The 220,000-nt window shown below is 42.4% G+C and overlaps 15 protein-coding genes, 1 long non-coding RNA gene and 1 other non-coding gene across 39 annotated transcripts in view; 9 read left to right on the top strand and 8 right to left on the bottom strand.

The window, feature by feature from the left end:
• The window catches only part of man2a1 (mannosidase, alpha, class 2A, member 1), a 50,611-nt gene extending 43,250 nt beyond the window's left edge, over positions 1-7,361 (bottom strand). The window contains exons 1-3 of the mRNA XM_042060339.1: positions 6,148-7,361; positions 4,976-5,236; positions 1,816-1,960 (exon numbers count right to left, since the gene is read on the bottom strand). Coding sequence (XP_041916273.1) covers positions 1,816-1,960; positions 4,976-5,236; positions 6,148-6,285 — 544 coding nt within the window. The 5' untranslated portion in view covers positions 6,286-7,361. The remainder of the gene's footprint in view (positions 1-1,815; positions 1,961-4,975; positions 5,237-6,147) is intronic.
• Positions 7,362-11,344: 3,983 nt separating this feature from the next.
• pja2 (praja ring finger ubiquitin ligase 2) lies at positions 11,345-24,336 on the top strand. 6 transcript variants are annotated; one of them, XM_042060340.1, is made up of 9 exons: positions 11,345-11,529; positions 12,619-12,807; positions 13,930-15,151; positions 17,679-17,852; positions 20,120-20,305; positions 20,603-20,714; positions 21,639-21,753; positions 23,064-23,179; positions 23,777-24,336. In XM_042060340.1, the coding sequence occupies exons 2-9, from the start codon at positions 12,621-12,623 to the stop codon at positions 23,900-23,902; spliced, it is 2,238 nt and encodes a 745-aa protein (XP_041916274.1). In that variant the 5' UTR covers positions 11,345-11,529; positions 12,619-12,620; the 3' UTR covers positions 23,903-24,336. The 6 variants fall into 6 exon arrangements, with proteins under 6 accessions (XP_041916274.1, XP_041916276.1, XP_041916275.1 ...); XM_042060341.1 differs by lacking the exon at positions 11,345-11,529 and adding an exon at positions 13,267-13,430 and having other exon boundaries at positions 12,670-12,807; XM_042060344.1 differs by lacking the exon at positions 11,345-11,529 and adding an exon at positions 13,337-13,430 and having other exon boundaries at positions 12,677-12,807.
• Positions 24,337-29,290: 4,954 nt separating this feature from the next.
• fer (fer (fps/fes related) tyrosine kinase) lies at positions 29,291-64,047 on the bottom strand. 5 transcript variants are annotated; one of them, XM_042060601.1, is made up of 20 exons: positions 63,928-64,047; positions 56,066-56,353; positions 54,094-54,267; positions 53,495-53,594; positions 50,518-50,701; positions 48,364-48,501; positions 48,100-48,219; positions 47,226-47,348; positions 44,919-45,108; positions 43,763-43,786; positions 42,164-42,265; positions 41,438-41,641; positions 39,851-39,973; positions 35,781-35,837; positions 35,528-35,643; positions 35,212-35,306; positions 34,944-35,067; positions 31,432-31,586; positions 30,623-30,745; positions 29,291-29,433 (listed from the first exon to the last, which is right to left on the bottom strand). In XM_042060601.1, exons 2-20 carry the CDS (start codon positions 56,273-56,275, stop codon positions 29,297-29,299), a joined length of 2,499 nt encoding a protein of 832 aa, XP_041916535.1. In that variant the 5' UTR covers positions 56,276-56,353; positions 63,928-64,047; the 3' UTR covers positions 29,291-29,296. The 5 variants fall into 5 exon arrangements, with proteins under 5 accessions (XP_041916535.1, XP_041916531.1, XP_041916532.1 ...); XM_042060597.1 differs by lacking the exon at positions 63,928-64,047 and adding an exon at positions 60,588-60,645; XM_042060598.1 differs by lacking the exon at positions 63,928-64,047 and adding an exon at positions 60,588-60,643 and having other exon boundaries at positions 42,170-42,265.
• Positions 64,048-65,941: 1,894 nt separating this feature from the next.
• Positions 65,942-68,234, top strand: atp6v1g1 (ATPase H+ transporting V1 subunit G1). Its single transcript, XM_042060604.1, has 3 exons — positions 65,942-66,138; positions 66,912-67,012; positions 67,251-68,234. The coding sequence occupies exons 1-3, from the start codon at positions 66,057-66,059 to the stop codon at positions 67,422-67,424; spliced, it is 357 nt and encodes a 118-aa protein (XP_041916538.1). The 5' UTR covers positions 65,942-66,056; the 3' UTR covers positions 67,425-68,234.
• Positions 68,235-68,778: 544 nt separating this feature from the next.
• Positions 68,779-100,813, top strand: slc31a1 (solute carrier family 31 member 1). The gene is made up of 5 exons (XM_042060603.1): positions 68,779-68,947; positions 92,458-92,608; positions 93,002-93,074; positions 93,371-93,539; positions 98,391-100,813. Exons 2-5 carry the CDS (start codon positions 92,462-92,464, stop codon positions 98,590-98,592), a joined length of 591 nt encoding a protein of 196 aa, XP_041916537.1. The 5' UTR covers positions 68,779-68,947; positions 92,458-92,461; the 3' UTR covers positions 98,593-100,813.
• A 372-nt stretch (positions 100,814-101,185) lies between these two features.
• Positions 101,186-103,713, bottom strand: cdc26 (cell division cycle 26 homolog). The gene is made up of 3 exons (XM_042060605.1): positions 103,581-103,713; positions 103,006-103,117; positions 101,186-101,697 (listed from the first exon to the last, which is right to left on the bottom strand). Exons 2-3 carry the CDS (start codon positions 103,084-103,086, stop codon positions 101,515-101,517), a joined length of 264 nt encoding a protein of 87 aa, XP_041916539.1. The 5' UTR covers positions 103,087-103,117; positions 103,581-103,713; the 3' UTR covers positions 101,186-101,514.
• A 164-nt stretch (positions 103,714-103,877) lies between these two features.
• Positions 103,878-110,508, top strand: prpf4 (PRP4 pre-mRNA processing factor 4 homolog (yeast)). Its single transcript, XM_042060602.1, has 14 exons — positions 103,878-103,991; positions 104,509-104,712; positions 104,889-105,075; positions 105,217-105,304; positions 105,399-105,478; positions 105,791-105,884; positions 106,106-106,200; positions 106,366-106,424; positions 106,818-106,941; positions 107,214-107,303; positions 107,440-107,562; positions 108,509-108,616; positions 108,779-108,897; positions 109,764-110,508. The coding sequence occupies exons 2-14, from the start codon at positions 104,550-104,552 to the stop codon at positions 109,955-109,957; spliced, it is 1,524 nt and encodes a 507-aa protein (XP_041916536.1). The 5' UTR covers positions 103,878-103,991; positions 104,509-104,549; the 3' UTR covers positions 109,958-110,508.
• A 1,419-nt stretch (positions 110,509-111,927) lies between these two features.
• On the bottom strand, positions 111,928-121,089 carry rnf224 (ring finger protein 224). The gene is made up of 3 exons (XM_042059376.1): positions 120,375-121,089; positions 113,941-114,159; positions 111,928-113,138 (listed from the first exon to the last, which is right to left on the bottom strand). Exons 2-3 carry the CDS (start codon positions 114,151-114,153, stop codon positions 112,818-112,820), a joined length of 534 nt encoding a protein of 177 aa, XP_041915310.1. The 5' UTR covers positions 114,154-114,159; positions 120,375-121,089; the 3' UTR covers positions 111,928-112,817.
• LOC121680159 lies at positions 116,056-118,069 on the top strand. The gene is made up of 4 exons (XR_006021583.1): positions 116,056-116,116; positions 116,208-116,502; positions 116,837-116,980; positions 117,121-118,069. It is a non-coding gene; the product is annotated as an uncharacterized LOC121680159 (long non-coding RNA).
• A 5,167-nt stretch (positions 121,090-126,256) lies between the features above and the next one.
• Positions 126,257-128,448, bottom strand: si:ch211-202f5.3. Its single transcript, XM_042058722.1, has 2 exons — positions 128,264-128,448; positions 126,257-127,614 (listed from the first exon to the last, which is right to left on the bottom strand). Exon 2 carries the CDS (start codon positions 127,460-127,462, stop codon positions 127,184-127,186), a length of 279 nt encoding a protein of 92 aa, XP_041914656.1. The 5' UTR covers positions 127,463-127,614; positions 128,264-128,448; the 3' UTR covers positions 126,257-127,183.
• A 1,963-nt stretch (positions 128,449-130,411) lies between these two features.
• Positions 130,412-160,919, bottom strand: pisd (phosphatidylserine decarboxylase). 6 transcript variants are annotated; one of them, XM_042058719.1, is made up of 8 exons: positions 160,818-160,919; positions 160,153-160,223; positions 156,691-156,868; positions 137,456-137,692; positions 136,924-137,062; positions 136,219-136,368; positions 135,384-135,544; positions 130,412-132,813 (listed from the first exon to the last, which is right to left on the bottom strand). In XM_042058719.1, the coding sequence occupies exons 2-8, from the start codon at positions 160,188-160,190 to the stop codon at positions 132,589-132,591; spliced, it is 1,128 nt and encodes a 375-aa protein (XP_041914653.1). In that variant the 5' UTR covers positions 160,191-160,223; positions 160,818-160,919; the 3' UTR covers positions 130,412-132,588. The 6 variants fall into 6 exon arrangements, with proteins under 6 accessions (XP_041914653.1, XP_041914650.1, XP_041914652.1 ...); XM_042058716.1 differs by lacking the exons at positions 156,691-156,868; positions 160,153-160,223; positions 160,818-160,919 and adding exons at positions 142,051-142,216; positions 147,783-148,655; positions 150,235-150,444; XM_042058718.1 differs by lacking the exons at positions 156,691-156,868; positions 160,153-160,223; positions 160,818-160,919 and adding exons at positions 142,051-142,216; positions 147,971-148,655; positions 150,235-150,439.
• Positions 160,920-165,197: 4,278 nt separating this feature from the next.
• On the bottom strand, positions 165,198-179,055 carry wu:fi75a02. Of its 3 annotated transcripts, none has more exons than XM_042058909.1 (10): positions 178,253-179,053; positions 177,250-177,603; positions 177,098-177,158; positions 176,561-176,896; positions 174,092-176,189; positions 173,738-173,797; positions 172,852-173,053; positions 172,345-172,478; positions 169,119-169,190; positions 165,198-168,642 (listed from the first exon to the last, which is right to left on the bottom strand). In XM_042058909.1, exons 2-10 carry the CDS (start codon positions 177,592-177,594, stop codon positions 168,381-168,383), a joined length of 3,570 nt encoding a protein of 1,189 aa, XP_041914843.1. In that variant the 5' UTR covers positions 177,595-177,603; positions 178,253-179,053; the 3' UTR covers positions 165,198-168,380. The 3 variants fall into 3 exon arrangements, with proteins under 3 accessions (XP_041914843.1, XP_041914844.1, XP_041914845.1); XM_042058910.1 differs by lacking the exon at positions 178,253-179,053 and adding an exon at positions 178,133-178,238; XM_042058911.1 differs by lacking the exon at positions 173,738-173,797 and having other exon boundaries at positions 178,253-179,055.
• A 330-nt stretch (positions 179,056-179,385) lies between these two features.
• LOC121679861 (vesicle-associated membrane protein 714-like) lies at positions 179,386-181,550 on the top strand. Its single transcript, XM_042058913.1, has 3 exons — positions 179,386-179,681; positions 180,723-180,857; positions 180,988-181,550. The coding sequence occupies exons 1-3, from the start codon at positions 179,679-179,681 to the stop codon at positions 181,201-181,203; spliced, it is 354 nt and encodes a 117-aa protein (XP_041914847.1). The 5' UTR covers positions 179,386-179,678; the 3' UTR covers positions 181,204-181,550.
• A 4,554-nt stretch (positions 181,551-186,104) lies between these two features.
• Positions 186,105-192,493, bottom strand: tmem150ab (transmembrane protein 150Ab). Its single transcript, XM_042058912.1, has 8 exons — positions 192,427-192,493; positions 191,606-191,858; positions 191,360-191,407; positions 191,146-191,232; positions 190,211-190,278; positions 189,771-189,898; positions 188,259-188,436; positions 186,105-186,838 (listed from the first exon to the last, which is right to left on the bottom strand). Exons 2-8 carry the CDS (start codon positions 191,668-191,670, stop codon positions 186,489-186,491), a joined length of 924 nt encoding a protein of 307 aa, XP_041914846.1. The 5' UTR covers positions 191,671-191,858; positions 192,427-192,493; the 3' UTR covers positions 186,105-186,488.
• Positions 192,494-196,352: 3,859 nt separating this feature from the next.
• trnag-ccc lies at positions 196,353-196,423 on the top strand. Its single transcript has one exon. It is a non-coding gene; the product is annotated as a tRNA-Gly (tRNA).
• A 256-nt stretch (positions 196,424-196,679) lies between these two features.
• Positions 196,680-205,661, top strand: tia1 (TIA1 cytotoxic granule-associated RNA binding protein). The gene is made up of 12 exons (XM_042059534.1): positions 196,680-196,922; positions 198,569-198,665; positions 198,994-199,092; positions 200,414-200,468; positions 200,852-200,939; positions 201,082-201,157; positions 201,424-201,532; positions 201,751-201,846; positions 202,029-202,113; positions 202,413-202,551; positions 202,803-202,951; positions 203,854-205,661. The coding sequence occupies exons 1-12, from the start codon at positions 196,894-196,896 to the stop codon at positions 203,990-203,992; spliced, it is 1,161 nt and encodes a 386-aa protein (XP_041915468.1). The 5' UTR covers positions 196,680-196,893; the 3' UTR covers positions 203,993-205,661.
• Positions 205,662-205,993: 332 nt separating this feature from the next.
• On the top strand, positions 205,994-213,987 carry c13h2orf42 (chromosome 13 C2orf42 homolog). 7 transcript variants are annotated; one of them, XR_006021773.1, is made up of 9 exons: positions 205,994-206,105; positions 206,587-207,805; positions 207,961-208,074; positions 208,881-208,985; positions 209,305-209,412; positions 211,149-211,256; positions 211,444-211,544; positions 211,899-212,146; positions 212,558-212,694. XR_006021773.1 is itself a non-coding variant. In XM_042060158.1 (9 exons), the coding sequence occupies exons 2-9, from the start codon at positions 206,614-206,616 to the stop codon at positions 212,695-212,697; spliced, it is 2,028 nt and encodes a 675-aa protein (XP_041916092.1). In that variant the 5' UTR covers positions 205,994-206,105; positions 206,587-206,613; the 3' UTR covers positions 212,698-213,987. The 7 variants fall into 7 exon arrangements, 6 of the variants coding, with proteins under 6 accessions (XP_041916092.1, XP_041916091.1, XP_041916094.1 ...); XM_042060158.1 differs by having other exon boundaries at positions 209,308-209,412; positions 211,984-212,146; positions 212,558-213,987; XM_042060157.1 differs by having other exon boundaries at positions 211,984-212,146; positions 212,558-213,987.
• Positions 213,988-220,000: the final 6,013 nt, after the last annotated feature.

Here is a 220,000-nt window from a genome sequence, read left to right as displayed (position 1 = left end):
TACTGGTTAAGAAAATGCCCGCCCCCCCTCCCATTTCGGAGCCGCAGTTTGCTTAGCCAACTACCTCTTTGGATAGTAGGGGGAGTGCACACACGCACCCACCACCAGCACTGTGGGAGGTTAATAAAGAGCAATGACCTAAAAGGTCTGTGAACAGCTTTCCTGTGTGTGTGTGTGTGTGTGTGTGTGTGTGTGTGTGTTGTTATTCCAGTCTCCACCCGCTCACTGTTTGAGCTAAATAGTTTTACAGCGAAGGGATAACACACACAGTGCTTTAATCATTCCGTTTTCTAGAAATACAACTAAGAAAGGAGTGTCGCTCAGCAAAGCCAATCTCATCCAAAACACACACACACACACAAATTCTTAGTGGCTGAACAATAAGAGGGACAGGAAGTCTACTGGAAAATGTTGAAAACATCCACTATGCTGCCGATGCAAAAATTTGAAGCATCGCCCAACAAACTGCCCGTTTCTAAGAGTGTCTAGGAAATGACCACCCCCTCCCCCCCCCCCCCCTTCTCCTCAACATCCCCCCACACCGCCCCCAGCAGAACAAAACGGGCTAATTGTGTTTGTGCTGACACTCTGATGCACATTAGCGGTGGGCCTGGGAGAGCAGAGTATGTCCAAATTCTCCACTGTATTAGAGAGCTCAATTAGGCCTCCTACCAGGCAGCCCGGTCGTCCAGGGACTGGCCACGGTAGAGTGCTGACGCGACAGAATGGGCGCAGGTCCTTTTCTTTCTCTCTATCCAGGGCCGCAGAGGAGAGCAGTTGATTGACTGTAATAGATTTAACTAATTGGCGCTGGAGATGCATCATGTCAGTGTATTTGCATAGGGTCTGAGCAATGCAGCCTGAGAGGCAGCTGGTGGTAAATCTTGAATTAAGTGAGGGGAGATCTATTATGAGTGTTTGTATTTATGAGTGTGTGTGTGTGTGTGTCACAATAATGTTTTCACTACACAGAGGCAGCCACTCGTCGGAAACCTTTTCAAACTGAACAGAAACTAATGTGTTTTGCCTAGTCAAGAGTGGACACCCAGAAAAGCTCTCGAGAGTGAAACACAGCATGCACATCTTGACAAAAAAATGACTCCGATTTGTTTATTTGTCAACAATCTCACTCCCATGGGGAATTTAAATCTCACAATACACTTTCAAAAACAAAATAAACTCACAGCTGGCGACAAATGAAGAGTCACTGCCAAGTTTTTGCTGTATAACGATATAGCCTACTCAGATTTTATCATGTTAAAGTCACTGCCATATTTTCTCTGTTTGGAAAGTGTGGAAAAAACAAACTAAACACTATTGAAAGCCAACTGTGTTAAAGGTCAAAAGTAGGCTATGTACTGTATTTTCCTGACTATTAAGCAAGGTTTATATACATAAATTTTGCAAAATATCTTCAGCTATGAGGTTAATTATACACAGGGGCGGGTTATACATTTCTTCTCTAAATTCTTCTTTATGATTAAAGCACGATCTGATTAAAATTCATTGGGCTATATTTATTATTTGCTTATTACACGGCTCTTCATAGTGCTGCAGAATGCTCCATTCACTTGAATGGGCCTTCCCAACGTTCGGCGGTCTGCTAATTCTGAATAACAGACCGTTGCTAAGTATAACAGACCGCTGTCAAGGAAAATGGGCTCCGCTGCGCGTCGGGGTCCGGTTCGCCCTGTCGGGACCGATCTCCCGACAATGACCGGCGTTCTATACATTATCCCTTACATAAAACACTGTCCTGCGGTTTACACACAATGTGGCTAAAACACAGGAAAATACTGTATGTTTCTCACTCACCTGGGTCATTGTGCGAGTGTGGCACCACAAACACCTGCAGAGGTTCCTTGTCCCACTCGTGCTCGTCATAGGTGATTTCAAAGCCTTGTTTCCACACGCCCCCATCAGGGTTGTCGAAGGCCAGTAGATCATACACATCCAACATCTGAGAGGGAAAAACGTATGTTACTGATCCATCCACACTCACGTGCAACAATAAATGCTGCATGATGGGGACATATCCTTGTTTAGATAGCATTATGGGAACAAGGGTTGAACTTTTGTGTGTGTGTGTGTGTGTGGGTGTGTGAGAGTGTGTGTGTGTGTGTGTGTTTAGATGTGAGCAGGTGACCAGTAAACAAATACTGTTGTCATCACAGAGTTTTGTATCCTCTTAAAGGTACACTATGCAAGATTTTCACCTTTACGAAGACAATTTGATGGTAAATGAACTTACCATCTTACTAAATAAGCGAAACGTTCACCTAGCATAGCTATACAGCAGACGTAGCCAGTCGCTACCGAGAAAACCAGCCATGCAACTTCAAGAACGGCAGCCTGACAAATCTTGCGAGAATCATGAAACATTACCTTGTCAGTAGATATAGCTCTTTGGAGATAGTTTATGCCTGTTGTTAATCCTTCACCTCCACAACAAAAGCATTTTCATTGTGTTCAGGGGGAATAAGTCACGAGAAGTTTGCTATTTACAACAGCAGAGTAAAATATAAATATATTACGACTCTAGAGGGAGCTCTACAGTCGCCAAAAATACCTAAACCTGCATAGTGTACCTTTAATCCAAGGACAAATTTGCCCACTGTATTTGGGCAAATCTTTATGTTAAACAAAAATGACGAATGATTACCTGATCTCTGACAAATACTTTGAAATGTATATCTATAACCCTCAAGTTAACAAAAAGTGTCACTGCAAGTAGAATGTCAACAAACATTTTCTTTCAGGAAAAGACTTAAAAAGGTGCTGTCAGCAATTTTACGATTTCAAACCCATAACATTTTTGTCACATTCAGCAATCATCTCCTCATGACCGCTAGCTGCCTATTCCATGATTACATTGTAAAAAACAAGGTCTCTGTAGGCAGCCCAGGCTCCGAAAACTGGAAACAAACAAAGTCCCCCCAACAAAAGCAAAACCCTGCATGGGATTTCTCTGGGAATAATGAAGGTAGGAGGGAGCTACCTCTCTGGCGTGTTTTGTTTGGTCCTTGGTTAAAATATAATGCACGTTTTTTTGCACAATAAATTCAAATATAAACATTAACACAGACAAACGTGACTTCCAGCACAATCCTGACTGCACCTTTAAAACACAAAACACAAATATATCTGTTGATAAACCTTACATAGCAGTCCTGGGTTGGACATCATTTGACTTCAGAGCAATATGTGTCAGTTCAATAGATATGAAAACACTAAGACTGCACTCTGTGAGGTTCAAGGGACAGCAGCAAAACAAACACTGAAAAAGCAAGAATGTCACCAAAAAAGGCACTTGATATTTTCAAATGGTAGGTGATAGGGCTTGTATTGTTCTGCCTTTGTACATTAGGTGACGTGTCTCCAAGGAAGTATCTATGGCCAGAATGAACAATTCTATAAGCAGTTGTTCTTGAAATTCTCCTTGCCGTCTAAGGGCTGTCTTTTGTTGACCCCCTTGGACAGAAAGTTGCTAAACTGGTTGTTATTTTCCTCTTCCAATTTCCTCTTTTGGCCTCGCAGGTAGTCAAGTGTCACATGCGCTGGTTTTCAGTCACCAGTACAACCACGGTGTAAAATCTGGACAGCAACCATAATGTGGTTTTGGTTTCAACTCTATTTCAAATTAGAAATATTTAGAAACTACATCTGAAAAGCACATACATGTGGGCAAACTATCCTTGGCCTCACGTTGAATTTCATTTGTGCTTCTTTGCCTTATATCCCCATGCCTTCTTCACAGTGGTGGTCCGGTGACCTCCGTAAGGAGTTTAACCACAACTGTGCACGGATCAAACAGATGCGTATTTCCACTAACACTTGAAGTATTCAGATACCTTGCATTTTATATCTACATACAGAATAGTTTGCAGCATGTACTTAAATTCTATGCTAACCATTGTGACAACACAAAGAGGACTTGATTGTTTACCGAGCTGTGATCTGACTGGCAAGAGATAGTGGAGGAGGCTCTGCCTGCACAGACCCAACATCTGGCCTGCTGTTACACCTGCCTATTTTATAGGCAACATGCAAGCACACGGGCTCGAGCACATCTGGCATTTACTGCCTGACTATGACAACAGATAGGTGACAGACAAAAAGAACGTGGAAAGCATGAATGGAAATAACATTTAGGAGCCTGTATCGGAAGATCATTCCTGGGCCCTCCTAAATGTTATAGGAGTCTCAAGTTAAGGCCTTTTCTTTCCTCCCGCTGTCGATGTCGTATGCATCCATTTCCCTGAGTGTGATTGCAAGTGAATATTATTACAGATTAATGGGACATTTTCAAATGGCTGCCATAACACTCATGTTATCAAAAGTTGCAACCTAAGGCTATTACAAGTCACTGCGCTGCCACACTAATGATGGACAATTACTGCTTTGTGCAGAATGTGCTGCCGCACGCAGTACCATTATGCCAGCGTAATGGTGTAATATACTGCTTAAGCACAACTCATTGAGGTGGAAGATGCACTAAAAATGATGGATTATGGTAAACAAACAAATAATTCGACTACTCACAAGGGGGACTGTGAAATGCGGGTGGAGGACGTTAATAAAGGCTGCTATATAATGTATGAGTGATAATCAATTTTTACTCAGTTGCCTGATGTGAGGCATTGATCTGATTTCTTTCTGTGTAGAGGAAGTGTATGTCTTCTGTCCCGTTGTCTAATAGAGGATTTGACATAAATGAACATGTGTGCAGGCTTGGCTGCAATCCAATGGCCATTTCATTGCTTAAATCACAGGCGTAAGAGGGTATCCATGACATATAATGAAGAGATCGGAATTAACCTCTCTGTGAACTCCTGCATTATGCCATGCCATCAATGACAAATTTTTTTTTTTTTAACATTCACCTCCAGCTGTCCAAAACAATTACACCGTGTGTATAGCACAGACAGACACACACACACACACACACACACACAGTCCAGAATAGGAAACCAACCTGCACTCCATCAGCAGATTTGGAGTAAGGCCTTGTTGAGAACTGACAGTCTTCAGGGTCGATGGGGATGACCAGTGGAGGTGACGGGAGCATCTCTGCAGGCCCCTGGCTGAAGTTGCCCGAGTCCACTGCCCTTCGCCCATCCTTCACTGAGTCTGTGATTTTGATAATAGAGTCCCTGATGTTGGTGATAATCTCGTTGTTCTCAGCAAGCAGTCTTTCCAGGTGATCGATTTTGTCCTGCAGGACAGACAGCTGCCCCTGGAAAGGGTGGAATTTGGGTTGGTTGGATAATTGGATCAATTCACTCTCATTAAAGAAGTAAACGGCACACAGGGAGGGGTGAGGGACAGGGGATGCTCATTCATCTGCAGTGCCGTTCACCTGATGTGTGGCTATATCTCCATGGTGAACTTTGAAATGATAATGCAGGTTATCATTTGACTAGAAATAGTTGTCACATGGATGTTGTCGTTTTTCCCCCCACTCTCAAATCATATAATGTTCAACATTTCCGTCTCCTTTAACACGATTTCTGATTAGCTTACTATATTTGTATTATTGTGTTATACTAGTCTAGGCCTACTTTACATTACAAAAGCCTAAAAGAGATGTTACAAAAGGCAAGTGAAAGGTCATGAACGAGCTATGTTATAAAAATGAAGGTTATTCTCTGTGTATAAATCCAGTAACACACAGCGTGAGCTACTGCCAACATTTTGACAGCTTTAAACTTGGCTGTGTCATGTCAGTTTTGAAGGAAATGACGACAAGAATGGCTGGACGCTAGGAAAGCTACGCGAAGTGAAAACTCTACAAAGTATCTTTCCATCCCAAGACGCAGGATTTCGCTCAGGGTTGAGTTTAGAGAATACCGTAAGCTGCATCGGAGCAGCCGTAGCCTATTGTCGAATATTAACGGACAAGCACAAGAATACAACGTGTTAAATACGTAGCTTTGTGATTGCCCAGCGCATGTATCCACGCTTTATTTGCCACATTGTAGCCTTGTCAAAGACCTGACAGGAAGACTGCAACAAGTCGTGTTCTTTGTCCTGTCTAGATAAGCACATTTGATCTACGCTACACACACGTCACCATACTATGTTTACATATAATTATGTTCAATAAAGACTTTTTAAAAGTTTGGTAGGTTATTAACCAGCACTTACATTTTGAGACCGGTCCATTCCACTGCTTGGATTTTTGGTATGATCTAATTGTAGATGATCCAGCATTAAGTATAGTGAGATAATAACGACAAAAAATATGGCACTGCCAAAAACAGTAAATTGTCTGCTCAGCCGCATCTTCCTGCTCAATGAAAGTTGGATATCCTTCGTGAACTCGCAAAAGTCACAATACGTTCAAGACCCTAAAGTCATGTACAGCATATGGTCCCGACGATAACTGAAATATAATGGACAACACTAGCCCACTTCACTTAACTCCGTCAAAAGGTAGAAAGGGAGAGGTGAAAATTGAACATCTGGGGGTATTATTTTCTCTCTCTATGCGCAGTCCTGTACAATTGAGAGCTGTTCATATTCGTCGCCCCTCCATAAACATCTGCACAGTCCATCTGAACATAAGAAATCAACGGCAAAGGAACCGCCGTCCTCAAAGTTTTGTCGATGCGGAAGAGTTTGTGTGATTCAGCAAGCCGTCGGGTATTATGTCCACCGCACACACAACTAATGACCCTGCCCCCTCCGGTATTAGTTTTGTTTTACATAGACTGAGGAAGTGCAGCAAGGTAAGCATGTGCGCCGCCTACCGATTAACAACTTCTATGTAGGCAACCAGGTAAAAACTCTTTTGCTCCTTTTAAATCCGCCACACAGTTGTGTCCAGTGACCGTCTCTCAAGCACGTGAGATGTCAAGTAGTGCATATTTTCTCATTTGATAGACATTAGATTGGATAATATTAGGTCGCCGCCAACTGAGTTTGTGGTATCCAGTTTGATCCTATGTTGTTTCCGACGAATATGTGGCACTTAGAAAAACTCATCCGTCTCTCTCTCATGCACGCAACGACGACATTCACCAGATGTTCAAGTTGCAATCTCCACCGGCTTACACTTGACTATCCTGCTTTAGAGCATGCCAGCACAACAGCATGCGACTGTCCCTCTCCAGACTTATCGACAAAAAAGCTTTAGTTTTTACATCCTCTTCTTTTGCGCGTTCTAGTTCGTTAATCGACCCATGCTGTGGCATTGGACATAGCCTTAAAACACTCAAGTGGTGCTGTAGTCTACTTGTGCACAACGTGACTGAGAGTCTCGTTTCAACTGTTTCGATTAATAATTTTGCCGTTGCAAATACACACTGCCACAAGATTCCAGATGTAGTGTAGGTTACATGAGCATCTCCAAATCTGAGTGCGAGTAGGCTACGCAATAGTAAAATAGATGGGTGAATGTTTACGCCTACTCTTGACATCATTTCGTGACGTAAAGTTAGGGTCCATTTCCAAGTACTGGGCTAACGTTACTCCAAATCTTCCTGATTTGGGACGATTTTGAAAACGTGCAAGTAGAAATACCACCAGCGAGAATTGTGTTTGGATTGCGTAATAGCCTACTAAATGAGTAAAATCCCTTATTGGACTAAATGTGGCATTGGAATCATCAGTGGGCCTACAATTATGGCTTCACTCAGTAGGAAGATCAGCGTGCTTTCAGCAGTTGCATTGCAACCATACAGTCTTGCATGCATGTCAACTTGCTTGATCCTCATATTAATCTTTTTGAAAACAGATGCAGAAAGTTTTGATATCAGAGTATGTTTGTTCTGAGTGATAGCCTATAGACATTCAACATAAAAGTGAAAATACATTTATTATTCAAGAGATGAAAATCTGCTGAAGTTTTGATAGTCTAATAAGCTATCCTGAAAAGTGACTCACTGAGCAAAAGGGCAGATAAGACACTATTATTTCTTTGAAGTTGGCGGTCATCTTAAAATATATGAAATGCATGTGTAACTCATATGACAGCCTAGTAGAAGGACCAAGATGCCAGATTCAAGGGTATGTTTATGCCAGATAAGAACTGATAAGAACCAGTCTGGAGCATGAGCTGATTGGTAGAAAAATTCCCACTTCAGTCGAAGGTCATATCCTCCCATTCATCAGGCTTTATGTTTCCGTACAATTAATAATCACATAGTATCAAAGACGTGTCCGCTGTGGCCACCGCCAAGAGGATACCTACCACAAGGGGGGAAGGTTAAAGGTTAAAAGTTCATGAAGGAGGGATGCAATTTCATCAGGTTTTTATGCAGGCATAATACTGGCTTTAAAATCAAATGGAAAATGATTCACCTCCTTAATAAGATGGCAATATAGCCATCTATCCATTTTTGTGACTGACAAAAACACCAAATAAATAGCATATTCAGTTATATCCATCGTTTTAGTTCCATGATTACATTTACATGCATGTGGACAGTCAGTACAGGTAACTTCCATTCACTGTTGCAAAAAAAATCCCGCATAACTAGTGTGGACAAAAACTGTGATTCTACAATAGATTATGTTCAACATTACAGGTAAGGGAAAATGTGCTGACATTGGAATAGGATCTCTCAAGCCTTAAATAAATTTAAAAGCATATGGAATGTATAACCCATAAGGGTTCTTCATTGGTGAAGCAGTAGAATATTAAATACAAACGTACAGATCTAATTGTCCTCCATATAATACAGATTTGTCACCTTTGCATCTAACCTGTAGACTTGCATCAAATTGCAGGTACACTTTACTCTTTAATCCTGTACATGAAAGTAGTTTCTTTAAACAGATTATAATTCTACATAAAACTTACTCTTCAACCATACAAAGGCCTGTCTGTCTTCAGCTAGGTTAATTAGGGCTGAAACACTCTTCAGAGCTTAACATAGCTAACTGATAACTATAATAAAAGGTTCTAAGAGGGTCTAAACGCATTATGTAATTGCTTTACTTGTTGACAGTTCTGTAGGGGTTTTCAACCAGGGGTCCAGTGCTCCAGAAATCACAGTGGTGGATGTGTAGCTCTGGTGACAGTTCGGCCAGTTGAATTGAGACCAGATGTAGCTGCATTGTCCTCACTCCGCTGGAATGCCAGTCCCTTCTGGGACAGTCAATGTAGCGGGCTGGACATCTTGTCAGTCTCTGATGAGATGTTGGGAGAAGAACACCAGCCCCAGGAAATTCTGCAGTGCTCCAACATTACCAGGGGGAGGACTGTCTCCCACAGCAGATACTTTGGCTGGATCAATGGACACACTTCAACAACATGGCCCAAGAACGCTGTCTCTCGCCAGAACAGATGGGTTGTTTTTGTCTTTTCAGGAGCAGATGCAGAGCAGCTCCAGAGGTTGACTTGGAAGGTTTCACACAGGTTCGAATTCACCAAGGTGCTCTTAAAATCTGCAGTGTCTACAAGGAGGTCATCTAGGTAGACTTGCTCTTGAAGGTGCCTGATCTATTGCAGAGCCCGAATGGAAGCACTCTGAATTGCTGAAGAAACCCTCAGCTGATTGAATAGGTGGTCTTTAGGAATGCTTCTGGCATTAGTTCCACCTGCCAGTACCCACTGTAGAGATCAAGAGAGCTGAACGTGGAAACTTTTTATGTAGGGAATGTCCTCCAGGTGACAGTAATTCTGTGGGCTTGATCCAGTTGGCAGTTGCAGCTGCTCAGGAAGGGGGTAGGAGATGGTATCTGAAGGCAACATTCCTCCCCTGTGCCACCCACTTCAGTTTGATGCCAGCTGAGATGCTGGGTCACACAGCATCCCTCAGGCTGGTCTGCTGCTCTTCATAGGCTCCTGCCTTGGTTGCTGAAGAGCTGCCATTGCAGCTTGACAAGTTGCCTCTCCTCTCCTCCAGATCAGCTTGGCACACACAATGCTTGAAGTGGGGGTACAGCAGGATGTGCTCTGCTCACGCTGTCTTTAGGGCTACCAGGGAACCGCAAGCACTGAGGTAAATGTGCTTCTGCAACTACTCTGGCTTCACCCCCAGATGAAAGCCAAGAGTGCAAGCACTTTTTACTGACTGTCATTGAAGGTGGGGTGTCCCTGGTGCAGCACACAGGAGTCAGCAGTGTTGGTACCCAGACTATCTCTTTCACTCCAGCAGTTAGTGATGAGCCTGTTGTCAGCAAACACTTCTCTGCCAAATTGATGCTGGTGCGCCCTCTCAATACCTGGCCATCCGGTCAGCTGTCCTGGCATAGCACAGGTGATTCGCTCCACCACAGTTGCCATCCGCCGGTCACATGAATGAACATTCCCACTGACACATATGTACAGCATAAGTCGAAGCCACATCACACACAGACACAGCGGAGTTAGTGGACCATCCCCCTTGCATGCTAGATAATACGTCGCAAGTCATTTGGTTAGGTTTGAATTATATAAAATTTAAACAATCACCGTAATAGGCAGAATTCCACACTTATGCTGTTAAGGTTAGGCCTCTGCATTTTCCATCACTAAGGTGCAGGGATCTCAACTTTCATTGACCATGAGACATGCAAATGGCTTTATGCCACACATGCCTTATAGTTCATAGCCTAGAGAGAAAAAACAGACAGACTGAATAACAAAGGTGAGGTAGAAACTACTACAGAACTTCGACTGAGATTTCCATATTTAAATTTAGGCTACTTTTTTTTAATATATTGACCATTTCACTATGCATAACAACAATGATAAATTGATTACCTTTTTCATGAACATACCTTTTGTTTCGTGTTTCAAGTCAAGTCAATATTGCAAAAGCACCAAGGGAACACAAAACGTATTGCAAGGGAATACAAAAGTATTACAAGAGAATGCAAAACTATTGCAAGGGAACACAAAGGAGCTCTAAAAATAAATATATACATGTCCATTCGGAAGCTTAGTAACCTACTTATACGATTAGGCTTATTTTTTTGTCAGAAAATAGGCTAGATTCCTATTATTTTTGTAAGGGAAGACAGCCTATATATTTCCCAAACCTCAGGGACAGGTCACTCTATTTCTACTTATGTCTATTCATAAGTGTGTTTTTTAGAAAGTGCTACAACATTTTATTTTTCACTGGCATATGGTGAACCTCTGCTGAAGTAACTAAAGAATTGTTAAAGTGAAGGTCTACTTGGATATGGGTTTTATTCAGGGAAAGACAGTATATTATACAGACAGTATTTTTTTTTTTTTTTTTTTTTCCTCTAATGCATGCATATCCATACTGTCTGGCTGTCTAGCCTGGTGTGTGTGTGTGTGAACTGTACACGTGGTATTACCATTTTATCCCCATAACCGATTATTTTTGCTGCGGCCTGATTGGTCAAATTCTGTCATATGACCCTGATGTTTGACTGTGACGCTGACAGCTCTGTACATCCTTAGCTTGCTAGCTGAATCCTCGGACGCAGGTAAAAAGGTTCTGGATAGATTACAACAGCTTAAAGTTGGCTAATATAAATGGTAGCTAAATAAACAGGTTATTTGCGAAACACATCCATGATTGCATGGAGAAGTCTGCTGTAATGTCTCCCTGTCGACTCGCCTAGGTAATGTATTTTTGTTGTTGTATGCCAGCCTTCCTTGTTTGGTAACAAATGCTAGCTAGGCACTTAGCTATCAACATTGAACAAGCTAACTGGCTACCATAGTTTGCTAGGCCCTTTTGCCAAGTTTGACTTTGTCTGCCGTGAGCTGTGTTCCGTTTTATACTTCCTGCATCGAGTCGATGGGATTGCATTCAAATGTTTGCTAAATTGGCATTTGCCAGCAAATTCTATCTGTCCTTCGAGTGCACAATAGTGAAATGAGGAACAATGGCTCCTGTGTGTTTGTAGTCAGCCATGTCATGACAGACAGACTCGACCAGTGTTTGCATGCTAGCTAACCAAAGCGGCTATGCAGGGAGTTTTAAAGTCTTAACGTTAATTTCTATCGTGGAAGCAGATCACTGTGTTCTCCAGAGATTGTGCGATTGAGTGAGTCATATTGACATGGACAACTAACTCGCGATTTGCATACAGAAGAACTGCAGAATTAATCAGCGTTAATACGATCTGTCAGGGAGTGCCTGGTTGACACATTTAGCTGGCGTAACTTCGTTAGGTGTTAAGCTAACATAAGCTTTGTGCTGATTAACACACCGTATTTTTCATTTAACAAGGTTTGTCTTTTAATAGCTAACGTTGTCTTCAGCGCTTGTGAATCGATGTCTTTGCCATATATCACTGCATTTTTGGTGCATAATGGCGTAGCGTTAAAAACATGACTCACTGACTGCAGGCATTTGGAGGTTCATTAGCCTAACCTCAGCCAAGTTATATCTTTGCAGAGGAAATTGTGAAAATAACCTCATGTATGGTAGCATGACATCGTAGTGAATGCGTTTGTTTTAAGTAAAGGAGATTAGTTAGAAAGGTAGTGAGTTATCTTCAAGCATGAAATAACTCTACTTTATTTACCAGTTTTTGGAAAACTTTGCACTTGGCAAAGTTATTACCCCTTAGTCATTTATACTTTGTTGTCACAAATGTAGAACCTGCATGTCATGAGTTTTAGTCTTTGGGGTTATAACTTTGCTTGATGTCTCTGTTTTCCTGCTGCTCTCACCTTCTTCACCCCACCCTCGCCTTCCTAAGTTATGGGTCAGGAAGCTGGCAAGTCTGCCTGGCCCAAACCAGCTGGTGGCTATCAGACCATCACAGGAAGGAGGTACGGCAGGAGGCACGCCTACGTCACTTTCCGGCCAACCTCCAAATGCAGAGTCTCGTCTACTGAGGACAGACAGGAAATGGAGATGAACAGTGTCGAAGGCGAACGCTCCATAAGTGTGTATAGTGCATTTACTCCCATAGTAATACATAGAAGCTAGACAAATCAGCACTGCACAGCTTGACTATAGCACCTTTTATACACCTGCGGTGGAATTCCATTCCATTGGCATTCCATTGGCACACCAGTTGTTATACACACAAAGATTCCTACTGAAAACTAGAAACTCCACGATATAACCATTAGACAATCTGTCGATGCATCTGACAGCAATGAATGTGCATCGGATCAGAGTTTGAGTTTTATTTAAGATCAACTTTGGGTTACTTAACGGACCACTAAGCTTGCCTAGCATTGGATTTTTCTGTTTTAAACTTTGTTTAGTATTTGTTTTAATTTGTGCCGATAATTTTGTTGATGTGTCTGTAATGGACTTTCCAAATTAAGTGGTGCCTCTTGGTTAGTTCAGCATATGAGGCTGGCTTCTATAAATGCACACTGTAATCTTACTCTAGGGTTGCAGCAGACCTGAAGAAAGTGTTTTGTGTGTGGGCCATCACTCTCTGTGAGGTTCATTCATCTTAGTTTGTAGGTGTTGAGACGACAGCCTGTAGGAGTTGCAGATACCCCTGATCTTGCCTCATTATAAAAAATATTGAGGAAGCATTGCAGAGCAAAGGTAAATGGTTTTGATGTGCATTGTGGTGTTTTCAGAAATGTAAAAGACCTTCATAAATAACACACATTAGATGCTCTCTGATGCACAAAAAAACACTATTATACATCTTTGAGATTAACAAATGATGCAAAAATCCCTGAAATCAAGGCTGAAGGATCTTTTAAAAAGTTAGAAAGGCAATAAATCACAGCCATCATAAATTACTTCTTTGATAGAAAGATAAAATCCTTGAATTTTTTTTCTTTTGCTGAGAATCTTTGGTCTTGTGCATTCATCTGCTTGAATTGTGATGTGGTGCAAATGGCTCCTCTTCACTTTCATTTCTGATGCTAAAAGGAAGACTGATTGATGGAGGCTTAGCATCCTGTAGACATATTTTTCTTCTCTTCTATATCAACTGGCATCAATGTGACTGCCAGTTGTTAAAGTGTTTGTATTTCAGACTGGAGGTATGTTAGTCTACAGTGTACGTCTTCCTTATTCTGTTCTTTCTATTCAGCCACAAAAGGGAACATCTCCTCGATGCTGCATGCCATCTTCCCCGTCAACACTGTCCACCCGGAGCTACCTTCAAAGTCCAGCAAGGAGGCAGCCCCCACTAGGAAGCAGTCCTCCGGTCGGGGCGGCATGGAGGTGTCCTCTGGCATCCACCGCAAGAAGCTCAGGAGCGACCACGCGGTGGCCCCGGAGCCAATGCCCAGAGAGCGGGGCGCAGAGGCCAGCGCTTGGCCGTTAATGGGGGACGCGGACGAAAAGGTGGACGAAAGAAACACAGTTTCTCCCAACCCAAGTACCCTCAGCTTCGTCAACATCGACTCCTACGAGCCGGACAGCAGCGACGCCGAGGAGGATGATGGCGACGAGGATCGTGAGCTGGACGACTCGGGCGCCGACTCTGACCCGTCAGCCGGCCTGCAGAGGCGTCTGGACAGCATGATTAATGACCTGGGCAAGGACTTTGATTACCTGAACGGGCTGCACTCGTACCTGCGCAACAGACTGGGTGCCAGTGGTGGCGGAGAGGCCGACGTCGCCCCGTCCTCTTCGCAGGACGCATGCGGTGGCAGCAGGGACTCTGCGAAAGTTGCCCCGGAGGAGCTGTTGACCACAGCTCACGGAAGGACTCGCCGCGACTCGAACTGTGAAACTGTTTGCGCGTCCTCCGCGGACGCTGACATGGACAGATGCGGGGCGGGAACGCTGGACGCGAGTGGTTTAGAGGTCATGGGCTCATTTAAGGACGTTGAGAACGCAATGGACGCTCAGGGGTCATCTGCCGCCACTGGTGCTGCTGCAGCTACCTCCGCAGAGATGGTGGTCCGGCCCAAAATCCGCAAACAGACCAGCGAGACGCACCTGGAGAAAAAGAGACCTTCGTCCACCACCTCTTCCTCCGCCCAGGCCGAGGAGGTGCTGCCGTTTTGTGGCAGTGGAGGCGCCGCGGGGAGAAGCACTGGGAAGGTGAAATGCGGCTCGGCGCCGCCGTTCTTCCTCACGCAGACGGAGAGGCCGGGCGCGGCGTTCCTCTTCGACCTCCCGAAGCCGGAGCGCTGCCGTGGCGGGAACAGCGTCGCACCGACGACGTCGAGGAGTCAGGAGAATGGCGCGTCGAGGAAAAGCCAAACGTCAAGGGCAGATGATGATGAGGAGGAGGACGACTTCTGGGAAGACCTGGAAGAGTTCAGTGAGAAATGCGCTTCGGCCCGCAAGGGAGACGACAGGTAGGTCACTTACAGGCTAATATTCCCTCGTCTCCGCATGTGTGTTCCACACTCTCAAGTAATCACTCTTTTAGAACTTTTATTTTTAGACTCTAACTAGGCCTGCTCATTGGTTGTCTGATAAATAAGCACTGTAGCCAGGAAGCTGCCTTCGTTTGAGTCTCCTGTTTACATGCACACCCTCGACTGAACCATACAAGGCCTCCATTGATCAGTTTTTCTCCTCTGTAATTATGCCCATGACCTTGGTGTGGATGATGCCCCATGCATTACTGTGGTTCAGAAGGTCGTTTGTATGTGCACCACTCTTACTCCATAGTTCAGCGGCTGAATCCATACTATCTGAGCAGTTATGCACTACAGACAGGCCTATTACTACCACTAGCCTACCCTACTGCTATTAGGCTACTGCTGCTGTTTTTGTCTTTTTGTATTTGCTCAATATGTGTGTTTAAAGAAGGAAGCTGTTTGTGTGTAGAGGAGTTTGCCTGGGCGTTGAGGGGCTGATGAATATGCCCCATTGATGTGGTGGAGGGGAGGTGTGGGGTGTTGAGTGAGTGAGGACTGAGGACTGAGGGCGTGCAGTCAGCCCTGTGCCTCGTGTTTGTGCTTACTCAGGCCGCCGGCGCACATGACTGGAGGCGGCAGAGGTGGCTCTCTCTCGCTCTTAGCCGCTCACAGCTGCACTCCCAGCCGCACTTGGCCACTTAAGGCTCCCTTGCTAAGCAGATTAGGCGCTCACCTGCGAACTGTGGCTCACGTGTGTATGCTTGTGTCCCCTGTGTGTGTGTGTGTGTGTGTGTTTGTATGTCTGTGTGTGGGTTCGAGTGAGGAGGGTGTCAATGGAGGGAGGGGTTGTTCACTATGTAGGTGTGTTTATTTGCATCACAGTGTGGAAAAAAGTTTTTGTGTGCGTGTGTACAACCCCAAATTAGAAAAAGTTGGGACATTGTGTAAAATGCGAATTAACACAGAATGTAATAATCTGCAAATCTCATAAGCTCATATTTAGCTGCAAAAAGGACACAGACAACATATCAAATGTTGAAAAAATTTGACTATTTCATGGAATATATGTTCATTTTGAATTTGATACCAGCAACACATTTCAAAAAAATGTTGGGATGGGGTAACAAAATGCTGGAAGTTTTGGAATGATAAAGAAAACAAAAGAGGGGCTAATTAGGTTAACTGGCAAAATGACTGGGTATGAAAAACAGCATTACAGAGAGGCAGAGTCTCTTAGAAGTAAAGATGTAGAGGTATTCATCACTGTGTGTAAACCTGTGTGGACAAATGATAAAACAATGTAATTTGAATGCTTCTTTAAATTACATTGTAAAGTATTTGGGAAATTCATCATCTACAGTACATAATATCATTAAAATATTCAAAGAATCCAGAGAACTCTTGGCAAACAAAGGATAGAGCTAAAAAACAATATTGGATGGCCGTGGTCTTTTGGACCTCAGATTCTGTAAAGAAAATCATTGTATGGGCTCAGGAAAACCTCTGATAACCATTGTCTATGAACTCTGTTTAATACTCAATTCAGAAATGCTTGTGTAAACTTTACCATGCAACAGCCAAAACATTATTTAGACATGATACAGAAATACCACTGTCTTCTCTGGGCCTGAGCTTGTTTAAAATTAACTGGGGGGAAGGGAACGTGGAAAAAGGAATTTGCAATTCTTTTTGGAAATCATGGACTCATGTGGGTTAAAGAGGACAGGGGCTATCCAAGTATGCAACCTATCCAACTTGTTTTAGTGCTCAGTTCGAAACCCAACATCTATGAGGGTGTGGTGTGTATTAGTGCCTACAGCATGGACATCTTGCACATCTGACAAGGCACAATCAATTCTGAATGATGTATACAGGTTTTGAGCAACACATACTGCCATCCAGGCAATGTCTTTTCCAGGGAAGACCTTGAATATTTCTGGAAAACAATGCCAAAATTAATTCTGCACATATTTAAACAGTATTACACCACAGAGGAAGAGTCCAGGTGCTAAAATGGCCTGTCTGCAGTCCAGACCAGTCAAATTAGGTGCATCATGTTATGAAAAAATATGATTAAGAATACCCCATACTGTTGAGCAACTGACATTTTATATCAGGCAGGAATTGGACATCATCTCATTCTCAAAACTCTAGCAAATGGTCTCCTCAGTTCCTAAACATTTACAAAATTGTGTTAAATGAAGAGATGAAGCAGCACAGTGGTAAATATGCTCCCGTCCCAATTTTTTTTTAAACATATTGCTGGCATCAAATTAAAAATGAACCTATATTTTCCATGAAATAGTAAAAAGCTTAATTTTCAACATTTGATATGTTGTCTATGTCCTTTTTGCTACTAAATATGGGTTTACGAGACTTGTATATTATAATCTGTTTTTATTTGCATTTTACACAACTTCCAAACTTTTTCTGATTTGGGGTTGTATGATTCTTTGTAAAATTGTGGTTGAATGCTTCTTGCATGCTCATATCCTCTGTGTGCATGTGCGTGTATCAGTTCGGAGTGCAGTGAGGGCGAGTGGTCGGCATCGTGGGCGTCGGACTCAGGCGTGGAGCCGGAGAGGCGCTCGAGCGAGGAGAGCTGGGAGACGCTACCCTGGTTGGACGAGCTGCCGACCGGGGAGCAGGAGCCCGGGGCCCAGACTTCCACACAGGCCCCCACCACTGACCAGTGAGCACTGCACCACACACACAACACAACACAACATGCAAGAATACAATACAACACAATGTCCACAACACGCATAAGAATACAGTACACAAAATGCCATTTATCACATTACTCTATTACCACTAGCATTATATCACATACAGTACATTAACTAGCTACACACACACACACAGGATAATGTAAGGGGACGGCTCAGTATTGACCACCTCTCCCGACTAACATACACATTATTATAATTTTGATTCCCTTCACAGCACACCAGACACTTTAAATAGCCACTTGGGTAGCACAGTATTGGCTAACCCCGCCCCACTTAGACACAAATACAACACACACACACACACACACACACACACACACACACACACACATGCTCATGCTCATGCATGCCAGCCACTAATCTGATTCATTACACGTTATTGCACATCACCGTCTTGCATTGCTATACTTTACCACATAGACATGAGATTGCAGTGGCTGTTTTAGGGAACTTCCTGTTCCTCATTGCAGACACTGCTGCACATACATCACTTCCTGCAGTACCACAGACACAGTGCCGCTTGGCTACACTACATTTGATTTGTTCCTTGTAGCCTTGTCTTCCAATTTGAATAAAATAAACAAGATTAGCTATCCGGAATCTGTGACTGCCTCTCTATTGCCTTTCCTTTTTTTTGATACTATTCTAAAAAGTGTTATGGCTTTTACAGTTTATCATTTTTTTTATATAATGTAGCAATAGTTTGTTTTCAGATGGATGTAGGCTATTCCACTTGTTTTTAACTTTGCCATTCACAACAGTGAGATTTGTTATTCAGACAAATTTTTCAATTAAACAAATGGGTGAATGTACATACATTCAATCAACATGTACGTTACCCTGTGCTTGGATTGCAACATATTTTTTGATTGAATCGAAGGCTTAACCAGGAATGACAAGATGTTGTAAGGTTTTACATTTAGAACTTGCAAGCGCAAGACCTCTAAAAACGTGTGTGTTCCCTAAGAGATACAGATAACATGCTCAGGGTTGCTCGAGTATAGCAACAGATTACATGTCGGCGACTTAGTTGCTGTCCACTACTGATTAGATTACAGCCACTGCGTTTGGTGGTGTTCAGCAGTGCTGTCAGGATGCACAGGACACCCCCCCCACACACACACACACACACACACACACACACACTTGCGCAGGCCTCCTCATATTAGCAGTGCTACAGTCAGCAGGTAGTAGAGCTGGAGAGTTTGCCATAGGTCGGTCATCCTACAGCTCTAGAGGAGACGCGAGCCAACCACACACACACACATACACACACGCACACAGTAGTGCTAACGGGGTGGCCATTTTCCCATACATGGATTAAGCCTAGTCCTAGACTAAAGTCATTTTTCAGTGTAAATCTCAGTTGAAGCTGTCTTTAAGTCCAGGACTGGGTTTAGTCCATGTATAGCACTATGGCCCATAAAGAATAGCTCCTGTAAAAGTTCTCACTGATTAAACATCATACTTTAGAGTATAACAAAATTGGGCTGCATGGAATGGTGTTATTGAATTACAACAAGCCAAACCCTACACTACCCACACCACAACTCTTATTAGATTACAGTTTATTGTATTAGATTACTTGACGTAGCATTACAGTCAGTGTGGCATTCCACTGTCTGTGGTGCTTTACACTGCATTATATTTGATTTTGTCGCACATTAGTTTTAGATTTGTTGCTAGAGCTGCAGAAACAGCCATTTCATCAGGAGAAAAGGGTGCAAATAATCATTAAAGTACTGTGACCGTGAGGACACTTTGTCCCAGCTGTTGTGACAAATGAATGTGATATAAAAAAGAGTTGCCACTGTTCCCTTTTGCGTCAGTGCTTTGTGATAACTTTTTGAAATGGTTTGTTTTCGGCATATCTACTTTTGGCTCATAGTTTTATCCAAATCAGCCTGTCATATAGAGAATGTTTTTGTGTCATCTCTAAATACACTGGGACCATGTATTTGAATATGTGTTTATTTGAAGGTTCTTGCTGTATAATGCTGTTTTAATTATGATGTTATCTAATAGCAAATTGTCGGCTAGCTTTTCATGTTTTTGTCACTACATTCTTGAAGATCACTCAAGGAATAATTGATTGAATGAATTAATTAATGCATTTTAGACAGAAAAACTCTGATGTTTATGAGCTTTTGTTTGGTCTTGAACGAATGAAAGAATTGACCAGTGGTCCTGAAACACACCGGTTTCGGTGTTCCGGTGCGTTCCGCAGGGACCAGGCTCCGCTGGAGGAGGGCGAGATACCGTGGCTGTTGGACAATGAGGAGACAGGCAGCAGCAGCGACGAGGAGCCAGACGGCCTCAGCCACTTTGTGCACCCTGGACTCTTTATCCTGGATGGCAACAACAACCTAGAGGACGACTCCAGCGTCAGCGAGGACCTGGACACAGAGTGGAGGTTGGTGCCGTGGATGTGAGAGAGACCCTGGGAATGTTGCGTTTGAGTCTGTGTTGACTATCGCTTTTCAGTTTGAGTTTGTGTTGACATGTGTTTTGAGCTTACAGAATTCATTGGTGTCCATGAAGGAGGATTAACTTTGGCTAACAGATTAGATGTCCATTATTGTTTAATGCACTGGATATAAAAAAAACACACGAACGCACGCGCATGTACCAACACGCACAAACACACCTGCCTGTATGTGAATTGAGGACTGCTGTGTGAGTAATGCTGAAAATGTCCCCTGGTTCTCAGGTTGTTGAATGACTTTGGCGAGGGCTTTGGCATGGCCCAGGCCATGTCCTATGTGGACCCCCAGCTGCTCACTTACATGGCGTTGGAAGAGAGGCTGGCCCAAGCCATGGAGGTAGGGCTGCTTGGGTGATTTGTAGTAATGCAGAGCATTTTTTTTCAGCAGTTGAACCAGTTCCCAAGAGGAATGTGTTCTGGATGTTTACATTTGAATTTCCCCTGGGGATCAATAAAGTATCTATCTATCTATCTATCTATCTATCTATCTATCTATCTATCTATCTACATTGTCACAGAGTCAGTTTTCATTCATAATTCCTTGTATTTTTTCCACTCTGAGTATTATAAACAGAACTCAAGGAAAATGACATAAACATGTATATTCTTACGTAGTGAGCACAGACTTTGGATTGTAAGGATAAAAAAAAAAGAAAAACTACAGTCGTTCAGTCTGGCAGTTTGTGACTGAGCACTGCAGTATGTCCTGGAGGGGGAAAATCTGTCTTAGCATCTGTGCTCCCTTGCTCTTCTTTGTAAATTAGATTTGATCAATACTGTGAGTTCCTTGTTCCAAACTTAGATAAATAAAACCCCCTGTTCTGCCTCCACCTCGCCTGCTGCGGCTTCTTGAATAAAAAAATGACCATGTCAGCGATGATCTAAGTGCCCGATTAAATAAGGGGCTGAGCACTCGGATCTGAGCACTCAAGCTTTGCCCATCATAAGACAGAAGTGGCATAACCAGACAGCGGCCATTTCATTTCATTCCATCCACAACAACAGTAGTCTGTCCTTATTGTTACTAAACAGACTTAATTCAGTCTCAATTGCAGTCTGAGGTGGGAATGTCTGCCACTGTTCTTTATAACGGGCAAAAGTCTCTAGGCATGAAATGCACTCCTAGAAGCCTAGCCACTGAAAAAACATTGTATTGTGTTGGGTTGTATATTGTGTTGTATTGTGTTGGGCTGTGTATTGTGTTGTATTGTGTTGGGTTGTATGTAGGATGTGAACGGTGGACTCTGTGTGGTGATTTCAGGCGGCGCTGGCCCACCTGGAGTCTTTGGCTATTGAGGTGGAGCAGGCCCACCCGCCTGCCACCGAACAAATCATCGAGTGCCTGCCGCAGATCACCGTCGAGGACGACCACAGTGGTAGGTGCAGTCTATTCGAATCCCTCCTGAGACATCTTGCTCGCGCTCTCTCTCTCTCTCTCTCTCTCTCTCTCTCTCTCTCTCTCTCTCTCTCTCTCTCTCTCTCTCTCTCTCTCTCTCTCTCTCTCTCTCTCTCTCTCTCTCTCTCTCTCTCTCTCTCTCCCTCTCCCTCCAAATCGTGATTGATCATTTGAAGCATGTGAAGCTAAAATATAATTATTACCTTAGCGTATTCACATAATGGCATCCTGCTAGCCTAGAGTCAGCATTATGCCTCTTCAAAAGTAAAGCTTTAGCGTGGAAAACTACTCCGGAAAAGCACCAGTCCACAGTAGGGAATGAGAAGCTTTCGATCCATCAGTTTGACTCATGAGGGACCATGCAAAGAAAAATGGATTAAATCCGTAAAAAAAAAGTAAGGTTCTGCAGTATACTAGGTGATGTATGAAATATCATTCCAATTGAAAAATTCAAGTCGATATTCACATTTTTTCTTCTTCCACAAAAAGGATATGATGTCATGATGAGGAAGAACTTATGCAAGCAGCATCTGCATGTGCACAGCAGGAGTGCTTTATAAATCTCAGAGGGAAATGTATTTTCAGACACTAAGGTTTATAGTGCACGGTGCACAGTCTGTTTGCCTCTATAAATCAGACTACTGGCTAAATTGCCTCCATTTCAGCTCCAAAGGACTCAAATGAATTCAAGGTGAAAGATTCTACGCTTTTAGAAGAAGGAGTTTGGTTGGGTGCTGAATGGTGTTTTTGGATTTTGGTGGTTTTTATTGCGTTCTGTTTCTAAACTGAGCCATACTGAACATTAGGATGACTTGACTGCAGATGAATTTTGGAGGGCTGGGAGATCCTGAAGACATTTATCGATTAAAAAGAAACCGATCTATACACAGAAAAACTATGAAAGTATGATGAATACGTTTCAAAGTCCTTGCAAATCTTGAGGTGTAGATATGGGTTGAATAGTCTTTGTTCTTCAGGAGGTGTCCTCTCACCTCATCCCCTCATGGTTACTCTCACAGTGAATACCCAAGGAGAGGTCCCCAATTAAATCACTAAAGAGTTTGCACACAGTAGTGAGATATTTGGGAGCAACATGTGTCCCCACTCCTCTCCCTTCTTCCCCATCCTGATATTTGTTCTCCGTCTCTGTACATTTGGTATTTCCAGTATTTTCCTGCATACACCCCCCCCCCCCCCCCTTGCCCTCTGGTCATGTCTCTCTTTTCCTCTGTCTGTCTTTTGTCTGTTTCTTACATTCTCTCTCTCTTTGTCTGGGTTGTAATTTTTTAGGCCAGGAGCAGTGCTGTGCCATCTGCTGCTGCGAGTACGTCAACGGCGAGATCGCAACCCAGCTGCCGTGCCACCACATGTTCCACAAGCTCTGTGTCACCCTCTGGCTCAGGAAGGTCAGTGCTCCTGTGTGTGTGTGTGTGTGTGTGTGTGTGTACACGCGTGACTGAGAGTGACAGAGACAGAACCAGAGGCCAAGGACTGTAATGCAGCTAAACCACATCTGATGGTAATGATGCAAGTGTAATCAGTGTAATCATAGTGTGGATGGATTCAATTATAGGTAGCCTGCTACTATCGGTGGCAAATGAGCGCCTTGCAGCCCCACTCAAAATGCCTGCAGACACAGTCAGTCTGTGAGGTGGTGGCCTGTAACAGATTTTTCCTCCAGGTCCCTGATTTGTGGTTTGACGTTATTAATTTACCATACAGGAGCTGTATATGAAATGAAAAGCATGATTAGTTGCTTAGGGGGGCCTTTTACATTTAGGCATTTTGCTGACTCTTATATCCACTTTTATCCACCAGGGAAACAATCAAGGTACAGTGTAACAAAGACATGTTTGGGCAGCAATAAGTACTACTTCCATAGAATTAGTGCAGCAATAAGTACTACTCACATAGCATCGCAAGTGACTGTTCTAGAAGGGGGTATTCACAGTGGACATTTTGGTGATGTGCAATCAATGGTCTCGTTGCTTTGTGTTCTCCAGTCAGGGACCTGTCCAGTGTGCCGTCACGTGCTGACCCCTGCCCAGGCAGAGCACCCTGTCCACACGTCCTTCACATCCGAGCAGGACGGCCCCCCCTCCAACCACAGCGCGGGCGGAACGCGATGAACCCCGGGAAAGGAAAGGAAAGGAAAAGCAAACAAACAAACAAACAAACGATGCACTTGCTCTAGCACACACTGAAAACGCTTCTTTGTGAATGTTGGGAGAATTTTCATCACGTTATCAACAATGCCCCAGAGGGCAGTTATGGCTCCTGAGTCAACTGATCAGTTATGATCACTCTTCCCCCCCCCCCCCCCCCCCCTTTCTTTCTTGTAGATTATTTTTCCATGTTCCAGTTCAAAAAAAAAAAAAAGCATGGGTGAGCAATCTGCAGTTGTTCCGTGAGGGAAAAACGACAACCACATGTATTCATAGCACCCTTAAAATGAAGCTTTTGTTCATTGAAATGTAAAAAAAAAAAAAAAAAGAATATGGAAAAGATACTGTCATTTCAGCTTTTGATTAACATCTGATTTTTACACGTGTTTAGAGGGAGGGAGGGGGGGGGGGGAGAAAACAATGCAAGACACAGCAAAACAGTGCTTATTATGTTACCGTAATGTATGTTTCAATTCCTGTATCATTTCAGAAATCCAGCACGAAATAAACATGGTAGTGGGAATCAGTTGGTTGCTTTTTTTTTTATTATTATTTATTTTATTTGTCAAAAATCACACTACTTTTCTTGAGTTGACTTCAAAGAGAAAAACAACCACACACTATATACAGTAATCAGTCTGTATTGAATGAAAATTCCATCATCACATGGAATTGTGTACTGAAAAATATTTTCTTTTAATATTGGAAGGTGGTCTCATGACCCTAAATGATGGATTTCTGGTGGTCATGGCAATTGTGAGAAATTCAATGACTGAAGACACACATAGTGTGTGGGAAAATCTATCATAAAGCAAAGGTAAATCCACCAGCTTTCTACAAAGGGCCACCCATTCCCTCCACCACACAATACCTCAGGTAAAGTAGTCATGGGCAGCGGAAGGTAATGTAGTCGAGAAGAGTGCCCTTCAGTGGTTTTATGGTCCTCATTACAGAATCAATCAGCATGGTATTGAATTCCACCTCTCCAACTGGAGTTCATAGCAAGGTTGAGGTGGAGCATTCGCAGGAATTCAAACACTTCAATAACCCCCTGGATTCCAAAAAAAAAAAAAAACTGGGACTCCAGCATGTGCTCTCTGCTTTCCATCTCGGCAAGATGGACTGTGAATTGTGAATATACACGTTGTGCCTATGTACCGCTAAATCTTAAATTGGCAATAGATGGTTTATCCACATTAATGTAGAACTGAGTGATTTTCCAGTGGCATTTGTGGGAGGAAACCTCATCATATACTGGAATTGTATGGCCTTGCCTTTAGAGTGACCCAGTTGAATACAAAGAAGAAATCAGGACACAAAGGTATAGGAACATGAGAACATGTCTAGCAGACAAAGCAGTGGTCGTGTCCATTACCCAGCTTTTGTGTTATGACATCTTAATCCTTTTATACGTTTCTATGGCTCAAATGGAGGAGCTTCTCGTGGAGCAGAGCGCTAACAACACCCCAAGATCATGGACTCAATACTCCTGTAAACCTTTGCTTTTGATCAGTCGCTTTTGATGAAACAGTTTGCTAAATGAATGAAAGTATTGGCTAATCTAAATCCACAGGGTCCTACTGGCAAACCTATTGGGGCATTGAAAACTAAAACTTGTTGTTTTTAAAAAAAGGAATAACAATAAAAACAGATTCTGAAAGAGCCAAGAAAAACATTTATTGCAAGTGTACAACATAAACATGAACAAATATGGTCACCATGGTAGAAGTGCCCATTTTCAGAGCTGTAACAGGAAAAGTCAAGAGTTAAAGAAAACAGAAATCAATACAATTTTAGATCAAAAGGAAATCACTTATTCAAATGGGAGCTAATTTGGCAGGTTTGGTTCACTGTGAACAAAGAATTGCCAGTTATTTTTTAATATATGTCAATTCTTTTCAGTCTTTTAAGTCCAGTGTATTCTCTTTATAAGGAATGGTTTGAAGTAATTGGGCTTCAATATTAATTGAGCAACAGTATTTTGACTTGTGAAGGTCATTTTTGTTTTGTTTTTTGTCTGTTTTTCGGCCAAAAGTGCAATCAAATATAAAAGGTCTCTTTTGTGGACATAAATATTCCAGCTCTTTAAATTAATCTTTTAAATTTCTGCATCAAATAGAAATGATAGACAAGAGGAATCTCAGAAATACACATACTTAAGATATGCCTAGGAGTATATATTTGAATAATTCAGAACAATAAGACACTCGTACTGAATTGGACATGATATGAACAAGGCCTGGGAACGATCAGTAATTCACAAAACTACTATGATTTGATCTGCGCACCAATATTTGGCCAGTGCTATATATATTTTTTTTCAAATTTTTTTTTTCAATAGGAATTGGGGTAATAAACAAATGAAACAAATGTTTGTGTATGTTCACACTCAGAAATATGAAAAAGACAAAGAGATACAACCACTGTGATGCCTTTAAATCTATAAGGTGTACAACAAATACTGGCAAATACTTTTATACACTGACAGCAGGAGTTATGGCAAATAATACAAAAGCAATGATAAAAATGCTAAGAATACTATTATAGTATCTCAAATAAATAAAATGAAAACAAAACAACAAACTACAGGCAGAATTCTATTTTGTGTTAAGATGAGCCGAGTCACCCAGTAGTTATAATGCAAGCTCACACGCCTAATTTTGCAGATACAATTTTTGATCATAATTTTTTACATTTTATTTTATGGAATCTGTTGAATACTAAACCAAATCAAGGTTGCACTCTACAGTAGTTACAATAACATTCCGGAACTCTCAAATGTGATATGCATCGTCTCTGCACAGACATAGAGAAATGCAATGTCTCCACATAGATGCCTAGTTTAACCTTGATGAACCAAACAAATGCAATAGGGAAAAATGTTCATGATGCTATGGTCTGAGCTGCTGTTACTACATCCGACATGTAAATATTCACACTACTGTCAGTTTACCAGAGAGTTTTTCCTTTCTCTTTGTGAAGCACATTATCGGAGGCAACATGTTTTTTTTTACGTATAAATGTGTAGAAAAAAAAGTCATAACAACATTCTTTTCTGCTTAGTATTAGAAAAAAACTGAACTAATAAAATAGTAAGAAATCTACAAGGTATTTACAAAATACAGAGGAAATTAAGTTTTGAGTAAACCTTTAAGGAGAGAGAGAGAGAGAGAGAGAGAGAGAGAGAGAGAGAGAGAGAGAGAGAGAGAGAGAGGAGAAAGTCAGTCCACTAACCGCATATGAATGACACGTTTATGTGACTTGGAAATTCAAGGAAGTCTCTTAAAAAGATGCACTTGAGGAGCGTGCACAGATGGCCCGTCAAACTTTGGCTAATAAAAGACAAGGACAAAATGGCACCTGGGTAGTTCTTGGAACGATATCACCATCATTGTGATATATTTGACAAAAAAAAAGCCATTTTTATGATTCACTAGCAGATGGTCATATAATACTTGTAAATGAACAGGATGCTTGTGATGGAAATGTTCTTCTTTAAACCAAACAAAACAAAAAACAAATTTACATTTAAATTTCATAAAATATCAAATATGGTTTACAATTTTGGTCTTGTGCATCTAAGACAAACAATCCTTGGTGGAAATAGTACATGTACATTAACATATAGAAACAGAGGCTGCCATGAAGCCAGGAAGTGGCTTTGGTCACATATGACAGTCACTAGACTCTGAGCAGTTTGTTATGGTGAAACAAACCAGGTATATTTTTGAAAATGGCACACTGCAAACTCCGATAACCTAAGCTGTAGAATATGAGACTTGATCAACAGCTACTTTGGATTCAAATCCTTGGGGGGGATTTTTTACTAAAATACTTAGTATTTTCACATGAAGACCTGCAATGTATGACTATCTGAAAGTGTAACAGGCTTTGTGTTAAGGGCCTATAGCTGCAGTTTGAAAGTGAGGATTGTTTGAAAAGAATTGCACTTAGAACCTAGTGAGCTTCGCTCAGCTCATACCTTTGGAGTGCTACACTCCTGGAAACAGAAACTCTGGGATAACTCGTGTTAACGCACACAAAACAACAGCAATGCTGGCCAAACCCAGCTCCGTCACACTATACATATTTTTTTTCTATACTGCCTGTGATTTCCTGACTGTGAGGAGGCCACCAAGCACTTTAAAAAAAAAAAAAAGAAGCTCTCACAGTCTGTTCTTTGAACAGCCATTCATTTGAGAGGCCTGCTAAGATCATCAGCACATGCTGCAAATGGAGCGTGACATTCAACCATTAGCACAACTAATACTGGGAGATGAGTCTATGGATGGGATTTTAAAAGGGGAATGGGCGCATTTTAGCAAGCCTAACAGGCCGATGATGAAGGGCTATTATGATCGCCGTGATTAATTTCAATCCACATTTTCCTGTCTCGCCTCTGATTCACATGATTCTCAGGGAATGTGAGTCTCCCTGAAACAGACTACACTACGTCATCTTACTTATTGCATCTGTGAGCTTAGATACCTCTGCTGCTGTAGAGTGGACATTCAGAGAATTTGGTGCGGAGGTGATGGAATGCTAAAATGTTGAGGTCTTTCCCACACAGAGCCAAATTGACTCACTGAGTTCAGTGTTGCACGTGGAAGAGGATGTGTATCAATGAAGAGCAGGATTTCAAATAGGAAACCTTCAATTCAAGGTTCCATCTTTTCTATTCCAACAACTCCTTAAAATACTTAATTCAAAGAGAATCAATACCATTTTCATCCCAAAACAGGCGTAAATACAAAAAGGCCTAACCACAAAATAGTCAGTTATCAAACCTTACATTCATCAGGCTTTTTTTGTTGCATCTATTTCCTCCATGTTCGTCAAGACAAATTGGAGACGCGTTGTTATGAGGTCAGAAAATTGAGAACTGTTGTCTAACAGTAACAGGCTGGGAATACTGGAGAACACAATCCTACTTGAAGGGAAAACCTGAAAGTTGTCCTGACTTTTTATACACCCATGTATCAACTGGCGAACATCCTGTGATCAACCGTGGTTTTAAAAAAGAAGGCAAATGACCTTAACAGATAGCAAAACACCTTATCAAAAATACTGTAATTCTGGCTAAGTATAGGGCTATATAGGTGACACAAGAGACCTCCTTGAAAATGGCTCAAGACAGCTGTTGCATAGGAAAATTTCACACAGTGATTATGTAACAAACAAACAAAACAAAACAAAACAAACAAAACAAAGGAGTAATAGTGTTGTTGAGGCTGAAACATTCTAGATGTTTCACAAGCTGGAGAGGAAGCACCTGGGCGTCACCCCTAGGCTACATCCTTTCCCCTTACCCATCCCCCCCACCAACCCCAATGCCCCATCCCACCCCCCACCCCTGGGCTACTTTTTCTTAATTGAGGCCAGCTCCTTCTGAATGTCGGCGAACTTGGGCCGATTCTCGGGCTTGTACTCCCAGCAGCGCTGCATGATCTTGTAAACCTCCTCTGGGCACTTCTGTGGACAGGACATTCTGTAGCCTGCATCAGGGAAGGCAACAGGGACGAGGAAGATGGAGAGAGAGAGAGAGAGAGAGAGAGAGAGAGAGAGAGAGAGAAAGGGAAAGGGAGAGAGAAAGAGTGAGAGGGAGGGAGAGAGGGAGGGAAGGAAGGGGAACGAGAGAGCGTGTGAGAGAAAAGGGTAAAAAGTTAGTGTGAATATGAGAAGTTGCATTTGGACCTGCAGATAAAACTATCTTTAATACAGCTAAACACAGCTGCTTCCTGGGTAAACAGGACCCTGTTTGTGTGAGGGAGAGAAATAGTGAGTGAGTGAGTGAGTGAGTAAATGTGAGGGAGAGAAAGAGAGAGAGAGAGAGAGAGAGTGATTACAGGTAACATTAGAAATGTGTGTTTGGATCCCTCTCCCTTTTTCCACTCTAAAAACATACCTGCACCAAATTAACCGCACAGAAAGGCTAATCAGCGCCTACAGCCCTTTCATCACATTCCAGTTTCCCTCTTTCTGTCTCACAGCCGCCTGCTTTTTAGAGAGTCTACAATGCACCATCTCATATTTGCCTCACTCTAAGACAGATAAAGCATGACCAGTTAAAATGCCTTTGGCTCATCATCAATTACATATCTGCCACAGCCATCCATTAGCAAAACCCATACTGATGAATGACACGGGCCTGAGACGTAATTGGATGATGGATGGATGTACTAAAGCGCTCTGAAGTTCTGAGAGGACTCCTATCTATAATCTATAACCCAAAATTGGTATGCGTCCTTTCGAGATGTCTTCAAGTATTCCACGTATTGTTTTGTCTGGGTCGGAGGCAATGAAATATGAAAAAGATAATATTATTTCTGGGCTCAAGTTGTTGTTGCATGGTTACCAGCAAACAAACAAACAAGCTGCAAAGGTGACCAGACAATGAAGGAGAGCGTAACCGTCTGGGGCAGCACATAAAGCTGTTTTGTCTCCGAAGGAGGCTATAAACTGTGACACTGAAAGACATTCATTAAATTTAATTGACCTGGACCCTGTTTCCCCAAAACATCATAAGACTGCAATCAGTGTAAACTGACGACAGGAGACGACGGCGTTTGGGACCATTTCTCCAACTTGTTATGATCTTGACACTGCAAGGCCATATGTTGAACTTGAAACAACTGATTAGCAATCATAGCAGTCAAGCCAGGGAATAGCAGCCCCCATGCTTACCTTTTTCAACTTGTTCTCGAGCTTGCTGATTGGTCATCCCAGGGTAGGGACACACCCCAAGGCTAAATGTCTCCCACAGAAGGATCCCGTAGCTCCAAATGTCACTCTCTGAGCTGTATCTCCCTGGAGGGGGACGAGTGGACAATACATTTATGTTATGTCATTACACACATTGTATTGCCATTACACAGATCACTCAGTGCATCACCATCATATTACATTACATATTACATCAATATTACATGCGGTGAATTACTATTACACATAATCATTACACTTAAGCCGAGTAATGTCAAACATGCTTTTCAAAGCCATTTGCGACACAGTGAATGCATCAAGACGACAATAACGTGTACGCGCTCTAATATTGCCATGTGGCAATTGAGGCAATAGTTCAGATACACGTTGGGAAAAAAGTATGCTTGTGGATTTAAGCGTTTTAGTTTGAAATGTGGCTGGTAGGTTTATACTGGTCCTTTAGCGATCTATTCACATCACTGCTATAAAAAACCCTGTGCTATACTGGCTGAATAATATTAACACACGCCAACACATTATGCTTCCTCATAACGTAAAGGAGATGCCCAGCCTAACGTTGTTAATGTAGCCCATCAGGCAGGGGAGCCAATGACTGCAGAAAATAAGGGAAGTTATGAGGGCACAGGGAGATAAAGACGAGATTGTGTGCAACACAATTAAGGTGTCTGCCATTGATTCTGGCCATGGTCGTAAATAAACTCATAATCCATCTCATTTGGTTTTAACGAGTGTGTGTGTGTGTGTGTTGGGGGGGGTGGGGGTGGTCTCACCATAATTCAGAGCCTCTGGGGCGGTCCATTTAATGGGGATCTGTTTGAGGCCTGATGACGAGTAGATGCCATCGTCCTCTTGCCTGGACATCCCAAAGTCGCTGATCTTCAGCACGTTGCTGTCCCCCACCAGGCAGTTACGGGCCGCCAGGTCCCTGGGAGAGATGGAAGTAAAGAGAGAGAGAGAGAGAGAGAGAGAGAGAGAGAGAGAGAGAGAGAGAGAGAGAGAGAAGGAAAGAAAGAAAGAAAGAAAGAAAGAAAGAAAAAAAGAAAGAAAGAAAAAAAGAAAAGATAGCAAGGAAGTGAGGGAAGAAAAGAATCAGGCAGTTGGAAAGATAGTTATAAAAAAAAGAAGGGAGAAAAGATGGGAGAGATGAGAGAGAGGGAGGGAGAGAGAGACAGAGTGAGGGAGGAAGAAAGATTTATGAACACAGTCACAATGTGATCCCTCCCTAACCCCTCTCTGCCCCTCATCAGGGCTGTGGGTAACAGTTGAGATCACACTGTGATTGGGGTCAAAGGTCGGCTGAATAGCGCAGGCCAGCCTTCGCCGTGCGCCTGCCCCACCTCCAGGGAAGGTTTCTGCAGCTGACACGGAAATCACACTCAGCCTCTCGCTGAGAGAAAGTGTGTTGTCAAGAACACCCCAATGTTTGCAAGCCAACCGCACCCAACTAGTGGCAGAGTCTGCATCAGAACTGACCCAGAGTCTATCAAGCGGTTACAGCTTCTCCCACGCTGCTGAAAAAGATAGACCATCATTGTCAATGGGTCATAGGCAAGTAAATGATGGAATTCTATTTGCAAATAGAAGAAATTTTTGGTGAGCCAAGTCTTGAGATTTGAGATGATACAAAAACAGTCAGGGGTTATGTTGCTTGGTAGGCTGAGTGCATTGGAGAAGCTGTTGCCCACCCTGCCTCCAATCTATGCTTCCATCCACATTATAAACCTCTGGTGGATTAGCAGTTTCAACAGCATGGGTCAGATGCAGAACTCGGTACAAAAAAGCAGAATCTCAACCACACACAAAACACACTTGTACCATGTGGTTTGTTTGCATAGATTTTTTTTTACTACAAGTACTGTAATGTATTCATTTGACAGTGAATTATGTTTCAATTTTGCATGAGAATGGAGAATCAATGTCATGTGCGGGTGGGCACATTCCTTCTCAGAAAACGGATTTGGGATAAATCCCCCCTGGGGTCCATTACACTGGTGACTAAATTGGACCCATGCTATTTTGGAGGCCGTCCAGTTCAGTTTTGAGCCACTATGTACAAATTGCCAAAGAGAGGGACTGAAAGCACCCATTTAGGCAGGGGGCAGGTTGGAGTGTGGAAGTGATTGTGTGTGTGTGTGTGTGTGTGTCACCAACTGGCAGTGTTGGCGTGGCAACAGGGGGGTGAGCGAACTGGCTGGCACTTGCCCACTGATGATGGGTGGGGGTGGGTGGGTGGCCAGAGAGGGCACAAAGTCTGGAGCAGCTTCAGTTGACAGATGCGGACCAGACTGGCAGTCGGGGCGAATATTGAGGGGGGGGGGGTTTAGGGTATTAAAGAGAGGCATGTTGGCCGGGGTGGTGTGGGGGGTTGGCGGGGGGGAGCTGGCCGGTAGATGGGTCACGCGAAGGACAGAGGATGTGCCTGCCCAAGGGTTGGCGGAAATTAATTTTCACAGCGACACAACAAGCCATGGCTGCCAAGAGATATTTGGCTGGCCTCAATTTTAATAAAACATCGTCCTTCTGCCTATTTACATCTATAGAATGAAGAGAAAACAAGCAACATTAATAATGACCATCCTTCCTCTTGTGCACATTACGTCACAACAGCTTCTTTTTGGAATGATACAATGACAACAAATACACACTCCGAGAGAGCAGTGTGCTTTCATTTTATCCACTAACACAAACTAGCAATCATAAATGACCTGGATGGTCATTTCCATAGAGGTGAATTCAAGTGTGTTAGTGTGCACATGCATCTACCCTGCAGCTATAGCTATGCACATCAACAACACCTGAGAATTGGAATTGCAGAGGTAGAAAGTAAGTAAAATGTATTTTTATAGCACATTTATACACAGCTTACACTGACTAAAGTGCTGTTTTCAAAATAGAAAAAACAAAATAAATAACAATAAAAATAAAATAAACTCTCTCACAGCCGCCAGCGCTGCCGTTTCTGCTGACTGGAGGCTCTGAAAGGTCTCTCTCTCTCTCTCTCTCTGTCTCTCTCTCTCTCTCTGTCTCTCTCTCTCTCTGTGTCTCTCTCTGTCTCTGTCTCTCTCTCTCTCTCTGTCACTGTCTCTCTCTCTCTCTCTCTGTGTCTCTCTCTGTCTCTGTCTCTCTCTCTCTCTGTCTCTCTCTCTCTCTCTCTCTCGCTCTGTCTCTCTCGCTCTGTCTGTCTCTCTCGCTCTGTCTGTCTCTCTCGCTCTGTCTGTCTCTCTCGCTCTGTCTGTCTCTCTCTCTCTGTCTGTCTCTCTCTCTCTGTCTGTCTCTCTCTCTCTGTCTGTCTCTCTCTCTCTGTCTGTCTCTCTCTCTCTGTCTGTCTCTCTCTCTCTGTCTGTCTCTGTCTCTCTCTCTGTCTCTCTCTCTCTCTCTGTCTCTCTCTCTCTCTCTGTCTCTCTCTCTCTCTCTCTCTGTCTCTCTCTCTGTCTCTCTCTCTGTCTCTCTCTCTCTCTGTCTCTGTCTGTCTCTCTCTCACTCTCTCAGGGGGAGTGGAGAGGAGAAAAGAGGAGCAGGTGAGAGGAATGCCAGGGATCTAGATTTTAATCGGGGGCAGAGAGAGAGACCGAGAGAGAGAGAGAAGGAGAGCGAGAGAGAGCCAGCCATTCATTCTATTCACCATCTCAATGGCGACTGGGGCCACTTCCTCAATCCCCGTCTCAGGGAGGCACATTCCACATGTGTACAGAGTGGCGAGTCACGCGACGACCGCTGCAGGAGGGCTCTGTCTCCCGAGAGACGAGCGAGATCGTAAATACGGGAGGAGCGGAGATGTGCGCACCGCCTCTCTGGAGGATCTCAGCGGGAGGGACAGGAGCTCGTTTCACGGCTCCTAATTCAGTTATGGTTAATGGACGGAAAGGAGCTTGGTGGAGCTATTTATAGTGTTTTTTTCTTTCTGTGCGCAGAAATAGTCCTGTTCTACATGTTCCATGATCAGGTGTTCCTTCCCAAACATACTTAAAGAGAGTCCGCCTTAGTAATGTCTCACACCATATCTGTGCTCGTTGTGGGCGGAGATATCTAACAAGAGAACGGAGATATCCAACAAGATAAGTTCTGTCACACGTGTCTCCATCAGAACAGCTGTGGGACTCATAAGGGGAAACTCCCAAGTCTCAAGAGTGGTGGAAAGTGTCCTGACCAAAACAGCTTGGTATATCTTCCGAAAGAAACTTCCCAGCCCTCAAAAAAAGAAAGGGGGGGGGGGGGGGGTACAAAGTACAAATCTAGCTGAGAGACATGAAGCTGTGCCGTAACCAGAGGTGTTCAGTCTTACCTGTGGATGCAGTTCTTGAGCTCGAGGTATGCCATGCCTCCAGCAGCGTCTAAAGCAAACTTCACCAGTTGCTTCGTCTTCAGGTCTTCCTTCTTCTTCCGTAAGAAAGACAAGAAGTCCCCACCTTTCAGGTAAACAAAAACAACAACAAAAACAGCACAAAGTGAGTGAAAAAATACAAAAAAACTATGTTCAGGGACATACTATGGAAGAGTGCATCCATCATCAAATAATGATTAATTAGAGGAAGGAAATAAGGAAGACTCACCAGGCACGAGTTCCATCACAATGTAAATAGGCTGTCTTTGTGTGCAGACACCTATTAACTTCACAATGTTTGGATGATCATACTGTTTAAGGATCCTGTGGAGACAATGGAACAAATGAGATATTTATTACACAGATTAGATTAGTCCATTTTCAACAAACCACAGAACTAACTAAATCTGCTCCAAAGATAGATTACATATCTGAGCAGGTATTTATGCTCCTGTCAGAGCTCTTTGCTAGCGATCAGTTTTTAGAGCCGACGGTTTAAAAATAACTGAGTATATATGTAATTCTCAGTGGACAGGTTGACAGACCTTGCTTCTGACAGGAATTTGATCTTCAAGTCCTGAGGCAAATCTTCTTTACAGGTCTTCACAGCTACCGGGGTTTTGTCTCGGAGCGTGCCTTTGAAGACCTCGCCAAAGTTGCCCTGGAGACGGATAGACAAGACTCCATCAGATTTCAAGGACAGTTAGATGATGATGATGATGATGCTTTTTTATACTGAACAAACTGAGCATCTGTCAACAACACGTTGTTTTAGCAGCAAACACATATTAATCTTACTTTCCCCAGGAGCTCTCCGAGAATGACGTCCTCATGGTTTAAAATCCATTTCTTGTCCTGTGGAGCAGAAAGTAACATAGATTTTCAGACATCATCACAAGGACATTAACCCATCTGTTAAGCACAGCAAGGCCTGGTGGGCATACTTATTGACTCTTGGTAGGTATGGATGTGGAAGGATGGGTAAGGTTTAGGGGGTAAAAAAATGTGTACATCTTTACATCTCTGCTATCAAAACAAAAAGTAAATCATTAAATACAAAACAATCAATATCACTCAACACATCACAGCATCCCTCATGTTCCTCACACTAAGCTTGCCGTGACACTAAACGAATAGTCCTTACGTAAACACCAATGTTTCAGATCTTCGACACCACTGCTTTTCCTGAAACAGCTCACTGCTGTCAAAATCTGGGCCCAAAAAGTGCGTGGCATTGGGGAGTGAAGGCGTAAAGCCGCACACAGCTGGACAGCTGGCCGACAGGGCGCGTGTCAAATCTCCCGGCGCCGGAGATCAAGCCTGAGCTACTGGCTTCGGTCACAGACACGCAACACAGAGGATGTGGAGAGGAAGAGAGAGAGGAGGTGGGCGGGGGGCAGTGGCATGGACCGACTAAGTGACAGAGGAGTATAACTCTCCAAAAGCAACTCCTCCAACTCTTAATGCCTCAGCATCTGACGTTGGGCTTTCTCCAATGATTTCCTCAATGGGAAATGAGAATATCCTCGTCACAAAGAGTGGAGATGGGTCCTCCTTCGTCAATGGCACCTTCACTAGAATAATAGCCACACTGACCACTTGGGTCAGCTCAGATAAGCGATGAGATAAATGACCAAATAACGTCATTAAAAACACCCCAGTCGTTCTGGTCGTCCAAATGGTCAGATTACAGTGTAACCATAATGTAGCCCGGCACCTCTTCAAGAACCATTAAAAAGCACTTAACTTTTTGAGGCATCAGCAACTTTTGCACATTTAGTAATGGGATCAACCATTAACAACATGGTGATAATGACTTCAATTAAAAGACCATTACATTCAAGTTCACTACAAACGAAGATGAGCTTTCAGATGGCATCTGAGAGTAAAGGAGACACGTCCCCTTTAGAAGAGAGAGAGAGAAGAATTTGAGAAGGTTAATGTTATGCTAGATGTGAAATGAAAGTTAACATCAGTTTTCATGTTGTTTTTCACCCACTCATTAGCCAGGGCTCTTCTTGTTGTAGGTACAAAATAAGCATTTGCCCCGGGGGGCAACACTCAGGTATGAAGAGTTGGGGGGGGGGGGGGGGGGGGGGGCTGGCTACAGAGCCCATGTTTTTTTTACAGTGTATCCAGGGGACAGGCAGCTAGCGGATTGTGAGGAGATGTTCCTGCATGTGACAAAAAATGTTTTAGCTTAGAAACCGCGGAACATCGCTTAGAGCACTTTTAAAACACCCATCAACTCCCACCAGAACCTCAAAACTGGATTTCTGTTTTTGTTATCGCAAAAACTTTTTATCAAAGTTAAACTTGGGTGATGTCTCTCTATCTCCATGCGTCTCTTCCTCTCTCTCTCATCCTAAATCCATCTGGGAGTAGACAGGAGAAACAGATAGATGCAAGGCAAGCCTATAATTTGAGCTAGCAGATGCAAGTGCACCACTGGGCAGGGCTAAGGGTCAGGGAGAGAAAGTGAAAAAGGAGAATGAGAGACAGACAGCGAATGAGAGACAGAAAGAAAGACAGAAAGAAAGAAAGATAGATAGATAGAGACAGAGAGAGAGAGAAGAGGGAGGAGGGAGAGAGCAAAGGAATGTGCAAAATAAAATATATCGAGGGAGAGTGGGCAAAAATCTGAAGTGCAGTTTCCACTGCAAGGACAAGATAGTGAGAATGAAAAAAACAGACAAACCAAGAGGATGCTTGTGTGTCTGCTTGTGTGTGCGCGTGTGTGTGTGGCAGGGAGAGGGCGAAAAGGAGAGAAAGAGAAAGAGAGAGAGAGAGAGAGAGAGAGAGAGAGAGAGAGAGAGAGAGAGAGAGAGAGAGAGAGAGAGAGAGAGAGAGAGAGAGAAAGAGGAGAGCGAAAATGAGAGTGAGGAAATGGATGGGAATACCTGAGAATTTAAAACCCCCACAACCACAATCTGCTTGTCTATACCATAGAGAAGACCTGCCTTCCCTGCGATTCAAATGGGAGGATGCTGGTCTGGCACCCTCTCAGCAGGGCTTATGGGCTCTACAGGCCAACTGTGTAAGAATCTGAGCATTTTTTCAGTTCCTTTTTGAAGCAGTACTTTACTTGGTCTATGGATCGGAACATCTAGTGTTGTGTGATTAACGGCAATATGGCTGTTTTGGCCCTGGCTGCTAGAGTGGGAGCCTTATGCAAATTGCAATCCAAATGTGCAAGAAAACACTGCCAAAATATTAACTTCCAAGTTCTTAAAATATAAGTAATCTTCAGTGAGGCGAATGCCTTGGATTAAGTAAGGCATGTAATTAATGCAATCTCAAAGTTGCGGTGGAAGTTGAACAGTTGTGCGTTCTATCAGATTTGATTGTTTCCAGTGTTCCGACGAACCACATTAAAACAGGAAAAGAGGGGCTACATGTGTAACACAAGGAGCTACATGGGTAACAGCCTTTTCCATCATGACTCTTGACTTTCAGTCCAGAAGTACAGAGGCATTTCAGTCTTAAACCACAAAAACTTTCTGTACCTTTATAGGATCATCAACACTCTGCACCACACAAACCTATGGTTTATGGATACTATTTTCCAATAGTTTCAGTTTGTGTTTTAGGTTATGCGACGCACTGTTGCTGGGTTCATGCCGTTTTGCGTTTAAAATGTTTAGCCGACTGCGTAATTTGCCATTTTTGTTCAATAAGTTCTACTTTTCATGTCATGAATGTAACATGCATATGATAAGGCTTTGCCGTTGTAGGCCTACAATATGGTCAATCTATTGTCTGGTAGGCCTAGTCCGATTTAACACTGCAAAACAGAAGCAGCAGCTGGCAATGGAAGTCAATAAATAATTTCCAGGTCACAGAAATCGGAAAAAATAAATATCAAAATCAAAATCAGTTTTGGGCCTGAGGCAGTTTTTTAAACGTTCTACTTTTGATCTGATCATGAAATCAAAAGTCTGAAAAACAAAGCATTATTTGTTGGTTTGTATCACATTCATAAACAAATAATGAAAAAACAAGTCCTTTTTTCGTTTTGGATTCTCAATTGAATATCAAATGAACGAATGATACACGGACCATTCAACTATGAGTGCTTTCCATTTCATTCAGTCAGCCTTCCCCTTTATCCCATTTCCCTGGAATAATAGCTTTTGGAGACCACAAGGGGGCGCTATAAAATGTAGCCTTTAATAATTAATACTAAGTTACCTTGCTCACCTCTCTCACCCCAACGTTTGTGCTGCTGGTTAATGTTTATTTTTCTGAGGGTAAATTAGGATAATTCTATGGTGGAAAAACATACCGGACATGGGGAATAACGACAGAGGCAACGTTTTGAGTCTTTCGTTAATGTCTGACAGAGACGTGGCTACTTAACATGGAGTTCCTTTTTCCCCTGGAACATACTAGAACAAAAGAACCAGAAGCAACCCTGTCACTCACACTTCGCTCTCATGTTATTTCCAGAAACATCAATGATGTTACCAGAAATGTGTGGTCACTTAACATCATTGGCAAACTGCCTTTATATGCCAGGAAGGCTCTTTAGCCAGTTCATCTATTTCCGGTGGAACGTCAGCCATGTCGTAGCAGCTATTGTTCTAATTTATCTGTTTACACGGACCTGGTATGGGTGGGTGTTGCACCTAGTGAATAGGCACAAATGAGCGAATGTCAAAGTTGAATAAAGAGTTGCCCTGTTGGGTATAAACAAAATATTCAGTGTCTGAGTGAACACAAAAGGAGCATAATATAACAGAAAACGCTGTTACAACACAGCCAACACCCGACTAGCAATATACAGTATACTCTAGTATACAGTATACCTAGTGCACAGACATTGCAGTGCCTTCCCAGATGGAACCACCATCAGTGAGAGTCCTTACCTTGACTACAGGGTTTAGGAGCACCACTCCGGACTTCTTGGTGATGACCTGCTTGGTGGTGTAATGGTGCTCGATCAGCTGAGGGATGGTGGGGAAGCCAGTGCCTTCAAACCGATATTGATTCTGGGAGAGAGTTGGAGGGGGAGAATAATAGCAGCCAGCAGAGTAGGGATAACATCATTAGCAATCAATGCTGCTTATAAAGGTGGACAACACACACACACACAGTCATATCTTTACAGACAATCGACTGGAATATCAACAGGATATGTGCCTTGCACACCTACACCTTGTTGTTATGAGAATCAGATAAACAATTCCACGCTGCCGTAAAGCCCTGAGGGATCTTTGATCTGAAAGTAAACAAACTCTTGCTGCATGTCTTCCTTTGTGTGTGCCATATTCAATTTGTTCAGAAACTCAATGGGCAAAGCTTTGTACTACTGATTTCAAGGTGTCAAGGTCTTTAGGTCTTCACATAATATGAAATGCTATGCTTGACGCACTTTATTTTAAAAACGATTTTAATCATTAAAAGGAACCATATGTAAGATTGTGGCCAAAACTGGCACTGCAATCACTTTCAAATTACTGTAGAGCGGTGTATCCCCTCCCCCGACTCGAGGTTGTCAACCCGGATGCCGAAACACTACTGACTTTGTGATTAGTACATAGGTGGAGGGTGGCGCATCAGGCCAAACACAACATGACATGACAAAACACAACATCAACATCAGTTGAGGGCTGCAACTGGCCGGACTACTGTTGTCAGTGATATAAGTATTTGAAATGAACATGATTTCTTAATGTCTAGTGACATACCAGGACCATTTTATGATTAATTGAAATACATTTCTTACATACGGTTCCTTTAAAGGGACACCAGGCAACGTTTTCGTGTTAATTACTCATCTTCGTAAGTCAGTATATGGTTAAATGACTCATTACAGGGCGAATGAAGACTCTCTCGCCCGCCCCTACTGCCTGTAGGAAGAATATCCCGCTTGCAAGTTCAGTGTATCCTACCAGCTGACTGAAGCAGGATCAGTTTATCTGCATCCACAGCACAGAGGCAGACTAACGAAACGCTAGCGATTGTTGCAAACGTGTGTATAATGGCAGAGCCGGCGAAAAAGCAGTGAATCCCCTTGACGGAAGATTCAAAGAAAAGGAAAAGAGCTTCAGACCGAGCCAGGGGGAGAGAAAAAGCATCAGGCTTGCCTGGTGTCCCTTTAAGTAAAATGTGCCCTCTTCCGAATGTATTGAACTTAAATTAAATAAGACCCTGGCTAATACTATAAAGAAAACCCAACATGCCTGATTCTCAAAATAAAATGCTCCAAGTAGTTAGAATCACATGCTAACCACAAATTAGAAGTTGGCCAGTAATCTAATGACTAATCACATAAATGTAATCTTTTAATCCAAGGACTAATAAATCACATACATTTACTCTTTAACTATAATAATAATTTAACAATAATTGTCACTGGTCCCTTATGATCTATTAAATATCCAATCAAAATTACATCTCTATTTGAATGTGTGTTCTAGCATTACATCCTCTAAGCAGCTGTCAATACTCACATCGGCGAACTGGATGATGAAGTGGCGCCGCTGGCTGTCGGAGAAGACTGAAAGCACGTACTCGCCAGGCTTGCCGTGGCTCTCGCGCACCAGGAAGTCTCCCTGCTGCTTGAGCAGCTCCTGGGCCTCGGTCCTGGGGATGGCGCCGTGGTACCACTCCTGCTCCCCCAGCGGCTTCTCGCTGGTCGGGATCACGTCAAAAAACTGGCCACGGAGGAGGAGGGGAGGAGAGGAGCAGAGAGGAGTGGAGGAAGAGAAGAGAGGAGAGGAAAAGATAGGAGAGGAGAGGGGAGGGAAGGAGAGAGGAGAGGAGAGAAGAGAGGAGAGACCAGAGGATTATTTATTAGGTTATCAATTATCCAGTATCTATTAGATCATTGATCATCAAAGGAGTCAATTCATTATGTTATCTGTTAACTTTATCTGTCTTCTAGAGTTTCACACAATGTTTGTACTTGTACTGGTTATTTTTGTAAAATAGTTTGGTAGTTTTTCCTACTGAGCATTACAAACAACTGTTTTTTTGAACCCAAACTATACATGGTATTTCATTCTCTTTTATCTACTTACTGGAAGAGAGATACCACATACCAACACTATTACCTGTCGGTCTTCAGAGGCCAATGAATCAATCAACACCCATAACTCTTACTCATCCCCCATCACCACAACTACTGAACCAGCCGGTCCATTTGTGTGTTGATTTCATTGTAATGTGATCGTGACACTCACCGAGGACGAGCCCAGCACAGACTTGGGGGAGCGAATGATGCCCGCAATGGAGTGGCGCAGGGTGTCAAACTTTGATATTCTGTCCTTGCCCTTGTCCTAAAAAAAACAGGCATACCATTTAGAAAAAATCATTTAAAGCTTCAATGTAATAACAAACGCCATACAAGACAATAATTAATTCATTATGTCATGACCTGCGAGATCAAATTACACAAAGCTTGATCCTTTTTTTGTGTGACATACATGGAGGTGCAAAAACGGACATTCAACAAAACGCATACAGTTAATTTCTTCTTTGGCCAGAACAGGAGTTGCCGATCTCAAAATAGAATGAAATAAATCCTGTTTATTTCATTTTATTTGGTGTATAGCAAAGCCAAGCAGCAGGAACACTAGAGCAGGATGACAGGTTCACATCCTGTGAGTGACAACACGAGGAGGAGGGAAAAGTGAGCTCACACTGCCCTCCACAGTCCTGCTTCACACCCACACCTCAGATCAGCGCCTCTCACTCTCGGACACACACACACACACACACACACACACACACTCTAGGATACACATTCACTCTAGTATACACACTCACACTCACTCTAGAATACACACACACTCACTATAGGATACACACTCACATTCACTCTAGGATACATACTCACACTAGGATACATACACACACTCACTCTTTGGTAGAACTCACACTCATTCTAAGATACACAGTCACACTTACTCTGTGGAGGACTGCTACAGTTCACTGAGGAGGAACAAACATACACATGCACACACACACACACACACACACACACACACAGAGATAGACATTGCACACATGCACAAATAAATATGCGCATGCATGCTTTCACTCTCTCTCGCCCACACACACACAGAAACGCGCGCACACACACACACACACACACACACACACACACACAGACGGCAGAATAAAGCCAGCCATCAGTGGGCCCTTGTGGAGCTACACTGGTAGAAACACTGGCGTCCATAGACTCAGTTCTGAACGAGGAAATGGAGTCTTGGTCTTGTTTGGTGAGCGATGGGAGTGGTGCTGGTGTCGTGTTCTACCACACAACATAGTCAGGGTTTATTCAGGGTGGCTTGACTGAGGAGGACGCTTTCAAAATGGATCTTGGCTGATCTTTGAGGCGCAGTAAGTAAAGCTATTGTCTTTTAGACAGCAATGATGTAGTCGAGTTCTGAAGAATTAAATGAGAACGTTTCACACTGCTACAGCCAAGCTTTACAGAACACAATTGTTTATATTGGCCTGTCACTCACAAAAATGAAATATTTTTGACATGAAATGAAAAACATAAAATAAAATACAAAAGTTATTGGGGGGAAAAATAAAAATGTTTAGCCTTCAGTATTACATCATTGCAGCTCTATCATTTTTATTCTCTGATATTACACAGGGCATTTTAACAAAATAACAAACATTCCTCTAAACCACTGACTATTAGTGATGTCACTTCACATGGGTGCCACAACAAGCAAGGGGAGAGTGCATGTGGAAAGGGGGGTGTGTGTACGGGTGGGATATTTTCTACATCTCTCATGGGATTTAACACACATCCTTACCCTGAGACAAGGCAGCTTTGAGGTCTGAAAAAAGAATCAATCACAAAAGGGTGAATTTGATCTCCAGAAATACAGGGAGAAACAGCTGGTATGGATCATCCCTGATAATCCCTGATGCCATACAATACCAAAGTGTGCATCTTGTGATATTAACACGACATCCCCAATGTGCACGACAACTGAAATCATTTCATACAGTATTGCAGAAGTGAAAATTGAGGTGTGACAATCCTGTTAATTGTTCTAAAAATATACTCAGAAATTCGCGAATGGCATCACAAGGTTTTTCTTCTTCTTCTTCTTTTTTATTTCCGCAAAACTTCACACCTTAGGCTCCTAAAGTTTCAACACAGCAATTCCCCAAAGTTGAGAAAATTTGAGACAAGAAGTTGAAAAGTCTAGAACTGAAGTTGATCAAATAACTCAGAATTTGTCCTCCTCTAAGAGTCCATTTGCATGGTTAGCACCCCAGTTTCACGGCTGTAACAAGACTGTCCCACTTCTCTGTGGCTTTTGACAGCCTAGCTGTAGATGAGACACACGTCACACTGACGCATGGTCAAGACCATCAGAGTGGCTCTACTTGAAAACTAATCAGATTGAGTGACGTGCCTTCTAAAGAACTGAATGAATTAATCGCCACCTTGCACAACAAATTTATGAGTGAAGGAGTGAGTGAGGAGAATATGGCTAAAACTAGGTATGGAACATGTTATTCCCTTTTGCAACAATAAAAAAAGTCAAACAAGGAAACAAATGCTTTTAAGTATGTCAGTGACCGCTTAGGTCAAGTCTTCTCAGTTGAACAATGCTTGTTGGACAAAGTCAAATGGCCTTCTTTTCAGCAAACTGAAAACAGTTATGTCACACCCAATGAGCAGAAGAAATACAAACGATTTAGTATTTCCACTGGGTTTCTCATGGATGTTTTTTTTTTTCCAATGACTTTTGAATGAGGTCATGGAAAATGGCTACAGAGCTGTCAAGTAATTCACAAAACACGATCCCCCAACACGCCTCACTAGGAAGAGTGGTAACTACACCCTTCTGATGCCACTGAATGAAAAGACACTGCAGAGGACATTGCTGAGCTGGTTGGGGAGGTACATAAAAGCTTTGGTAAAGAGGTTCAAATATTGGCATGAGTTAGACTGACCATGGAGTTGACGGAGCGGGCGTCCTCCTCATAGTTGACGACGGGCGGCGGCTCCTTGCCCTCGCTCTCCTGCATCTTGTGCTCGAGCATCTCCTTCTGGGCCGTGAGCTTGGCCTCGGTGCAGCGCAGCAACTGCACCGTCTGCCGGAGCTCCTCCAGAGCCTGCTTCTGACTGAGCAGCAGCACCACGCTGAGGGAGGGACAGGGAGAGAGAGAGAGAGAGAGAGAGAGAGAGAGAGAGAGAGAGAAGAGAGAGAGAGAGATTGAGAGAGATGGAGGGAGGGAGACAGAGGGATGGGTGGAGGAGGGGTGGGGGGCAGAGAAAGACAAGAAAAAGACAGTGAGTGAGTTTGTTTGTGCGTGTGTGTGTAGGGGGGGTGGGGGTGGCAGTTGTGAGAAGAGATGCAAGTTTGACAGAAAAACAGAGACAGAGGGAGTGGGAGGAGAGAGAGAAAGAGAAAAAAAAGAAAGAAAGAAAGAAAGAAAGAAAGAAAGAAAGAAAGAGAGAGAAAGAGAGAGAGAGAGAGAGAGAGAGAGAGAGAGAGAGAGAGAGAGAGAGAGAGAGCAGAAAGAGGGAGTGAGTGAGATCGTAAGGTCACATAAGAACCATCAGTGAATTTTAAATTAATGCTTCCTAATCCCTTTGTGGCTTGTGGAAGATTTGTTTTGTCAGAACTTTTATGACAACTGCTGTGTGTGCTGAAATTATCTCACTCCCACAAAAACCACCCACTCCCTCCCTCCCTCCCCTTCTCATTCTCTTCTCTCCCTTCATCCACACAAACACACCAACTAAAACGCACACATTGTAGAAACGCTGGCAGTTCTAACCACAACCTCCACATCCTAAACACACACACCAGAACAACTCAATCCAGCTCCAGACCCGACATGCTCTCCCAATAAGGTCCTGCTGTTTTTTTGTGGTGCTTCCTTAATCAAACATGCTCGGTGAGGAGTGACAATCCCTGGCACTCCAAACGCCCGCGGCATGCAATCCCACACAAAGCCGCCACACACTGGCCGGCTGCGGTGACTCTGGTGGTAGTGGCGGCGGGGTGCTCTGGCCTGTGTTGGTGTTGACAGAGGACGAGCGCAGAGTAGCCCAGATGAGCCCAACAGTGCTGAGCTGAGCTGCGCTTAGCGCGTGGGCCCTGATTAGCTTGCCGCCTCTTCTTTCTTTTCTCCATTCCTCCCTCCCTCCATCTCTCCCTCCTCTCAAGGGATTAGGCAGCAGACCTTAAAGAATGTTCTGGAAATCCCAGCGTTCCACAGCCCCCCCACCCCCCACACACACCCCTGCACCCAAGTTCACTGACACTGTGAGCAGCTTCACTGCGATACTCACACTGAGTGTGTAACCGACCTGCTGGCGACCATCAGGATGGAAAAAGCCCAGAATGGACTCATCAAAAAGGCTCTGAAGCCCATCTCCTGTTACACTTCAGTTTATTTATATAGTGATTTAGCAACAACACAGCACCGATGAATACATATTCATCAGTGCGTGCTCTTACTGGGTATTGAACCCATAGCCTTGGTGTTGTTTGCGGCACCTTCTTTGGAGATAGAGAAATTAAGCAAACAAGTGTGTTGTATGATTCGCCCTGTCGCTGTACATTTCAAAAGAAAGTTGTTTTGCTGGTTTTCTTTAATCTGCAAGAATTCAACTGAGAACGTAAAGATCCTGTGAACGCTAAGAGGCACCTGACCTGCTGGTGCCTCTCTCCTTCCCTTGTTTACAGACTGTTTTATACACAACATCAACGCCAGGCCGAAAACCCTCTTGGCCGCAAAATGAAATGAATGTTGGCTACACTGACATTTGGCATCTTGTATTACAGCCGAGGACTTCGCACACTGCCATTTAAGCTGAGCAATTCTGCAATTTTCCTTTCCTCAGACGCTTGGAAGAAGAGGCCCTGTACTTATGTGGTTTCCCCTGCTCAGGCCCATGGAGCGGCCGCGTTTATGTCAGCGGAACAGGTGGCTGATGTGTTTGTGGAGGACACCGACCGCAAACGCCAAGGGAGTATGGCAGACCTACACATCGGAGTGCCCACATTTGTGTGTGTGTGAGGTTGACTGAGAAAGGACTGTGCTGACCAAGAGCTGCCTCGGACCTTTTGACGAGGAAGACTGAAAATGTGTGAGAGAGAGTGGGAAAGGTTGACAAAGGGCAGGCACAAGCTGACAGACAGGGTGACAGAAGGAGAATGAGAGAAATATAGAGATAGACAGACAGAGAAAGAGAGAGGGAGAAAATAAAGAGCATGTGTGTGTGAGGGTGTGACTTTTTGTTCTTACTCAGACTTCTTCTCGCAGGTTTTGGTGGACTCCTCAACCTTGTTCTCAAGCTCGACCATGAGGTCCTCTTTGCTGCGTAGGGTCTGCTGGGTGAGCGTGAGCTCATCGGAGGTGGACCTGAGCCTGCGCGGATGAACGACAACCAGAGGCACAACTCTTAGTCTCAGAGCACAGGGTCAAGTCAGGTCAACTTAAAATCACTTTCTATGGTCATGTTCTCAAATACAAGTGCCAAACATACAGGGAAGCAAACTTCTATTCATAGAGCGAGAGAGAAAGACAGAGAGAAAGACAGAGAGAGCGATTTAGTTATTTTAGAACAAACATGGAGCATAATGTTTACACAAAACAAACACATTGAAGCAAATGTTGCTATAGTGAGTTAAAACCAGCAACAAAGGGCTGTGTGGAAGTGGATGTGTCTACTGCAGTGCTTTCATATGGGCACTTGTGTTGTCTGTCTAAAACCCCAAAAAGGGTCTGTAGGTTTATTATGTGTTGTCTTAAAATCACCACCATCAACAGCTTCTTTTCCCTGTCCACAAACAGACCACTTCACAGCATTTCACATTACAGTGACTGTTTATTTAGAGACTTAAAGCCATTTCTTGAGGAAAAAATAAACATATCCCCAAGGGGGGGGGGGGGGGGAAGGGAGCCAATTAGCTCCAAACAGATTTATTTGCGTTAGTGAGGCTGGCGTTAGTGAGAGAGGCCTCTGCTTGGACCACTAAGCGGGATCAGTCTCATAAATATGTGTGCAATACTGCTGTTTGCTTATTGCTGACAGGCTCAAGGTGCTAACCACAAAGGTGCTAGGAGCTGTTAGTGATGGTAGCAGGCTTTCCTGTGAGAACCGGACGTGTATACTCACACTGCTTGTAAACTGTCTGCGGTCAAATTGTTCCAGAGTATCTCGTTGGCCTGAAGATTCTCCGTCTCTTCTAGTAACGTCACATCAAACTCTACGTTGGGTTCTTTGGTAACAGGAGCCCTGAAAAATATATTCATGATTAGAAAAAACAACATTGAGATAGAACACAATGTGACGCATAACACATAATATAACATATTACATTACACAGCTTATGTGCCTAAAACATAATTCAATGAGATGAACTTTATCCCCAAAACTTACTTATGGACTTCGATGAACTGCTCATATTCAGACACTGGGTCAATTTGGTCGATAGATGTGTTGATTTCTTTGTGCGCCTTCACAATCTCGTCTGTTAAAAGACTGGTGATTTCACTGTACTCCTCCAAAATCCCCTTCCTAGAAAAACAATCAATCATAACTTTTACCTATAAGTTTAATGCATCTCTGGAAAGGGTACAATAAGTGACTAATGGTTAAAGGAGATTTCCCTGATTTATACTGCCTGTTGGAATATCAAATATAGTGAAGTCAAATCTACTTTGGGGTGTCTTTTCCCATCCACGGGACCCTCTCAATCTGTCTGTCTGTCTGTCTGTCTGTCTGTCTGTCTGTCTGTCTGTCTGTCTGTGTCTGTCTGTCTGTCTGTCTCTCTCTCTCTCTCTTCCACCATGGGCTCTGTGTCTCTCGTTCCCTCTGTCTCTCAGGATTAACTTCCACATCAAGATGAATAAACCCCCCAGTGATTAAAAAACAGCTTAGGGAAGAAAATACCACACAAGAGGCTGTGATGTCCATCTAATCCCACCCACCACCACCCACATTACTACACTGGATTTGTCTTAGAGAATGCTGTATTTCCATGCAGACGACCAAGAACAGGGGTATACTGTGTGTGTGCGTGCGTGCGAGGCATGGTCACACACCAGGCATGTGTTTTGACACCCGACTCGCGTTTGCATTATGTGAAGATGATGACTGTGTCGGCGAGTTTGCATGTGTCCGCCTATGAGCAATGAGAACGTGAAGGCTTTAACACTCATCAGCTGACTTGTATAACTTCACTCCATGAAAGCATAAAATTCTTGCGGACTCCATAGATGCACATTTGCTGCTCTTGTGTGCATGCCTGTGGGTGCATGTGAGCTTATTCTAATACACTTTTTGTCAACACAAAGATCCACGTGACTGAGACAATAAATAGCAAACCTCTTGGAGCAGGAGTCAATAAGAGTAAGTGTGCTTGGATCAACTGTTGTGTGTCTCAGTGTGTGTGTGTGTGTCTGTCTCAGTGTGTGTCTCAGTGTGTGTGTGTGTGTGTCTGTCTCAGTGTGTGTGTGTGTGTGTGTGTGTGTGTGTGTGTCTGTCTCAGTGTGTGTGTGTGTGTGTGTCTCAGGGTGTGTGTGTGTGTGTGTCTCAGGGTGTGTGTGTGTGTGTGTCTCAGGGTGTGTGTGTGTGTGTGTCTCAGGGTGTGTGTGTGTGTGTGTGTGTGTGTCTGTCGTAGTGTGTGTGTGTGTGTGTCTGTGTCTGTCGTAGTGTGTGTGTGTGTGTGTGTGTGTGTGTGTGTGTCTGTCGTTGTGTGTGTGTGTGTCTGTGTGTGTGTGTGTGTGTGTGTGTCTGTCTCAGTGTGTGTGTGTGTGTCTCAGGGTGTGTGTGTGTGTGTCTCAGGGTGTGTGTGTGTGTGTGTGTGTGTGTGTGTGTGTGTCTCAGGGTGTGTGTGTGTGTGTGTGTGTCTCAGGGTGTGTGTGTGTGTGTGTGTGTCTCAGGGTGTGTGTGTGTGTGTGTGTGTGTCTCAGGGTGTGTGTGTGTGTGTGTGTGTGTGTCTCAGGGTGTGTGTGTGTGTGTGTGTGTGTCTCAGGGTGTGTGTGTGTGTGTGTGTGTGTCTCAGGGTGTGTGTGTGTGTGTGTGTCTCAGGGTGTGTGTGTGTGTGTGTGTGTGTCTCAGGGTGTGTGTGTGTGTGTGTGTGTGTCTCAGGGTGTGTGTGTGTGTGTGTGTGTGTGTGTCTCAGGGTGTGTGTGTGTGTGTGTGTCTCAGGGTGTGTGTGTGTGTGTGTGTCTCAGGGTGTGTGTGTGTGTGTGTGTGTGTGTGTGTGTGTGTGTGTGTGTGTCTGTCGTAGTGTGTGTGTGTGTGTGTGTGTCTGTCGTAGTGTGTGTGTGTGTGTGTGTGTCTGTCGTAGTGTGTGTGTGTGTGTGTGTGTCTGTCTCAGTGTGTGTGTGTGTGTGTGTCTGTCTCAGTGTGTGTGTGTCTGTCTCATTGTGTGTGTGTGTGTGTGTCTGTCTCAGTGTGTGTGTGTGTGTCTCAGGGTGTGTGTGTGTGTGTCTCAGGGTGTGTGTGTGTGTGTCTCAGGGTGTGTGTGTGTGTGTCTCAGGGTGTGTGTGTGTGTGTGTCTGTCTGTGTCTCCTGCATTTGACTCACAGTGCGACGATCATCTCCTCCTGCATCTTCTGCAGCGAGTCGAGCAGCAGGGGCAGCGTGGTGTCGTGGTAGTGCTCCTGGTGCAGCTGGGCACTGCGCACCGCCAGCACGTACTGGTTGTGCAGGTTGTGCAGCTTCATGGTGGCCTTGTCATAGCGCTCACGCGCCTTCTCCGGTTCCTTACCTGAGAGAGGGGGCGGGGGGTAGAGAGACTTTTGACTTTTATGGTTCCTTTATTGACAGTCAAAAAGGAAACCAGGTAACATTAAAACCAACCCAAAATAAAACCTCCCTCCACCCCACCCTAACCAGGAAACCCAAAAAAACAGAGAAAGAGAGAGAGAGAGAAAGACGAGAGGGAGCAGGTGAAGGAGGAAAAAGAGAGGGAGAAAATGGATGTAATGACCAACTAGCACATTGCTTAAAAAAGGATGATTTGATTTGAGTCACACCAAAAGAGAAAAAAAATTGAGACACAGAGAGGAGGTGTAATAAATCTACAGATAGGAGGCGACGGAGAGAGTCCAGAGGGGTTCTGGGATGTTTTCGAAGTTCTGGGATCTACACTAGAGACTTTAGAAACATCAGTCCCATTAACTTTGCTGAAATAAGTCAAAGATTTAATTTGCTACTGGAAAATATTTACATGCTTCAATGCTAAAAGGATTAGAGGATTTATATGTTTCACAGGCAGACAAAAAAAGGGAAAGATTAAACTTCCTTATCAGGAGGGAATTTGTTTATGCTGTGATTACTACCAGAGAAAGAGTGCATGACCCCTTGACTACTTTTGTGTTAACACGTCCCTTTCCTGGGAAAGTAGTCTTAAGGTCCTGGTTTCAGATCCCTGGGAAGGCGCCTCGACACACGTTTTCATTGTATGAAGTCAGCAGAGTATATATTAAATAAATTATCTTCCAAGTGATTTCAAAGAAAGGGAAATCTGTATGTATCCAGTGGTCCTCATCTATGGGACTCCAGTAGACTGTAGACATAAGACACTGAGGCCAAAGGGAAATCCTCTGTAGTCGTCCCTCCTTCCGCCCAAATTCTGTTATCTGATTTTGTAATTCGTCCGAGTCCGTCCAGATAGCCGACATAAACACATTGGAGGCTCATGCTGATGGCATTGGCAGAGACGCGTGCCAGACGTTCTGGCTTTGCTCAGACAACACGACTGTACCTGACGGCAGGCTGCTTGTGTCTCTTCTAGAAACTTCTCCCGGCTATAAATTCTGTCATAGTACTAGATCAGAGTTTCCGCTAGAAAAAAATGGTGCCGGTCAAAGTGACCGGCAGAGGTTTCGTTTTCCGGACATTTTGATGATATGCCGGTCAAATATCCTATTATCGCTTCTTAATTAGTTGAGTTGAGGAAAACTGGAGACAGGCTATGTAGCTTAAAGAATGACATAATCAGGTTGAATAGAATGCAACATGTTCATTAGCCTAACTTACGTAAATATGCCTAACAAGATCTAGCCAGTATGTATGTTTTCATGGACAGCAAGAGTCCGCTTCGTTCATTGTTTTAAAAAGGCTACGTTGTTTGTTGCTGCTACCCACGTTATCTCCAGTGGTTCCACTGTTTAACTTGCACAGATGCACACACACAAGAATGAGCGCTCACATCACTACCCCCTAAGGCTATGCCTCTTTATTTGATAACAATAAATTAAGAAATGTTTCCTATTCTGGGAAATGTTTAGTTTCTTTTTCTTTTGGTCCGCGGTTCAATGATACCGTTTAATTGTGCCGGAAATTATCCGCGGACCAGCAATCTCCTCGTCGAGGAGGCCCTAACCCTGCATATCATAGACAGAGAAAGCATAGGCCTACTGTATGCTTTGGGTACAGAACACAGTTGCATGTCCAGTGTACACAGAGAATGACAGTGTCTTGGAGCGGCCGCAACCCCGCAACTCCACTTCCAACGTCATGATTCCGACAGATACGCCCGACACTTCTGCTTTTTATCTGGTGGTGGTGGAGTTGACCGGACATCTGAGGCTTCAGACGCTACCAATTTATCATCATCATCCATCGCGTCTGGCCTCGGAAAAAACTTTTAAAGCTAGTCTGCCTGGGTCTGGCCATGTTTGAACCGCGTCACTCATTTGTTCGTTGTTTAACATGGACGTTTTAAGCGTGCACTTCCTATTTGAAAGGTAGCATAGGCTATGCGTGTTGTTAAATAGCTTTCGGTACATTTAAAAACATAGCCAGAGGACGTATTGCTTTAATATAGGCTTACATTTAAAGGCTTATTCTCAAATTCAGATTGCGTAAGGGGGACGGGATTATTAGCCAATTTCAATCGGACAATTTGACCGGAGAGATTTAATTTTGTCGGACACTTCATTTTTTTTCCGGCCAATGTCCGGTAATTACCGGACAACGGAAACCCTGGTCTAGGTCCAACCGCATGTTTTGAATGTGATTTACTGTATTAATAATTTAAAATGTTCTACGATAAACAATTAAACACAATTATAACTAATGCGCTTGTATCTCACAGAAAGGCAGTATATTATTGGTTATGAAAACATGGATGAGTTCAACTTTATAGTTGGAAAAGTTGAACTCAAGTTCAAGTTCCTTTGTGAAGTTGTCAAGCAGACTAAATCGCACGTTCACCAACTTTGAAATGGAGTCCAGCTGCTCCAGGGGAGACTGATAGCATCTCTCTGAACATCTGTTTAGCTGGCGCTCTCTCCCTCTCTACCAGACTAGCACACGTGACATAGACAACTTGTCCTTCAGGTATCTATTCTTGCTTCGTGAGCATGACAAAAGATAAGTAGAAAAATGCCTTGAAGCCTGAGGTAAACCATCCTATGACCAATTCCATTACACTCTGCTGAACCCCCCCCCCCCCCCTCAAAGAAACAAGCAACAACATGAAGGTAACAGTCCAAAGTTCCAGTTATCCTCCCAGGAGCCAAACACATACAGGTGAGAAGGGGTCAGGCGTTACCTTTTGCTACCGCTTCCCGGTACTTCTCTTTGGCACAGTGAGCATCCTTGGTTAATTGCCTGTAGGTGCCTTTCAACTTTTCCAGGTCATTTTTAGTAACCTGAAAGAGATCATAAAAAGACACATTGTATTACACACAGATCAAATGTTTAACTAACTTTTCAGTTAGACACCAATGACCGAACAAGATTTTATTAAACGGCTGCAATCATCTGAAGTTATGTTTACAGCATCTTTTTTATATTCTAATGCAGAGTTAAACAAATTGCTTCATATGAGGATGCCCTTTTGATACTTTTAAACATTTTCACATCATTTCCACAGATACAAAACCTATTTATAAACAGAACAACCAGACCTGAGAAATGAACCTTAGACAAGGGAAAAAAACACATTTTTTCCACTGAACAGGAAGTTTTAGGTTCTTCCCTTTGATCACCTTTTTATACATCTCATACAAGTGTGACCTTTCAGCTATGCAGAGCAGCTCTCTTCCTTCAGAACAGGTTTGTGAGGTGGGTGGCAGACATGTCTCACTCTGTGTGTGTGTGTGTGTGTGTGTGTGTGTGTGTATGTGTCTCCCGCAAGGTGTCCATTACCTTGTAGAGCTCGGTCTCGATCTGCTGGTGGACCGTCTGGTAGCTCTTCTTCACCTGCTGCTTGTCCTTGATCATCATGGTGAGGCGGTGCAGAGGGCCCGAGTTGAGCTCCTCAGCGTGGGACTTCATGATCTTACTTAGGTGCTCCGTCTGCTGCACCATGTTAGCCCAAGACTGATGGAGAGAAAAAGAGAGAGAGAGGGAGAGAGAAAGAGGGAGACAGAGAGACAGGGAGAGAGAGAGATGGTGAGATAGAGAGAAACAGACAGAGAGATTGTGAGATGAAGAGAGAGGACAGCAGTGGGAAGAGATGGAGTGGAGAAAGAGACTTTTTTTTAAAACCCCTTTAAATCATCATACTGCTGACACTCAAAATGGCTAGCCACACTGCAGCTATGCCAACTCCATGGAAAAGGGTCATAGATCACCAATAAAAGATTGCCATAATCAGTAACTCAAAACACTTGTCTAAACATCATCTGCGTGCAAAGAGGGCAGACGTTGCTGGATAACTGGATGGGAAACCTATAGACAGAGAGAAAGAGAGACCGACACACACAAAGAAAAGACGGGCAGACAGACAACATAGAATAGTTACAACAACTTATGTGCGCTCCCTAAAGAGCCAAAATGTAACTTTGGTATAGCCATGCTTTAATAAAGCCCCCTTTTTTTGAAGAGTGCGACAGACTTTTCTACTCATTTTTTAAAAAGATATATATTTTTGGGCTTTTTAGCCTTTACAGGACAGTACAGGACAAGGCAGTGAAGAGATGAGAGGAAACGAGTGAGAGATAGAAATCGGGGAATGACCTCAGGTCGGACTCGAACCTGGGTTCCCGTGGGCACTTAGCCCGTTCGTGGCACTGGATGGCGACCCATACGGCTGCACCCCAGCCTGCCTCCTTTCTTCATTCGCCGAAAGAAAGGCGGCGGAGTCACAGAGGGAGTGAGACAGACACGTATAGGAGAGGGAGAGATCAGAACATTCTTTAGCTGTGTCGAGCACAAACACCAATAAATTCCTCCGGACAGGAGAATCCAGGACAGTGCACTATGTTCAATCCACATTTCACACTAAACATGCCAGCCAGCCAGTCCCCAGACAACCAACCGACTCAAGCTCCCCCTCTTTGCACACACCCAGGGCCAATCCCACAGAAGCACCACTGTCTACGGCCTACATTTACATGTAGCAGAAACAGCCATAGTGACTTACCGTTGCCAATGCGACTCATTTTTTTTTTGTTTTGCAACCATTTCTGATTAGCGACAGACAGTCGCAAGAGGCGATTTTTCCTCTGGGGAACATATTTCCTTCAGCAAGCTGATATCCTAATGTGACATGGTTCTGCATTAGTGCTGGTCTGACTGACGAAGACAGGTTAATGCAACCACAAACCACGACAACTCAAAAACCACAAAAAAAAAAAAAAATCTGCCGACTTTCTTTCTTTCAATAAATGGGTGTACCTCGATTTGCGCTCATGAAATCAAAAAATAGAAAATCTTCCATTCAACCACGTCTGACAGAGACGCACTACACTTCCTGTGTCACAGCTGTCCAGCAGGCTCATTCCTTCTGGTCACAGTTAATAAGTCAGTAGCGAAAGGCCTCGAGCAGGGTGTTGCTGTTACACTAATTAGCAGCATGCAGAGCAGAGCCACAGATCATGCTCATCTGGGGCACTACACTACATGGACATTGGGCAAACACAGAGTATATCACTAAATCCATCGGAACAAGGGCCTGGAGCATTAAAATAGTGTTTATTGCATTCCTAATAAAATAAGGAGACCGACTCAGATAAATACTTTGTGATAACTGTTTTGCATTCTTGGCCAGGTCTGCCAAAGACATCAACACCTTGACAGACAAACTATCAAAACAAATAGAAGAAAACAAATTTTAAAATAATAAACGGCGAAAAGAAGTTAAGACCATAACCTAGTGTTGTGCTGTGAGCGTTACCTTGGAGACGGTGCTGATGTAGTGCACCTGCGAGGAGTTGTCATGCTTATCCACCTGCTGGCTGATGTTGAACAGGAGTGAGGCATACTCCTTGTCGCTCTTGACGCGCAGCGTCATGAAGCGCTTGACCGTCTCCAGCAGCTTGAGCTCCCAGTCCTGCAGCTTGATCAGGCCCTCGTGGGAGTTGCGCAGGTCCCGGCCGAACCCCATGGTCGTGGTCGCAAGGCACGCGGAAGGCTCGCTCACGTTCCAACGCAAGGCAAGGTGGCTCTCAGGTCTGCATCCTTTCTGAGCAAGCAGAGAGAGGAAGGAGACCTTGGTTAGGAGTTTAGTTAGTTAGATAGAGATATATACTTTATTGATCCCCAATGGGAAATTCAACACACACACACACACACACACACACGCACACACGCACACACACGTTTTGCATGAGGTCAGTTTCCAGAAGAGTACATAAAAGGATCACAAAGGATCAGGTGACTTTATGGTTGCCAAAGTTCATAAATAATAAAAAAAAAAAAAAAACTATAAAACACTATGCATAACACAATGGTAGCGATGACCCAAAAGGAAAGACCAAAACAAGAACAAATGATCAAAGCACATTAAACTTCAACACCGTGCTCATAAATTAAACATCAAGCAATCTCAACAAATTGTACCTCATTATCAAGCCTTTCACTCACACGCTAAAAAAAAAAAAAAAATAATCATCAACATAATACAAGGCAAAGACAAAACCATCATCTGTGTCAGGCAAGAAAGCAGTTAGCACTCATTAGTACACATTTTGAGTTTTGCATCTGATGATTTTCCAAAGTTCAACTTCAGAAAATAAAGCTAATGAACCCCTGTTCCACACTTGCTCTCAAACCAGAGACACCATTATGTACTTCAGGTGTTTGAAAAGGAAGGACTGTTTCTGTTGTGAGTATATTAGCCACTGCTAGACCATGGCTACATTGACAGTAGGGCTGCAACTAACAATTATTTTCATAGTCGATTAATCTGACGATTATTTTCTCAATTCACCAATTCGTTTTTTTAATCACTAAAATGCCAGAAAATTGTCAATGAGTGTTTCCCAAAGTTTAAGGAGACAAAATCAGAGAATTTTGAAGCAATTTGAGGCACTAACTGATTAATCGATAAATTGTTGCAGCCCTAATTCCACAGCCCCCAGCTGTTAATACCACAGGCACTGGGAATTACTTCCTGAGTCAGGACACAGCCATGTTTTAAACATGACCCCCTCTGACTTCTATACATACTGTTCTGAAGCTCAACCTTGAGCTCATTTGATGTGTTCCTGGTACAGTCGATATTACGTCAGCTAGCTGCATTATTTCCTTTCAGGGCTGGTTGGAAACTGTTGGGCAATTACAGTATGCCACTTTGCACATCTGTGTTCCAACTGTTAGTTCAGCATTCCAGCTTTTAGTCACCTGCTCTATAACTGCTTGCAAACAATACAAAGGCACGCTCCACTGCATAACATGAAAGTACTTGAATAATGTATCTGCAAACATTGAGTGACTGATAACATTGGAGAGCACACTACAAGCCTAATCCAAGAAAACAAGTTTGGTAATTATTGGTGACCAAAAACAATTTATAATAAAATAATTATAATTATAATAATAAGGCTAACTGTAAATAATATGGTCTACAGAAACTTCAGAGATACTTATCTTAAAAAAGAATTAACTCACTACCTGAAAAGAAAATTCAAAAATGGGTTAAAGGAAAAAGAAAAACAACCTAGGGTCTATTTTTAGAAGCTAACATGTTCAAACTCTTCTTTGAGAGCATAATTACATTAATTGGTGGAGTTTTGAGCAAGAACGTTGTTTGCATTAACACCAAATTGGCTTACAGTGAAAGCCAAGCGGGCATACACGCACGTCAAAAACAAACTAATTTACACCACTGACAATGTTCAAAATAGAATGACACTTCTGTGGTAGTGTGATGAGTTTGTCTACAGACAAATTGAAGTATTGTAAGCATTGTACTGCAAGTGTTTTTCGAAAGGTGAATAAACGCGAGAGGAGATTTGGCTACTCTCCTTACACGTTCATTGACAGTGGTTTGCAGGAACACAGCTAAGGTAGCCTAAAAATACACGATTCATAAAATACATTTTTTAGAACCTTTCGAAACACTTACAACGTTTACAATACTTCGATTTGTCTGTAGACAACCTTGCCACACTACCACAGAAGTGTCATTCTATTTTTAACATTGTCAGTGCTGTAAAATAGTTTGTTTTTGACATATGCCCACTTCACTGTGACTAAGACAATTTGGTGTTAATGCAAACAACGTTCTTGCTCAGAACTCCACCAATTCATGTAATGATGCTCTCAAAGAACAGTTTGAACCAGTTAGCTTCTGAAAATAGACCCTAGCTTGTTTTTACTCCCTAACATTCCTTTAACCAACTTATCTCACTATTACAATAGAGTCTATGAAATGTGGGCCAATCACCACGCGAAATACACACCTCAGCCATCAGGCCCCATCACATCTAACATGAGCTAAAATCAGTTTCTCCGGTGACGTTCATGATAAAATCTAACAACAATTGATAAAAAAAAGCATTTTTCACTATTATGTGACAAACTATGTATACTTGTGTTTGATGGATTATTTGTGTTCAACAGACTGTGTGTGTTATTTGCACAATGCTCTATGGTTCTTTTATTGACCGCCGGAAAAACCTGTCACCCGATGCTTAGCTCAGTAGACCTTTTGCAGATACACCGCTTAGACAAGTGACAAATAGTCCTGTGCTCAGGATGTGGCCTATCTGAAACAATGCTCGAAAACATGATCTGTCTCACAACATTTACACACACACACACACACACACACAAACACCCTTAAGCCCACCCAAAGCCACAGGCCCAGACACTGCTCTGTCAACCACTAATCTTACCCACCCTCACGTCTCCTTCAGCTCACCACAGCTGCAACTGGGGAAAAAGGCACTCAAAAGGAAAACAACGACCGATAATAAGACATCTGAGAAGTCCTAGCACTACACTCTTCTGTTCTAACCTCAAGTTTTACATTTTGGAGGTCATTTTAACCTAGAATTTAACTTTGCATTAAATGTTGCAGCAGACATGCATTCATCTCTAAACGTAAATAAAAGCCCCTCAGTTTACCCATTGGGGTGTAATAGGACCAACCGTGGCCAAAACCCCCAACAACGAGCAGACTGTTTGGGCTAATCACTGGCCATCCCTAGAGGTGGGTTTTAATTTGCCAAAGAGCTCGGATAAAAGCCCATTATCGGCATTATCAGATGCCTTCTGTCTACCACCTTCAAGCTGTGTGTGTGTGTGTCTGTGTGTACCGGTATGTCTACATAGCATACTCTACAGTCGTAATTCCACCTCCTCTCTTGTGAGAGAATCTGCCGGTATGGTACAAACTGTACTACCCATATATGAGCCCTGAAGGGCAGTGAAAACTGCAGCACAGGATAGACTTGCTTCTCTCTGGAGATCACACAGGCTGTCTGTTCAGTGTAACTGTCAGGAATGTAACATCTAAAAGCACTGCTCCATTATGTCAATGAGGTGTTCCAACCAGAAAACACTAGCCATGTATTCAGAGGCCACAAGCAAGACAATGTGGGCGTCATCTCATTTCCATCCATGCAAAATAGTTAACTGGCCTTAGCCTCACAAACACAACTACCTTTATTGTGATATGCTAATTGAGTAAATAATTAACCTTCTGATTTGCACTGTAAATATTCACATGAAGTCCTTGCTCCAAAAATATGCAAGTACCCTCAACCCTTGTAAGTTTTTTTAGCCAGTGGTTGCTGGTGAAAGCAGGGCAGTGGGTTTGTGGTCACCCAAATTCTTACTCATTACAAATTCTTAGCGTGATGATGGGTGCACCGCCAGTGGAATTCATGTTGCCACCCCCGAGCCTCACCACTCTAAACACCAGGTCCTCAGGGCACGCAATGCCCTGGATCAGTTGGCTTGTCTCTCCGTGTGTGTGTGCGCGCGCGCGCGTGTGTGTACGTCCCCAATATCTATTAAAACCCACTAATGAAATCATCTGCATTTTCATTATGCATTTGGGGGAATGTTGAATCTAAACAGAGAGAGTGCAACATGTTGAACTTATGCCACCCCTCTTTCTAAAATACACAAACATGCAGATTTGTAATTAAAGGCTTGACTAAATTTAACTTCTTCAACAGAACCACTTGAAAATCAAGTATGGGGACAAGATAATTTAAGGTTTTATATGTTTATCCTTTTCTCAGTTTCAAAATGCACACGCACATCAGTATTCTGTTACAACAAGAGTTTCTTAGCCTGACATTGAAGAACCCCCATACACACAAAATAACTTAAGTACACTGATTTCAACCATGAAAAGAATAGTCAATTAATTTCAGAAAAGTTCAATCAATTTGACCCCTCTTTACTTCACTACAAATGCCACTGAAATAATATAAAACAATAAAGAAAAAAAGTCATCTTACCTTTCCTCCAAAACAAAACATACCATATGCTCATTGCACCTTACAGCCGAGTGGTTCAGCTAATGTTAGCTGAAATTAGCAGTCAAACTGAGAAACCCACATACATTTCCATCTCTTGTCCACACACAGGGCCAGAGATGTGGGGTGACACGCATCTTCTTTCTCATCAAAGGTGAGCTAGCGACATACTGTGTATGCAGTTCTAACTACAAACAGATCTGTGAGACTGAGTTTAAGAGCCCTAATTTTAATGATGGACAATGTGCAAAGTCTTAAGTTTAACTAAAGCTTATTCAAAAACTAGGCAAAATCAATTTACTGTAACGTCATGGGCCAGATTTTAAGAGCAAACAATGAGTCAGCTCAATGCCACACAAATGCAACTACATTGCTTTCTGACAGACTTTTAAATTGGGGCCCTAAGAGTAAGATCATCATAGGTGCTTTCAAGACTTTAGGAGTGCACATTGTTTTAGTCAGTGTTTATTCGTGCATTGTTTTAGTCTGCATTAAATAACTACAATGAAAACCAGAGTTATTTATATGTAGGCCTAGTTAAGAAAATACAAACCAAACAACAACCTATTCCTGTATGGACCAGAAGCTTATTAGCCCATCTCTAAAACCAGCATGCATCTACAGAAATAGCCTAGAACTACACAGTGCACAATACACAAACTCATCTTTCTAGTTCATTCTTCACCGAGACCACACGACACAGAATGTGAAATCTTTTCGTTCTGTTCAAATATTGTTTTTCCAGTGGTCAACAACATCTTAATGACAATATGTTTACGATGATAAAAAGCTGACACCCACTCTGACATCTCAGAAAAGGAAGGAAAAGGAAATGGCTATAACCACCAGCTGCTCCACAACCATCTAGAGACCATACATGGACTGTTCCTTTATCTGAACATATCACAGCCCCAACTAGAGATTCTGATTCTAGAAGTATAATGTAGCCTACTAATGTCCCCGATGTCAAAAGGCAATGCAACCTCCTTAGTCAGATAGTTCTCCTCCGAAGATGCTAGCTTTGCCAGAGGAGACAATATTACCCATGACAACAGTAGTCATTTGAAAAAGCCACTGTTACATGAAGATCAAAGGTAATGCAGTAATGGAAGGATGGCCTACTGCATTTTCTCAAAGAAAGAAAAAAAAGTGTCAGGTCTTTAAGTGCAATTCAGAGTTGAATTCCATGTTCCCCTTTGGTTTATTTGACAGAGATAAGCTCAACATTTATGGTAGAACAACTTTTTGGTACACAGACGTTTCCTGCACATATTTACCCTGTCTTTAGAAGGCACTGGCCTCAAAAACGATTCCAAAGATTAACCAAAAAAGAAGTAGATACTTTGATTTAAGAAATACCTTCATCGAGTATGAGGTATGGTCATAGTCTCAAAGAAACATCTTGGAGAACAAGAAGTTATAGCAACACTCAAAGACTTTGCAGCAAATGTCAACAGCCTGTGAAATTGCAGGTGGCTGTTTGAATGTGTGCGAGGCCCCTGCCTGCAATTTGGGCTGAACATATGAGCCTCGTGCAAAGTTCTCTGAAGTGTAGCTTTTATAACCGTCTCTTACCAGTAACACAATTAGGCCAATCGGAGGAGGAGTGCATCAAGTGGGAGTTTAGCTCAACAAGGATTTGCTGTGTGCTACAAAACAACACAGTGGGGGGAAGGCCGCCTGAATGGCACAACTGAACAGACTTGCAGAGGAATTTCCTTACACCGACTTAACCCCTGTGGCACGGGAGGTCACGGGCAACCAAACAGGACGCATGTAAACACTAGCCCTGCATACACATAACTGAGTCAGAGAGGGGTTGGTTTCTGTCGGTCGGTGATGTAAAAAAAAAAGTAATAACATTACTAATGATGTGTCCACAGTTGAGATGAAAGTTTGTAACCTACGTTTCTGACGTTCTTTCATAACTAAACAGTGCAAACAGGCTACTTTGTCGACAAAGAGAATGGAATAAATCAGGCAATGACGCTGCATTCCATCGGTTTCAGTCAAGTCTATAAGCGTGCCCTCTGTAAATGACAAACGTCATTTTTTAATGCAAATAAACAGAGGCTTATTCAGTTGTAAGACAGAATGCGATTACTTTAGTCAAGATGGGCCACTGTCTAGACAGCCTGCCGGGGCACCGATGCAGCATACTCACTGGTTTAGCTTAAGTGCAATAAGTAACTAGAGAGAAAATAAAATGATCGCAATTAACATGAGACTGCACCTCCTTGATCTCTTTCACTGCACTAAAAGAGTTCAAATTCACATTCATGTAACAAATTGCTGTTGATGTGAGAACGTCAATGCAACACTGACAGCAGCCGAACTTGACGAATAGAGGACAACTAACTGGTTGGTTAAACAATTTCGTCCGTCAACGTCATTTTTACGAAGCAAGCTAAACTAACGTTACAGTGGTCTCTTTAGAAGTCTTCCCCTGTACACCCGAATGGGTCTGAATATTATAGCCAGCAAAGTTTGCTACCTGACTGGCGACGGGACGTTTACGGCAAAGCATAACTTTCATCTAGTGCTACAAGCATTTTAATTATTTCAAACAACATCCGTGTTTAAAATTCTGGCTAACAGAAAGTTAATCTAACAAATGCGTCATCGACCTTATAACGATAAAATATTGTTAACAATACGATAACAAGTCCATATCCGAATGACTTGTCTTTTGTCTTAGCACTGTCTTGGGCAAAAACTCGTTAACGTTCACGTTACATGTGGCCATCAAAACAACTTAATCTGATACACATAACTTCTTCTGTTACATCAAAAGTATTCGTGAATGGGTGGCACTTGTTTCAGCAATCCTATTTTGGTACTAGCCTATCCCGTTTTGAATGTTAAGGACAAGTTAAGTAGCTAACATCTTGCCTACCTTGAGAGAAAACAATCAAGTTAATGTTAACGATTGCTAGCTAGCTGCAGGTACACTAGCCTTCCATACACACTGTGATGGCAAACAATTGATTTTTTTTAAGGAGTAGAGGACAAATCTCTACAAACATTCATGCAAAATACCAGTTTTCGTTTCGTTTGCGTATTGCCATTGGCTTGTAATGCAAGGCGGCTCAAGCCCCCAAACCCAGAAACACACAAATTAACACCGAACCATTTAATTAGCCAGCTACCGACATGCTAGGTCACTTCAGTTAGCAACCCTGCTAATGTCGGATAGCCGATTCACGAAGAAAAAACAACCCAACAGTTGATTTTAAATAATGTTACACCGTCTAAAAGCATGTATACATAAACAATATATGTGAAACAAGAGTTGGTAAACTTAACTATGAAATGCACTCACTTTAATTGACTGCTGTGTTATTTCTCCGTGTTTCCTGATTCCTTGCTTGGTATTCCTCTTTTCTTTGCTCGGCAGCCGGAGTTGGGATTCGGGAGGGGTTTCCGTTCAGGATTGCTGCGCTCCCAAACCATAGGGCTATGACGTTTACAATACAACCTAGATGTGTGTGCATAACTGAAGGGCTCTTGACAACGAGTTTGTCTGAGATGTTTGGCATTAGATTTATCTAATATCAATATCTAAATATTTAATTAACGATTTTGGATAATTAAGTTAAATAATGGAATACTGATGTGTCGTTGGAAAGTCGGTCTAATTTATTTGTGGCCCTGGCTACTCATCTCTAATCCCTCCTTCTGAAGAACAAAACATGAAAAATGCTTTAATGCTTATCTTAAGACAGAATACTTCATGTTAGTCGGCTATATGTCTAATATAGCCTAAATGTCAATGCATTGTAAAATATTCTGCAGTGTTGAATTCCAGAACATGGCAAGCTGTAGCCTAGGCTGCTTTGCAGGTTAAATATTAGACTGATTTTTGAATTTGTGAACAACTGAGAAAGGTAGGCATTGCAATTTAAGCAAAACTTAATGTGGAAAAAATGATACAAACAATAAGGGGGAAAGGCATAATGGGATACGTTCTTTTGAGTTGGCAACGGTTTGATATAGGCTAGCCTATAATGACCATCAAATTAATTTCCTCTCATAATTCTGTAAGCAAGTGGTAACTTTAAACTTTTTTGGGTGAAAACTAGTATATTGATATTTTGCTGTCAAAGCTTTTCTTAAACATCAGGGAGCTGCATGGTCTCTCCAAAACCTCAACCGCCTATGAATGGCAGGTGTGTTACAGTATGTGTGTGTGTTTTTCACATGACCATCATAATTTGGAAATTGTTTTGTTGCTTTAATTCCTACATGTTTTGACTCTGTGAAGAGCAGGTAATGATCCTGAAGCACTTACCTGAAATAACAGATAGGCATATTGGAAAACAAACCAAGATAGAAGAATATTTTGCAAATGAGATTGTGTTCTGTGAGCCTACATCCATTGGCTATTCAATTCTATTAAATAAAAAGGCCTGAATTCAGAAAGGAATTTCTTTTTTGAATAACAATTTCCAGTTTGTCACTGTCATCAAGTTTTGTCCTAAATTTATGACAAAGAGGCAGGTGATGATACCTTATGTGGTAAAATGCTTCATTGAATCAGTGATATTTGTGTATTTTAGTTATTCTTTTGAAATTGCAGTAAATGTTTACTATGTGTACAATTACATCAAACTTGAACACATGTGTAGTTCCCCATTGGTGGCCAGTGCTACCAGAGTGTTCCTCTCCTCAAGATGATCTTGAAGACCGATTCTACTGATATGAGAGTAGTACCAACACATCTAACAATCCAACACACCTAACATGCACACCACGAGTTACTTTCTTCCCAATTCTTCTACTTCATTAACCTCCTTCTCCTTCTATCACTATCCCCTTCAACCACACTTTGACAGTAAACTTCTGCACACTCTCTTCATCCTCTGGTAGGCTATGGAGATTGTAGACGTTAGAAGGCTAGTATTTAGTGTTGACCTAAGGTCTCTTTTGCAATACAGCTTGAATGTTAATTCTCATTTTGTAAGTCACTTTGAATAAAAGTGTCTGCAAAATACATAAATAAAGAAGATGTAAATGGGAATGGGAACACATCTTGTTAATGTGATTTCCCAGACTTGAGGCATTTAGAGCGCAGTACAATGATTTCGCCACGAGAGGGCATCAAACGATCTTGTATGATTATTTTTAAAGACCCTCGTTTAGGACCATTCCAAAACCAACTCAGAGTAGCAAAATATTTTACATCAAAATGTTAATACTTGTAACCCATAATATTTCCTGTACAAATATGTCTTCTTAGTGGTATTTTAAAAGATGAACCAAACATAAATCCAGAAACTCCTTGGGTTTTGTCACGTGACCTTACCCAGGCTGCATCAACAGTCCGCTTGACGAATAGTCAGCTGACTCTCAGCAGTCATTTCAGTGTTCTTCGCCGACCTTCGCTGCAGTGTACACGGGAATTCCAAACCATCATCTCTGCTTTTATTCATCAGACCAGCTTGTCAAATAATGGCTAGTCAATCACAGGGCATTCAGCAGCTGTTGCAGGCTGAGAAACGAGCAGCAGAGAAGGTTGCAGAGGCCAGGAAACGTAAGTTAATTCGACTGTCATGATTAGCTACCTAGCCTCGTTGGCTAGGTCAATATTAGCTATAGGCAGAGCCTAGGTGATGTATGACGTTAGTTGAAATATATTTATTTTAAAATTATACATGGTCTTTGTCAGTTTTGTCGCCTTATTCATCATATTGCCGTTTTGTCGCGTGGCATGTAATTAGAAACACGCAGCTGTCTGTTAGCGTCAGTAGCTTGTTATCGCTAGCGTTAATGCTTCAAATAAATGTATTCAGACTGATGATTAAGAGACCCATCAGGGACTTTTTCTGTTGATTTATATTAGCAAATAGGTTCTTTATGAATCAGCGAGTATTGATACCTCAAGCGCTGAAAGGTCTGTGAAAATAAGCACTTGGAGATTATTTTCTGTGATGGAGTTTAAGTGGGAAAACAAGGCAGTGCCATCTACCCCCCCTCAGTAACGTTATGATGAGGAATTTGCCATATGTATATCTACAGATGATCTAGTTGGCCATAGACGCTTCCTTCAGTTTTAAAGCTCTTAATTACTCAAGTCATAACCTTTGTGAAGTTATTCCACTGTTTCCTCTTATCTCTTAACAACGTGATTCACAAGTCACTGTTCCTAGCCTTCCTCTTTCTCCAAGTTCCCCCTGTCTATAAGATCATTTAAAAGCTCTTGTTTCCCCATATGCAATTGTGGGGTTTCCATACAGATCCACTTGAATTGTCAGGAGGATCTTGTCAGAATTAACAGTTATATCACTTAAATTCCTGATTGAATAGGCAAGAATCGTCGTCTGAAGCAGGCCAAAGAGGAAGCCCAGGCTGAGATTGAACAGTATCGCCTGCAGAGAGAGAAGGAGTTCAAAACCAAGGAGGCTGCGGTAAGAGCCAAAGAAGGGTTCTTAGCAGTGAGATATTTAATAGATAGCCTGTGGAAGAGTGAATATGCACTGAATTTAACTGCTTACAATCTACTATGCTTACTTACTACTATGTAGAATAATATGTTGGTAGACTAATGTAATTAGATATGGTGTTATTCACAATAATGGTCTGGGAAGTGAATGTGTCATGTTCTCTAGCATGAGGGTCTCTCAATTTGCTCTTTCCCTTGTTAAGGCCCTGGGTTCCCATGGTAACTCTGCTGTGGAGGTGGACAAAGAGACGCTGGATAAGATGAGCCGCATCCAGAACAGCTACCAGCAAAACCGTGAAGCTGTGCTGGGCAACCTGCTGAAGATGGTGTGTGACATCAAGCCCGAGATTCATGCCAACTACCGCATGGCTGGATAAAAAGCCTCTGCTCACTCCCATCCAGCCGCCCCCCAACCCCCATCCCATTTAACACATGAACCTAGGAGGCACTGAAACAAGAACTGCCACTGTGTGGCCACCACACCTTCACTACATAATATTCCTGTACACTCACCTAGTTAACACTTCTCCTGGTTATCCACCTTTTGTGTATTGCGAGCACCATGCTTACTTGTAATGGGCTTTGTCCATTAAAGTACACTGTTGTTGTTTAGGCAAACTATTTTGTGGGGTTTTTAAGTGGTGGTTACTCGCAGTGTCTTACTTTGCCATCTGTAGTACATACTTGGGGAGTATTTCAGGGTGAGTTGCTTGCGTAGTTAAAGATCATAGGTGTCAAGTCAGCATCAGCTTGTGTTGGACAGACACAGTGCAGTGTTCTCGTGCCTCCGTGGTGCTCTCCTGCTTGTAGGGTCTCAAAGATCAGTAGACTGACTTTTTTTTTTTGTGTTGATGGATACTTGTGTGTTTGTATGTGTGTGTAGGTCTTGCTATGCAATGTGATGTTTATTTATGAGTAACACTTTACTGTCTTATCAGAACAGCCTGTGGAGAAAAAAAGGATTGAGTCTGTCCTCTCTTTCCCACCCCCATGGGATCAAAATTATCCGGATTTAAACAATTCCAGTCTTTGTACGTCTCTCTAAGTGATTCACCATCCTTCCCCTTTTCTTTTCTCAACCCTGTACCCTCAGTGGCTTTCCGAATCTTTATGTATAGATGACATTCCTCTGTTTACAGTTGATGCTACAGCACAGCAAAACAGTAATAAATGGTTCTGATGGTGTATTCCAAGACTCTGCCTCCCATGATTGTCCATTTCTCTCAAGTTGTCACTTGTCACTCAAGTTGTCACAAGCTTTGACACTGCATTTATGATAACAAGAAAACACCTACGTATGATATTTGTGGTTTCTGCTTGGTCTGTGAAAAGTTGCTGCAAAAGGTGCATCTTTACACAGGTCGTGACCGTTATATTCAACCAATAGTTAAAATGCCCACCAGATGTCACTATTCTGTCTTACATAAATTATCATCTTTCCTGCATTTCACACCGAGGCTAGATTTTTGCCAGAAATTACTTGGAGTGGAAATTTGCCTTAATTGTGTACTACTTAAACAAATCATAGAGGTGCATGCCGATTTTATACACATTTTTACCGGTGAAAACTGGCTCTGTTACTCTTTTTTTCTCTATTTTTACTCTGCTTATCGTCGGTGTGTGACATTGCGTCATACGACCATACGACAGACTGCCATGTGGCGGCGGAAGCGGGTGTTCAAGTAGTCTTTTCATTGGCTCAGAGTTAAACGTCATCATTGGTCGCTGTGTGACACATGTAACATTGCAAAAGGCTTTTCGTCTCCAACAGAGATAGCTGCATATCCGTTGCCGACGACTAATGCTGCAACCCTGGAAATTTTGATAACAAAGTCCATGATTTGCCTCTGAAATCGAGAAAGAGAAGGAAATCAGAGAGGGATCTTGTGTACGAAACGCGGTAAGTGCCCGGGACTGTCCAAAGACGACGATTGTTTTATTGTTTTGTAAAAGACGGTCCTGTGACCTCTGTTGCTAGCGAGCTAACGATAACTGATCTATTATTGTAACTAGCAAGAATGTACTTCAAACGTTATAAGTTAGATAGGTACCGACCTCTGTTTATTGTGCACCAACATATGTGTCTAGATGTAAAGTTAGAGAGACGGGGGTCTTAAACTGATTCTCGGTGTCCTACATTTTGTTCCTCTGGAAGGAAATAATTATGGCATGGTTCAGTGCACGGTAGTAATCATTTGGTCCTGTTAACGTTACACAGTTTATATCAGCTGGTGTTTAGTAGGCCTAGATTGTAACTTGTATTAAATTGAGGTGGACTTGTTTCCCCTACAGCATCTAAAGATGTAAAAGTAGACTTTGGCAAAGCAAATTGAGCATTGGAATTGTGTAAACCCAGTCGATTATAGCTGACTAAAATGAGCTGGTTAAATCCCAGAAATCAGCATCAGAGTAGGTTGGGGTTATAGTTGGGATTACTGCAGGTCGACTTTGTGATTGAACAAGTGAAGGATGAAATAGGTCAAACGTTAAAGTTTGCCTTTGCTGGCCATGCCAGTGTAAACAAAAATATTAGCAAACGTTACAGGACAACAGCTGATCACCGAGAAATGGGTTTGTGCACATTTCTAAAATGCGTACTGATAAAACAACATCTTATTTAGGCAATTATGAACATGATAAGATCTCCCGCAATTTAAAGCACCTTTTCGTGTTTGCATTCCTGTTCAAATTACAAGACTGGTCTCTTTGTTTTGAAAGAATAATTCAGGTACAGTTCAGCCTTTCTTTTAACTCCGCATGTGTCACAAATACAAGAAGGAATGTGGAAGATCTTGGCCATGGGCGACATGCTTATTTTTGGCCCATTGTGCCTGTAGACAAAAGCTTGAAGGTGTTTTAAGCAGCATGCCAAAATCTCCAGTCGTACTGTCTTGATCTGCATTGTTAGGGTTAGATCAAACAGATTAAGGTCGTTGAGTTGATTCTTCCTATGCTTAGAATCAGTTAAGATATCTGTTTTCACCTTGTAAACTGATTGAGTTGATCTTTTATTTTTTTCTTTCATGTTTGTCCATTGCTCCAGTGAAATAAAACTATTCGCAGGGACCTTGCACTTTTCCATGGGTGTGAGTCTGTTTAGAGTTGAGCGTAGGAACCGGTCAGGGGAACAGTGCTCCTTTTGTGTTTACTGTTTGGGGGCTGTGTCACTGGAAAGAGGGTCAGACGCTCTTTAGTGCTCAGTTAGTTGTAGCACTTTTCCCTATGAGAAAATGTCCTGGGTAAACAATGTTACGTTGCTTACAAACAATTTATTATAGTGTTAGTCACTAAAGTATGTAAGTATGTGAGCGAGTGTGTTGCTGAGCAGCAACTGGTGCTAGTGAACTTCACCGTGTTGTTCTTGGCTGTTAGGTTCTGAGGAAAACAGGTCTTCAAACACGGGCACCATAAACCAGGAAGAGTTGTGTTTTTGTGTGTGTGTGTGTGTGTGTGTGTGTGTGTGTGTGTGTGCGTGTGTGCACACATCTTTCTCTCTTTTTTAACTCAAGACAATGAGTTGGGTTTCAACTAGGCTAAACCTGTCCTGAACTTTTATTTTTGGTTTTCCTAATTCTGAGCCTAACCATGGTATGGGGTCATTCCACGTCAATTCAACCAGGGCCCACGCACTTAGGTCTCGAAAAATTCTGAAAAAATGAAGGGAAAGGGAAAAGGAAAATAAATGAAGAATCTATGTTGAGTACAAATATGTCTTCTGAAGGCCTAAACAGAGCCCAGCCAAAAACTCCAGTAACATTTTGATCAACTTTGAGGGACAGCTATGGCCATGCAGGATCATCCAGACCAAACGTGACATTTTTTGCTACATACTATTCCTATTTATGTACCAGCATGCAAAATTTGAGCCTCCTACATGGCTTAGTTCTTGAAGTATGGGCTTGTGAACTTTGACCAAAAAAAAAAAAAAAGAGGCTGAACAAAATCAACAACCCCCTCCCCCTGTAAAACTGGCTGTAACTTGGGAAGTATTGATTTTACATAAGTAATTTTACAGTTTGTCTCTTGTGTAACATAGGTCCACCTGGTAATTTTTTCAGATTTTTTTAAACCTAAGTGCATGGGCTCTGGTTGAATTGACGTGTAATGACCCTATGGCGTTTTCATACACAGTTGACCATTCTGTTCAGACTGTAGTTCAATAGTACATTTTTAGTTTTTATTGTCACTCCAGATAAGGCATTTGAAACAGGCCTTGTCAGAGGTTAACCGTGAAGTGTAATGTGTCCATGTCCTTGTCCATGTCTTTGTGCATTTGAAAACCTAAGGGCAACCATGGGTCAGAAAGATGCGGCAATGATAGATAAGCATAGCCTGACGAGCCAGACCCACATTAAAATGTAGGGTCTGGGCACTCACCGTTGGCAGTGCTCAGTCCAGGGGCGGAGCTACGTGGTGGCCAGGGGGGGCCACGGCCACCACTGGTCAAAGCTTGGCCACCCTGCTGGCCCCCCCAGCTCCGTTCAGTGAAAAGTAAAAAAAAAAGAATTGCTGCCGTTTTCGACAACACTTTGCAAAGCAGGGACTGAACCAATTACTGCACTCTATCTACGACCATTGGCCCAGTCAGGAAGTGTAGCCTACGGTTCTGATCACATCGTGAGTAGTCCTAGTGCAGCAGCAGCAGCAGCGGGACAATTCAAGTCATCTGTTAAAAACACTTGACAGTAGACTAGGCTAGCCTACTACTTAACCTCAGTAACAGGTGAGTTGATGAGTTGGAACATTAATGCTAATAAGAATGTGTTATGGGCGTAGATTTAGGGTGGGACGCTAAGGACTAGTCCTAATCAAAATTTTAAGATGACAAAATTGTCCCCACCAATATTTTAGCGAACTTATTTGTACTGCTGATCATTCCGACAGCCAGCACGACAATACAAGAAACGTCAGGGTTATCTGACACGCAGGCTACACGCATGGAGAATGCCAATGCACAGGCTACTTTGCAGTGGCAGTCAAGCGAGCAGGTGCGTCAACGACAACGGTAAGTTACCAGGGCTGTCTGCCAATACATACCCCATAAAAGGCCAAAGTAAAACATTTTGATATTGAATTTGACTGACAGAGTTTTCAATTCGGCAGCCGTGGCCTACTGGTTAGCGCTTCGGACTTGTAACCGGAGGGTTGCCGATTCGAACCCCGACCCCTCATTGCTACCCGAGCGCTGCTGTTGTTGCAGGCAGCTCACTGCGCCGGGATTAGTGTGTGCTTCACCTCACTGTGTGCTGAGTGTTTCACTAATTCACGGATTGGGATAAATGCAGAGATTATATTTTCTTAAATGCAGAGATTAAAATATACTTATACTTACAATTAACCACATTATAATCAATAGGCCAAAATCATAATTGTGTATCTGTGCCGAATTTCGTAATTCAAGTCCAGTGTAGAACTGAATAAGAAAATCATAAGGCTGTATATCTTGAACTTCCAGTATGTGAGAAACTTGACTTGCCTTAATATCTCCAACCTCAAGTATGCAGCTAATAAGGAAATATAATTGTTATTTAATTAAACAAGGTGAACTTCTCCCCACTGTGCAATGAAGAAAAGGATGCTACAAGGAAGGGAATTCAAACACACTCAACACCTTACCATCTATTGATGTCATTGTGGTTCATTGAGATATCTGACATTTTTTCTGTTAATTGGCTTGGATACAAAAGGACATTGTTGCCTTTGTCGGTGTCCTTATGTGAACTTGCACAGGTAACCTTGCTCATCTTTACTTGCGTACGACTTCACACCAGTGCTTCAGGGCAGCCGTGGCCTACTGGTTAGTGCTTCGGACTTGTGACCGGAGGGTTGCGGGTTCAAACCCCGATCAGTAGGCTGAAGTGCCCTTGAGCAAGGCACCTAACCCCTCACTGCTCCCTGAGCGCCGCTGTTGTTGCAGGCAGCTCACTGCGCCGTGATTAGTGGGTACCTCACTGTGTGTTCACTGTGTAGTGTGCTGAGTGTGTTTCACTAATTCACAGATTGGGATAAATGCAGAGACCAAATTTCCCTCACGGGATCAAAAGAGTATTTATACTTATACTTCAGACCAGAGCTGATGCTTCAGCAAGAGGCCGTCACTGAAAAGCTGTGAATGTCGTTGAACACAGCTGTTCTCACATTAGCTGATTGCGATAAACATTAACCATTGTTGCCTAATTACCAATTATTCATCAAGTAGTATCTACTTTTTTTAGTGTTTTTCACATAGTATTTTGCAGTATTTTTAAAATACAAAAATACACACCAATAAAATATTTTGATACAAAATACAGAGCCATTTCCTTCAACCCAATAAAATAAAAATTACAAAATATGTATTTGAAATACATATTACATGTTTCAGAAATCTTGACATGTCTAAATTTTGGGTTGCAATATACAGGTAGTGGGCTCTCTGTTAATTTTAATGAGTAAGCCTAAGTTACAGCATTTCTATCACAATTGACCAGACTTTGACCTTTGGTCTGCTTTTAACAAAATTCTGGCTATGATTGTTCCTTGTATTGCATCATGAGCCATCACTGTGCCTATTGCATTCTACTGTTGTTAGCCTTAAGCCTAGCTCAGTCATTATGTTATACCACATCACCCTCCATTAGAAGTGCAATGAGCTGCATTGAGCATAATAAACTGCATTTAGAATTCCAAATTCATATTTCTAGATATTTTGGTGAAAGTAACTCAAAAGTAATACAATAGTAGTGTAATGCCTTACAATTCAGATACATATTATAATGTAACAAATTACTTTGAAAGTACAGTAATGAGTAATACATAATACGATTTTGAAGTAACTTGCCCAACACTGATGACAACCATCACTTTCTATGTATGTCTGTGTGTGTTTGTGTGTGTGTGTGTGTGTGTGTGTGTGTGTGTGTGTGTGGAGGGTCAATCAAATTCTATGATTGCCACTGATGTGAATGATCTCACAAATCCCACAAACCAAATCAAGTTTTAAAAAATGTGTTACATTACAATATTACTGTATTTGAATTGTAAGGCATTACACTACGTTTACATTACTTTCACCAAAGTAACAGGAAATATGGATTTGGTGTTCTCAATAGATCTTCATGTGTTCAATACAGCTCATTACACTGCAGGAGGTGATGTGGTATAACATAATGACTGAGCTAGGCTCAAGGCTAACAAAAGAACAATATAACAGTTGCAGTTATGGCTCATGGGACAATGTAGGCTCCAAAGGCCAAAGGTCACTCACAACTTGTTATTCTCACTGCTTGAAATGAGAAGTATAGCCTAACCATGTTAGATCTGTTGCATGAATGGCAGAGATAAATTCCAGGACCAGCATAGATGACTTTTTTTTAATTCTTGGATAATCTTCTCTGGTGCCAATTGAGCATTTCTCAATTTTGGATTAAAAAGCAAAGTAACTTCAGTTACTGAGAATTGTACCGAATATTACTGAAATTGTATTGGTAATGCCTTACATTACTGCATTACAGCAAAAAGCAATGCATTACTGTAATTACATTACTTTTTTAATGCATTACTCCCAACACTGGCAATGATACTGCCAGATTCAGAACAGTCTGCCCTATGCACACATGTGCCAGCTTGCAGTGGTGAGATACATGTCAAAATATAAGATTTTTTTATAATACACTATTTGTATTTTTATTATTTAAAAATCAAAATGAAATCAATGCAAGTATTAATACATGAAATAGTGGCAGATCTGGGTAGCCTAGACTTCTAAGGTAGTGAAAAAGCCCTTAAAACAGTCTAGGGTTCTAAGGGTTAATTTCTTAATTCAGAGCCATGTTACTTACAGCCAAGTACTTGGAGTGGATATTAGAAAGAAATATAGTTTGGCCATCAGTATGAGATCAAATATATGCATACAATATTTGTAGTATTTATTATTGTTCTTTGGGTTAACGTCATTTGAATAAAACTGATTAGGTAAGGTGCATTCATATCATAATATTTTTTATTGGCATTGACCTATTAATGGAAAATATGTTGGAGTGGCCAACAAACTGACCTGTGTATCAGTGTTGGCTTTGCACAATGTATTGCCATTAGTAAAATAGGCTATCCTAATCTTCAAAACTTTTTGAGTAGTTTTCAAATAGTAGTTTTGATTCCCAAGTGCCACCCCAATAAAAAGTCTGGACCCAGCTGGCCCTCCCTATAAAATAATCCTGGCTACGCCCCTGGCTCAGTCTGAGGGGCGGGATAATCGGTTGTCTTTCAAATTCTCTTTGCACTCAATAGGACAGTGCTACGAGTCCCATGCGTTTTCCCACCAGCTGAGCTAGTTGGCTAGTTCAAACTTTTGCCAACTTAAAAAAAAAGCTTAACGTGTCACGCTGTTCGTCAACAGCAACATCCATCTTCTTTGTTTTCAAGTAGCAGGGAATTCAAGCCAAACCGTTACAACTCTGCCATCAATCATTATGTTAAGCCCGCCTAACGTCTTTATACACGATTTGATTGGCCTGATAGAAGTTAAAATGTTCCAGCTCACAAGCCAACGGAGAGTTGCTATACTAGCCCTGGCAGCAAATGTAATTCGCTGCCGCTAGGGTGCGTCTAGATTAGCATGCATAAGCCAAAGACTTCTTTCCTCAATAACATCAGTGTTTCCCCTACAGTGTATTTAACAGCGGCGCAGCGCCGCCGCTGGATTTTCAGCGCCGCTGCAACATAATATCACGAGATTCACTTAACACACTGTAAAAGCACAACGGCCAACGTCATCTCGAAATTGTTTTCTGAAAGTCTTGAGTAAGTTAAGTGCATCAAATCCGCACTTAGCCTCTCATTATTCAGGACATATATGCGGCATGATGTGTCAGGTGATTACAAGCCCAAAGACAAGTCTGCAGCCCATATGGCTAGCCTACGTTCTGAACACGGTTACATTGTTTAGCTATCCGACTGATGGGGTCTTGCTCCGCCACAGTGTAGCCTATGGTGTCATCGTTCACTTGTAGGTTACACAATAAATAGCCTACTTATAGGCCTGGTGACAATAAAAAATGATATTAGTTATATTTCATCACGAAGCTGTTTGTATGCCGTGAATTCGCTTGTAGCCTATGCCATATGTTAAGCTTGAGCAATTCCTCGGATCCAAAGCCTGCTTTGACACATTGACACTAATGTGAAACATGCATCCTCCTCTCCTAGCCTACATCAAATAAAAGAAACCAATTCATGATTACCGAAATGAATTTAAAATGGGGGGAAAAAAGTTTGTTGCGATTTAGCCTACTGTTGTGATGCGGTTCTTTCTGCTGATTGGATTTACGTCCGGTGTCGTCAACTCTGAGAACTCTTGCTCCGGCTGACAATTTTATCCAGAGAGCTGATTTCCCAAAGATGAGCCTCCATCAACATTCAACGACAAATTATTAAAACGTAAGTAATGCAATAGAGTAAACCAATGTGCTACAAGGTGTATGGTCTTAACGTTAATTGTAGCCTAGACTTGTAACGTTAGCGTAGGGCTACATGTAATGTTTGCATGGGAAAGCTAGGCGAACACAGTCTAGGCCTGTTTAAACTTTCTGATAGTTAAAGGAAATATGAGCATATGTTGGCATATACGTATAGCCTAAATTCTGTCCACTTAGCTATAATAGGCTATCACAAACAGACCTTTTCTACGTTTGCGGCATTAGACATAGGAGCCTACATTCTCTTATCAGAAAGACGTGTTCTCATAACTTCAGCGTTCTCTTGACGGTGAGACGAACGGTCGCACTTCAATCAAGTAGCCTAGGTCCTTTTCGAGTTAATTGTGAGTGAGTTGTATGGTAACTGTGGGAGTGATGTAGAAGAAAAGTGAGTATTTACTTTTTTATACGTGGGTTTGTTGTTTTGGGACTGAGAAATAGACTACAAGGAGAGCATCTGGCTACGTGCATGCGTGTCAGCATTAATGGCCCCCCAACAATTCAATTCAATTACCAAAGAGCCTTAGAGATGTTCTTTGAAAAGCCCAGAAAAATTAAGTGCTCGCAGATTGGGTGTGGCCTTTGCCATTAAGACAAATTTAAATAAATTGTAAATAATCTTTTTCTGGGTTGTGCCATTTCATTTTTCTTCTATCATTTTTAACCAATAATGTAAAAGAAAGCTGAAAATGTCCACAAAAGAAACACGAAGGTATGATATAAAAAAAAAAAATAAAAAAAAATGCGCAACAACCCCCCCCCCCCCCCAAGTAATAGCACCGCTGCTGGAAAAAATTCTAGGGGAAACACTGAACATCATACCATATTTAATTCATATTCAACCAAGGGTTAGATTAAGGTCCTGTGTCCGCCAATCACGTTTTTTGTGCTCATGCCGGCTATTTTCTATACAAATACTATGAAGTTTAGCGTTCACAGCGCTCAGCGCCCTCGGCGGAAAAAAGCCCTTGGCTCTGACTGTTTTTCCCCACAACGCTTAGAACGCTGAAAGTTGAAATCTGTTCAACTTTTAGAATCGCGCTGGGCTCGTCAATGTCACTTCTCTCTACGACCAATAAAAACCTAGCAAAAATAAACACTTGACTGAAGCAATCTGAAAATGAGGTTGAGCTGTCAGCGCAAAAAACGTGTTTGGTGGACACGGGCCCTAAGAAAGGTGCCCACTTGACAATTCCTGTAAAGTGTAAAAGTCGTGTAGACAACTGGATAGGCTAGTTGTGTTCTGTCCTGATCACATTGTTAAGGTACCGCTTAGGCTTGTTTGTTGTGTATGATAATACAAACTTTATGTAATTTCCCTAACCATGGTGTGAGGTCCCTAATTACTAGCAGGTGAAATTGAGGTTTTGCCTTGTTTGTAGTTGAAATTTATGGCCTGTTTTTATGTGGGACATCAAAGTACTAAGTGATGTGTAGGTAAGGCTAAATTGTAAGTGCACATAAAGCATCAGTCTTGTTTTATTCTTTAGAAACCTTACTTTATGGGCTATGGCTCAGACCAGGGTTCAAAGTCTCCCTGGAAGTTGTAGTTATATTGTAACATGAGAGCAAGTGCCGTGACCTGAGTTGTCTTTGACCAGGGATGCATAGCTACTTCTGACTGAACTGCTGAGCTAAAACTCATCAAATATTGCGTAGGCTACTTCGGTGGAGCAGTGTACACAGAGGTAGCATTAGATGTGTTTGACAACCAGTTGTTTGTTTTAGGCCTTTATTATAGTTTTGTGTAGGCTACTCAATTAGGTTTCTAATTAATTTGGAATTGGAAGAGAGGTGTTCCAGAGTGGGGATCAGGACATCCCCGCTCTGATTACTCACCCCTGTAATCACTTCGACTTGAACGTCCCATTAATTCAAAATGAGGATGTTTTCATACCTGTCAACACTCCCGTTTTCCCGGGTTTCTCCTGTATTTCAAGGTCATCTCCCAGCACCCTCCCGTTTTGTTATTTCTCCTGGAAAACTCCCGTAATTTGCATGGCCATCAAACTTCATTTTAAAATCATTGATCCATTCAGGTTGCCAGACTGTGTATGAAATACACCCTACACATACACGATCACTTAGTTTCAATTTCAACCGTTTTGTCATAGGCTAAAACCTGGCAACCCAAAACCCAAATAAGGAAGCGGCGCCGGAACGAGTTTGAAAGTGGGGGTGCAAAAAAACAAAACAAAAAAAAAGCTGGTTTCGGGCTGGGTTCCCCGCGAGACAATTTTGAAAATTCCAGAGGCCAATTATTCACGCACGTTTTCACGTGGGATATTACGATATAAAATAGTCTAATAATAATTTTTAAAAAAGTCTAACAAAAATTGTCATTATGTTAGGTGCTGTGTAGTGATTTCGGGTGGTTTCATTCAAGCTGATTGGACTGCAAGTAGCGTCTTTTTACGCACAGAGTGATTTAGTCTAGGCTACAAATTCTAAATGGATAATCTGCTAAAATAAACTGCGCCTGATATTGACAGACACAGACACACCAGCATAACCTGAATTTCCATTCAAGGAATAAAGGAGGTAGTCTGTAGCCTACAATAATAATGATCACAATCTCCATTTTCTGTCCTGTGCACACAGCCAAGCCTTGTCAATGACTGTGATGAAAAGATCTGCACGTAACCTACTTTCTACATTTTGAAGGTTAGCGTAAAAGGTCCCCCGGTAACCTGTCACTGTTTATCCCCGTAAGAAAACGACACTAGAATTAGTTACCCAACTGTGCCTGTTGCCTTTGTGTTTGACTGTAATCATGTTATACATTAATTAGTGATTAAAAATGACCTTTCTGCGCTCCATATCTGTAACACGAACTGATCTGACCTCACTTGACCCGAGTTTACGTGTAGCCTAAGCCTGTGTTTGCATGATTCTCTACAACGTTTTACTGCATTGCCATTAACATAGTAAAGGCAAAAAAGGTGTTTCTTTGTCGAACAAATTGGGATGCAATGTGAGCCTTGAATTGAATGCCATGCAGGAATTTGCTAGGATCTCAAAACCGGATTATGAACATTCTTTGCCATAGAGAAACACACAATAGCGTTGGATTATAAACATGCTTTGTCACAAAACAGCGAAAAAGGTGAGGTAAGTAATTATATGAAGTTATTATTTTGCTGTCACTTCGTCTGTTTTATAACCCAGAAGGATGTACTTGGTATCAAATGATAGCTCTGTGTCTCCTCTTTCATCCGACATGCGTGGCATAGGCTATCTATCCGATGACAGGTCCGCGATTCAAACGAAAGTAATGGGTGTGCAGTTGGTTTTTGTACATGACGTTATTATGACCGCCGCGCAGCGAAGCGGCGGTCATATAGGTTTAGTCAGATTTTTTTTTTTTTTTTCTTTTTTCTTTTTCGCATGCCCAAATTTCCGTCAATGATTCCCGGGACACTGAAAGACCGGGGTACACGAAACTTGGTGGACATGTAACCCCACATGGATAGCATGGAACCATCGTTTTTCGTTTTGATCTGTAGCCCCCCCGCTGAATTGGACCCCCGAAAGGAGGGTAGGGCAGACACAGTTTTCTGTGAATATCTCGAAAACCGTAGGGTTTAGGAGGACCATTTTTTTTTGTATGTTGATCTCAAGGGGCCATGTCAACCCATTCCATAACCACTCATTTCATGTATAGCGCCACCTAGTTAAACACAAAAAAGTAAAAATGAGGTGTTGTAATTGAAGGTATCTGTGACCTAACATAGTCAAAACTGCACGAAATTGGAAGTGTAGGATCATTATGACACCCTCTGTATGCACGCCAAGTTTTGTGGAATTCCGTTCATGGGGGGCCACACAATAAATTAATTTATGTTACTATACACCAACTGGCCTGTAGGTGGCCGGAGACAGTTTTCTGTGAATATCTCGAGAACCGTAGGGCCTAGGAGGTCCACCTTTTTTTTGTATGTTGGTCTTAAGGGGGCATGTCAACCCATCCCATTACCACTTATTTCATGTATAGCGCCACCTAGTTAAAAATTAAAAAGCAAAAAATTAGGTGTTTTCATCTCAATATCTCTGGCTGACAAGGTCAAAACTGCACGAAATTAAAAGTGTAGGATCATTATGACACCCTCTGAATGCATGCCAAGTTTTGTGTACTTTCATTCATGGGGGGCCTTACAATAAAATAATTTATGTGTACATTTAGTGACGTACACCAACAAGGATTCCCGGGACACTGAAAGACCGGGGTACACAAAACTTGGTGGGCATGTACCCCCACATGGATAGCATGGAACCGTCATTTTTCGTTTTCATCTGCAGCCCCCCCGCTGGACTGGACCCCCGAAAGGAGGGTAGGGCAGACACAGTTCTCTGTGAATCTTTTATGGTATGTTGGTCTCAAGGGCCCACATCAACCTGGCTCATAATCACTCATTTGTGATTTGCCCCCCCCCCGGTAAAAAATGAAAATCAGTAGGATTAAAAGAAAGCCAAAATAAATATTCATCATCATCATCATGGCTGCATTTTCAGTATTGGCGAGAAGTAGTCGTTTGTCCACTAGATGGCGCATCGTTGCAGTGAGACGTAATTTTGTTGGAAGTTAAAAGTGAGTTGGAAAAAACAATGGACGCTTCATACAAGGACTGTAATTTACCGCAGCGAACATCTAATAAGGATAGGACGATGTTCACATGAAGTGTAATTCCCATTTCTTCTTGAAGCCGAAATAAATCTGAGGATGTTTATCGGACATGCTTGGTTTTTACTGCAGGTACGTTAATCTTGTAATATCAATAAGGACCTAGGTAATGTTACCGTTAGCGTTGGTTGAGTGATGGAGGCATTTGATTTATTGCATTTGTAGAAAACTATAAATGCGGTTATACCAAGCAAATGTATAGCAGCACTGTTTGTATCTTTCGACTGTCATTTATTGCACGTGCTACAAAATCATTCTGTGCAATGGAAGATTTACCAACTTTACACCGGTCTGATACAGTTTTGCCTATACATGCGTGAGACTGAGACGCCTGTTTATTTTGTTTTAAGTGCGTGCAGGGTGTGAGAGGGGAATCGATGTGCTTTGATTACAGCTTGGTAGTTGTAGTCTGTGAAATTAAAAAGCACGTGTGTGTGAAGTATCCAAACAATGACACCTTCATTTCATTATGGCTGCTTTAGCAAAACACCTTAAGCTACTGTGTAGTGGATCCCATTTAGAAGTGGCTACTTCATTCGCGCTTTCCTTGACTCATGGAGCTGCGTGAATGTTATTACAACTTTTCGCCACGATATGACAGTTTAAGTCCGCTTGTAAGGCGTAAGCCATTGGTTTCCAAAGGAGATTTTATTTGTGTCGCCAGCATAGCCTATTGACAATTTATGTTGTAAATAGGCCTACCTTATAATCCTACCTGTAGCTTAGGGAAGCTAACAGCTTTCTATTAGGATCTAGTTTGTTAGTTACCGTTTTGTCATAACTCCCTGATGCATTTTTGCATTTAGAATAGCCAGAGCGTGTATATCTCAATCGGAAAATTAAACAATATCGGGTGCCTATGGACTAGGCTGGGTGAACCCAGCCTGATCTGCCCGCTATTTATTTTTTGATTTCTTAAAAGATTGAGCTTGGTCTGATGAAAGCCAGACTAGCCATGGACCTCAGTTAAACAATGCAAGGGAACATGAATCAGCCTATATTTGCACTAACAATAACGGACAAAAGCTCTTCAACTTTGGCCCGTTAAAATGTGCATGAACAGTCTAGCGACGCATTTCATCAAGGCCCATTTGGACATGTCAGTTATTTGCACCACTGGTTAGATGTAAAACAGCATTTCGTTTCAGACTAGGCTACTGTTACTTAATTTGTGCATTAACAATAACGTTTCAGACTACTGTTACTTAATTTGTGCATTGACAATAAAGTATTACATGAACTAAAGATGACTAAAATCTTATGTAAGAAGAAGAAACATTCACAAAAAATCCATCCATCCAAAAATGACCTTTGTTTTTGATAGCTGTTGAAAACGGCATGGAACTGACAGAGATGTTTTTGTTTAAAAATACATAAAAAATAAATAAATAAATAAATAAATAACATTATGCTGATACCTTTTGCTTTTCCCAAATACAATGTAGCCTACAGGTGTAAGTGACCTTTCATCAATCCAGTTGCAATGGATGAACTGTGATGAACTGCCCTACTTGTGATTGTTTAGAGATTTTAAAGGTTTTATAACAATTCTACATCTTCTTTGGCTATTCTACAATCTATTCACCTTTTCAGCACCAGTAGGGTACTTTCTGTGCAGCCGCACACACACACTCAGGCATGCCAAACAAGCATACACAAAAGTTTCAAGAGTGGGGGATGGAGTAAAATATGGAGACAAATTGAAGTGTGATTTATTTTCGCGGAACGGATGTACAGGACTGAGCGGCGGTCATATTTTGTACCGCTATGCGGTACATCTAGTTATTTTGCAGTCAGTTCGTCTGTTTTCATAAGCCAGAAGGATCGACATACTTGGTACCAATGGGTAGCCCTGTGTCTCGTCTTTCATCTGATATGCTTGCCATATCTATGCGTTCACGGGTTTGCAAGTAATTCAAACGAGAGTAATGGGTGCGCAGGTGAACGCAGAGACTGTAAATATGATGCAATTTGATTTAATTTCATGATTTTTTAAATCTTCATACTTTAACGTACAGACAAGTGCGTGATCTCGTTGGAAAGCCCCACTTCTGCTCTGTCACGGAATTAAGGCTTCTCGCTACTAGGAACAGTTGCGGAGCAATGTAATGGCTTCTACATACCTGACGCACCCGACCGGTAGCGCGACAATGTGACGTCAAAATGAAGTAGATCTCTCTGGCGCGCCAGGGTTTTGGCCGTGTAGCGCGAGGTAGCGCACCACTCATTTTTTTTCAGACGAGCGCGACAAGGCGGAAACAGGAAGATGGACTAGTTTGAGGGCAAGCGAGTTGCAGTGTTTTGTTACAGTCGTGAATTTTTAATAGTTTGCTGGATAAGTTAACAAAGTTACCAGTGAGAGTTGCAACACATGGAATTAAGAGGAAAGAATATAAACGATTTATTTTCAAACAAAGGATATCTATTAAGGCCTGAACAAAATCTCTTTCCACTTCAGGAAATTACACAAACTCAGCCAGCTGCTAGCTAGCTAGCCAGCTAACTAAACTGTTTAAATTATTAAAATTTCCCTCGGGATGACTAAAGTACCTATCTATATATCCATCTATCTATCTACCTGTGCACACACCTTGGAAACTACATGATAATGATGATGGTAGTTGTGAATAGTAGCAACCAAAGTCTGAAGTACCATCACATTGGCTAGCTACTGGTGTTTCTTACTGCAGCTTCTTCTGCTGTGTAAGTAGTTAATGTTAGTCTTTTCACAACAGCGACACCTCTGTTCAGGAGAATATTGCAACTAGTGTTGCGACCACCACGCGCGAGTATAAATGGTTACGGCACTTCTGTGACGTCACATTGTCGCGCTACTGGTCGGGTGCGTCGAGTATGTGGGACGTTTAACAGAGAAGAAAGGGTGTGTTTTTTTGACACACTTTGCATCAATCGGCTTCGAAATGGTTAAAATCTCACGTATCCCCTGAAGTGCCTTAACGTACCCCCATTTGGGAACCACTGAGCGATGCCGTGTCGGTGTTGTGGTCAACAACTGCCCCTTTTTTTTTTTTTACCCCCGAAAAGTGGGGGTGCGTTCGCACCCCCTGCACCGGTGCTTCCGGCGCGCTTGGTCTCGTCGTAAGCAAGCGGGCTAGTTGAATGGCCTACTCCAAAACTAGCTGTTGTGAAATTGTTGGGCATTTAATTGATTAACACATCACATAAACTGTTATTGAGTTGTTGATACACTGAACTTGTTCCCTCGGAACCAAATCTGACAGCAAGCTTTGGAGTTTTGGAAGTAGGCTGCAGGCAGGCAGCTGGTGGATACATAACTGGCATGCATAAGGTAATGATATAGGTAAAAACAACGACCGAAATGCAGTGTTGAAACACGTGTATGAAACGTATTAAATATGCAAACACAGATCCGGTATAAACACGGAACCCCCCACCCCAACTAAACTCAATTTAATTCGCAATAATGGACCCCCCCCCCCCCCCCCCCCCCCCCCCCCAACTAAACTCAATTTAATTCGCAATAATGTCACATTCGCAATAATACCCACTGACGATGGTGATCCAGATACCTCAAAGAAAAAGAAGGGGTCATTCAATACGAAATATGACAAGTCATATTTAAAATATGGTTTCGCAGAGACCGGTGACTCGCATGCACCAAGTCCTTTATGTGTGGTATTTGGCGACAAGTTGTCAAACGAAGCAATGAAACCATCAAAGCTAATTCGACATCTAGAGTCCAAGCCTACACTTAAAGACAAACCCCTTGAGTTCTTTGAGCGTAAAAAACGCGAGCAAGAAGGACAAAAAACTAGTGCGTAAAGCAACCACATCGGTGAACGTGGCTGCTCTAAAAGCCTCATAGTGGCTAGTCGGATTGCTAAATCTAAGAACAAAAAAAACATTATTTTAGATAAATAATTTTGTTCTGGAAGCACATAACATTTTTTAGAGTTTCTGGTTTCGTTTTTTTGTTCCTAGCAAAAAATCAAAAGCTTCTGGTTTTCGTTTTCGTTTCGTGAACCTGTTCAAAGCCTTGTCCATGTCTGTGGTTACTTGCGGCACTCAGCCTGGCCTTGTGCCTATGGCCAAATCACAGCTGTGGTATATGCTTACCAACCCCACTCTCAATTGTGCCATATTGCTTAATCAGGTTACCAGGAAAAAACTTGTAATAAACAGCTAAGGAGAACACATTGGTTACAACACAAGTATCGCAAATGTGGTGACACCATTGCTGTAATGTCTGACAAACATTCATTTTGACACTAATTTTGTATTTACCTAGTCCCCCTCCTTGATGGTTGTTTGAGGTATTATGAAATGTGGAGCCTGTTGGATGTCTGTTTGTTCATCACATCAGTGATTTGGTGATGCAAAAGCTTGGTCAATGTTGAAAACAGAGCCAAAGAGACCAAATAAGGTGACCGTCAAGGACATAAGCCAGAAGTCATTGCCAATACCTCCTACGCTACGGGAAACATTCATAACACCCTATAGAGCATTGATTTATAAAGTCAATTAATTAGGCAAATATGCTACTGTTATGGATCTCCCTAAATCTGCCTAAACATTATCGGTAATAAGCATGATACTATTCACTGGTCAACTAGTCTGTACTGGCAACTATTAAAATCACTAGTCGGTGCTGTAAGCAGCAGTCAACTTGTCGTGGACGAAATGGCTAAAGGCTAAATGGTCTAGATTCCCATGTATGGATGTACTTCACCTGAAAATGAGACTTGTTTCTTAGTAGCATATATACAGCTGTATTAAAGTTCAATAAGAACACGTCTACTATGAATAAGAAGTAGGGAAAAAACAGTCCTGAAACCTCTTGTTCATGCAGCAGAAAAAACACAATGTGGGGATAAAATACAAACTCTGTGCTAATCAACTATGATACATAGGGGGGTGGAGGGGATGGCAAGGTTGTTTTTGTTTGTTCGTTCCTTGAAGAAGACAGAACTTTGACAGTGGCTGAGGCATTGCAACAAAATTGATTTAGTTGAAACGCCTATCCTACCATAACAAAATTTGTTTTGTTGTAGAAATTTAGTTTGTAGGCTTAACATTTTTTTGAGTATTGAGTAAAACTTTCCTCTACAAGATACTAGCATGTTGTCACTTCATGTGTTCTCATAACTGGATAGCTGTTTGAATTGTAAGATCTATCCTAGCATTTGCCGTTGATTAGTTTGGAATTATAGGTGGCTGGCACTGCAAAGGCTGTCCCATGGGTCACGTTTTATTGTTTCTTATCTGGAGTCTTTATGACCCCAGCTTAAAGTTATCTTTATGTAGAAATCATAAAGATAATGACAATGCTATGAACCTCTGAAGCAACAAATAGGCTAATCTTTGTAAATGGATCAGTTTGTTCTGTACCCAGTGGTTGTGGAATGCAAATGACATCGCACAGTAAGTGGTCTCTTTGACCTCTCTAAATAGAATTATGAACAATCCATGTATCATATTGGAATGGATTGTACCTCCGCTGCCTCGGATTGGTATCTTCAGTTCTTCTCAAATGTCTTTGGAAAACACATAAAAGCGATCAACCAAGCTTCTGTTGTTCAGGGAATCAGTGACTGACTTCATCCAGTCTCCATGGATAGGCCCCTGAAGCAGAGCATAGGGAGCCTCTCCACAATCGTTTGAGCACAGAGGAGTTCTGATAAGTGCCAGCTGAGACATGTGACGACGCATGAGGAAAATTCTCCCCAGATGCAACACAAGATCTGTCTTTGTCATGAGACATGGACAATATAAACTAGATGTACCGCAGAGCGGTAAAAAATATGACCGCCGCCCAGTCCAGCACATTTTTTCCACAAAAATAAATCACGCTGAAAGGCCTATATGATTCTGTCTCATTAAATTGCATTATCCACACTCAATTCCCACTGGTATCTGCTAGACAACAAGTACCAAAACATGATTAGTTCATAGATTTCACATGTAAAATTTATTTTATACAACCCCACCCCCATCTTGCCTGTTCATAATTCTGAGATATTCTTGTGTGTGTGTACATGTTTATGTTTATGTGTGTGTGTGTGTGTGTGTGTGTGCGTGCTTGTGTGTGTGCCTGTGTTTGTGCATGTGCATGCATGCGTACATATGTCTGCTGTGTGAGTATGTGTCATACGTAGGATTACTGTGAATGTGTGTGCGTGTGTATCTATCTGTTTATGCACATGTGTGCACATGGAATGGTTTAAGATGACCCCTGGAGGCAAACATACGGGAAAAATTGTTCATCCTAGGCCCTACGGTTCTCAAGATATTCACAGAAAACTGTGTCTGCCCTACCCTCCTTTCGGGGGGTCCAGTCCAGCGGGGGGGGCTACAGATCAAAACGAAAAACGATGGTTCCATGCTATCCAAGTTTCGTGTACCCCGGTCTTTCAGTGTCCCGGGAATCCTTGTTGGTGTACGGTCACTAAATGTACACACAAATTATTTTATTGTAAGGCCCCCCATGAACGAAAGTTCACGAAACTTGGCATGCATTCGGAGGGTGTCATAATGATCCTACACTTTCAATTTCGTGCAGTTTTGACCATGTCAGCCAGAGATATTGTGATGACAACACCTAATTTTTTGCTTTTTAATTTTTAAGGTGGCGCTATACATGAAATAAGTGGTAATGGGATAGGTTGACATGTCCCCTTAAGACCAACATACAAAAAAAGGTGGACCTCCTAGGCCCTACGGTTCTCGAGATATTCACAGAAAACTGTCTCCGGCCACCTACAGGCCAGTTGGTGGATAGTAACATAAATTAATTTATTGTGTGGCCCCCCATGAACGGAATTCCACGAAACTTGGCGTGCATTCAGAGGGTGTCATAATGATCCTACACTTCCAATTTTGTGCAGTTTTGACTATGTTAGGTCACAGATACCTGCGATTACAACACCTCATTTTTACTTTTTTGTGTTTAACTAGGTGGCGCTATACATGAAATGAGTGGTTATGGAATGGGTTGACATGGCCCCTTGAGATCAACATACAAAAAAAAAAGGTCCTCCTAAACCCTACGGTTCTCAAGATATTCACAGAAAACTGTGTCTGCCCTACCCTCCTTTCGGGGGTCCAGTCCAGCGGGGGTGCTACAGATCAAAACGAAAAACGATGGTTCCATGCTATCCGTGTGGGGTTACATGCCCACCAAGTTTCGTGTACCCCGGAATCCTTGACGGAAATTTGGACATGCGAAAAAGAAAAAAAAAAAATCTGGCTAAACCTATATGACCACCGCTTCGCTGCGCGGCGGTCATAATAAGGGAAAGTAGGCTAAGTCACATTGGAGGACAAGTCTAATGATCTCTTAGGGCTACACGTCTCCTTTTCCCTTCATGCTGTAGAAGATACAAAGACGACTAAATCAAAGAGCAGTGTTTCCCAGAGAATTGAATTCTATTTGTGGTGGTAGGTAATGGGGGGGGGGTGCAAAGTTAACTTGAATGCAACAGTTTTGAACAAATCTGTAGCGATGCCAAAAATGTTTTCTTTAAACATGCGTGCAGGTTCATTGAGAGACAGAGAGACAAGGGAGTGAACAAAGCCGTGTGATTGGCTTTGTAGCAGCGGCAGGAAATCAGAGGCAGGAGCAAGATCACATGAGCAGTCAGTCATGGGAGGGGATCTTAGTTCACACACACACACACGCACACAAACACACTCTCAGCATCTCACACAGTCACACCATAAGGCGGGTCAAGAAGCTGTCCTGATATCTTTGACTGTGCACTGTGACCTACCTGTGCACTCTCTGAACTGATGCACTTATCATCGGTGTGCTGAGGATCAGAAGGCTACGCGGCAGCTGCTACGTGATCACTACCGAGTTCCCTTCCTTCTTGGCAAGCTTCTCTTACAAAGACACAGTAGGGTGAGTGAGTTGACCTCGCGGTGGGGAATTCCTTACTCGAGAACCGCTAAAACTTTGTGCCTGAAGGTTTGTGCAACTCTGGTTTGGTTTCAAATGTTATGCTGTCTGCAGCCAGAGTAATATCATGAATTTGACATTGAATAGTAAAGCAGATGATCGTAACTACACTGTGGCATGTTAGTATATTGACTTGGGTTGGTGCAGTTGTGTCTCTAATCCTTTTAATGTGGTCCAGTCACTGATGTGAAAAAGCATGTCTCTATGACAGGCCCGCGGGCCAAATCCGGCCCGCGTCCTGCCCAATTCCGGCCCGCGACGTATGACAAAATAATAATGTAATCCGGCCCTTGAGGCTATTAATTGCGACAAACAACGATACTGATTAAAATAGACGATAGATCCAGGTACGGTGACAAATCTCATTTATAGGCCTACTCTGCTCCACTATGTGCAAGACATCCATAGCTTGATTCAAACCCAAAATCGCTGCGCAAAGTTTTCAGGAAATACTTGTATTACACGCGAGAAACACAAAGACATGCATATGTAATGACGCGGAAGCGATGCAGGCCATAGTGTTGCAGAAATTAAGCAGAAATAGGCCTACACCAAATGTTGAAAAACGTTCACGTGCGATGAAGTCTTAGGTAAGCTATGTTATTCACCTATTCTAATTCTGAAGGAGAATATCCTTTTGGAGATTATGATCGATCGTCTATGACAGTGATAGTCACGGTGCGTCTGTGAATGGAGGTGCGTGTATACAACGGTGTCCACTAAGCATACCATGCTTGTTTCGACCCTCTGCCCAACATAGCTTGGAGGTTGCAGTGGTAATCGTGATGAGTGTCCGTAATGGATGTAGTACAGACAGCAGGGCTAGTAGAAATAGGGCTCTAAAGAACTACAAAGTCAACCGCAATATGATGCGAACTTCTGGGTACTGCAGATTACCCGCGATAGGAACTGTTTGACCAGAATACTTTATTGTAGGCCTATATTGTAGTAATCTATTACTAAACCACAACATATTAGGTGTTGGTATACATCTTAGGTGTTTTCCTGTTAATTTGTTATGTGGGTAATATGAAAAAAGGAAAGTAAACCTGTTTAAATATCTTCATCCAGTATTTACTGAAAGGTGCATAATTTGAGGTGCTTGCCATCCAGTGACAAATTACATGGGTAAATTTACCCCCTTCATAAACTTTTGTTTTACTCAAAGATTTTTACATTTACAGTAGGACTTCATCTCTGACCACTTTCAAGCCATGGCCTTTTGACATTTTTATATAAAAATCCAATGGTGTTGCTTTCTTAACCCTGATGCCTAGTTTGCCAGGTTTAAAAAAGTTATGAGGGGAAATATTTTTATTTGGTGTGAAACACACACACCTGTTTTTATGTTTTTCATTTATTTTATAATTTGTATTATTATTTATTTTATCATTATTTTATTTATAAGCTAAGGTTGCTAGCACAGGTGTCTAAAACTAGATAAAAACACTTGCACTTTCTGTTTGCAGTTTTGTGTGGTATTTGAAAAAAAGAACATTGCATTTTCAGAAATAGCCGGCCCTCCAATCAGATGACGTTGGCAGAATTGGCCCCCAGCTCATTTGAGTTTGAGACCCCTGCTCTATGATTATCCCTGTGGGAGAGAGTTTGATTGTAGTCAGAAAGACTAGGTCCGATTATGATAAAGAGACCAATTTTTTCTCAGAAACTCTCCTTTTCCTAATACAATAAATTAGGAAAGAATGTTTAATCAAGTTAGTATTTGGTTTTGAATTTCACACTTAAGTTGACCCAGTTGTAATAGTAATTTGTAGAATTAAATAATGGGAGATTTCCAAAGCAAAGTTTATCATTTTGAATTGAAATGTTCCTTTCTAACCCTTCCCCAAGTTGCAATGAATGACTACCATTACTGTATATTCAGAGAGAAGAACATTTTAGGTTCAATAAACATCTGGTGCAGGTCTGGTTGAAGTTTCTCAGTCATGTTTAGTTTGTATTTTCACGTTTATGCTATTTATTTTGTATTGTATGTTGTATTGTATGGATACTGGCATGAAGTCATGCAGCTTTTATGCAGGATCCATTTTAAATGTGCTGGGCAAGCATCAAGCATCTCTGACATGGACGATGTTGGCCACAGATATTGATCTCTCATAGGCCCCTGTGTCATTTCATTAACTTTTTCATTACCTCCCTAGTCTGTCAGTTCCAGTCTTACTCGGACGCAACTAACAAAGCCCCCAGGCCATCCGAGACCTTTAGCAAAGCATTTGGTCTTCTGTTGTTCAAACTAATGATGTTTTACGTTGCCCACCATTAGATTACAAGGGCCAGTTAAATCTGAATTGTAGCCTGAGGTTGCCAGGACATTAGATTAGAGTGGGTGCTTATGGGACACTCAAGTGGCTGTGTGCTGCTTCTTCCTGATGGCTCCAAAACAGGGAACTCAGGCCCCAGACAGTAATTGTAAAAGGGCGGTGTGTGTGTGTCTTCTGTGCTAAAGGTGTAGGTGTGGATGCTCCCTCTGTCAGAAAAACCTTTTAGCAATGTATTCTATACACCATTAGGCTACAATAAAACTAAATTTTCCACTAAATTAACCACAACCAATATTAACTTTTTATATAATATTATTATTATTATTATATTAATTAATTCATAAAGTATTCACTTTTTCGTATTGGGTATAACTCCAACAGTTTTGGTGTATTCTGTTCTCATTTGTAAAGTAGTAGTATAACATTAGGTCCTAAGTGAGTAGTTAAGGCATAGCGGATTTGCAGGGCTTCACACTTAAGTCTTTAAAGCATTGCACTGCTGTGTATTCTGTAATGAGATATGGACCAGAGAGTGACTGGTTAAGCAATGTGGCTTATCTCAGTTTGACACTGCTAGTGCTCTTCGGGCATTAGGGTCACTGTCACCGTGATTACTCCTCTATACCCACACTCAGACAGATGGCACAGGTGGTCATTACGCAGCTTTTATAAAACGAGGTTGGCCAAGTTCACAGGGCCTTAGAGTTCAGAGTTTGTTTGTGTATCAAAATGTTTTTATTAATTCTAAGGTTTTCTGTTCCGAACATGTGCTTAAATTATTGTGCATGTGGAAGTTGAACTAGATCTGACATGCTGGACATGGTAAGCCATAGAGAGTACATAGGTGCACTGAATGCCAGACATTCTTCAGCGGATTTGGTCTGACAGAGTGTGGTGTCAAAAAAGATGTGTGGTACCCCGGCTCAGCTACTCTACTCACAAATCCTTAGTAAAGTATGCTATACATTTCTAACTGTACCTGTTTCTCTCTTTCTCTCTGTCTCTCTCTCTCTCTCTCTCTCTCCCTCTCTCATGTCTGTATTACTTGAACAGGGAGATGGACCATAGTATGCACCATGGACATGTGCAGGGCACTACACCGCCTGCAATGACTGGAAGGATGGACCACACCATGGACCACACCATGGACCACACCATGGATCATGGGGACCACGGTGGAGCCGGTGGGAGCCACATGATGATGGTGAGTGGGCTTCTCCAAAGCTTGTCAGAGATGCCTCTACAGCCTAACTGCATGCGAGCGTCCGACTGTTGCATAGCATTGAATGCTCTCTGTCCACCCTGAATCCTTGTGCAAAAGGAGATAGAAACAGGGCATCCGACAAAAGTTCTGCGTTGCGCCGCATGGCGCTGCACAGCACTGCTTTGTTCGCGTCCAGATAGGACATTCTAAATTGAAAACAAAGTAGAGTAAAATCAAAACTGATTTTGACGCTTGCATCACATGCAATTAGGCAATTCGTTTTATGTGATTCCCTATGTACCTCACATGCTGAAGTACAATCAAAGCACATTTTTTTTGTACTCTCTTTGTACTTGTCAATATTGATGTAAAATTTTCCCTTTTCCCTTACAGCAAATGACGTTCTACTTTGGCTGCAAAAATGTGGAGCTCCTGTTTGCTGGACTTGTAATCAACACACCTGGGGGTTAGTGATTCCATTTTCCATTTTTTTGGCTTAAAAGGTGTAGAAATCACAAAATGAGCAGACACACAAGGAAAATTTCAATTCATTTGTCAATAGTGGGACAACACTGAACCAGAACATGTTTAGATTGGTAGAGGCTATTGTTTGTTTAAAATAGATGAATTAAAATTGATTAATTCACATACCACTTATTTCCTATAGAGTTATTGACAGTTGTTTCCTGTTTCTATATTATTAGAGGGTTTGTTTTTGACAGTTGTTGAGGAAACCTAAACTTGTCTTTGTTTTGTTCTCAGAGATGGCAGGTGCATGCATTGGCGTGTTCCTTTTAGCTGTGTTCTACGAAGGACTGAAGATTGGCAGGGAGTTCCTGCTCAGACGGAACCAAGTGAACGTTCGGTACAACTCTATGCCTGTCCCTGGCGCTGATGGAACTGTATTAATGGAGACCCACAAAACGGTTGGGTAAGTGAGAATGTAGAACAGTGGTCCCCAAACTTTTTCTTACGAGGGCCAGCTTACTATGCCTGGCTGTAAGAGAGGGCCAGAGACTCGGAGTATATCAGTAACCATAAATAGCTTAGTGCTGTGAACAACAGCAGTCTACCTTAGTTGAATATTCCATTACATTTAATCTATAGGCTTTTGCAATTTAATGCCATTGTTAGCTGTGTTTATATTGCCATCATGCCATATCAGTGTAAAATGTAACTCAAATTAAATAATACTAATAAAAAGACTTTTGCATTCCCAAAAGTATTAGCAGGTAGTCCCAAAAGTATATTTCATTAAAAATGTGTGAACTCTGAACTCTGAAAATGTGAAGTTCTCAAACTATGAGAATTTTATGAAGTGCTGAAGTGGTCTGAAATGACCACCATTCAACATTTGAACAAATAAAAATAATTATCCCAGAAATTCCCAGAAAAATGACTTGAATATAAGTTAGTTAGTTATTAACAATTAATTGATACACTTTTAGAATACTTTGAGCACTGATGCAGTCAGCATAGGCCTCATTACATTGTTTGCAGATAGGCCTACATTTCATTCCGTTTTTGATGGCAAACGTGAAACAGCGCCAAAACAACCACCAGTGGACAAAAAGAGTATTACATGTGTACTGTTAACCCTTAAAGGTGTAGGTTTTTGAACATTCTAAGTTCCGCAAAAAATTAAAGGTTCTAAAATTCTATGTTGAATTCAATGAACCCAGATATTCTTTAGAATGTTAATTTCCCAACATTCCCGTCACACCGGTGTGACGGTACTCCTTTAAGGGTTAAGACTCGCCATAGAGAATGAATGGGGGAAATTGCGGAGGTTATAGTTTGACGATGTCGTACTCCCGTGCGGGCCGGTTGCTATATACCACGGACATGTTTTGGGGGGCCACCCAAAATGAGGTGGCGGGCCGTAGTTTGGGGACCACTGATGTAGAACATCCTGTTTTTGTGCTGAAAAGTTGTGAATGGTTTCTGAACAAAGTTTTACCCTTTTATTGTGTCACTGTATATCTTTAAACTGTATATGTATTAAAAAAAAACAACCTCTTCTCACCTGATTCCAATTTAGAAATGTCAAATTCAAGGAATTTTAGAGCATGTATGTGTATCCAAAAAGCAGTGGCATCTTTGCGTCACATTTGATTCAGTTCAATATAACATGAACTGAACTGACCTGCGCCCCTTTCACTCTCCACATCTGCCAAAGGTAGTCTTATCCTACCATTAGTCCCTTTCCCAGAATGTGAAATCATGACAGGGTCTTTACGTTTACTGTGGTGGCTGCTTTCAGTAGTACTGATTAGGGTTGCAAAATTCCGGGAATTTTCAAAGTTGGAAACTTTCCATGGGAATTAACAGGAATAAACGGGAATTAATGGGAATAAACTGGGAATTTTTAATATGGCAAGTTAGTCTATAACAGGGAACTTAAATGTAGTGGACAAAACCCCATCTTGCAGTCTAATATTAGTTAAAACAACCTGATTTAATACAATTTCAGTCAAATTTCTGCCCTGCACATATGTCAATCACATGCACACAGCAATCGGCATATTGCTGCGATTAAAGGAAACCTATGGTGCGTTCATATGCATGGGGAAAGAATGTTCCAACCAATCAGATTTTGTTGTTGAGTGGTGTGGTGTATTTCGGGCAGTTCAGTGTTGCTAGTTTAGCACGCTAGTAAACCATAGGCAGAGAATGGGATTCCCGCTAGCATGCTAGCTAGCTTTGTATGCTAAGCTAAGCGAGAATAGCAACATACAAATCATATTGCTTATTACAAACGGAATGTTAATGTTTGTATATGAAACCGTTTGTATGAATTACCCAAAATTCCCAGTTAATTCCCGTAAATTCCCATTAATTCCCATAATTACCTTTAATTCCATGAAAGTTTCCAATTTGGAATATTTCCAAAATTCCCCAACTTAACTTCCCATGGTAAGTTTCCGGAAATTTACCGGAAATTTTCCGCCCCTTTGCAACCCTAGTACTGATAAAGATGGTCAGTCTGTGATAGTAGTAACACGTACGCTTCCAGTTGATTGAGATATGATGATGTTTTGAAATCCACCTTGAGTAGTATATTTCTTTCTCCTTCTCACCATCATCTCAGCGCATCAGTTAAGACTGCGCTGCGAGCCCTTAGGTTTCTCTCTTAAACAAATGATTTCGATACAGTTCCAGGTTAAGGAAGTTTTGAGAGGTGGAGTGGTGGTGCGACCCCCAGATGTGTTTAAAGTGTAATTCCAGAGTAAATTGAACCCAGGGTCTTTTTCACCAATAAACTTGCGGTACACACAAGTTATTGATGCTTTGTTTTATGTCTAGTATTCCTTGCATAACCTTGGAAATGAGTGTCCCTTTGCACTCGGCATGCAAGATCCAGCCTTGAATACCCCGTTGTATTCTTTCTGGGAGCTTAAGCGACGAGCGAGGCTCATGAGAGGAAAAGATTCAAAGGCAGGCCTGGGAAGCAATAAGACACACCAACAAACAAACGTTGTACAACAACAACAACAGTGTTCTCTAAAGCTTCAAAGTTTATTACATGAATCAACCAGTAGTAGAAATGATTGGCCTTTGCATGTATCAATATCATGCGTAACATTTGGGTGCATCACCAAGGAGAAATTCATCTGATGAGGAGAGCAATCAACAGTTGGACATGTTAGATTCATTGTATAACACATAAATGAGCTAACGCATTTTGTCAGTAAATCTTGCTTAACTGAAGAGCTCCCATCCAGACAGAACCTGTTCTCAGGAACTGAATAATCACAATGTATTGTCTCACATACGTCAACATCAGAACACATATTAAGACAATGATTTTCCTATAAGAGATTGTGCATTAGCAACAGCTGAAAAAATGTCAGGGTCAGTGATAGAAAGAGTCAGTGTGTGCTTGTGTGAGAGGCTGTCTGTGTGTGCTTGTGTAAGAACGAGATATGGCAGGCCTCTGCCATAAGCAGTGAATTTCCCACTTCAATTACTGGTTAAAAAATGGCGGTTTGGATGCGTTTAGCGTAGCATATCAATTCTTCCATTCTGTTCCTTTAACCTTGTTAGTTTTTAAATAATCCATTATATTAAATTATATTTTAAATGGCATTATCTCTCACAATAAAGGTCCATTTAATGTCCTATGGTAACTTTTAAAGAATATTTTCGAAAAGTCTATGGAGATAATGAATTGCCCATGGCCCTCTGGAGCCTGCACTCTATTTAGCTTCATTTCACTTGAACAAAGGATAAAACGCCCCTCCACCATCCTCTCACCCTGGCATTGACCTACTTGTTTTCCCTAGTAAACTGTGACTCAAACATGGAAAACAGATAAGCCTGGTCTGCTTAGATCTCTTAACAAATGCAGAGATAGACAGACACCTTATTGTTTGCTGTTCAATAACTAATATCGGGGAAACAAAGAAAGGTTTTTAAAGAGACATCCCGTTGTAGTTTGCTGATGTCTCAAATGTATTCCAATTGGCAGATTGAGAATTTTTTTATGCCCAATGTAAATCTTAGTCATGCCAGTTGACTTTAACCATTTGCTTTATTACATCTCCCTAAATGCCTCCTAGGTGGCAAAAGGACATTGTGTTGCTTTTTGTCAACATCCTTCCTCTGTCTTGAAACCAATGTCTTAGGTAGTGTGTGATTAGGCAAAAGTGCCAGCTTTGTTTCTGGCTAGTATCGTTATTTCTTCATGATGTTGCACTCCACATACAGTAATATCAATTCAATTCAGATTTATTTGTCACAAAATTTATACAGAGTATATGTAGTGAAATGCTTTGTGTATGTAGTATACAGAGTATATGTAGTGAAATGCTTTGTGTATGTAGTATACAGAGTATATGTAGTGAAATGCTTTGAAATGCTTTGCTTTCCCATGTCTGTGCAATGTGTAAATAAATAAGGAAATAAATAGAAAAAGAAGAAGTAGTAATGTAAGTAAAGTGCATGATGTGTTTCCAAAATGCTTGTGCTCCACTGCTCTTGGTACAGTTCTCATTCAGTATCTGGATAGCTTGGGGATAAAAACGTTTCCGCATTCTCTCTGTGTTGGCCCTCAGGCGACGATAACGTTTCCCAGAGCGTAAGGCAGAGAGAAGAGACAGGTGTTGGGGTGACTGGGATCTCCGGCTTTCTCACCAGTGAATTGACATGTTTTATCCAAGTCAGATCTTCAGAAATATAAACACCAATATATTTTAAACTCTCTACCCTTTCCACCTGAGAGTCGTTGATGTGGAGTGGTTGGTAAACATTCTGCTGATCACGTCTGAAATCTATAAATATCTCCTTAGTCTTGGTAACATTTAGGAGTAGGTTGTTGTCTTGGCACCAGTTTGAAAGTCTGTCTACTTCATTCAAATAAGCCTGCTCATTGTTCTTAGAAATGAGGCCAACTACTGCTGTGTCATCAGCAAACTTGACAGTGATGTTGAAGTCATGTACTGCCATACAGTCAAGGGAATACAACAGTGGACTTAAAACACAGCCCTGTTGTGCTCCTGCTCATTTTATTATATAAGGATTACCGCTCGGTAACTTATGATGTCATGTAAAGTGTAGGCTAGGCTTTAGGATGGTCTAGACTTGTTTACAGCACTGTATTTAGTATCTTAGTAAACATTACATAATTTCTATTATGTTTCTAGACATTTGTCTAATTGACAGCTTCCTTGGCAGTAGAAGACATTAGCACTGTGTATGGTGTTTTCATGCCAGTTGAGCTTAAGTGATTGCAGTTTAAACATGGCTTCGAGTTTGACCATTTGTTTGTTTCTCCCTTAAGGCAGCGGATGCTGAGTCTCCCGCACGCGCTTCAGACGGTGTTGCATATCATCCAGGTGGTTGTCAGCTACTTCCTCATGCTGGTGTTCATGACTTACAATGGCTACCTCTGTATTGCTGTGGCAGCAGGTGCTGGGGTGGGCTACTTTCTGTTCAGCTGGAAGAAGGCAGTGGTAGTAGACATCACGGAACATTGTCATTAGCCCTCAAATGACAGCCCCCCACCCCTCCCTTAGCCTCTCCCTCACCCCCTACCCCCAACACTGTCACATACACAGACACATGCATATTTTGGTCATGGGAAAACACCTCACTGGTGGTCCTTACACGTACACAGACATAATGATACGAAGTTTCTGGTTATTATATTTTCAGTTAGGCAATTTATTCAGGGTTTTGGATGGGTGGTTCCACATCCATTGTAAACAAGCACCCCCAACCCTTACCCAGGCTACTGTTACCAAATGCAGTCTGCCTTAATGAGTTGGTCCCTATGGGTGAGAAGAAAAAAAACACTTTATGATGATCTTTTACTCATCACTATCAGGAGAGTCGTTGAGCTTCTATATACTGTATCCAGTCCCCGGTTTGTGCCAGTTTCTCAGTAATTTCCGTTCTGCAGTTTCTATTGGTGGGCTACTTGTCTCAGTCCTAAAGCTGTACTATTAGTGACATTCCTTGGGGGTCCAGTTCTTTAGCCATTCAGATCAGTAGCCTGAATGGCCTTTAAAATACATCTATGTCCAGCTGTAAATATATTAAGGCAGGGTTCACATTGGTATTTGTCAACTATAGTATTATCGCTGGATCACTCTGGAATCCTTGATGTTCTGTGTAGTTTCAGTTTAGCCATATCTACCACACATCTGTATATACCAAGGGATAACGCATCCATATGAGGTTGAGGGTGCTGTCCGGGGCTGTATGACCGAGCCTTATCTAACCTTTTTGCCTTAAAATGAGGGAAACACACACGTCCTGCACTGGGCCAACTGTAGACTGCCGGGACTTGTCTCTCAGTCTACAGGGAAGTGCCATCCTGTAACTCACATCAATGAACCTGATAGGAACCTGCTATTTTAGATCTCATGGAACACTTGTGGCAAAATGTGTATGTGTCTCCCTCTTGAGCAGCTGTTTTCTGTTTTCTTTGTGTGTTGATAGCAGAGGGCTGATGTTGTAAGATTAATGATGAGCTGAATCTATATAAAGATATATATTATGTAGTGATGGGATGGAATGAGGAGGACAAGAGGTGAAGCCTAATTATGTTGAAACAAGGTCCCATGCATTGTTGTATCTGAAGACTACTCGGAATACCAGGAAGTGGATTGTCTTTAGTGGGTACACTGCACCGAAGGGTCCAGACTGCAGGTATGTAGCTGTTGGGACTCAGTTAGATGGACCTCAGTGAGGTATGAAACGGCATCTGTATGATTTTGACAGAACATGTAAATTCTATAACATAAAATGTAGACGTTGCCAGTAACACATGTAATTTAAATATTTGTTTTCAGTTAATTATGTCACACACAAGTACTGTGCTCTAAGTATAGACTGATCCCCCCCACCCCACCCCCTTTGACAATCCGCTACCCACAAACCAATTTCTTTACGTAATGTTTTATGAAGCAGATCAGCATTTCATTGCACAAAGATGTGTAGATCATATGTAACGTGCCCAAAAGATTCTGGCTATTAACAAGAAATCCACAAGCGAGGGCTTTTGCTGTGCTGCCTACAATCGGGAGTTTTGGTAGGTCATTCCAACAAAGGGTAAAATTCCGTAGTAACATCAGGGATCAAAGGGAGAACAGCTCACCCATAGCTGTTCTACGTACCTAGAATTTCTCAGTTTACTCTGTTGGTGCATGGATCCTTATTACATCAAGGAATTCTGGGAAAGCAGAAGGCTGGAACCAATGCTTTCCATAGCCTGACTAGACACTACCTGACTCCAAGTTAGCCCTTTTAGAGTGGGTTTATAATTGTTGGCCGACATAAAGATTATCAGATATAATCTGCCGGTGTAATATTTTTAAATAACTGTTTTAGTTTGAGTGAATGCAGTTTTATAATTTCTGATGTAAAATTCAGTGACATAGATGTTTGTACAACTTGCCAGATTGACATTGTGTTATGCAGGGTTGGTGGTCAAATCCCTTATCCCCTGAAACGCCTTATATATGACAAGAAATTTGACCATGTTTAAAAACTAGGATATCAAGGATGTTTATAAAGTAAACATTGAAGTTGATCAAGGGCCCAACTGTTAAAGGGATTTGCCTGCTACTCCTGTCCAACACTAGTCTGAACTTTTTCTGGACTGTTTACAGTTCACTGTAACGTATGTATAGTTTCGCATTTACTTTGTAATTGTCTAGAGAGCATCAATAAATGATATGTGATTGAAGAGCACATCAACCCCTTTTTCTTGCCTTTTCATTTCAACATCAGAAGTTCAGATAATACGGTCTTGTCGGCTCTTCCTATCATTGTGAAGCAGAATTCACCAACCGTTGGATTGTTCACCCACTAATAGGGAACATGAGCTAGGATTAGACCATTGTGAGAGGTTAGTTTTACCCTACTGATGTTTTCTTTAGAACACTTAAATCGGTACTTTCCTTTACAGGACACACAACCATGCTTAAACATCAAGTTAAAATTAATGATGGCTTTCATGGGACAATAATCACTAGGAAAGCAATGGCACTTGCAATTATCTCTAATAACCAACACTATACATTACACATAACTGCATCATTGGTGTAGGTGTTGTATTGTAGTCAAAAATTAGATTGAAAGTAATTTATTTCAATTAAAAAAAACTATTCCCCAGACACACACACAAATTACCACAGATCCTAATGTTAAATGTTGCTTTGAAACAAACCTCTTGAGTTGTAGTTATCCAAATCAGTAAATGTTCCTTGGCAACATAACAAAAAACAAAAATTTACATTGTATATAAAAAAATACATTTGTGTTAGAAATTTTGCACTTACGAATACATACATGCTCACTTTGAGATGTAGAACGGGACCACTGTGCACGAGTAGAACAGTAACATTGTTGTTACTAACATTGTTGTTACAATCTTAAGTCCTTGAAGCACAAAACACTCAAAAGGAGAGATTTCCAAACAAGGATGGTAACGTGTTGGGCTTGGGATGGGGTTTATAGCCTATGCGGTCGTGGATCATTTGCTCTCGAGTCTTCCCCTCAGCGCCACCAGCTGCACCGCCAATCTCACTTGATGCTGCCACTCCAACTACATCTGCCTCTTCACGCTGTTTCTTACGGCTCTGGAAATTAAAAACACATTAGCGAGTCAACACGGAGAAACTGCACACGTATGTTTTTTTTTTTTTGTTTTTTTTTGCGAGTGCAGGATTTCTGCTCTCATACTCTATGACAGTGGTCCCCAAACGACGGCCCGCCACCTCATTTTGTGTGGCCCCCCAAAACATGTCCGTGGTATATAGCATCTGGCCCGCACGGGAGAACGACATCGTCAAACTATGACCTCCGTAATTTCCCCCATTCATTCTATGGCGAGTCTTAACAATACACGTGAAATACTTTTTTTGTCCACTGGTGGTTGTTTTGGCGCTGTTTCGCGTTTGCCATTGAAAACTGAATGAAATGTAGGCCTATGTAAGAGGCCTATGCTGACTGCATCAGTGCTTAAAGTATTCTAAAAGTTTATCAATTCATTGTTAATAACTAACTAACTTCTATTTAAGTCATTTCTGGGACTTTCTGGGATAATTATTTCTATTTTTTTTATTCACTCATTCAAATGTTCATCGAGTTCACAAAGTTCTCATAAGGTGATTTCAGATGTTTTTGCCAGCACTTCATAAAACTCTCATAGTTTGAGAACTTTGAATTATTTGTAGGATATTGCTTGTTCACAACTTGAGCTGTGTATGCAGACACAGAGTTCAGAGTTCACACATTTGGAATATAATACTTATGGGACTCCCTGCTAATACTTTTGGGAATGCTAAAGTCTTTTTATTAGTATTATTTCATTTGAGCTACATTTTACACTGATATGGCATGATGGCAACATAAACACAGCTAACAATGGTATTAAATTGCAGTAACCTATGATTAAATGTAATGGAATATTCAACAAAGGTAGACTGCTGTTGTTGCTGCTAAGCTATTTATGGTTACTGATACTCCGAGTCTCTGGCCCTCTCTTAGAGCCAGGCATAGTTTGCTGGCCCTCGGAAGAAAAAGTTTGGGGACCACTGCTCTATGATAACAAACTTAACTGAAGTAGGAACATTTCACTTTGAAGGTTGTATTGTGTTGTAGCCTATCTGAGTGCGTCACTGCATGACTGTTCTCTTCATTAGATGTTCTCCATTTTTATTGTTTGATACATGCAAAGGACAATCGTTATTTTATATACATATATATGAACTTGAAGCTTTTGAGACCATACACCTGAATGATATTATTGCTTTCCAGACCTGCCTCTACGCCTTTGTCTATGTCTCAAGCTGACATTAGAAGTCAAGAACATTTTAACATTTTCACTCTTTTTCACAAACCATCTGAATCTGATCATGCTTTGACTTTGCTTGCTGTGAAATTACCTCAAGCTCCTTCTTGACACTCTCAAACTCCTCTGTGTCATCCAATTTCAGCTCCAGACGTGTTGGCTTTCTTCGTAGCATCCTTAACTGGTTTTGGGTAGCTCCTTGGTAACTTTGCAAAATAAACAAATTTTCGTAAAACATTAGAAAGAACAGTTACTGAAATCTTCTGATTCTCCATCACTGATATTACGTTTCCATTTTAGTAAAATCATCGTATCTCCTATGTCACAACAGTATCAAAGACACAAGTCACTTTACACTAACGTGTTTACATTTGGCATAGACATCTACGTTTAACTTACATTTCGAGTCATGTAAACGTCATGATTATTATACTTACAACCATTATAAAACCGTGTACCTTAATTAGGTCATTACTGGCAAGCTAACGTTTAACGTTATAGCTAACTTCGTTAATCAACAACACCAGTTTTCCAAGACCAATAATAGCAACAAACAAACTTCAAGCCAATTTAGCCATATCTTACGAATGACAGTAACACGGCATTCTACTATAGAGGCTGTTAAAACGTTTAGTAAAATAGTTTGTGGATATAACGTTTTATACTTACTACTGCACGATTTGTTCTTGCTACACACTCTGAGTCGCCATCATATGATATCATCAATCGTGTAAAGGTTTCTGGGAAATGTGTTTTTCCTACTGCAGACTATCACTCTGCTATCACGCAACCCAAGGAGGACGATAGTGAGAAAAACAATACACTCAAAATGAGCTTGGCATAAAACAAATCGCACAGTACATCTTATTAATGTTTAATTATTCCAACTTTAATCTAATCTGCCATTATTTAAAGTGTAACTGACTATTAGGTGGGCCTCCTATACACCAGATGTCGCTATGAATCCTGACGAACTGACTTTGGCAAAAATCATCATCCGTCTTTGAAAGAGCGCAGCGCTTACGCATATTCTGTGCGACCAGCAAAACGCGGCTGTTTCGTTGCTTCTTCATTGAAAAGGTAATTGTGAATAGGCATACTTATATTGTTGTACAGCTGTTTTATTTAACGTTCATCGCTGCGTTTTATGTGATTCCTATCGTTTGCAAACCTATTATGGAGCCATGTATCATATTTTTGTCTAAATGCTAAAGGTAGCTGTTGGGTAATGCATGGTCGGAAGTTTACCGTCTTGCCTGCCTGGTGATACAAACTTGTATCAAAGAAGATAGTGCTTCATATTTTAGTACAATTTTATTCAGTATAACAACTGTCACAGAACTTAACAACAGAAGGTGGGGACAATAAAGTATCTTTGTCTAAATGTTTGTGGAATAACGCTAACGTTACTGATTTTTGGTTGTGTCGTGTGTGTTTCTGTGTGTTGTCATAACGTTACTCAGAGCATTTCAGTTAACTTTAATTATGTTTCGCAGAGCACTGGCACCTCTGTCACACAACCAGAAGGGAAATTCACAGGGAAATAACTATCTGCCCAGAAGTGTAACCCAATTAAACTTTAATCCTGGTTCAACAGGCTCCAGATCTGTCTATACCTTTGACAAGAAAACTATAAAGATGTCGGACGACGAGGACGTACCCATGGTGAAGAGGTCTCGCATCTTCTATGGGAGTCTAGAGGAGAAGGAGCGAGAACGGTTGGGCCGGGAAGGTGCCAGTGGGTCAGGGAAAGATGGGGTCAAAGCTGGAATCGAGGCTGGCAACATCAACATATCTAGTGGTCAGTTGATGAATGAATCTCAATTTTGTGAATGAAGCATGATTGCATTGTAGTGCTGAAGACAAATGACAACTATTGCATAACTGGGTGTACTTGTTTACTAATTTACCTGTAATTTCATGGACTCTGGGAAAGCAGATATCTCTCAAGAAGTAAATGAGCACACTGTCTCCTAGGTGAGGTGATGGACATGGAGGAGCGTGTGAGCGAGAGACAGTCAGAGGTGCTGGCTGAATTTGAGAGGCGTAAGAGAGCAAGACAGATCACTGTATCCACTGACGATGCAGAAGTCAAAGCTTGCTTACGAGCTCTCGGCGAGCCAATCACACTCTTTGGGGAGGGGCCAGCAGACAGAAGAGAGAGGTAAATTAGTATTTAATTGTCACACCACCTCACAAGGGTTTTACATTTATTTTATGATAATAACAAAAAAGGCCTTGTGCCGTCTGGACTTTGAATTTCACATTGAGTGTTTACATTACAAGTCTTCGTTATCTGATTCAGATTAAGGAACATCCTGTCTGTGGTGGGGCCTGATGCACTGAAGAAGTCCAAGAAGGAGGAGGAAAAAGCCAAGCGAAGCCAGGATGAGGTGATTGGATCATCTGACCCCTGCTTTCATAAATTATGTACCTGGCTTTTTCTGTATATTGTGCTCACCTGCCAAAAATGTACACGTCTTTTAGTGTCAGCAGACGTGGTATCACGAGGGCCCTACTACTCTGAAAGATGCTCGACTGTGGATCGCCCACTACTCTCTGCCCAGGTAAGCGTCCCGTCATCCCATTCAGACATATTTACAGGGAAAGGGTGTGTGAGACAAGATAAGACAGGAATCTAAAGGCATGATTTACCCAATGCACAATACCATGATGCAGCAAACACAGACTCCGACAACTCCTCTCTGTTAACTAAAAACTCCTGTAGTAGAAATTATCCTGTGTGCATATCCCATGATGTTTTAACATGTTACAGTTTGTTGCAGAGTCTAAACAACAACAGTCTAAATAAGATTATTTTGTAAATGTTGGTCAAATGTTCCTCTGATGTCATATGATTTGTGTGTGTGTGTGTTCAGGGCAATGAAACGGCTGGAAGAGGCCAGAGCTCATAAGGAAATCCCAGAGTCCACACGCACGGTCAAGCAACAGGAGCTCCACAAAAATCTCAGGGTATGCAGCCATAGCTCCTAGGGTTCACCAAAGAGAGCCAATTAATATCAGTCAGAATAAGTGCACAGAACAGTGAAACAGATTAAAGTGGCTTTAAAAATCTATATGATGTAAGAAGTAGTATAACCATCCAACCACTTTAATCAGTATCTGCATCTTGTGTGTTTCTCCGCAAACAACATTGTAGAGTGATTGTCTCTTTTTTTTTTCTCACTCTCTAGAATCTAAATAACTTCTGCAGTCAGATTGGAGATGACAGACCTATTTCATACTGTCAGTTCAGTCCCAACTCTAAACTACTCGTTACAGCCTCATGGTATGTATTTATTAGATAGAGTTTGTTTTGAAATAGAATGGATGTATGTTGTCAAATAATAGTGTATCCTGATGCATTACTAGGTTGATCAAAGGCATGCTGTTTGTAAACACAATTTATTTTCTGTTACAAATGTATTAATTAATTGCTTCCATGTGACTGCAGGAGTGGCTTATGTAAACTCTGGAATATCCCAGACTGCAGCTTGGTCCGCACACTAAGGGGTAAGTGCATGAGCTCTTTGTGTCTTCTTGTTGAGCCATGGGAAATTGCCATTTCTAATGTCTGAATCCTGTATGGTGATGTGCAATACCATTAAGTGCTTGCTTGACATGTTATTAAATACTGTCAAAAATCTAGTCATGATTCAGTATCAATAGCCTAAATAATGACCGCAGCAGTAGCTACAGTATTCAAAGTTACAGCACATCTAATTGTGACAGCAATAGATAGCAATGACAGCAGTTTCACAAACAAGCTTGTTATCCAATGGAAATATTTAAATTGTATTATCAGCAGAAGACTCTATTGCCTAATTGGCTGATGTCTCATTATATGTTGTGTTGAGCTGTTCTCTTTGCAATGATTGATCACAAATACTGACAACCCTTTTTCAGGTCATGACACCAATGTGGGGGCAATCTGTTTCCACCCAAAGGCCACGCTATCCCTGGAGGAGTCGGACATCAACATGGCCTCCTGTGCCGCGGATGGATCAGTCAAGCTGTGGAGTCTGGACAGGTCAGAATCTTGTGCTGGCACTACATTTGGTTTAATCTGTGAATTGCTGACAAAGACTGTTTACTGTTTACCATTTTGTAAGTCGCTTTGGCTAAAAAAGCGTCAGCCTAATGTAATGTAATGTAAAGACATGGTCATCCAATGCATAATGGTTTCCTTTTTGGCAACGGCCTGAATATAATGAGACACAGTAAATGTCTATATAAGGGCTTGTGTGAATTTATGAAGTAACAAATACTCTGCATCAATTAAACCTTATCACCTTTCAACAGTGACGAGCCCGTTGCTGACATAGAGGGGCACTCCGTTAGGGTGGCACGAGTAGCCTGGCATCCATCCGGACGCTTTTTGGGTACCACCTGGTGAGTACAGTCTGCTGTTGTGTTCTAACAAACAAAATGCGCCAAATTGTGTCAAATTCAAACCACTACTAACATATTAATTACTGATTAATTCAACACCCATCTTCTTTCGATCTTCTTTCCTCAACCACCCCAGTTATGATAACTCCTGGCGGCTGTGGGACTTGGATGCACAAGAAGAAATTCTTCACCAGGAGGGCCACAGCAAGGGTGTCCATGACCTGCACTTCCACCCAGATGGTTCTTTGGCAGGGACTGGGTAAGGCCCTTAGATTGGCCTCTGATGCACCTCATATACTCTACTCTGTGGCTCAGCTCTTAGCACTCTAAACTGATAAGACCCCTATCAATCTCAGTTATTATAAATTCATATGAGATTAACTGTTTCTCTTTGTCATTAGATAACAGAACTGGATTAGGGTCTTTCCTACATATAGACTTAGAACAGTCCAGAGTTGAGTACTATCTACGATGTTAATGGTTGTTAATATTATGGTTGACTGAGGGTGCTGTGGCGCAGCAGGCTACAGCACCTGTACCATGCGGGGACCCAGGTTCGAATCTGACCTGCGGTCATTTCCCGATTCCCACCCCTTCACTCTCTCTCACTTCCTGTCATGTCCAAATAAAGGCAAAAAAGCCCCAAAATATATACTTTAAAAAAAGAAACCAAATTATGCTTGACTGGAAATGTCAAAACATTAGACTGGATCCATAGGATTGTATTGCTTACAACTAATGTTTCAACTGTGTTTTAATTGATTCTTCCTGCAATTATTGTAAATTCTTCATGTGACAAATTGCCTGATTAAAAGGCAGTATTCATCTCCCCTTCAAGTCTTTACAGGACAAGTCGTCAGTGTGTCTGAGTCAGGACAACTTGACCGGCTCTAGACATATTCCGCCCCTCCTTGACGCACTAATGACTGAATGGCTCTGTAATTTCATTTAAGCAAGTCATGGTTATTGTAACCGCAGACTCTGTTGAACAAAGAACCATTCACATGATTCAACTCATGTATGTGACCCTTGACCTCAATGTTGTGTGCATGCATACTGCATATTGTTGTGCTCTCAAACCAAGACCAAACTTAAAGCACTTTTAAGTTGAACATTTATATCTCTCTCTCTCTCTCTCTCTCTCTCTCTCTCTCTCTCTCTCTCTCTCTCTCTCTCTCTCTCTCTCTCTCTCTCTCTCTCTCCAGTGGTTTAGACGCGTTTGGTCGTATTTGGGACCTGCGGACTGGTCGCTGCGTCATGTTCCTGGAGGGTCATCTGAAGGAGATCTACAGTATCAACTTTTCTCCCAATGGGTGAGTTGACACAACAGGACATTGAAGGCAAAGCTGTTGACTTTAAAATGTAAGCCTCATCAGTCATCTTTACTTTGTAAGGAACCTTTGAATGAAATCGGCAGGACCATTTTAAGATGGGTATGCTGCTGCAGCTGCTGAAATGCTTTTTCCCCTCTGCAGCTTTAACGTTGCAACAGGAAGTGGGGATAACACCTGCAAGGTGTGGGACTTGCGTCACAGGAAGTGTATCTACACCATCCCTGCCCATCAGAACCTCCTGTCTTCAGTCAAATTCCAGCGTGAGTCTCCTCCTTTTCTTCCTCTCGATCAGACAGGCGATTAATACTTTTTTACAACAGCACTGAGTTTTGAAGAATGATTTAAGACCTGCAAGAGTTGCATCCACTCATTCACAGAACTTGTAGTAAATGTATGGACTGGGAAGTTAAAGGAGAAGTTCAGTCTCATTGTCTCATAGCTCATCTCGGTTTGTCCCCTGCACTTCGAAATCTGGCACTAGTTAGCCGATGCTACCAACAGGTTTTCAATGGGGGTGCCTCGGGCATCGGACTAGCCATGCAAATAAATTACGAGCCTCAAAGTAGCTCCACACTTCCGAGGGCCCTGACATTTAAAACGAGACATTGAGAACTTTGAAAAAGCCCTGGTAGTTTATTTACAAGACGATTTATACAGACAGTACCTTCAGGAAGTTTACCGTTCACCGCCATCTTGAATTTAGTCATGATAAGTCGAGCGACGAGTACGAATGAACAGGTATGATGAGGGATCAGATTCCAAAAATAATTCTGTGGAAATGCATAAATTCCAGTTGCTTCCAGTAGCAGCAACTGGAATACATGCATTTCCACGGAATTATTTATATTTATATCATAAGAGCAGGGCACAACGTTGAGGCTTTGGTTGTCAAAGCCAACCATATCTGGTTGCTACTTGTAACAATTTGGTAGCCAAGGGCAACCGGGCAACCATTAATGTCGAACCCTGGTTAAGAGCATTGAAACTGAGATGTTTTGAATAGAACTAGTGAGTTGAATATTTCACTCACACTAAGTTTGGAGTGCCAATACTTTGACTGCCGTAGTGAATTTATACCCTATTCAGTTGGAACATTATTAAACTCTTTTCCCTCTTCGTCTCTCAGCCACTGACGGTCACTACCTGTTGACTGGTGCATACGACAACATGGCGAAGGTGTGGACCCACCCTGGCTGGTCTCCGCTAAAGACGTTGGCAGGTCACGAGGGCAAGGTGATGGGTGTGGATCTGTCTCCAGACGGCCAGTTCATAGCAACCTGTTCCTATGACCGCACCTTCAAACTCTGGATGTCGGAGTAACAAAGAGTTCGAGGGACTATGTATGTATGTATGTATGTATGTGTGTGTGCACTTAGGAAAGTGTGTGTGTGTCTGTGTGTGTGTGTGTGGGAAAGTGACCCCCCAAAAAAGTCTTTATTACCATCTTGTTGGACTATTTGCCTGTAAGATTCCATGGTAACAATCCGGATATGTTATGAGCTGACCAGAAAACATTCCTGAACTGTGAAATTAGACCACGCAGATTTTATCCGCGTGGTCTAATTTTACAATTCAGAAATGTTTTTTTGTGATCGCCTCATCGATTCAAACATAATCTTGCTGACAACCAGATCTTGCTGACAACCCTTCTGGCAAACCACACTGTAAAAAACTGATGTTTGTGGGTTTTATTAATGAAAATGGAATGTATGGAGAATTTGAGTGGACTATTGTTTGTTGCCTCACATTTGTACATTTTTATAAAGACAAAAAAGGACATGCAAGACCTGATGATAATTTTAGTGAGAAGCATGTCAGATGCCTCATTTTTCAATTCTTTCAGTTTTTATTAAAAAAAAAAAGAAAAACAATGTCAGAAGTCTTTGTCATTATTTCAGCATTAATTGGTGAGTGAAAGAAATAGAAATACAAACTATGATAGTACTGCTTTCAGCTGAGACAACAGGAGATTTAGACAACCTGAATTCTTGATAGATGGAGTCCTCTAGATTAAAGAGATACAAGTCCTCACGCTTGTCCTCTTAGACCTTCTCTCCACTGAGATGTAAACAGAAGAGGTAAAAATACACATATCTCTATTACTGGCTTTGTGAGGACATATCTCCTTTGTGAGGACATATGTGACCCTGCAAGGCGAAACCAGTCGTTTTGGTAAAATTTACAAAATTAAGTTGTAAAGTAAGTAACCGGTTCAAACATGTTCAAAACTACTGCGTGTTATGGGTTAAGACAAGAATTAACTGGAAAATAGAGTCTCTGTTAGATTAGCTTGCTTGCAAATGCCATTGTCCATGACCTGGCAGTTTTATGGCAAGTGGTTTTAACATACATTATGGCAAACCGCCTACACTGGGTAAACTTGAAAGCAGAGCTCACCATTGTGTGTGCATGCATGGCAAGCTGTTTTAACATTTAAATGTATTATTCATAGGAGCAATGAGATATTGATAGTAAATTGAATATAACAGTTCAATTTCATGTTCAAATTTGTCTTATCAATAAAAAAAAAGCAATTCATGCTTTAGACCATTTTAATTTAAAACATTTTAAAAACAAAGTACCGGTTCAGGCACCGTTTCGGCAACGGCACCGTTTTAAAAGTATTGATTTAGCACCGGTATCGGATAAAACCCAAATGATACCCAACCCTACACGTGTGATGGTGTGAGGACACAGCTATTACTGGCCTTACAGTAACGTGACTGAAGCGGATGACTGACTATGTCCAGTTTTATCAACCGAGTGAGTGTCTTTTTCTGCCCCCTAGTTAATACCTGGGACGGTCATAAGGTGTCACTATAGAATATAATTAATGTATTTCGGGGGAAGTAAGGGGAGAAGAAGTTCTGTGTACACAGATTGTGTAGGCTACAGGCCCACTTTTAAAATGTGCTACGTCAATGGAATACTTTTCCTGGATGTCAGGATATTTGTAAAAGTTCGTGCTTTTGACCGTTCGTGCCCTGAAAGGCAAGTCTTTTACATTCATATTTGGTTACATCTGCCAAGAACGACAGAGAGCTTACACATTGAATAACGAGTAGCCTTATGAGTACATTTTAGCTCTACCGTAAAACCGTATAGCAGCGTGGACAAATGGAATGACTGCTAATGTGTTTAATCTTCACCTAACAATCAAAACGTTTGTTTTAACAGGGTTTAACAATCAAAACGTATGTTTATCAGTGAAATTTGTTCACAATATGAAAGTGTAGACTGTATACTGTCGAATTATGCGAAAAACGTGAAATTCGACATTTTAACCCGTACGTTTGTTTATCGTGGATTTTCTCAAAATAGCACTGTGCGCAAGACGACTGGTTTCGCCTTGCAGGATCACATGTCCTTTGCGAGGACCTTTGCTTAGCAGCAGTCCTGAGAGGATGGTAGTGTCCCAGACTTGTAGGAAGCAGAGACAGTATTAACTTTGAATGTCGTCCATGTCAGTACAACACACCTAGAGCAGGCAGGAGAAAGTCTAAACACCATGAAAGTCCATCAGCTGATAATTATGAAGTTCATCAAAGTTCACACTCATGCGCATGGAAGTTTCAAGTTCACAGACATCTTTGTCCTCAATCCTGCTTGACATGCAGGAACTGCACTGTCCTGAGGATGACTACCAACACATGCAGGGCTGTACTGGGAAGTCCCAGTCCAAGGGGGACCCGTGTTCTGCACACTTGATGGACCAGTGAAATACTTAATCTGTGGTCTGTAGTTGGATTAACTTTCTCAAACATATTTATTAAACTAAACAGTAGACTCATAGGTGTGTTACAGAGCTATGTAATGACAGACAGTGGCTCAAATTCAGCAATGCAGAAACTTTTCTGGTGGCAGTGGCAAAGACCCACCCGGATGCCTGAGAAAATGGGAGGGTTCTTCACTAAGGTCACAAGCCCCATTGTTTTTGAGTCTTGTAGTAGTATTTCAAATTTTCAAATTAGAGATAAGAACATCAGGAGATTCTCCTTATGCATGTGATGCAACCCAATTTCAAAATCAGGATCAACTTTTGTGGTGTCAGCCTGGCTTTAGTTGCTTTTCTTAGGTCCTCCCTAGGAACTGTCAGTTCCTGTGTGGCGCCTTCACACATGCAGCCTGCAGTCTCCACTGAGCCAGGTGCTCGTCCCTTTTCTTTTGGCGGCGTGCGCATTCAGCAGCACCAGCAGCAGAGCACGCAGTGGCGGCAACACGGGCTCCGCTGGAAGCGCGGCTCGGCCAGCGCCCCCTGCACCCAGGCCGACGGCGGCTGCTCCACGATGGGTGGCGATGGCTGCTTGCTAAAGGATGGCTTGGGCTCCAGGTGGTTGCCAAGGCCGCCGGGCCCGCCGTGCCAGGCCCCTACGCCTCCGCCCCTCGCACCATCCACTTCAGCCTTCACGCCCAGGAAGGCGGCCAGGTCCAGGTCGAGCCCGCTGGCGCCCCCTCGAGGCAGAGGGGTGTTCTGCCTGCACTGGGGGCAGGGGATCCACATCTGAGGCAGACAAAGGAGACAGCAGACAGGGGAAAGGTCAGTCGTGTGTAAATGTATCAACAGCTAATTCCATCAACATCAAGGCTGTCATGGGTTTGATTCCCATAGAAGAGAACACACAGATAAAGCTGCACCTTCCCTGTATTTGTGGTATAAGGTGTTAAGATCATGTGTGACTCATTACTGAATGTGTGATGTAAGTCTCTGCATAAATTTGGTCAGGTCTGTCTGGTAGGCTTATTGTTCAGATGGTATTTAATTCCACAGCCACTTTGTTATTGACTAGCCTGTGTCACTTAAGATAAAGTTCAATAAATCAGAGATAAACAGCTCTGAACAGATGCAGATGGATATATGCAATTTTTTTCTGATACAACTGATGGACGACTAAGCTTCGTGGTCAGACAGAAAATCCAAAGTATGTTCTTAAGGGTTCTGGGTCAACAGGCCTAAATTGTTTAAAAGTTTGAGGACTGCCAAGATAAAGCCTCTACCGTCCATGTCCCAAGATATCAAAGCACAACTCTGCTGGTGTCTATAAAGATGGATGGGGCCCTCTCCCTACACAGACAGCCCATGATTAAAGGCAAACACTCACATGATGGATATTTACACAAAAGTTAAATCCCTAGATAACAATGTTTTTTTAAAACATTGAGTCTGGTATAATAAATATAACTTTCCAAAGAATTACACTTCTAAACTCGGCTGTTAAGAGGAAAATTGCTATTAATGATTACACACAAACTTAAAAAAAAAAAGCACTATGTGTGTGTGTAGGTGTGTATCCATTGACGGCCACCTGTTCATTGATGATGGTGTCCAGGCGTCGCAGGCACGCTTGGCAGAAAGTGTGCCCACAGTACAGCTTGCGGGGCAGCCGGTCGGTCAGGTTGTAGGCGCTGTAGCAGATAATGCAGTCCAACTTGCGGCTGTCTCTGGAAGGAGTCACGACTGCGGGCTCCACATCGCCCTCTACTGGAGCCTCCGGGACTGGTGCGTCTTCCTCAGACATCTCGCCCTGTAGTCATTTCAAGAAACGGTTTAGCTTTTGGATGTTGTACATTTGTTGTATAGACATGAGAGGACCCCTTCCCTCATCAATCCAGTCCAATCCAAATAAAGCCCTGTGTTCCCTCAGGAAAAACTTTCCCAAGAAAAGTCTGTACAATTTGCTCTCCTGTTTTAGTGTTGTCTCACTCCCCCCCCCCCCCCCCCCCCCCCCCCCCCTTAGATCTTCATCAGGTTCTCTACTGTACTCTACTTTGTTTTTTTCTCCCTGTAACAACAGTACTTGGTGACTTCGAGAAACAGAGATTTATGGGGAGTATCATGCATCAGATACTGACTCAAGGTCATTACAGTTTTTCACAATTGCTAAAACACTAAACTCCATTCTCTGAACCAAATTTTCAGTTGCCTGAACACATTTCCTGAATCGATCGCAAAACCATAAACAGTTTTCACATATAAAACTGATATAAAAATATATATAAATTTGCAGATCTCAGTCTCTTTTTGCAAAACTCTAAACACATTCTCATGCAATAAAACACATTTTGTATTGCGATGCATGTGTAATGCATAATGGTAACCAGAAGTGGCAAAAAGCACAAACAAAGCACAAATGCCCTATGTTAAGCACAATGATTCAAAATTGATTACACTTGTTTCAAATGATGTGACAACCAATATAAGCTATAGTGTAAACAGGTTGCTGAACAGTGCAAGTTCATATCAACAATGGACAGAAACTATCAGTAGGCTGTAGACTGCAATGTACTTCCCATTTACAGTACTGAAATGCCTGTCCTTTCCGCTATTCAGTTTTTCCCCATTTTTTGAAACTCTCCATCCTTTTCTCAAAACTGTAAACACAAACCCCCATTCTTTGAATTTATTTATATATATTTTTACTGGATTTACAGTATGTTAAATCCATCCAACATATTTTTTTGTTTTGTTTTGTTTTTCTTAAATGCATAATGCATTTGTTGTATCGTAAACAATTAAACGGCTCCTGGAGCTATATGAGCTTTTTTTGATGTAATGTGTTATGACTGCTTAGTAGTGTTTACATTTTGCCTGCTTTGTGAATGATCTGAAGACAGTGTTTGGTTTTCAGCACAGGTAACTGTTTTGAGGCGATTGTTCAGTTTTGCAGAGGTTGTCAGAGGTTTTGGGAATGCAGTTTGAGATTTGGGGTTTGTGTTTACAGTATTGAAAAAAGGGTGGAAGGTTTCAAAAAATGTGTTTTAGCCATTGTGTTAATCTCTTGATGATAACTTACTGATATGTTTTTAAATGGTTTAATTGTGGTCTGAAATATATCAGGAAGATGGTAGCGATGAAGAGGAATACTGAAAAAATGTTTTGTAAAACATATTTTTTTCCAAGCCATTCTATCATAAAGATATGTCACATGCTGCTAGGTAATTCAATAGATGACCTGTGACAACTCCTTACATCCACTGAGACATATAGGGAAAATATGCTCGATTGTGTTCCAAGGGTTTCTTGGTGTTTTTTGCCCCCAACATGGTCTTTAAGGCAGCGCTGCCTGGAAGGCACTATGGTTAGGCATGGGTTAAGGTTAGGGTTAGATTTAGGATAAGGTGCCTTTAAGTCGACGGTAGCAGTGCTGCCTGGAAGACGACGTTGGGGGCATAAAACACCATCAAGCATTTCAAGGCACCTAACCCTAACCCTGCCTTCCATGCAGTGCTGCCTGGAAGACAATGTTGGGGTCTTAAAACACCAAGCACCGGAAAATATGTGCTGAGGTGGAGAAATATAGTGGTAATAACATTGTGGTGACTTCAGAAATCTGTTGTTGGTTACAGGAAAGAGGAAATGAGACTATTTACCAGTGTAGTGTACAGTGTGAGCACTATATGCCAGTCTCAGTTCCCAACCATGAAGCCCCTGCATGTCCACCAGTGCTGCGCGCCTGTTCCTGTCTTTTCTGTTTGCGCAAAGTAAGTCAATATTAACCGGGTCTATACTGATTATATGCGTATTATGTATATAAATGTGCAATTTAGTAATGAACATCTATCTTCGTTGTAGTGTATTTTCTTTCAGGCACAGTTTTGCAAGCACCATCCAATTTAAATCTTACCCAGGGAGTGCGCAAATTCAATGCTCTTGGAAGAGATTATACACCATAAACTGGTTAAAAAATGGAGAAAAAATTATGGAGGATATGAAGAGGATACAGATCTCAATTCAAATGCCCTGGTCATCCTTAACGTATCTAGAGATGATTCAGGTTTATTTGTCTGCAAAGTGTACCAAGACATTCCCGTCCTCCATGTGTTTTCTGGAGCTGGAACACAATTAACAGTGAATTCAAAAGCTAATGGTAAGTCCAAAATGATTATGTCTGTATATGATATAGTTATATTAGTTAGATACAGTAGTTGAATAAGTTCAGCAGCAGGAAAAGGTTCATGATTTGCTTTCATGTTAGTGTACTCTTTTGTTGATTTAAGCAATTTCATCTTACAAATTCAAGTCTTTTGGTCTTCCAGTGAGGACTAAAACCCTGCAACATTATTTTTAAAACCTCATGTTAATGTTCACTCTAATTCACCATCATACCCACAGCTAGGCCTACAAAAATATAGCCCCTCAATGTATGTCCCTCACATGTTTAGGAAATAAGATGGCCTGTGTTCAATTCTTCTTTCATGCAGCCACCACAATGACAAAACCAGAGGAATATGAAAACCTAGGGTTTTCCCCTTCAGTAATAGTGCGTATGGCTGTTGTAGTTGGTCTATTTTTGACATGTGTTCCTCTGAGTATCTGGGGAATAAAAAAGATAGGCCAGCGACTGGGTAAGATTTGCTCACATATCTTCACATACAAATGGTACACTTGGTACAATGATACAAACAAGATAGAATAATAGCTTACTCTGTTTCTCATTTTTTGGATATAATATTGATATGTGTATTTATGTGTCACTCCTTCTCAGAAGGGTTCGAAGGGCCTGGGCACACCACTGAGGTGAACATGGAGAGGTTGAGTTCTGCTCCTCCAGAAGTGTAATAGTTCTTGGCAGTGGACACGCATTCTGGTCAAACCTATTACTCACACCGCCTAAGAATGAGAATTACACCTCTAACTGAAGATTTGGGCTGGTGGTTTGTCTAAGAGCAAACTCAACTCAACACATAATCTATTTTTGTCTCGATGTACTGTATGTGTCAAGCTCCTGTGCATGAAACTTACTTTGACCATTGGTGGGATGAGGATGAAAGTCGAAAAAGATCCACAATCAAAGAAGAAAAATGGCATTCATAATTTAGTTTTTTGCCATCTTTTCTATTATTTAATTGAAATGTATTGTTTTCCTCTTCATAAATATTTTTAATGTTAAAACATCATAAACGTAAAAACATGTTGCTTCGAGTTTAATTTGTACTCAACAAATAATCTATCTTTCTGCTTCTGTAATTATTAGTGTTTTCATTACACATTCTGTGAACAACAGGTATTTACTTTGCAAGTAGGAAAGATGTGTGTGTGTGTGTGTTGATCCTTTCATTAGAAAGGGAGGAGTGTACCTGAAAGTAAATGCAATGTATGGTTTAAGTCTTTTACATTCTATATGACAAATATGTTATAGGCTATAGCTGTCCTTTTATAGCACAACCAAAAAACACCAATAATAACACCATATTTCTATAATTGCTGTAGGGTGATATAATGGTCATCTATTGAGGACTGCTTTTTTGTGGTTATAGGTTTGAAAAGGAAAAGGAAACATGCCGTTTAATACCGTAACATTGTGTGCATGCTCTTGTTCTAATTACATCAGAAGTCTTAATTTGCACTTGGTCGTAATTATGCACCTCTCCCATGGTTTATTTTGGTTTCAATCATTCTGTTTATGTTCTCTCTTCTGACCATAATTACTATTATTAACCAATTCTGTGTTTGAAATAAATAAACTTGCCTTGCTTTGCCTAGAATGTGTTTAATTATGAATGCAATGATGCTAGGACCTCTTACAATACTTTACATTTGTGGATTTGAATTGTGACTACGGTTATGTTATAGCAGACAGGAGCAGACTGGTGGGCGTTGAGGATCAGTCAAATTGTGAAAACACTCACAAAGTGGAGAAGCGTCAAGAGAAAGTAAGGAGTATTTTGCCAAAAAGATTTAAGCAGACAGCCAACAGATTTGTCTTGCATACACCAACAACAGCACAGCTATTACTGATAAAAAAATCTAGCCATTGCTATTTGGTGATGTCCTGTCTGGACCACAAGACGGCATTTGACTGGTCTGAACTCAACCAGTGGAAATGATAGATATATTTATGTTTGTTCCATTACAAATTAATGTGAGGATTTTACATGGCCCTTGCAATCAAGTGGTACGTGGAAATATGCATTCAGAAAGTAGAGATTGTTGTTTGTGAAATTGTTTAGATTAATGTTAATTAATGTAGATTAATTTGAAAAGAAATTGTAGCAGCATGTCATCTCAACCTTCTAAAGAAACATTTTCAATTGCAGATAGACAGATAGATCTGTTTATACATGGGTTTCCCGTTTACCAACAAAACTAGATGCGCGCGCAGCCGTGGGGCAGAAGACGCTTGGTGGCCGTCCACAACGTTATAAACTTAACCTAAATAGTTGTCTGCTGTAAGCTACAATCGGATTTTTTTGTATACCCCTGTTGTCTCAATGATAATAACATCTCATTTCAGACTATATTTCAAAGTTTGCCGTTCATTTGCATTATTAATATAACATCGTATTTTGTCATTTTTGGCGAAGACATGCATAGGGATATTGAACATATTTAACATTCTCTAACCATCGTGATTTCGAATTGGTGCAGTTTTCAGCACAAAAACTCATTTTATTCTTTTGCTCTTTTGCATTGCTCTATGCTGTTCTATGGTGCTTTCTGCCTCTTGGTTGCGCACGCATGTTTTCGTGACGTTGCATAGAAATCCATGTATATGAACTGTAGGCTACATCCCAGTCAGTCAAATTTTCAGCAAAGGGACAGTTGATATAAGCCAATATTATTTCATTTTTGGGGGAATTTAGAGATTGTCAGCAACCTCATTATTTCTTAAAGGAATTATCCAGAGTAAAATGCACTTTAGATCAATTTACGGATGATTGGGAGTACATACGTTGTGTTGACATCCAAGTCAATTCGGATGTGTTTTGAAAAAGTTCGATGTCCTCTTCAGGGGAAAGTCCGTAGGAGTCGATTGCTGAGTGTAGAGAGAGTAGAGAGAGAGTAACGCGCTCTGGAAATTCACAATTTCGTTGCTGTTTTTTTTTTTTTTTTTTTTTTAAAACATAGTCCAGTATTTCTTTAGAAATTGAAATGAAGTTGTATGGACTGGACTATGTTTAAAAAAAAAAAAAAAAAAAAAAAACGGCGACGAAATTGTGAATTTCCAGAGGGTGTTACTCCACACTCAGCAATCGACTCCTACGGACTTCCCCCTGAAGCTGGCAGCAAAGATGGCAACATTTCCGGAAAGGTACTGGCTTGATGAAATTCATTCTGGACTCTCTATCCGACCACATAAAGACCTCGGGATACTTCGGTTTGGCTTTAGGGACCCTCTACTCACTACCACGTAAGTGTAATGTTATTTGGAACTGTAGAAGAGGTATAAAAATAGCGTTTTGTAGCGGCGAAATGACATGCCCGCCTCACTTTCAGGCTAACGAGTTTTGACTAAAAACGGTAACATCGAACTTTCTCAAAACACATCCGAATAACATGATTTGGATGTCAACTCAACGTATGTACTCCCAATCATCCGTAAATTGATCTAAAGTGCATTTTACTCTGGATAATTCCTTTAACTGAACCAGTGACAGTTTAGGTCAATAAGCCCGAAACATGAATAATTTACATAGAGGAACTATACAGGATCAAATGCATGAGAAACATGACTAAACAAAATGGAAACTGGTCAAGTAACCTAATACAAGATCATTATATACTGAAACAATGCACAATTTGTTATCCAAGACCATGACACTACTCCACATAAAGGCTTTCTGAGGCCAAGAGGACCACCTTAGTAAGACAGACATCGCAAAAGACAACTGCAATGTATCAATATTTTTAAAGTGATTCAACAGTGTGTCAGTTGGGTAGCCAAAATCACATCATTGAACGAAACTGGCATATAAATTGACATGTCTAACATAGGTGGTATAGATCTTGTGGACTCACCTGTTTGGCTCTCCCAAGCTATGGCAAGCTGCTGTCCCTGCGTTGGTCTCTGTGAGATTTTCCCACCGCGGACTTCATCTCAAACCACACTCGCTCTGGTCCTGGGAGGCTCCTGTTTGTTTCCACGTTACAGTCAAACAGGTGTGTGTGTGGGTGTGTGTGCGTGTCTGTCTGTGTGTGTGTAGGTGTGTGTGTGTGTAGGTGTATGTGTGTGTGTGTGTGTGTGTGTGTGTCTGTGTGTGTAGAATGCAGGGTAGCTAAGCACATACGCGCACAGACATTCACACACAGACACAGACAGAGACACACACAAACACACATACGCACACACATATATTGAGAGGGCTGTCCCTGATATGTCCTGTAGTACAGGTCTAGCCTTTGTTTGCCTACTCTGTTACCACAACTCCTTTCAAGTGAAGGGCAAACAGTGAGCCAACGCTGTGCCTCACTTTCCAGGGCCTCTTTAATATTTAAGACCTGCTCGCTCCCTTGCGTCCCTGCATCCAGCACACACACTTTACACAACACGTGTGGACTCTCGTCTCGTGATAGAAAGTACTGAGTGTGAGAAGCAGCACATGCAGTGTTTACAAAGGATGTAGACTTATCGCGCAACAGAAAACACTTATGTAAGAACTGAATGATAAGGATGGAGGCTGCTGAGAAAGGGACAATGGAGAACAGAACTCACTCTCACACACACACACACACACACACATATAAACACATGTGTGCACAAACACACAGACAGATACACATACTTTGTTCTGTGTGTGTGTGTGTGTGTGTGTGTGTGTGTGTGTGTGTGGTCGCCCTGGCTGTCTGAAAGGGTGAAATGGGAGAGCGGCTCTTCCATCCCTGTTGGGAGTATTGCGAGTGCTGTGGGCCGATCACCTTACACACAGGCAACAAAGGACACACTGCAATCTGATCTCTTTCACCCATGACTCGCCTGTCATCAGCACAAGCTAGCCAAACTGGCCGGGAGAACAAGTGGTTATCCTCCCCCTACTACTGTTGAGTTGGTTTAGTCCAGACCCCTGTGCCCCAGCACCAGGTCCATACCACAGCAGGTGAATTTGGGGGTTTCTATGGATATCATGTTTGATGTGTAGTCCGTGAGGACAAGGAACGTCAGTGGGAGGCATTAAACTGTTAGTGTCACTGATGATGCTAATCTAGCTCCTGTAGTCCCTCGAACGCAAACTGGTTACCTTGGACACAAACTCAGCATAGAGGTCTTGCTTTCAAATCCGATGAATAACATAATCGTTATGTCACACTTTTCAGACATAATCTGTGCAAAATTGTCAAGACAATTAAAAAAAGAATATTATACATTATATCTTCTTATGGAAGCATGCTTTCAGTTGCACATCCTTCTCCCTGTCTTTTTTCTCTCTAAATTGGCTGTGATGTTGGACAGCTTATTGCTGCAGTTTATCATTAAAGCCACATGATGGCAGCACACATCAAAGAGACCCTTGACAGTACAGCAGGGATGATTCCACTGTAAACACAGCATGCAATATTCTTATGCGTAGGCCATGATACAGCTAATATTACACTCCAACAATACAGTGACATTATGTTCCAGTAAGACCGTTTGAAAGCTTTCCAAGTCTGGCTTTCCAGTATCTAAAAACTCTCTGTAGAGCCCTGCCTTTAGAATGCTTGCCTTTATCGTGGAGATTAAGTCTATTGTTGGCAAAAGGCTCTTCTGAACAATGCAGTACTGTCTCAATTTCACCTCCCAGTGATAGACCTGCTCCTTCTCGGTGGTTATCACCTGTGATGCAGTGAGTGCCAAAAGTCCACACCCAGCACTTACAGGAAGTGTTCAATAAACAGTGTTCCAGGGCTCTAGGCATGGCCAGAGGCTGATGTGACCCTCTTACCTGGAGGTGGTGAACTGAGGGGAAGGTTATGTTCAAGTTTAACCACCTCCGTTCTCTCTTGTTTAGGAAGGAAGGAACAGAACACAGTGTGCCGTCTCACGACTTGCGTCCGGGCTATTTTCTACTTTCTTACTTGCCTAGCTGGCAAACTAGGCCTGTATGGGGTTTTTTTTTCTGCTGACAGAAACAAAATAGTCCTCCAGGCCAAGCACATGGAGATGTTAATAAATATATAAATCATAAATAAGATCTAAATGACCATTGTGATGTAGCATTTCTCCTCAGGGACCTCAGAGCTGGCAGGGCTGTTCTGTCCTATTCCCAGCTGACTGCAGTGTGCTCTCCAGTCCACTGTGAGAAAACCAGCAGTGCATCTGCCTTTTATAAGGCTAAAAATAGTGAGAGGCTTTATGTAACTTTCCATCAGTTGATAAACTGGTTCCCACTTGGAGCCACGTGATTCTGCATCATCTAGCTGGATTTATGGAGACTTTCTGCAGAATATTTAGATAGATAGATAGATAGATAGATAGATAGATAGATAGATATACTTTATTGATCCCTATAGGGGAAATTCAAGGTCACAGTAGCATACAGACAACACACACACACACACACATTCAATAACAACAGAAACAGTAATTAAAAGTATATAATATAAAAAACACAACTAAGCAATAAGGACTGTAGAAGATAAAGAATATACTAAATATACAAAATACAAATTATACTAAATAAAACTTAATCAAAATCAATTCTAAAAAACAGTAGAGGGTGAATAATCAATCAGGTGCGCTTGCAATGACTGAAGCAGGGACTGAGCCTGTGGTTCTCAGTGCATAAGGTAAGGTAAGGTGCTCTGTGTGATGGTGCAAATGAGTAAGTCAAACAGTGCAACAGTGCAAGAATAAAGTCTATATATCTATGTATAAATAACTATATTAAGAAAGGTATGTGGCATGGAGGGAGGGGTTGTGCATATGTGCTAATACAGCACGCAAACAGTGAGGCAGAAGACAAATGTAAAGTGACTAGTGGACAGACAGTTCAAGACATTGGAGGTGGTGAAGAGGCAGACAGACTATGCGGAGAAGTCTGTTTCTCCTCTTCCCTTAAGTGATGCAAACATTTTACATAAATATTCTGATTGTCCTGATATGGCTTCATTGGAACCCATGCGCAAGTCTGTCTGTTGTATAGTGTGGACTGGAGAGGCCAGGAGTCATATGGTAACTTTTTCAGATGTTCACATATTCAGCCCATTCCATAAGATAAAGACACTTACAATCACATTATAATGAGGCTATCTACTGCTTACTGTAATGAAAAATGATAGCAATGTGTGTGAGTGAGAACATTTTTCCCATGCCCTCATCTCTCTCTCTCTCTCTCTCTCTCTCTCTCTCTCTCTCTCTCTCTCTCTCTCTCTCTCTCTCTCTCTCTCTCTCTCTCTCTCTCTCACTCACACACTCACACACTCACACACACACACACACACACACACACACACACACACACACACACACACACACACACACACACACACACACTCTTTCTGTCTGTTTGTGTGTGTTTAAAGTGAGGAATGCTGCTTATCTGCATACTGTTATGACGACAGCACTGTCAAGTCTTCTCCAAGCGACTGATCACTATTCTCTGACAGCTCCTCCTACATGTTGTTTGGGAAACGCTACATGTCATCATGAGATTGCAATCAAGTGCTCACTTAGTTACATTTAATTTTTATTTCATTAATTCACTATGATGCTGGATTTGCAGTGACGTCTGAAATATTTGAAAGTGTCCTTATTCTCTATTTTTGGTCATGACCTAATGTTTACACTGTCAGCAAGGCTCTGGGTGCAGAAATGCTATCCTCCCCTCACACACATAGACCAACACACACAGACAGACAGACAGACACACACACACACAGAGAGAGAGAGAGACACACACACAGACACAAAAACACACCCGCCAGATCAAAAACAGTTTTAATGCCTTTGTGTGCTTAACCTCTGTTTGTCCTTTTCCTTTCCTCTGTGGCTGAGCTGTTCTGTTTCCATGGATACTCCCCCGCTCTACAAAAATCACTCGAGCCACCTCTGAAGGTCTGACCCAGCATCATATCAGGCCACTGGACAAAGGCAAGGCCAACAATACAGAGGCCATTATATTTACATTAGAGAGTCACAAACGTGAGTCAAACACCCAGCATCATATCAGGCCACTGGACAAAGGCAAGGCCAACAATACAGAGGCCATTATATTTATATTAGAGGGTCACAAACGTGAGTCAAACAATGGAGCTGGTGTATGTTTAGACTGTGTATCTAGGAACAAAATTAGTGCAGATACAATTACACAGAAAGGGGGGGGGGGGGTGTTTGTGTGTGTGTGTGTGCGTGTGGGGGGAGGGGGGGTGGTGGAGTAGAGAAAGACAAGGCCAGTTTTACCTGTCCTCCTTTTTCAGGTGAGCAGTTTCCTCCACCAAACCAAAACCTGTGCCATGCACGCCAGGTGGCTCCTCTGTGACCATTGAGTGTGTTGTAGATAAAATAAATATGTTGAACTAAAACTATACAAGAATGGACCATTGTTTAGTTTGCTTTTGTGCTCAGTTACACAACAGTAATGTCAATGGCATGTCCTTGTTGACAAGACACACCCAAATGAACACAGTATGATGACATCCAATCTTAAGTGGCTATGCTATGAATCACAAATATATTTGTGATGATATGGGCATGTACTTTTACGTACTTTGTTACTCAGTCAATAGCTTTGAATGTTAATAATACACACCCTCGGGTCTGCTAGACGGTATATTAACTATAAACCTGTCTTTGACATAGTTGACAACTATGCTATTTTTACCTTTTATCAAATGGATGTACCACATGAGTTGAACATTGATAGTCATTTCTGAAAACAAGGAAACAATCAAATGCAGGTGAAACTCAACTCCTTCACTGTTCTGACTTGCCAAACTAGAAAGAACACCAATGCAGGGCAGCAACTTGTCTTTGCAAACCTGTTCTGCAGCCATGTGACTGCTCTTGCCAGCCTGTGACAGACAATTATATCATTATACTCCCTCATAGCAAACATACAGAGCCGGACAGTAATGGAGTACATTTACTTGAGTACAGTACTTGAGTACAATTTTGAGGGATCTGTACTTTACTCGAGTATCATTTTTGGGGAGTACTCATGACTTCAAGTACATTTGAGAGGCAAATATTGTACTCTTTACTCCACTACATTCCTATCATAACTGTGAGTACCCGTTACTACTTCTAAAAAAAAAAGGAAAAAATAAAAATCTCGGAAACCCTCAATTTGTTGTTTCTCTCTGATTGGTACAGCCTATTAGCAATCACCTTCAGCTTTCCGCCAAAGTCAACTCCATGTTCAGACCATGGACGAAACAATGGATGAAGACGCAGCAGGTCCATCCCGGGAATGTGCCAACCTGTGGCCCCACCTCGCCAGACTATTTAAATTTTCTGAACAAGTTAATGATAGTTTTCGTTTCAAGTGTTTCAATTTACAAAATAGCATTTTGTATTTGAAATACGTATTTTAAATACATGTATTAGAAATACTGACCATCCCTGGCAACATGGTAAAAAGATGAAAATGACTTGATTTTACTTCCAATTCATTTTACATTCTCCAAGGTATTAACACTAACATTTTTCATAACTCCATGTAGGACGTTTCTGTACATAAATGTAAGCACTGTGGCAGTAGTAATGCAATATTTAGAAAATGTAGGCTACTCTTGTACTCTTGATACTCAAGTACTAAGAGTAAAATGTAGCAAAGGGTATCTGTACTTTTACTCAAGTAATGAAGCTGTGTACTCTGTCCGCCTCTGCAAACATACCAGAACCCTAGAAGGACCCATGGCTATGAGTGGAATAGTGGCTTTAACTTAATATGATCAATTAATCAATGTTAGACAGCCTGACATCCTAGTGTGTAACAAATATCCTTTTATTATAACAACTGATATTGTGATGAACAATCGCTCAAGTTGCTGTGAATGGCCTCGACAGTATGCATCTCCAAGCACTTAGATATGGCCCCTCTTTTTGAATTTAATTCCAGGTATGAGAACAGTCTTAGATTCCACTGATGGAGCGGCTCAGCTCTTCCTTCCTCAAGTCCTTTTTAGGAGGCTTGTCATCCTTTTAAGGACAGGTGAATGCATGTGTCCTCTGAAGTAGGCGGATGGGACGGCGGTGGAGTTCCAATGGCTGGGGTGTGGTCAACTCATCTGACAAGACACCCAGAAACTGTGAACCGGTCAAATTCCTTCATTCTTCGGCTACAACCCCAAAGTTTTGTGAAAAGTCCATGTGTACTTTCATTGAAATCAGAGCACACAGTATTCCCATTTCTTTTGTGTTCTAACAATAGTATAGGAACATTGATAACATGTTGTGCACTTGGCAGCGATCAAAGGCTGGACCCAACAGTCCTAAGCATTTGTCTATTAAGGTGTAAAGTACTGCACTTCTCCAGCCACACCCTAATAAAACACTTTTAACAATGCAAAAATGACCAGTCTTGAGTATGGCCACAAAGGTGTTCTACAAGGCACTTTGAAGATAATAAATAAATACCCTACCCAAGTACAATACAGAAGTACTGTAATAATGGCATTGCACTAACTGAAAAGGACAACAGGAAAATGGCTTGACATATTGGTAATAACCAACTCATCATATTCTCCCTGGAGTCCAAAAATAAATAGTCTTTGTAAGGACCCTGCCATTGGGGATGTCTTAGACTCTTGGCCTTTCCTTCATGGAGAGGATAGTGGCACTGTCCAAGCTCCCCATCCCCAGATCTTCCATAGTCTCCCAAAGAGCTTGAGGCCCAAAGGTGCTGTTGGCATCACTTCCGTCGGCAGCGGTAGCAGCAGGCATTGCAGCGGCCCACCTGCTCATCGTCCTCCTTGACGGTGTAGTTGCCCTCCCCTCCGTAGGGTGGTGGGTTCTGGGTACCATTCTTGCCCTCTGTGCCGTAGATGGGCACGACGTTGTAAGGGTTGGCGCCGTTGTTGTGTTCCAGGGCCATGGGGTTGATGATGATCGTGCTGTTTTCGTCGCCGGTGCGCAGATGGGCGCGTGGAATGGTCACGCTGCCGTATGGGTTCTCTAGGGAAATATTCATGACGACGTTGTGTGGTGTACAAGGCCTGGCACGGTCAGATTACCCTGTCAGGACAGTAGAATGTTCCGGTCTCTCACACTTTCCCCAGCACTATGCTTTCAAGCCAAAAGAAAATAAATTTGGTGTTGGTGTGTGTATATATTTGTTGATTCCTGTGGGCACAAATAACACATGAAGTTAAAACACATAGATGGATAGAGAGTTAAGATTTCTTCACTAATCCACAAAGGGAAATTAAAGGCAAATCAGTGAGAATATTGGTTGCTGGTTATGATGAACTCCACAATCTGTGTATTTATTTATTTTTTTAAAAACATCAAAACTGAAGACCAGAAATGTTGGTCAAATGAAACAAATGAGATTGGGAATTACAAAGGGGATTACATAGAGGAAAATCAACAAATCAATGGGAACGAGTACAAATCACACCAAACACTAAAACAGCATTGAGTTGGTATCTTTTTCATTTCCTCTGTTTTGACACAGCAGATTGAAAATGTTGAGCTGTACTTGGCGTTGTTCTGTTACACATCAGGAGCAGATACATCTGTGTCAGGGGCCCAGGCACTAATCTCACAGATATCCAATCTCTTTATATTCCCAACAAGATCAACCTCCTCCATGATGACTATTGTTTTGCATGTAACATCTTAAAATTGTTTACATAAGTTGGAATAAGTTCAATACATTTAAACACACAATCCAAACACTGTCCAATTTATCATGTGTACATAAAGTGGGAAAATAAATAATGAAAGTCTTAAAAAGCCTTACACATGACATTGACATTTAAAAACTCACCTTTAAGGTTGTGGCTGAGTGAAAATGTAGCAGGAAGCTCCTGTCATGTCTCTGCCATATGGTGCTGCTCTGTATGGCTCCTCTGTGCCTTGGTCGTAGGTCTTATCTACAGCGCACCTGTGGGACAAGGGCACCACACCTGTTCTTCTCCCTACCTAGACTGAGGTGACCACTGCGAGGAGTTTGTGTTCCTGAGAGAGAGAGAAAGGGAGCGTTTGGCCCCTCCCTATCCCTGTAGCATTGCTCAAGCTGCCGAAACCCGTGGGGAGGTGTGGTGGGAGTTGCCTGAGTCAGTTCAGGAATGTCAATTATTCTCTCTCTCTCTCTCTCACTTAATTTCTGCCCCTCTCTCTCTGCCAAACTCTTTTGCATGCCTTTCCCAAATCAGGTGCAAGTGTGCTCGTCATGGCAATGACCCCCTCTACCTCACCTACAGTCACCTCCTTTCAAACACACATATACACACTCAAATGACCCACACATGTACACACACCACACACATATACAGTCTCTCTCTCTCTTTTCCTCTCTATCACACACACACACACCTTTCTTTGTCCTGTTGATTCTACATGACATTGAGATTGTTCACCCTTATAAAGACTCAAAAGGCCATTCAACCAAGTCTGTATCGGGTACCCAGATTAATCTCTTACAAAACCACCAAACAACAGCCTCGGGTCAGGGAAACATGTTTCAGTCCTGACTGACATTTCTGTCCACAGGAACTGGATTGCCTGCATAGTCTCCACAGTGTCACTGTTGTTTGGCAGTATCGCTGTGGTGATGTGTCCCCCGTTAAAGATTAAGCCTGTTCAACAAGCCTCCCCTTGAGTGCACTTGAGACGGCCGGACCTGCAGCCCATTGTTTAGACAGCACATATGTGCTTTACAAACATTTACATTCTACCAAGGGTACTTAACCAAGGAAAGCAGGTGGAAAGTGACTAAGTGAGCAAGCCAGAAGCTATAGTTGTGAGATCTTTGAATCTCAAACTAAAGAATTTCAGACATTTGACAACTCTCTGGAGAAGTTTTTTGAGTTCGAGGTTTAGAGGAGGCTTAAATGGCAGCTTCCCTAATCTTTCTTATTGTTCTAATGGTATTAACTGCTATTGTGAGGAATAAAGAAAGGTCTGTTGCCATTTCCCTGACCTGGTTTCCAGTGGTAAATCTCCTTAACCCTTAAAGGTGTAGGTTTTTGAACGTTCTAAGTTCCACAACAATTGAAGGTTCTAAAATTCTATGTTGAATTCAATGAACCCAGATATTCTTTAGAACGTTCATTTCTCAACATTCCCGTCACACCAGTACTCCTTTAAGGGTTAAGGGGGAGGTTTTTTGTCATAAAATAAAATCCCCTCAACTGTGCCTTTAAGTACTCCTATAGTGCAATCCATATGATCTCTTAATGCTAACAATGAATAGTCACAAGCAAATAATGTTTTGCTGTATGAAAATACATCAACCAGGTTCATTGGTGGTTCTGCGGAACTTGCCTTTGTTTACACAGAGACAAAGAATTGTCCGACATGTCTGACATCTCATGATGTACCAGCTGCAACAATGTGGTGCACTGATGCAAAAAAACAACAACATGACAACATATCCAGGGCAAATACACTGATCTTGTCAGTGCAGCATGAACAGCCACCAGCAGAGGGCGAATGTGGTACAAACACTGGTCTGTCGAGGTGGCCTACCCTCCTGTCCTTGCTACTGGTAATACCAAAGCTCTTACATTAATGACAATTTGACCCAAATTCTTTGTTATGCATGTCGATTCTGGGGTCAGTTGCTTGCTCATATACAATGTCAGTCTTGAATAAAATGAGTGGTTGGGCGGTTGTCAGAGCATTATCATTCCCCCTCTTCTTCCAGATGAGGAAATTGCAGTAAGTGCGTGTTGCCTGTGAATTTCCACTGCCAGCAGGGAGAGCAGGGGTTGTGTGTGCTCTGATGGAGCTTTTGTTATGACTACTGTATGCAGACCCACTCAGTCTCTGTTTCAGTCTCCAACTCTCACACAAACACAAATCTTAAATTAATAGCTAAAACTATATACACGCATGAAGAAATGCACACATGTAGGCACACGCAAACGCACACGCACGCACACACCCACCCATAAATAGATAAACAGACAGCTTGCGAACAACATTTTTATTAAGAATACGCAAAAAAATTATTATTAATGACATTTCTTGCATTTAGCACTACTTTGCCGTTAAAATCTAAGCAGTGTTAAATGAGTCAAATGATTCAAGTATCTTACAATTTACATATAAAAACAGTTGCGTGCCGCAGGCTGGACCCAGAGCTTAGGGCCCGGCATTTGGTTTGCGACACTTCTATAGAACATAGCGTTCGGAACTCTGCATTCCGCCCAATCACATTCCTCAATACCACCGCACCCCCCCCCCCCACCCCCCACCCCACCCCCCGTCTCCCTGGGCCGGTCCCGGCCCACTGAGTTCAGCGAGGGCCTGGGTCAGTCAGGAGGTCTACTAACGATAATGTCCGAGACAGACGGGAGTTTGTTCCCATCCGCTCGGCCACCTCCCTCGCACTGCCACCACTGTGGGTGAAGTCGTTACTACAAAAGTGAGCTCCAATGTGTCCAAAAGAGGAAAGAACAGTAACAAACAAACCAAAAAACAGTAAGAAAAGAACAAAAAAAATCCCTGGCATTTTTTGGCACCACACACAAAAAAAAGAAAACCAGTGAAATATGACGGGTAAAAGATAAGCCTTTTGAACATTGAAGCCCTCAGTCTAGGTGAACAATCATTACGCAGATAAGCCATTCCCAAAAACATCATATGGTTCTGGAAAAATAGATTCTTTTGAATTTCTCAATCATTCATAGTGATAAATAATGTAAACCACGTTTTACATCAATTTCTTTTTCTTCGCACCAAACCATACTTTTGGTATTTTTGTCGCCTCAACTTTGTCATATGTCTAGATTGTTGCAAAAATTGCCGATACATCCAATCTTTTCCCATCCATTTCAGAGCCATCATTTGCAACTACTTTTGCTTAGTACCATCCACAGAGCTACACCTTCACCCTTTTAGGCCTACACGTGTAAACTGTTGATGTATAAATGTTTTGTGTTTTAGTACAGGCCTATTTCACATAATATGTGTTTGGATAACGGAAACAAAACAAAAGAGTCCTGCACGTCTATTGCTAGAGATCGAATACATTTGGCAGTGGTGGTTGCTAAAATACGGAGGTAACTTTGAATGGTTTTCTCAGTTGACGCAGAGTGCTGCGGTCTGGGAAAGTAAGTAACAAAAAAATGGAGGCCAACAACATGAAAAAAAAAAAAAAAAAAAGGAGGCTGATTTCCTAATGGTCCGCTAGCTGTTCTCTCCGTGTTGTGGATGGAGGGAGGGTGAAAGGGTGACCGGCGGAACACGGGAGCGAGGGAGGAAGGGAAACGGAATAACAGATGGTAAGAACAGAATGAAAGAAGGCTGGTTGTCTCGGCATGGTACATTCCACCGATCGGTTTTCTACCACATACTTGTATGTGTGTTAGAGAGTTAGTGCTAGAGCCCTATTCACATGCAAGTAACTGTGAAGAGGTCTGTTCTTATTTTTTTTTTGCTTTCATCATTTTGTCTGACAAACTCAGACAATCATCCTTCAACACATAAGATAGAGAACCCCTACTCCCCAGACAAAAAGGCAATATGGGTGGAAAAAAGAAAATAGAAAAATAGGTTAACCAAACAGCTGGATGCCATTTGTATGTTAACCAGACAGCCAAAACACCTTGATGGTCTTTCCTCTTCCTTTAAGCGTGTAATTCACAAACAACAACAAAAAAAGCTTTCAGCAGATTACAGAAAACCTCCAAAAATGGATGGGGAGTCCCAGTGGTTATAATGCAACCATGGTGGCTTGGGAGTGTGTGTGTATGTATCTGTGTAAATGTGTGAGTGTGTAAGTGTGTGTGTGTGTGTGTGTGTGTGTGTGTGTGTGTGTGTGTGTGTGTGTGTGTGTGAGTGTGTGTGAGTGTGTGTCTGTGTGTGTGTGTCAGCATCTGTGAACGGCATGTGTAGTAACTTTAGCTAAAGTGTAATTCGTAACACCTCTCTGTGCAAATCTGTGTTAATCTCAGTGTCCTTTTTTTTGTTTGTCACATCACCTTCCCCTCTTCTCTCGTCTGCACACACACACACACACACACACACACACACACACACACACACACGTACACACACGTACACACACATGTCCAGTGTCCCAATCCATATTCCTCGGGCAGTCTTTGTGGACTCGACTCAATGCCATGCGACGTACAGCAGGCCTCACATTGTCCCCAGGGGCTCTCCATAGCGGATCTTCTGGCCTGCCTTCAGGTTAAAGGTGAAGTCTTTTGGCGCCTCAAACAGGAGGACGATAGTGGAGCCCAGGTTGAACTCGCCCAGGTGCTCGCCCTTGCGCATGCTGATGCCCTCCTGGTTGTTGTTGGACACGTAGCTGAAGTCGTTGAAGGAGCCTTTGCTGTAGCGGGGGAGGTTAGTGCGTAGCTCCTGCACCGAGAGAGAGACAGAAAGAAAGAAAGAAAGAAAGAAAGAAAGAAAGAAAGAAAGAAAGAAAGAAAGAGAGAGAGAGACAGAGAGACAGAGAGAGATGGTAGTGAGCTTAGAATGTGTTTATCCCCATGGAAACTAATGCTCAGACTTTGCCATGGCTCCAACAGAACATTCGATAACAAATCAGTTAAGTGCACTCTTAAAGACAAATGTTATCGTAAAGGAGAATTACGGCAATCCCAGTCCCCTGAGTGCCAAACAGTGCTTTAATGCAGTATTACGGCCGTTTCTGAGACTTACCGAAACCTCTATCCATTCTAGATTTTAAAACACAGAGGGACAAGGGGGATTTGAGGAAAAAACACTGAAAGGCACCCCTAAGGCCATCCATGCCACCACATCTCACTGAACGAGGTCATGGAGCCTTCTCTCCTTTAAGTATAAACAAAAAGGGAGAGACATGGGCTGGCAGCGGCGGCTGGGTCAGTCAGGCACACGTAAACAAAGAGAAGGTGATCCCCGGCAATAAACCCTGCCGCATCATGTCACCTAATGACCTACATCTTTACATAACGATCGGGGTGAGGGCCTGAGTCAACTCGATAGATTAAACAGTCTGCGGTGAAAACGAGGTCAGTAGTTCAACTTCTGTGCTTGTACTACGCTCTCATATCCAACATGTATTAAGTAAAATCTACAAACTGTATTAAAATTGCATTAGAACAAGGGGAGCTAAAATGCCACAAGACTAAAAGACAAGTGCAAAAAAAAAAAGACATCCCTGTTGCTCTTGGTGGAGAGACTGACAAGAGGGATTCTGCTCGCTTGACTGGCCTAAGCTTAACACAGCGGATGCTCACTCGGCTGTCGAGCTCTTATTAACCCCCTGGCCGGCCGACGATAATATTGTGCGGTAAGAAGGTGGGTTGGCCCTGGTCAGACAGGCTTTTGGATCAGTGTTGTGTTAATGGAGCCGCGTTACCTCACACAGGAAGTGTTGAGGTGAGAACGCCTGACACAGTTTCTCAGGAACAGGAGTAAAAGAAAGCACTATTGTTACTTGTAAGACGGCTAATATGCATAAGTGGAGTGCTAAAAATGTATCTGACGGATCCATTCAGCCACAACCAAAGCAGGATGAGAAGGGTAAAGTAGCTTGATAAGTATAAAGACTGAATATAGTGATGACTGGAGATGCTACATACTATTCTTTTGAATGTTCATAAATCGAAGCAATGCTGTACAGTATGAAAGGGCGTGAGTAGTATTTTGTCAATTATAAGGATTCCTCCAGCTTTCTTAAAGTATATTAATAGTTTTTTTTTTTTCCAAAAAGCTGCTGTAATAAATGATCCTTTCTTCATTATTGGCCATTGGATGCATTTGTTTACCTCTTTTGGCTCTGACCAGTGTCAACAAATGCATTAAAACATCCCAAACCTAAATTGAGGTGCACAGATACACATCCACATGGGACACATCTCTATCGTTCCTTTGTGGTAGTTCAAGAAGGATTGTTAAATAGTGATTACTACTTCCTGAACACCAAGTTAACTTACTGCACATTGTTGACGTGAGTACTGATTGGAAACTGAACTTGTCGGTCAGTCTTAAAATAACTCAAAGCATTTTAAAAGTGCTCTGGCCAGCCAAGACATACTGCTGGGGAAAATACCCTGGACTGGGGACAACACTGACAGAGGAGATTTGTCTGTTTAGCTGTCGAGTTTCAAAACAATTGACCTCTGCCAGTTTTACAAATTCCACCATTAATTATTGAGCAACTGCTGATGGCAAGAACAGCTTAGCCGAAACCAACAAGTCTCAACACCTTTATTGTGACTGTCAAGCACCTTTATTGTCCTACCCTGTTTGGGAAACAAAATGGCTCCAGTACTTGTTTGCACAAGATGGAAATTAATGGAAACAATATAATTTGGTTAGGTAATAATATTATCTCTTCATCAGACTTCAGACATTCTAGCTTTGACTATCAGTCTGGTCCATGTTGTATCTTCAAGGCATATTGCACAGCTTTTCTTATCCCATCTTAAAATTCACTCAATAATTCATTCTGATGGATATTTGAAGGTCAAACTATTAGCTGCCATGGCAATAAACTATGTAGTTCAGTAATGTGAACCTGAAACCCCACACAAAATGTAAGACGACCCTATACAGCATGGCATCTCCAAATACACGGCCAAAATACATGAAAGCACCTCACTGTTCCCATTGACTAACACACACCAAACAGCAAACCATAGACTGCCCAAAACATTGCAGCTATTTGTAGAGTAACATGCTACATGCTCACTGGCTGCAGTAAACAAAAGAAACAATTCTGTTTCCTGATGCACTGACAGAAATCTATTTCCTGATACACTGACAAAGAGTTTCTCATCCTAGAAGTGAATTCACCACCCTGTCACTGAAGCTGCAGCCATCCAGTAATTGCACCCGACCCATTCCTATGGCCCTACCAGCAACAACTATCAGCTGGTCTGTGCCGCTATGAAGGTCGTCTATTTCAAGCCGAGACTAGTTCTAATGTGGGTACTACTGACCTTGTCGAAGTAGATCCGGATGGACCCGACGTTGGTGGCGCCCACGGCGGTGAGGGAGAAGAAGCCGTGAGCCCACTCCCCGCTGAGCACCACCCGCTCGTTGTGGCAGAAGAGTTCCTTAATCCAGCGGGCCACGCCGGGGTTTACAGACATCAGGGACCCTACCGGGCACACAAGCACACAAAACCAGATCACGAACGGAACCAGCACTGGCACATACAGAATAAACACAGAAAAACAACATGGTATTCAACACATGGTGTCCAGAACATACTGAAACTGGGAGAATATTTTCTTGAAGGTCTGCTGGCATCACACCAAGAACAATAACTATAACGATAGCACAAAAAAGTATCACTCTAGCTAATATGAATGACACACATAAAATAACGATACCGACATGAACAATATTGTCGGGGTCACTTTTAGTTATTGTTATAGATACCATTCTTGGTGTGAACTAATCAACTACTAGGTGTGAAAGTGCTGATGACAATTGTTTCCCCTCTTTGGGAAGGGAGGTGGTGACTAAAAAAACAGTTCATGGTACAACCTGGGGAGGCCAAACATTAGTGGTGCCAGTGGGTCTTAGGGGTAATACTGACATTTTCACAAATTAGTACCACTCAAAGTGGCAAAACAGTTTAGAATATTTGCCATCCTATATATTTATGCTTTTGGTATGATGATCCTGTCAAACTTCTAAAATTAAAAACCTCTGGATCCAGGTGCAAAATATATATTTTTTTCATTTTGTTGACATAATAGAGACTTTTATGGAGGGGATTTTGGACATCTCTGGTATGAGCAGAAGAACGGCTAGGGAGACCCTCACCAGGGAAGTGTCTCCGGTGGGCCACCCTCCAGTCCGTTGGAGAGTGGAAGCAGTGGTAGTCCCCTGGAGCCAGGTACACCACACAGTGGAAGAGTGCATTGCCCTCCTTTGTCACCAGGAGGTCCTGAAAAGACGATGGATCGTCTTCATCTGTGGAGAGAAGCACACATGGAGATTTCCATTTCCGTTATCTATTTATCCTTTATTTATCCATGTGAGCCAAATTGATGTCAAAATCTCCTTTCTGTCGGAGATGAACACATTTTAGGTGGAGGATTGAAAGGAAGACATGGAACAAAGGAAGAACAAGTATATTTGAGGGAAATTTGAGGGTGTGGAACAATCCAGGCTGTTCTGACTCAATGGCCTAATCATAGCTTGTTGTATGAAGATGATCTCTTAATCTCTTTACAAGTTCTTTAGGCCAATTTTAAAACCAAGTGATCCTTCAAGAGGACATTCTTGAAGACCACCCACCACAAGTGGCCAGATAAGAAAGGAAAAAGAGGCCAAGAAAGAGGGAAGAAAGTGAGATAATATCATGTGAAGCAGAGGGAGAAAAGAAAGATAGATGGAAAGGGGGAGAGAGAGAAAGAGAGAGAGACACTGGGAGAGCAAGAGAGTGAGTGGGTGGGAGAGAGAACGAGAGAAAAAAAGGTTGAGTGAAAGAAAGACAGAAGAAGAGAGGGAGAGAGCGATACTCACTTCTGTTCAGAGCTATGGTCTCAGCGAACGTCTGAGGCCCAAGGAAGGTCTCTAGAGAGTATGTGACCCCTTTCACCTGCTCCACCTCACAGTTCTTCACACGCCCAAAGTGCAGGATCTTCCCATCGGCTGGGCTGATCTGGGGACGGATGCCAAACACACAACCAAGCAGTCAAACCTCCATGACTCACAGGGATGGGAAAAGCTTGTGTGACGCTGGAGAGATCTTCATTCCAACCAATATAATCTACACCAGCTAGAAACACACAACTTTTTGTTCCCCAAAAATCAGGCCACATACAGTACATGATACGTCACTAGAGATCTCTAATAAGAATGGCTCTTATTTCTACATAAAACATAAAATCATCCTTTCTTCACAAAATTGGCAATACAAATGAGGTAAGGATTTGATTCCCATAGTTTTTCCTTTCTTCTCAATCCTTACCTTACACAGTCACAGCTCTCACACACAATGTCTCTCTCTCTATCTCTCTCTCTCTCACACACACACACACACACAGCCACTCACCACACAATGAGAGTCGCACACCGGCCGTGCCTGTGGCTTGAGCTTGCGTCGGAAGAACTCGCCCAGGTTGCGGTAGTGGTGCAGGTCCTCCACGGCCGCTTCCTTCATGTTGACCCCAAACGTCCAGATGTAGAGGTTATAGATCGGCTTCCGGAGCCAGGTGGGCAGGTCTACCTGGTTCAGCCGACCCCAAGCCCTGGACAAGAGCCGCGTGGGAATGGTCTTATAAAGTGCGACCTACAACAGAAGAAACGCACAAGGTCATTAAAAAAAAAGATATAAAGGAACAAAGAACCTACAAAGTGTTGTGGAAGGCAGTGTCTACATAGAAGAGTCCATAGTTCTACAACCTTGCTTGTATGGACCCTTTCAAGAGAGTTCCATTATCAGCATCATAGTTGTCCCCACAAGACTTCCTTTTTAACATTCCATATGTTATCTTAATGCAGAGGAAGTAGATTGGGGCCCAAATAGAACGTTCAAGCACTGTTTTTGTTTACCTTGTTGAAAGGGTCTATAGACCCTTTCAAGAGAGTTCTATTATCAGCATCATAGTTGGCCCCACAAGACTTCCGTTTTAACATTCCATATGTTATCTTAATGCAGAGGAAGTAGATTGGGAACCAAATAGAACGTTCAAGCATTGTTTTTGTTTTTATTGTTGAAAGGGTCTATAAGTATTGTGAGGACTATAAAGTTAACACCAAAATATTACAACATAGAACTCTTTTAGCTCATGAGTTAGCGTGTTCTAAGAAAGATTCCTAATAGGACCCCGGTGAAAATCTCTTGTCGTTCTTAACAAGTGAATGTTGATAACAGCACCACAGCTCTGGAGAACTCAAAAGAACTATAATAGGTATTCTGTGTCTTACTGAACCATTAATTATTTTAAAACCTTTAGGGGAAAAACAAGTTTTCCTTTACCAAAGAGTGTTGCAGAATGGCCTCAGAAAACCTCATACACAATTGTGAGCATTAAATGTATTTTCGATCAATAACTATAATGAATGCTTTGTCTTTGCTCCTACCCCAGCAGCAGTTTTGTTATGTTTTAGAAACAAGCACTAACATATTACAATCCTTCATCTTATTCAACATTTGTTGGCATCAGTCAGCTCACTATTTGAGTTTTGAAGCCAACTGTTGACTTTTACAAATAGGCAATTTAATAAATGTAAAAGAAAATAATAAAAAATATTTTCCTGATTGCATCTGCATTTGTAACAGCCATGTGGTAAACAATTTCCGACACAGACTGTGTGATGATAGAGAAAGAATATCTTTTTAAATGTATTTTCTTTAATTGTATCCTTTATTACTAACCTGGGGTTATATTTTGACCGAGCAGAAAGAAAATTCTATCCTTATTTGAAACCACATGAGGACCACATACAGGGTTCCATTTTGTTTCGCAGGCTGTTTTGTCCAATCACAGACCAATAGCACACTCTCAGGTGCACTCTGATGCTGCCGGGTAATATGAAGTGATAGACCATCTGCCACCTATACAGCGAGCCCAATATGAAAACCATCTGGTGTTCCTGTTTGCGGGCGGGCTAGTATCTGTGATACAACAGCGTGTGTGTCAGGACCACTGGTGGTGCTTCACACAGGTTAACAATAAGGAGAGAGGATGTGCTGAACTGAAAGGCAAAATGTGCGCATAGGCTTTAATGGAAGCACTTAATTATAATGATACAGTACTTCATTAGAATTTGAATTGATCATTCTCAACTCCTCAAATATGCAGATCACAATTCTGGCAATTCTAGATTGTTGATACTTGAGCTCAATAGCCAATGAAATTAGTCTCTTCGCCATGCTCCAGAAGCAACATGCCGATTGGCTGCAATAAGTGTATGGTTTGGTCCAAGCCACCATGTTTGTTTCCCATTTGCAGAGCCAGAATAAATCTGGGTACCAGATTGTTTCATTTTGAGAGAACACATTGAACAGAGTGTTAGAGGAGCAATCTGCTGAATTTGACAGAAAAAAAAGGTAATTGAATTAGGATCTCAGCCCTTTATTACAGCTTGTTGAAACAAGTGTAATGTTGATTCCACCCTTAGGGTACTCTTGCCCATAACTACTCCACCTAAGTGCATGAGATGGAATCCAGCCTTGGCCCCACCACGCCCTAATACGGCATACAGTATTGCTTAATGTCCATCGCATTTTGCTGATAGCATTAACATGGCTGTGTGTATTTAGCCAAAGTGGATTAATCAGGCTTCGGCACCAGCTGACAGAGGAACTCTTCTCAGAGGGCTTAGGCTTGTCAGGGTTTTGCAGCCCTCCGACTGCCCACATCCAATTTTCTGCGCTTCCTGTTCTCGCTCAAAAGGAACATCTCACATGCTCCACACGATTAGGCTAGTTCTGTGTCAAAAGCCTATAAATATCTGTTTAGTTGGGACTTTTAATGCACTCCTCTCTATTTCTGGGGTCCTTTCAAAGGAATAAGTTATCACCCAAAAGGAGTGGTGTAACTCTGTATTTCCTCAGAAGATGTTCTGAGGTGAAAACATCCAGCAGTAGCTATATATAGCTGGAACATAACAGAGGAAGAGAGCGAGGAAGAGAGAAAGAGAAAGAGAAAGAGAGAGAAGGAAAGAGGAGAGAGTGGGGGTGTTGGAGCTCGATAAGAAAGATAACTGGACGCCAATCTCACACTGAAGCCCTGGGATTATCGCCAGATTAAACACTTCTCTGAACTGGCACTTCATAACAGCTGTACATTGTTGCCCTGCTGCAAAATGACAACGCGGGTGACAGAAGTTATCCCTGGCACCCTGGGAGGGTCGTAACGGTCTGGTAGTGTAACCAAACAACATACTGAGAGCGGTCAACTGAACAAACACTGACATGGAAAAACGACACGACCTGCAGTCTTTCTAGAATCATCATGGCACTGTGACCATGGTAGCCCATGGTATTGTAGGCAACAGAATGGACATCATCAGGAGGCAGCTGCTGTCGATATTGAGAAATCGCCTAAACTTTAGTTATTCAGAGGTGTTATGTAACCTAACAATGAGGCTCCGGCATTAGCATTCAGGGCACAGACGGAGAGTGCCAAGTCAGGGCATTCCACAGCTGGCTGGACTGGAAAACAAGGGGATCATGGGAGCTGCTACTGATAGAGGCGACGAGATGCATATCAAGCGACGTGGGGGGTGGTGGGGGGTGGAGACCATGGAGGTACAGCCGTTAAGCGCCCGTGCGGCGAATGCTCGACGTCCAGTCACCCCCTTGCCATCTCCCCCACCCCCAACCCCTTCCACAGTTCTGTCAGAGAAGAAAGGAGGTTAACAATCCGTAGAGGAAGCGGCATTTGTTGAAATGCCACTGTACGGTACCGCACCGGCCTCTCTCTTTCTCTCTCTCTCCTGCTCACTCTCCCTCCCTCTCCCTCCCTCTCTTTTTCTCTCGGTCCTGAACTCCGGAACGAGGCCGCAAACAAAAGCATTCCACAGTAGTGTGTTTGTGTCCGTGGAAACAAAGGGGCCCTTTTCAGAGAGGCGCCAACCCTGCCTGGCAGGGGCATAGGCAGGGGCTGAGCTCAGGGCTCTGTGGTGCGGTGGGCGCGAGGCGAGAGCCGCCATCTGTGCCCGCCGGTCCGCGTCACCCGCTGCACAACATTGCACAAACACATGCCTCCATATTGCCCGCTCGCACAACGCCCCAAACAGGAGGAGGGCTGGAGAGGAGAGGGCAGAGGGGTCATCCGTATGGCACCACCAGTGAGAGACTTACAGGGGTCAAAGCGGGATTCCTCAAGACGCCAAGATGCTATCAGTGTGCGGTGTCCTGCATTTCTACAGCACATGATGCCCTAAAGCCTTGTTCACATTGCCAACGATAATTACAACAATTATGAAGCTTTCGTTTTAGCTCATGAAAACAGAAATGACCACACTGCACTGCACAAGTACATGAAGATATGATGAACAACATTGCTTGTCATCACTTTCAGAGTGATTGTGTGAACACTACAAACCCATTAGCCAATCAGAATCCATATTTTAAAAGGCATCACATTAAAAGCATTGGTCAGTGTGACTGCTCACATCATTATAGTTGACATTATAGTTATTTTTTAGCAGTGTGAACGGCATTCAATCTTTAGATTATGACACATTAAGCCTCCTCAGTAAGTCATTCCTAATGTAGATTAAATGAAAACACATCAATTGATTTTCCCATTGCTGTGTGCATTATGTATGAAAACAAGTCTGCAATCCCAACTGTGATCCCCAAACACTGATGTTGATACCCTCCTGGATCAAAGCAGAGGGGTGTTTCAAAGTCATTTCAAAGCCAGTCAGTGCAGTCAAAACAATAAAAAGCTGCCCCAACATTCACTTAAACACTCTGCATCAACACATATGACCTGCATTGCAGGGCTTCCTAACATGTGTTCAGCTATGGGGTACCTCTGGATGCTGAGATGCTGTTAACCAAGTCTCTCTCACACACACACACACACACACACACACTTGATGCGTGCCCATGGGAGGAGGGGGAGGGGGGGGCAACCACAGCCAGTTGTGCCCCCCAGGACTAAGAGTTCTTTGCCCGGGGATACTTACCCTACTGGTAGGGCGCCAGCCCACCTTGGCCAGGGGCTTGAGCGCGGCGAAGGGCAGGATGTAGTAGAGGAAGGACAGCGGCCATGAGCGCAGGCGGGTGGTGGGCCGGGACATGCAGCTCAGCTGGCCCAGGCGTCGCCGTAAGGCCAACTGGGGGAACTGCAACCTGCGCAAGCGACATGGGCACAAGAGGGACCGTCAGCCCAGGTGGCCTGATGCCACGGAAGGGCTCCCAAACACACATGCACACACACAGGAACACGCACAGACATACAGACGCACGCACAAACACACAAAGGTGTCCTCACAAAATGAAACGACGGACACACACACACAATGATATCCACACAGATTATAAGGTAGACTACCATACCCATACACACAGACACACACACACACACACACACACACACTGATGTCCACACAGATGATAAGGTAAACTACCATACACGCACACACACAATGTTGTCCACACATATGATAAGGTAAACTACACACACATACACACACACACACACACAGACAGACAGACAAATGCACAATGATGTCCACACAGATGATAAGGTAAACTACCACACCCACACACATACATGTACACCCAAAACCAGCATTACAAGGTAACCAAGAACACATCAAACACACACACACACACACACACACACTTTGCACTCCAATAAAATGATTCAAATGATGAAATTAAAAGTAAGATAGATAGAACACAGACAGTCAGACAGTCAGACACAACACTTACATAACCAGGAAAACAGAGAGAGAAAAGATAGAGAATAACACTCCTGAAGACTTATAAATTATTCACACACATCCGCCCACACATACATACACACACACACACCTACGAGAGAAGCATGCCCAACCTCCCTACTGAGTCAATGGTCAGGCCAGTCCATTCCTCTTTATTTCTCCCTAACTGTAAAAACCCTTCATCAGTTCCAGCTCTTGCATTCAGTTTGGACATTCTCTGCCACATCCCTGCACTTCTATACTCAGAGACGCCTTTCTCCTGGGGCTCACACACACACACACACACACACACACACACACACACACACACAAAGAGAGAGAAGAAAGACTCACAATTTCCATAAAAACGACACACAGAGGTACATGCAAAGTGCTTTGTGAGACACGCAGATGAAGGTTTCACAAGCAAAGTCTGTGCTGTGTTCACTCTCACACTTTAGCACTGTCACACCGTCACACTTTAACATTTGTCACTTTTCATGGAGCTCTGTTTAAAAGGAAAAAAACTCACAACTTGTACTTGACGCCAAGGAGAGATTTTTGTTTTTTCTTTCAGAATCGTATGTGTCGTGCAAATGTTTTCACTCTGTTTAAATTCGAACGAAGCAACCATTTTCTAGTATTCTAACCTGCTCGTTAACACACAAACATCATTTGTGCCATCTGAAAGATCAGAAATCGATGTACTGTAGCATATAACACACAAATCACACACAATGATAGGTGTGGCAATTCAAAATGTTTGTCTGGGCTACTCTAGAGCAGTGTCAAAATCACAGACCACGTAGCTAAAAAAAATAGTAGACCTACTTCAACAGTATATTACACAATAGGCCTACTCACTGAACCACCTTGGTTAATGTCTTTGCACCTTGCTTATTGTCTTTGCACCTTGCTTATTGCTTATGCTTATTGCTTATAGAGGATTCATATAATTTAAACTGGCGTAGCTTACATAGGTAGTGTTGCAGAACTGTTTGGATTTACATACAAGTTGGTTCAATATTGCAAACAACTCCTCATCTATATTATATTTTACCACATCTGTTCGCGGACCACTTGGGATAGCTTGCAAACAACCAGTGGTCCCCGGGCCACACTTTGAGAAACACTGCTCTAGAGCTTAGTTAATGTGTTCCGTGGGTTCTACTAAGGACCCTTCATCAGCGGTGCTGAACTAGAACTTTTAAGGGGATCATCTGTGGATCATCGGTGGAAGAACAAAACTAAATTTCCTCTGAGACCGTACATGAAAATGGAAGTAGTTCCAAGTAGTTATAGAGTAGCCTCTATACCAAATACAAGAGAATGAGAGACAGAGAGAGAGGACACAGAAAAGAAAAGAAAGACAAAGAAAAAGAGAGCATGTGTGTATGTTTGCATGTGTGTATGACTAAGTGTGTGTGTGTGTGTGTGTGTTAGATTGAGAGCCATAAAGGGAGTGAGTGTGAAAATCCATTCCCCCCGTTTTAATATTATGCCTGACTGCTTTGGAAAATCCGATTGGTTAAGGCTTCAGTGGCCGCGCTGTGTCGGGCATTCATCACAAAGAAAGGGCACAAGTAGGGCACCGCTGATCTGGTCAGAGAGGCGACACACCGGCGATTCTGGACAAAGACGAGCCCAACCGAGCCAGCCAGGCCGTCGTCCCCGGCGACCAGCCAGCCTGGCTGCAATGACGGCATAGTAAACCAGGATCCGAAGCGCTGGGCTACGGGGAAGAGCCACCACGCGCAAAGCCCCCCATCGGAGAACGGTGCATTATTTTTAGCAGGAGCGGGTGTGAGGGTTGAGAGTGTGTGAGAGAGAAAGAAAGAGAGAGAGGGCTAGAGAGACTAGACAGGAAGAGTAAAAGAGAATGTGAGGAGACAGAGTGAAAAACATTATCCCAAGACGCTGTCGAGAAATGCTTCACGTATTTTGGTAGGGTGGTTTTGTGATGCTAAGTGATACATTGCACAAAGACTCTGTGTATGTGTGTATGTATGTATGTATGTGTGTGTGTGTGTGTGTGTGTGTGTGTGTGTGTGTGTGTGTGTGTGTATGTATGTGTGTGTAAGAGACAGAGAGGGGGAGTATTTCTACGAGTGAGCAGTGGCAGGCACAAACACTCCTGCGCATATACACTACCTGTGCTGTTGCAATCAGCTAAAGCCAGATTAGCCTTTGTGTGCCAGGAATGTGGGTCATATTTGGACCCTGCAAAAGTGATGAGCCAATGGCTCTCGGTGTTGACCTGGCAAGCACTACCGGTTAACCCTCCACCACCCCCCAAACCCCCACCCCCGCACCACCCTAGTACAGTAAGTCCACTGGGTGGCCTGCTAGACGCAGCGGGGGATAACTTTAGCACTGTAAGACACTGTCCACTCTAATCAGGATGAAACCCGGCACCAGGGCCACCCACAAAGGACTTAGACACCGACACCTGAGTGAGCAAGAGCCAATCAGGGCATGTGCTTAACTATTAACACACACACACACACACACAGACTAAACTGCATTAGATTTCTCAGGTTTGGTGACAGCCAAAGATATATGAATTTGTTCGACTGGTGAACCCTGCTACCAGAATCAAATGTTAGTGGATACTTTTTGACTGGTGGATCCCAACCTAAGCCTAAGTCTCCTTCCAACACCAGCTCAGGTGAGAGAAAGAGATTGCCCCACCGGCTAATTACCTGGTCCGATACTTGGACTTAATTTCCTGGTCGTCTGATCTCTCTCAGGTGACATTTAATGATCAGACGATCAGACCGTTTTGACGAGTTTATGATGCACCTCCAGCAACATCAAAATGACTTAAGTCTATTCTAATCTACCATCATCTGATGCAACATCAAAAAAACCTAAGCCTGATGCTATGCAGTTGTTTCCCAATTAACTGAACTAATTCTGATGGCTGTTTACGGGGGGGGGGGATAAGACTGGACGCCAGGATCAGTGTAATTGTCTCCGAGCCGCATTGATTTGGCACCGGCATCGCGCTGTTGCTGTCGTCCAGGGCCCAGCCTTGGCGGAGCGCCAAAGAGAAAGAGGCCACGTCTGAAGACGGCCTTCACTGGAAAGGACATCGAGCCCCGAGATGCAGGACAGTGGCACGGTGCCTGCCTGCTAAATTAACGGGCCAATCTTTCATTCGATACGCTCTATATATCACACACACTATATCACTCACTAGCACTGGATAAAGGTGCATGCTAAGCAAATATCACAAAGCCCCAAATATCTTTTATATCTCTGGTATAAGATGGGTCATACTATTACATTATATTTTAGACTATTCTCTGTCTGTTAGAAGTGAAGAAATGACAAGGCAGCGATATATACTTCACATCTGTTTACAAAATATTTATATTAGAAATCATAAATTGGGACGATCATTTGAATCAAAAAAAATTTTCCTCCTCCTCCTCCTATCTATACAGGAATCCAATAAGTCATTGGGAATGCTCTATGTTTTTGACATAGTTACGGTAGAGCTAACTATGTCTGCGATGTATCTAAATATAGACTTCAGTTTTGGTGTATGAACTAATCTGCAAATCACAGAGTCATTTTCATGTGGAGGATGAATTTGGCTACGATCGCACTCCCTCAATGTCCTCTCTCTTTCTCACACACACACACACACACAAAGAGCTAAACATCCCTGAGAACCACAGCTAGCATGCAGCCTCTGACACATACATACGAACACCCAAATGCTAAAGCTTCTGCCGGAGTCTGCCTAAAAATACAGTCATGGCACCCACTCGGTCAGAGGCGGAGAAAACAATAACATAACCACGCAGTGCCTCAGTGGCATGTGGTGCTTCTCTCTCTCTTTCTCTTTCTCTCTCTCTCTTTCTCTCTCTCTCTCTCTCTCTAGCATCATGCCTCCCCCCTCACTTCTTCAATGCGGGCACATGCTGGCCAATCACTGGCTGCAGAGCCTCCTCTCCCGGCTCCCCTCTCTGCCTCTCACGCTCGGGAGAAGTGCGTGGCATCCACTCTAGTTGATGCGCGCGCGCACACAAACAAACACACAAACACACACACACACACACACACACACACACTTGCTCTTTATATTATTATATGTGTTCTCTCTATTCTCTGCTGTATTTTTCCCCCTCATTTTCTCTCTCTGTTGTCTCTTGGATGCTGGGAAGCTGGTGGCCCACTTGCACCCTTCCGCTCTCTCTCTCTCTCCCTTCCTCTCCCGGCAACCCTGGCAGAGGCTTAGAGGCATTACTCTGCAAATTAGGCCAAACACTGGCTTTGTGCTGCGCGCTTGGGACTTGGCTGAAAGGCAGAGCAAGGCAGCGGCAACAACAGCAAGAGAGAGAAACAATTCAGGACAGAGAGAGAGAAAAAAGAAAGAAAGCAAAGCTTCACACTCACACACACACACACACACATACACACACACTAACACACACAGTAGCACAGTGAGCACAGTCACTCAACAAATAGATGCTATATCAGGACAGCCTGATATGATGCTGCTGCTGTTCTACCTACACTCAGGGGTAGCAGTGTTCACACACCAGCTAACCTGCTAATGATCAGCCAGTCACCCAGCAACCTCCCCCTTCCCCCCTATACAGAGCCCCCTGCTCCCTGAGGAGATGTTAATCCTCCTGTCTTTTCTCTCTCTCTGTTTCTCTCACTCACTGTGCATATTTCATTCATTCTCCCATTTCCACGCTCTCTCTTTCTTTCTTTCTCTCTCTCTCTCTCAGTGGCAACACCACAATCGCCCAGCACCACCAAATCCATTCCACTGAAATGGATTCCCGTCAGTCAGGCAAGAGCTCTCACTAAAACCACAAAACCGCCAGCCTAATGTAAAACCTGTCTCTCTCGCTCACACACACACACGCACACAAAAACACATCTCTCTCACTCAATCACTCACTCATTCTCTACTTCTAGATCTACTTCTCTATCTATCCCTCTCTCTCTCTCTCTCTCCGGGCCCGTACCTGAAGCGGCTGCGGGGGTTGGCACCGGGGCCGCCCCCCTGGGCCCCGCCAGCCCCCGACTCCCCCGCGGCGCCCCCCCTCGCGGAGGCAGCGGTGGAGGCCAGCGGCCGGAGACGCCGCACATCAACCCTGACTCTGTGGAGGTTGTAGCAGGACGGCCGGCTTTGCAAAGGCCGGCAGCATCTCACCATTTCCCCAAGCTCCGCGCCGACGACTGCCGCTGCAGGCTGCCCTGACACATGGTGTTTCCGTCTGAAGGGGGTTTGCTTTTGCCTCTCTTTCTTTCTCTCTCTCTCTCTCTCTCTCTCCTTCCCTCTCTCTTTCTTCTCTTCTTTCTTCTCACGAACTCGTCAGTGTATCCGCAGTGTTTGCCGCTCTGGTCTGTTCACACGATGGCTTCCCTCTTCCTCTTGTAGCCTCTTTAGATCCTCCTCTCTTCCCGTTCTCTCTTTCTCTCATGCGTGTGTTGCTCCCTGTCAGCGAGGCGAAGCGGTGCTCTGTCGCGTTGTGCTGCACACGCTCACGGTCTCCAGCGCTGGCTAGCTCTTGGCCCGGCCCCCTTTCCCTCGGCTGGCTCGTTTTGGCGGACGCTGGGGCGTGACGCGGCTAATCCCAGATGCACGCTCCTCCTCCGTCTCCTCCTGCTCCTCCTCCTCCTTTCCTCTTGTCGCCCTCGTCGTCCACCTGCTGTTGCTGCTGCTGCTGGGAATGTTGTGGAAAGAATGTCTCTGGAAATGCCTTGGCTTTTTGGGATTTTTTTAAAAATCAGGAAGCTTCTGGAAGGTGCTGGAAGGTGCAGTGCTGTGCTGACGGCTGCTTGTGGAGTTGATGGTGGGAGGTGGTGCTCAGGGCCTCTGCTGTGGGGGATGGGAGCTTTGTGGAGAGAGACAATCCGGTCAACGGTCGCTCCTGTCTGAGTCCACCCCCTTTAGGACAAGTACCCCCTCTTTTTAATTTATTCCACTCTACATCCCCCTCTCAATTTGGGCAAAGCAGATAATTGAGGGGAAATACAGAGAATTAGCCAACCCCCACCCACCCCTAAAAAATCTATCTAGCACTGACCTTATTCGCTGTGCCATTTGGAAACACCCACACACAGTACACACACATATCTCTCATGAATTAATTTGCACAAAACCATCCTCTGCCCCCTTCTTTGTACTTGTACTCTGCACAATGACAGTAAAGTTGAATCTAATCTAATCTTATGGCAATGTGCCACTTCAAAGCAGTCAAACTAATTCAAATAGTGTTGATCAAATGGAATAATGCAGAGCAGCGCTGACACTGGTCTTTTACACCCCCCCCCCCACTGGTCGTAATTCTCAGACAAAATAAAAACAATAGTGATTACACTGCTATATGCCCTTTCTATAATAGTGGTAAAAAAAGCAATCACAACTGGATGCTTCAGTAACATAAAAAGTGATTGCTCTAGGGCCTGTGGAACGGCCCAATCAATATGATTAATACTGCTGACTATTCCATCTACCCAAGAATCAACCCATTCATCACATATTACACAGAAATGGAATGGAATAAATCAAAGAAACCACATAAAACTGCAAGGACAAGACAGAGACTAAACTCTCAACATGTTCAAGGACAGCTCCTTGTGAAATTGGCAGCAGACATATTTCAGTTCATATGGCAGACAAAAGATAGGCAAATGTTATTCATTTCTGATATGATGATCGGGTTCAACTGGAAATGTGTCAGGCACAAAGAGAGATATTAGATTTAGTCCAATTGCTTTAGTTTTGACATCAATTGGGATTGTGCTGAGTCATTAGGAATACATTTTAATGTGGAGGGATTAAAATCAAACAAATCTTACATCTACACATATTAAAATCGAGAACATTCTAAATGTTACGAGTCCAACAACGTGCAGAATATAGAAAGTTCTTTAAAACTTTTAGATGACAACAACACAAAAACTGTTGTATTCACTTCATCATTGTCCAGTTTATTTTCCTCCAAATTAGACCGTGCAAATGGGCCCATTATCACAGAACTAAAAAAAAACGTCACATGCGCCTCAGTCGTAGAGTAGAAAGAGGAAACAGGATGTTTGTGGTTTCCGCAGCAGTCGACAGCAGGCTATCTGTCGTCTCCTCATAGCCATCAGTTTCAAATCATTAAATTGTCAATGAGCAGATAAAACTCTTGTCAAAACAAACAGACACTAGCTTCTTAAGAGAAAACAAAACAAAACAAAAACTCAGTATGCCTCAGTGGGATATCTATCAGAACCCGTATAATTAACAGCTGATGTTAACTGTCCTTACCGTAAAAGAAATGGACTTCACTACGTATGACAATTATGCCCATCAATCTGTCTGCCATAAGAACTGCCAATACGTCACACATAGCCAACATAACATAACTACTGTATAATTATAACAAATGGTCAAAAGTTTTAAATGGGTAAAATAGATAGACTCACTGATGGTGTGCCGTGTAACCGCTCCCCTCACGCTGTGTGAGAACTGATAATGAGGAAGTGTTTGTCCTCCTCTTCCACAGACCGTTAAAGCTAAAGGCTAGTCTGACTCAGAACTCAGTAAACGCACAACTGCCTGCGCACACAATGGGTGCCAAGGCCCTTTAAGGGGAGCCTGAGCGGATGTGTGGAGTAGAGTGAGTGAGAGCGAGAGAGGGAGAGAGGGAGAGACAGAGAGAGAGAGTGAGAGTGAGAGTGAGAGAGAGAGAGAGAGAGAGAGAGAGTGAGAGAGAGGGTGAGTAAGCAAGAGAGACTGTGTGTGTGTGTGTGTGTGTGTGTGTGTGTGTGTGTGTGTGTGTGTGTGTGTGTGTTTGTGTGCTCTTACTAACTAACTTACTACAGCCAGACAAAGTGCTTTCTGGGTTCTGGGATGTGATGTCAGGATAGCAGTTCAGAGACCTTATTGCTCAACACAGAGTTGAACTGTGCCGACACTGATGCAAGAGATACATGCATAAAAGTGAAGAGATATGGAAGGAAGCTGTAATGGGGGGGTGGAGGTGGAGGGCAATTTAGGCGTGAGCACATAGGAGTACACAAAGGAGTGGTTGTTGTCTATTACAGTGGTTCTCAAACTTTTCACAGTGATTACCACCTCAGAAAACTATTGGCTCTCCAAGTACCACCATTATGACTGCCATTAAAATACAGTAGCGTAGGGCAATTTAACTACATATTTTAACTTTATAGTAGGTCCTCTGCAATGTCTGCAGCAAGGAATTTGCATATCTACATCTAACATCTGTCAATCAATTAAAAAAAATAATCGATTAAAAAAAATAATCTAATTAATTACATACTCTGTGATTAATTAATCTAAATTAATCGCATATATACTTTTTGCTCTGAAAGTATTTTAAATATTTAAATTTAAATGAATCATTGAATAATCAGCATTAGTGACATTAAAGTTCAAAAACTCTTTTATTATTATTTTCACTGATCAAATAATTGCTATAATAATCTATGATATGACCTAATATGCTGAGGAAATAAATTCAAAAGTTTTTTTTCACATACAAGGCATTTCAGGCCACAGATATAACCTAGGGGACACAATGAAAATAAATTAACACTCCCCTCAGTGTCAACACTTATTTCTTTGCATTGATGTGCGACTATAGAGTTGAAGAACTCCGGTGATATGCAAATTCCTTGCTGCAGACATTGCAGAGGACCTTATTTTTAACACTTTATTTTTATCAACACCATCAGGTCGTTTTTTTAAAAGTAAATGTTCCAATCAATGATCCAGGCAGCACGTTTTCTTCTTTCTCCTTCATTTTACAGTCTAATTTTTACTGACTAGAACGGCTCGGGGTCAAAGGTCATATGGAATCGATTAATCTGCACTATTTTTTTTAATCAGTTATTTTTTTCTCAAATTAATTAATCAAAATTAATCAGTTATTTTGACAGCCCTACTTTATAGGCCTACATAGACAAAAACTATTTTTAATTTTTTTTTAAATGATATATTTTGATATAAGTGATTATTTTGTCTTCCTGAAAAACATCTTGGAGTCTCCCAGAGTACCACTATAGAGAGTCCCCGTACCACAGTTTGAGAACCACTGGTCTGTTACACAGAATAAAACTGGTCATAATGGTCAGCAGCAGTCTCAATGGCAGGTGCTCAGTTGTACTAGAGACTGGTCAGTCTCTAGTGCAAAGGAACAGGTGTGCTCAACTACAAAATGAAATTCCCTCTTAGAGTGCGAGTTCGAAAAGACTGTGAAAATAAAGTTTAAAACCGAACTCTGAAGCGTTATCTTTTGATAAATCTTTACTGGACCATGTCAATAAGCATACTTGTTTTGGCCCTAGGCCATCATCAGTACGTTTACTGAAGACAAACAAGAGCTAACACTTGAGAGCACTTCAACTTTCATCGTTTTCACAGAAATAGTCTTCACGCACACGCGCACGCACACACACACTCCTGTGTCCTGAAATGCATGGCACGCAGGAACCACTAAAAAGCTTTCGAAGGTCTTTCAGCTCTCCAATCCCACAATGCATTTGTGAAACATACATTTTGCAAGCCATTTCACTAATGGTCCCCTGAGATTTGCCGGGCCATGACACGACACAGCATGAAGGCCAGCTAACACTCTGATCTGAGCTGATATAATGGGTGTTCCCCACCTCACATGTGATTACGTAACCCGATGCATACTGGAAGCTGCGATGAGATCATACTCAAGAGGATTTCATGAGGACAAAAACAGAAAAAATGCACAGCTGCAGTCGAGAAAAATGAGTTACATCCCACTCTCTGGTCCATTTCCACCGACTGGGAATGGGTTCCATTCAATACTGGCAGAAATGTGAGCCGGTCCGCTAAACAGTACCAAGGTTCAAAGAATCCTGAACAGATATCGTACAACATCTTGTTCTTTGCTGCAGGGAGGGATTAATACTATAATATAGTACAATTGTTTACTCAATTGTAAATAATCACGTTGTGTCTGATATCACTTTTATATTTTACCAGCATTTGGCTGGTGGCTGGGGCTAATTTCCATCCCTGCTCTGTTGTCTGAAAAGGAGTGGCCAGTAAGTGGGCTTGGTGATGGCTAGGGCTGAGCAGTTGGGTGCTTCCGTCCTTAGTGCCGCAGTAGCTGGATGGAGCGCTTTTCATGCCTCTGTCAAGAGCGAAAGACTGAGCGTGTGTGTGTTGTGTGTGTGTTGTGTGTGTGTGTGTCTGTGTGTGTGTCTGTGTGTGTAGCAACAGCCGACTCATTACCATGCTAGGCCCAACGCGTCCCACATTCACTCCAAGAAGAAGCCCGTCTATTATGTGTGCATCTGTGTGTGTGTGTAGGCCAATGTGTGTGTCTATGTGTGTGTTTGTCTGCATGTTGCCTACTTTTGTGCTCCTAACTGTTCTTGTGCGTGTGTGTGTGTGTGTGTGTCACAAGTGAGTGTTAGTTAAAATTGTGTTTGTGTGTATGTGAGAGAGAGAGAGAGAGAGAGAGAGAGAGAGAGAGAGAGAGAGAGAGGAGAGAGAGAGGAGGAGAGAGAGAGAGAGAGAGAGAGGAGGAGAGGAGAGAGAGAGAGAGAGAGAGAGAGAGAGAGAGAGAGAGAGTGTGTGTGTGTGTGTGTGTGTGTGTGTGTGTGACAGGTCACAAGTCACACAGGTGGCCTTGGAATGTCTCTTCTGCCAAAAAACCAGCCAGCTAGCCAACCAACCGACAGCACACCCACCACAACACCATAGCACTATATCCACATAGCACAAGACAGATCAAGAGTACAGGCAGAAGAGGCCACGTTGGAGGTGCACTATTTGCCGTGGATCGGCGTCCATTGTGTGTGCAGATAAAAGGCCCTGTGGCAGACCAAGGGAAAGCCCCACTGACCCCTCCTTCCTGCCGGGCTCAAACCAATCAGAATAGCCTTTACACAGTGACATAGTGTCACCCCACTCTCAGGTCATTCCAACACCTACTACAGTAGCAGAAAAAAGACCGGCCAAAAAGGAAGCTTGATTTGGGAGTTTGAACTCGACTCACCATCTCCATCTTGGGCCCCAAGTTTGGCAGAAGGCCTGCTGAACTAGGGCACTGTAGAAAATCCTGAGGCCGCATGTTTGTAAGGACGAAGAGTCTGCGGCAGTTGTTAAAAGCTGTGTGCATCCCGTGATGAAGCTTTGGTTAGAAACTGAAAAAGTTCTGTGTCTTCGTATACTGACAGACTGTTTTCGCAATGTACTGATAAGTGGATATTTTTTTTTTCCAACCAAACCTTCCAGAATGAATCCGTTGCTTAGCCAAAGGTTAGAAATAGTTGCAGCACAATGTTACTTCATCGGCATGTTTAAAGAGAAACAACAACGATTCCAGGCATGCAATGTCTCCAAGCTGAAATCTTGCTCTTTGAAAAAGAGTTACTTCAGACTTATTTCTTAATATGTCTGCTCCATCAGTAGCCAGCTGCTTAAAATAGGCCATAGTTTCTGTCTTGTATCTCACCAAGGTGAGATTAAGTATAATTCTTCACAAGTGCAGTGTGTCAAAAATGGCACTTTTTATTGTTCTATTTAGATTTACATGTATTGTTCTATTTACATTTCATAATCAAATCATAAAATACAATATTTTTAGACAAACAGAATTATGAAACTATGTTTCCTAAACAGCCATCACTGCTGGCATCTTGTGTGTGTTTTAAAAACTATTCCATTGCCTTTCAGAATTAAACAATTACAATTACACCAAAGTGGTCAAGATGCACAGACTGCACCACAATGTGGATAAATGATTCTTCTTTCAGGTTCTACTTGCAAGACATTTGACTTACAAGATTATTGTAAGTTAAGACATACTTTCAATTTGACAACAAAAGCTACAGAGACATTTAATTCCATAGGATAATCAAATACTTGCTACAGAACAGAGTTTTGGTAAATAAGAATGGGTGTCACAGCCACCTGTGTCCTCTCTTGTGCCGGAGTGTCTTCCAAATATGTTGTTCTGTAAGTGGCTAACCTAGATAAGAGGGAAAACTCCGATCTAAAAACAACCTAGGGTCTATTTTTGGATGATACCGAGTGTAAACTTCCGTTGGGGACCAAAATGATGTTAATCGGAGGAAACTTTTTGAGTACACCAAGGAGAAATCGTTTTCTAAACAGTTCTCATGTGGACGAGGCCTAAGTTGATTCAGAATCAATGGTAAGCCTCCTAATAGAAGAGCCCTAAGGCTTTACTCTCCGAGCAAAACGAAGCCCCTGGACTCTTATATTAGAAATCTTATCACTTACTCAAAGTTAACTTGTTGTTTTTGTAAACCGTGCTTATCACTAAGTCATGCTGTTGGTCTTGTTTTGAGAAAAGGTCAACTCATACCAGTGACCTGACCATCACAGAGAATCAAGTTGACCACAACATCCGTGGCTGATGTAATCCTTTGTAACTATGCTGGAATAGGTTTGTATCTGTGTTTTGAGAACCAACAGGGAAAACTCAAACAAATGTGTAAGTGCCAACAACAGAGTCGTGTCGCCAATCAACGTTGCAATCCAAAGTCCAATAGGGTGCCCAAAATACATTCACCACTATACAGTCTGTCTGTTGCAATAAGTTTCCCACAATAAATACAATAGAGAGAATCTCTTAATGAAAATCCATTATCAGAAAAAGTAAAATCAAGCAAAAGACAAAATATGCCCTGGGCATTTAAACAATGGCAAAGTTATACACTAATCAGCATATTAATAAAGACTAATACTAAACACAGCAAAAGGCACCAAAACAGCTTAGGGGATTGTTGGTCAATTTAAATGACAAATGGAAAATAGTTTTAAACCTTTCGTAATTACCTTGAATTTGAAGAGAACTTATTCTTCTCTCTACAGCACTGATGAAGCTTGCATGACAGAAACATTTGTTTTGATGGTGAACTTGAGCACATTTCTGGAGTGCTGGCCTTTGCGCACAGTGTGGGCTTTTCCTAATCTCACCAGTGGGAGACATTTATAGAACATGCAAATCATTAGGCTATTTCAAGTTAAAGAGTTAACAGAAAAGAGGGCATTTGAAGTTGACACAGGCCAACAATGTCTTGTCTTCTGATGTAAAAATTATACTGCACATTTTTTACTTGATCTAAAATTATTACCTGATGATAAATTCACACTGAGATACATCCTGTGACAAAGTTTAAATGCAGTGCTTCAAGAAAGATGTGATGACTGTAGACACGTCACTCATTAGAACGCTGTATGCAAAACATCTCTAACGGCAACATTCGTAGCAACAAAGATAAACACAGTTGGTGAGAGATGAGGACAGTAATCCACACACACACACTTTTTACAGGGAAAGATTAAACCATATTTGCTTTTCAGCATGCACCTTTCACACTCCAGTAATTTCTAACAACCCCAAGTATCATATTGAACCTGAGGAATGAAACGCTGGACGTGGACAAACAACACAATCAGTCAGTCAGTCACTCCCACATCATCACACCTGAACTTCATTCAGACTCTCTCTCTGAGCCACTGGCTCCACACTGATCTCAGCATCCAGAGAACTCTTGGGACCCCTGAGGGGTGGGATGGGATGGGGTGGGGGGATGGGGCAGAGGTGGAAGGTTGGGTGGTGGTGGTCCTACCAGAGCTGTGCAGGTTAACACCACCAAGCATGAGGTTCACCAGGCAGGGGGGGGGGGAAAGCTCGGCGACTTTGTTTGCAAAGCATAGCTGACTCTCAGAAGGATCCATTCCTGAAATGTGGTGAATGCTAGGAACTGTGAAGGCTCCACAATGAAGATTGGGTGAAATGTAATAGAAGCTGTAGCAACATGAGCCCATTTCCCACAAGTTTTTGGCAAGAGTTGATGGGCCTCTGTGATGGTGGTGGTGGTAGGGGCATTTGATTTTTGTCCTACCTGAGCTTCATTTGCGATCCTGGGCGGCAGCTCGATGCCCTGCTTCTCCAGCTCTCGGTCCTTGTAGCGCCCGTACTGGTCGTATCCCACGTAGCCACCCCCTGTGGCTATTAGGAGGGGCAGGGGTCGAACTCGAGCCTGCAGGCCAAGGGAAGCTGTGTTCAGACGCCCCCCCTTCCTACAGACAGACACAGAACATCACGCTGAGTGAGACATGCCAAGGTTCTTTTTCTAACATCACTGACATCATTCAACTAAATTAACATCTAACTTCCTACAGATAGACACGTAACCATCACCCATCAAGTTCAAGCGAGTGTGAGCGTGTGTGTGTGTGTACATGAAATTTTGTGTGTTTAAACTAACTTGTGTGCAATGCTTCCATAAGACAAGTCTGCAACAAGAGAAAATGGATGCATGTCTGTACTAATTTGTGCACATTGTCAATGTGCCCCAGTGTGTGTGTGAGTGAGTGAGTGTGTGTGTGTGTGTAAGAGTGTGAGAGAGAGAGAGAGAGAGAGAGAGAGAGAGAGAGAGAGAGAGAGAGAGAGAGAGAGAGAGAGAGAGAGGAGGAGAGAGAGAGAGAGAGAGAGAGAGAGAGAGAGAGAGAGAGAGAGAGAGAGAGAGAGAGAGGGGGATGGATTGTGAAATCAAGTGTCCTTGAGCCCAAGAGTCTCCTGACCCCCTACCCTGACACAAACAGGAGCAAGTGACTCCAACTACCCTGTTTAGGAGGACCTTGCAGGACCTTGAGCACTTTGGCTGTTCTAAGCAGAAAACAATTATGTTACCCATCTCTTCGCAAGGTATCATACCGGATTACGGATCTACTGGGGGTAATTTTAACTGGCAATGACAGATCACAACTATGCAGTTTTACATTCATTTCAGCAGCCTCTTTGGCACAGAAAGAAAACCCACATCCTATGAGACTGATGAAAGGCGAGCTATTTTTGCACAACCCTTGTTAATGCACTGCCACATCACAATGAGTTAAACCACATGCACTGACACATACCAGCTAAACAATCCAAAGTCATGCAAAAATTCAGAATGTATAGGGAAAAAGGGTATTTCAAAAGTAAAGAACCACAAATCGCTACTAAACCCATGTAATCTGATCTGAATGAGAATATGAATGTCTTCATTCACCAAGCCTGGGACTAGGCTTGATAAAAAAATTAACACACAGCCTTGCTATCTACATAAGAAGTTGATATTTCATCATGACTATCCAACTCTCAGGTGATGACTAGAATATTACATAACTGTCTATGTTGCTAGTCAGTGTTAAATAACTGGTATCAGCTCAGAAGAAGTCAAATCCCTTCTCATTCTTGTCTTACACACTGTTAAGCATTACAATTTTTCATTTACTCACGCTCTGTAGGTTGGCAGTGTATTGGCACACTCTGTAGATTCAGTGTAAGTTACTTGGTATTGATCCATCTTTTATTTTGAATCTCTTAGCAAAGCTTGTATCTAATTGTTCCAGTGGGATGAAATGAAATTGAAGGGCAGCCGTGGCCCACTGGTTAGCACTCTGGACTTGTAACCAGTGGGTTGCCGGTTCGAGCCCCGACCAGTGGGCCACGGCTGAAGTGCCCTTGAGCAAGGCACCTAACCCCCTCACTGCTCCCCGAGTGCCGCCATTGTAGCAGGCAGCTCACTGCGCCGGGATTAGTGTGTGCTTCACCTCACTATGTTTCACTAATTCACTGATTGGGTTAAATGCAGAGACCAAATTTCCCTCACGGGATCAAAAAAGTATATATACTTAATACTTATACTATACTTAAAATGTTTGGACTGATATATTGCCTACAGAGCATGCCATTTTGAAATGGAAAGAGATCTGTTAGATGTTAGGATCCTCAAAACAACAAAATGTCCCTTTTCTAGATTCTCTACTTCCTGGTTCCATAGTATACAAACTGGTGTTATATATAGATCCACATTTCTTTAGTTTGGCTATATAAACATCAACTAAGTTGTCTACAACACAAAGTGGAAATAATGTAAAGCTTGTTGTTGGCACCTAGATTCTGAATGGTCATGGTAGACTGGTAGGAAAACCATTTGATTGAATTCTCAGTAGCCTATTTCTATATGCTACGCGTTAAACAGTCTCATTCCACAAATAGCAAAGACAAAAGATTCAATGGTATGACCTATTTGATACCCTGAAAGTGTGTGCTTTAAAATTGTTGTTTCTGATGTTTTGATGGAAGTAAATTCTAGGAAACCAACTGAAGCGCCAGCATAACCATCTTCATGGACCCAGATGATAAAGTCAAAAGAAGATGATTAAAACATCCACCCCAATAGCCAAGTGCCCCCTAGTGGTTAAAAGAATAGAGTACTGTGAACATGTGACACTAAATCAGGACTTTCACCTGAAACTGACAGAAGCTGTTTGAAGCAGATATTAATAATGAAGCATTCTGCAGATACAGTCATTGACAAAAGTTTAAGACCACCCTTGAGAAAATGAATGTTTGACTTCTGAATGCAGGGACTGCATCAGAAATTAAATGGATCACATTGTAAATGTTGACCTATTGTAGTGTGGCAATCATGCAGGAAGTGTGTGTGTGTGTGTGTGTGTGTGTGTGTGTGTGTGTGTGTGTGTGTGTGTGTGTGTGTGTGTGTGACAGAATGTGAGGGGTAGACTAGGGGCCACTGGAGACAATGTTTTAGTACAATACAATTTAGCATTCAGATTGCATTTTAATATGGATTAATCAAGGCCAATAACAGTTCTGTGAAAGATGTAAACAAACTTAAAGGAGTATTCTGGCAATTTTTAACATTTTTCACCTGTTTCTCAAGGTCACCGAGTACTGTCATTACAAAGCCAGAATTCTCCTTTAAATGGTATCTTGTTTCAGATTATTCAAATACAAAGGGTTATATATGTATATATATATATATATATATATATATATATATATATATATATATATATATATGTGTGTGTGTGTGTGTGTGTGTGTGTGTGTGTATCTTCGCATGAACAAAGACTTTCAAGTGATGTCTCAAAATCAGCCCCAAGGTGAATTGGAGAGGATGTCAATAAACTAAAAAGTGTATCTGACATTCTCTCATAGTACGTAAAGACATTTTAAACACAGTGACAAAGACAGAACACTATGGAGATGTTGGAGATGCATTATCTCACAACATTTCTTGCAATTCCTTTGCATTTACTTGTACTATTTGTTTTTGCATTCCCTTGTAATATGTTAGTCTTCCCTTACAATACCTTTGCATTCCCTTGCAATAACGTTGGCTTTGTGAGGGAACGCCAATAGGGAGGGGATGCCAGACTTACTGCATGGGAATGCAAAACTATTGTGAGGAAATGCAAATGAAGCTAAAAATAAATTCCTACCATGATCCTGTAAAACACTGCCGAAATGGAAATGTACATTGATTGCCACAGTTGGATGCAACCCTCACCTCGAAAGAAAGTCCGTTCGGATCCACCCTGACACCATCTTATTCCCTGGGTTCTCAACAGTAACCAACAACTGCAAACGTGAAAATATATTAGTAATGCACAGGACACAATGATACACGTTTCATTTTAAGTACACCTAGCTAAACACAACATAACCAGTAACTGTAAACACACGCTATTTAGGGTTTATTAGAAGGGTAGACTTATTAGGGAAATTAAGAACCCAGGTAATGTATTTTAAATCCTCAATGACAGTAACTTCCGTGTGCTAAACGTCACTGCGCTAGCTATGAGTGAGTGCTAAGGTTGTTCAGAGAAAAACCTTTATCATAATGCTGACATGATGCTGTGTTTACGTCATCAATTCAGCACGGTAAATTCTTACAGCTCCAGCACATTTATCAAATTGAGCTGATTTGAAAATGATCTTGAGATTATTCCAAATTGCTTTAAGCAAGATGAGGACATCAGACTGGGTATTTCAAACATTGGAAGGCTGTCATGTAACTAATGATGACAGCAAATGCTTGCGCAACATACAGATTACAAGGGGTAGTCCTCTTGATAAACATGTTCCACTTCCTTACGAAGTTGATATAGCCTAGCCTACGTGACATATTCAAAACAAAACGTGTCATATTCAAGCATAAAAGTATACATTTACCTGTTTGTGCCGTTAAGCCGTGCACAACACACTTTTAGCAAGAGTGCTGACATCTTGTCTGCAGCATGTCAAGGCTCCTTCGGGTTTGAAGATGCTGTTGTTAAAATCCTTTGTCGCCATCTACTGTACTGGAGCGCCATATATTTCAAAAGTCCTCTGCTCCTAGAAATTTAGACGCACCCTGTGCAGTTTTTCTGAAGTAGGCCTACAATACAGCACAGTAATGTTTTTGTAAACAAATTGCACTCGTGCAGTAAAGTGCAGTAGTGTCTCATTTTCCAATAATTCCTCCAAAACTGCCGTTTTCATACTCAGAAAACAGTTTTGACACTTGAAGTAGAGCAGTTATTTTTTGTAAGGGAATGGCTTTTAACAAATAGCGATTGCATTATCCATGTCCATTTTCTGTCATGTTTCACATTAAGGACAAGGCACTCAGTAAAACAAATAATGGCAAACCAACCCGAAAAAACAACCCAACACACATCTAACATGCACTTGCACTTCCTTTCTCCCCTGCTTCATTCTCCTCCTACTTTGACTAGGTTTGACTAGGACTTCTGCACTCGTATTATCTTATAATCTTATTCTCATTTCTCATAGTGAACATATAGTAGTATTTATTGTTACCTAAGTTCTCCTTTGCAATTTAACCCACATTGTATAAGTTGCTCTGGGTTCAAACCTCTGCTAAATTATTATTACTTGTATGATTTCCCTTCCCATTCTAATTAGAACACATGGGAATGCCTGTGTCCTCCATGGGAGTGGCCATGCCGCCATAGCTGTGCCTGGGACCCCTGTGGCTGTGCCCTCATCTGTGCCCCCAGGTGAGAATGCCTGTGGTCATGGCCCTTGGACAAACCCTGGGAGTGGGTATGATTGAGATAGGCTAGGAGAACAGAGAGACCGCTGGGAGTCAGCTTCATCAAGTTACTAGAACAGCTGAATACCTACAGAGCAGAATGCTGGATTTCAATTGCAATGTGCAACCAGGACCACTAGGAGGTGATATGTATACACTATGAAAAACAGCTTCTTTGAGAGCTCTTTTGCCTGTACATAATCTGTGATTACATACAGTGACATATTCCAGCACATCAGAAAAATATTTATTTATCTTATTCAGAAGAAATTTATTCAGGGCTGCTGTTTGATATTCTGCTGAGAGTTCATTCTGTTTGAAACTCATTTCTGGGACTGGGAGTGAAGCAGTGACTGAGAGGGAGAGAGAGATAGATCACAAAAGAGTTCTGTTGTACAACAAAAGCACCATTAAAAAATAATGCATGAAGTAACGAAATAGTGTCAATATAAAATAATACTGATGTCTGAGGATGCAGTGGTATTGTGGATGTTTCAAAGTAAAAAAAGTTAATTCGCCTAGTCATTCTCTGAGGCTGGTATCTGTTCCTTTGTGGGTACAGGTGGGGTGAGGGTGATGGCTTTGTGTTCAGCTCCAGTGAAGGAAGCTTTACTCCAAGTTTTACTGGGGCAAACTGTTGAAGAGTCCTGATCCAAACAGACAACACAGCGATGGTGGCGTACATCAACCGCCAGGGTGGCCTGTGCTCTCCGCAGCTCTGTTGTTGTGGACACTCAAGCATTTGTTGCCACTATGTGCAATGCTTTTGCCTGGTGCACAGAATACCGACCCAGACCTATTGTTCAACCCACACCAGTCAGAGTGGCGTGGCACCTGAACCCTATGGTGTTGTTTTGGTGCAGCACAGGTCAACCTGTTTGCATTGAGAAACACTGCCTACTGCGAGCTGTGGTTCTCGATTAACAACTCTGCCCCACCGCTAGTGCTGGATGTGTTGGCGCAAATGCTCCTGTACGCCTTTCCCCCATTTATGCTCATCCCCGCACTGCTGGATAAAGTATGCTCGGATGTCCACTCCGTAATCACTCACTGGCTGAAACAGCTATGGATGTCAGATCTCAGGTCGATGTTTCACGGCCAGCCATGTCAGATGCCAGTGCGCAGGGACGTCCTGATAGGCGCAGGGGTCAATATGGCACCTAAAGGCCGAGAGCTGGCATCTTAACAGCCAGGCTCTTGAATGGGCAAGACTTGGCTACAAGGTTTGGCATGATCTCACACCCCTACATTCCACTTCTAAAAGAAACAGAAAACAAAATAAAGGTATTCTGACAGGACTTTTCAAACTGATATGAACACTGAGACCAATGGCAATAATAAATATGAAAAAATATGCAAACATTGTTTATTTACCAGGAGCTTCGGCTCGTTAAAATAGAACCCTGAATGTGTATGTCTGTGCGTGCGTGTGTGTCTGCATGTAGTTGTGAGAGTTAGTGTATATGGTCTGTGTGTGTGTATCTGCATGGGGTGTGAGAGTTAGTGTGCATATTGTGTGTGTGTGTGTGTGTGTGTGTGTGTGTGTGTGTGCAGACACACACGCACGCACAGACATACACATTCAAGGTTTCTTCCTTGGTAAGGGAGTTTTTCCTTGCCCCTGTTGCTCTTGGGTGCTCCTTGTTGGTGCCCCCCTCCCCCACCTTTCTTATGCAGCCCTTGCCACTTAATCTACTAAACCCCTCTTCTACTGCACTTTTTACCCCCCCCCCCCCCCCCCCCCACCCAATAAATGCACAAATAGGCTGACACCAGACATAATTTCTTACTTCCAGTAACTATATGCATGTGACAATAAACTTCCTTGTATCCTTGTATCAGGGTTCAGGGTTCTATTTTAACGAGCCGATGCTCCTGGTAAATAAACAACATACAGACACAAACACACACACAGACATACACACTCACACACACACAGATATACACACTCACACACACAGATACACACTCTCACACACACACAGATATACACACTCAGACACACACACAGACATACACACTCACACATACACATATATATATATATGTGCAATGTGAAGTCCCCTTGAGTGTGTATGTCTGTGTGTGTGCGTTTGTGTCTGTGTACGTGTGTGTGTATGTCTGTGTGTGTGTCTGAGTGTGTATATCTGTGTGTGTGAGTGTATATCTGTGTGTGTGAGTGTATTTGTGTGTGTGTGAGTGTGTATCTATGTGTGTGAGTGTGTATGTCTGTGTGTGTGTTTGTGTCTGTGTGTGTGTGAGTGTGTATGTCTGAGTGTGTATATCTGTGTATGTGAGTGTATATCTCTGTGTGTGTGTATGTGTGTGTGTGTGTGTGTGACTGTGTGTGTGTGTGAGTGTGTTTGTCTGTGTGTGTGTTTGTGTCTGTGTGTGTGTGAGTGTGTATGTCTGTGTATGTAAGTGTATACCTGTGTGTTTGTGTATGTCTGTGTGTATGTGTATCTGTGTGTGTGAGTGTGTATATTTGTGTGTGTGTGAGTGTGTATGTGTGTGTGCATGTGTGTGTGTGAGAATATGTGTGTGTGTGTGTATGTCTGTGAGTGTGTGTGACTATGTGTATGTGTGTGAGTGTGTATATCTGTGTGTATGTGTGTGTGAGTATGTATGTGTGTGTGTATCTGTGTGTGAGTGTGTGTATATGTCTCTGTATGTGTGTATGTATGAGTGTATGTGTGTGTGTGTTTGTAGGTGTAGAAGTATGTGTGCATCTAGATACAACATTCTATCCCACCGGTCACTATTGTGACCGTTAACATGTTTACTCATTCTGCAAACACACCAAAGACATTTGAATAATTATAAATGTATATATCATAACTAGACACCTTAAAGACCATGTGTACAAAAAATATTTGTCCTATGTTTATTTTAATATACTTTAAAAACCTTTTATTTGGGAGCTGTGAGGCAGTCATCCTCTTCTCAAGGTGCAACCAGGAAGTAAACAGCTCTGGTCATGTGACAATTTACTCAAAACATTTGACACTGCACACATTTCATTGAAACACTCTATTGTTTCAATATTTACTGAAAGAGTATTGGGATATTCCCTAGTTACAGTTTTAGAGTCTTATAAGTACATATTTTTTTTTCCGTCACAATTGTGACCGATAGGGCGAAATGGGTTAAATGGTTGAGTGACCTGAAGGCCCTCTCAGTGAACCCTGCCTGCCTGTATGTTCTGTGTTGTGGGTGATTCAAAAGTTGTCTTACATCTGAACCCATTATACCAACCTAAGGTGTTGAACTCAGCCCTTAGGAGTTGTCATCGAGCTGCCCGAAACCTCAGGTGTAAACTCCTGAAAGCCCACTCCACTAGAAGCTTGGCTGACCCTTCAAGTTCAGAATCCTTTCTTTTTGGAGTTGTATAGTCTACCCTTATAACTTAGCATAACATTTGTCTCTCATTTATCCATTTTTCAGTTAGATTACCTAACTAAGCATAAAGAAAAAAAAACTCACTGTGAGAAGGAAAAAATGACACAAATCTAGGCAAATGTCAACACTATTTTTATTCATAAAATATATATTCAAATCAAAGTCACAACCATTTAACTTTACTTGTTTTAGTGTTGGTCTCTCAGTTGATAACCAAAATAAAAACTTTCACTGTGCATAATTTCTAATACTGTGAGGGAAATGAGAGTTAAGGATCAACAGAACTCAGGGATCAATGTCATTGTACTTCCCCCCCACCCCCTATCAAAAGAATGGGAATCCCAAAGTCACTTTTCACGACCAGTGTAGGCTATACAATACTTTCTGTTACAGCATAAAGGATTGGGGTGTTGGTGTGGCAAGGGGAAAAAGACATTCACATCACACACTGTGTACACAGGAGAAATAAAAATCACATGTTTGCCAATAATTTTCCCCACACAGGGGGGCAGACAGTGAGACTACACTCTCAAAAGGGTCTGGCTCTTTGGGGGAGGGTTAAGTGCAGGCCTTGGCCACAGTTACATAGTGACTACGGTTATAGGTCTAGACTACGAGGGAAAACAATAAAAATGGCAGTCCTTAAAGAGTGCTTATAAAATCAGAGAAATAAAAAAAGATACAGACAAAACATCCAAACAAAACATCAGAAATCTTCACATTTTAAGTGTATGATTTTGAGAACTGAAACTGCATTTTTTGTACTCTTAAAACATTATAACACAATGTGTGTGCCAATTAATTCCAGTATTTCATAAAAACGGGTTTAAAAATAAATGTACAAAATCTTTTGGACAAACCTGTCTACTGGCAGCCACTTTATGTGATCTGAGAAAAAAAAAAAAAAAAAAAACACCACTAAGCTGTATATGTGATAAGCCATAGCTCATCTTAGCCTGTTCCAAGTATACTGAAAGTACACTGATTTTCTTTTAGTATACTTGATGAACATCATCCTTGTTGCCACATTCGCCTCCTTCAGAGAGCCAAATGAATCTTTATACAAGTAGTTCACCAGTTGAGCCACTTAGCAGCTTGAGGCAAAACTGAGGACAACGGATTTTTTTTTGCTGGCTTTAACATTTTTTTCCCCCAAAGATGATGTTAATAATAAGAAATATCCCAAAAAGGTAAGCAGGTATTTGCCATTGGTCTGCCTAATAATGTAATACACCCAAGAACTATCTGTTATGGCCCCAGAGCAAAAGAGAGCCGTTTCTGAATGACAAAGAAAGCTGTGAATTCATAAATTACTATCTGTACGGACCATACTTATTGCACATATAAAACAAGAAGTTATCAATGCCTAGTAGGGATCTAGTAGCAGCCTCACATCTTCCTGCCTATAATGGCCTGAATCGGTACCCATATTAAAAAATGATCTAAAATGTTATCATTAATATCTAGCCTTATGTGTGTGTATATGTGTGTGTGTAATAATGACTGAGGGACATAGCAGCTTTTATGGAATAAAGCAGGACATGAAAGGACATGCAACCAGGATGAGAAAACTGAAACAATTCCATGTTTCATCTTATGCCACTGGAAACAGTGGGCAGAGGCAAAGTGAATAGGGAATAAATACTAACAACAGCCCACAGCCCTCCCTGGTCTTGTTTTGAAGAGGTATTTGAATTTCGGCAAAAGCAGGACCACTCTCCGCCCCACCTACTCAAATTCATAGACGTAGAGAATAGTAAACCAGAACAAAAAACAATGTAGAAAAAAAATCCACACAAAAACAAACATTGCATACTTCACCAAACTAAAGCGGATTGTAAGAGAAAACAAAGCACCACAATAGAGCTGTATACATGGGGGCAAAATACTAGAAATACCAACAAAGTAAAGTCCAAACTCTGGAGAGGATACTGCTCTCAGAGCTTGATATTGTGAACGTGAGCACAGGTAGGTCCACAAACTGAGAGACATGATTTCTTCAGCATTTCTTAATGGAAATCACTATTCGTCAGCTATTCACTATTTCAATAGCAAAACATTAAAACCTAAATCAAGATTGCTGGGAAAAAAAGAGATACGCCACATTCCAAGTTAAACTGACAACATCTGAAACTGAATGAGTAACGAAACGTGTGTGCTAGCAGACCCCATCACCCAGCGGATGACAAATACTGACTCTGCAGCATGCAGAGTGTTGCCCTTAAGAGTTGTGACGAGAGGCCATCTTGGTGGCTCCATACATTTATGTATACTTGAAAGTCTAGTACTGGACACAGATTAATAAAATGTTTTTCCTTATATGGGAAACTGTATGGTCAGAGAGCCCTTGACTGAGCTTTCTTTATGATCCAGAGTTATAAAAGGCGTACATTTAAGTCCTGTAATGGATGCCACAGACTAGATTTCCTTAAAATACACAAACAAACAAACACACACTCTCACACACAGAGAGAAAGGCAACAACCTATAGCAGCCAGGATGTAGAGTAAGAAAGGACCGAAGTAAACGACAAAAGAAATTACAGTGGTCTTCTAGGGTACAGTTTGTGGTATCAGGCAACATCTAGAAAAAGAAAGTTTCCATGGAGCGGAACAATCCTTTTTTCTATAATAATAATAATAATACTTCTGATAAGACAATGCATGTCCCATCATAATCTATGAGAAAAGAGACAGGGGGATCAAATAGGCTAAGGTGTCATGGTCAAGGGGTGAAAGTGCTAAGGTTTTCCCTCATAGATGTGCTTGGGTTGCTTACACACATACAGGCTCTATTAGGTTCTACGAGAGAATGTGCATATTGGGTCTCTGTGTTGTGTCTGTGGGTGGGGCGGGCGGTTCTAGAGGGGTTTCCCTCTCATTCACAGTCATAATTGACTGATGTTCAGTTTAGCTTGGTTTCACTAAAGCGTGTGTGCTCTGTGGAGGTAGATCTTTATATACCACCGACACACAATAGTCAAACCAGCAGCACAACCGACTATTGTCCTGTCTAACTGTTGGTTGATGAAAGGCTACTGTCGGTGTGGGTTTGATCCACACTTTTGGACGCTCTAGAGCAGAAAACATCTCCATTCTGGGGTGAACTAAGACAATGACCAGCCATGTTTGCCTGACCCTGTAAAAGGACCCAGCTATCAGTGACAGTATTGGCACTGTTAGGTTATCATCGTCATACCTTTGGTACTGTCCAAACAGTTTAACACACATCTGAGAGAAGACTACAAATGGGGACTTCAGATCATGATTAGGACTTTCACCCACTTATGTTACAAGTGCTTAGACCTCCAGGCCTTCGCGCGAGAAATAGTCCTCCAGCTCGCTCAGCCTCTCAATCAGCATGACATCAAGGTCAGTGTCGTCGCCTCGCCCTCTTCGGGCCCTTCCCTTTATGCGGATTGGGCCCACATTGGGCCTGGCCTTGCGCTTCCGCGGTAATGTGAAATCGGGAAAGTCCAACACACGCTTGCGCTTCTGGTGGCCAATGCACACCAGGGCCCCATTTTTCTCCTTCGGCTCCTCGAAGATCGTCTCAAGACTCCTGAGAGACAAACATTTTTACAAAATCACTCAATAGTCGTTTTTACACTGAGATCGCGCAACATTCACAGGAAGAGGAGACGTCTTTATGCCTCATCGTGTGTCTAAAAAGGAGGTGAAAAATTGCCAGAAAAATGGCCGCGACAAGCCGGCATATTGAGGAGCCAGGAGGCAGGACCAAATAGTCCGCATCGGAGTAAAAGGGGCTCATGACTCTGTAGACAAGTCATTTTATTTTCATGTCTATGCAGGCAACATGAAAAAAACATATACATGCTTTTATCAAAAGTAACGTACAGTTCAGTTAAGGTATTCATTTTGACAATGTGGGTACCCTGGTTTACCATTTGATATCCAGGGACTCTGGAATTATTTGGAAATATATTATTTATACCAAACAATAGAGCATGGTTTCAATTCATATTTTGAGTTTCATTAAACCCTATGGTTAACTCTGAGTAGAAATCACAGACTGACCTGTTGGGAGTTGGTGATTTATAGTTCTTGTTTGTGTAGATCTCCTCAAGGCTGAATTCCTTTTTCTTCAATCTGATGGACAAAAACAATGATGACAACATGACAGCTGTCCAGACTAAATCTTTCAGCAAGTTAGATGAGGAATCAATAGGAACACTATGGTTCACAAAGATCTAGAATATCATAGAACTAGCGTTTCACCCATCTCTGGGTTCCCTCACACAGGGCTTCATCTAACCTCATGCCCTTGCCCTTGTATGGCTCACACACTGGGCACCCCTCTGATGGCCTCTCAGCAAGCTATCCCACCTCTTGACCCCATGGATAGTGGATGGAGAGAGCAGTCACCCCAGCATTTAGCCTGAATCTACAGAGTGTACTCATATGGCTCACACACTGGGCATGCCACACACTGGGCATGCCACCCATGGCCAACTCAAACTCACCACATACTGTACATTCAGGTGCAAGGCTGCAAGGTAACAGCTTTTTTTTCCTTTTGCTACATGATGTGGCACCGCTACTTGTGTTGCTACTTGTATATGTGGCACAGGGTATTGTACTAATATATTATTAGATACTATAGGTGTGTACGCTTAAAATATATATATATATATATATATATATATATATATATATATATATATATATATATATATATATATATATATATATATATATATATAATATATACACTATAAAGAACTCTGTTTGAACCTTTAAACTGCTTTAAACGTTCAGGTGGTCTTGTGCGTTCTATAGTGTCTATAGTTTGAAAGTATAGTATTAGGCAACTCATTCTTTCAGAATAAACCACATTATTTAAATATGTCACCGGTGAAGTCAGAGGCAAGCTGCAGCTCAAATTCTCATATATTTGAGAGCAATACAGTTGGTTTCTATTTGTCTTTGTACATACTGTAAATAAAACAAATATGGAGTTACTGAGTTTGTTTTTGTTTCAGTTGTGTATTTTAGCTAGGTTGTAGCCAGCTAGCTCGCAATGTTATATAACTGTGTAGCCTGGCTACATTATGCTAATGTTTACAGCAAGGCAGATGAATGAACAGAATAGTCAGAAAAATAACTGTAGTAGGCTACCAAATAAACTCCCCCCAAAGTGAACTGGTAAAATGTAGCCAAGCCAGCTGCCATGACTCAGAACTCTATCTGAGTTTTGAGATAACTTTTGCCCTCAAAGAACAATATAGCACCTTAATAATATTAATTTAATAATTGACCGTTTTTATCAGCTTCCCCTATTCTAAAGAGCAGCAACTGCCACTGGCAGTGCACTCATGTAGTGAATATATCAATATCAATAGAACCTTTAGATATCATAAAACAATACTGAATGTTTAACATTAACATTTCTAATGAAAGAGAATAACACAACTTGGTGTTAAAAAATAAAATACATTTTGAGGTGTGGGGCGGAAGCTGCACTGAATACAACAGGAAAGCCCTGCAGCGCATAGTGAACACAGCTGGAAGGATCATTGGTGCTTCACTCCCCTCCCTGAAGGACATTTACACCACCCACCTCACCCGCAAGGCGACCAAAATTGTGAGTGATGCAAGTCACCCCGCTCACAATCTGTTTGATCTACTGCCCTCTGGGAAGAGGTACAGAAGCCTGCGCTCCCGCACTACCAGACTCACCAACAGCTTCATACACCAAGCTGTAAGGATGCTGAACTCTCTCCCTCCTCTCCCCCCTCCACCCTCAGCTACATAACATCCTGGACATTGGACCCACAATGGCCGCCTGCACTACTCCACTTGCACACTTGTACACTTTACAACTTGGTGTTGTTGTCCTGAAAACACAACACTTCTGCTGCTCTTACATAACTTGCACCACTATGCCACTTTCTTTATTACTTAGGTCAAACAGAACTACCCAAGCCTTTTATTGGCCTGACTTTGCACTAGTATTTTATTGACTGTCTATGCACAATTTCAACCAAATTTTGCTGCTCTTATTTTTTCATTATTATATGTGCCCTCTTATTTACTTACTTTTTTGTTTACTTGAATGTTATGTTTGTCTGTGGACTTAAATTGGAAAAATATGTCTTGTCTTCACCGTGGGATAGTGAGAAACGTAATTTCGATCTCTTTGTATGTCTGGAACATGTGAAGAAATTGACAATAAAGCTGACTTTGACTTTGACTTTGACTTTGAGGTGTTGTAAAATGCTCAGAGGAATAAAGGGAAAAGAAAAACATTCTGACATTGACACTACTAGTGCAAGAGAATAACACAATTTAGTGTTAAAAATACACTCATAAAATAACTCTGAATCCATGCATTAAATCTGGATTCATGATATCATGATTACAATTTCTAGCCTGGATGCCAGCCGAACTTAGCCCCACCCACAACATTTGAGGTCAGGAAGTTCGGTCTGGACTTTCCCGTTGTGGAGCAACTATACCCGAACCAGAGCGGTTCGGACCAGAAGAACTCCTGAAAGTTTTGTTCAGAGCTAAAAATGCAACTGTGTTTGACAGAGGACAAATGTAGGTATGGTACGATGTCTTTGTAAATTACATTTAATTACAAAGTATTTCATTCATCCTGGTTCTCCCTAACAAAACGCTGTTGCTAGAAGGTAGACACTTAGATTTCAGCATCGCATCTGTTGTAGAAGATATTGACAGTGCAATATCTTTAAAAAGACGACCAGAAAACAATGTTAAAGCAACACCAAAGAGTTTTTTGTACCTTAAAATAATGTTTCCAAAATCGTTTCAGTGGTTCATCAACTTGTAACAGGGTGAACGGCACTTCTGCATTCGCTCCGCAGCCCTCTATCGGCTATAACCGCACTATGTTTGCCAGATCGGGTAGCGGATCTGTAGTTCGATGGAATGAGACATAAGAAACTACAAATTTGACTTGCGTTTGATGTCGCAATATATCGTACTTTCATAAATCATGCAACATATTCTACCTTGTCTGTGGACATCGTTATTTGCAAAGCCGGTGCTGGATAAACAAATAGCGTGCGTGCGACAGAGGGAACGTTCTTTGGTGTTGCTTTAAGGCGATTATGGAGAAGAAGGATGATTTGGGTGTTCTTCCTACAGGATTCACCCCCCTGTATCGGTTGAAGCACGCCCCATAATCACATCCCAATGGAGCAGTATCAGAGGTCAGGCTATACAATTTCAGTATAAAAACTAGAAACAATGTGGAATTTTCGAGGTAACAGCTCACCTCTTTGGTTTGGGAAGACCCATAGGGGTGAGGTTGTTGTCTGGCTTCGGGACAGTCTTGCGGATGCGTATCTGGGATACCCTCTTAGACCGCAGGCCTGGCTGAGCCCCAACGTTCCCATCATACAACCCCACCTTCAAGTGAAAACACCACATCAAAATTAGGACTATCCTATTCCACAGTGTCACCTTCTTGAACATGTTTCTTTTAAATACACAAAAATGGCACTTCACTGAAACAGGTAAAAATGAAGACACCTTCATTTCCACCTACGCTATACATCTACAATCATTTATTTCTGAAGACAAACTTTAAAAAATGTGTAGCACAATGCCTGGACAGTACTGTGAAAGTACAGTAGTGTGACCAAGTTACCAAAGAACTGAGCATTTTACCCTGGCATTGCTTCGAGTAGATGTAACACTTCTTTCTTCTTTGCTAGACTTAGCAGAGCTACCATCTATACCCCATAACCCATAGCCTTGCATACGAATGCAAGTGACACACCTCTCTGGATGGCTTGTGGTTGTGCAGGCCTGGGTACTTGACGTTGGCACTAACTTTGGCAAAGTTGGGCACGGGCTCGGTGGGCACGCTGTCCAGGCGGTGGGCCTTGGGGCTAGGGGAGTGGCGTGGTGGGATGTCCAGGCTCCGCTCAGGGGTGAGCCTGGCTTTGTTACGCCTCGGGGATGGAGATGAAGCAGGCCTTCTGTCCAGGAGATGCAAGCAGAGAAGAGCAATGAGGATGTGACCGACACCACATATCCATTTACATTGTGTCCATGCAAACAGACTGTGGTGAATTGATGCAAAATGCATTGAGAATATTAATTATGGAGTTGAAAATACACTTGTTTGCCAAAATTTGACATCAGAGACAATTTGTGTCGTCACTGATATTGACATTGTAGCCCATCACTCTTGCTGAGATTGACAGCAGGTTAAAGTGCATTTTTTCAAGTAGTCCCTGCCTTGACAGCGGAGAGCAGTAAGGATTAGTTTGGGAGTGTGAGGACTTGTGTGCTGATGGAAATCCCTGGTTGACTGGATTTTCACTCACCTGTCAATCTATAACCTGTCAATAAATCTATTGATTTTGCTTCAGATTTCACGTTCTCATCACATCACTGTTTGGACTGATTTTGTCCACAACAGGACAAGCTTCTTAAACCTAATAATAGTGTTCCAATTCATCTTCTGATTCTCTCCTAACTGAAGAATTTTGAATTGTACTTTTAGACAGCATATGGCACATATTTCTATCAAGATATGTGCATAGACTACATTGTACCAGTATTTCAAATTCCAGTATTTGATCTCTACTCTTGCACTAAGGCAGGGAGGGACCCAGAGATTTGCATCAGATTACTGTGCGGCTGGGAGGTTTGCCCACCGTGCTGTGGCTCTCGTCCTGCGCGTAGACGTAGCCTCTTGACAGGATCGATGTGCATAGCTAGCAATGCAAAAAGAGGATCAGCAGGACAGAAAATAACTTCCTGTGACAACAGCAATGAATGAGTAATCATACCCATTATAATATAGTTCTTATCAAGCCTCAATCGCTCAATAGATGCTTATACTTACATAGCAAGCATAAATATATCAAAAAAGATAACTTGGTCATATACTTATGTACAGAAACCTATATACATATATTTATCATTAAAATGGCCTTTGCCTAAAAAGTCTATTTAGGAAATAATGCTTTTAACTTTCCTTTTTTGGGGGTAGCAATGTGCAATCTCACCTGTGGTCATTGCTAAGACCAGGCGGGGCTGAGTAGTCAGCGAGTGGTCTGAGGGGAGGGTACTTGTCCCGGTACAGGGCGATGCGGCTGACAATGGTGGTGACCGCGGCCGGTGAGAGCTGCATGAAGGCCGAGAGGCGCCTGTGCCTGATCCAGAGGCGGAAGTGTCCCGGGGAGGAGATGGCCAGCACCGTCTGAATGCCGCCCTTTGCAAAGCCCCCCTGGCTGAGCAGGGACGGGGGCGACTGAGCAGCCGTGCGGAAGAGCTGCGACAGGCTCGGCTGGTGGCACGCGTTGGCGCTCCCCAGGAGGAGCTGGTTCGAGGAGGAGATGGTGCTCCGGCCGAGCGTGGTGACCGTGCTGGGCTTCAGACCGCGGCCTGTCACGCTGGTGGCCAGCGGCGGCGAGAGCGAGTCGCTGAGGCTGACCAGGGGCTGCAGCTGGCAGAGCGGGTTGGTCCCATGGTCAGGGAGCCCAGCCCGCTTGAGCAGGGAGCGTCGGCGCGAGGACGGCTCCTTTTCCCAGTGGTTCTTCAGCTTGGAGCTCAGCGAGCGCTGCAGATTGCCAAACCGGCAGAACCCACTCGAACTGGCCGAGAGCAGAGTCTCGTCTGAGGAGCAGTCACCGGACACCAGCCGGCTGGCCGTCTCTGATAACTGATCCAAGACCGTCTGGCTGTCCCCAGATTTGGCCTTAATCCCAAGGAACAGGGGCTTCGAGGAGCCGTTTTTGGGCGTGGACAGTTTATGGTGGGCGTTCACAACACTAGTCGAGTGAAATGGTAACAGAGTCTGTTTCGTACCTCTGTTACCAAGCTTGGCCTCCACACACAGAGAGACTGAGTGACTATTTAAAGTGCGTTGGGGAACCAGGGCAACAGCAGTTCCAGTCAGCCCTCGAATTGGGGATTTCAATTCAATATAAGAAACTGTAGGCGATTTGGGGCTGTCGTTATCATTATTTACGGTTAAGGACAGGGAATCTACAGCAGCATCAACAACCTGCTTGCGCTGTTCAGCCCCTGAGCTTTGCATTCTGCCTGAGGAGCCCTCGAGACGAGGCTGTCCATCGCACCGCCCGCTGGAGTCCGCCTCTCGCCTCTGGGGTCCTTTTTGTTGAGTGGAGGAGTCGTGCGAAGTAGACGAAGAAGAAAAAGAAGAAGAAGAAGAAGAAATGGCAGTAGTGGGAAACAAACTCGTCTTCTCAGTCTTTTTCTGTCTCTTTTTGCGCTCGGGTTTCTCTACCTCCACTGAGGAGTCACAGTGAGACTTGGGGCTAAGAATTGAGGCTGGCTTGAATGACCTAGACCCCTGGGATGGTTGTGCTTTCGTCTGCCCAAACGGCAACGCGTGCTTGGCCCTGCTTTCCCCAATGACTGTGATGGAATGCACTGAGGTAGGAGGTCCGCCTATCGGGCTCAGTTTGATAGGTTGCTGGACCGCACAGAGGAGACCCTCCCTCCTGTCCAACCTCCGCTCGTCTCCTGACTTCTCTGCGGGGATTTGGACACTGATGGAAGGCACCTGAAGTGGCGTGGCGATGCGTAAACTATGAGAATCCACGCCAGGCTGCTTGATGCCACACTTCTCGGGCACTTTGCTCTCCATGCCTTCGGAAGTCTGTGACGTGGACAATAGTGAGCGCTGAGGTCCCCAGCCAGTGCTGCCGTCAGTGCTGGCCAGAACAGTGTCCACTAACAGGCTCAGGGCATTCTGCCCGTTCTCCACTTCCAGCTCCGTGTCGGCGTCTTCAAAGTCTGACACTGGGGAATAGTTGCCCTGTAGGCATCGCTCTGGCTGGCCTCCAAGAGACAAAGAGCCTCCCAGAGGGGATACTCTAAGAGACGGTGGTGCTGCCGCCATCCCCAACCCTAGGCTACAAAAATTGTCTTTGCCTAGGCTCTGAACACTTGAGTGTTGTCTCCGCTGGACAGGGCTGAGGCTGGTGGGGGACAAGATGGCTGCCTTCCATGAGCACACTGGCTCTGAAGTCTTTTCAGTCTTTTCAGGTGGAGGCACATGACAAACAGGATGGGGCCTTTGAGGAAAGCTCCTGGTCATTGTTAAATCCTCTTCTTTCACCATGGGTTGATATCTCCCTGCAATTCACGACACATTTTAAAAATGTGATTTCAGTTACAGTTATTACAATGTTGGTACCATTTGAAATCATTCAGCCATCTGGAACTTCCTACCCGTTACTGCTTGACCATACGTGAAACAGATGTTAATTTTCTTTCCATGAGAATCCATCAAGGCTATTTATTTTTATAGAATTGAAATACACTTCACCCTTTCTCTACATAACTGTTCATGCACAGTCAAGCTGTTCAAGCAGTCAAAGTAAAATCTCGTCACACAACTCAATACATATAAGTGACAACAGCATTAGAATATACTACACAAGATCCAACTATAAGGCGGGTAATTTGCCTGGCTAAACTACCCTTCTGACAGAAAACCATCTTACCATGTCTAGGTGATAGTGCCAGGGCCATTGGAGGGGGACTGAGCGGCGAAGTGGAGCCTGGACCTCTTCCGAGCTGCCCGAGCCTGCTGTGAAGCAGCGCCAGGCTGCTGCCGTGTCCGGTGCTCTGCTCACACAGCTGGTCCATGCGGTGTTCGAGGACCTCCAGACGCTGGCTCAGGGAGCCCAGCGCGCCCGACAGCAGGCTCTTCATCTCGGTCTGGTGGGCCGTCAGGAACCGCTCCAAGGCACCAAGCTGCTCGCCTGCGGAACCCGTCTGGGGAGCCGAGGGGCATGGGGGAGAGGGGTTCCAAACGGGTGGACCTTGTGGCGTGCCCTCTGTGTCAGAATGAAAACAGAAGGTGAGTAACTGATCAAATGTTGACGTTACCAAGCTAGACTCAAAAGACTTTACCAAGCTAGACTGAAAAGGTCTCACAGTTAATTAATATGATTTATTTTTTAGGACAATTTACAACTGCACCATGTATTGAAATAAAGACTACGCATAACTTGGTGGGAAAAAAGTCCTTCCATTACCTTCTTCAGTAAAACTGGCCTGTGATCTACTTTTGCCGACCTGTCTATAAGTGACAAAAACCTGCAAGAGACGAGGAAACGCTGATAATGAAACAGCAATCCTGCACAGATCATATATGTAAAGATTATTTCCTTCACACTCAATTCCTTACCCTGGAATCTGGTTCCCTTTCTGTTTGTCTCCCAGGAGGTCTGTTGGCATCCACGCTGCTGCCACTCATGCAAGCACCCTTTCCGCTGTGGCTCACCTGCGGGGCAACACAGTGCTTCTTCGGAGAGAACATGGCTTGGTGGCCCTGCCCTCCCTCTACTACCTGCAAGCAGGGCTTAGCCTCCAGATTCCAGTGCAACTCGGCTGCTTTGGATTTCCCATCCGCGCCCACTTCCCTGCGGGCCACAGCCAATCGGTCTTGGCAGAGGGGAGGGCCTGCCGGACACTGTCCAGAGGTGGAGACGGGCCCCGGCTGAGGGGCCCTGGGGTCAGTGGACAGCATCATATCCACCGACTATTGGAGAGGAGTAAATACAAAATTTAACTCAACTCAAAATGGACCTGCAAGTAAAATACATCACTGTAAACAAGGAACTGACGAATGAGCTTCGATTGGATATCTCACCTTGTTAAATTGTTGTGGTACTATCATTACCCCATGCAATAAATTATTTGTGACATTAGGGAAGGCTTGGATTCAACAGAGCGTCATATAATCAAGCACACTTCAAAGCTGCCGACGTGCGATGACAACAAAACCAACCAAATATAACCCCATCTAAACAAATAGTCTACATAAGACGATCGAATAACACCAATAACTATTCTTCCACTGTATTCTTTCTAGACACCATCGACGTTATGAAATAAGGGATTAAATCATTAGAATAAAGTAGCCTATTCCACGTGCGCAAGCAAGCCACCTATTTTGGACTACTGGGCATTTTGTTTTTACGCAAATAGCGAACAATGAAAACACCGGCTGTTTAGATATCTATTACCGCATCCTTACAAGGCTAATACGATGGAGTTGTATTGCTTACCTAAATGTTGTGTCGTGTGTGTTGTGCAGAAACGGGGCGTAGAGGAAGGCCACTACAAATACCCTGTCGATAACTTAACGTTCTTTCGCCGGTAATTTAAATGAAAACAGGACTGTTTACCTGAACACGCAGTCCCGTCCACCGCTGTTACCTCAACAGCAAGCTGGATAAGGGAATGTCGGTATTCGTTCAAAGTGTAATTTCTTGCAACTCCATCCCGATGTCCCGTCAGAAGAGAGAAATTCTATCTAAAGCTTACTGAGGTTGCTTCCGGCGCAGACACACCATCCATGACCCAGATTGAAAAGGAGTTGGAATATGAAAGGAGTAAAACAAGTGCGACTGATAAACCAAGGCAGTGGATGTCACATTATGAAATACAATGTTTTAATGACTAACTAAGAAAAACAATTGCGCAGCCAAACTGTTTATACTTCACAGCAAACAAACAAACTAGCTAGCTTAGTGACGACAAGTATTGTAGGCTATGTGTGCACGGCATCTGCTTCCGTTCTGTATTGCAGGGGAGTGACTGATCTTACCATTGGCTCCACTGAAGTTATACCACTATTCCATTGGTGAATTTGCGTGTAGCATTATGGGAAATCTAACGATACATTGAAGTATGATTGCCATCTACAATGTAGCGTAGTGGAATAAGGCTTATAATGCCGATTAAAAATTGGACACAAAAGAGCCAAATGTGACTTTTACGCACGCTCACCTACAACATGGATTTGCGGAATCCACAGAGTATATGACCTTTGTAAAGCATGTCATTCCCAAACGGGAAGTTCCAAGCCATGTTTTGTGTTTTCTTTCGTTATAACCTCGATAGGTATTACTCTCCCGAGACAGATGTCATTGTATAGTAAAAGAGTAGTTGAATGTGTTAAACGCGATAGCATACTTTGAATTGAACTAAGATGGGGGGGGGGGGTCCTGCCCCGTTTTGTCTTTATCTTTATTGTTAACTCTACTGCCCTCCGTTGGCAGCCTGATGTAACACTGTAGCGCTCATATGCTTGGAGAAGCCCCGGCCTGCAAGTAGCCTGGTGCTGCATGCGGGTGGACACAGGCTGCAGCTTGCTGATCGGGGCTGGGCTCAATGTGGGCGAACGGGGAATGACGTGCTGATTTAGGGCTGAGCTTAACATTGCGCTCCGCCCCACATTAAGCCCAGCCCCGATCAGCAAGCTGCAGCCAGGGTACTCGTAGATAGGCCAACGGGGAATGAGATGTTGATCTTGGGCTGAGCTCAACGTTGCGCTCCGCCACCACATTGAGACCAGCCCCGATCTGCAAGCTGCAGCCAGGGGTACATGAATTGTTGTGCCCATCTGATCTTATCTCACCTGTCCTTCAATTCAAGGCAATCTGGTGTAAGCTACGAACATGCGCGTTCCAAGTCCAGTGGAAGACTCGACGCAAAAAAGTTAATCTGACGTTGTTCGTATTAAACAACTTCTATGTTTTTAAACTAGGCTATTGTTAATCATTCTTCAGATTTCCATTTTTGGATCCAGTCGGGGGGAAAAAAAGGAAAATGGTAAGAACTATGAGTGGCAATGACAGATCTGAGTTGAGGTTGCTTTGTTCTTTCGTTTTCACACATGAACGTTCATTAATAAGATATTCTACCTACCATCTATTTGGGTGTTATTGAACGACATTCTTTGTAAAGTATTGATTGCATGAAAACGTCTATATCACCTAGTGTGGAAGTTTCTGTTAACATTACTTTTGACGCCACAACTTGCTTGAATTTCCCCTCATCCGCTGCTGTCTAACCCTCGACTAGGCTATGTATTATAGCCTACTCTGCGAGAATAGCAGAATAGGCTACACTACGTTTACGGATAATCAAAAAGGTCTGTCTCGACACAAAACTCCGGTTATTTAACACCCGAAGGAAAACGTCTAGTTTTTTCGACTCGAAGTGAAAACTGCATCACGAAAACGAACGCACAAGTTTCACTAGAAAAGTCTCAGAAATCAATACCATTTGGGCTAAAAGCACGCGTTGTTTCCCATTGCAAACTGGTGTCAAATAAAATATTGTGTGATCAAGAACAAGGTTCTTGTTATTCATTTATTCCTAAGCATTGAAATAGAAAGTAAAATAACACGCGCCTGAACCAAACCGCATAACGTAACGTAATATAGCCAGAGAGCGTTAGCTTATAGGCCTACAGGCAAAATGCCTGCAGAACTTTGGTTGTGCTTGTTCAAGCAGCACTAAGTTTTTGTGTAAACCAGCGAGCTTACAACTGGCATGAAAAACCCTTATTAACACCACCCAGAGTCTCATTGTGAGAAACTTGGATGCCGAGTGGTGTCTTTTGGCAAGGTCATGCGAATGCTTTTTTCTTTCTTTTTTTTGCTGTGTATTCCTAACCAGAACAAATAACTTCATATTAGTCTACAGTAGGCTACATATCCTGTATGACTGGTGTGAATGACCTTTCACAGAATCAAAATGAATTTGAACAGGATGTCAAAAGTAGTTGTTTGATAAAAGCATAGTCTATCTCAGAAAGTGGCTAAATATGTTTACAGTGTTGTTTTTATACTTGATTCTGCCCCATAGACTGATAAACTACAGCAAGTCCAACAGGATGTGGAGGAGGTGAAAGTGCTTATGGTGGAGAATGTCAATAAAGCTGATGAACGTGGGGACAAGCTAACCGATCTGGATGAACGTGCTGCGAAACTTCTCAACAGTGTGAGTGTCAACTCTCTCCCTCCTTTCCTTACTTCAGTGTTATTCTTTCTTTCTATTGAGTTACCTCAGTTAGTTCTCACTGTGGGAGGCATCTTCATCCATATCTCATGTTACCCAATCTGTTTTCTAGAGCCATAGCTTCCACAAGCAGTCAAAGAAAGTCCTAGTCAAGCAGAAAAGGGAGAATCTGAAGGGCAAGATTGGAATCATAGCCATTGTGGTGGTACTGTTCCTGATAATCATCATAGTGGCCATTGTCATGCTCAGTACCTCAGACGGAGGCCCTACAACCGCATCCAACAATGCCATCACTCCCATGCCAACTGAATCAAGTGGACGTAACTAAACAGCTCAGAGGAGCTGTGCTGGTAAAGACTGGTAAAGGGAAGATGCTGCTCTATTTGACACAATTTATCTGTGTCGTGGGAGCAGATATATTCCCTTGTGTTTTCTTGGGAGTCTCATGCTGTTATATGTAAACATGGCCTTAACGGATCTGAGCTCGGGGGAGATTTTTGTTATCCATCCTCGATGGTGACCTTACTCAGAAGGTCAGTGTGAGGACAAGTACACCATCTTGAACCAGTGTGTATTTACCCAACAACAAAGGTGACACACTTTATAATACTCACTTAAAAAGACATTCTATGGAGCCTCTAAGGGGACACATTTTTTGTGCGAACACAAAAAAAACACATGAAGGGTTCAGATGCAAAAGCCTCTAAATGCCACCTACGTCAAAAATGAGATAAAGATGGTGAGTGAATGCTCTCCTCACATAGTATACGTTAATCAAATAATTTAACTTCAAAACACATCAAATAACACTCTCTTCCTGGTCTGAAATATCGATTTCTATGCAAAAACCTATAGGAACCGGATTTTAAATGCTCATTTAAAAGAAATGTGGTCAGACGGATTTAGAGGGTTTTGCATCTGAACTCTTCACATGTTTGGTAAGCATGTGAGAGTTTCTGGTGTGCACCAGAAATTTACAAAATAATCTTTTTGCCCGTATCTTCTTGGGGGCTGTGAATTTCTGGTGAGCACAAGAAAGTTCTGGTGCGCACCAGAAACTCCAAAACAATTTTTTCCCCCACATGTCCCTTTAGGGGCTCCGTGACTGTGACTTGCACAAAATAGAGCACTGGTACTGAGCGCCCAAGTTTAATGATTAAATTGTGATATTAGTGCCCAAGTTTAATGATTAAATAGTGTTGGTTCCCCTTCAGCAGGGGAGTTTTTAACACTCTAAGATTCTAAAATTCCATGTTGAATTCAAGTCTGATATACTTAAGGGCATCATTTTCAACATTCCTGTCACACCGGTGTGATGGTACTGGCTGAAGCAAGTCTATGTAATGTGGTGCAAAGCCCAAATGTATACAGGGATACAGCCTTCTCATTCGAGTAATAGGACTGTGGGTGCATTAGCATATTGAAATGCATTAATACAAGTTTGGGTGTGGATATGATCTGTGGAATCTACGGTACTCTTATGTTTTTATGTATTTTAATGTATTATATATGTACACAACAGGACAAGGATGACATGACAGGTTTTTGAGCATGGTATATCCTCATTTAATGGATAGTTAAGCAAAGCAATATTCTTAATCTATTGTCCCCAGATAACAAGAGGCTGGCGGACCACTGTCGGTCCATTGGGGGCATAGCTGGCGGTCCGCTGGCATTTTGCTTATCGGTTCTCTGGCGGTCCGCTGGCGGGTTGCAGACAAATTGGCCAATAATTGTCACTATTGGTCTAAAATCTTTTTCATTTGTTCAGTTATACTCCATATATCATTTTATTAACTTTTCTTAATATTCATGACAAGTTAAATTTAAAGAGATTGTGGTCCAACGGTGGACTACATACAAGTGGGCATGCCACCAGCGGCATATCACCAGCGGTCCGCTATCTGCCAATCTGATTTTGCTTTCTGGGTCCTTATGACCATTCTTGTCTTGGGTCTTGTAGCCTACTAGGACATCTTCTGGTGAATACAAAGCTATCTCATTGTGAGCAAAAGTCATTGTCCATTCTTGAAACTGAGGTTATGTTGGCATTTGCATGTGCCAATTCTTGGTAGGCTACGTTCAGACTGCAGGCAAAAGTGGCCCGAATCTGATTTTTTGGGGGGTCAAGTGACCAGGTCAGAAGAAGTGTGAACACCCAAATCTCACCCAGATCTGATTTTTTCCAATCAGATTTAGACCTCTTCCTTATGTGGTCCTGAATCATACCCAGGCCTGGTCAGTTTTTTTGTCAATGTGGCCGCAGTGTGAACAACCAAGGCGGACTTGATGCAACTTTTATGTCAATCTACATCGACATTTGTCACAATTACAGTATGCTCCGGTAGGAGTTAGCTGATGTCATTGTTCTTTTGCACATGCGGGTCAATTCGGAACTGCAAACAGTTCACACTGGAATCTGATATAGGCCACATTTTAAAAGGTAATGTGAACAGCCAAACAAAAAATCGGACCTGAGCAAAAAATCTGAATTGAGCATTAAGACTTGCGGTGTGAATGTAGCCTTAGTCTAACTTTGCCGAAAGAAATTCATTACGAGTTTGAGCTCTCTATTACAAACAGGAAGTGAAAGTAAAAGCTAATGTAAACAGTGTCTGAGGCTATAAAACAGGTTACCATTCCACTATGTTTAATGGGTTTCACTTTCCAGTCTGAGATTTATTTCTCAACCATGACAAGGCAGATTATTTCTGCAAAGGATTTGTTTATCTTGTGTCCTTAACACTACTGGAATTGGACGGGTTCTCATTCACACAGCCTGTAATTGATACATGCATATCCTTGCAGTCAAGTTGAATGTGGAGTTTTTTTTATTACTCTAAAGATGGTGATATGTAGTCTTTATCGTCCTATTAAGCACTCTTGGTAGTGATACCAAGATGTGTATGTGAGGGCTTTGTCAGATCACTTTGTTTCTGTTTCCAGATGTTAATGTGTAATGGCTCTGTCCTATAGTCTGTTATAAATTAAACTCTGGTGAACTTACAACCTTGAAAATATGTGTGTTCTCTATTTTTGAGCTCTTAGCTCTTTTTTTTAGTTTTTTTAGAATCATAAATCAAATTAGCACACAAACACAAAAAATACAGTGATAAATAGTCATTTATTATCTCATTTCAATTTGTGTCTGAATAGAATAGAAATTCCATACAACAAAAATAACCCTAAAACAATGTTAAAATTACAAATGAACGCTGTCCTAAATATAAATTTAGTTCTTACTAAAGCCTTCCCTGCATACCCTATAACTGCAGATTTCTGAGGATGGAACAGTGGTTGAATGTATCATGTCACACAATGTACACTTGTTTGACATTAAGACAACAGTTCTTTTTATGCCCCTTATAGTTGAAATGCTACAGAGGTATGGTATATATTGCATTGACAGTGGAATGGCTCTCATATTGCCATGCTCTTATGGTATGGGGCTCTTCCATTAAAAAGAAACAAAGTAGAAATGAATAATACATACAAACTCACAGAAACATATGACAGTGCTTATCAACAAGATTTTCTTTTTCCTGAAACTGTAAGACAAAAATATTCAAGTTTTCAAATCATATCACTTTTTTTCCATAGTAAAAAATAAGTGAATAAAAGTGACCAGTTTCTCTATTGCATCATGTATCATAGGTTGTGAAAGTTTGGCTGTAATGCTTTCATGAAATGGCACCCAGCTATTGTAGCTTGTTTCATTCTTCACAAACATTTTTTTTTTCTTCAATGAGAAGCCCGTATCCTTTACATACACATGACATGACATACAACAATACAGTCTTAAAAGTGGGATCAGCGATGCTAATTCATAATGAAATCCTTACATTTCAACATGCTTTCAACACAGTATGCTTCAAAGAAAAACTCAATTGTCTATGACAGGCTCTGTAACAAAGTGACAAATATTTCCAGACAAACAGAATGACTAGACCAATCAGAGCAATGATGTTTCTGTCAGTCATATCATAACCAAGGCTACAGACATTCAGAGGAGAGGGAGCCTGGGGAAGACATTGTGGAAAGGGGGTGTATTTGTTTTGTTTGGTTGCTTAAAAATACAAAAATGGTCCCTTCCAGCAACATGATTTGAAAAACAAAACAAACAAAAAAATCGAGCAAAAAAAACAAACAATTGCTGACTCTTACCTTCAAGTTCAACTACTTTTTGATTATAGTTCAGTGATGCTTTGGGGCATTCTGTACTAATGCGATATCACTTACAGTACAAGCAAATGGGATACATTTGAGCACATTAGTGTGTTCAGCTTAGCTTTCACCAGACGCAAGCAGTTTTCCAACAGGGATCTCAACACATGTGGTGGGCCAGAGAGCTCTGCGCCTCAGCCTCTACCCAGGGCTTGCACTGCCACAGAGTACAAGCAGCAGGGGTTCCTATCCCATGCCGGTGAGGTATACTTCCCTACCAGCTTCAAACCTGCAAAAAGCTGTCAACAGACCCTTTTCCACAGCAGCCATTTTGGCACACCATAGAGGAGCAAGCACAATTGAAGCTCAAGGCATTAATTAGCTTCACATTGCTTGTAAGCACCATACTTCCAGAGATCAATAATTAATGTTTTAAGACTCAGTTCTGTTTGCTCAGCTGCAACATATAAAATGGCTGAGGTGGAAAAGATCTGCTGTGCGTGTACAAATGCATAGCCGTGCTAGAGGCATTCCTGTAGAAATGGCAAGCCATTGCACCATGATGCTGTACTCTCCAGTTCAACTGTTCCTTTACAGACCATTTCTTCTGCTTACTTTTCCATATAGGCTCACTTAATGCTAGGTAATAGACTATGAGAACAATTCCCCTCAGGTATTGCATTAAATACTTTCACAGATCAGATATTGCTGTTAAGAGCGACTTCACATCTGTAACATACACTCAAATATTGCTGCCGTCTACAACCCAATGCCCCCCGCCCCTACATCTTGAAAACCACACATGAAGAGTATGGATTGAACAAAGGACACTATAAAGGGGATATACTGTATTTACGACTTGAATTGAGGTAGTGTTCACCACGTCGTCACGGGACGTTTTGAGTGATGGTACACTGGGGCATGCGTTAACACATCCTGTGTGTGAGTGTGTGAGTCTGTGTGTGTATGTGTCCGTGCATTATTGGGTGATAAAATGTGAGGGAGAGAAGCATTCTCCAGATATTGAGCTGAGGTACAGGCCAAGCATCCTGATCATCTGTACACATTTTTTCAGCAATTCCCATCTTTTTTTTGTCCCTGTGACATTCATTCAAACAGACAACAGGCTGGATCCCCTCCCCACGCATGTTCACATCCGCTGCAAAATATTGCCTTGAGAACTGGGAGCACGTTCGTGATAAAAGTCAACATTACTTTAGGTAGGGGGGGAGGGAGTCTCAAGCACTATCCTATAGTACTAGCCTATCTCTACTACGTCTACTATTTCTAATTCTTCTCTGTCCCAGTTTTTTTTTGTTTGTTTGTTTTCTCATGAAAAAGAAACACCCTTAGGTAGCAGTGCTACGCTGTGGGCAGTGCTGAAAACTCTTGTCGAGGTTTCGAGTAGCGTTGTGGTGTGGTGCGGCACCTCCGTTGCCGTTGCCCGGGTTACAGCATGGCCGTGCTTTCGGGGTTACAGGTGAGGTGAGCCGAGGTGCTTCCAGCACCCGGAGACTTCAGGTCGTGGGCGCCGAAGCCCATGGGTGCGCTTTTGCCCATGGCCCCCATGCTAGCCATACCCCCCATGCTGGCCATGCCCCCCATGATGACGCCGGTGGGCTGGTGGAGGTGGAGGCTGCTGCGCTGCGCCAGGACGGCCATTATGGTGTCGGTGGTGACGGTGCCAAACTCGTAGGTGAAGGTGCCGTAGTAGACGAGGATGATGACGGTGAATACCCACTCGCAGATGGCGGCCGCGTGCTGCAGGACGAAGCTCTCGTGGATGAAGAAAGCGCCACCTGGAGGATGGCTGGGTTAAGGAGCGTCTGTTCTCACATACAGGCATGTGTGCCGGGAGGGCACAATTTTGAGACTTAAAGCAGAAATCCACCCCATTTAAAAAATCTGCTATGAATTTCTAAGTAACTATTGATCGATTTGTTTTTAAACAAATTAATGAATTTAAACAAATAAACGAGCAAGACGTTTCTCAACACCACTTCATAAAATCAGTCAAGAAGTTGACTGGAGTTTAGATATATCAAATAGAATACTAAAGAAAGCCTAGTGAAGTTTTCAGTAGGTGTTAAATTAAAACAAATCTAGATACCTATCAGTGTGGTTCCTAATTCAGCATGATTATAATATTTCGGGGTTGAGGTGGCATTACTCATACATTTGCCAAATGTACATTATCTTTATGCATTGCAAGTAATCAACACACTGACTGTGAATCAAACAAAGAAGTTCGCTGTGTTTCTCCACTAGGAAAGATATGGCCCTATTGCTGAGCAACAACTGACCTTTGGAACTGACAGAGATCTGTGGATCATTTGCAATTCATTTCCTGTGTGAGAGAGACAAACTAGGCACATCGAGGCCTTATTGAAACAGGTATGCCTTATCACACCGCTATCTGATGTTAAAATGGATCGTGCCTCTTCAATGAGCACTCAGCAGGTGACTGTGTAGTCTAAGGTACACATAATGAACTATGGTTCCATCTGCAAGTCTCTCATCAGCCATTTATGATGATAATTATTCTTTTATATTCCAACTGGCACTTTATTCCTGTATAATTATACAACTATGAAGCTATATATCCTATCACCATGTGTGCCCCCTAGAGCAGTGACCTTTTTTTTGCCACATTTCTGACACTGAAAAAAATCCACATCAACACACCAACATAACAAATGTTACACAAATAAAATGTACCAAAGCCTAAAACGTCTAATAATATTCAAGTCTGCAATAAATGCTAGTCCCTTATAATAACCTGTAGCCTATGCAAGACCCTTTTAGGCGTCCGTTTTACTGCCGACCGGCAAAGTGTATTTCTTTACATTTTACGGAAGATTTGTTTTTTTGGACCAATGAAGCGAAAATGGACATTTTGCCATGGCAGAGATCTGACAATCTCTCATGGCACTCTAGTGGGCTGCAGCACAGCGGTTGAAAAAACAAGGAATCAACTCATAACCATAACTCATCACTATCCACCTATACCCTAACATTCTATGATGCACTGACATCTGTTTCAATACAACACACAATTTACCAAAACATTGTCAGGCCCAAAAACCGACACCAAACAATGTTATGCAAACCTCTGGGTGCACTTTCAGTTTGTCAAGACCTACAATCAAGTGGCAATTAGGGCATTGGGCAACAGGTCAAACAAACCACTCCCCCTTATATCCAGGCTATTGAGGATACTGAGGACGAGAGAGACGAGGGCCCCGGCTGAGAGGGCTACCCGCACATGGGCCATCCAGTAGTCCAGAGTGGTCTCAGCGATGCGGTAGGTGAGCACACACTGCAGGCACACAAAAAGTAGCCCCGCCGGGAACGCCACTCCCGCGCCCACATAGTGCAAAGACTTGGCATGGTCCACCTGCCAAAAGCACACGGAAGGAGAGACAGTGAGGGGTGGGATTACGTGAAATAAAATGTCAAAACTTCAATACCCACTGCATAGATGCTGTCATGTCACCGTGTGGAACTTTTCATGCTTGCGATTCATTGTTAAAGTGGATGTGTAAAGATGAGTAGACACTAAAACATGGCATCAGGCCCTAGAAAACTGGTTCTAGGTAATACTATATTGTTCTGTTCTACATACTGTCTAGAACCAGTTTTCTAGGGCCCGATGTCACGTTTAAGTCAAATGTCTACTCATCATTACACACACACTGTGTCTTTTTCTGTGGACACGGCCATGGACACAGTGCTCATGAGACAAATTTAGCCCGTAGTTCTAGATATACGCTACTATACGATATTTTATGTCAGTTCTAGACTATGGTGATGTGATATATAGAAATGCTACTGCTTGTTCACTTAAAGCCCTGGACTCAGTCTCTACTCTGCCCTGAGATTCATTACTGGTGATGGCCATTATAACACATAGGTCATCTTTGACAGTGAGGAGACATAATCATTGGTGTCGGCCTTTTGTTGTGGTGCCCCTACTTCCTATCTTCAATGCAATATAAAAATGAATTCTCTGCTTTCCTATAATCAATTCAGATCTGTAATCACAAACCTTCCTATGTCAAATTGTACAAGTAAATGTTATTTTATTATTGTTATTATTCCATTATTAGATAGATAGATAGATACTTTATTGATCCCCAGGGGAAATTCAAGGTCTCAGCAGCATACAGACAACACAAACACATTCTATAACAGCAGAAAGAGTAATTAAAGTATATAATATAAAAACACAACTAAGCAATAAGGACAGTAGAAGATTAAGAATATGCTAAATATACTAAAATACAAATTATACTAACTAAACTTAAATACAATATATAAAAATATACTAAAATACAAATTACAAAAATACAAATTATACTAACTAACTTAAAATTAATATTTTAACTATTTTTATTTTTTCCTTCCTCCTCTATGTTATGTAGGTTATCTTATTATTTATTTTATTTATAGGCCTAGGCCTATACTTATTACCACAATTATTATACTATATATTTTGTTATTTCATTGTTCCTGTAATCTCAGCTTCACTGAAAATGAGGACCACCCTCAATGAACCTCCGAGAATAAATAAAGGTTAAATGAATACGCCATACTGGTATATAGCAATATGGCGTACTGTACATTTAGAACTACGGGCTATATTTGTGTCATGAGCACCGTGTCCATAGCCGCGTCCACAGAAATATACTTACGACTTTTAACACAAATGTAACCCTGCAATGGACTCACCTGGAAATTCCCCACCATGACCAGACCTAAGGCGTTGACACAGCCTGACACCAGGGCATTGGTGTTTGTCCAGCAGTGGTGACTGTGCTCAATCACCTGGGCATAGCGGAGCATACAGACCATCACCACTGCAGGGAGAGACAACAGTGATGGAGACGAGGAGAATGGAGAGAGAAAGAGAGAGGTGACAAGAGGGAGGAGAGGAGCAGGACAGACAACAGAGAGCAGATGTGTTTTATGAGACAAACATAAAAAGACGTGAGGAAGACATAGATAGAAGGAAGGATATAGAGGAGTGATAAAGAGCAGACAGAGAGAGAGAGAGAGAATTAAGTTTAGGTATGGACCACATGCACACATTAACAGGCAGATCAAATACACGCACAATCAATGTACTGATAGTGGTTAATATTGCACAAGAGCAGAGGAGAGGGTATTACCCATGAAGGCTCCCACGTTGCCAATCAGGCTGAAGAGACAGCTCTCTGGGGGGTATGAGCCACATTTGCTGAAAGGGGAACACATTAAGGGAGAGAGTGTTGACACACATGCAGCAAATGACTAGATGGGTGTGAATGGTGTTTATTTTATGGTCCCTCTGTGTCACTCGCTGCTATGGTATTTATGTGCCCATTAGGTAGGATTTATGTAATTATGGATATGCGATTTGTGAGGAAACATGATAGTAAGATAACATTTATAGATTCAAAATTACACTAATCAGCATTAGAAATCTTCATGGCAGGTTTATCCGTGGTCTAATAGTTGGCATTCTACTACTAGTTTAATACTGTATGTTATGGTATTTATGTGCCCATTAGATAGGATTTATGTAATTATGGATATGCGATTTGTGAGGAAACATGATAGTAAGATAACATTTATAGATTCAAAATTACACTAATCAGCATTAGAAATCTTCATGGCAGGTTTATCCGTGGTCTAATAGTTGGCATTCTACTACTAGTTTAATACTGTATGTTATGGAGTAATAAAACACTAGTGTACGTTCAGACTTGGCATATTTATTCGCAGCTGCCGGTGTCCGTTTTACATTATAATTCTATGGAGTAGACTGTGTTTACCAAAAAAAGTCCTTACTTTCTTTAAAAACACGATCGCGGGATTCTTTTTCTGCAGCTCAAGAGTTGTTTTAAAAGTTGAGAAATGTTCAACTTCTAGTGGGAAAACGCCCTACGTCACACTGTTTTTTGACAAATCACAAGCAGATAACCAAGACCTGTGGTCCGGCTTTTTTTTGGAACAAAAAACGATGGCAGATTTGTTAAAACTGAAAAAGCGGTCTGCGGTCAGAAAAAGAAGCCAAGTCTGAACGTACCCTAAGAATAAAAGGTTAAATGGAAACATCACCTACCTGATCAGGGGTATATCCTGTAGTGTGCAGCATGTCTTGGGGAAACCCCTTCTGGCTGTCTCCTCAGTGCACGTGACATTGTAGGTCCTGTGGCACGGGTAGACAAGGCATAGTCAACAATAGATTCACCACAGCATTCATCATTATTCCATTCTACCATTTGCCAATCAATATGCCCCATCACACTATGAAGTAGAAAGTATAGTGCACTTACCAGTTCTCTACAGGACAAACATGGTGGTTCATTACAGCCATGGCATAGCTGGAAAACAATCCATTTACACATATGTTATTCCGCCCAAGGACTTCACAGTGTACAGTAAACACAATGAGAGCTGTTAATACAGATACAGTGTGCAGCAAACAGACCTCTACTTCAGTAAGCCGATACATATTATGTGGTTCTTGAATTTACAAGAATTTTAACTGCCAAAAGTTCACATACTAAGGAGAGGCTTACACTATCCATATTCCTGTGATGGAGAAGGCAGCAAGGCTGACGGGCAGGACAATCCAGGCGGTCATTGGGCAGTCTGTGTGGGGCCTGTGACCAGAGCATGAGGGAGTAGTGGCCCAGGGGTGAAGTGAAGAGAAGGGAGACGTTTGCAGGTGAAGCCATGCAGTGCGAGTGCATGAGAGGACCAACGGGGCAATACTGCTGCTGTGAATGCTACATTGGCCGATGCTTCGTTCAGACCACCAATGCACCCACCCTACAATAAAGAGTGTGTTTTACTGACTGCTGAAGAGAAAATGCATGACATAAAATACACTAATACTGAATGAATAAATAAATGAGTGATCTTGCTTACTTGGTAAAGTAGGATTAGACTGCCCCTAACTATACTCAAAGCTGCCGACATAAGCTTAGCAAGAGGCTCCGTAATGCCATTTTGGCCGGCAACAATGATCAGATAACCCAAGTTAGCTATCTAAGATAGGTAGTTCACGTTGTACAGTAACAACACATTACGTACAAGCATATAATCATCTCTGCAACAGCAGAAATATATCGAATTCAATATGAACCTTGCAATCAAATGTCAGCGCAGCTTAGATCAACTGTAGTACAATATTAACGTTACTCTCGGGCTATGGCATGATGCTAGGCGGTTTTACCAGGGATAACAAAACGATATCATCAGCAAGCTACAAAACTAGATATACAAACATCGCCAATGAATAATCTAGCGACGTTTTCATATATATTGTGTAATTTTCAACAATTCCATATCATTGCATTACTGGTCAGTTTGAATCAAAGTATGGATAAATTCTCACCCAAGGTCCTCCAGCGACACCTGTGCGAAGCAAGCAAGCTACTTGCTAGCCAGTCAGCTAGCTGATGGTGATGGTTGTTGGACACAAGGACGTGTGAGGACGTACGCGCAAGTGTCACGTGCTCAAAATATTGCTCTGCAGCAGCATCCAAATATGCAGCATGAACTTAGTTGTTTGAAATAACACCTCTTGACTTGTGATGATGCGTTAGTTTCGGGTGTAGGCCTACTTTTATTTACATTTTAGACCCTGGAAATATTACTATAATTCTGTAAATGACACACGTTAGCCTACTCTTATTTTTTTACTCTGGTGTCTGAAAAAAAAAAGTCAAACTGTGTTCAGTTAGTGATCCTAAATAAGATAAGCTGTCATTAAACATCTGCTGTCTTAATTGGCAGTGTTCTCAATGTCAGCTATTTTAACTAAATCAATTAGCCACCTCAAAAAAATACACACACACAAAAAACATTGTCAAACAAAATGGTCTTAATCCTATGATGATTTATAAAAAAAAACTCAGCATGAGCCTTTTTCCAGAGTTAACTGCAATGGAATTGCAGACTTTTGTAGGCTAATGCAGTTGCTAGAGTTAGACTGCTAAAAGATGTACACATAGGAGTACAATGTAGGCTACATGGTATGACCAGACTGCCACATGGAGTTGCCACCGGCTATGCAATTGCACACGTTCCAAGTTCTGTCCATGCCCTACTGTAGTAAGAAATTTTGGCCTTAAAGTTGTTTCCATTTAAGTGCAGGCTATATTCAACCATTTGCTCTTTTGGTATGGTCTGTGTAAAGCTGAAAGGAAGAGTCGCTGCTGTAAGCAGAAAGTGAAGGAGAGATTTATGAGGTATAACAACTGGAATTCTATATTCAAGGTGTTTGCACAGCCATGCTGAGTGTGTAAGTGTGCAGTCCTGCTGTGTGTGTATGTGCCTTCATGCTGAGCGCGTGAGCGCAGCCTTGTTGTATGTGTGTGCGAATGCCATGCTGTCTGGATGTATGTGTGTGTGTCAATGCTGTGTATGTGTGTAAGATGACTGGGTGTGTGTGTGTCCTCGAAGGAGGCTGGGTAGGCCTCTTCTCGACGGCTGGCGCCCTAAGACCTTATTTACTGTCTTGGGGTCAATCTTGACTGGATTCCATGGGCCTTGGTCGTTATGGGATACAGCCTTATAGATATGGTTGACTCTTTGGGTAACTATGTCGTAAACAAGTTTGCGTACCATTAATGGAGATGTCATGTCTTGTCTGAACTGTCAGCGAGGTATAAAAAGTGTTTCCCTGTTTGTAACATCAGACTGCGTCTGTTAGCAACACGACGTAGGTCTCCGGATTCGTGAATAAAGCTCTCTGAGATTTCTGACTTGACTCCTGGCTGACTGAGACTTCATTTCTGAAACAATCCCTAGACAATTTAAGTTCCTACACTACTCCTGCAACTCATTCTAAACTCACACTTCCTAAGTCCTCTATCCCCTAACTCTTCATAAATTTCAAGTCCTAGCCTGCATGTTCTCCCCTTAATTACTTGTGAAACAATGCAACACAACAATATACACAGTCTGAACTGCTTGAAGCACTTGAACAATGGTATTCTAAAGAAAGTATACTTGAGACACAGTGCCTTTTATATTTGCACAGATTGTGATCAAGTGGGATGCATCATTCCGTACAGTAAAGTCCACAAAATCTATAATTTAGCATGCATTGTTTTTTGGTCCTTGGATGCTGCAGTAGCCTTCTCATTCACAGACACTATGCAGATTAGAAAAACACAACTGAAAAACTCATATTTAGGAGCTTAAAGTTTCGGAGTAGGTTGCTCAAATGTGAAAGTCAACATAAGTGACGTTACCCAGCATCGCTTAGAGCACAACATAACCGTCTATATGGAATTCTGAACTTAGGTGGTTCTTACTCTCCCCTCCTAGTATTTCCAATGGACATTATGTAAATTAACTTGTGTCTGAATGAAGCGAAGAACATCAGTGTCGTTCACACATAATGTCCGCAGGTTAGCATCATATCTGAATCACTCGAAGGGTCGGATCCGCATATGGGAGGTTGTGTCTGAAAGCAACTATTGTGAGGATGTATGTATGTTTTAGTTGTGAAATTGTGATAGTTTTGCCTGCAAGATAAAATTAAGCGTGCAAAAGCTTTACATGGGACAGATCTGTTGCGCATCCTCCAAACGAGACCAAATGAGCCAGCCGCAAAATGCAGTTGGACCAGAGTCCAAACACACATATAGGGCCAAAACTGAAAAACGCAACAGATCGGGCACAGATGATGGCCAGCACAGGTCTAGCTCCGTTTCACTACGGCCTACATATTTGGGACCTCATCTGCTTATCAGGTGTGGTATGGACCTGCTGCGGATCCATAACACACGTTTATCAGACCTTAGACGTCTCTAATGGCTTCATTGGCATTTTAAATGTGATGGCCAAGTTTGTTAAATTTCTCCTAATACTAGACAGCATACTAAACACAATAGCAAAAAACAACTTACAGAAACATTTCTCATTATTGCTTTGAGGCCTCAACAACCTGACTGGTTAATGATAATCCCACTGTTCTCATCGATTTTTGAACATTTGTTGCATTGACGTCTTATTTTGATGTCTTATTTTTTCTCGTAGCCTACCAGAAAAATAAGAGAAATATGATCTCCAATACAGGCTACAGTGGCCGTCTAATCATAATCATGGTTACCACCCCCAGTTAACGTGGCTAAAACGCCCACATAGGGGAATGTGTTTGTTTCGATTGCATGTAATTTAATGGAGGTACACCAGCGTGAGTACACCAAAAACAATTTCCTCTTCAGTCCCCCTACAGGTTGGAAGAGGAATTGTCCATTACCGCTGTTGTAAATAGCCCGCAGCCATCTTCCAATGTACCTGCCGAGTGCGCTCCACCCAGAACCTTCCACCTCGGCTATTGTAAAGCTTACCATAAAGCAAGTCAAATTTGTAGTTTCTCATGTCTCATTCGACTACAGATCCACTACTTGATCTGGCAAACTTTCAGAGTGCGGTTATAGAGGGCTGCAAAGCGAATGCAGAAGTGCCGTTCACCCTGTTTTGAGTTCATGAACCACTGAAACGATTTTGGAAACATTATTTTAAGGTACAAAAGAATCTTTGGTGTTGCTTTTAAGTGGAACTTGGCAACTATTTCAACTTAATAAACACATTTAAAAATCATTTGGATGGTTAAATGACCTGTTTCGGTTAAATGACCTGTTCCTGACGACTAATGAAGCTACCATCGAATATTAGCTTCCAGAGAAATTTATCGTCAACACTGGAAAATCGAGGGTGAATTAGGTTGTTAGCATACAATGGAAAGTACGCAATTCCTTCAAACCCCATCTAAATTTAAAATGTGTGTATAAAGTGTAACAGCTTAGCGAGTTTGCCCATTGTGTGACGTTAGCATGCTTTACCCAACTTGGGGGGCGTAACCTTTCCGGACCTTTCTGCCAACTGTGTCTAGCCTAGGCCCTAATGTTTCTACTTGGACCCCGATAATTGCCGAAAATATGGAAATAGGTGGTTTTGAATCATATGTGATCTGAAGTGAAAGCAAGCTGATTCAACATGAAAACGTTTCCAATCCTGTTATTTACAACATCACAACCTTCACAAGGCTACACTAAACCAGGCTAAGTTAAAGGATGGTTGTAGTGGTACAGTTGCGCCTCTCAGTGGCAGGTCTTAAACTACAGTCCATGGTACGACCTTGTTAACAATCTTTATCCTTCCATAATCGGGAGTGTCGGAAAAAGTATAACGAACAGCTTTACACATGACGATGTATGTAGACGTTTCATAAAAGACATGTAGTAGTCATTTAGTCAAACAAACAATTTATGTTGTATATTACAATATATTTCCAAGTTTCATCAAGCGCCGCTGGTGTAGTGGTATCATGCAAGATTCCCATTCTTGCGACCCGGGTTCGATTCCCGGGCGGCGCACGATTTTTTTTTCCATAAAGAAAGCTTACTTTGAAATTTCACTAAATGGTCTGTCTTCTGTGACTGAAACAAATAGTATCTGAATATAATAGTCCGAACCAATTAGCGATGAAAAAGTGACAAGATGCGGAATCACAGCAAATCACTATCCGCCAAAATGTCAAAGCTCAGCAAAGATACACCGAGATACACAGACAACACTTCCGCTCAACTCCATGCCCCCTTCAATTATTTGGCGCATGCGTATACCTATATCCGCTCCGGTTTCGCCGCCATCTTATGTCGCCTTTCTATTGTTCATAATTGGAGTTAACAGAGGCGGCATAGCGTTATTGTGCGCATTATATGAATTTGAAGACGAATAAGAGAACATTTTATGAAGGAAAGAACTGGCGAATAACCAGAGACTGTCATAGAAACTGACACGTTGAATTTCTCTCAGGGTTCGATCTTTCATTCGATCGGAAAATATGATGGACGACGAACAGCCCAAGACTTTGTACGTATGAATGCCATTAACTCTAGCCAGAATTTACCTAACGTTAAGGCTAGCTTGCCAAGTAAGCTTGCAAAGATTCATAAATGGTTAATGTTGTATGTATCGTGTTCAGTATAAAGTACCTGAGTCCTGCCACTCTGCTCAATGTGTAGAGTAATGTATACTTGCTAGCACTTGTGTAACGATAATGTAGCGGTAGGCACGAAGGATGATAACGTTAACGTTAGAGCTTCATAGCTGGGCAAGGTTAGCATAGTAGCGATAAGTAGCTAAATGGCAGGCTAATGTTAACGTTAGCTATGCTAGCTAGCTATAAAGGCCACTTAGCATTATGTCAGACGTGTCCGTTTTTCTGTTTAGAGACAAAAGCAGTCTCTCTTTGCCAGTAGATTATTTGTTATGCATGTGTATATGGCTAAGTGAAAATACAGTGATCATTAACGAAAGAGGCAGACACTTATTTTTACACCCCTGTCGGTCCACGTGTTTTTGCATTGCTGTTAAATGGTAACTATCGAGAAGAATAAAACCAGTGAACTAGCGGCGGTTGATGTCGCTTTGAAGCTAGCTAATGTCTGAGGCCACGAATGCCAGACCAAGCTCCACCGTCAGGACCTGCAGTGATGATTGAACCAGCTAGCTAACGTTAGCATTCATATTAGCTATTTGTTTGCGAGCGGTGCAAGTAATGTTACTAAAACGAATTTGATATTAATTTTACGTCTTACCTAACATCATATTTGGATATCAGAACTTAAATATTACCTAAACGTTGCGATGCAGGTGTTATTTGTTTCAGTTAACATTCGTTGTATGCCAAGGATTATTTATATCATGTCGATGCTGCATTCAGATGTTAAGTTAACATGAACAGTAACGTTATCACTCACGTTAGCTCGCCTCTATATTGATTGTCGTAATCGTAACGTTACTTTGTTGGTGGTGAGATGTCATCGTGAATGATCCGTTAGGTAAACGTTACCTTGCTCAGGTTAACTTAAACAATGTATGCCCATGTGTATGTATGACGGTGGGGGGGGATTCCAGGTAAAGAGAAAGAAAGGTGGCTTGCTAACATACGATCAGGAAATTCAGTGGAACGAGTGGCCTGGACTCTCCTTCTATTGTCGTAGAATAGTTGCAGTTCAAATGGTACAGCGGAGTCAAAACTAGTCTGGTAAGAGGTTCGATATAATGGGCTTGTAGTTAATGGAAGATATCGCCCAATAACCAAATGTTGGCTAACCAAATGCTGATTATCACTGAGTAACTGTTAACTTAGTTAAATGGTGTTGATAACATGGACGCTTAGCTAACTACCAGAGGCAGAGACAACCTAAACGGGAAAAAGAAGGCCAACTTTACTGTTCTGCAGTGGTAAAGAACGTCAGTATCACGAGAGCCATGTTGTGGACTGGATCTTTGTCTTTCCTCTGTTACCCAACATTGCTCTGCTAGTTGTTGAATAGCGCCAAAACGCTACAGTGTACATTTCGATACTGCCACTGGCCTTTACTCTCGCTCCCCCTCTGTTCATTTTTTAGTTGTGACCGTTCATTTCGTCTGTAGCCAGATGAATTGACCAGGATGCTATATCGATGACTCTTTCTGGTATATCACATTCACTCCTCCGTTCTGTCTTTCAGGTATGTTGGAAACCTGTCTCGCGACGTGACAGAGGCGCTGATCATGCAACTCTTCGGGCAGATAGGACCCTGCAAGAGCTGTAAAATGATTGTTGATGTGAGTCAACCTCCTGGCCTTACAGAAATCTACTCATTACACAGTAATAATCAGTACCCTTTCCCTAATCAAAAGCATTGGATGTGCACACAAGATTTATTAAAGACATTTGAGAGTTATTTAAGACATTTGTTAGCTCCTATTGTTGGTTACTGTATTTTCTCCCCCACTGATTTGGTTTATCCTTTGTTCAAGCGTAAGATATGGTACATGTTGGTTGTGAATTGACCAGATATGGCAGTTTCTCTACAATTACTGTGCCTTAATATAATGGCAAGTTACAATTGGAGATTGTTGTTTGCCATTAATACCTGTCCTCTCCCCTTAGACGGCAGGTAATGACCCATACTGCTTTGTGGAGTTCTACGAGCATAGGCATGCTGCTGCCTCACTGGCCGCAATGAATGGACGTAAAATAATGGGTAAGGTAAGCTATCGTATCTACAGGGTGAGTTGGGTTGGGTTTGGATGGGCTGGGCTGGGAAGGTTTGGGGGGGGGGGGGTGTTAATTACGTTCATATTCATCATTTCAATGTTTTAGAACCTCTTTTAGTGACATTTCGGACATATTACATTTTTAGCATTTATGATCTTTAGGTTAGTTCCTGTTGTAAAATATAATTTGTCTTTGATGTTTCGGTAGGAAAGGCAATTGCTTTGATTTCTTTTGGCATGTGAGACCTGTCAGGGAAGTGTGCAAGTTGAGGATTGAATAGTCTTCTTAATTCAGGTTGAACAGGTTTGTCAACTTTGTTTTCCATTATGGGTTCTCTAGTAATTCTAGATTTATACTTTGTAGTTGGAAGGCATTAGCTGTAATTGCTCTCTTGGAAGAATGTGGTAATCCTGTGCCTGTTATAAGCAAATTACATTTTCATTAAAGTATATTTGGATTTTGCTGTTCTCAAATATTGCTTAGATGAAAATCCAAAACAAGAAGACAGACTAAATATAAGAAGATTTGACAGTGATTTCTGCATTTCATCAAGAAATATGGATGGGGGAAAAAAAGTGTCATCTATGAAGGTCAAGGTGTGTCTTAAAATAACAGACCATCTCCATTGATGAAGTGAACTGAGATGAAACATCTATGGATCTTCATGATTAAGAAAGCTAGCTTTAGATCAGCTTAACCCTGTTTTACCTCTATGTTCAAAGGCTGGAGTGGATAACTTGGGCGTTGGCACAGTGCCTGAAGATCTAGCAATGCAGCCTGTGTGCACTATTTTTATTAGCAGAACCTTTTTATAACATGGTGGCAAACTTTGCCATGGCTGCTCTCCAATACGTGTTGGCCTTGCCTCCTCCAGTAGTCCAAATACTTTAGGCTACGTTGAAGCAGGCATTCTAGTGTTCCACAAGTGTATTCAGTTTAAAATATTTTATCCTCAACAGGTGTTGAAGGACCAATTGAGGACTAATACAAGTTGGTAATTTCACTTGTTTTGTAAGTCCCTTATTTGGACCTCCTTTGTTTTCTCCAATATCAAGATACATATTTATAATTCCTCTCCAATTCGAAGATTCAAACCGTTAAGTCCCTGCAAGGATATAGACTGCATTCTGTGGAGATTGGGTCACTGTGTTCTTTCTCTTTGTCTTTCATTGATCATAACACTACTTAGACACGTTGGTAGGCTGGTAGGGGGGCCCCTCTTGAGGGGGCCATGTAGAGTAGGTGCCGTTCTGACTCAGATGGAGTTTTTTCACCTGCAGGTGTCTCTCTTTGTCTGTTTCCCTCCCTGTAGGAGGTCAAGGTCAACTGGGCCACCACACCTAGCAGCCAGAAAAAAGACACAAGCAGTAAGTACTTCCATGCACATCCAGCCATTTTACCGTGTATGAAAATAAATTTGAATATGACCATCAACTCATTCGAATGTCACTCAGCAACCGTAGGATGACATCAGACAAATGTGCAGTGGTCTCGTAAATGTTATCCATAGATAGAGAGAGAGCGATAGATGGATGCTTAATTTAGCTCATATGACTAAAATAAACTGTTAATGTCATTTTAAATTGCTTTGGACAGAAGTGTCTGCTAAGAACATGAACATGTAGATAAATTGAGTGTACATTAGCAGCTTAGGTTGTTAATATAGGTTATAAAGTGGTCTTGGGTGTGTGCATGCTGGTAGACAGCTGAAGGCCAAGGCTTAATGCATCTGTGCTTTGTTTTTATGCAGACCACTTCCATGTCTTTGTGGGAGACCTCAGTCCAGAAATCACCACCGATGACATCAAAGCTGCCTTTGCACCCTTCGGGAGGATATCGTAAGTGCTGCCGGAACCGGATGATTAAGAGAGATAAAAATCTAAATCAGTGTCTGAATGGTCCCCTATGCTAGCATTCAGGGGAATTGCTCTTGTTCTTTGTTGTGTGTCTAATGGTCTTTTGTGTGGGATTTCTGCACAGTGATGCTCGTGTGGTGAAAGACATGGCCACAGGGAAGTCTAAGGGCTACGGCTTTGTGTCCTTCTACAACAAATGGGTGAGTGGCCCGGGGTCGATTCGGCCCATGTCTGTGTCTGGTTTGAGGCTTAATTCAGTTCCTGGCAATCCAGAGAGACAGTTGAGTCCACATTTACTCTGAACGGAAAGGGAAATGATGTCTCAGTGTGAGATTTTCCCACAGATGTAAACAGTTATAGGGCATAGGAAGGGCAGTTACTACCAAAAGGCATATGGTTATGAAGAGTCGTCTTTGTTGTGTGTTTTGCATCTGTGTGAGGCATATGTATATATTTCCCTGTACAGGACGCAGAAAATGCCATCCAACAGATGGGCGGCCAATGGCTGGGTGGGCGGCAGATCAGAACCAACTGGGCCACGAGAAAGCCCCCTGCACCCAAAGCCACCTACGAGAGTAAGTCCCTGATGATTGATCTCTGAACTTTCATCATTTATATATTCATAGAGCTGTTTTCCCATATATGTATTGAACCTAGTCTTAGACAAAAAGCTTTTTCTCAATGGATATCGCCATTGAAGTTCGCTTTTCGTCCAGGACTAGAATCAGTTGGTGTTGTCAATAATTGAGGTATGTACTAAGTAGTAGTGTATTTGTTTCTATGTCAACCACAGCGAATACCAAGCATCTGTCTTTTGAGGAAGTGGTCAACCAGTCCAGCCCTAGTAACTGCACTGTCTACTGTGGAGGAGTCACCACAGGCCTGACTGGTGAGCACACCTACAATTCCTCTTAGAACCTTTAAAGAACTAGGCCTAGTTGATCAGGTTCCCCTCATTCTTATTTTAATCATTGGGGATTAAGTTCAAGGTGAGCTCTGTAAAGTGCCTTGAGAGCCATTGCTATATGATGGTGCTATAAAAATAAAACTGAATTGAATGTTGTCTTCTAGAGCAATTGATGCGACAGACGTTCTCTCCCTTCGGCCAAATCATGGAAATCCGCGTGTTTCCAGACAAAGGCTACTCTTTTGTGAGGTGAGTGAGTGACTGTTGTGCGTTGCCTTGTGTATTCGAAGACCCTTTCACTGCTGTAGATTCATTGTGCAGCTAATATATGAAGGGTGTGAATAATCGGGCTAGGTTTGGGAGAACTAGAGAATGCTACAGAAACATCTCAGACTCTACACCAAGATTGACTTAAATGTATTGTGTTTTCCCTTTCCCTCTCCAGCACTAGCTTTCTACTTTTAGTGATAGAACTTCTGTACATTGGTGACTTATACTTATTGTCTAGCTTGTCCACCTATACCTGAGCATCTCATGTGGTCTCACAGGTTTAACTCGCACGAGGGTGCAGCCCACGCCATTGTCTCTGTCAATGGCACCTCCATAGAGGGCCATGTGGTCAAGTGTTATTGGGGCAAAGAGACCACAGAGATGGTCAGTCCCATGCAGCAGGTACAGATGCCTCAGGTAAGTCACAATGACTATAATCTTGTGAAATCACCAATAAACAGTAGTTGTGTGCAGAAATTGATGCAGGGAATTGTCTTTAATCGAGCCATTATTACAGATAACACACATTCATTGTTGTTAAAACAAGCAGTAGATGCATGTAAGAGTTCAGTGTATGGTGTTGGCTTAGGTGTTTGTGTTTGTCTACGCATTACTCACTTGCAACATTTGGTTGATGTCATTTTCTGTGTGAAATTTCTCCTCTGCAGCAGAACAAACTAGGCTTTGCTGCCCAGCCCTATGGGCAGTGGGGCCAGTGGTACGGCAACACCCAGCAGATCGGCCAGTATGTGCCCAACAGCTGGCAGGTACCCGCCTACGGCGTCTATGGCCAGGCATGGAACCAGCAGGGCTTCAAGTGAGTGACACTTCCTGCTAGAGCCCCACACCTGCTTCTCTTCCTCCATTAAATTGAAAGTTCTAGTCTAAGTCTAGGTCAACCTTTATCCTCGATCTAGGTCAACCTTTATCCTGTCACACATTTATTAAAGACTGTGACCAAAGTCACAGGAATAAGTCCCCCTGTAGGTGATCAATGTCGTGTGTTTTTTTTAAGAGCACGTTTGAAATAGACCGTACAGGAAGAATGGTATGAGTCATGCCCAACTATTTCCATTTAAGGGCCGGCCTGGATGTGAAATTTCAAAAGGAGCAGCTGTAAATAAACAAACAAGTCAGTCAGCCAAAATAACTCCCGTAAGGCTAGTTGAAAATCAGCCCGTCCCAGTGGGCACATTAAGTGACTGAAGCTGTTTTGACGTTACACTGTTTTTTTTTAGGGGTGTAACAATGCACCATCATACTGCGATTTAAAAAAAATGACTACGAACTTTGGTGTTGCACCATGGCATATCTCTGGTAAAAATTTTAACAAATGTTTTACAAAATATTATTGAATTCTTCTAGGTTTATTTTACGGATTTTTTTGTTGCACCCCTAGGATTTCTATTGCTGTAAATGGCGCACTTTTGCTTAACTGTCCATGCAGCAACAAGAATCTTGAATTTCCCCTTTGGGGTCAATGAAGATCTCTATGTATCAAGAGAACTATAGAGAGCACTTTTTATAAGAGACTTACCGATCAGTAAATCTTACAAGTTACGTGGAAGTCTGGTTTCTGGAACATCTTCAAAAGGTGTTCCAGTCTTGATCTTATGACTGGTATTTGAAAGAAGTATAGACATATGTCGAGCTCATTGTGTAGCTTAACAGGACAGGAACGTGCACCCCATGCTCACTCCTTGTCATTGTGTTTTGCAGTCATTTACAGGCCGGGGCTGGCTGGACGGGGGTCGGAGCCATCAGCAACGGGGCCATGGTGGAACCAACACAGGGAGTCAACGGAACAATGCTCGCCAACCAGTCCGGCATGGGCACGGCTGGCTACCACACACACTGATCGGACTGAACCAACTGAGCGACGGGGGGCGGGCGGGTGGGTGGGTGTGGGATTAAGGGGAGGTGGGGTGGTGTCTACAACTTCAGACACCTCCGCTGTGGCCTCGGGATGGGTGGTGGGGGGGGGGGTTAAAAGAAGACCCCTGCCCCCTCCTCAAGGGTCTCCCGTCATCCAGGCGTCCATGTTGGGGAGCGGCATGTTGCCATTTGACTGTTCCTCGACACCTTCCACCTGTAATATTTTTTTCCATGTAAATGTGGGCGGACGATTCAAAGCAAAGTTCCCCCATTTTGTGTCTATGGGGGTCCCAAAGTTGTCCTGCCATGGGATTTAGACATACACACTTTTTGAATATACATACACCATATACACACAAAACCATGTATGTATACTGACATGTACACAACACACACACACTCTTACACACACACTTACACAAAGTCTTCGGCCTGGAGTCCGACGACTAAATCAGAGGACTATGCCATTTTTAATTCAAACAAACGTGCTATAAAACGAATAAAACACATTACACAGCCGCAAGTTTTTTTTTTTTTTCCATTTTGCTTTTTAAGTTTAGAGCATTTTCAACTGCTGATCTGGTATGAATGGAGCTTTGCCTTTTTCTTTCCTTCATTTTGGGACTCGATTTTATCTCATGAAAGGCGCTGACATCACGGAATCATGTGAAATATGAGCCTATTGGTTTTTTTATGTTTGTAAAAAACTATGAATAAAAAACGGATGTCAACTGTTGTATTTTTTAAATTAGATATTCAATTTCTCAACAAAACAAATAGCAGGGATTACTGCCACTCTTCTTTCTTTGACGGCAGACAAATATTGCACAATAACTATTACTCTTGGTTACCTTTTCACTGAGAAAAAAAATGTTACACAAATTCTAGGATTTTAAATTGTTTTGCATTCCACTTTTTTTTTCTTTTCCAGCATTTTACTTTCATTTCATGGAGGGCTTATAAATATACTGTTTTGTATGTAAATAACCAAACCAACGTCTGTTCAATTGTTCCGATGCTGTATAAAGAAAACTCAGATGTTAATTATGGAAGCAGCTTTTTCTTTTTTTGTTTTGCGGTTGGGTTAGGTTCTTGGAGGACGGACTTATGTAAATTAGTGCTCGGCTGTAGTGCCACTGTTGAATGCAGTCCATTCAAACAGAAACAGTGCATCATGCGATTCTTCCAGGGGTTTTTCGTTTGTTTTAGTTTTTTGATAAGGGGACTTGGGGAAGGGCCCTTGTGACAGCATTGCCATGCAGTGCAAACGATTCAGACTGAAAAGTAATGTAGAATTACAGTAATTCTGTGTATAAACTATCAAATTAGAACTTTTTTTTTTTTTTTTTTTTTTTTAATTTCAATGTAGTCGTTAGTGTCGAAGGGAAAACCCCTGGAAGGATCGATATTTTTGCACTGTTTCGTCCTCCAGGTGTCATTTTAACTAGAGTTGGATGAGACCCATTGTGTTGCCTTATTTTGAGTTGATTCCATTTTAACCAACCGAGTGTCATGAGAGTAGGCAGTGCCTAAGGATATTTTCAGACCTTATGTTTTTTTTTTTTTTTTTTGGATAATGTTGATGCTACTATCATGTGTTCTTGCTTTGTCCCATTAAAATGCTGATGCGTACCAACACACTTTCAGAGAAAGTTGTACTGTTGAGTTTTTTTTATGCATATGCATATAGTCTGCACACATGCACGCATGGATACTGTGTGCATGTTGTTACAGTAGTGTCAATGCTCCAGGTTATAGGAGATATAGATGTAGGCCATTCTTGAAATTGATGTAATGTAATAGATATTTTAGACCTGGATATTTATACTTGTTGATTTAGCTTACATAAGACAACTGAAGTGCCATAAAAGATGGATTTAAGTATATTACAGGTGTAGGCCTCATTTTACCCAGCAGTGGAGTGTCAGCCCCTCTAGCTTCGCGTAATCAGCCGAACAGCCAACCACAAGGCTCGTTACAGCCGCAGTCATGTGGCTCGTTTGTAAGGAGCAATGGCGACGGCTGAGACGAAAATGTAGCCCGTTGTTTCATGCTAGTCTCGACCATACAGCGTCACGGCAGTAGGTTTTGAAAAGGTAGGCATATAAGCGCAACTGATGAGAGTTTATTTTTATTGGCGCACGCAACTAAATTGCCAGGTTGAGCCGATAAAGCTGAAAGTGTATTCGTTTATTATCTGCTACCTAACGAGCTACTTAAGGGAAATATAGCTGATGTGGCACGTAACGTTAGACCGAACATTATAATTTATTTTGGCAAAAGTAAACACTAATTCCATCGGGCGATATGGTCGAATTGGAATGGAGAACGACATTTGTGAAAATAAAAAAAAATGCTTGCTGATGCGTTTTTAATAACTTGTTTTCCATTCAAGTATGACCAGCCAGCAGGCAACACTGTAGCCTAAATTATAGTTTAACAAGTTTCTTCCGGTGTCACGACCACCAGATGTACGATATGACATTACATAACTGAGAGCATTTCAGTCCATGTGTATGTAACGTTTTACATACAATGTATGTTTTTATTGACAGTGTAACATTTCTTATTATTTAGGGGGTACAGTGGCTGCACAATAGACTAATGGAGGGTCATCCAATAGAGGCAGCGTTGCCACTGGCGCAGGCCGTGGTTTCTCCTGTGCTGCAGAGCTCCTCCTCGGGCGGTCTGTGTGCCAAACCCAGGGACCGGATGAAGACTCCAGCATTCCTGTCCAACCTGGGGAAGCCCACCCTGCGTGGCATCCGCAAGTGCCCTCAGTGTGGTATCTACAATGGCACCAGGGGCCTGAGTTGCAAGAACAAGGCCTGTGGCGCCGTCTTCCGGGACGGCACAGCGGCTGGAACTCAGCGGTCGGCAAAGAAGGGAGGTGGAGGAGGCTCGGAGGTAGTGAGGATTGTGACAGATGGAGGTGGAGGAGGAGATGGTGCATTTGTGGATGGTGGAAGTGGAGGATCGTCATCGTCCTCTGCTCCGGGTCCCCCTCAGGTGTTCTCGCTGCGACAGCGTGGCCGGGGCCCTGAGCAGCGAGGCTTCGTGGAGCTGACCCTCACGGACACGGCCATTGCCACCACCGACGGCACATTGCTCACCCGCCTCAGCCTTGGACGCTGCTTCCTGCCCGCCTGCCGACGCCAACAACAGCAGCAACAACAACAACAACAACAGCAGGGCCAACGAGGCGTGGCCTCCTCTTGCTCTCCTCCTCCCTCCTCCTCCTCTTCCTCTCCGCCCCAGGCATCTGATAGCCCCTGTGGCCACGTTCGGCAGGCCATGGAGTGTCCCACGGGCCAGGTGGCCACACCGCTCCCGCTCAAGAGCTCCGTGTTGGAAGAACTGCCCGTCCCGGCCCAGACCCGGCAGGAGTTGTGGCGTCTGGCCACAGACACCCCAGGGCCCCTGGTGCAGCGCGTCTCGCGGAGCTCGCTGGTGGTCAAGTGTCACGCGACTGAGACCCAGGCGCTGGGGCTGCTGCACTGCACTGTGGGAGGTGCTGGGATGAAGGGCGAGAGCAGCGGGCTGGTGTTTCGGTGTGCGTGTCAGCACGGTGGTGGTGGTGGTGGTGTGGGGGGCAAAGGAGCCCCAGGGGTGAAGGTCAACAGCCTGGGCAGTTTGGGTTCCTCTGATGATAAAGAGACAGCGTTGGCGGACATTTCACCTCTCTCGGCCGAAGGAACCCCACAATGCTTGCACTTCTACGCCTGTGTCTGTGCCTTTGCAAGTGATGATAAACTGGCTGTGGAATTCGCCCATTTCCTTAGCTACACTTCAAATGGTATTCTATGGTATTAAAGCATGCATGGGTTCTAGTTAAAATTGTTCTTGAATGCCTTCTGCAGTTGTCTGACATTTGACTGTGTGTGTGTGTGTGTGTGTGTGTGTGTGTGTGTGTGTGTGTGCGCGTGCGTGCGTGCAAATGTGTGGTTGTAGGGCTGGAGGTGAGTGTTGGCTCCTCAGCGCTCTGTGCTTCTGATACCCAGCCAGTTCCTGAGCCAATCACGCCACACAGAACAAAGAGACTGAAAGCAGAGGAGCCAATCACAGGTCATCTTTCTCTCTTTTGTGTTACATGCTGATGAACAGATACAGGGTTACATGAGGACCCTCTCATAATGGGAAACCATTAGTAGCTAGTGAGACATTGGACTGCCATGTGAGCTAATTTTCAAACTCACTCTGTAGCCTTTGAAGACACGATACACGCCATGGTGTTGTAAAAAAAAAGCTGTCTACTCTTGGAGGGCCTTTCTCTATGACCTCCTTTATGAATAGATATCCAGACATAGCCTACACTATTTGTATAATCCTAATCATAATAAAAAAAACAGGCTGGAAGGAGACCACTTAAACCAGTGCCCATTTAAACCTCAGTGCAATTCATAGCAGTGTATTGACTATTAATGACAGCCGTGGTGCTATAATGGCAAAAAACGATCACATTCATCAACACAAAGAGACTTTTCTTATTATTGGTCAGGTTTATCGTTATGGTTCTTGATATCATTATAGTTATCGTTCCTGGTGTGAATGGCCCTTATGTTCTGTTTTTTTTGTCTGTTTGTCTATACTATTTTTGTCTCTTTCTTGATTGTCCCTGTCTTATTGTGTCTCTGTCACTGATCTCTGCATGTTTTTTTCGGTGTGTCTGTCTAGCATTGTTGTCTGTCTACCTTCTCCTGTCCATCTCTCTCCTCTCTCTCCTGTCTTTTCTCATTTGTCTTTTTCTGTGCTGTTTATCTCCTCTGTCTCTCTGGCGCTAATGTCAGTCTCTATTGTTTCCTGCTGCCTGTCTTGACTCTTCCTGTCTGTCTGTCCCTCTTATGTCTCCTCTCTCTGCTCGGTCCACTCAGTGGCCGGTCCCGCTCTGGCTATCAGGGAGGCCAGTGCTCCGGCCCTTGGCCCTCGCAAGCCCTGCAGCCGGAGACAGGCTCTCACCATTGGGCACAAGACCCCAGGTCTGCCAGCCTCTGGCTCTCCCATCCTTCTTTCACGCCCTCAGCTCTTTCATTTGTTTTCTTTTTCCTACTTGTCTATTTCATCACTTTTCTCCCAAATTTCCACTGAATTTATGTGGTTTGTTGTAATCCGTAGTTGGTTTCCTAGGTCACATACCTTCACTGTATTTCCCCAAGTGCCTAACCAAAACATTAGCATCTACCCTTACTGCATAGCATCCAATGCCTACTACTACTTTCTACAACACAGCATTGCACAAATAACTCTTGCTGCCTCATACATGAGTCTGTGTAATTCATATGACTGATGTCCACCCAGCAGGGAATAACCAGCCTGTGGACGAGGCCCATGTCTCCCTACCATTTCAACAGTGGCTAGCCAGTGTCAATGAGAAGATCCAGCAGTCCATGCACTACCAGTTTGGTGGTAAACACACACATGCAGTACCCACTGCTCCTCTACATAATAGTAAAGTACTACTATGCATATCTAGTGTAGGTATTTACACAGAACTGCAAAATAACTCCGCTTCTATATTATTACAAAGCCTGTGTGAAAATAATTAATCATCAATATACAGTATGTTTGGAATCAACTCACCTACAAGTAATATGTTGTAAACAGCAACAATACTGTGTTATGCTCGATGGTGTTTTATGCCCCCAACTTTGTCTTCCAGGCAGTGCTGCCACCGCTGATTTAAAGGCACCTAATCCTAGACCTAACCCCAACCCTAACCTTAACCCATACCTAACCATAGTGCCTTCCAGGCAGCGCTGCCTTGAAGACAATGTTGGGGGCATAAAACACCAAGAAACACTTTATATAATATAGCTGCAAGCAGCAATGAGGGGGCCAAGCAGATAGGCCGGAGTAACCATGGCAACGAAATGCTGTTAGCTCAATGCTGCAATCAGATGTATGGCCATAAGCTGTCAAAGCAAGTTTCACATCTAGCACGTCAAAAGTTACAAGGCAAAATGCATTTTTGCTAATTGCAGTGACCCTAGAGGTCAAAGGTCACAAAATTTCTTCGGCATTCACCTGATGGGGTCATGAGTCCATGTACCAAGTTTAGTTTTGATACAATGCAACGATTGCTGAGATATGAGCTCACTTCCTGTTTGGCGGCTTCGCCACAAATTTCGATTGGATGTGACGGGCGAACAATTCTATCAATTGTTACAGACAAGGCATGGTCTGAAGATGGTCTGTGCCAATTTTGGTGAAGATCAGATGAAATTTGTGACCTGTGCGAAATTGTTGGTGTTTTTGATCAAATCAAATATGGCGGCCGAATAAATTATATTGATGTGACCTAAGGACCTTTCACAGTATTACCAGACACCACTAGTACAATTTAATTCTAAGCACAGCAGCAGCTACAAGCCAAAAGGCATGTTTGTGAATTACAGCGCCCCCTAGAGGTCAAAGGTCACCAAATTTCTTGAGGGTCCTCCTGATGGGGTCATGAGTCAATGTACCAAGTTTGGTTTTGATACATGCAAGGGTTGCTGAGATATTAGCTCACTTCCTGTTTGGCGGCTTCGCCGCAAATTTTGATTGGCTTTTACGGGCGAACGGTAATACTTCCGAAGACAATAAGTGATAACTTTTGTGAGGCTTGGTCTGAAGATGATCTGTGTCAAATTTGGTGGGAATCAGAGAAAGTATGTGACCCCCGATACATTTTAAGTGTTTTTGATGAAATCCAAAATGGTGGAAAATCCATCATGGCGGAAAATGACGTCGGACCAACAGGTCAAAAGTTACGTGCATGAACGCACGTCCAACTTTGGCCTGTTGGTGGCGCTAGAGGGTTCGAGTTGCCGACATGAAACTTGGTGACATGAATCATGGGACCGTCCCCAATCAGTGTGGCAAATTTCCCAACTTTTTACCATACGGTTCTATGGGCTGCCTTAGACTCCCATTGCATATAATAATAATAATAGGAAAACGTAGAAACACAATGAGGTCCTCGCAGCTTCGCTGCTTGGCCCCCAATTATATTATTGCTGCACTGTTACGACACTATTACATTTTGTTTGCTGTTACAGTACTGTATTCACTCCAACAGCGTTGATGCTTATGGTGCTACTGGCGTTTGTATGATACACATGGATATATACAGTATAGCTGTGTTGTGATGGATGTCTTAGGGAAGCCGGAGCCTCTGGTTTTCCACATCCCGCAGAACTTCTTCAACGCCCTGCAGCAGCGTCTCTCCCTGGGGAGTAAAAAGAGGCGACTCCCCAACTCCACCACCGGTGAGTGGCTCCCACAGTCATTACCAGATAGTACTATCCCCCTGCATGAACATCTGTTGGGCATGACAGAGCCAAGGTATTGCAGTGTAAGGTTGTGCTTCAGTTCATGGTAGTTGGACTTGTTTTGATTTGATGTTGTGTCTGATCTGTGTTGTAACAGTCTTGTGTTCTGCTCCCTCGGCTGCAGCATTTGTCCGCCAGGATGCCCTTCCTCTGGGCTCGTTCTCCAAGTACACGTGGCACATCACCAACCTCATGCATGTCAAGCAGATCTTTGATACACCTGAGGTACTCATCTTTAATCTCCATGTTTTAATCTTTGCATATGGCTTTTCTACTCTATGACGCAATCTGTTAATAATTCTTTTATATACATTCCACATTTATGTATTATGTATTATGAGATCTTTACCATCTTGCTAGTCCTTTAAATATTGCATACATTTTCAGTGTCTCAGTTCAGCTAGTCTGTTAATCATTTGTAAATACTTAATGTTACACTGATTACATTAATTAACTAAAGGTACATTGTTATTACATTATAATAGAATCATTGTTGTTATATTATAATAGAGTAACTTTGAGTTGACTATCAAACAGTACAATTTTCCAGAGGTAAGTTTGCTAACTGACATGATTTAGTCACCGAAGAACACCTACGCTGATGATGTGGACAAAAAATGTAAATCGTCGTTCTCCCGTTCCTCGCCAATGATCCTCCTCCTAGCTGCCCTTAAAGCTGACACAGAGTTTTGTGAGAAACAGCGATGGCTCCTACTCGCCCTTCACCTGTCCTGAGGTGCCCGCCGAACCCCTGGCAGAGGCGTTCGGCCGGACAGATCGGCCCCAGGCCATCCGACCCCTCGAGCTGAACACCTTTCTCAAAGTGGGTAAGTGTCAGTATGTCAGAGGCAGCCAAACTTTTAACAGGACAATAAGGGAAATAACAGATGCTCATCAGCATAGTGTCATTATTTGCATTGATCCATGTTAGGCACAGATCAGTTGTATCAATAATTTGGCTAGCTAACCCTTCTAACATATAGACTTTTTGATAGGCCATGACATATGTAATGATATACCATAGTACAAAGCTGGGTATAAACTTATCACCAGATATGGTAATTATGTGCAAGCATAATAAACAGTCCATATTCCTGTGTTTGATATGTTAGATTTCAATAGTTTGATTTTACTCAGATCTTTAGATTTTTTAACATCCAGTCCAGTCAGTATAAGTGGATTGTTTTATCAAAATGGATGATTGACCTCACAGTCACTCAGTTTCTTTTTGTCCCCAGGCATCTGCTCTCCAGGGCAGAAGGAGCCAACGCCCTTCGTGATCGAGTGGATCCCTGATATTCTGCCCCGCTCAAGGGTGGGTGAACTGCGGCTTCGCTTCGAGTATGGTCACCAGCCCACTAGCCCCACGGAGCACTGAGAGTGAATTGCCACATTACAGAACACTGGTCTAACACATGCAAAAACTCATAAACACACATGTGGGCTCACACACAAGCTCGACCACTGCATGCAGGAATTTGTGGAGCTGCAGTGGCTAAGCATAACCACACGGGGGTGTTGTTTCCCAGAACCTCTGCTGGTGTAGGTGGAGTGGATGTATTTTGCTCTAAAATATACTGGAATCTACATGGGCGGAGTTAATGTATGGTACCTTATTTAAACTGTACACATTAATGCTGCCTTCGGCATGTTTAAGCTCTCAGTCTTAAATGACTCCATGTACTTCTCTGTCTTGTAATTGAAGGGTACGAAGAGTGTTTCTGCCAGAATGTAAACATGCAGGTTCATGTAACACTTTTATGGTTCCTTTTTCAGTTTTATATGTACCGTGCCTCAGCTATGAATTTGCTAATATGCATTTCTGCCTTTTTGTGTCTATGGACATTTTCCTACCACACGCAACATACATTATGCCAAGTCGATTGTTAAGTGAAAGCCGAATGTAGGTTGTTTTGTGATCTCCTTAACTTTTACAATACAATAGCAATATTTCCAATTAAATTCTTCTGCTTTTACAGAAGACATACTTTTCAGTCTGAGAAATGCTTAACGTTAACATTGACTGACACTGCATTAGCTGTAGTTCCCTCTCTGCTCACTTGAGGGCAGCCTCAGTTAACATTTTTAATGTCTGAAGTCCAGCAGTGGGGTTTCTAGAAATAAAAAAGGTTGGAGTGGTGAAGTTGGGGCAAAGACTCAGAGAAGGGTGACCCATAAACATGAAAAGAGCCTAAACATGAAAAGACCTCAGTGATGTGTATTATCTATAAACTTGCACAGACAAAAAAACACTTAAATTAATCTGCCACTGATGTACTTACATCAGAAATCTTGCATGCACACAGCTGGTACATGTATGCATGAACTTAAATATAGCAATAAAAACTTGCCGCTAAAAGTAAAATGTTTGTTTTGGCTAAGAAAACAATTATTCTTGTAGACGTTAATGCGTACAAGCCCAACTTTCACTTGTCTGGTGGGGTGGCACTTGGATTGGCTGATTGGATTCTCATGTGATCCACGGGGCTAAAATTGTTCAGGCACAGTGCCTGAATTCAGTATATACAGTATATATGACGTCCTCATAAATGTCTGATAACTTTTACAGGCACTTTTATAGCTTGAAGCCTTGGATCCAACTTAACTACTGATATGTGAAAAGTAGTGGCAAATATAAATCTGAAATAAATTATTGTACTTTTTGAAATGTGGTATTTTCTTTCTCTCAAAGACTTAATAAAAATCTTCACTGATTTCTGGTAGACAAATGTAAACTTATGTACAGTATGGATTTGTAAAACACCTCTTACATTAGAGTGTAGATAGCTATGTTACCTGCATTTTTTAAGCTTGCCTGACTCACAAGCATAGGCTACATTAGAACAACATGGTGTATGATAGTGGCAGAAAGACGAGCCATATATAGACCACAACATGTCAGTGAGAGTGATCAGGGCTTTGTCCGTTTGTGCCTTTGTGTTCATTGTACTGACTGTATGTTGACATACAGTGAGGCAGTATATACATTGAGGTTAGTAAAGCCAAAGATGAGTGGGCGTGCATCTGTTTTTAATAAAATATGGTGGAAGAGGATGGCATGCAGTATATCTTTAGTGAATTCTGCATATTCATTGTGGGATATTTGTCCCGTGGATTTGGCTGTACTTAGATTTTAATGATTACTCCATAAAAGTGGAGTTGATTTGTCTTGTCTGGGTATTTGTGGCTGGGCTTTTGGGATCGAGCCCTGATGCAAAATGACTGTGCGGCAGCGGGCTCGTCCCGCTGGTAGGAGAAGCGATCCATCACCGAGCTCTAATGACCACATCCTTCTTCATCTGTCCGGCCAAGCAGACCTCTCACTGTCAGCGGGGAAGAAAAATGCACGAGGAAAAGCCTGTTTCTTCACAGGAAGTCTGTCATGAGCGAGAGAGGCCCATTAGGGACGCCCTTTAAATCATTCTAAAATGTTCGCTAGCAACACTCTCAAACACAAAACACTGCAGCCTACACACACAGTGTGAAAAACACAATGGCCTTTTTTCGCAACCATATTTTGTGTAAAATTTAGCACCAACTGACCTATATGTATATACAAGACTTTATATCAGGAGAAAGCTAGTTATTGTGGCATTAATACATTATAAGCAATTTATGGAGCCTTAAGAGGATTCTAAACAATTTGGTCCTTTGTGCCAAAGCTTTGTACTTTGTGATGGGGCCTCAAACATAGTGTTCATGTACTTTGGCAGAAAGTGTTTCTGTTCTAATGTGTGTGTGTGTGTATCTCTGAGGGAAGGCGAGATACGTTCCCTCACTGGAAGCGGACGCGTGCAGGGACATGCCAGCACCTTTCAACGGTGCATGTGTTTATGTACTTTGTCACTCAGGCGAAATGAGATGCTCAAATCCGCTTCAAGAACACCAAAAGGATATTTTTTGACACCGACGTACAGCCACACTCCCCCCATCTACCCCTAGCCCCAAAGCGCCTGGACGTGCGCTTGACAGGTTTATGACAGAGAGGGAGATAGGGAAGAGTGAATTAGAGAGAGAGGAAGAGAGAGAGAGAGACAGACAGACAGTCGGACTGACATGAGGCGAGCTTGAAAGTTGGACGGAGATGAAAGAGGGCGTTGGGAAAGAGAGGGATGTGGGTGAGAAAGAAGCCGATGACAGCTCAAATGGCAGATCCCAGACTGAGAGGAAAGTGAGTGAGAGAGGGGAGAGAGAGAGAGAGAGGGGGAGTGATAGACAGATGGAGAGAAAGGGAAAACTGTTCAGTGGTAGAACAACTAACGTGACCTGGCCACATGTGCGGTTGCATACATTTCAAATGCCAGGGGGGAGTTTAGTGTGAGAGAGGATGAAAATGGGCTAGGTGTTACTGTGTGTGTGTGTGTGTGTGTGTGTATGTAGTGTGTGTGTGTGTGTGTACAGTAGTGTGACATGATGGTGATAGTGAGCTGTGACTGCTGGTTTTGACAGCTCGCTGTAATTGTGTATCCATCTGAGAGGGACCATGGGGGCCAACAGAAATGTGCAACTCTTCAACACTCATGCTCACACACACACACACACACACACAGAGTGGGAGAGAAGGTAGAATTGAGAGAGATAGAGTTGCACTATAACTACAGTCCATTTTTATAACCTTAAATGGTTTTTATTCCTTTGTGGATTTGAAAGTTTTGTAGCCAATTCTGAAAGACACTGAAGGACTACCTTAATCGCCTCTATGGAGCTTTTCCCTTAGCATGAAAGGCCACCATTCTTTCCACACACACACACACACACACAGAGGCGGTGCGCCAATTCCATTCGCTTGCCAATGTGCCCATCGGAACAAGGGCTGACAGATCATGTTAACACTGCCATGGCAACTGTTGACAAACTTAAGAAAGGCCCTGACAAGGAACACGCCCGAGTCTGGGTCAGCGGCCGTGTGCTCGCACTGACACACATGGCCGACCCAGGAGAATATAGCAGTGTTTTCTCCCTCAACGGTGTGGGTTGAGAGGCTAAAAAAACGTCTTTGTTTGGTCTCCCAAAGGGGAAATCAAAAAATAGCCACTATCAAATGTAGGCGCCAAACTTTGAGGTAGGGGCCCAAAAGTCTTTTAGGACTGAGAGCATGTCTCAGATTTGTGTGTGATTATGTCAGGACTGTGTTGTGTGACACTGTTGTGTTGTGGCACATTTTACGAGCCTTATGCCACTTAGAACCTTATCGTTGCTGCTGCATTTGTTTAGCTGCTGAGGTGTGTGGAGTATTAGGCCAACAGGAAGTGTTATTGTGTCACATCCTCCGTTGACTGGTGGAGTGTTATGGTGTGTGAATTTCCGCACCCTGGCTTGTGACGAAGCGTCTGGTGCGAGGAGTAACACTCAGCCCAGCGCTGCCAGCAGGAGCGGAGGAACTGGAGCTGAGTTGAGACATGGCCTCCATTACTGATGTTTACACTCCTCCATCAGGTTCAATTTAACCTCCCCCTCGTCCGCTCTTTCTCTCTCTGTCTCTTTCTCTTTCCCTCTCTTTCACTCTCTCTTTCTCTCACCTTTGTTAATTTGTCTGTTCCTCTTCACGCACACACACACACACACACACACACACACACACACACACACACACACACACACACACACACACACACACAAACATGCACACACACACATGCACACCTGCATATCCCACGCACATATGCCCACATACATGCATGATTTACAATGGCACGATGATTTATCCCTTCTCCGTGCCACTGGGGGAAGCCTGGGACAGACAGGCGAATGGATTGCCTCCGAAATGAATTGTCAATGGCCATTACGCACTGGATGGCTGCCCCTCCCACCCACCCACCTCAGCCTTTGTTCACATCCTTTCTGGTTACATCAAATTATGCCACGCCTGGGAAGCGCAACAACCTGCCCCGCCACACTGCTAGCGGCCCGTTCCTTAGCTTCCTTCGCCCTTCGGTTGCCTTCCGTCAGTGGAGGAACCCGACCAGGACGGGGATGAATGGCTAGACTCCAGTCCAATCTGATACGAATAGGTTTTCATTCATCACAAGCTGCAATCAAGCATTGTGGAATCGATTAGTGCTCATACGTGATATGATTAGTGCATGAATCAGGCCCCAGACAGTTAGTCAACTTGGGGCAAGAAGGAAGGGGGTGGAGGGGGGTGGGGGGTTGGAAATCTGACAGCCCTGACGAGGCTCAAATCGATTTTTTATACAGTAAGTTTGTTTAAGGATAACTGATTGGCTTGCCAGGGTTGACATACTGCCTTGAGAAGCGCGGGATGCAGACCTGTCTTCGCAGACCATATTAGAGCGAGCTTATCGAATCACGCCTCATTGTAATTCAGTTGCAATTCAATTAGCTGGAGTGACATGACGAATATACCTACACGCTTCACCAATGCACCGCGCCATTAATAAAATTTACTTCAGCCTCACTTGCGCATGCAAATGATGGCAGACAATACATTCATGTTTACCCTAAGCTGCTTCTGCTGCCTATGCAATACGTCCTGCACACCACCTCCACCTCCCTCCACACCCTCACTCCATTCATTATTTCTCTTTTTCCATTTCTCTCTCTCTCTCTCTCTCTCTCCAGGCTCATCTCTTTTGATGCATGGCCCTGCGCCGTGCCGCATCCTCCTGTTAGCTCCTGATTCATGGGCTCTGTTTACACTCATAATTCATTTGTTAAAAAACGGAGCGTGTGCGGAAAAGAGTGGAGGAGGAGAAGAGGAGGATGAGGGAGGAGGAGGTGAGGACAGGGAGAGAAAGCATAGGGGCACACACAGGGAAACAACTAAGAGCTTTAGAGTCAAAACAAAGAGGCGAAAAAGGCTACCATGGCTGTCCTTTGTTCCTGTGTGTGTTTTCTGTTTATTGCCCAATAAACTGTTATTGGTTTTGCCTTTGTGTCTTTTCCTCACAGATGACAACTGGACTATCCTTAACTGATTTGATATATTCTTTGTTTTGAATCTTTTATTTCTACATTATCTATCTATCTACATTAGTGCATTAGTCTCATATGTTAAAGCACTTTACCTTTTTCTTTGTTCTTTTATAAAGCACTTTGAAATCCCACTAGTGCGTATGAACTGCAGTATATAAATAAACTGGCCTTGCATTGCTTTGCCTCATGTTATTTCCTCCTGTTCTGTGCATTTACATTAGCTGCATACCCCCAGGCATTAATGGCACTCAGCACTAAAGAGTATGTATGGGCAGAGAACTGAAGAACAGGCTTGTGTTGTTTGCCTTTATTCCGTAGTCCACTCTGTACACAGACCTTACACAACACTTCTAATGAATTAAATCATTAAACGGCAAAGCAGCTGCCATCTCATTTCCCTCATATTAAATCAATTAATCTTTCCCTTCCACTTATCCACTGTTCCATTCTCTCACTTCTTTGTTAATTACCAAATAGATATGACGCCGTTGATGGCATTCGATGAAAATAAAGCCTCCAACTATAGCTTCACATATAAACCGACACTTGTGTAGGCTGTCATTACTTGTAGCCACTTACGAAGCCCTGTCTTGCCGTGTTCCATTCAGCAAGGTTCATTTTCTAATAGCATTAAAGTGTCACCGATCAGAATTTAATTTGGAGTGAGAGCTTCTTCCTGGAAATGATGTCAGTTAGCCCGCGGTGGTTAATCGTCATGCCGGGCAAGAGGTTAAACACATACATAATTGCGTCTGCATAAACACATGCATGCACGTACACACACATACACACACACACACACTCTTTTACACACACTCAACACTCTTTTTGCCTGTCCACACATAGCACTCTTACACAAACAGGCTTTTAATTAAATAGATGTACAAAACCATGTGCAATCACACCCATACACCCACATGCATAATACATATAATACAAAAAACTAGCTTATTAGGAAAAGCAGTCACTACTGAAACTCGCATACTTAACAAGCATACATAGTCTCACAGATTTTATACATATTGGCTTAATCATACAGTGGAGTAAGATAACACACAAACACTAGCCTGCAGCACAGAGACTCCCCACCCAAGAACACACATGTATATCTGTGTGTGTGTGTGTGTGTGTGTGTGTGTGTGTGTGTGCGTGTGCGTGCGTGCGTGCGTGCGTGTGTGTGCGCGTGTGTGTGTGCGTGGACACCAGTAAGTACCATGAACAGTCACCCAGATACATCAATCGACGTCTGTCGCCGCCAGGGAGCCAAGGGCCAATTACGATAATAAATAATAATGGGATTGAGCCTGTGACACGCTGAGTGATGCCGCTTCTGCCAGACTCATTTACATGGCATTGTACGGCCGTCATCCGGACGCCACACACACTAATGCAATGCCAGGCAAATGAGCCCCCTCCGCCGCAGTATTGTGCAATCCCTCGTTGGGGTCCAGTCGCTGGCGCGGGCTCCAAGTCCATAAATCACACGCTTCGCATGACAGCTAAATCAACACGGAGTAATTGCTTTGAAATGTTGGGGAAACAGAGCGGGCCGGACAAGAAGCAGAGTTCGGCGAGAGAGTGTGTTTTCTTTCACTCCCCTCACTGAGTGTGTGTGTGTGTGTGTGTGTGTGTGTGTGTGTGTGTGTGTGTGTGTGTGTGTGTGTGTGTGTGATGTGTGTGTGTAGATGGATGGGGAGGGGTACAAATGATGCAAAGAAGGTAAAGGTTCAGGATGTGGAGGTGGA

Source organism: Alosa sapidissima, chromosome 13 (genome assembly GCF_018492685.1).
Source record: "Alosa sapidissima isolate fAloSap1 chromosome 13, fAloSap1.pri, whole genome shotgun sequence".
Lineage (NCBI taxonomy): Eukaryota > Metazoa > Chordata > Actinopteri > Clupeiformes > Clupeidae > Alosa > Alosa sapidissima.
Note: the sequence above shows the minus strand (reverse complement) of the source record. Positions and strands in the feature narration are given on the sequence as shown.

Excerpts from the sequence above, each read along its gene's own strand:
- pja2 (XM_042060340.1), top strand. The coding sequence starts at position 12,621 with ATGGGTCAGGAAGCTGGCAAGTCTGCCTGGCCCAAACCAGCTGGTGGC. Across the intron at positions 20,715-21,638 it reads GGCTGGCCCAAGCCATGGAG|GCGGCGCTGGCCCACCTGGA; the intron begins GTAGGGCTGCTT and ends TGGTGATTTCAG. Across the intron at positions 23,180-23,776 it reads TCACCCTCTGGCTCAGGAAG|TCAGGGACCTGTCCAGTGTG; the intron begins GTCAGTGCTCCT and ends TGTGTTCTCCAG.
- fer (XM_042060597.1), bottom strand. The coding sequence starts at position 60,608 with ATGTTTTGTTTTGGAGGAAAG. Across the intron at positions 48,220-48,363 it reads CAGTTCATCGAAGTCCATAA|GGCTCCTGTTACCAAAGAAC; the intron begins GTAAGTTTTGGG and ends TATATTTTTCAG. Across the intron at positions 45,109-47,225 it reads ACCTGCGAGAAGAAGTCTGA|CGTGGTGCTGCTGCTCAGTC; the intron begins GTAAGAACAAAA and ends TCCCTCCCTCAG.
- atp6v1g1 (XM_042060604.1), top strand. The coding sequence starts at position 66,057 with ATGGCTAGTCAATCACAGGGCATTCAGCAGCTGTTGCAGGCTGAGAAA. Across the intron at positions 66,139-66,911 it reads GGTTGCAGAGGCCAGGAAAC|GCAAGAATCGTCGTCTGAAG; the intron begins GTAAGTTAATTC and ends CTGATTGAATAG. Across the intron at positions 67,013-67,250 it reads TCAAAACCAAGGAGGCTGCG|GCCCTGGGTTCCCATGGTAA; the intron begins GTAAGAGCCAAA and ends TCCCTTGTTAAG.
- slc31a1 (XM_042060603.1), top strand. The coding sequence starts at position 92,462 with ATGGACCATAGTATGCACCATGGACATGTGCAGGGCACTACACCGCCT. Across the intron at positions 92,609-93,001 it reads GTGGGAGCCACATGATGATG|CAAATGACGTTCTACTTTGG; the intron begins GTGAGTGGGCTT and ends TTTCCCTTACAG. Across the intron at positions 93,540-98,390 it reads GAGACCCACAAAACGGTTGG|GCAGCGGATGCTGAGTCTCC; the intron begins GTAAGTGAGAAT and ends TTCTCCCTTAAG.
- cdc26 (XM_042060605.1), bottom strand. The coding sequence starts at position 103,086 with ATGCTACGAAGAAAGCCAACACGTCTGGAGCTGAAATTGGATGACACA. Across the intron at positions 101,698-103,005 it reads GTGTCAAGAAGGAGCTTGAG|AGCCGTAAGAAACAGCGTGA; the intron begins GTAATTTCACAG and ends TTTAATTTCCAG.
- prpf4 (XM_042060602.1), top strand. The coding sequence starts at position 104,550 with ATGTCGGACGACGAGGACGTACCCATGGTGAAGAGGTCTCGCATCTTC. Across the intron at positions 106,425-106,817 it reads CTTGGTCCGCACACTAAGGG|GTCATGACACCAATGTGGGG; the intron begins GTAAGTGCATGA and ends ACCCTTTTTCAG. Across the intron at positions 107,304-107,439 it reads CGCTTTTTGGGTACCACCTG|TTATGATAACTCCTGGCGGC; the intron begins GTGAGTACAGTC and ends CAACCACCCCAG.
- rnf224 (XM_042059376.1), bottom strand. The coding sequence starts at position 114,153 with ATGTCTGAGGAAGACGCACCAGTCCCGGAGGCTCCAGTAGAGGGCGAT. Across the intron at positions 113,139-113,940 it reads ACACCATCATCAATGAACAG|ATGTGGATCCCCTGCCCCCA; the intron begins GTGGCCGTCAAT and ends TGTCTGCCTCAG.
- si:ch211-202f5.3 (XM_042058722.1), bottom strand. The coding sequence starts at position 127,462 with ATGAATATTTCCCTAGAGAACCCATACGGCAGCGTGACCATTCCACGC.
- pisd (XM_042058716.1), bottom strand. The coding sequence starts at position 147,973 with ATGGTGAGATGCTGCCGGCCTTTGCAAAGCCGGCCGTCCTGCTACAAC. Across the intron at positions 137,693-142,050 it reads GCTGGCGCCCTACCAGTAGG|GTCGCACTTTATAAGACCAT; the intron begins GTAAGTATCCCC and ends CTTCTGTTGTAG. Across the intron at positions 137,063-137,455 it reads TGTGCGACTCTCATTGTGTG|ATCAGCCCAGCCGATGGGAA; the intron begins GTGAGTGGCTGT and ends ATCCGTCCCCAG.
- wu:fi75a02 (XM_042058909.1), bottom strand. The coding sequence starts at position 177,594 with ATGATGCTGTCCACTGACCCCAGGGCCCCTCAGCCGGGGCCCGTCTCC. Across the intron at positions 173,054-173,737 it reads AGGACGAGAGCCACAGCACG|AAGGCCTGCTTCATCTCCAT; the intron begins GTGGGCAAACCT and ends TCTCCTGGACAG. Across the intron at positions 168,643-169,118 it reads AAATCACCAACTCCCAACAG|GAGTCTTGAGACGATCTTCG; the intron begins GTCAGTCTGTGA and ends TTTGTCTCTCAG.
- LOC121679861 (XM_042058913.1), top strand. Across the intron at positions 180,858-180,987 it reads CTGCGAAACTTCTCAACAGT|AGCCATAGCTTCCACAAGCA; the intron begins GTGAGTGTCAAC and ends TCTGTTTTCTAG.
- tmem150ab (XM_042058912.1), bottom strand. The coding sequence starts at position 191,670 with ATGACCGCCTGGATTGTCCTGCCCGTCAGCCTTGCTGCCTTCTCCATC. Across the intron at positions 188,437-189,770 it reads TCATGGTGGGGAATTTCCAG|GTGGACCATGCCAAGTCTTT; the intron begins GTGAGTCCATTG and ends TGCTTTTGGCAG. Across the intron at positions 186,839-188,258 it reads CCTCGTCTCTCTCGTCCTCA|GTGGCGCTTTCTTCATCCAC; the intron begins GTATCCTCAATA and ends GCCATCCTCCAG.
- tia1 (XM_042059534.1), top strand. The coding sequence starts at position 196,894 with ATGATGGACGACGAACAGCCCAAGACTTT. Across the intron at positions 200,940-201,081 it reads GCACCCTTCGGGAGGATATC|TGATGCTCGTGTGGTGAAAG; the intron begins GTAAGTGCTGCC and ends ATTTCTGCACAG. Across the intron at positions 201,533-201,750 it reads ACCCAAAGCCACCTACGAGA|CGAATACCAAGCATCTGTCT; the intron begins GTAAGTCCCTGA and ends TGTCAACCACAG.
- c13h2orf42 (XM_042060157.1), top strand. The coding sequence starts at position 206,614 with ATGGAGGGTCATCCAATAGAGGCAGCGTTGCCACTGGCGCAGGCCGTG. Across the intron at positions 211,257-211,443 it reads ACTCCCCAACTCCACCACCG|CATTTGTCCGCCAGGATGCC; the intron begins GTGAGTGGCTCC and ends CCTCGGCTGCAG. Across the intron at positions 211,545-211,983 it reads AGATCTTTGATACACCTGAG|CTGCCCTTAAAGCTGACACA; the intron begins GTACTCATCTTT and ends TCCTCCTCCTAG.